The sequence below is a fragment of the Erpetoichthys calabaricus genome, chromosome 15 (assembly GCF_900747795.2).
Source record: "Erpetoichthys calabaricus chromosome 15, fErpCal1.3, whole genome shotgun sequence".
NCBI lineage: Eukaryota > Metazoa > Chordata > Cladistia > Polypteriformes > Polypteridae > Erpetoichthys > Erpetoichthys calabaricus.
This window is the reverse complement of record NC_041408.2, coordinates 14,865,182-15,141,758: the sequence shown is the minus strand read 5'-3', so window position 1 is coordinate 15,141,758 and position 276,577 is coordinate 14,865,182. Positions and strand designations below refer to the sequence as shown.

Here is a 276,577-nt window from a genome sequence, read left to right as displayed (position 1 = left end):
TTAGAGATGCACAGAGCTGATATGTTTTTGTTAAGATGTACTTGTGGCGGACGCCCCTTCAGCATAAGTTTCAGGGGAACAAGCATGGGAAACCCAATACTTCCCCTTGGCCGCTAGATGGCAGCCTCCCTGGGTTGCAGTGGTGCCTTGGACTCCAGCAGGCAGTGGCGGACCGTGCATTTCACACCTAGGCCTTCAGTAGTGCTCCGTCTGAATCAACCCACCCCTCAAAAACTAATTTATGGTTATAAAAACCATCTTAATATGCAGAAATACAGTATAAAGAGCCGTTGCATCGCAGATTTGTGAATTTCCCATTGGGATTAATAAAGTATCTATCTATCTATCTATCTATCTATCTATCTATCTATCTATCTATCTATCTATCTATCTATCTATCTATCTATCTATCTATCTATCTATCTATCTATCTAGATAGATAACTCCTGTAGCCACAATAAATGCCTTTATTGAATAGACAAACCAGGGGTGAATAAGTTCCTTTCTACTGCAGCTACAGCCCTCGACACACATAAAAAACATCAATAATAACTCATAAACTTGCAATATTATTTAGGAAAATCACAACATTTTACTCACCAAAAATTTGGATTATTTGTAAACAAAATCCATCTTCCTCTCTTTCCTCAGAAACAGTTCAATTACTCTGTCGTACAGATTATCCGTGCGCTTCAGTTCCATCACAAAGTCCCTTTCTATCGCCATTAAAGCTAATGCTGAAAGTCAAACCTGCCCTGTCGTATTTCTGGCATAAGTTTTAATTCACTTTAGGGCTTAAAATGTCCGCTCGACAGAAGCAGTGGACACGGGAATGCTCACTGCCAAACATACCAATGTGTACTAGGTGCCCCATGATGCTCTCATTCAGATTTTTATATTACACCATCCTATCCAATCAGTGGGTCTGAATACGGTGACGTTGCCGTACGCCTGCTAGAGGGCCCTAGTAACACCAACTCAAAATCTGATTGGTTGAAGCAACAGTTTAATCGACATTTATTTTGTGTTAGAGGGCCTGCAGAACGGATTGTGAAGGCCACCTGGCAGACTTCTTTGACTTTAACCATGCCTGGCAACAAATGATGGCTGAAACGTGATTGGTTAAATGCTTTAATACGAAAATACATGTCTGGAAGCAGGCGCAGCACAACCATCGGAAAAGCTATGAAAGGAAGCGGACAGACTATTTTGAATTATTTAATAAGTATTCATGGACAAAATATAATTAACATCAGTTTGTGATTCAGATATTTTTTTAGGCCAGCAGAGAAGGCCTTGCAGGTCCTGACGGCCCGCCACTGCCCGCGGGGTTTCATGAGAGTTGGAATTAGGTGCCGTCAGGGGGTGCTGCAGTGGGAACTGCTGGGCCCCTGTGGGCAGTATTTTCGCCACATCCGGAAGTGCAGCCAGGATTCGGCAATTAAGCACCTGAAGCACTTCTGTGTGCCTAATAAAAGGAGCCAGCGGCCACCACTCGGAGCTAGAGTTGGGAGGAGGAGGACGAGGATGCCTGGGAGGAGTGGTGGAAGAATAAGAAGAGTGTGCTTTACTTTGTGTGGTGCTTTACTTCAGTTTTGGGACTGTGTTAGGGCTGAGGGATATGGGGAAGACGTGGACCTCAGCTGAAGAAAATAAATCATATTGTTGATTTTAATGTGCCTCCATTGTCAGTCTGTGTCGGGTTAGGGTTAGGGTTGTATACGAAACAATACGTTTATGTACACAAGAAACTGTAGTTCAAGAATTGTGCTAATAGAAATACATGATTGTGATGAAAAAATATAGAAACATAGATAGGGACAGAAAAACATAGATCTAGGTGGAAAAACATAGGGGCGGTAACCCGGAATTTAAAGCTGCTGGACGGAGGGCAGCATTACACTCAAGGCAGAAACAAACCCTGATGAAGGTGGTGGGCCATTGCTGAGTATCCTCATATATACTGTACATCAATACAATTTCAAGTTGCTAATTAAGCAAACAAGTACAGTTAGGTCCATAAATATTTGGACAGAGACAACTTTTTTCTAATTTTGGTTCTGTACATTACCACAATGAATTTTAAATGAAACAACTCTGATGCAGTTGAAGTGCAGACTTTCAGCTTTAATTCAGTGGGGTGAACAAAACGATTGCATAAAAATGTGAGGCAACTAAAGCATTTTTTGAACACAATCCCTTCATTTCAGGGGCTCAAAAGTAATTGGACAAATTAAATAACTGGAAATCAAATGTTCATTTCTAATACTTGGTTGAAAACCCTTTGCTGGCAATGACAGCCTGAAGTCTTGAACTCCTGGACATCACCAGATGTTGGGTTTCCTCCTTTTTAATGCTCTGCCAGGCCTTTACTGCAGCGGCTTTCAGTTGCTGTTTGTTTGTGGGCCTTTCTGTCTGAAGTTTAGTCTTCAACAAGTGAAATGTCTGCTCAGTTGGGTTACGATCAGGTGACTGACTTGGCCATTCAAGAATTTTCCACTTCTTTGCTTTAATAAACTCCTGGGTTGCTTTGGCTGTATGTTTTGGGTCATTGTCCATCTGTATCATGAAACGCCGCCCAATCAATTTGACTGCTGTATTTAGCTGGATTTGAGCAGACAGTATGTCTCTGAACACCTCAGAATTCATTCGGCTGCTTCTGTCCTGTGTCACATCATCAATAAACACTAGTGTCCCAGTGCCACTGGCAGCCATCACACTGCCTCCCTCCACCGTGTTTTACAGATGATGTGCTATGCTTTGGATAATGAGCTGTTCCACGCCTTCTCCATACTTTTTTCTTGCCATCATTCTGGTAGAGGTTGATCTTGGTTTCATCTGTCCAAAGAATGTTTGTCCAGAACTGTGCTGGCTTTTTTAGATGTTCTTTAGCAAAGTCCAATCTAGCCTTTCTATTCTTGAGGCTTATGAGTGGCTTGCACCTTGCAGTGCACCCTCTGTATTTACTTTCATGCAGTCTTCTCTTGATGGTAGACTTGGATATCGATACGCCTACCCCCTGGAGAGTGTTGTTCACTTGGTTGGCTGTTGTGAAGGGGTTTCTCTTCACCATGGAAATGATTCTGCGATCATCCACCACTGTTGTCTTCTGTGGACGTCCAGGTCTTTTTGCGTTGCTGAGTTCACCAGTGCTTGCTTTCTTTCTCAGGATGTACCAAACTGTAGATTTTGCCACTCGTAATATTGTAGCAATTTCTCGGATGGGTGTTTTCTGTTTTTGCAGCTTAAGGATGGCTTCTTTCACCTGCATGGAGAGCTCCTTTGACTGCATGTTGTCTGCTCACAGCAAAATCTTCCACATGCAAGCACCACACCTCAAATCAACTCCAGGCCTTTTATCTGCTTCATTAATAATGACATAACGACGGACTTGACCACACCTGCCCATGAAATAGCCTTTTTGAGTCAATTGTCCAATTACTTTTGAGCCCCTGAAATGAAGGGATTGTGTTCAAAAAATGCTTTAGTTGCCTCACATTTTTATGCAATCGTTTTGTTCACCCCACTGAATTAAAGCTGAAAGTCTGCACTTCAACTGCATCGGAGTTGTTTCATTTAAAATTCATTGTGGTGACGTACAGAACCAAAATTAGAAAAAAGTTGTCTCTGTCCAAATATTTATGGACCAAACTGTATGTCTTTCGAAATGTGAAAAGAAAAACAAATTACCTGAAGGGAAAACCTTAAGAGAACCTGCCAGTTCCACATGGTTAATGTCTGGACACTGGATCTGCGGGAAAGCAGCGCACCCCACCACACCTTGGATTGTGCTATGCAGAACTAAGACATAACACTAGGATGAGACCTCAAAGCCGTCTGTTCTGAAGGGTTAGCTGTTAAACTGTGGGGGGAAATGCACTGCAGATGCATCTTAAGCATAGATTTGGAGGCCACTCTCTGATTTAATGTACAGATTGGTGGTCTGACACGAGACTTAAAACTGAAGATGAGCACACACTGCGGGCTAAGTAGTGGATCCCAAACTCACAACTGGTGAGAGAAGTCAGTCACTGCCAGTATTTGAGGGGTGCTCAATTTTTAGATTACTGCACTCCTGAAGCTGAAAGCAAGTCGCCGGCTTAGTTTAATTTTATTTAAATTAAGGTTTGGAAACATAACCCTAACCCTAAGTTTGAAAAGCTGGAAATGCTGCTTGGTCACGGGTTCAGAACACCAGACTTGGGCCACCTGAGGACTGGGAGCAGAAGTAAAGCATTAAATTGATAAAACAGAGTGTAGATTCAAAAAGCATTCAGACCCCTTCACTTTCTGGACATTTTAATGTGTTGTAGATTTAATTTTAAATGGACAATTTGCCATTTGTGCTCCTCCGACTACACTTGATAACCCATAATGACAAAGGGAAAACACATTTGCAGAAAGGTTTACAAATTTATTAAAAAGCAGAAACTGAAATCTCTCATTCATTTAAGTATTCAGGCCCTTCATTCAGCACTTTGGCAGCAATTCCTGCTTCTTGGTTAAGTCTCTTCAAGCTTTGCACACCTGGATTTAGGCAGTTGGTCCAATTCTTTCTTGCAGATTCTCTCAAACTCCATTAGATTAGATGGGAAGTGTCCGCCAACTGTCATCATAAGGTGATAATATTGGTAATGTTAATATCTGTGGAGGAACGAGTAATTGTATTATGTAAGATTTAAGATTGTTAGAACCTGACAGACAGTTGGTTTTATTTATTCATTTTTTTGAATGTTTGTACATTTTCTTTTGCGTTCTTTAACAGGGGTGCCTGATACTGAGTGTAGTGGAATAAAGTGCAAGTGCCATCACTAAATAAACTCCCCACTTGACACCAAAACAAAATTTCTCTGAATAAACCCACTATGGCGATCAACTTTGAATACTTGTGTCAACTCCTAAAATGCCTTCTACACCCTTAAAAATAAAAGTGCCAGAGCAGTTCTTAAGAGTGATGCCATATGGACAACCATAAAGAGTGATCTACAAGAAGGTTCCAGAAAGATCTTTTATTTATTTAGATCAGTAAAAGACATAAATAACCATGAAAAGATAATAGCAGATTTATACAATACCAGTGGTTCCTGATTTTAAATGGGACTTTATGGTTCTTTACTTGCTTGTGGGGTTTCTCTGGCACCATTACTTGACAAAGCACCATTTTATTCCAGGAAGAGTTCTTTGCATATGAGGTTGGCTCTTTGTGCTTTAGAAAACTTCCTAATATTTATAAAAAAAATAAATAAAATTAATTCTTTACTCTATGGTAGGCTAGCAGGACACAAAGAGACTAAGAAATCCTTGTGTAACTATACATACTGTATGTCGCAAGAGTCCTTTTAAAATCAGAACTCACTGGTATTGCACAATTCTGTTGCTATCTAGTCATGGTAATTTACTGTGTGGAGACTGCTACAGATATCTTCTGCTTCTTCTTTTGGCTGCTCCCATTAGGGGTCACCACAGCGGATCATCTTTCTCCATCTCTTCCTGTCCTCGTCATCTCGCTCTGTCACACCCATCACCTGCATGTCCTCTCTTACCACATCCATAAACCTTCTCTTAGGCCTTCCTCTTTTCCTCTTTCCTGACAGCTCTATCCTTAGTATCATTTTCTCAATATACCCAGCATCTCTCCTCTGCACATGTCCAAACCAACGCAATCTCGCCTTTCTGACTTTGTCTCCCAACCATCCAACTTCAGCTGACACTCTTGTCCTCATTTCTAATCCTGTCCATCCTCGTCACACCCAATGCAAATCTTAGCATCTTTAACTCTGCCAACTCCAGCTCTGTTCTCCTGCTTTCTGGTCAGTGTCACCGTCTCCACCCCATATAACATAGCTGGTCTCACTACCGTCCTGTAGACCTTCCCTTTCACTCTTGCTGATACCCGTCTGTCACAAATCACTCCTGACACTCTTCTCCACCCACTCCACCCTGCCTGTACTCTCTTCTTCACCTCTCTTCCACAAGCCCCATTACGCTGTACTGTTGATCCCAAGTATTTAAACTCATCCACCTTCGCCAACTCTACTCCCTGCATCCTCACCATTCCACTGACCTCCCTCTCATTTACACACATGTACTCTGTCCTAGTGGTCCTACTGACCTTCAGAGTGTAATTGCCACAGAATAACTTATGTTGTACTTTGTTATTGCTACAGAAGAATATTTATTTTATTATTATTTTACATTTACACATTTTTTTCTGGGGACCCCGTGGCACCCCATCGAGGAGCCGTAGGCTGTGGATCTCTTAAGATCTCACTGTTGGGTTTGTAAGGTCATGCTACTCCTAAATTTCTATCTTGTTCAAAGATATAAAACAAAGTTCTAAGCTAATCGACCCGTCTGTTCTCCTTTTTTAAAAATAAGAATCGATAGTAGAATCGATAAAGAATCGAATTGTTAAACAGAATCGAAAATGGAATCGGAATCGTGAAAATCTTATCAATTCCCATCCCTATAGATGAGCCATCACTATTACAGGTGGCCCACCAAATCCCAAATTAGAACATTAGAACACTCTAGATGAGAACAGGCCATTCAGCCCAACAAAGCTCGCCAGTCCTATCCACTGATTTCTTCCAAGAAAACATCAAGTCGAGTTTTGAAAGTCCCTAACATCTTACTGTCTACTACACTACTTGGTAGTTCATTCCAAGTTTCTATCGTTCTTTGTGTAAAGAAAAACTCCCTAATGTTTGTGGGAAATTTACCCTTAAGTTTCCAACTGTGTCCCCGTGTTCTTGATGAACTCATTTTAAAATAACAGTCTCGATCCATTGCACTAATTCCCTTCATAATTTTAAACACTTCAATCGTGTCACGTCTTAATCTTCTTTTGCTTAAACGGTAAAGGGTCCGCTCTTTTAATCTTTCCTCATAATTCATCCCCTGTAGCCCTGGAATCAGCCTAGTCGCTCTACTCTGGACCTTTTCTAGCGCTGCTATGTCCTTTTTGTAGCCTGGAGACCAAAACTGCACCCAGTACTGCAGATAAGGCCTCACCAGTGTGTTATAAATATTGAGCAGAACCTCCTTGAACTTGTACTCCACACATCAAGGCGCTATATATCCTAACATTCTGTTAGCCTTCTTAATGGCTTCTGAACACTGTTGGGAAGTCGATAGCTTAGAGTCCACTATGACTCCTAAATCCTTCTCATAAGGTGTACTCTCGATTTTCCGACCGCCCATTGTGTATTCAAACCTAACATTTTTACTTCCAATGTGTAATACTTACATTTACTGACATTAAATTTCATCTGCCACAAATCTGCCTGCCTGCTATCCAAGTCCTTCTGTAATGATATAACAGATTCCAAATTATCTGCTAATCCACCTATCTTGGTATCATCTGCAAACTTAACCAGCTTGTTACTTATATTCCTATCTAAATCATTTATATATATTAAAAATAGCAGCGGCCCTAGCACTGACCCCTGTGGAACACCACTCTTAACATCGGCCAGTTCTGATGAGGTTCCTCACACCATCACCCTCTGCTTCCTGTGTCTGAGCCAATTCTGCACCCATCTACAAACATCACCCTGAACTCCCACCTCTTTTAATTTGATGCCCACCCTCTCATGTGGCACCTTATCAAATGCTTTCTGAAAGTCCAGATAAATAATATCATAAGCTCCACTTTGATCGTATCCTTTTCTTGCTCATAGAATTCCAGCATGTTAGTAAAACACGACCTCCCTCTTCTGAACCCATGCTGACTGCTTAGAATAACTCCTGTCCTTGCCAGGTGTTGCTCGATCTTATCCTTAATAATTCCTTCCATTAAGTTCCCTGTGATGCTCATTAAGCTTACTGGCCTATAGTTGCTTGGATCTGCCCCGTCACCCTTTTTATATAATGGGATGATATTTGCCATTTTCCAGTCCTTCGGAATCTCTCCAGTGTGCAGTGACTTCATAAAAATATGCGTCAAGGGTTTATATCTGTACTCACTAGCCTCCTTAAGAACACAAGGATAAATATTATCTGGTCCTGGTGATTTGTTCGATTTCATCTTATTTAATCTGAGCAGTACTTCTCCCTCTACAATTTCCAAATCCCTCAGTACCTCCTTAGTAGTCCCTGTTACCTCTGGGAGGTTATCCACTTGCTCACTTGTAAACACCTCAGAAAAATGTAAGTTTAAGGCATCCGCTATTTCACTGTCTGTATCTTGTAATTCCCCTTTACTATTTCTGATGCACTTGACCTCCTCCTTGACTGTTCTTTTACTACTAAAATACTGAAAGAATCTCTTAGGGTCTTCTTTCACCTTATCTGCTGTATTCCTCTCCAACTGTCTTTTAGCCTTCCTGATATCCTTCGTAATGGTTGCTCTCATGTTCTCATACGCTCTGCAATTCACTTTGCAGTCATTAGTCTTATCTGCCTTATAAAGCAGTTTTTTCCTTTGCAACTTCTTTTTTAAATCTTTATTAATCCACCGTGGAGTTTTTTTTAGTTTCCTATTAATTCCAAATTTAGGTATGTATCTGTCCTGCATTACATGTAAAACATTTTTAAACCCATTCCACTGCTCCTCAACTGTCTCCACACTTAAAAGCTTATCCCAGTGTATCCTACTTATACTTTGTCGCCTCTGCTCAAAATTAGCCCTACCAAAGTTAAACTTAACAATTTTAGTCTTTGCATCTGCACTCTTACAAAATACTGAGAATTGTATTACATTATGGTCACTTGACCCTAGTGGTTCAATCACCTCTACACGCTCAATTCTATCCTGATTATTACAAAATACTAAATCCAGACAGGCTTCACTCCGTGTTGGTGCTTTAACATGCTGTGTTAAAAAACAGTCATTGATTACTTCTAAAAACTCCTGCTCTTGTACTCCGCCATCTGTAAGGTTATCCCAGTTAATATTTGGATAATTAAAGTCCCCCATGACTATAATATCTCCCTGTAAACTTGCCTTTTTGATATTACAATGGGGACAGGAATCATAGGCTGCAAGAGAATAATAATAATAATCCTCAAAATGAAGAAGCATTGGATGCACAGATGTGGCAACATAAAATTAATCAAAACAACAAGACTGCAACAGCACTACAGTTTTTTGAATGCATTGCTAAAGGCCAATTTAATTTAAAATTATAATCGTCTCCCAAATGAGCTTACATTTGCATTAAAAGAAAATTGGGTTCTATGTTGTTCTCCACCATCTATGACTTTAGCTCTTGACACGCTAAAAAAGTTCTCCATAGTCCATCTCTCCCTGGAAAAAAAAGGTCGTGCATTGATTGAATAGTTACACTGCGTTATTTACATACGTTAGCTACGATGGGTTACATATATGTTTAAGGGTAATCATTATACTTCAATTTACTGAGTTATGTCCTTATATTAAGCTTGTCAATTTATTTTAGTATCCAAATGAAATGTCTATGTTTATGGGACTACCTTAATAGATATACAGATAGATAGATAGACAGATAGATACATAGATACATAGATAGACAGATACACAGATACATAGATAGATAGATACTTTATTAATCCCAATGGGAAATTCACATTCTTCAGCAGCAGCATACTGATACAATAAATAATATTAAATTAAAGAATGATAATAATGCAGGTGAAAAACAGACAATAACTATGTATAATGTGAAATGTTAACGTTTACCCCCCCAGGTGGAATTAAAGAGTCGCATAGTTTGGGGGAGGAACGATCTCCTCAGTCTGTCAGTGGAGCAGGACGGTGACAGCAGTCTGTCGCTGAAGCTGCTCCTCTGTCTGGAGATGATACTATTAAGTGGATGCAGTGGATTCTCCATAATTGATAGGAGCCTGCTGAGCGCCCGTCGCTCTGCCACAGATGTTAAACTGTCTAGCTCCCTGCCAACAATAGAGCTTGCCTTCCTCACCAGTTTGTCCAGGCGTGAGGCGTCTTTCCTCTTAATGCTGCCTCCCCAGCACACCACTGCGTAGAAGAGGGCGCTCGCCACAACCGTCTGATAGAACATCTGCAGCATCTTATTGCAGATGTTGAAGGACGCCAGCCTTCTAAGGTAGTATAACCGGCTCTGTCCTTTCTTGCACAGCGCATCAGTATTGGCAGTCCAGTCTAATTTATCATCCAGCTGCACTCCCAGATATTTATAGGTCTGCACCATCTGCACACAGTCACCTTTGATGATCACGGGGTCAATGAGGGGTCTGGGCCTCCTAAAATCCACCACCAGCTCCTTGGTTTTGCTGGTGTTCAGGTGTAGGTGGTTTGAGTTGCACCATTTAACAAAGTCCTTGATGAGGTTCCTATACTCCTCCTCCAGCCCATTCCTGATGCAGCCCACGATAGCAGTGTCATCAGCGAACTTTTGCACATGGCAGGACTTCGAGTTGTATTGGAAGTCCGATGTATATAGGCTGAACAGGACCGGAGAAAGCACATTCCCCTGTGGCGCTCCTGTGTTTCTGACCACAATGTCAGACGTGCAGTTCCCAAGACGCACATACTGAGGTCTGTCTTTAAGATAGTCCACAATCCATGCCACTAGGAATGAATCTACTCCCATCTCTGTCAGCTTGTCCCTAAGGAGCAGAGGTTGGATTGTGTTGAAGGCGCTAGAGAAGTCTAGAAACATAATTCTTACAGCACCACTGCCTCTGTCCAAGTGGGAGAGGGATCGGTGTAGCATGTAGATGATGGCATCCTCCACTCCCACCTTCTCCTGATATGCAAACTGCAGAGGGTCGAGGGTGTGTTGAACCTGTGGCCTAAGGTGGTGAAGCAGCAGCCTCTCCATGGTCTCTCACATAAGGAGCTTAGGAGCATAAGAATTTAACTAAATTGTTACCGTCATCGTAAGATATCCATGCTGGTGGTTTAAACAGACCATATCTCTATTTTAAACATATGACACCATTTTTTCTTAAAGAACCTTTACATGCAAACAAATAAGTAAAGCCTACTAATACCCCCAAATTCCTACGTGTTTTCTGAAACGTCGCCTTTCAAGCACGCATCTTTCCGAGTCCGTCTTGTAGACGTTAATTCAGTGCTCGGTATCCAAGCCTTCAGGTTTCAAACTAGGACTCTGCCGTTGATGATTTCACTCAAAGCAAAGGGGCTATCGGGGTCCCATTTAAGAATTTCTTCGGATAAGGCGTGTTTCATTCTCTTAATTCACAGGATTGTTCTTTATGATGATTGTGTTTTAATAGCAGTTCTAAAAGATTAAATTAAACACGTAATTCAATAATAAAATCGCGGATCTTAACGATTTCCGCCTCTTGCTACCTCCGCAAACACTCACATTGCTTGCAACCACCAGAATGAAGGAGACACAGCGACTTCTGGCGGATTGATGCCGTAAAGACGGATGCATTTCAAAACGTGTTTGTGTACTGAGATAAACGTCACGGGCCCGTACATGCATCGACCGTTATCTGATATACGAACTTTAAATTTAACCCAAAATCGTTTAACCAGCGTTTTTAATACATCGGGCGGATTCAAACATTAATAATGTAAAGCAACTGAAATGCACATGGTCTATCCTAAAGAAATAACTGGATGAGCTGAACAATGCTAATACCTAGGAATGTGTGGCTTTCTTTCAAATAAAAACGAAACCCTCAGTTACGGAATCATAACATTTGAAAATACAGCATACAAAAAAATACACTTTCAAGTACAACCTCAGCCAGTGAAGAACACTTTTACGCCCAACATTTAGCGAAGCTCCAGTGGCGCAATCGGTTAGCGCGCGGTACTTATATAGCAGTGTCCTTGCGAGCAATGCCGAGGTTGTGAGTTCGAGCCTCACCTGGAGCACAGCTTTTATACTGAAATAATTTAAGCAAAAAGGCACGCAAAATCCACAAAATAATATATTTTAAAATTTTTGAGAAAAAGAAGCCCTCCTAGAGCGCGCCGCAGCTCTAGAGAAAGAGAAAATAAAAATGCGACGTCAATGAGCTGGAAATAACTTGAAACTGAAGGCGGGGCTTGGCGTCTACCCTGGCGTGCACTTGCGCAGTGCGGTGAAACACGAAGCACAGAATGACAGATGTGAAGAAACGCTACGGGACACATTGTGCGACTTTTTAGGAGGTAGCTGTTCATCATGGGACCACCATGTCAGGGTGACAAGAATCTCTCGCCCCAAAATACAACTGTCAAAGGCGGGGCCTCCACTCAGGGGAGGCAGGAATTAACTACAGGGCTGGGAATCCTGTTAAAGGGTGAAAACAAAGTATTTTAATTGCTTGTAAATAAAACCCTTTAAAATAAATTGATGTCAAGAAAGTAATTATTTTGTAACCCTTTGACGACTACTCATCCGTTCATTCCGCGGTTGTTCACCGTACACTTTATCCAGTTTGATGGGTTGTGGCTGACCAGAGGCAGTCTTAGAACCTTTGGGGACAAAGCGGCAGTGATTGATTTAGGTTTGGGCGACATGGGCAGCCGCACAAAGTGCCCTCGCAAAATAAATCGGAATGGCGATTACAGTCTGAGGTGGCCAATCCATTATTAAAGTTAAGGGGCGCGCGCTTCGTAATGTAAGTCCTTGTTATGTACACAGAGGGGTGCCAGCGCTCCGGACACCGAGGAACGTCCTTTCCGCCTAGGGCCCAAGAGAGCTTCGACCGACACTGAAAAGCAGAAACCAAACCTGGGCGATCATTTAAAGAACATAAATAAGTTTTGTAAAATGTTTCTTGTCATATTAAATGGCAAAAAGGTTATGGATCGTACAGTACACGCAGTCATGCAAGATTTATATCCAGTTCTCCTATCGATCATTACCATCTAAGTTTATCTAAAATTATCAGCTGCTTTGCTTTCTGACACGGCGATGACCCGTTTCCAAAAGCAATTATTACTGTAAAAATATTTTGTTATTGTTGTTTATAGTCTCCATTGTCCCTTGCTAGAAAAAGTGGGGTATTGATGCTTTTCACATTGATTACATTTCATTTTCTGTGCATAAATGTGTGATATTGCATGATGGTAATTAAGCATGGATATATATCTTGCCAGTAAAATATATTTGCATGTTAGGAAGATATAACACGCTTAACAAGTAACAATTTGTAAAGTGCTTTGCAAATAAAATAAATAACCAAAGTATTTTTACGACGTCCATACTGGTTCCAGTTTGACACTGAGTAGTTTAACATCCCATGATAAAATTCCATTCATCCATCCATCCATTTTCCAACCCGCTGAATCCGAACACAGGGGTCTGCTGGAGCCAATCCCAGCCAACACAGGGCACAAGGCAGGAACCAATCCTGGGCAGGGTGCCAACTCACCGCAGGACACACACAAACACACCCACACACACTAGGGCCAATTTAGAATTGCCAATCCACCTAACCTGCATGTCTTTGGACTGTGGGAGGAAACCAGAGTGCCTGGAGGAAACCCACGCTGGGGACATGGGGAGAACATGCAAACTCCACGCAGGGGGGATCTGGGAAGCTAACCCAGGTCCCCAGGTCTCCCAACTGCGAGGCAGCAATGCTACCCATTACGCCACCGTGCCGCCCAACCCGCTATATATCCTAACTAATTCCATAGAAGAAAAATATAATTTCAACATCAGCCTATAATCTCAGGAATTGGCTCCCTTACAGAAAATGTTTCAGGTTGGGTGGAGCAGATCCTTAAACCCCTCACCCGTAACACAACCAGCTACATCCAGGACACCACTGACTTCTTAAAAAAACTGTCTGCTTTAGGCCCCTTACCTGAGGGAACCTTACTGGCCACAATGGATGTTGAGGCACTTTACACTAACATCCCCCATGATGATGGCATATTGGCATGTGAAATGTACCTCAAACAACATGATTTACCCACAAAGTCAGTAATAGAAATGATAAAATTCACTCTGACACATAATCTATTCTCTTTTGGACAGGATTGCTACTTACAACAAATGGGGACTGCAATGGGATGTCGGTTTGCACCTCACTATGCAAATCTTTTTATGTCAAAATTGGAGGAAGATTTCATGTCAATGTGCATCGTAAAACCAATGTTGTATCTCCGTTACATAGATGACATCTTCATAATCTGGACTGCCAGTGAAAAGGACCTCCTCCATTTTCATAATGAATATAATTGTTTTCACCCCAACATAAAGCTGAAGCTGAATTACTCAAAAACAGAAGTCAGCTTCCTTGACACCACCGTTCAACTGAAAGACAACACCCTTGTAACTTCTATTTTTCACAAACCGACAGACAGACGGACCTACCTGAAAAATGATAGCTTCAACCCCAAGCATATAAGGCGCTCCATTATTTTCAGCCAAGCAATACGGTACAATCGTATTTGCTCAGACCCAACAGACCGTGATCAACAACTGCAGGAGCTCAGACAAGATTTCATCAAACAAGGTTACACCCCGAAAACAACAGACACTCAAATAAGAGGAGCTACTGTCATACCCAGAGACAACCTTCTGGAATATAAAAACAAAGACAACAAGGATCGCATCCCCCTTGTTGTCACCTACAACCCACATCTTGAAACACTTCGAAAAATTATAAAAGAACTTCAGCCAATACTAAACAATGACCAAACACTGAAAAATGTATTTCCTGAACCTCCCCTCCTGGCATACAGACAACCACCAAACCTTCAACAATTAATTGTCCGAGGCTCCCTAAGTGAACCAACAGAAAATGGCACATCTCCATGCCTACAGAAAAGATGCAAAACATGTGCCCACATCTATGATACAGACCGTATAGTTATACCACACTGCCGACTTGAACATCACATCAAGGGATCATTTTCCTGCAGATCATCTAATGTGGTCTACCTAATTTTCTGCATGAAATGTCCTGACACTGCACTCTATGTGGGAGAAACTGGACAAACACTCCGCCAGAGAATGAATTTACACAGGTTCCACATTAAACATGGCAACACAGATGTTCCTGTGGCGGCCCACTTCAACAGCCATGGACACTGTGAGAAGGACTTTAAGGTCACAGTGCTTATGGGCAACTTCAAAACACAGCAAGAGAGAAAAGAATGGGAAGTTAAACTCATGCTAAAATTTAATACTTTACAACATGGATTGAATAAAGACAAGAGTTTTATGGCCAGATATGAGGATTGTTTACATCTCTCAGAATGACAGACAACCTGTCTACAGACCCACATTGTTCTGCAAAAACTCATTACAAACTTCAAAAGACTTTGTTGGACAGTTATCTTATCCAGAGATCTTGACAATACATTGTTCATTTCTCTCTTGCTAAATTAACCCTAGCCTGAATGAATCTATTAATTTTTTACATTCAAAATCTCTCATTTAAATTTTTACCAATGTTGTTTCTTGTCCTAGAGTGTGTATATAAACATAGGAAACTTCAGTTTCTGTATTACATCTTGCCTGAAGAAGGGGCCTGAGTTGCCTCGAAAGCTTGCATATTGTAATCTTTCTAGTTAGCCAATAAAAGGTGTCATTTTGCTTGGCTTTTCTCTACATTCATAATGGCTAACACGGTACAGCACCCTAGTACTACTAACATCAGCACTATATTTCTTCATGTGTTCAAACTGTTGCCAAAACAAATAAAATCCTTTCTGAGCTGCATAGTTTTTTTCTTTAAAAACATGCATTTTAATTTGAAATCTTCCCTTAGATAGATAGATCAGTTTTTTTATTTTTAATAAATTTGCAAAAACCTCAAGTAAACTTTTTTCATGTTGTCATTATGGGGTGTTGTGTGTAGAATTCTGAGGCAAAAAATGAATTTAATCCATTTTGGAATAAGGCTGTAACATAACAAAAGGTGGAAAAAGTGACGCGCTGTGAATACTTTCCGGATGCACTGTATATATTATATTATGCCGGGGGGCTGTGCCCAGCCAGGACGCAGAGAAGAATTTGGAGAGGGACTATGCCTCCTCCGGACCACGAGAGGGCAGCCCCCTGGTTTGTGTGGGGGGCCACGGGAACTGAGCATGGAAGCTCAGCCCTATAAGGGCCCGTGGCCACCGCCAGGCAGAGGCGTAACTACTGTAGGGTTTTCAGCACCCGGGGACAACTGAAGATTTCGCGCCCCCTCCTGTTTGCCGAAATGCAATGGGGAAGGGAAATTTGGCGCCCCCTGGATGCTGCACCCGGGGACAGATGTCCCCCCCCCCCCCCCCCCCCCCGAGCTATGCCACTGCCGCCAGGGGGTGCCCCGAAGACCCTGGAGCCCTGGACGTCGGCACTTCCTCCACACCCGGAGGTGCTGGCGGAAGCATTACCAGGGACACCCGGTTAGGAAGTGCTGCAGGAAGTTCATCAAGGGGCACCTGGAACATGTCCGGGTGGACGTAAGAGGGGCTGCCTCCCTCCATTTGTCAGATGGAGTCAGGTGGAAGAGGACGAAGCTCGGAGGAGAGGAGAGGAGGCGGTGAAGAAAGGACAGGTTGTAGTGAGAGGCCTGGACTGAGGGTGCTTGGTGCAGGGGCACTGGGTTGTGTGCTAGGACATTACTTGTAAATAAACGTGTGGTGGTGTTTGAACATCCATGTATGCCTGTCTGTGTCGAGGCTGATCTCCACAATATACTGTATATATATATATCTGTCCCTGGGGCCTCCTCCCGGTTGGACGTGCCCGGAACACCTCACCAGGGAGGCGTCCAGGAGGCATCCTGATCAGATGCCCAAGCCACCTCATCTGACTCCTCTCGATGCGGAGGAGCAGCGGCTCTACTCTGAGCCCCTCCCGGATGACTGAGCTTCTCACCCTATTTTAAGGGAAAGCCCAGACACCCTGCGGAGGAAACTCATTTCAGCCGCTTGTATTCGCGATCTCGTTCTTTCGGTCACTACCCATAGTTCATGACCATAGGTGAGGGTAGGAACATAGATCGACTGGTAAATTGAGAGCTTTGCCTTACGGCTCAGCTCCTTTTTCACCACGACAGACCGATGCAGCGCCCGCATTACTGCGGATGCCGCACCGATCCGCCTGTCGATCTCACGCTCCATTCTTCCCTCACTCGTGAACAAGATCCCGAGATACTTGAACTCCTCCACTTGAGGCAGGATCTCGCTACCAACCCTATTTTATGTTAAGACCACCAAATGAAGGAGCTGGTCTTCTGTATTATTCAAGATCTGTGGGTCCCCTAGAGTTTTCCTTTCTTCAACATGCTTATTTTTTACCTCTTTTCCTTGTTCCAGTGCTGCAATACATAAAGGTCAGTTTGCTATTTTATGTTTAATTGCAGTTCTTTATTGGTTGATCTTTATGCATTTTTGAGTTTGATCATGAATGGACAGACTAGAGCTTTATGCAGTATGTAAAATTGTGGTCGGCTTTACTGTTGTCACACACGTGCGCATGGGAGGCAGCTGAAGGGCTCACAGAAGGATAATTCCCTGCCAGACCAGGGGGTGATAGATGTGGTGTTATGGGTCCACAGCTCTTCCAGCAAAGGCCAGTTTGTTGTTAAATGAATAATCACCGCTCTTGCGGCTAGCGAGGGGGCGTGGTGGCTGTAGTGAGCCGCAGGGCAATCTGCGGTGTGGGCGTTTCTCACCTAAATGCACAGGTGAGGGACTGCCCACATCCGGGATTGTTCATGTGGCTAATGGGCTGCAGCTGCCATGTCCTCTCTGCATACAGGTGCTGGTCATAAAATTAGAATATCATGACAAAGTTGATTTATTTCAGTAATTCCATTCAAAAAGTGAAACTTGTATATTAGATTCATTCATTACACACAGACTGATGTATTTCAAATGTTTATTTCTTTTAATGTCGATGATTATAACTGACAACTAATGAAAGTCCCAAATTCAGTATCTCGGAAAATTAGAATATTGTGAAAAGGTTCAATATTGAAGACACCTGGTGCCACACTCTAATCAGCTAATTAACTCAAAACACATTAAATGGTCTCTCAGTCTAGCTCTGCAGGCTACACAATCATGGGGAAGACTGCTGACTTGACAGTTGTCCAAAAGACGACCATTGACACCTTGCACAAGGAGGGCAAGACACAAAAGGTCATTGCTAAAGAGGCTGGCTGTTCACAGAGCTCTGTGTCCAAGCACATTAATAGAGAGGCGAAGGGAAGGACAAGATGTGGTAGAAAAAAGTGTACAAGCAATAGGGATAACTGCACCCTGGAGAGGATTGTGGAACAAAACCCATTCAAAAATGTGGGGGAGATTCACAAAGAGTGGACTGCAGCTGGAGTCAGTGCTTCAAGAACCACCAGGCACAGACGTATGCAAGACATGGGTTCAGCTGTCGCATTCCTTGTGTCAAGCCATTCTTGAACAAGAGACAGCATCAGAAGCGTCTCGCATTTGGACTGCTGCTGAGTGGTCCAAAGTTATGTTCTCTGATGAAAAGTAAATTTTGCATTTCCTTTGGAAATCAAGGTCCCAGAGTCTGGAGGAAGAGAGGAGAGGCACAGAATCCACGTTGTGTGAGGTCCAGTGTAAAGTTTCCACAGTCAGTGATGGTTTGGGGTGCCATGTCATCTGCTGGTGTTGGTCCATTGCGTTTTCTGAGGTCCAAGGTCAACGCAGCCGTCTACCAGGAAGTTTTAGAGCACTTCATGCTTCCTGCTGCTGACGAACTTTATGGAGATGCAGATTTCATTTTCCAATAGGACCTGGCACCTGCACACAGTGCCAAAGCTACCAGTACCTGGTTTAAGGACCATGGTATCCCTGTTCTTGATTGGCCAGCAAACTCGCCTGACCTTAACCCCATAGAAAATCTATGGGGTATTGTGAAGAGAAAGATGCAATACACCAGACCCGACAATTCAGAAGATCTGAAGGCCACTATCAGAGCAACATGGGCTCTCATAACACCTGAGCAGTGCCACAGACTGATCGACTCCATGCCACGCTGCATTGCTGCAGTAATCCAGGCCAAAGGAGCCCCAACTAAATATTGAGTGCTGTACATGCTCATACTTTTCATGTTCATACCTTTCAGTTGGCCAACATTTCTAAAAGTCCTTTTTTTGCATTGGTCTTAATTGATATTCTAATTTTCCGAGATACTGAATTTGGGACTTTCATCAGTTGTCAGTTATAATCATCAACATTAAAAGAAATAAACATTTGAAATACATCAGTCTGTGTGTAATCCATCCATCCATTTTCCAACCCGCTGAACCCAAACACAGGGTCACGGGGGTCTGCCAGAGCCAATCCCAGCCAACACAGGGCACAAGGCAGGAACCAATCCCGGGTAGGGTGCCAACCCACCGCAGCTGTGTGGAATGAATGAATCTAATATACAGGTTTCACTTTTTGAATGGAATTACTGAAATAAATCAACTTTGTCATGATATTCTAATTTTATGACCAGCACCTGTATATAGAGAAGCGTGAGCCGGTTAAGGGGGAGAAGTAAAAGAGAGACGACAAAGGTTTTAGAAGGAAGGAAGGAAGGAAGCATGTAAGGAAGGGAGAGGGGGCGAGTGTGCCGGTGTGAGCGAGTGAGTGAGTGAACAAGCTCGCAGCAGCTGAATAGGCAACCTGGGTGTGAGGCCGACACCCCAGGCGTAGTAGTTGTTGTCGCTCCCGCAGAGTTTTATGAAGGATGGGAGTGACTGGAAGGTGGATGATTCTCCATGGATGACCGCGGGAATCAGGACTTGGGAACATAGTGTCCTCGACGTGAGAGCCTTGGCCGTATGGAGGATTTCCCAGGTCACTGTCAGGGGGAGCCGACCGGAGCCAAGGATCGGAAAGGCGACTGACAGTTGCAGTAGGAGTAGTCAGAAGGTCAGCTGCAATGAGAGCGTCTCTCCTGTAGAGCAGCCCAGACGGGAGTAGCAGGGGAGCCGCCAGGCTAAACAGAAGACACCGGGCTTTTTGGTTTTAACATGTTGCTTCCTGTGTTATTTTACCTCATGGTTTTTAGAAGAGTTTTTCTATTGGTTTTAACCTCCACTTCACAACGGTTTTTATGTATTATTTATTTAAGGAAGATTTATTGAACTTTGAACACTGCTCTGTTGCACTTTGAATTTGTTTGTTTAATAAAAGCACTTTGCACATTTTATACTTCATCCCCTTGCTCATTGTTATTGCCTCACTGTCTAGCTCATCGGTGACATTACTGACAGTGCTGGGTTCAAGGGCTCTCAGACCAACAAGTGGAGCACGGAGTCGAACTCGCATCGTCACAGCAGGGTGCACTAATCCTCCCTCTTTTTCATTGGCAGACCAACCACAGGAAATTTAGCTTGGACTCGAGGATGTTGCTTCTGTTTTCCAGGTCCAGTGATGTCACTTCCACTTCTGGGACTGATGATGTCACTTCTGGTCCCGAGAACGTCATCTCCGCTTCCTGCCCCGATGACATCACTTCCCCTGCCCGGCCTGTTATTGTTAAACTGAAATCTGTTGAGACCTGTTCTGTGGAACCAACCTTTCAATTTTGGCAGCCTAATTCAAATATACAGACGGCTGCCCCCAAACCTCTTCCTGTGTCTGTCCAATCTTTTCACACTGTACATGCACTTACTTCTGTGTAGGAAATCAAATTATTGTAAATGCAATGTAACATTCTCCAACCTGCTTAATCCAATTTAGGCTTATCCCAGAGCCTATTCACACACACACACACTCAAACTCACACTCATACAGAGCTAGTTTGGAATCACCAACTGACCTAACAAAAGGTTTTCAGACTTGGGGCTGTGGCTCCCTGGGGGTCCATCACACTGTGCTCACCATTCCAATTTTGAAGGTTGTCTTTAAATCACCTCAAATAGTTCTTAAATAAATAAAACTGAAAATATTCTGTAGTTGTTGTATGAAAGTATTCATGTATCAGTTTTGTTATAGACTGGCGCTGTAATTCTCAACTCGAGGGCCTTAAAAGGGAGTGTTAGCCGGTATCTTTCTCCTTGGTTATTAAAGCCAGTGGGATGACTTGAGCATCGGGAAGACAATGATGAAAAATGAAATCCATAGCAGAAGAGCAAAGTGGAAACCATAGCACACTAATCAGAACCATTACAAAATAATAAAAGGACATGTGAGGCAAAGCAAAAAATGAAAAGTATCAAGTGTAGAAAAATAACAAGAAAATCTTTAATTTACCAAAATGCCGATATCAAAGAAAATGAAATGCAACAAATATAAATTCACATATGTACATATTTTCATTTGTGCAACATGCATGAGCAATTCAATTATTCACACTGAGCATTTATAAATATGAGGAGTAAAACTGCTGATGCAATTATCATTTCTTCAAAAAGCACAAACAACTTCAGCTTCTAATCAGACCTTTGCCAAATGGCTCTGCGTATTTCAGATTTTTTTCACGCTATTGCAGACGCCTCTCTTCCCATACTGAGAAAATCGTAAGTTATCTCGGATATATCAAAAGCCTCTTGGGTGGAGTCTGGAGAGAGCAAATAAAACAGAGAACCGCGTTTTTCTTTGTTAAGTCTCAAAAACTCTGCGATAACCTTCCACCGAGTAGCTTCAACATCATCATCTGCCCATTTGGCCGTGGGCAGGGATTGGGAGTGAAGAAGGGGATAAATGCTGTTGAGATACAGAACAGCAAATTCTGACTTCAAAAGCTCATTGTCTCTCTGTAAAATAATACAAAAGTTCCATTAAAACAGAAAGATGTACACGGATTCTGTCTTCAAAAATGGATTGTAAATGCAAGTCAGAAGTGAAAAAGAAAACAATGACTAAATTGTCATACAGTTAACTGTCACTGAAATATTTTAATCTGAGTGACGGAAAATTAAAGAAATGACATTTCAAACCTTTTCTGATCTCTTCAGACTCAATTCCTTTTCAGACCAAACACTCTAAATAATAAAAACAAACATTTACAGTAAATGACTGTGTCCTAATATTAGTGTTTTTAAAATAAATCCATAATATAAAGCACCCAAAATGACAGGTAACGTAAGTTAAAGCTGAACCAAAACCATGTTTTAATGCACAGTAATAATTAGCATATAGATTGATAACTGTTTCATTAATGTCTAACAATACAGTAATCCCTCCTCCATCGCGGGGGTTGCGTTCCAGAGCCACCCGCGAAATAAGAAAATCCGCGAAGTAGAAACCATATGTTTATATGGTTATTTTTATATTGTCATGCTTGGGTCACAGATTTGCGCAGAAACACAGGAGGTTGTAGAGAGACAGGAACGTTATTCAAACACTGCAAACAAACATTTGTCTCTTTTTCAAAAGTTTAAACTGTGCTCCATGACAAGACAGAGATGACAGTTCTGTCTCACAATTAAAAGAATGCAAACATATCTTCCTCTTCAAAGGAGTGCGCGTCAGGAGCACAGTCTGTCAGAAAGAGAGAGGAAAGCAAACAAATCAATAGGGCTGTTTGGCTTTTAAGTATGCGAAGCACCGCTGGTACAAAGCTGTTGAAGGCGGCAGCTCACACCCCCTCCGTCAGGAGCAGAGAGAGAGAGAGAGAGAGAGAGAGAGAAAAACAAACAGTCAAAAATCAATACGTGCCCTTCGAGCTTTTAAGTATGCGAAGCACCGTGCAGTGCAGCATGTCGCTTCAGGAAGAAGCTGCACAGAAGATAGCAACGTGAAGATAATCTTTCAGCATTTTTATTTTTAGACAAGTGTCCGTATCGTCTAGGTGCGCGAACAGCCCCCCTGCTCACACCCCCTACGTCAGGATCAGAGAAAGTCAGCGCAAGAGAGAGAGAGAGAAAAGTAAGTTGGGTAGCTTCTCAGCCATCTGCCAATAGTGTCCCTTGTATGAAATCAACTGGGCAAACCAACTGAGGAAGCATGTACCAGAAATTAAAAGACCCATTGTCCTCAGAAATCCGCGAACCAGCAAAAAATCCGCAATATATATTTAAATATGCTTACATATAAAATCCGCGATAGTGTGAAGCCGCGAAAGGCGAAGCGCGATATAGCGAGGGATCACTGTATCTCATTGTAACCTCCTAAGCATTAGACTTGAGCTGTAAGAAGTGTGCTAAAAGCGTTAGTGCTGAGCGCTACTCGGGCAACGGCCTAGGCGTGACTTGTGTAAGTGTCAGGCCTGAGCGTTAACAGTGTAGACGTGTCTTCTCCTGGTCTCATAATGGAGCCTCTCATCAGCAGCGATGACGAAGTGAATCTGAATCTGTCTTCAGGCAGTGAGATTGAAATGGTCAGTGAAACTGAAAAAGTTTCTGATGAATCCAAAAGTGACCTTCGCGTCACTCGTACATGTACAGTTCACATTATTATTATTTTTTTTTGTATTATTTATGTGTACTTTTATTATACTTTCTGCATGTCTGACTTTGTATTTTAGTATTTTGCACGTTTTACAGTAGAAAGATGAGATTTAGTAAAAATGCCATTTTTCAAGCCCAGAAATGCAATGCTTTTAATGTTTTTTACCTTCTTGTATACGAAGTATAGAAAAAGTATAGTAATCATCAAAAATATGACCTTGAGATTTTGATGAATCTTGATGTTTTAGACCTCTCTGAGTCCGAAAATACAGTTTTTTTGAAATTATGTCTGTGTGTGTATGCATGTGTAAGCAACGATAACTCAAAAACGCAATGGAATAGATGGATGAAATTTAAAATACTACCAGCCCTTTAATTCAAAGGCCCGCTTTGTTCCAGACTATGATTACCCAATGATCTTCCAATTAATGCAAGCTTTTTGCATTTTTTTAACCTTACACATTCCCATCTGTGTACCTGAGAACATGCAGTAGCAACAAGCCTGGACTGCATGCAAGAGACTGTTACAACTGACAGAGCAGAGTTATAAATTGCCAGAATGGGAGTTAAATTAGTGATATAATTGGAAACATCCGAGTATTCATCACCCTCCACATTGGCTGTGACTGAGGGCAATGTTAATAATGGCAGACTTCATATAAATGCAGAAAGTGAAAATGTGGATGCAATTAGCTACAACACAATCCCTCAGGCACCAGGCTGTACTGACCTCAGTAAACTAAAAGGCAGTCGTCCTGTACGGCCTAACTACTGTAGCATGGGGGCAAGATATTATAGATATGTTTGCAGGAAATCATAAGAAAAGCAGAAAGTGGTATTCCCTACTAAATGTCTAATAATTTTTCAAATGTTTTGTAATGGCTGGCTGGAACTCCAGATGGATGGAAAGACCAGGGGAGAGAGTATTGGCAGGGCACTACCTTCCCTGGGACGGTAGAGGGCAGCTCTCCTGGGTGGCTGTGGCACCATGGAGTTCCGCAGGGCATACTGGGAGTTGAAGTTTGGTGCAGCCCTGTTGGGTTCCGTGGGGGCCACCAGGAGGAGCTGCAGAGCCCTACAGGGGGCTTTCACCACACTTGGGGGGTGATTTCAGGTCTGATTAATGAGCCACCTGGAACACTCCAAGGGTCAACTTAAAAGGAGTCACCTCACTTCATTCCGAGAGTCAGCATCGGGAGGAAGAGGAACAAAGCTTGCCAAGAGGAGGATGAGGAGGAGTGGAGATGGATGACAAGGAGAGGAGGAGAAGAAGAAGAAGAAGGGACTGTGCTATTTTGGTGTTTGTACTTTGATGCTGTGGGGAGTAAGGGAAAAGTGTTTCCCACATGAATAAACGTGTGTTGTGTGGCAAACCCGTGCCTCTCTGCCTGTCGGGGTTGGGGCAGCTGGAGCACATCTGGTGTCCCCAGTTTATTCAATTTCCATTTTACCTTCTGTATATTATTTTAAATAAGAATTAAAGGAAAAATAGCATTAAAAATCATGCCCAAACTCGATCAAGGCTCTGGGACCCCATGACCCATGATTGAATTAAGCAAGTTAGAGAATGTCATGTGGTGCAAATTTAAACGATTGGCTTAGTCACGTGTAATGAACACCAATAATTTTAACAGCTGCTTGTTTCAAAAATTCATAAACATTAAAAAAACATACCCTGAGAGCATCCATCAAGTCAGTTTGTTCTACAGTCAGAGGAAATGTTGCTAACAGTGGGCTGCAAATCAAATCTGTATAAATAAGAAGAGACATAAATTCAAAACATAGTCACGATACTGGAAAAAAAAATCAACCTTGTATAAAATGTACAGTTCTGGAGGGCAGAAGAACATCATTTGCAAAACTAAGAAAGAAACAAATGCATAATAAGATATTATACCTCAGAGATGGGTTGGCACCCTTCCCAGGATTGGTTTCTGCCTTGCGCCCTGTGTTGGCTGGGATTGGCTCCAGCAGACCCCCGTGACCCTGTGTTCAGATTCAGCGGGTTGGAAAATGGATGGATGGATGGATGGATATTATACCTTAGTTAGTAAAGACACCCACTTAAATGTAGTACTATCGAGTATGTTGTAGTTAATGTTCCTCCGGTAAAGCAAAGGTGGATGACTGAATATATTCAAGTGATTATAAACACCATCGGTTCACAAATAACTCACTTTTCCATTTAAAATGCACATATATACAAATGCACTGTTGACTGACTCACTCACTCACTCATCAACAAAAACACTATTTCTTGTTCAGTTAAAAAGGTGAAATTGGGCAGGATTGTACATCTACATCAGTTGGTATCCACTCAGAAATGACATTTTGATATATCAATATTTAAGAGTGTGCGGCACGGTGGCGCAGTGGGTAGCGCTGCTGCCTTGCAGTTGGGAGATCTGGGGACCTGGGTTTGCTCCCTGCGTGGAGTTTTCATGTTCTCCCCGTGTCTGCGTGGGTTTCCTCCGGGCGCTCCGGTTTCCTCCCACGGTCCAAAGACATGCAGGTTAGGTGGATTGGCGATTCTAAATTGGGCCTAGTGTGTACTTGGTGTGTGGGTGTGTTTGTATGTGTCTTGCGGTGGGTTGGCACCCTGCCCGGGATTGGTTCCTGCCTTGTGCCCTGTGTTGGCTGGGATTGGCTCCAGCAGACCCCCGTGACCCTGTGTTCGGATTCAGCGGGTTGGAAAATGGATGGATGGATGAATATTTAAGGGTAACACCCTACCCCCCCCAACAATAGAAAAACTAGATACCCAGAAATCTCAAAAATGCTTTGAGTGATTGAAATTTGGGGACATTATAGGAAAAAGAAAATTTTTTTTAAATTTGTTAACATTTTATTGTCTATATTAATGCTGTAGTTATACTAATGTATATGTTCTGCTCTGCGCCAGAAGAAGGCTTCATGGAAATGAAGGCCACAGCAAAAGCAATTGACAGGCCTTGTGAACAGCAGCACTGACCAATATAATGACCGGGTTAGGAAGATGGATGGATGAATGCAATCAAGGCACTGTATCTGGAGCACTTCCAGGTGCCTTATAAAAGGAGCCAGAGTCGGGTGGGTGAAGATGAAGCTTGGCAGAAGGAGTGGAGGAAAAGACAGAAAGAAGAGAAGTGTGCTGTGTGCTTGGGACTGCGCTGTACATTTGGGAAACGGGGGAAGGCGTCTCCCACAAGAGAAAGAAAGAAAAATAAAAGCGTGTACTTCCACTTGTGTCCCACATCTGTCTGTGTCAGGGTTGGGGTGGCTGGTGCACCCCCTGGTGGTGCACAACTGCAATAAATTTTTCATCCCAAAGACCAAGCAAATCCAAGTATAGTTCAAGTGCTACAACATAAGTCTGTTCATTTGCAGTGTTGGCACTATTACTGCTAGGACGATAATACTGCGACTTCATTTTTATGTTGATAACTGCATGCTTATGGAGTATATTTTGTAAACACATAATCATTCATCACAATACTGCTTATTATATAGAATAAATCAAAGTAATTTTCCTTATATTTCGCTGTGGCCAGCTAACTTTATTACTCACTACAAGAACCACTATAATGTGTTGTAGTTTTAACCTTTATATTTACTCATTTAGCAGATGCTTTTATCCAAAGTGCCTAACAAAAGTACAAATTACAAAGTGTAAACCACATCAAGCAGACAGCATATTAAACATTTACATAATAGGTAGTAGTAGTATTGTCAAATGTCCAGATTATGCTGAATAGTTTCTTTTTACCTGCACTCTGGATGCTGAATCGATCTCTCAGTAGTGCATCAGCAAGAACTTGTCTATATAACACCAATAAATGAATCCAACATGTAGCGCCCACTAAGTTATCAGGAAGAAGGCTGTTAAAAATAAACAAAGAAAATGCAACTTATAATAAGAGTATTAACAGAGAAAGTCCATAACACTTTCTTCACTTATGTATATCAAGTGGAATTTCAAATTTTTCTGTGAATGTCTGCTTGTAAGCAACCCCATATTCTATAATCAACTGATAATTGGTACAACGTTTCAGATAATAAAAGATCTTGTGTGTGCAAGATGAACAAGCAGATAACAGGATCATTTTAATTTATTATTCATTTATGGCACTGATGATTACAAATAATCCTCCTTGGGAAACTGGTTCATTCCAACTTTTATGAATCCTTTAATAACAATTTGACAAACAGAGCATCAGTTACAGGTATCAGGTCCACTTTGGAAGACTTACCCACCACAGACTCAAGGCTTATATACAATGAAATCAAAAACCTGATGCAATTATCTACACACTTTCTGTCTTATACAAATCCAGTGTTGCAAATGTCATTAATTCTTTGACCGTTACACTTGCTCTTTAAAAATAAATTGCAAAATTAATGGCCAATATATCAAGGTCATGATATCAAAAGTATACAAATACAATCAAAATGAAGGCAAAAAGTGCTGTGATATGTTCAGAAGACACAAAAGTGAATTCTGCAATTATGTTTGGGTTTGTTTTGAAAAATATGAGATGTATTATATGATCTTGTCTTACAACTACATCCTTAGTGGCTACACCAGAATGATTTACATACCCTTAACGTTGCAAATCACACACACACACATTTGTCATAGAATGTAATCACGTCAAATTGTCCCAAAGTGGATGAGTTTTCCAAAACTGCAGTCATGAACAAAAAACAAACATTTTACATCTACAGTAAGACAGAAATTCTACAAACACAATTTATATATTACATACATAAACATTTTTAAACACCCACTGAACAGTGATAGAAAAGAAATGTTTTTTGACAGATGTAGAACTTTGTTCTGATAAAAACCATTCAATAAACTGCTAATCTGATGATTCAATTATAAACTTCATCTGCACAACAAAAGAACGCTTTGCTTTATAATGCCTCCCATATATACACACACGTAAAGTGGATATACACAAGATAGATAGATAAAACCTTTAGCCTACTTTATATATAAAAACATAAATATAGAAAATATTCATATACAAAATGTTATCAAAATGACTTTCAGTAAGTGGTTAATTGTTTTCTCCCTTGAATATTTTTTGCTACGTGTGTCCTCATGTTTATTACCATAATAAGTACATTATATTAGTATGTGTGAATGGGAGGCAATCTAAGGGCTTAGTTCAGAGTAAGCAACAGGAACTGGGGTTGATGAACAGCACTAATGTCTTTTCTCCCTTTTCTACAGACTATCAGAAGGGAAGACCGCTTAACAAAACTCCACCCACTTCTGGCTCCAGACCACTCCCCTCTACTGACCTCATTTCCCTTCCTATCCCGCCTCTTTTAAGAATGAACCACTCACACACCAGATCAGTCTGATATGACTCAGCCTTTTATGATTACTTGTGATGTTGGTAGCGACAATATACAGTGTGGACTCCCCAAACCTTTATAATTGTTCTCGTGTTTACAATATATATATATGTGTGTGTATAAATATATATGTGTGTGTGTATACATACTTTAATTGTGTCCTTGTTTGAGCACTTGGTGTTTTTAGTTTTATCAGCAGTTTAGGAAGCTTTCTTGCTGTTATCATCTGGTGTAAAACATTGTTATTGGCTGGAAAGAATGAAAAAAACAATAAAACAACAATATTAATATTTTAATTAAAAGTTTGGAAAGAAAAAAAAAAACAACAGAACAACAATATTATTTACATTAAAAGTTTAGGCTTCCATTTTTCAAAAAGGCCAGGACATGTCTCAGTGATACAAACTGATTATTCTTAATCACATTGTTATAGCAAAATTAAAAAGAAAAACAAGTAGCAACGTAAATTAACTGGTCATAGCTCTACTTTTTGCTAGTGACTAGAATCCTGAAATAAATTGTCAAAAACACTTTTATTCTTGCTTCAAATATCATGAACTTCTATATGCCCTCATTGAGATAAGGAATCACAGGGTGAACGACGACACTTCAACACAAGACATAACACCTGCCGCTGCCCCGAACAGATGTTTCTGCACAGTGCAGTCGTGCTAACCACCCCAGGGTGACTGTCTGCGTTCCCAGGTTCCATAATAATCTAAATGCTTCACTAACAACTCAAACTGCGGTTGCTCTTCCTCCCTTCTGTTTGAGCACTAGTTCCCTTTTTTATGGGTTTTAAGGGAATCTCACATGTATCTAGGGACAGGGATTGCTTCTGTGTGATAGCACTTTGTGAGATTAATGATCACAATCAGAAACAGAATTCACATCATTGGCCAGGTGCACTAAGGTGTACTAGGAATTTGACTTGATAGTATTGGTACAAGGTACAAGGGCAACACAGAATACCGAAGGTAAATATAAAAAATTAAAATATGAAAATGATAAAATATTATGCAGCATACAAGGGCAATACAAAAAAATGAAGAGACAGTAGGATTGAAATGTCTGGGCAGTCTAGTATGCAAATATACATACTGTAGATACTGAGTAGAAGCTCAGACCTGATTATTAAGAGTATCTGCACATGGAAAAAAACTGTTTAGTTGGCGTGTTGTTTTAGCTTTCACTGCACAAAGACATTTGCCAGAGTAAAGTTTTCAGAGCAGGTGATGCCCTGTGTGAGTCGGATCAGCAATGACACTGACCTGCTGTTCCCCCTTGTCTTTCACTCTTCTTGGAGACCAACTATATGCTATTGCTGGAAGGTGCCAGGAATCCACTTTCTGGGTTTTTCTACTGCTACAAAAGATGGAACAAGGCTCTCCCAATAACAGGAGCTCAATTTATTTACATTAATTCATAACTACCATAATATTATTTCTAGAGGATATATTGAAGGACAGCTGCTTAATAATGGCACAAATAGACCCCCAGCAGCTTTCTTCTCTTGCAAGTGTGGCTTGATCTAAAATAAGATATTTCTTTTCATGTCTTTTATTCCTCTTCAGCCAAAAGAAGATATTTAAGATAAAGTACACATATGCAACAGAGACAATCAGCAGATTTACCAAACTGCAGCCTATTACTTATAAGCAGGACTACACCTACAATTAGAAATTAGGTTTGACTGAAGTATTTATGAGTCATATTTAAGCTTTTGTTTGCATTTGATAACAAACAGTGCTCAAAGACAAATATGTTTTACTATGATTCATATGTAAAATGTTTACAAGGTGTGGCCACCAGAGGGTGCTCCAGCCACCCAAACCATGACACAGACAGATGCAGACACAAGTCTTGCCAAAAAACACAGCTTTGTTCACGTGGGGAAGTAATTTTTGCTCGCTCCCCACAACAGCACTGTATCCAAGCAGGGGCAGCTCTAGACTCGTGGCGGCCCTGGGCAGAGAAAGAATCGGTGGCCCCTTTGCCCGCCAATGTCAATACAGCCCATGATATTCTCATTACGGTAGAATGTTACAATACCACCTATAGCCTACTGCTCCGACTCTAGCGACATTAGTATATACAGCATACTAATTAACAAGAAACACAATATTTTTCAGCCACATTGCCGTCAGCTGTGTCGTTATTTTCTCTTTCTGTTTTATATTCAATATATATTGGCTTGGCGGCCCTGTGCAGGTGCCCAGTTTGCACATGCCTAAGGCCGCCCCTGATCCAAGCATCAAACACAATACGCAGTCATTCTTTCTTTCCTTCCGCCTCCACTCCTAAGCTTCATCCCCCTTCCTCCCTACTCTGACTCTCTGAGTGAAGTGAGGCTGCTCTTTTTATACTGCTCCTGGGAGTGCACTTCATAGTGTGATGGAAGCACCCATGTGGCAGCCCCCAAATAACCCAACAGGGCTGTCCCCGAACTCCAACTCCCATGAAGCCCTGTGGGAATCCATGGAGCCACAGCAACCCAGGAGAGGCAGTGTCCTGTGCATATCTGCTCACTCATTCCTTCCCGTATATTCGGCCTCCCAGCCGGGCAGGGGCCACAATTATCAGTCACAAAGGATAGCATGCAGTATGATATAAAATGTGTTTCCTAGTCAATAGAGTTTAAAAATGGGAAGTTGGAATCATCAACACAAATAACAAATGCAGCCATAAAGGGGTGCAGAGCTAGCAAGGCAATTTCAGAAGCAACAGAATAACCAGAATGGCACAATAAACAGAGAAAGTCCCAAACAAAAACTCTGGAGTAGACAGCGAACCTTATTAACACAGAGAGAGAAAGCTTGTGATTGTGAGACAGCGAAGGCCGTGTAGGGCAATAGGCAGAGCCTTCAATGGAAGCGTGAGAGAAAGAGAGATGCAGCCTGGTAATAATCTCTGTCACTGAGAGTGTATTACAGACAAGTCAGGTAGAAAGCCAACTCGGTTTTGTCACATTAGCCATGCCCCTTTTCATAAATTTCAGTTGTTGCCATCAGGCTGCAGATTTGGGTCCCTAAGGGTAACCGGTCGCAGATGTTCCCAAAGCTGTAAACATTTTGAATTCTATTAGTTGTTGTAGAAATCCCACTGAATGAATTCTGAATTCTTATTACTGTGAACTACGAAAGGTAATTACTCGTTATCTGCGAAAATCCTGAATGTTTTTATTAATAATACCACTTGCTATCAGATTTTGGCTTATCTGTGTAGCAATGCCTTTGGTTTATGTACAGTCTTGCTACAAGCAAACTTCTCTCTAGGATAATAAAGTCTGTTAAACCTAACCTAGCCTAAAATGTAAGCAAATGTTGCTCCATGATGTTAGAGAAAAGGAATCCTTCACACAGAATGGCAGAGAGGCTGATGGGGCAGTACATGCTCTCTGGTAGGACAGTTGGGAGCACCTTGTCTCTTTTAAGAGTGGAGACTGTTAGCAGGTCAGCTGCAGCCCTACATTTCTTTAGAGTGCAGTAAATGGTCCTTAACTGGAAGGAGATCATGTTGATTATTTAAGGCAGGTAGTCCAATGTTTCCGGCATACACAGGAATCCTTTACGAGGCTGCTAAAAGAGAATTCTAGTCTAATATCAGGGAATCAAAACTGTGCCCCCAGAACTGACCCCAGAAGAGTTTTAAAGACAGAATGAGCTAAAGGGGTCACCAGCTCTGGAGTAAGGAATACTAATTGGAGCAACTGTAATTGGCAGCAATAATAATAATAAATTGTATCTATATTTAGTCTTTCCCATGCTGAAGGCACTTAAAACAAAATGATACAGTTTCTGCATACAACAATAAACACAGGATATACAAAAGCATTAAATAGAATAAAAGAAATAATAAACCAGAGTAGAATCATCTTCTTTTTTTGGCTGCTCCCATTAGGGTTTGCCACAGCAGATCATCTTCCTCCATATCTTCCTGTCTTCGTCATCTTGCTCTGTTACCCCCATCACTTTCATGTCCTCTCTCACCACATCCATAAAACTTCTCTTAGGCCTTCCTCTTTTCCTCTTGGCTGGCAGCTATATCCTTAACATCCTTTTCCCAATATTCCCAGTATCTCTCCTCTGCACATGTCCAAACCAACACAATCTCACCTCTCTGACTTTGTCTCCAAACCGTCCAACCTGAGTTGACCTTCTAATGTCCTCATTTCTAATCCTCTCCATCCTTGTCACACCCAATGCAAATCTTAGCATCTTTAACTCTGCCACCTCCAGCTCTGTCTCCTGCTTTCTGGTCAGTGCCACCGTCTCCAACCCATATAACATAGCTGGTTTCACTACCATACTGTAGACCTTCCCTTTCACTCTTGCTGATATCCGTCTGTCACAAATCATTCCTGACACTCTTCTTCACCCATTTCACCCTGCCTGCACTCTCTTTTACTAAATACAATACTAATAGAAATGCCTGAACAAATCACATAATTTATGATATAACACACAAAAAATTATCCTGAGCATTTGGACAGAGACGTAAATTGAAAGACGGGACAGACAGTTAGAGTTAGCTTAAGCTAAAAGCTGTCAGCAAGGTTAGTGTGGAGTACAACAAGATTCTTAGAATCAGAGGACCTTAGTGGGCGAACAGGAGAACAGCAACAGAGAAGGTCTCTGATATAGTCTGGGGCAAGGCCATTTAAAGATTTGTAGGTTATTGATAGAATTTTATACTTGATCCTGTAAGGTGAAGCAGGATGGGTGTTGCTGGTGTGTGTAAGGACTCTTGCAGCAGAGTTTTGAATTGACTGAAGATGTGATAGAAGATTTGAAGAAAGAGAGATTAAGAGTCAAGAGAGACAGAGAAAATGATGGAACGTGTAAAAAGGAGAACTTGGTGTTACTTTGAAGGCAGGCAAGTAGGAAGACTGCACCAAATGGAAACAACCTCACACAGAGACAGGGGGGACATGGAAACACCAAACAGGCAGTGACTGGGCCAGAATTCAATTCCCACCTCCTGGAGCTGTGAGGCAACACTACTAACACCTTTATCACCTTGCTACTGTGAAATAAATGTAAAATACAAATTAACAAAATTAAATTATTCACATCAATACCTCTTCTGGCTACAGAGGGATCCACATCAACTCCTTTCTCATATGGTGTACCTCCGTTCACATTTAGCTCATATGTTCTGCAGTCAAACATAAATATTTGTAATAACAGCATACACATTTATATTTTTGGCTTTTAAATTAAAAATCAGTTAATATGCAGTCTGGAAACAGGGACAAGTAAAATGATTTTCAAGGCAGTAGTATAAGTAAACTGACTTTGGGTAATATGAGGTACTATAAATTACACAAGTGATCCTAATCTCATGACAATGGCACTATCTATCTATCTATCTATCTATCTATCTATCTATCTATCTATCTATCTATCTATCTATCTATCTATCTATCTATCTATCTATCTATCTATCTATCTATCTATCTATCTAATGCAGCTTTAAATGAGCACTGAAAATAAAGAGAGAAAAAAAAATGTTAATATTTTGGCAGTATGTAAAAATCAAAAATGGTGTTACATATTATTTACACATAATGACAACATAATAGAAATGTTTCAGACCATTAAAGGGTGAAGTATGGTAGATGAAAATATTAGTGTAGGTTGATGGGAAAAAAATGGGAAATTTTATCCATTTAAAATTAAACCTACAACACAATAAAGTGTGAAGAAAGTGAAAGGGCCTGAATACTTTCTGAATCCACTATAAATATATGGAATACGTTACAAATTAGTGTAGTAGACAGCTGTACTTTTGAGACTCTCCAATCTCAGCTTTCACACATTTTGAAAAAAGGTCTGTAAATATGGGCTGACCTGAACTGACACTGGCCTCTTCTTGTCAAAAAACTTTTTTTTTCTTTTTTTTCTTTTTTAACTTATTGGGAATCCTGGTCTGGGGTAGCACTACGACTAGAGGATTTAGATATACTTACTTTCACTAGACGTATCCTGTTTTACTTCAGCATTTTTAATACACATTTGTCCAAATATACATTGATTTAAAGTCTGTATTTTTTTAATTAATGAAATTCGCTCTCCCTGAAAAACACTAACATTTTTTTAAAGATATATAATTGAACTCCCAATACAGTTCAGTGCCTTGAAGGGACCAGAGCCTACCCCAGGTGTATCACAACCCTGGACAAAGCACCAGTTCATTATAGGGTACAATCAGTTGAAGTTGTTGTTAGTTTAAAAATGCAATGCCCATTCCGTTTGTGCTTCATATATTCTTGATAACCCTGAGGTAGCGTACATTTTCAAAGGTAACTTACTGCAACACTATTGAACTCATAATGGAAGCAAATGCTAAGTGATATCTTACTTGCTTGGTATTAGAGTGCTATTTGCATCAAAAAGCTTCAGAAAAGACCAGCCACAACTTAACTCCCCCTGCTCTCCTGTGGCCTAAAACAAGAAAACAGAATAATTGTCACATACTATACATAGTGTTGCATGTTTTGTTTTACAGAAAAAATAAAAACAACAGCCTGTCTTACCAGGCAAATGAAATTTAGTTAATTAGTGTAGAGGAAAAATAGTATTGTTTCTTTTGCTTCTGTGTAACTGCAAGGCATGTAGGCCTGACAACGTTTAGTTTTATATTAGAAAACTAAAGTCACGTCAAGTATTAAGTCATGTTAAGAAAGTCAATGCTTTATTTGATTATTTCTCTCTATTATAAAAAAAAAATCCTGAAAGCAAAAGCAAGGCTATGATACGTGATCTTCTCGGAAGACATTTAAAAGACCCACGAGACAAGAGACTTGCCACGGAGCTCTCGCTGGGACTGTAAACATGAGACTTGGTGCCAAGAGATTGTCCCAGGGCTGTCTTGCGGGGACGTGGAACATGAGATTCTTGCAAGACATGCCCTACTTATACAAGATATCATATAAGAGCCCGCCCATCAAAAAACACTCAGTCGTGTAGTACACACAGATCATGTGCTCTCAGCACATATAAAGCATATAAGGACAATACGGAGAATAGAGACCCAAGAGATTATGAAAGCAGTGGAATTCGAAAGGCTCACACAAACGATGGCACGATACACATGCAGAGAAAGGTACAGAATATGAAAGCAGTAAAATTCGAAAGTATTGTAGTGTCCCAGCCAGGTTGAGGGCTTTTTGGAATTAAGTGACTACTAGGTCCGATTGAGAGAGGGTGGAGTACAGCATGGAAGACTGATAGCGGGGTATTGATAGATGCAGTAAGGGGGGGGGGGGGCGTTGCTAGAAGGTTGTGTTTGGGGTTAGGAAGTCGGCGATTGTTCAAGTAAAACGTTTGTGACACTTTTCTTTGTTACTGTAGTGACTGACATGATAAAGATACAAAAGATCGCATTACTGCAAACAAAAGGTGATTAATCATCAGAACCAGGTGTAATTGAAAAAATAGCAGGACAAATCGAGGTCAGAAATAAAAGGCAAAGAGTATACAACAAAGTCTTTTCGCATTCGCATCATTCAATGCACAAAACATGGATTTACACAATAATGGACCATACGCTATGAGAATCTGTGGTCCCGGAACAGTTAAAGCAACGACAAGTTAAATTTCAAAGAATACACAATTCGGTCAGGTATATATTGATGATCACAGAGAAGCGATGCAAATTTTAACAGGCAAAAAGAAAGGTAATGTATATATTCCGCGAATAACATTACACACCAAAGGAGATCGTGATATGCCATTCGTATTAAAATGTTTACAGTTTACCATGAGAATAGCGTTTGCTATGACAATCAATTAATCACAGGGACAAACATTAGAAAAAGTTGGATTATTTATTAGAGAAACAGAAACAATATTCACTCACAGGCAGTTATACGTTGTGTTGTTACAATGTGTCTCCAAAGAATATTGTTTTTAATGAAGCTTTAAAGTAAAAGTGCAAATAATGAAATTGAAACAATTCCAAAGAAAAAAAAATTTTAGATTGTATATCCGATTAACCAAACACAGGGGTTGGCGAGCGAAGCCCCCTAGTATTCGATAGTAAAATCTTGGTTCCGCAATTGCAAAAATCAAATAGGTCATCATTAAGCCAGAATGTTCCAGTAACAGGTTCCGTATTCTCACGGGATTAGGGAGGAAGTAATGTCTTACAATCTCCCAATATTAATTAAAGAAAGCTAGCTTCGTTTGATATTTGGTGCATCACGTTTTGAAAAGCCTGATGTTTAATCAGTCAATCAGAATTGCTATCATGACTGCCATGGGGTCTGTTCCTATTTTCCAATAAAGCTGCTCACTGACCTACCTGACTTTGACCTGGTCTCTTGGCCTCCACATTAGCAACAAAAAGTGAAGTAGGGAATTAAAAAACCCACTTGGACATTAATTGGTTTTTTCAGCTATAAATCCTTAGAGGTTAAAATGCAATTAATGTAATAATATAGAATTATGCTATACAGATGAAGGACACTTACATTCCGAATATATGAGACCCCAAGCTCAAATAGAATTCCAATATCTTGGGACTGGGAATTTGACCTGACAAAACACTCTCCATCAAGAATGCTAGGAAGTATTCCTGTTACCTAGAATGGAAGAACATTTGTAAATTATGTTTTATATCCATAAAACATGAGGATATACATCTGTTCAAATTTATTATTAGTTATTGAGGCACTAGTGAACAGTAATCGGAATAACTGAATTTACATTCTGGTTACGACTTCGCCACGTAAAACAAAGTATTTCTGTCATGCTTCAAATATAAATTATTTTGATGGTTTTATCATTCTTTATTGATTTGATTAGTTTGTCATTAATTACTGCACTTATCACATTATTAAGGTAACTTCAAATGTTTGCAAAAGCATAATAGCTGGTATTTAATGATATTACTTTGTTATAAAAAAAATGTTATTACATACTCTTGGAGAAAAAGTCCAGGTTTTAGGATTTTTTGACAGGTACGTGGCTCTCACAGTATGAATATTACTCAAAACCTAAAAGCGATAAGAATTTAAACAACATATTAAACAAAACAGGTTACCTCACTGAATGGCACAAATAAATTAAAATCTATGAAGCTAAGAACTGTTAGATTGATGAAAACCATGAAGAAAGATACTGGACACATGTGAACAAAGAATACTTTTACAATTTCAATTTGACATTAGGATTTGGTGGGTCTCCGACTCCCTGCACTTTGTACTTGAAAACGCAGGTTAAGGTAATGGTTAGGTTAGCCTTCAAATGTCAGTATTTTATCCTTGAAATTTCCACCAAAAACTAGCAATTCCAAAATAACTAGAAATAAATGTATTTTATTAGATTGACAGTGGAATTACATCACTTAATAATATGAGTATATCTATATTGCTCATTTTCACATATACAGGTTTGTAAAATTTGTTTAGAGCATCTTTGCCAGGGTAAATATAGACAAAATAATCTCATTTGTTTCCCCCCACACATTACAGAAATGGACAAATTTGTTGGTACCCCTTCACAAAAAAACGAAGAACCAACATTTGTCTCTGTAATAACTTGAAACTGACAAAAGTAATTGGCATCCATCATTGTTTATTCAGTATTTTAAAAAAAATCTGACTTTTCTTTAGAGTTTTGATACAACAAAGTATTTCAAATGATAACATACAGTAAATGAAAATGGCATGGTCACAAAATTGATGGGACCCTTAACCTAATAATTTTGTTGTGCAACTTTTAGAGTCAATCACTGCAAACAAGTGATTCCTGGAGCTCTCGATGAGACTGTCAACAGGTAATTTGGCCCACTGATCCTGAGCAAACTGCTCCAGCTGTGTCAGGTTTGAAGGGGGGCCTTCTCCAGACTGCATGTTTCAGTTCTTCCCTTTGATGTTTGATACGATTTAAATCAGGGCTCATAGAAGGCCAGTTCAGAATAATCCAAAGTTTTGTTCTTGGCCATTCTTAGGTTCTTGTAGTTGTGTGTTTTGGGTCGTTATCCTGTTGGAGGATCCATGACCTGCGACTGAGACAAAGCTTTCTGATACTGGGCAGTACATTTTAACTCCAGAATGTTTTGAAAGGCTTGAGACTTCATTGTTCCCTGCACAGACTCGAGGCATCCCGTGCTAGACACAGCAAAGCAAAACATAACCAAGCCTCCTCCATGTTTCACAGTGGGTATGGTGTTCTTTTCCTTGAAAGCTTCACTTTTTCGTCTGTGGACACAGAGCTGATGTGACTTGTGATGTCTCATTTGTCCAAAGGACATTCTCCCTGAAGCACTGTCAATATACATTTTAGCAAATTCCAGACTGGCTTTTCTATTTCTTTCAAAAGTGGAGTTCTCCTGGGTCTTTTTCCATAGAGTCCACTGTCACTTAAAAAGTATTGGGTAGTGTGAACAGACACTGATGGACCTTGACCTTGGAATTCAGCTTTTATCTCTTGGGAAGTTGTCCTTGACTTTTGTCTACCATTCTCACTATCCATCTGCCCATTCTGGGGTTCTTATATCAGTCATGTCCAGCAAGGATGGCTACAGTTCCAAGGACCTTAAACTTCTTAATAATATTTGCAACTATTGTCACAGGAACACCAAGCTGCTTGGAGATGGTCTTCTAGCCTTTGCCTTTAACATGCTTGTCTATCGTTTTCTTTCTGATCTCCTCAGACAACTCTCTCCTTTGCTTTCTCTGGGCCATGTTCACTGTGGGACACACATTGATACCAAACAGCAGAGTGATGACTTTTCTCCATTTAAACAGGCTGAATGACTGATCTTTAAGAAACTCTTGGTTCAGCAATTGCAAAATCAATTAGGTCAGCATTAGGCCAGAAGGTTACAGTAACAGATTCCGTATTCCCATGGGACTAGGGATGAAGTAATATCTTATGATCTCCCAAAATTAATTAAGGAAAGTTAGCTTCTTTTGATTTGGTGACATGTGTGACACTAATTAAAGAAAACAGTGAGTTTGAAAAATCACTGTAATCCAATTATTTGGGATCTTTTCTAGGGGTACCAACAAATATGTCCAGGCCACTTAGAACATCTTTGTTGAATAAGCAATAATTAATCTCTTTTCACACTTGTTTTGCTTGCTTTCACACTTGTCCATGCAGGTACACAGGGGACAATTGAATCTCATTTACAGGTATTCACTTTCCAGGAAACATATAGTACTTTTTCATTGAGCTGTAGGGGTACCAACAAATTTGTCCAAACCTGTATGAGCACTAATTTAGCTTCAAAAGGCCACTTGCAACTCTTCCCCTTTACTAAACGTAGCTGAATAATATCTTGCGTGTATTACACTGGGAAACTCAAAGCTTGCTTCCTATAAAATGTACAATAGCAGATACAGGAATATAAGAAACATGCATATAAAGTCAGAACCACACACACACACACATATACATACATACATACATACATATCTATATATCTATATATATATATATATATATATATATATATATGTATGTGTATGTATATATATACATACATACATACATACATACATATATATATATGTGTATGTATGTATGTATGTATGTATGTATGTATGTATGTATATATATATATATATATATATATATATATATATATATATATATATATATATATATATATATAAATAATATACAGTATATATAAAATCCAGTGTCTGTCCGTCTGTCCAGTTTTCACAGGAGAACTACTTAATGGATTTAGATCAGGTGTTTTCTATAATTTGCTTGAACATTATGGTTGATTTTGCGACTTCTCTCATCGCGTTAAGTATCATAGTTCACTTGCGGTACCAATTTATTTGCATGAATTCAACAGAGGATGCGGGCTGAGGGGAGGAAGGTGGGACCCTGCTCACTCACGCACCAGCCTCTGTTTGAGTCTGTCTACCACTCGCCATGTGTTGGAGTGTACCTTGCCTCCACTCTGCTAGTGATACCTGTTTGTTCAACAAACATTATCATCTACAAATTGTTAAGGAGTAACGTTTGTGACATTTTTGAGAGAGAGATCAGAGCTACGTGTGTTTTAGAAGGTACCTGCTGATTGCCAGAGATATCACGGCTACATCTTTTTCTTCCCACGTGGGGGACGCTCTCCCGTCAGAGCTGAACATGATCAGATACATTGGAGCATACCTACCTTCAGCTTGGCCAGAATTACATTTCTTTTTATTTTTTTTATTTTATTGATTTTTAAAGTTTGTCCTGTTTCACTGCTAGATGGGAGATACCATGGAGGACAGCTAGTTTCTAAATAAATGTAAACTTTTCATGAGCACTAATCCAGTGGTTGAATCTACATCTCGGACGAAGGCAGCTGATGCTGAAACATTGTAATTCATCAACTCATATTAGATGGGTGGTCCCTAGCAGCCAGGCAAGTACTCGATGTAACTCATTACCCACTCACAGGGGCTTTCAATCTAAGGACGTAACACAGTTAGGTATAAACTTAACAAGAGTTAAAACATTTTCAAAGAAATAAAATTAATACATGAAATTAAAGTTTGAAAAGTAAAACCTTTCAATGTATAAAACTCAAACATTCACAACACTGTTCATGATTTTCCTGAACAAGAATTAAAATTGTATCCATGGTTTGAAGGGTATCTAGTTTGGGCACCTAAGGATTATAGATGATATTGTCCTTTGGGCCTAACAGATTTTCATTTCCACCACTCATTGAAATGGTTTAGAACAAGTGTGATGCTGTGAAGTTTCTCCAAATTAGGTGTCAAGGCCTTTTCCTTAATATGAGTGGTTCATTCCTTGCAGTGAAGTAGTGAGCACCTCAGCCTCTAGTTAACAAGTGAAGATAGAGCTGATAGTGAGATTAACCAAGAAGTTACTGCAGCGGAAATAATTTCTCAGACTGGGGTGATTAAGTGGGAGCTATAATACATCTGCAGATAAAACCTTTGTTTATTTGAAGAACTGCGGCTTTTCTGGAATTAGAAGACACAGGTGAATTTGCCTACACATACTGTATAGCTTGGGTGTTCCCTGCAAACTTTTCACATTAGGTGTACCAAGAAAAACCTTCTGAGAGAAGAGCCAGGATTAGGGGATACAGTAAGTACAATGTACATTGGGGAGATCTGATAGGATGGACATGATGGTTCTAACCTTGGAGCCCATGGCTCTGGGCCTGAAAGCCTTCAAAACACCTTTATAATGGTTTTCAAACTGCAAAACATCAGTAACGGTTTTGTAGTTTGTTTTAAGGAATTTTTTTCGATTGTGGCATAATGTGCTTCTAGAATGTGTGTATAGTGATGATTTCAGTCTGACTGAAATGGCCATAGTTAGATAGAGTTCTGTTAAATAGAAGTGGTCTAAAATAAGTCTGATTATTAACCAAACAATTTCAGACAACTAATATTAAATATCCCATTAATTAAGGTGAATAAATTAGGGGTATAAAAAACATTATTACACCCAAAAATGCCACATTCTATGAACTTGAACATCAAAATTAATCAAATACAACAAACTTTAATCTGGTTTTTATTCCCAGACTCTCCTATGTGTACCAAAAATAAAGATTTGACCAAATTCTCTTTAACAAATATGTATATTTCATATTTGTGAATACTAGGTGCTATGCATGTACCCCTGTACCTGTTACATAAGATACACAGCATGGATGATGCCTTGTCCTTTACATGAGAGCAGAGGCTCAGGACTGCAGTCGCACTTGGGTCAACTACGTGGAATTCTAGCTGTTTAACTGCAGGCATTTGTTTCAGAGGGAAGTTACCTCTGGGACCTACCTGGAATACCATAATAATTTGACAGGGCTTAAATGCCCCTCTGGATAGTCAGCAGGTGGACTTGGATGTGGAAGAATACCAAACAAGGATCCAACTGATGGGGGTCGAAGATGTGCGAGACGTGTGAGAGAGAAGGATATTGTAGTGTTTAAAGGTGAGGAAGTGTGTTAGTCATCCACCCAGACAAACATACGGTGCAAAGTTTGTGTTATCTCTGCTCACTGGGAGTGTGAGGGTTTTGTTTTGTCAGTTTTATTTCATTTCTTTAACTTTCCTTACACATTTTCCTTGTGTATTTCTTGCATTAATAAAACACCCCTATTTGACTTTGACTTCCTTTGGTTTAGTCTGGAATGAACAAAGTTCTTCAGTAAGTAATTTCAAACTCGGTACACACATGGTGCATTGAAATTCTTCAAAAAAAGCTAAAGTTTACATAAACAGGTGCAAGGAAGTGTTAATGATGTTCTTTTAAAAAAAAATGTTTTGTATACATTGTGTAACCCAATTTTGCAATAAATTTTATTACATCAATGGTAAAAGTCTGTTGTCTTCCATCCATCCATCCATCCATCCATTGTCTCCCGCTTATCCGAGGTCGGGTCGCGGGGGCAGCAGCTTGAGCAGAGATGCCCAGACTTCCCTCTCCCCGGCCACTTCTTCTAGCTCTTCCGGGAGAATCCCAAGGCGTTCCCAGGCCAGTTGAGAGACATAGTCCCTCCAGCGTGTCCTGGGTCTTCCCCGGGGCCTCCTCCCGGTTGGACGTGCCCAGAACACCTCACCAGGGAGGCGTCCAGGAGGCATCCTGATCAGATGCCCGAGCCACCTCATCTGACTCCTCTCGATGCGGAGGAGCAGCGGCTCTACTCTGAGCCCCTCCCGGATGACTGAGCTTCTCACCCTATCTTTAAGGGAAAGCCCAGACACCCTGCGGAGGAAACTCATTTCAGCCGCTTGTATTCGCGATCTCGTTCTTTCGGTCACTACCCATAAGTCATGACCATAGGTGAGGGTAGGAACATAGATCGACTGGTAAATTGAGAGCTTCGCCTTGCGGCTCAGCTCCTTTTTCACCACGACAGACCGATGCAATGCCCGCATTACTGCGGATGCCGCACCGATCCGCCTGTCGATCTCACGCTCCATTCTTCCCTCACTCGTGAACAAGACCCCGAGATACTTGAACTCCTCCACTTGGGGCAGGATCTCGCTACCAACCCTGAGAGGGCACTCCACCCTTTTCCGGCTGAGGACCATGGTCTCGGATTTGGAGGTGCTGATTCTCATCCCAGCCGCTTCACACTCGGCTGCGAACCGATCCAGAGAGAGCTGAAGATCACGGCCTGATGAAGCAAACAGGACAACATCATCTGCAAAAAGCAGTGACCCAATCCTGAGCCCACCAAACCGGACCCCCTCAACACCCTGGCTGCGCCTAGAAATTCTGTCCATAAAAGTTATGAACAGAATCGGTGACAAAGGGCAGCCCTGGCGGAGTCCAACTCTCACTGGAAACGGGTTCGACTTACTGCCGGCAATGCGGACCAAGCTCTGGCACCGATCGTACAGGGACTGAACAGCCCTTATCAGGGGGGCCGGTACCCCATACTCTCGGAGTACCCCCCACAGGATTCCCCGAGGGACACGGTCGAATGCCTTTTCTAAGTCCACAAAACACATGTAGACTGGTTGGGCAAACTCCCATGCACCCTCCAGGACCCTGCTAAGGGTATAGAGCTGGTCCACTGTTCCGCGACCAGGACGAAAACCACACTGTTCCTCCTGAATCCGAGGCTCGACTATCCGACGGACCCTCCTCTCCAGGACCCCTGAATAGACTTTTCCAGGGAGGCTGAGGAGTGTGATCCCTCTGTAGTTGGAACACACCCTCCGATCCCCCTTCTTAAAGAGGGGGACCACCACCCCGGTCTGCCAATCCAGAGGCACTGTCCCTGATGTCCATGCGATGTTGCAGAGGCGTGTCAGCCAAGACAGTCCTACAACATCCAGAGCCTTGAGGAACTCTGGGCATATCTCATCCACCCCCGGGGCCCTGCCACCAAGGAGTTTTTTGACCACCTCGGTGACCTCAGTCCCAGAGATGGGGGAGCCCACCTCTGAGTCCCCAGGCTCTGCTTCCTCATTGGAAGGCATGTTAAAGGCATTGAGGAGGTCTTCGAAGTATTCCCCCCACCGACCCACAACGTCCCGAGTCGAGGTCAGCAGCGCACCATCCCCACCATATACAGTGTTGACACTGCACTGCTTCCCCTTCCTGAGACGCCGGATGGTGGACCAGAATCTCCTCGAAGCCGTCCGAAAGTCATTCTCCATGGCCTCCCCAAACTCCTCCCACGCCCGAGTTTTTGCCTCAGCAACCACCAAAGCCGCATTCCGCTTGGCCTGCCGGTACCTATCAGCTGCCTCCGGGGTCCCACAGGACAAAAGGGTCCTGTAGGACTCCTTCTTCAGCTTGACGGCATCCTTCACCGCCGGTGTCCACCAGCGGGTTCGGGGATTGCTGCCACGACAGGCACCGACCACCTTACGGCCACAGCTCCGGTCAGCTGCCTCAACAATAGAGGCACGGAACATGGCCCATTCGGACTCAATGTCCCCCACCTCCCTCGGGATGTGGTCGAAGTTCTGCCGGAGGTGGGAGTTGAAGCTACTTCTGACAGGGGGCTCTGCCAGACGTTCCCAGCAGACCCTCACAACACGTTTGGGCCTACCACGCCTGACCGGCATCCTCCCCCACCATCGAAGCCAACTCACCACCAGGTGGTGATCAGTTGACAGCTCCGCCCCTCTCTTCACCCGAGTGTCCAAGACATGTGGCCGCAAGTCCGACGACACGACCACAAAGTCGATCATCGAACTGAGGCCTAGGGTGTCCTGGTGCCAAGTGCACATATGAACACCCCTATGCTTGAACATGGTGTTCGTTATGGACAATCCGTGACGAGCACAGAAGTCCAATAACAAAACACCGCTCGGGTTCAGATCAGGGGGGCCATTCCTCCCAATCACGCCCTTCCAGGTCTCACTGTCATTGCCCACGTGAGCATTGAAGTCTCCCAGCAGAACGAGGGAGTCCCCAGAAGGTATGCCCTCTAGCACCCCCTCCAGGGACTCCAAAAAGGGTGGGTACTCTGAACTGCTGTTCGGTGCATACGCACAAACAATAGTTAGGACCCATCCCCCCACCCGAAGGCGAAGGGAGGCTACCCTCTCGTCCACCGGGGTAAACCCCAATGTACAGGCTCCAAGTTGGGGGGCAATAAGTATACCCACACCTGCTCGGCGCCTCTCACCGGGGGCAACTCCAGAGTGGTAGAGAGTCCAGCCCCTCTCAAGGAGATTGGTTCCAGAGTCCAAGCTGTGCGTCGAGGTGAGTCCGACTATATCTAGCCGGAACCTCTCAACTTCGCGCACTAGCTCAGGCTCCTTCCCCTTCAGAGAGGTGACATTCCACGTCCCAAGAGCCAGTTTCTGTAGCCGAGGATCGGACCGCCAAGGTCCCCGCCTTCGGCCACCACCCAACTCACACTGCACCCGACCTCCTTGGCCCCTCCCATAGGTGGTGAGCCCATGGGAAGGGGGACCCACGTTGCCTCTTCGGGCTGTGCCCGGCCGAGCCCCATGGGTGCAGGCCCGGCCACCAGGCGCTCGCCATCGAGCCCCACCTCCAGGCCTGGCTCCAGAGTGGGGCCCCGGTGACCCACGTCCGGGCAAGGGAAAACGCCGTCCAAAATTGTTTTTCTTCATAGGAGGTTTGTTTAAGTCTGTTGTCTTGTAATTCTAAAATCATTTGGGAGAAACAGGTTAACATCCTATGAATATGAAGCAGGAAGCTAATCAAGTATACAGGACAAAAGAATACCTCATGATAACATTTAAATAGCTTCAAAGGCAGGACTTACTGGGAAAAAAACAAAAAACAAACATACCTTGGTGCCATCAAACACACATAGCCTTACATGTCTGCTAAGAACCTGAATACTTGTCCCAGGCAAAGGAATCATCTTACAACTCCACAAAGTAAAGTTGAGGGAAACACGGGTGGGCCTGGCTCTTAACTACAAAGGATAAAAAAACAGAAAATTCACACTATCGGTAGATCGAAAATTACTGAATCACTTCAAAATAGTGTTACAAGAAAAAAAAATTCCCCCTCGCTGAGGGATGTTAAACTTAACACATAATCTTCTTTGTGTCTCACTTACAGATTTGAGTTTAACGTATGCTGTGATATCCATGGCCACTGAAAATCCACTTAGCCAACAAAACTGTTATAGTGTTCTGTATATACCCACGTCCTTGTGCCTCAACCCTCACACATTATTTTCATTTAAACATTTCAAGCTAGTGCCGGGAGGCTTTCACCTCACAAGTTTTTCTTTCTTCTGCTTTCTTATACATGTCTCTGATTGTCCGTCATATCAGTTTGATTGTTTCACAAATTGCGTGAGGTGGTGCTGGTAATGTCGGGAATATTTATCAGATTTTCATATCATCGTATCTGTGATGTGTCAGCAACGTTGCTTATAGACTATGTTTCGGATCACATAATATCAAAATTAACAGTATGCTTATTAGAGGTTAGTATTATCCCTTGCCACGGTATTCACATTTGGGGTAAAACTTTACTACCCAGCCATGTGGTAACTTGTTACAAATATGTCCGTTCCCAAAGTTTAAGAAACACTGCCTTAAACAGTCTCAGCTAATTCAAAATTAAGTCTGAAGAAAATCATCACATTAAAATCTGGACATAAATTAAAATATATAAAGAAAATTTACATAAATCTTAAATTTTGTGAAAACACAACACAAGGGCAAAAATCACAATATAAGCCTATGAAAGGGTGAAACATCCTATATATATATATATATATATATATATATATATATATATATATAATGTGATGGACCGCTAGGGCGCCTTCGTCATAGAAGAACCAGGGGAGAAGGCTTATTCGAGACACTATCTCCTGTGGCCACCACCAGGGGGCGCCTGGACCTTTCCCGAACCCCTGGAAGTGCTACCAGAAGAACCTCATTGGACACCTTGAGTCCTTCCAGGTGTCCTATAAAAGAAGCCAGCCACCATTACTCAGCGAGCCAGAGTTGAGAGGAGGGGGACGAAGCTTGTCAGGAGAGAAGTGGAGGCAGATAAAGAAGAAGAAGAAGGAAAGGCTTTGTGTTAGACTGTGCATTTGGTGGTTTCTGTACTGTCCTATGGACAGCAGTGAAAAAAACTTCCTCACGTGAATAAACGTGTGCTGTGTGGCAAACTTGTGTCTCTGCCTGTCTGTGTCAGGCTTGGGTGGCTGTCCACGCCCCTGGGCTTCATAACAGTCACTGATCAAATTATTAGCAACACTACATTAATACTGGATAAGGCTTCCTTTTACTCTAAACAGCTTCTTCATGGCATGGATTTCACAAGATGTTGGAAACATTCTTTTGAGGTTCTGGTTCATGTTGACATGACTTCATAATGCAGTTTCTGCAGATTTGACAACTGTACATTCATGGTGTAAATCTCCTGTTTCCCCACATCCTAAAAATGTTCTATTAGATTCAAATCCAGTGACTGGTACGGCCACTAAACAATATTGAACTCAGTACCATGTTCATAAAACCAGTTTGAGAACACTCATGCTTTGTGACATGGTAAATTAGCCACATTGTCAGCAACAATACTCAGGCTGTGATATTCAAACGATGATTGATGGGTATTAACGTGCCCAAAATGTGCCAGAAAAAACATTCCCCACACCATTATACCACCGCCGTCACTAGCCAGGACTTTTGATACAAGGCAGGTCGGTTGTGGGTCTTCATGCTGTTGGCCCTAACTTCTGACTCCTACCATCTGTGTGCCTCAGCAGAAATCAATATTCATCAGACCAGACTATGTTTTTCTAGTATTCAACTGCTCAGTTTTGGTGATCCTGTGTCCAGTGCAGCTTCAGCTTTCTGTTCTTGGCTGACAAGAGTGGAACAGAAGTGGTCTTCTTCTGTTGTAGCCCATCTACATCAAAATTTGACATGTTGCATTCTGAGATGCTTTTCTGTTCACCACAGTGGTGTAGAGTGGATATCTGAGTTACTGTAGCATTTCTGTCAGCTCAAACCAGCCTGGTCAGTCTCCTCTGACCTCTCTCATGAACAAGGTGTTTCCATCTGCAGAAGTGCCACACACTGGATGTGTTTGTTTTTCACACATTTCTGAGTAAACTGTAGAGACTGTTGTGTGTGAAAATCCAGGGAGATCAGCAGTTACAGAAATACTCAAATGTGTCCATCTTCCACCAACAATAATGCCACAGTTGAAATATCTAAGATCACCCATTCTGGTATTGTGAACATTAAGTGAAGTTACAAAGCAAAGAGATCAACGGAGGATGCTGTGGCCACAGCCCTTCATGCTGCCCTGACCCACCTGGAGCAGCAGGGGAGTTACGCCAGACTGCTCTTTGTAGACTTCAGCTCGGCGTTTAACACCATCCTCCCACAACGACTGGTGTCCAAACTGGCAGATCTGGGACTTCCATCACTCACCTGCAGTTGGATACTGGACTTCCTGTCTGGTCGCTCCCAGAGGGTCAGGCTGGGTCTCCACACATCCACTGCTCTCAGCCTCAACACTGGGACGCCGCAGGGTTGTGTGCTCAGCCCGCTCCTATACACCCTCTACACATATGACTGTGTCCCCACTCACCATAGCAACAAGATTATAAAGTTTGCGGATGACACGACGGTGGTCGGACTCATCTCGGGCAAGGAGGGTGAGCTAGCATACAGGGATGAGGTGGAGCGACTGTTAGAGTGGTGCACAGTCAATAACCTGCTCCTCAACACCAAAAAAACGAAGGAGCTTGTTATTGACTTTAGGGTAAACAAAACTGACATCCAGCCACTCATCATTGGCGGGGCCTGTGTGGAGAGGGTCCCGGTGTTCAGGTTTCTGGGTATGGAGCTGGAGGATGACCTGACCTGGAGCACCAACACCAAGGAGCTGCTAAAGAAGGCGCAGCAGAGACTGTATTTTCTGAGAATTCTCAGAAAGAACCACCTCCCAAAAAATCTACTCCTTGCTTTTTATCATTGTTCCATCGAGAATGTGCTCACGTACGGACTGTGTGTGTGGTACGGCAGCTGCACTTCCTCAGAAAAGAAAGCGCTCCACAGGGTCGTCAGGATAGCGGAGAGAACAACTGGTTGTACCCTCCCCACTCTGGAACACATCTACACATCCCGAAGCCGCAAAAAAGCAATAGACATTTCACAGGACTCATTACATCCCGGTCATTGCCTCTTCCAGCTTTTGCCATCGGGCAAGAGATGCAGAGCTATGAAAACCAGGACAAACCGCCTTAAAAACAGCTTTTATCCGAAAGCAATCATGGCCCTGAACTCAGAATAAAACTGCTCCATAATATTCTTCCAATGTGCAATATAGACCTTAAGTCAACAAGTGCAATTTGTATATTTATTACTATTCGGTTTGTTATTATTTTCTCTCTTCTTGTCTTTTTGTCTTTTTAACTCTTATTCCTCACACTGAGTCGATTGCACCTTCAATTTCGTTGTTCCTTTGTAAAAGTGACAATGACAATAAAGATCTATCTATCTATCTATCTATCTATCTATCTATCTATCTATCTATCTATCTATCTATCTATCTATCTATCTATCTATCTATCTATCTATCTATCTATCTATCTATCTATCTATCTATCTATCTATCTATCTATCTATCTATCTATCTATCTATCTATCTAAGTTTCTGACCAGTATCTCTATGACTTTATGCATCACATTTCTGCCACATAATTGGCTGATTAGAAAATTGCATGGATAAGCAGATGTACAGTTGTTCTTAATTTGAGTGTATACAGGAAATAGTATTTGCTCTAAAACATTACATTACACAAGTCTACTTACACTTCCTTTTTCAGCATCCCACAGCAGATCTTTAAATGTCAACTGAGAATTACTGAATTCAGGCTGAAGATAGTAGCTGGGTCTAAATTGTAATCCTAAAGAAAAAAAAATTTAGAAACAAAAACACGTCACATTACTTACATGAATATGTAGTACAGTAAAAATATTTTTGCTCCTTTTCCTGATTTCCTTTACTAATGCAAATTCCAGACACGGAATACAGTACTTCCAGGTCTTTGAACAAAATGTAATAAAGGTCAGTCAATCATTTTCTAACCCGCTTATTCCTGAACAGGTTCACGGGGGGTGATGGAGCCTATCCCAACTAGCATAGGGCACACGGCAGGAACAGTTCATTAGATAGGGCACTAATCCATTTCAGGGCAAACACACACACACCTACATCCCAAAACACACACAATGAACAATTTAGTATCGCCAATGCATTTAACTTGCACGTCTTTGGAATGTGGGAGGAAACCCATGCAGATATGGGGAGAACATGCAGACTTCATGTAGGGAGGGCCTGGGACATGAACCCTGGTCTGCTTCCTGCAAGGCAGCAGCACTACCACTGTGCCACCATATGCTAAAGGTGCTTTTTATGTGATAGTAGATTCATATTAAACTGCAGATGTGCTAAGTTAGTAAATTTTTGTCTTAAATTCTTTGCAAGCTAACGATTCTGTTCCATGATTTTCAAGTACAAAGTAGAGTCCGCAGTATTTACAGGAAGAATAATAGTCACTCTGCTGCTAGAGGACAGTAAAAAATCATAATGTCTTGGATTTTTGGGAATGCAACATCACATGACCAGGAGTATGTGTCTTCCAAAATGGAGTTAAGGGGGCTCCTGTGCATAATTTTTAGGAAGAGTGAACTTGTTTGCATAAGGACTAGGTAGCTTATGAACCACATAAGGGGTCAACAAGAATGAAAGTACATTGAGGCCAGTGTTTGTGTTTTTAAAATAGCAGTATTCAGGGAGAAGACATGCGGGGTGCTGATCTTGAGCATGTGTCCCTTTAAATAATACACTTGTATTAAAAGATGTATCACAAGCCAAGACAATCGGAGAAAACCAAAGCATGGTACACATGGATGTTTTTGGATCATTCTCCCCTTTATTTGTAATAGGGTTTCCAAAGATAAAGCATAACTTCACTTCTTTCGGAGGCCATGTGAGAATAGAGATAGGATCTTATTTAAATGAGGGTTAAATGGTATAGAAAGGGCATCTGTAAGAAAGGAGTGATCGAGAGGTTAGGACAGTGAGATTCTGAAATTGATTGTGAATTTAAGGCAACCATATTACTTCCTCCGCACTGAAAAGTAATTGAAGTTTTCATTATCCTCATGAGCACTACTGTTCTATGACAGGCAGATTCAAGGAATTCAATTTTGCAGTTCTCAATGGCTTACCGTTTGCGAGTCCTTTTATATTTCTTGTATGATAAATCAGATGAGCACAGCACCTATCACACAAAAAGTGCTGTGCAGCTAGAAAGGTGAAAATAATATACACTTCATTTTTTGCTGCTGTACATCTTGAGAGCTTCATACATAATTATAATAAGGTATTTAGGTTTTCTTAATTGGCCTAACCCTTGGCTAAAGATACTTACAACTTTCTATTAAGTTTACTTTTAACAGTAAGAATTTATCTGTTTTTTTCTGCTCTCTCCTTATGCATTACAGTAATCCCTCCTCCATCGCGGGGGTTGCGTTCCAGAGCCACCCGCGAAATAAGAAAATCCGCGAAGTAGAAACCATATGTTTATATGGTTATTTTTATATTGTCATGCTTGGGTCACAGATTTGCGCAGAAACACAGGAGGTTGTAGAGAGACAGGAACGTTATTCAAACTCTGCAAACAAACATTTGTCTCTTTTTCAAAAGCTTAAACTGTGCTCCATGACAAGACAGAGATGACAGTTCTGTCTCACAATTAAAAGAATTCAAACATATCTTCCTCTTCAAAGGAAACAGAGAGGAATGCAAACAAATCAATAGGGCTGTTTGTTTTTAAGTATGCGAAGCACCGCTGGTACAAAGCTGTTAAAGGCGGCAGCTCACACCCCCTCCGTCAGGAGCAGAGAGAGAGAGAGACAGAGAAAAACAAAGTCAAAAATCAATACGTGCCCTTTGAGCTTTTAAGTATGCGAAGCACCGTGCAGCATACTTAAAAGCTGCACACAGAAGGTAGCAACGTGAAGATAATCTTTCAGCATTTTTAGACAAGTGTCCGTATCGTCTAGGTGTGCAAACAGCCCCCCTGCTCACACCCCCTACGTCAGGATCACAGATAGTCAGCGCAAGAGAGAGAGAAAGAAAAGTAAGTTGGGTAGCTTCTCAGCCATCTGCCAATAGCGTCCCTTGTATGAAATCAACTGGGCAAACCAACTGAGGAAGCATGTACCAGAAATTAAAAGACCCATTGTCCTCAGAAATCCGCGAACCAGCAAAAAATCCGCGATATATATTTAAATATGCTTACATATAAAATCCGCGATAGAGTGAAGCCACGAAAGGCGAAGCGCGATATAGCGAGGGATCACTGTATATGTCATGTTTCAAATTTTCAATTATTTGCATGTTTTTGGTAATAAAATAAATCTGTACCGCAAGTGAACTATGACACTTAGCGTGATGAGAGGTCGCAAAATCAACTAGGGGGTTTTATTTCGCTCACCCACCCCCAAGTTTGGTTAACCGTATATATAATTTAAAGAGATTGTTATTTTGCATTATTTTCACTTCTACTTTAAAACTTAAGTAAAAACAATATTTGGAATTATCTTTTCTTCAAGATCGCATTGAATTTTGATTCCGTGTTTGGACTTACATCATGACAATGCAACGTATAACTGCCTGTGAGTGAATATCATTTCTGTTTCTCCAATAAATAAAACGACTTTTCTAAATGTTTGTCCATGCTCTTTTTTCTTCGCTTAGTCGTTGACATGTCATCTAGAACAGGGGTAGGCAACGTCGGTCCTGGAGTGCCACAGTATGTGCAGGTTTTTGTTCCAACCCAGTTCCTTAACGAGAACTCAATTATTGCTGATGAAGCACATATTGCTTAAGTGACATTTTAATGCTTCATTTTAGTGGTCTCGCTTGTTAAGGTTCTCCAACCTTAATTGCTTATTTCAATCTTAAACTGCTGCATTCAGTGTTTTAATTGCTCCTTATTAGCAATAAGATGTAAAAGACAAAGCAGCCAGCAGTTCTCCAGCTAGCTTTTTTCCAATTACATCTGTGTGTGTTCATCATGCACGGTTTGATTTAATAAAACACTTAATAGAAAAATGTGACAGATCTGTTTTAGGCTTCAAATCATTTGTATGATATCCTTGGAAAGGAAAAAAATCTACGATATAAAAGCCTTACATTGCACAGACTAACAAGCCATAAAATTAAATAAGGTCTGAGATTGGCAATGATTGGTTTCTAATTAAGCAATTGGGTTGAATGAAAACCTGTAGCCACTGCGGCTCACCAGGACCGACATTGCCTACCCCTGTTTTACATCTTATTGCTAATAAGGAGCAATTAAAACACTGAATGCAGCAGTTTAAGATTGAAATAAGCAATTAAGGTTGGAGAACCTTAACAAGCGAGACCACTAAAATGAAGCATTAAAATGTCACTTAAGCAATATGTGCTTCATCAGCAATAATTGAGTTCTCGTTAAGGAACTGGGTTGGAACAAAAACCTGCACATACTGTGGCACTCCAGGACCGACGTTGCCTACCCCTGATCTAGAACATATAAAATTCTTCTTCTTCTTTCGGCTGCTCCCATTAGGGGTTGCCACAGCGGATCATCTTCTTCCATATCTCTCTGCCCTCTGCATCTTGTTCTGTTACACCCATCACCTGCATGTCCTCTCTCACCACATCCATAAACGTTCTCTTAGGCCTTCCTCTTTTCCTCTTCCCAGGCAGCTTTATCATTAGCATCCTACTCCCAAATATACCCAGCATCTCTCCTCTGCACATGTCCAAATCAACGCAATCTTGCATCTCTGACTTTGTCTCCCAACCGTCCAACTTGAGCTGACCCTCTAATGACCTCATGTCTACTAATCCTGTCCATCCTCGTCACACCCAATGCAAATCTTAGCATCTTTAACTCTGCTACCTCCAGCTTTGTCTCCTGCTTTCTGGTCAGTGCCACAGTCTCCAAACCATATAACATAGCTGGTCTCATTACCGTCCTGCAGACCTTCCCTTTCACTCTTGCTGATACCCATCTGTCACAAATTACTCCTGACACTCTTCTCCACCCATTCCACCCTGTCTGCACTCTCTTTTTCCCTACTCTTCAACAATCCCCATTACTCTGTACTGTTGATCCCAAGTATTTAAACTCATCCACCTTCACCAACTCTACTCCCTGCATCCTCACCATTCCACTGACCTCCCTCTCATTTACACACATGTATTCTGTCTTGTTCCTACTGACCTTCATTCCTCTTCTCTCTAGAGCATATCTCCACCTCTCCAGGGTCTCCTCAACTTGCTCCCTACTATCGCTACAGATCACAATGTCATCAGCAAACATCGTAGTCCACGGGGACTCCTGTCTTATCTTGTCTGTCAACCTGTCCATCACCATTGCAAATAAGAAAGGGCTCAGAGCCGATCCCTGATGTAATCCCACCTCCAAACTGAATGCATCCGTCACTCCTACTGCAGACCACACCACTGTCACACATCCCTTGTACATATCCTGTAGAACTCTTACGTACTTCTCTGCCACTCCCAACTTCCTCATATAATACCACAGCTCCTCTCGAGGCACCCTGTCATATGCTTTGTCCAGGTCCACAAAGACGCAATGCAACTCTTTCTGGTCTTCTCTAAACTTCTCCATCAACATCCTCAGAGCAAACATTGCATCTGTGGTGCTCTTTCTTGGCATGAAACCATACTGCTGCTCACTAATCATCACCTCACTTCTTAACCGAGCTTCCACTACTCTTTCCCATAACTTCATGCTGTGGCTCATCAATTTTATTCCCCTGTAGTTACTGCAGTCCTGTACATCCCCCTTATTCTTAAGTAACGGCACCAGTACACTTGTTCTCCACTCCTCAGGCATCCTCTCACTTTCCAAGATTCCATTAAACAATCTGGTTAAAAACTCCACTGCCATCTCTCCTAAACACCTCCATGCTTCCATGGGTATGTCATCTGGACCAATGGCCTTTCCATTTTTGATCCTTTTCATAGCTGTCCTTACTTCTTCCTTGCTAATCCGTTGCACTTCCTGATTCACTATCTCCATATCATCCAACCTCTTCTCTCTCTCGTTCTCTTCATTCATCAGCCTCTCAAAGTACTCTTTCCATCTGCTCAACACACTCTCCTCGCTTGTGAGTATGTTTCCATCTTTATCCTTTACTAGCAAAATACCCGCGCTTCGCAGCGGAGAAGTAGAGTGTTAAAGAGGTTATGAAAAAGAAAAGGAAACATTTTAAAAATAACATAACATGATTGTCAATGTAATTGTGTAGTCATTGTTATGAGTTTTGCTGTCATATGTATATATATATATATGTTTATGTGTGTCTGTGTATGTATATATATATATATATATATATATATATATATATATATATATATATATATATATATATATATATATATATATATATATATCTATTATATATATATATATATATATATATATATAGTATATATATATTATATATATATATATATATATATATATATATATATATATATACACACATACATATACACACATACACATATACATATACTGTATACATATACACATACATACATACACATACATATATATATATACACACACAGACACATATATATATATACATACTGTATATATATTTACATATCTACACATATATACACATATCTACATATATATACACATATACATATATATATATATATATATATATATATATATATATATATATATATAAACAAACGCCATATAAGTCCGTCCTTTCTGCTTGCTTCGCGGTTCTGTAGTGGTTTATTGTTCGTCTATTACGATTGTTTTTATAAACGAACGCCTTATAAGGCCATCCTTTTTCCTTGCTTTGCCAAGGAAGCAGCCTTTTTATTTAATGCACGGGTTCTCCGTTGTTTCATTGTTCGTTTATTACGATTGTTATAGTTGTCTTTGTATACCACATTGTCAGTTGAGCACTCCGGTTGGAATATGACCAAGCCGTGGAAGCTTACTGTTGAGAATGCAACGTATAGTTGTACAGGAGAAAAATGGCAATCTTTTGTAGGTCTATGAACTTAATTTATGCCTGTATGCGTCAGTCGCTTCATATTCTTTTCGTACCTTATTAATTGTGTAAAGTGTTTTTTGAACAGGTTTGATTCATCGAAGTGATCACTCGTGCTGTGTTCAGTCAGTCACTCGCTCGCTTCTTATTGTTTCGCTGCCTTCTCAATTGTGTAATGAATGTTTTTGTTCCTTGTTTTCAGTTCACGTGATTACGTAGGAGGCGTGATGATGCGATACGCGACTCCGCCTCCCACGGCCATCGAGCTGCACTCCATTACAGTATATGGACAAAAAACAGGTTCCAGTTATGACCATTACGTGTACAATTTCGAAATGAAACCTGCCTAACTTTTGTAAGTAAGCTGTAAGGAATGAGCCTGCCAAATTTCAGCCTTCCACCTACACTGGAAGTTGGAGAATTAGTGATGAGTGAGTGAGTGAGTGAGTGAGTGAGTGAGTGAGTGAGTGAGTGAGTGAGTGAGTGAGTGAGTGAGTGAGTGAGTGAGGGCTTTGCCTTTTATTAGTATAGATCACCCTAACCTGCTGCACATCTTTCCCAGCTCGGTCCCTCTGTCTAGCCAATCGGTACAGGTCCTTTTCTCCCTCCTTAGTGTCCAACCTCTCATACAACTCATCATACTCCTTTTCTTTAGCCTTCGCCACCTCTCTCTTCAACTTGCACCTTATCTCCTTGTACTCTTGTCTACTTTCTGCATCTCTCTGACAAACCCACTTCTTCTTTGCCATCCTCTTCCTCTGTATTCTCTCCTGTATTTCCTCATTCCACCACCAGGTTTCCTTTTCCTACTTCCTCTTTCCAGATGTCACACCAAGCACCCTTCTTGCTGTCACCCTTACTACATCTGCTGTAGTTTTCCAGCTGTCTGGTAACTCTTCACTGCCACCCAGTGCCTGTCTCACCTCCTCCCTAAACTCAACCTTGCAGTCTTCCTTTTTCAACTTCCACCAATTGATCCTTGGCTCTGCCCTCACTCTCTTCCTCTTCTTGATCTCCAACGTGATCCTACAGACCACCATCCTATGCTGCTTAACTACACCTTCCCCTGCCACCACTTTGCAGTCTTCAATCTCCTTCTTATCAAACTCTTCTTCATACATACTTGTACTTAACCCTATGTTCCTCCCTCTTCTTAAAATACGTATTCATCACAGCCATGTCCATCCTTTTAGCAAAATCCACTATCCTCTGACCTTCTTCATTCCTCTCCTTGACACCATACCTACCCATCACCTTCTTATCTCCACTGTTCCCTTCACCAACATGCCCATTGAAATCTGCTCCAATCACCACTTTCTGTCCCTTGGGTACACTATTCATCACTTCATCCAACGCACTCCAAAAATCTTCTCTCTCACCTATTGCACACCCAATTTACGGTGCATATGCACTAACAACATTCATCATCACACCTCCAATTTCCAGCTTCATAATCATTACTCTGACTGACACTCTTTTCACCTCCAAAACACTCTTGACATACTGTTCCTTCAGAATAACTCCTACCCCATTTCTCCTCCCATCCACACCATGATAGAACAATTTTAATCCACCTCCAATCCACCTGATGTTACTCCCCTTCCATTTAGTCTCTTGCATGCACAATATATCAACCTTCCTTCTCTCCATCATATCTGCTAACTCTCTCCCCTTACCAGTCATACTGCCAACATTCAAATTTCCTATCCTCAGTTCCACTCTCTTGACTTTCCCCCTCTTCTTCTCCTTCTTTTTTGGCCAACAGTAGCCCAATTTCCGCCAGCACCTTGTTGGTTAACAGTACTGGTGGCGGTCATTGTTAACCCGGGGCTCAACCGATCCAGTATGGAAATTTGTATTGTTGTCCGCATATTGATTTGGCAAAATTTTACACCGGATGCCCTTCCTGACGTAACCCTCTCCATTTATCCGGGCTTGGGACCGGCACAAATAAACACACTGGTTTGTGCATCCCCTGTGGCTGGTTTAGAACGTATAAAATTATTGTCCTGATTAAATTTATAAGAGCTGAGAGCACAGGAACTGTGTCTGACAAAAGCATTCACACGACTGAGGTTTGATGACCGTGGTCTTGTTTGAAAATGATTGTAAGTAGGGTGTGACTTGAAAGAATCTAATGGCAAATGTCACTGTCTCGTGGGACTTGCTTCCAAAGGTTGTAAGTATGGCATGACTTGAAAGAATCTCATGTTAAAAGTCTAATTCTTGCTGGCAACACAAATTAGATGATCTACAAGTGTCTGACTTAAAGTTTAAATTCAAACAATATATTCAATCTCTTTTCGCTGTTCCGTTATTTCACCGAGTAATAATTTCCGTTTGTTTACACTAATGCAATCTTTACTATCCTTTTTTTGAGACTTTCGAATTTTCATACTTTCATTATCTCTAACCTGCTCTGCATGTGTACCGCGCCAATGTTTTTTAATTCTTTACAACGTTCTACTTTGTCATCTACTCTTTGTCTTTTATTTCCTGCCCTGGACGTGGTTAAATCTCTTGGCACAAAGACTAGTCTTACGGGACGTGCAAGTGTCTCTCTGAGAAAATCATGTCTCGTCTCCTTCCAAGATTTTTTTTTTATAATAGAGAGATAGATACTATCAATGTGAGGGAGTTGAAACAAATACTAATGGAATGGGGCTTTTGCACATTATGCGGGTAACCAGGGAATATTTTAGGAGATAGAGAAAAAAAACACAGGGCAAAATGTATTTTATATTTTTATTTGTTTGATTTATGTGTTATGTGGCTTGAGGTAAAGCACAAGCGAATGGGCCTGTGCTGTTTTGTTTGTTGGGCACTACGCACCCGAGCTACGCTTGGGGCTCCTAACGGAATGACTAATTATTCTAATAGGCTATGGGTACTAATGGTGAGCTCACCAGTAGTGTTGAAAGGATGCCATATAGTTTTGTAAATAGCTTATTGCTCCTGAATTTTTTTATTTTGTGCTGTACATAGTTATAACATGCAATGTTTGGTTGCCTGTTGTTGATTTCAAGTAAAGAGAAAGTTTTGTTTCCTTTAAACTGAGTGTAAGTTGCGATTTGTTATGAGCTAAATGGTTGGAGGTGACAGATATTGAAAATTCAATTATTGGGTGGCAACACCATACTAAAGAGCTCAGGGCCTTGCACACTTCTTAAGAAGGAAAGGTCATGCAATGGGGTTACATGTGTTTGTTTGTACAGTTGTATTTACAAGACACTGTGATGATAATTGATTGTTTTATAATTTTTGATAGACTTTACAATGATACTTACCTCCCTCTAACAGCTGTGCTAATGTAGATGGTCGAAATCCTGCAGGGATAGCACCCATGCTTGTCAGAACATCAGTAGCACTAACCTGAAATTTCAAACAGATGTTATTTACTAATGCAGTGACTATAATGCAGTCATACAGTCAGTCAAGTCTTTCATTTGTCACAATGAAAACCATCCAAAAATGTATACTGCTTTCATGGCCCAACTTGCTTATTCACCTAATAAAAGGACAAGTGTCTGTGTGTGTATCTGTGTATCCATCTAGTTGCTAGGGTTAGGAAAGATAATTTAAAAAATATCCAAAACATATAGAAGGTAATGCGATAAAAAATATACCAAATAAAGGTATAAAAATAAGAAAATTAGTCCTGTCAGCTTATTCTGTTATCCAACATTATATGCCAGCAACAGCAACATGGCAGTGACTTTCTTGTACTTGCACAGGTCATGTGATTGAGGTTTGTAATCATTGACTGATAATTCTGCATGATGGGCAATGAATGAGCGAAAATTATGATAAATCGACACGTGCGTCAGGAAACCAAAGCCCCAACACAACTAGGCTAGAGTCACTAAACCAGGCCAATGTGGTAACAACCACCACTGCATTTTTCCCTTCAACTAGAAGAGTGGTCAGTTTAATGAGTGACACAGAGCAGAAGTGGTGAAAAGGGGACGCACTATCTGAAGAGGAAATGGTCGCCACAAGCGAAAGGTATCAGGTCTGTATGATTATACCAGAACAAATGGACAACACATGTATCAAATAAAACACATGAAATGTACATCAATTACCTAGATTTCGATCCTTCCTAGACAGGTAGCACAGTTAATTATGCAGTCAACCTTTGATCTAACATATTGCTTAAACTCTATACTACAGTTTACTTATACCACCTGCAATCAAGGATGGCTCTAGTAGGGTGCTGGGAGGGACAATTTCCCTCCAGAAGGTTTCCTCACCTCCTCAACCATGAGTCTCATGATTGCATTTCTCAAATTTCTAATTGGAACCACCCACCTACTATTTGATCTCAATGCTTGAAACTCCAATGGAGATCCCACCCTCCCATTGTTCGATTACACTGTTTGAAATGCTAAGGTGAACCCCTCAGTCTTCAATCACGCTGCTCGAAACACGAAAATGAGAACTCCCACCATGCTCAACGTATGTTAACACCTGCGTTAATGTTCTAAAACTGGCCATGCATACAGTATAACTGTAAATAAAAAGAGCTTTAAAATATGTTAATGAACAGTAATAGTGCACATATCAGTTTTACCACACCATGTTATATATCTTCTTCTAACGTCTTGAAATTCTCCCCTAACTACTCTCTGTAAATTCTTATTTATACTTTGAGTTGTTCACTACCTTAAGTCTTTGAAGCCAGGATCTTTATTGCTTTAAAATTACATTATAATTCTTTATCTCCCATAAATGTCACTTTGATATAAATCTCTGCCCTTTAAGTTACAGTTCTGTATTGTATGCTGATGTTTCAAAATAGCTACAAGAAACACAAAAATAAGGCAGTCTGTGTGTCTTCAGAAGCTTACTCCATTTACAGGTCTAATAACATTTCTAACATAGTTATAGATTCGTATACATTCCAGAATGCAAGAAAGTATCAAAATAATCAAAGATTTGACACTTGGTGTGTCTTCTTACACTCTGTCCCTGTTCCACTTGGATTCATTTAGGCATGGGAAAAATATCTCCATACCAGTGCCCCGAAATTCAAACCGTACCACAAATCTTTACTGCACTAGCTACAAGAAGTGGATTGAAGTAAAAACTTCATTTTCTGTTGTAAGAGACGGCTGGGATGCCCAAGGAGTGGAAGGATGGAGGAAGGCAGTCTCTTTAGGGCACTGCCTTCCCAAGAATGCTAGATGACAGCTCCCCTGGATTGCAGCAGTGCCCCAGATTCCCACAGGGCACTATGGCATTTGGAGTTCTTTATCTCAGCCCTGTTGGATACCGTGTGTGCCGCCGGGGGATACTGTAATAATGGAGGAGGCATTTGGCATAGGGATTCTGCCTAAACTGGAAGTGCTTACAGACCACGTGGGCGGAAAAACAGAAATACTTCCGGGCTGGCCACTATAAAAGGACTTGCCAGCCTCACAGCGATGAGCCAGAGTCGGGAGGTGGAGGACAAAGCTTGCGAGGAGGAGTGGCGGCAAAGTAAAGCGAGAAAGGATTGTGTGCCATATTATTTGAGGCTTGTGTACTGTAATGCATAGTGGGGAGCAAAAGAAAAATGCTTCCCCACTTAAATAAAGGTGTGTTGTCTGGCAAGCCTTGTGTCTCAGCCTGTCTGTGTTGGGGTTTGGGGAGTGGTACATCCCCTGGTGGTCCACACTGTATATAGTCTATCATCCCAAAATTCCACCAATGGCCATTGATATATGAAAGATTAAATAAAGAATGATTCATTTGCTCCCCGTGTCTGCGTGGGTTTCCTCCGGGCGCTCCGGTTTCCTCCCACAGTCCAAAGACATGCAGGTTAGGTGGATTGGCGATTCTAAATTGGCCCTAGTGTGTGCTTGGTGTGTGGGTGTGTTTGTGTGTGTCTTGCGGTGGGTTGGCACCCTGCCCGGGATTGGTTCCTGCCTTGTGCCCTGTGTTGGCTGGGATTGGCTCCAGCAGACCCCCGTGACCCTGTGTTCGGATTCAGCGGGTTGGAAAATGGATGGATGGATGGATGATTCATTTGGTTGTTTTCATGTTGTATATTTGCCATACATGCCCATACTGCTTATATTTTTTTTTCCTTTGGCTATAAACATTTTTCATTAGGAAACATTTAATTTATTGGGGGTTTTGAAACATGAAGTACTTATGAAAACTAAATGGTTTTGAAACATAAAGATCTTAGTTTTACTTTTATTTTCATTTTCAAATCCTAAAGAAAAAACTTTGCTTTCAAGTCCCCAATCAAACTTTTGACATGTCTATTTATGGTGCAAAACAGAAGTTTCAGTAATACCATGAAGTTATGACAAAATATTCAGGCATCTTACTTCAGTTACAGCTTTTCTAACAGCAGTCCATTTAGATGTTTCTTCTCTACAAAAAAAGGAAATAAGTAATTTTTACTAAAAATATCTTATGATTCAAAGAATATTTTCATTCAATACATCAGAGTATATAAACAGATCTGCCTCTCATATAAAAATGTTTTAAGGATAAAACAGGGATTCATCTTTCTGAATGATTGCTTAGACATCCTTAGCCAATTGTAGTGTTTACTAAAACATATTAACTAGTTACAAATATTACAAGCTATGGTAAGAGAATAAACAATAAACACTTTAAAAGAGTGGTACTATCACACAACCTTTTTATATAATGTACTAGGGGGCTTCACTCGCCCACACCCGGGTTTGGTTTACCGGATATACAATTTAAAGAGATTGTTATTTTCATGGGAATTGTTACATATGCATTATTTTCACTTTTACTTTAAAACTTTTGTAAAAACAATACTTGTCCTTTATTTCCAGCACCGGGCATGGTTAAATCTCTTTGTCACAGGAAGTATAATGCTGCTCACATTGTGAAGGGGGGGGGGGGGGGGCTGAACGCACGCTAAGGAGATGCCGTCGGATCAGCTGCTGTCTTTCTGCTGCTGCTGACGAGCTGCGTGTTTTGCTTGTTGCGCTGCGCATCGATCATTTCAAAGCCAGTACAGCAGCTGTCCTTTTGCCACTTCGCGTCTCTACTGCTCACGTTTTGAAGGGGCGCTAAGAAGAAATGGTCGGATCATTTGCTGACTTGCTGCTGCTGGCGAGCTGCGTGTTCTGCTTGTCGTTGTTTTAAAAGCTGGGAGCACATGAAGCGTGTCTGCCAAAAGCACTCCAAGGTTAGATGTCCGTGAACATGTTTTAAATGTTGTCTCACTGCCTTGTCTGGCGTGACATTAAAGTATCTCTCGAGGGACGTCAAATTGTCTTCCGAGAAGATCGCATCTCGTCTCCCTGTCTCTCTCCCAAGTTTTTTTTTTATAATAGAGAGATGTATATGACTTCTAAGGAATGTTAAAATTGACATATACAAAAATTTCTACATCTAGACAGTCAAATAATTTTCATACAAACTGAAAAAAATAATCTGTGCACCAACTTTCTCTACTACTGGTAATAACTTTCACATTCTTATTAAACCAAACGTAATCATGGAAGAAACTTTATGAGACATAAACATTTATTTCTTTGCACAGTGGTGCAGAAGGCAAATGTTTGGCCTTCAAAACTATTATTGCCAGCTACTGTCGTTGAAAGCAGCACCTTAGAACGCCCCCGTATATGGTACTGTATATTATGCTGGGCTGAATGGGCTTTTTCATGCAAGAAAATTAAGTCATTTGCTCACTGGAAACCTACTTTATTCATTCATGTTAAGCATAATATACTGATGCAATACTCCACCCTCAGGTTGTTTAAAGAGTCTGCTTTTGTCTAGTATTAAAGTGAAAAAAATTCAATTATGACCTGAAATTCTCCCTTCTGATGTATAAATTCATGAATGAAATTTCACCTATTTACCACTAAACTCTAATGATTGAGAATTGTATTAATTTTTTTTCTTTTGTCGTGACCTGCAGGGGCCTCATGTATAAACGGTGCGTACGCACAGAAATGTTGCGTACGAACCTTTCCACGCTCAAATCGCGATGTATAAAACCTAAACTTGGCGTAAAGCCACGCACATTTCCACGGTAACTCATTCCTTGGCGTACGCAATTTATCCGCCCGGTTTTGCAGACTGGCGGCACCCAGTGTCAAAGCAGTGCTACTGTTCCTGTGTGATCACCCTTTCATTCTTAAATCCACATTCCTGGCGCGGCTTTATAAATACACTGAAATTAACTGCATATTGTTTATTAGTGTAATGCATCTGATTGTAATTAACCTGTAGCAATATAATGGTCCAGGGAATAGCCATAGTATTCCAAATACCATAACTGCTTTAGCATTGTAACTCTCACTGCATGTTCTTTCAGCTGATCCCGTTAAGGGTTGCCACAGCAGATCATCTTTTTCCACATTACTCTCACTGCACCACTCGGAGTATTTATATCACTGTATCTGAGTGGGAAATCACAGCAGCAGCTGATTGGAAAGAGAATTATCGGTACACAGCATGAAGCAGATGCTGCCTGAGCCACAGCAAACGCTTTAGTCCCTGTACGGACTTCGCGGTTTAGAAATAGTTTCATCCCAAGAACTCTAAACACACTAAATCAGTCCATCAAGTGCTCCTTGTAGAAATATTTGGACTTATAAGTATAATTACCCCACTGTAAACTTGCACTACAGTTATAATATTGCACAACCTGCGCCACTTTATAAAGCGCGTATTTACATGTGATGACGGTATTCATTTCTAAGATGAAATGCAGCAAAACATGTTGATTATATTATACAGATAAAACTTTAACTTCATTTAAATAATCTGTATTGTTTATAATTAAACATGTGAGGACACGGTGCCGCAGCGCTAGCTAGTTCAGTAATTGTTCCTGCCTTGCGCTGTATTCTTGCTGGTGCTGACGCGACACTGGAAAGATAGACGGATATAATAATTAAACACGTACTACTAAGATATTTCAATGTTCCTTAAAAGTTTTGAAGAATCGAAGTTCTAAGCTTACAGATGGCTTCACGTCTATTACATAGCTTATTGTGTGGCGATTGAGTTTTTGGAGAAAGAAAAGTAAGGACAGGAATTGGAGGTTAGTACGTTTGAAAGAGACAGTACTGCTGTGATAAATTATTTAATTGAAGGTTGCGCATGGCGCAGCAAGCCTCTTGCGTGAGACATGAACAAGCACTGCGCCACCGTGTTCCCATGTTTAATAACATGCTTTCATTCCTATCATCATGAAAAAGATATCACGTATACATCTCAGTATTTTAATTATTCAGAGAGCTGTAATATCACGAATGTAATGGATTATGTGTCCTGTCGGAGAAAGAGAAAGCCCATTTAAAAAGCAGGTAGTGATTCATACACATAGAGCACACAGAAGATCAAATACAGAACAAAGCATTTAACATGCCACTTTAGTTACAATGGGATTTGAGAAACTAGTAAATTAAACGATTTTAAGATAAAGTTTATGATGTTCTACTTTAATGGCAAAATAAACTACGTGATTAAAGTGGAAATTTCGAGATTAAAGTTGATATTTCGTGCTTTTTTCCCCACTGTGTGCCTTTTTTTTGTCTGTACCCTAATAAGCTTTCATATGACACTCAGACGGTGGGCTACGACTCGCTTTTTCACGGCGACTTTGATATGTGATTTCTTTTTTATTTCGGGCACTGTGCGACTTTGTGAAGTTGAGCCTTCGAGTTTCTCCGACACTCTGTCACTCGATCAGCTTCCTTTTGTTGATTATACCACTGTTTAAACCAACAAATAGTACGTTTTTCCTTTGCCTCCACTTGGTATTCGCTGAAATTCTTATATTTTCTCCCGTGCTTTTCCCATTGTCTTTTCACAGAAGGCTATTTATATTGATTTGCATATTCAAAGAGGCGTAATTCTGGGAGGAGTTGGGGCGGGACAGAAGGCGCGTGCACGTGCGTTACTTTTCACGCAAATCGGGATTTATGTAGTAGAAGAACGTGAAAGTATGCGTGCGCACAGATTCCTGCATCTGGATTTTTCTGTGCGTACGCACAATCCCGCTTTTGTGCTTACGCCATGTTATAGTGTGAGTTCTACGCACGGCGTTATACATGAGGCCCCAGCTCTTTCACATTACCTGTCTTTTTTCTGTAGATTTCTGTGATATTAGTTATTACTCCACCACTGCTACTTTTAATGCTACTTGGCCTGAGCATCATGCTAACAGCCAATCATGAGGACTAGTCTGTGCCTGCACTCAGGGAAGAGAACTGTTAAAAAAAAAAAAAAAAAAAAGTCATATTGTATGGTATTATTCTCTGAATTGTTGTATACGGGAAAATTAACAGTGAAGAAACTGGTGGTCAGTTCACTTTAGTCAACAAGTCTAAAATTTGCCTTTTACTCTTCCTCCTTTCTAATGCTAACTGGCAGGATCCTTTAACTAAATTACTGAACAATTTTAGTGTTCTTAATGTATAGACATCAATACTTTATGTATACAGTAGATGCATGACATGCAGTCACATACAATTGACATGCAACAATGCAGATTACTGTTTAAAATCACTGAAACTCTACAGGACTCTGAGACCATTCCACTGTGAACAGTGTAATATAAAGACAATCCTGTTCGAAATTACATTTTAGAAAATGCCAAAATTTACATTGGCAGACTATTTTCAATGCAGGAATAAGCAAACTGGAGATAGAATTATGCAAAAAGATTTAATCACTTAGTGTAGTTAATGATTCTCACACTGGTTTTAGTACCAATCTTCCAAGACTTCTAAAGGTATAAACACCTTTTCAAAGACAAACACTAATATAAAGTCCTTTTTTACTTTCTAGTATACGAAGTATAGGGAAAGTATTATAATTGTCCAAAAATTTGATGTGAAGATTTTGATTAATCTCAATGTTATAGATCTCCCCGAGTCCGAGAATATCATTTATGGAATTATGTCTGTGTGTGTGTGTGTGGGTGTGTGTGTAAACATGATAATTTGAGTATGCTTTCACTTAGGTCAGCCAAATTTTGCATACAAGTATTAACTGCAAAACGTAGATTTCTGTCAACTGTTGAGCTGTTGAGCTATTTCCGCTAACCGGAAGTGGTATATTTCCTTTTATTCAGGCAGCTGCAGAGTCCAATTTATTCAACTTTACTTTTATAATAATCTATACTAATAAAAGGCCCTCACTGACTCACTCATCACTAATTCTCCAACTTCCTATGTAGGTAGAAGGCTGAAATTTGGCAGTCTCATTCCTTACAGCTTACTTACAAAAGTTAAGTAGGTTTCATTTCGAAATTCTACGCATAACGGTTATAACGGTCGACAATGTCTGCCATGTTAAACTTTCTTATTTATGGCCCCGTCTTCACGAAATTTGGTAGGCGGCTTCCCTGCGCTAACCGAAACCGATGTACATATTTATTTCGGTGGTATGAAGCCACTGTCAGCCGCCATATTGAACTTTCCAACAGTCTTTTTTACTTATGGGCCCATCTTCAAGAAATTTGGTACGCGGGTTCCCAACGCTAACTGAATCCTACTTACGTACATATATACGTCCATAGCCTGCAGCTCAGTCGCCGTGTGAGGCGGCATTGGGTCCCCCATCCCCACGCCTCCCACATAGTTGACTGCCTGCCTATATAAGGCCGTCCGTCGCTCTGGTCTCTTCATTCCCTTCCTTGCTTTGCCATAGTATTCACGTCTCCCCGCTGATAACTGTAGCCTTTTTATTTAATCCACGGCTTCTCCACTGTTTTATTGTTCGTTTATGACGATTATAGTTATTGTGTAGGTATTTTAGACTTAGTTTACATTGTTCAGGTATCCATTTCCTTTACCGTTCCAACCGTACCCTCATTAACATGTCTATCGAGGTGATCACCATCGATCAAAGAACTGTCACTTACCGAGTGGTTTCCATGCCCGGAGATGGCGACTGCCTTTTCCATTCTCTGTGTTACATATTGCACAGCCATATCAGGCTCACTCTTGATATCCGGAGGAACATTGTGTCTTATGTATTGAATGACTGGGACAGGTTCAAGGTGTGGACTGATGACGGTACAGGAGATAATTAAACTACACAGGAGCACTAGAACAGTGAAATGCTTAAGCCCTTCACCTATGGTTCTGCATGTGAGTTGATAGCTGCCACTGAATTGTTCGGTTATCGCTTTCAAGTGTACTGAAATGGCCAAATATTTTACATCTTTGGACAACCGCTAATGCCTCTTAAACATCTTAAATTCACAGGTGAAGATTTGAGTAGTGGACACTTTGATGTTTATGAATGTTTAAACTCTCAAAAGCTGGATGCGAAGTTATCGATGAAACCCTTTTCAATTCAAACGCCTCCAATTTCCAGTAAGGCTTTGCTTCGCAATGACAATTAATAAGTCTCAGGGACAGACCCTACAAAAGATTGGCATTGATTTGAGGCAAGATTGCTTTTCACATGGCCAACTATATGTTGCATGCTCAAGAGTAAGCTCAGCACACAGCTTGGTCATATTACAACCAGAGGGCCGAACTGACAACGTGGTATACAAAGATATCCTTAACAAATAATTATTGGTATATTTTCCCTCATTTTAAAAAGGTTTACTTTTCTTCTTAATAAAAATTTTAAAGCAGTACTTGGTCGCTGCAAAGCGCGGGTATTTTGCTAGTTGTTCAATATATTATTAATTTGATTTGATTTGTTGTTGATGGTTCTTTAATGTACATAATATAAAAATATAATCATTGTCTTGCGGTTTACTCCTCAAATATCCATCCGCATATCTGAGTATACGAGAAACTCTAGGGGAGACCACTCCCAATTTTGTGCATATGTAAATCATTTAAAATCATTTATTCTGCTTACTGATTTCCTGAGGATTTTAAGTTTAATTATTGCACCATCTAGCGGCCATGAAAAATACCTTTCTTTAACTGATTTTTCATTAAATTCAGCTGCTTTCTCTTTATTCTCTGCTTCCACTGCACTCTCTTCTTCGCTTTCTATCTCCTCATCATCACTGTTATCTTCTTCAACATCATTTTCTTCTTCTTCTTCTTCTTCTTCTTCCACTTTTCCAGGCTTTGCATAAATCTGCAAAAAATAAGAGCTGTTTAGAAGAGCCTAATATTTTTTTGTGTTCTTAATGTTATGTTAGACTCTTAGCATTTCACAACTAAATAAATAAATGAGGAGGGTGTTACTTTATACTGTAATCATGCACGCATGTTCTAAGTAAGTCTTGGCTGTATTTGGTGGTTTTCCTTTGTAGCGGTGTGGTGCCGCTCAGATTCACACCCTCGCAGGGACGGTGATTTATTAATTTTTTTGGTGGGGACTCCAGGAACGCAACCAGTCTTGGCCTGACCCACATTCACTCACAGACAGAGACACGAAATCCAATAAATCAAATAAATGAATGAATAATAATATTATATATTAAATGGAAAGTGAATATAAACTACAAATAATCAGATAACCCTCCCCCTTCCCCTATGGTGATAACAAATGCAACTCACAACAATAAACACCTACAACACTGTCCATGAATCAGTCATATGTAACGGATGCAAATGAAGCTTTAGGAGGGGTGGCATATTCTGTGAACTGTAGAGGGGAATATAAAGTTTGTCCTGCCTCTAATAAAGCGTTTCGTCTTGAGATGCGTGGAGCACTCCCTCCGACAAAGACGATGCAGATGGGCACGAAACAAAACTGAAATCCAATACAACAGCAATGCTGGACAACCACATAATATCCAAACAGGCAAATGGCGACAGTGCTGACAAACAAACAACAGGGCTCCTCTCTCTGTTTAGATGGCTCTCTTTTAAAGTTCCTGCCAGCTCTTCTTGTCCCTAGCAGCCCCTGTGCACATTGCAGACGTCCAATCAGGGCAATACCCTCAGGGCAACTGAGAACTGGAGTCCATCAAAGTTGTAGCACTGCTACACCCTATAATAAACTTCTGATAGAAATGTAGGACATTGGAGCATGTGGCACAAGGAAATAACATCTGCATCAGCAATAAACTGCTGTTTGTCTGTAAAGGAGGAGTTCCTGTTATTTTGTGAGAACATTTCGACTTCATGAAATACAGGGCTTTTTTCCCCAAGAGCACAGCTAGTAAAAAGCTTCCATCACTTCACCACATGGACATTCAACCAGTCCTACAGTATGTCTTAACATTTCATTGGAATTAATTTAAGAATTTACATGACATGTAATGTTATTGTGACTCTTTCTGGGATATTTTCAGAAGGGTATATTTCTCCTGTTATGTCTCTACAACATCTTTCTATAACTATGCATACCAATGAAGCAGATCCCTGGTATGTTTTCCCAAGGTAAAACTGTGGGTTTTATGGCATTTAAAGTGTCATCCTCTTCCACCCTTTGTTTGTATCTCTCTTTTGAAGATTTTATGACCACACATTGTACCATTGGATACGCTTTGATCCCTGACTAACTTTAGTTTTTCAGGATATATAAGGTTAAGTTTTCAACTGCCAAGGGGAACATAAGCATTTCTTTCTTCTGGAATGCTGTCCATGCATTTCTACTATTTGTTATTTAGCCTTTTGTATACTTTTATTCAATTTTATTACTGTATATCATTTTCAGTTTGCTATTAATAGATCATCAATAATTGTACTGGCTATCTGTCTTCTATCATTATAATTAATGCTGAACAGGTAGAGCCCCTTTAATTGTGGACATATGCTGGGATTCAGCCCCTGGGTATCGCAGCATGAAAATTCCTGTTCAGCGAGTATTCTTTAATAGTTTAATAGTTAGGCACACACATTTTATGTTAAGCTGACTAGCCGCTGTGGTTTTATTCTAAAACATACGCTAAAGAATGGCACTTAGCCTCCGAGGTTGCACATGCAATATTATGTATGTGACACATGGTAAGACACCTACTAGGCCTCTTAAGATTTATTATGAGCACACACTACTTAAACAGCCTTAACCTTTGAAGTTACAGATAAAATGTTGCTATCAGTTATAGTTGTATCGCTTTCTAGGGGTATATAAACCAAAGTTTTGCGAACGAAGGTAAGTCAAGCTAACATTTTTTTAATACAGTAACTTAGAACTAATTTATATCATAAAGGTAAAATTGGTCTTTTAGACCAAAAGCAATACATTGGATGTAGTTTAAGGGTACACATTCCTGTTCTGTCATTATTTAGGAGACGTGAGCCTATGCTGGAATTGGGCGTTTCAAACTTAACATCTGAAACTTAACTCTCGCCCTCTCAGGTCAGCAGACCAGATGCTTTTACTTGTTCTTAAGACACGATGCAAATTCAGAGGTGATTGGGCTTTTTCGGTTGCAGGTCCAAAACTCTGGAACGATTTGCCATTGCACATTAGGCAGACTCCTTCACTTGCTGTCTTTCAATTTTATTTAAAAACACACTTTTACTCTTTGGTCTTTGACGCAGTGTGAGATGTTGACTATCTGTGTACTTTTTATTATGAATTTCTTCAGCCCTTACATGTTTCTGTTTCTTTTACCCTTTGGTTATTGTGTGTCTTATGTGTTGGGTTTTATTATAGAGCACTTTGGTCAGCCTTGATGTTGTTTTTAAAGTTCTTTATAAATTGATAAATCAATCAATCAATCTGTCTAAACTCAGAGTCAAGTAAAAATGCCTACAGAAAAACGATAAAGTACTTAGTAACAAACTAAATATTCAAAAATTAGTAACATCTATTTAATTTAAGCACTTTTGTATAATAAAAAAAATTAGACTATTTGTTGTTAAAATTATAGGAACAAATTCTATGCAAAAAGTTCCTGTATAGCAATTCCTTCTTTGTGCCCTATTGTTAATTTAGTTTCCAGCTACTCATTAGTCCAAAATGTTCTGTAAGGTGACAGTTAGATGGATATATTTCAAAATATTTCTTTAAACATCATTAAAATACAGACATCAGGGAAATGTTCTAATCAACAAAAGGATTATTTTAACCTGTAAATAGGTTTTCGGAACAAGACCCTTCTTTCCGGCAGAGTTTTCAGCAACCCACCAGCCATCAGGTTGTTTATTAAGAATGGTCAAAATTTCACCTTTCTAAAAATAAAATATATATATATATACATAAGGTTAACATTTATAATTATTGTAATTTCATTCAGTTATAGCACACTTTATAATACATACAGAACAAAGTTACAAAACAACCAAGAATTACAACTTTAATGTAATTTTGAAAGAAACAATAACCAAATATAATCATAGTATAAGTCAAATATATCTTGAACTTTACATAAATGAAATATATGCACTGTTTTTGTTGTGCAAAGTGCTACCCAATATGTTAGCGCACCAAGATAAGTTTGAGAAGCATTCTGTGGATAAATAGGACTGTTGGCGTTGTCTGTCTTTACCTAGCAGACAAAAGGTAAGAGTCACATGCATGAAACTCACATAGGCATGATATGAATTCAAAATATCAGCAAGGAAACACCTGCTATATGTAGAAACTAACGGGCTTCTACTTACCTTAAAATCAAGATCTTCTGCTTGCTCTGCTTTAAAGTCACAGACTGTCATATAGAGTTCTGAAGACTGGGATTTTTCAACTGACCCTTTGTTATCCTCCTTATCATCCTCATCTTCACTATCCTCACTTTCCTCATCTTCCTCCTCCTCTGCCTGGGAAGAGCTTAGTGCTCCATTGCTAGAAGCAAAATAAAATACTATCTTGAACATTGAATAATTATTTTAACTGTGCACAGTATACGGCTTGTTGAACATTTATGAACAGCAACTATATGTAAAAACGTACTTCAAGAGTTACATATTTTTACATATTTGTTAAAACTTACTTGCCGTCATTCTGAGAGACTTTGTCCACATTTAAATACTCTGATACTGCCTGAAGTTGCTTTAACATTTTGAGGAGTCGTTTTTCTTCGTCCTCCTTTCTCTGATCATAATTACCAATTGGTGCGGGCTCATCTGCCTTTGCAAAACAAAAGTTAAAAAAATGAGAAAAACCTGCAGACTTTCATATACAATATAATTAGCCTTGGAATGCCCATTAGCTAAGACTAAAAAAAAGAAAAATTGCAGCGTGTCCTAAATCCTCATATGTTGCATAAAGATCCTCAAAATAGCTTTAACAACAAGCAAGCTGATAGGAAAAGCTTGTTTTAAGTACAAGAAAATGAAAACATGGTGAAACGATTCAATACAGAAGAAAGTATTTTAAACCTACACATAAATTGACAATGGCACTATAGCATATTAACTGGTCCGTTAAAATTCTTCTTTCTTTACTCAGAGGAATGGAAGAGAAACTTTAGTGGAAAACTGAGGAAACATGTAGAACAATTTACAGTATGTGCTGTTTACTCCTCAGAGCAGTTACCTCAGTTAAGTGTGTGTGTTGTGGTCTTGTAAGCAGCAGAACAAGTGTAGCAAAGAATTAAAAGATAGCAAACAACAGAACGAACCTACTGCATTCTGTAATGTTTACCTATAGAAGACAATTTTTTAAAGTGAAGTGGTTAAATTTGGGGTGTCAATAAATCTTGACCCACTCAAAGTCAGTATTGGGTCTGCACATTCATTTGGGTTTCATCCCATATTGGTTTCTCTAATTTGGTGCTGGATGAGTGCGAGTGTGTGTGTGTGTTCATAAATGTGCCCTGCAATGTACTGGTCCCTCCATGACATTTCGTTCCTGCATTGTGCCTAATACTGCTGGGATTGGCTTTTTATTTTAAAAAAGATGTATACTGTAAATGCTAAATGCATTACATTTATTATTACATTAAAACCAAGATGAAGAATATAAATTAATGTGATAGGCTCATTTTATAATGCACTACAGGATATTATTTTTAAAGAAAAGAATCTACCAGTGATATATGTACTGGTAATAGCCAATCAATTCTTTCTATGGCTGCAACTGGCCCCACCATTTTGAACAGAAAACTAAATGTCATTTTAAACATGTGACTAAGCCGCTATGCATTGAATTTAGAACCACAAGGCTGTCAGGTTAATCTCTGCTTCTTATATGATGTGTTACTCTGGGTAAAGAACCTAACCTATCAATGCTCCAGGTATAAAAAAATATTTATTTAAAAATATTACAATATCACTAAACCTTGAAGGTGCTCATTTAAAAAAAATGCTATATCAAATAAAGGTTGTTTATTTCTTTGTTTAATTTGTAACCTGGTGCAGGTAATGAAAATGTTGGAAAAATCAATGTTATCTAAATTTTCAATGACATCTTTGGATATTCTTCTAAAAACGTATCTAAACTTAGAAGGTGATCACTTTTGCAATGATTAAACTTTGTTATTTGTGCAATATATCAACCGGACAAACAAAGGTTAAAAACAAAAGCAGACTTTTGTAAATGTGGGGATAAGATGCAGAGTCGGGGGTTGATGAACTGCACTAATGACAGACTGAGGAGATCATTCCTCACCCACACTATGCGACTCTTCAATTATTCAGTTATTGTCTGTCTGTATTCCTACATTGTTATCGGCATTGTTATCACTCTTTAATTTAATATTTGTTCTTTATCAGTATGCTGCTGCTGGAGTATGTGAATTTCCCCTTGGGATTAATAAAGTATCTGTCTACAGTATCTGTCTAATACTTTTTCTCCCTCTCCCACAGACCAGCAGAAGGGAAGCCTACTTAGAACTCCACCCACCTCCCTTGCCAGACCACACCCTCCTACAGACCTCACTTCCACCTAAGAACCCGCCTCTTCCTGCACAACTCCTATAAGATGGATCCTTCCACACTTCACTTTAGCCTTATGTTTGACTCAGTCCGTGTTAATCACTCTAAATTTGACTCTTTGTTTGTTTTGACGACAATATATTGGGTGGATCCCCCAAACCTTTCTGCTTTGTTCTGTTTCTTTTACAATGGATACTTCCAATTCCCCTGAATAATTCAGGTGCTGGCTGTTCTTTAATGTTAGGATTATAACATCAGATTTTGTAAAAACACTTCAATGAAAACATTTAGTAAGACATTTGAACTGTGTTCATTTATGGTAAGATGCAATTGGCACCATTACAACTATAGCATGCAGTGCTGGATTTTTATAAGTAGCTTAATAAATTCTGAAATGAATCTTAAATGAGCTCCATATATGTGACATCTTATAATAAGACATAAATTACTGAGAATGTATCATTGGAACTCTTACAATTTACAATCAGTAAAGCGAAACAATGGTGATATGTGATTAAGCCTCACTGGAGAGATATTTACTATGGCTTTAAAACAAGTAAATTTAAATATATGTCCAACCGGGACATTTAAATATTTGTTCAACTGGGACAACAAACACCAGCTAATGGCAGCCAACTTTGACACAGTATTATATTCTCCATGTACACGGATTCATTTTTAAAATGTTGCAGCATACTATAAATAGTATCTGGTGTTTTCAATGTACATGTTAAGTCAATGTAACACACATACCAACTGAAGTTTGAGGATAACATCTGCGATAAGTCACTTACTTAAAAAAGACGGTCTTCAAGAATAAAAATATCCATAATTACATATACCACACAGGACAATACATGATAAAATTATGAAACCAGCTGTTGGTCAAAACATTATAAAAATACTTCACTCTCTCTACCCTCACTTTTCACTTACTGCTTAATGACACAGTTAATTCTTACCTTTTGCAGATTCTGTAAATCTTTCAAACATTTCTCAGTTGACTTTTGCAAATCAGTAGTCCTACAAAACACATTTTTATTTAAATTAAGCACTGCCTTAATGTTTAATGTTCTTTAACAGCTAAATGAAACAGCTACAAACTTTGCTATATTACTTTACTACTGTATAAGTTTCTACAAAGAAATGGAATCAATTAAAGCTTTTCTGTTAAGACGCCCTAATAATTGTATATATAAAATAATATATTGGTATGCATTTGAATTGTATGTGTATATTACTAAACAGTAACTATAGACAAAATATAAAAGGTCTGTTTTTCTTTAGTATGTTATTATGTGATGCTTTAGCATGATTTCTATATTTACCTTCCTATAGAAGTGAAACCTTTGAAGTAATGTACAACTAGTTGCTGCCTGAACAAGGTGTGAACCATTGTCACTATTTGTGATAATTTTGATCTCAATCACTTTTCTGACAAGGATCATTTTTACCTGGTTGCTTTAAGAAGAGCATCTGCTCTAGGTAAAATCTGTGTGGCTTTATATTTCGTTCCTGTTCCAATAACAGATTAAGAGTACCCCATGGAAACTTTGAACTCCATCCATCCATCCATTATCCAACCCGCTATATCCGAAGTACAGGGTCACGGGGGTCTGCTGGAGCCAATCCCAGCCAATACAGGGCACAAGGCAGGAAACAAACCCCGGGCATGGCTCCAGCCCACCGCAGGGCGCGCGCGCACACACACACACACACACACACACACACACACACACACACACACACACACACACACACACACACACACACCCCAAGCACACACTAGGGACAATTTAGAATCGCCAATGCACCTAACCTGCATGTCTTTGGACTGTGGGAGGGAACCGGAGTACCCAGAGGAAACCCACGCAGACACGGGGAGAGCATGCAAACTCCACACAAGGAGGTCCCGGGAAGCAAACCCAGGTCTCCAAACTGCGAGGCAGCAGCGCTACCTACTGTGGCGCCCAACTTTGAACTCTCTAAATTTATATACTCCTTCCCACATCTGTGTTGGCCACAATTAAATCACTTATGAGCAAGTCCTCACTTCAGCTTACATCTTGTGTGACAGTTAGCTCTTCAGGTGTATTTCCTCTGTAATCATAACACTCAGCTGAGGTGGCCACCAGTGGACATCATTCACAATTTTAACTGTATGCCTAAGAAACAAAATGTGCAGTCTGGAATGTAACTGAAAAAGGGGGTTAACATGTAAGGTCTAAAAACACTTCTTATTTATTAAGAATTAGGGGGCTCCGTCCCCTGCTCGCTTCACTGAACAACCCCCCGGGTTTAGTGAACCGGCTATACAATTTAAAGAGATTATTTTCATTTCATTCATTTTCGTTCATTTTTTTATTTCTTTATATTTGCCAGTAATAAAGCTGTAGTGAATGAGTTATTCCCTCTCCCCAGGGGGCGCGCTTTAAGACAGCTGCCTCTTGTGCCGTGCTGCGTGATCTGCATGTTGTGCTGCGTGTCGATCATTTAAAAGCCTGTACAGTGGCTGTCCTTTTGTCTCACGTGATGTTAAATTGTCTCTGAGAAAGTGTTTGTAAGTAGGGTGTGACGTGAAAAAGTCACCGTCTCAAGGGTCTTGCTACCTATTGTAATGTCTAGTCTCACATGACGTTAAAGTTTCTCTCGGAGATGATCACGTCTCGACCCAAATTTATTTTATATAATAGATATATTTCTCATTGCTAACGAATGTTGCTTTATAGCTGTTTCTTTCTTTAATACTGTATATAATAAAAATAATAATAATACATTTTATTTATTCATAGGGGGCGGCACGGTGGCGCAGTGGGTAGCGCTGCTGCCTCGCAGTTGGGAGACCTGGGGACCTGGGTTCACTTCCCGGGTCCTCCCTGCGTGGAGTTTGCATGTTCTCCCCGTGTCTGCGTGGGTTTCCTCCGGGCGCTCCGGTTTCCTCCCACAGTCCAAAGACATGCGGTTAGGTGGATTGGCGATTCTAAATTGGCCCTAGTGTGTGCTTGGTGTGTGGGTGTGTTCGTGTGTGTCCTGCGGTGGGTTGGCACCCTGCCCGGGTTTGGTTCCTGCCTTGTGCCCTGTGTTGGCTGGGATTGGCTCCAGCAGACCCCCGTGACCCTGTGTTCGGATTCAGCGGGTTGGACAATGGATGGATGGATGGATTTATTCATAGGCACCTTTCTAAACACTCAAGGACACCGAACAATAGATGAAACACACATTATAAACAAAATTTAAATACAAAATTTAAAAACAGACAGAGCAATTATAATCAAAGAGAAAAAGCAGTCTTAAACAAATGAGTTTTAAGTTTAGATTTGAAAAGTGAGAATGAATCGATATTTCTAAGCTCATTTCTAATCAATCATTTAAAAGCCTGTACAGCAGCTGTTCTTTTGTCTCACTTCCTTGTCTCGTGGGACGTTAAAGTGTCTCCGAGAAATTGCTTGTAAGTAGGGTGTGACGTGCAAGAAGTCTCGCGGGACTTCAAAGTGTCTCTCCAAGATGATCACGTCTCGACCCAAGATTTTTTTATATAACTTAAAAAGGGGGTTAATGTGTATTGGACTAAAAACACTTCTTATTTATTAATAATATAAAAGAAAAGACCTTGTGATGGACAGCTGGGACGTCCATGAAAGAAAACAACGGAAGAAGGCAGCCTTTTCAGGACACTAACTTCTCCGGGACGCTAGGTGGCAGCTCCTCTGGATGGCAACAGTTCCCCGACTTCCCTCAGGGCACCCTGGGACACGGAGTTCATTTCCTCAGCCCTGTTGGGTGCTGTGGGTGCCACCAGGGGGAGCTCACAAAGAACCTGGCGACTCTTACTGTTACGACAACCCGGAAGTATTTTGGAGTCACGAGGACGGAAGCCCACAGTACTTCCGGGCTACTTGTGAAGGATGATGTGGTGTTTAACCCGGGAGGAATACTTCCGGGTCATGGACTATTTAAAGGACTGCTGAAGACCCAGAAAGGAGAGCCGGAGTTGGGTGGTAGAGTGACGGAGCTGCTGGGAAGAGTGGAGGATTGTGATTATTGATTATTGTTTATTATGACTGTGATTGGAGAATTGTGGTGAGTGTGGTGCTTTGTGCACTTTATTGGAAGAAAAATATTAAAGAATTCTTCTTGGTGCTTTTACAAGTGTGTCTTGGACGTCTGTCTGATAGGTTTCACGGGGCAACAGCACCTCTAGCGTCCACAACCTAAACATTTAATTTAACTTAATAATACAGAATAATATGTGTACAACTAGGAATAGTAGCTTAGTAGTAGTTTAGCAGCTGGAAATAAACAAAATGTGAAAAATATTGGCGGGGTGAATATTTATGTAAACATTGTATTCAATAAAATCTGCCACTGGTTTTTTTTAGCATAACTGTCTGCAGAAACAAAGAAAAAGAAAACAAAAACACCTGTGAAAATACTCCACTTTTTTTGCAGGAAAGGTAGCATCTGGTTGCTGAATTTCTTGAAGTAACCTGTCCACCTATAATAATATAAAAAACTGGAAGTTAGAAAAAAAAAAGAGAAAGACAAAGTCTTTTTTCACAAAAATGTAATAATTCCACACATAATCCATTCCTGTAGTAATGTACACATTGCTGTCATATGTTACAATTAAACACTAAGGTTATGTTGTTCTTGACACTTAAATATATACTGTCATAATTATTATGCAAACAATAATAAGTATAATAAATGAGAACAAACTATTCAGTTCTTAAAGCTTGTTCAGTTACCTAGAAACTAAATAATTACAATGTTTCATTTACATACTTTTTGCCTTAATAATCTTTTCCAGATTCCAATGACTATTTGTATTGGGAGTAAAAATATTGCTTTTCACAGTTTGTTAAACAAGGCTCATAATATTTAATTTATTTGATGTGTTGAGATAGGAATGTGGGAGTATTTAGATAATATGCAGCTTTTAAGTTAATAAAATAGAATACACTGGTAGCTCTTATCGGAAAAAGCTGAGAATTGAATATGGCTGGGATGAGCAAGTGTTTCCAGAGAGAAGGCCATTTGAGGGCTGATGGGATATAGACTGATGAACAGACTGATGTTAGATATGCAAATACTAAAAAGCAACCTCAAGGATTCACTTATATCGTGTCAGGGTTAAGAGATTGTTTAAGGTTTAAGCTTAAGATAAAATAGTATGTACAGGCGTGTACGAAGATATAAATGATTGAGACCTTTTTGTTAGCATATCATTGTATTAGCTACATAATAAAGACAGGAAAATAACAAGACCATTGATAAGTTATCAGTTGTTCGATTTTAACATGACTCAAATACCACTTTGTTTCTGTAAATCTTATGTGATCAGTCATCAAGGTTCAGCAGAACAAAGAATCTCAGGATCTTCACCTTCAGGCTTTTCCCCTGCTTCTGTAACTGCTCAAGGATAACTATAAAGACAGCTGTGTGACATTGATTTGGACCATTCAGGTTGTATGATTTCATCTGTGTAACGTCTGGTGTTTGAGATGTCTGGTCTCTCTGTAAATAAACTTGCACAAGTTTAGATGAAATAAAGATTGTTATTATCTTACTGACACTACCTTGTGTTTACTGACACTAACAATTGCCAAGTGGGAAAATCCACCTGGGTTCGATGGCATCACTTCCGGTTCCAACCCAGATGACATCACTTCTGCTTCCTGCCTCGATGATGTCATTTCCCCTGCCCAGCTTTAAAACCACTATGTTTTTATCTACCTGCCAGTTCTGTTTTGGACTGATGTCTATAAAGACCTCTAAAACGAAATCTTCGCTTTTGTCAGACAGTTTCAAGTATACAAGTAGCTGCCCCAAACTTTTTGTTCTGACTGGTCTGAGTCCTTTCGAAATGTATCTAACATTTTATTGTAGTATTATTAACATTAATCAACAGCAGGAAGCTACTGTTTCAGACATTTTTTTTTTGGTTTTGTAACATTTCCACCTATTTTGAAAAATAAAATACAGGAGTAGGCTGAATTTAAAAGCAGAACTATAAAGTTATCAAAACTGGAACTCAACATTGACAATAATGATCCTATAAAACATAACAACTGTCAACCTATACAACTGACTTTGAGTAAACTTTCTTCTATTTTGAGCTGTAGTTATATGTAACTTGAGTTATTTTTCTGTTCTTTTGATCAGGATCTCTTATGTAACTGTATATGTTTTGCAAATTAAAAAAACAGATATTTTAGGCTTTCTAATTTTTATTTCTTATCAAACCATAGTACTGTTCTTACATGTAAAACTAATGAATTAAAAAAGTACCTGATGTGAATATGAAAAACTAAAAGGCAACCCCACAACAAAATCTCTGTAATTACTTGCTTAAATCACCTAATGCAGGGGTGGGCAATGTTGGTCATGGAGGGCCACAATGACCGCAGGTTTTTGTTCCAACCAAGTTTCTTAATGAGAAGTCAATTATTGCTGATGAAGCACTTATTGCTTAAGTGACATTTTGATGCTTCATTTTAGTGGTCTCGCTTGTTAAGGTTCCCCCACCCTTAATTGCTTTTTTTAATCTTAAACCACTGCATTCACTGTTTTAATGGCTCTTTATCAGCAATAAGATACAAATGATAAAGAAGCCAGCAGTTCTCCATCTTGCTGTTTTCCCATTTACATCTGTGTATGTTCATCATGCATTATTTGATTTAATAAAACACTTAATAGAAAATGTGACAGACTGAAAATGATCCATTTAATGGCATCAAATCATTTGGATGACATCCTTGGAAAGGAAAAGAACTTACTTTGTGCAGACTAACAAGCCATAAAATTAAATAAGGTCTGAGATTGGCAAGGATTGGTTTCGAATTAAGCAATTGGGTTGGAATGAAAACCTGTAGCCACTGCGGCCCTCCGGGACCGACACTGCCCACCCCTGTCCTAATGTAATATTGGGGACAGGGTGGGAGTTAAAAATTTTTACTTTTAGTTGTGCCGAGTTAGGAGTTCAGTACTTAACAATTCAAGACTGAAAGAAAATGGGCATGCTACAAAATATTTCAATTCCTGCATGTGGTATGCCAAGAAAAAAAGGTCAAAGATGCCTGGCTTCCAAGTCAAATTTAATCACATACTGTACTTGTCAATAGACTGCTGTATTTAGCATTTGCTTTGATTAATAGGTTTACTATTATATAAATCATCAGTGTGACTACTGTTAGAAGTAACCAAGATCCAAGATCATGCTTTGTCTCATTGTGTTCAGTTTAGGGGGACCTGAGCAGATGGTTCAACATTTTGCGAAGCCTTTGACTTAAAGTGTGGAAACTACTAATCTAAACAACTTCATTAACAATGGCTGAGAAGGATTACATTTATGAATATTGCCATTGATTTAAAACACTACTATATCGTTCAAAGGGCAAAATTGTGGGTACTGTACTTGTAAACTTAGTGCAGGCAAATTTAAATATGACAGAATTACAACATCTTTGGCGTATCGCTTAAGTGCAGAACGTACATGGTGTCACTGATAAAAACTCAACATTAGGCAACAAAATATAGTTTGTAGCAGACTATAGTCCATGAATGTACACTTTGACTTATGTCCATAAATGAAACTAAACCTAAAGTATTAACTACTACTATTAATTGCAAAATGGATTGCACCACACTACAGACCTCTAAATATAATTGAAGGCACAGGGCTGAGGCACATCATCTGGCAATTCTTACACACATAGGAAAACTGTGTTATATATTTTTCTGTTTTGCCATCAAAACAGGAGCTCCTGCGCACTACTGTGCCTGGGGGCCTATGATGCTGGTAAGAGGGCTCTGGACTCAGGACTCATCCTCCACGTGATGCGCCGGCTGCCAGGTGGACGCATGCGCAGCTGGGTCCCAGTCCCCTTCAAGCACGGTGCCTCAGGGTGCAATCCAGGCAGCTTTCTCCTGACATTATCGCCGCCGCCTGCTTGGCTTGTTCGTCGGGTCGGGAGGTACTAAGGTGAGCCAGAGGACAGGATGTCTTGGAGGCAGGAGCAAGGACACTGTGGCGATCTCACCACCAGGGATTTTTAAACAATACATACACTACACGCAGAGGTCTATTAGTATTGTTTTATTACTCTATATACATGTATTTATTTTTAATTAAATAAGCGATTAACTTGTGTTAGTAGCATGTTGTGTGTGTTATGGTGGTGTGAAAGGGGCGGGGGTGGGTAGACAGATTTCCTTGCCTGAGGCACCAAACAGGACAGAAAGGCCCTGCCGTTATATTAATGCAAAACTCACACCAAGCCGAATTAAAGACACGTCTTTGGAAGTTAACAAAAGTTTCTTGCAAAAACTCAACCTGCAAAGGAGACAGTGTGTAAGCTCTCCGCGAAATGCCTGAACCGGGGCTCGGACTGCAGCCCCTGGTACTACGAAGCAGCAGTGTAAAATCTGTATCTCCGGAGACAATTAAACAAGTATTCCGACAAAATACCATATAATCAAGAATGCAAAACAGGACGAAGTGCTGTACTTCACGGCTACAGTAGATAATGTCTGTAAAATATTAAATTAAGCATAAAATAACACAAACATTACCTGCTTCTTGAGTTCATCTGCTGCTCTCTGTAGAGTTTGCAGCGGCCCCTGTCTCTTCATAGACATTTTTAGCACAACTCAGTTAAAAATCATAAAGTGTAAAATAAAAAATATATTTACAAAAATTTTTTTAAAAAAAACTACTTCTAAAACCATAGCCTATATATAGCTAAGTTGCCAACCACGCAGACGCTTCTGGTCGCTAAGACAGTCGTCGCGACAACTAGATGATGTCAGTAAAGTGCGACACGTGACCAGACCGGGCGGAGCAGCCATTTTGTAGTACGGAGCGGAAAGGTAACGGGTGTCGACAACATTTAAATTTTCTTTCTCTGTATTTTTTTGCGGGCGATTAGGCTTTCTTTAGTGATGGGTTACCGAAGTCATGGAAAGAAGCCCCGTCAAGCCTTTGAAGTTTCTTCCAGATTGTGCCGGGAAAAGATCCCAAAAGCTTCGAAAATAGTGACATCTTGTGGGGTGCAGAAATCATAGCAGTTATGAGCTCGACCCAGCCCAAGTAGCCATCGCCCATGTTGATCGCATACCTGTAGTTACATTCGGGCAGGTGCAGTCTTTGTGTTCATTTTGATCTTATGATAACTATTTGGTCATTAGTTCTAATGATGTAATGTGTTGCCTTTAGGAATAGTGTAGCACCGCACCAGCGATTACCTGCGCTAAGCGCCAATGGATTCTCGCACCTTACATCACTCTTTTAGGTAGCTCACTTATCCTTAGAAGTTCCGCTTGCTGCTGCCGTACTAGTTGGAATTAATTTGAGACTTTGGCAGACTTCCTGTTTTTCTAGGCTCCTCTAACGCTGCCCATTTGTATAACGGAATGTTAACGAATACTGCTTGCTACTCAGCGCCGTTACGATAGCGATGTAAACAACAACAATCTACCCACCACCGATTCATAATTATTTTATGTGACAACCTTTTCACGTTAGAAGGATTTTTTCAGTGAGGTAATGTGAAAGATTAATATTTTTCCACCAGTGGGGAATAAGAGAATAATAACGGGTTTTATGGAAAGGGCTTGTGGAACGGCGCATACATAAGAATGTTCAGAAATAAAGGTCTCATTCATGAAATGTGAGCAGAACGAATCGTATAGCGTTCGTAGAGGGAAAATCCGGTGTTAATCAATGGTTTAGCAAGGACTGTCTGTCCGTAAAAACGAACGGATCATAGATATGCGCCGGACCAAGCGTAGTGCGTGTGTAGATAATAAAAAGCATGATATATGAATGCAATTTGGACAAAACACATTTTAAATGAATACAATAAAATAAATACTGTATAAATATGCGAATTATATTGATCACATCCTTCAACGAAATCTCTGTCAAACTAGTTATAGGGATCTGGGTCGGCAATCGGAATGTTACCGGTTTGAATCCTGTAAACAGCAGAAGTGACTCTACTCCGTTGGGCCCTTAACCTGCAATTGCACCGCCCTGGGTATGACGTTAATCAGCATCCAGCCCTGCATGTAAGCCTTCCAACCTGCAGGGAAAAACCTGGGGGTTGGTGGCAGGACTGGCACTACAGCCACTGTAAAAAAAAAAAAACTCACACTGTCCCAGTGTGGTGCTAAAGTGTCGCCCGCTGCACTCGGGTCCCAATCCAAGTGGTTCGTTGTGTGGTGGGTGCGGCAACGCGTAATCAGCGCATGCTCCCAACCTTTTGTCGGACTCCGATTTTGATACAAGTGATCGAAAACAAATGTGAGGTACCATCAGCTGATCGGTCCCCAGCTGATCGAGGTGCTGAACAGGTTCGTGTAGCTCACGCGCCTACGGCAACGTTCGCCAGGTAGGACCGCCAATCACAAACCAGATTGCTATGCCCCGCGACCACGACTACCGCCTGTGCTGCCGCTCCCACCACCCGAAGACAGCCTAGCAGAAAACTGGTGGCCACTACAGGCATTTTATGTTGATCACTGTGTGAAACCATTGCTTTGAGTGCTTTTCATCATATTCAGCCTTCAAAGAGTCAAGAGCTGATGGTTATATACTGAGATTATCAAAAAAATATATATATATGTTGCTGTATATATTTTTAAATATAATGAAATATCCTCAAAATAAATTTACAAACAAGAAAAATAAGGCAAAGCAATGATAAACAAAGAAACTTTCATAAATACAAGAGTGTAATTTTTACTTTCTCGTATAGGAAGTATAGAGAAAGTATAGTAATCATGAACAAATTCGACTTGGAGATTTTAATGAATTGACGTTTTAGACCCCCAATCTGAAAATTAATTTTTTTGGAATTACAGTATGTGTGTGTGCATGTGTGTAAACAGGATAACTCAAAAACGAAACGAGATAGATGGATGGAATTTGGCATGTGGTTGTTACACCAAAATTGCAGATCTGTATTAACTTTTGGGCCAAATGCATCAACCGGAGGTGGTACTTTACCTGAACACGTACTCGTTTTTTTTTTTTTATTTATACAGCTGCAAAGTCCGATTTATTCAACTTTACTTTTACAATAATTGTTCAATATATTATTAATTTGATTTAGATAGATAGATAGATAGATAGATAGATAGATAGATAGATAGATAGATAGATAGATAGATAGATACTTTATTAATCCCAGGTGGAAATTCACATACTCCAGCAGCAGCATATTGATACAAAAAAAAAACAATATTAAATTAAAGAGTAATAAAAATGTAGGTAAAAACAGACAGTAACTTTGAATAATGTTAACGTTTAAAAGGGGTGGAATTAAAGAGTCACATAGTGTAGAGGAGGAACGATCTCCTGTCTGTCAGTGAGCAGGACGGTGACAGCAGTCTGTCGCTGAAGCTGCTCCTCTGTCTGGAGAGGATCCTGTTCAGTGGATGCAGTGGATTCTCCATGATTGACAGGAGTCTGCTCAGCGCCCGTCACTCTGCCACGGATGTCAAACTGTCCAGCTCCATGCCTACAATAAAGCCTGCCTTCCTCACCAGTTTATCCAGGCGTGTGGTGTCCCTCTTCTTTATGCTGCCTCCCCAGCACACAACAAGATTTGTTGTTGATGGTTCTTTAATGTACATATAATGTAAAAATATAATCATTGTCTTGCGGTTTACTCCTCAAATATCGACCCCCGTATCTGAGTATACGAGAAAGTCTAGGGGAGACCACTCCCGATTTTTCTTTATATGACATTAACTAGAAATCCATTTACAGATTTTTTTTTTTTTGAATGCTTCCTCACAGCTTCTGAAACTACGAGTCGTTTTATTTTTTACTTCTACATATGATTCCCAAAAACACTTACAAAACATGAAAAATGTCATCTCTTGCAAAAGTACAGGCTTTATTCACAACCATGTGTACTCTTCTAAAATGGTGTTTTTGCATTAGATCTCTGCGCACAAACCATCGAACCAGGTACACGTTGATGGGTTAAATGCACAGCACTGCGATTCCCTATGCATTTCCAGTGAGTAGCGTACAGCAGACTGCTGTAAAATGTCCCAGACGTATTCAAGCATTTTTTCAAGTGCACAAGCATGTAGTCGATATATAAAACACAAATACGTGAGAAAATCTCATTAAAAACAATACATTTTACCCATATAGCACATGTGCATAAGCACTAGGCTTACAGACAAAACAAACACAGAAGGAGATACAAGAAACAGGTTTTTACAGGGGAATAAAAAGAAAGGAAAGAAGGAGAAAGGGAAAAAAATAGGCCACATCTAGTCTCCTTTTTAGGCCAGGCCGCAGCACTTCATTTACATCACAATGTTCTCTCTGCCAAGACAGCAAGGGAAGTATTGTCTGGAGTGACAAATCCACCCCTCATCTATATCAGCCCAGGCTTCCTCATTGCCTGGAGAAGGGGTAGAAGGTGTCTGCAAGGCCAGCAATCATGCACCTTCTACCTCTATGATGAGAAAGCTCAACCAGGTTATCTATGATGGCTCTCTTTTGTCTCCTTCCATGTACTTGTATTTGTCCTCCATTTATTCTCACATCGTTTCAACTACCTCTCTGAACAATATTTGCTTCCATTGTTGTCCAAACAAAGAGAACTAACCTGTTGCTCATTTATAGTGGTTGGACGGTTTGGAGACAAAGTCAGAGAGGTGAGATTGTGTTGGTTTGGACATGTGCAGAGGACAGATGCTGGGTATATTGGGAGAAGGATGCTAAGGATAGAGCTGCCAGGTAAGAGGAACAGAGGAAGGCCTAAGAGAAGGTTTATGGATGTGGTGAGAGAGAACATGCAGGTGATGGGGGTAACAGAACAAGTGGAGTGGAAAATATGGAAGATGATCCGCTGTGGCAACCCCTAATGGGAACAGCCGAAAGAAGAAGAAGCTCTGTTATCTATGTGGGGAAATTAGCTGCAAGTGTTTTATACCTTGAATTTGGTATAGGCAATTGGCCAATAAATGTGCCATTTTGAGTGGCAGTAATTTCCAAATTATAACAAAGACAATTTCAATTTTAGTATTTGTGTCTAATGTAGTTTTTTTTCTCAAGAATCAATTTTTGTGTGTTGATAATCAGAAAAAAAACTAAGCACCTTATATATGAACAGTTGCATTTATAAGCAATAAAAATATATTTGGAGTAATGTTTGTAATTCTGGTCACGATGAGGGAAAAAAGCGACATGTTAACACTTGATGTTTTGCAGATAACAGAAACCACACACATTGGTGGACTAAAAAGTTTGTATTACTCATACTGTCTAAGTGAATAACTTCACCACTGAACACAGAAAACTGCAAATGTAAGGACTGAAACCTTAAGATTATAAAATTTCTAGTAAAATCAACAGAACAGAAATCTTTCATATAAATTAGTAAAATCTTTATTGAGGAGAGACACTCATGTAGGTTTAAGGAAATTTGTATTTAAGATGGAAGCCAGGAATTACTTCTTCAAAGCACGATGAGAAAGTAACAGTGCAAATGAAGTAGATAACCACTTGGTTAATAACTGAACCGATCTTATTATAAACATGTTTTATGGATTGTATCTTATTTTTATTATATTAATGATTTACTTTATTCAAAAGTAGTTTCAAAAAGTTTATAAAAATAGTATCTTCAGCACATTGCTTAAATTCGTCATGATGAAAAAGCTTTAAAATGGTTTTCCCGTGCTATATGTAAACACTGCAAAATATCAAAAATCCAAGTCTTTGCATAAGAAAAATATACTTTTACGATGCATCCTCGTTGTATAGTGTTTATATGACCTGGAGAAAAGAAACAAAAATAAAAGTAAAAAGATAAGCCTTTACATTATAGAACTTTCATTTTTATTAATGATGTTAAACAGAATAAAAAGGCATTACACTAGCATTTCATTAGGTAATGTATTTATATACACTTCTGGTCAAAAGTTTTAGAACACCTTGGTTTTCCAGTTTTTCTTCACATTTAATCAGTTGAAATGCAGTGAATGATCTAAAAAGGTGAAAAGGTAAGCAGTAAACTGACAAAGGTTTAAATTTAAAGTTTAGGTTAGCAAAAACTAAAAAAAGGAAATTTCAGAATATTACAAATGAGCCTTCTTCAGGGAACAACTAATCGGTTACAACCTACAGATATTCTGCAGCAATTAAAAACAATTACATCTTGCAAGTTGAAGCAAACAATTTGCACTGGTGTCTCAGCTTCTGTTGATTACTTAAAAGAGACAGAGCATCATTACACTTAGAAATTTAGGCCTTTCATTTAGAGAAATTGCAAAAAAGTAAAAATAAAAGTGTCAGTGAGAATGGTGTCCTACACAATCCAAAGCCACTTGGAAATTGGAAGAAACTCTGATAGGAAGAGATCTGGCAGAGCCAAAGTCCCAAGCCAATCAGAAGACAAGTTTCTGAGGTTCATCAGCTTGCGTGATCACAGACGCCTCACAGCACAGAAGCTTCAAGCTCAGCTTAACAGCGAAGGTCAAGAAATGCAAATGTCAGTTTGTACTGTGAAGAGGAGACTTTGTGCTGTAGGTGTGACACGGCGAGTGGCAGGAAGAAAGCCATTCCTTGAAGGACAACACAGGGCCTTGAAATAGCAGCAGTGGACTACTGCAGACTGGACAGAAAGTCTTATGGAGTGTTGCATCAAAATGTGAAATCTTCGGTTCATCACACAGGGTGTTTGTATGCCGCGGAGTTGGTGATGTTGATGGCTCCTCAGTGTGTGACACCAACTGTCAAACATGGAGGGGGAAGTGTGATGGTTTGGAGGCAGAGTGGGTGACTTGCACAGACTGACTGGCATTCTGAATCAAAAAGGTTTGCCTGTTAGATCAGCAAAAAGTGGCTAATTTGATTAATCAAAACCTGAATCAAATTTTGTTCACTTAATGATTCCGTTGCCATTTGCCAATGTTTATTTGTTCTATGCCTTGATTTCATGAAATGTTAAGACATTAAACTGTGTTCATTTCCATAAAAACTGAAAAAACTGGAGCGTTCTTTTGACCAGTACATAAAAAAAACAGGTAAAAGCAGAATAATGAAAGATATGGTCCACAGTTCTGCATACAGTAAGGTGAATAAAACATCCAAACATTACTTCAAGTGATTGTCAAAAGTTTATGCATGCTTACTGAAATTATTTATTTGCATTGCTATGGAAGGCTGAAATTAAGACAAGTCATGTCAGATATTAAATACAATTAATATACATACATTTTAACTAGCAATATTAAGTCTTTATTTGTAGGAAGAAAACCACATTAGCTAAAGTGCTGTGCAGTTTACAGGGGAGCACAGTATGATTTCGAGTTAAAGAAAACACTATTTTGAGTTGGGGTGGTGCAGTAAGTAGACTGGGGCTCACGCCCCAGGTACTCCATGTCTGTGTGGGTTTCCGAGGTGCTCTGGCTTCCTCCCACAGTCCAAACACATGTTGGTTAGGTGAACTGCAGTTAGTATATTGACCTAGTGTGTGTTTGTGTGTGCGTTTGCCCTGCGATGGACTAGCGCCTCGTCCCAGTGTTGTTCCCACCTTGTGTCCAATGATTGCTGAAATGGGCTCCAACTGCTTTGCGCCCCTGTCCTGGACAGGCAGGTTTGGAAGGAAGGATGGATGGACTATATGTATCCTTAACTAATTAGATTATAGTCTTCTTAGAGACAGACAGTACTGAGCGTGGACCTGGAAAGAATAAACCCACTTGAAAGTCCCACTGGAAGGTATAAATGTTCATGTGGGGAACAGAGATATGTCAGTGGGAATGATTAGATGAGCCATCCTAGTTCAAATCACAACCATATACTCTTGTTAGAATTCTGTGATATGTAAGGATCATCATGAGAATCGTCACTGGTGTGCAATATATTGTGGATACTCCAGTAAAAAAAAGTGGATGAGCTGCACCCTGGCTTAGGGGACAAGGATGTTGGCTGGGCAAACCTGGGTGACTAAAACAGATGATAAAGGTGTCCTAGGAATACCTAGCAGATGCCAGTCTTTATGCAACACTTCTCTCTCAGTGCTGGGAAGAACCATGATGAACTGTGAAACTCTTTATTAAAAGAAACAAATTGTGGTTTGGGGTTTTACTGAAGATGCCTGCTGGGAAACAGGATACACTAGAGAAATTATATCTCTCACCTGACCTAGGAACAACCATAAAACCATATACACTATATACGAGGGGGACTCAAGCTAAAGTTAGAAAATGGGATTTTATTAGAAAATAGAACGAACCTTAACAAAACTGATAATGTCATTTCTCAATGTCGTCTCCACCCTTCTCAATGCACTTGCGCCACCTGCCTGGAAGCGCCAGGATTCCAAAAGAATAAAAGGTTCTGTCTTGCTATAATATCCCGTTCCACAAGAGTGTAACCTTGTTTCATGTATATTCGCATTGCTTTTCACGATTTCGTTATAACAAAGGTCTAGGAGAAAAAAAGCCTCCAGATTCGTTGTCGTTTCACATTCCTCATTTATAAAATATGCCCAGATTTACAGTTAACAGTCCACACACTTCCGTGTATCAAAGACACGTTTGTACTGTTTAGGGGAAATTCAAGAAAATGCTGTACCTCCAATTTCCAGTCACTTGTTGTTAAGTTACGATAAATCCAGCTTCTTTTGCGTTTCTGATAGTTTATCTTGCAGCCTTTTCTTCTTCCAGTCTAGAAACCTTCTTCTCATTCTGTTAGCATGCCATCCCGCAAAGAAGCCAACGGCAAAGGAGAAGATGACAGCGACTTGCACGTGTCTGTCTAGTAGATCAGCCATGTTCACCTTGGACGGGTTAAATGTTTCCAAAAAAGTGCCAGCCCTCACCCGGCGTGACGTATTCCTTCAGCTTTTCCAAGTTGATATTGACCGAGCTGCTTTGGGCGTCTTCATAAACCAGAACGTCAAAACGTACTTCAAATATGTGAAGACACAACAGCTGTAGGAGGTTTCAGAGATTGAAGACGTATTGCGCAGGCGCCTTCTGGGAGGGGCGGGGTTTGCTCCGTACTACGGGGTACCGCTGCAGCCAAAAATCTTTCCAGTTTACTGAGGTGAGATTTGGTCTGCGGTGGAAATGTACGAAGGAAAAACACAAGTACCTGTATCTCCCATATTGTGGCGTTTTTTATTGTACAATATTTTACGCAAGCATGTAGTCTCGTATGGAACGTCACTGAAAAAAAGGGATAATCCCTAAGGGGTTAGTACAGATTTTAGAGCCACCATGAATAGTTATTATAATGAACTGAATATACAGAGTATCAGGATTTAACTTACAGTGAAGTTATGAGAAGGCCATGTTAAAGTAATGTGTTTTCAGCCGTTTTTTAAAGTGCTCCACTGTATTAGTCTGGCAAATTCCTATTGGCAGGCTATTCCAGATTTTAGGTGCATAACAGCAGAAGGCCGCCTCACCACTTCTTTTAAGCTTTGCTCTTGGAATTCTAAGGAGACACTCAGTTGAGGATCTGAGGTTACGATTTGGAATATAAGACGTCAGACATTCCGATATATAAGATGGAGCAAGATTATTTAAGGCTTTATAAACTATAAGCAGAATTTTAAAGTCAATCCTGAATGACACAGGTAACCAGTTTAGTGACATCAAAACTGGTTAGGATTCTAGCAGCTGCATTCTGCTAGAAGTGCCAGAAGTGGCCCGTGATGGTAATATGCAGTAGATTCCAATTGTAGTGATAGTGACGCACATGAAGGTGATGACTTTGCTCAAATGGTAAACTTATGCCATTTTCATAAATAAATTAAAGTTCTTCCAAGTTATTTCAGTTAGCGAGCACAAACAGGTGTTGGATTTGGGGGCAACTGACCACCCTGGAGTATATCCAGTATTAAATAAATCGAATTTCATACATTGAAACACTGTAGGGAAAGTTATGTGAGAGAATGACACACAAACAGTTTCATGTTGCCTTCAGAATTCACCAAAATAGGCAAAAAGTAATGTGAATGGTAGCACAAGAATCAGTAACACCAGACAGGCTCTGGCTGCACTTTGGGCTTGACAATGTTACAGTATATTATGCTTTCTATATATGTACTGCATATAAGTGTGTGTGTATATGTGTAGATAGATTGATAGAAAGATAGAGAGGTAGTGCAGCAGAGGTAGAACAAAAAAGGTCAAAGGACAAAGTGATATATTGAATGAAATTCTGAAGATGGGCTTACTGTACTATGAAATTAGAAGAAGAATATCTAAAAGGTCATTGATTTTGCCGGCAAGTGTCTTTACTTGCAAATAAAAAATGTTTTACTTTTTGTTCATGTCAAATTTGTCATGTGTATGACTTACATTTTGGTGTATGGTGCATAGTAAATGGATATCTCTCTATTATAATAAAAAAATCCTGCGACGAGACGAGACTTTTTGAATGATTTTTTAAAGTCCAGCAAGATGAGACTTTGGCCATGAGATTTTTTCAAGTCACGCCCTCCTCTCAACCATTTTCAACCACATACACAGTCCTCTCACCTCTCATTCGTGTGAATGCTTTTAACAGACACATGTTGTGCTCTCTCAGCTCTTATAAATTTTAACGTTTTCCTCACTTGAAGTTCCCAATTAAAGAAGACGTTTTATGTCCAAATCTTATTGAAGAATTACATCATGAAGGGTTATCAACAGAAGATATGAGTACACGGGCAATCCTAGCAGCGAAAAACGATGAAGTTAAACGAATTAACACCTAAAATATCGATCGGTTACACAGCAAATTGGTTAAATGCGTTGTACGACTCTATATAGCGCCCGACCCGACACAGATTGGACACAGGTGGCACGTGTAAAATAAAAGAAATACTTTTTATTTTCTTCATCTGTGGGCTACGCCTTCCTCATACCCACAGACACAACACAGTTCCAAATAAGGCACACCACTAATCCACCGCACTTTCTCTTCTTTGGCACCACTACTCTTCCCCAACAACATTGTCCTCCTCCACCCGACTCTGGCCGCTGAGTGGTGGTCGCTGGCTCCTTTTATAGTTCACCCAGAAGTGCTCCTGGTGCTTGATCACCGAGTTCTGGCTGCACTTCCGGGTGCACACACGGGCTCAGGAGTCCCAAACACAGCACCCCCTGGCAGTGCCTGTGGGACACAACAGGGCTGCACCCAACTCCAATTCCCAGGGAGGCCTGTGGGAAACCGAGGCACTGCTCCACCCCAGGGGGGCAGCCATCTAGCATCCAGGGGGAGGTATTGCACTGTCCAGGGCTGCTCCCCCTGAACATAGTGTGCAGGGGTGTCCTGGCTGGGCATGGACGCCAGCCACCTGCCACAGCATATCAATAGACTATGCTGAAACAGTTGGTGGTGATGGTGCGGAAGATGAAAACATCAACTTACAATATCATGAAGAATATCTGCAACCGTTAACACCATCCAGTCTTCCTCCACTCGAATTACTGTAGAAAGAAGGATGTATCCAAGAAAGGTTATGTAGTACATCTTCAGGGGATAACATTAGACAACAAAGAAGATCTTGATATGCCATTCATATTAAAACCATTAGAATAGTTTTTGCAAAGACAATTAGCAAATCTCAGAGCCAAACATTTGAAGAAGTCGTTTTATTTAATAGAGAGAAAGAAATGAAATTCAACCAGTTATATGTTGCATTGTAACAATTCCCATGAAAATAAAAATCTGTTTAAATTATACAACCGCATCCCCATACATGAGTGACAGAATCGCAAAGAGGCTAGCGCATAGTGCAGGCATAGGGGTTGGCGAGCAAAGCGAGCAGGGGCAAAGCCCCCTAGTGCTTTATCATATTATTCCTTTCCTTATTAATCATATTTTTCACAAAAACAATATTATAAAAAACCTGAATGATACAGCCTTATGGAGTTGCTTCTGAATATAAAACGTGCACTGCCCTGTCCATAGCTAAATAATGTTTGGGAACCGCTGACGTAGACCATGGTTGTTCCATTCCAAGTATATATCCACCAGGCTGAAGAGGGAGCATCCATCACATCAGTCTGTTACAGCGTGGTCAGAATGATCAAAGAATACAATTAGTGGGTTGTATTTATAGACAACTGAATTTGCATAACAGTGCTGAATTACTATATTTACTCGTGTACCACGTGCCCTCGTGTAAGACACACACCCTAATTTTTACAAAGAAAATCATGAAAAAAATTTGCCCCGTGTACAACGCGCGTTGTGATTGTATAGGAAGAGTTTAGGGCACGTTTTCCGTGAAATGCCCTTCTGTTTTTGTTGCATGACGAAAGAGCGAGCGAGAGAGAGAGAGCGCGCGCGAGAGAGAGAGAGAGAGCGAGTGAATGAGCGAGAGAGATAGAGAGCGTGAGCGAGCGTGAGAGAGAGAGAGAGAACACGAGCGAACGAGCAAGAGAGAGAGAGAGCGCAAGCGAACGAGCAAGAGAGAGAGAGAGCGCAAGCGAACGAGCAAGAGAGAGAGAGAGCGCGCGTGAGTGAGAGAGTAAGAGAGAAAGAGAGAGAGAGAGAGTGAACGAGCGAGAGAGATAGAGAGCGTGAGCGAACGTGAGAGAGAGAGAGAGAACGCGAGTGAACGAGCAAGAGAGAGAGAGAGAGCGCAAGCGAACGAGCAAGAGAGAGAGAGAGCGCGCGTGAGTGAGAGAGAAAGAGAGAGAGAGAGAGTGAACGAGCGAGAGAGATAGAGAGCGTGAGCGAGCGTGAGAGAGAGAGAGAGAACGCGAGCGAACGAGCAAGAGAGAGAGAGAGCGCGCGTGAGCGAGAGAGAGAGAGAGAAAGAGAGAGAGAGAGAGTGCGCGAGCAAGCGAGAGAGCCCAAGCAGAAGAAGTAAACATTACAGAAAAAAATTTCCTCGTGTATGACGCGCACTTGATTTTCTAATGCTAATTTTCGGGAAAAAATATGCGCGTGGTACACGGGTAAATATGGTAATTCTGATATATCATACTCTGATTGGTTAAAAGACATGAGGTGCTTTAGCATAGAGCACAACCAGCCTGAAATAAAAGTCTTTCTCCATTATATCCTTGTTCTTCAGCTCTTATTCTGTTATGACAACTGCTTACGTGCCAAGTGAAGTTCCCCTTGGGATTAATAAAGTATCTATCTATCTATCTATCTATCTATCTATCTATCTATCTATCTATCTATCTATCTATCTATCTATCTATCTATCTATCTATCTATCTATCTATCTATCTATCTATCTATCTATCTATCTATCTATCTATCTATCCTAACTAGCAAGTCTTATTACATCAGCCATTTTCTTGAACCATCCCCCTGGAACATTCTGCTCGTCTGCTTGACTATTCCAGCAGGCTCTTAATGACATTTCCAGGACAAACGTTTATATATTTCAAAGTGCTCTGCAACCCAAAATACTTAACTACTGTTACCTCTAAATTATTCTCTCACAAATCTGCTCCCTGCTCATCACTTGATGTGTGTGTATTGTGAGCCCTTTTCTTCTATAGTGTTCCACAACACTGTTCTCTTTTTGGCCTTATTTGAAGAGGGGTTTCTGTTACTGATTAATACTGAAGAACATGAACCTGTTGAGCCTGCTAAGAGAGATATTTATAAAGTTTTGTTAAATCCCTTAAAGGTATTCATTAAATAAATTGTTTTATGCCTCACAGACAAATGGCAACAGGATCATGCAGAGGCTTGTTAATTTTTGGAATAACTTACTGTATGATGCATTCAGAAATTTTTCAGATGCCTTTAAATTTTCCATATGTTATGTTGCAGCCTAAAACTAAAACATTTTAAACTATTTTTTTTTTCACTGATGAAGCATCATTCAATACCCCAGAATAACAAAGCAAAACAGGATTTTAGAATGATTTGCAAATTTATTAAAACTAAAAATATCACATTGGCACAAGTATTCAGACTCTTTGCTTTGACATTTGAAATTTGGCTCCCATTCTATTGATCATTTTTGAGATGTTTCTACACCTGTGGTTAATTCAACTGATCTGTCTACAGAAGGTCCCACACTGGACAACATGTATCAGAGCAAAAACCAAACCACAGGCTCGGAGGAACTGCCTGCAGAGTTAAGACACAGGATTTTGTTGAGAAGCACACATCTGAGGAAGACCACAACAAAAATTTCTCCAACACTGACTGCTCCCAAAGCCAAAGTGACCTCCCTTACTAATTCTTAAATGCAAGAAGTTTGGAACAACCATGACCCTTCCCAGAGCTGTCCACCCGGCCAAACTGAGCAATCAGCACCTCAAGGACTCTCAGACGGTGATAAGCAACATTCTCTTATCTAATCAAACCAAGATTTAACTGTTTAGCCTCAATTCTAAACATCATGTTTGGGTGAGACTAGTTGCCGCTTATCACCCATGTAATACCATTCCAAAGGTGAAGCATGGCAGTGGTAGCATCATGCTGTGGGCTTGTTTTTCAGCAAATGGGAATGAGAGAGTAGGCAGCATTAAGGGAAAGCTGAACAGGGAATTGTACAGCGATATCCTAAATGAAAACCTGCTCCAGAACACACTGGACCTCAGACGGGGCAGAAGGTTAATCTATCAAGAGGACAATGACCCTAAGCACAAAGCAAGTGGCTGAGGGATAATTCTGTGAATGTTTTTGAGTAACTCAGCCAGAGCCCAGACTTGAACCCAATTAAACATCCCTGGGGAGACCTGAAACTAGCTGTTCACTGACAGTCTCCACACAACTGTCAGAGACTGAGCAGATCTGCATAGAAAAATGTCAGAAAACCCCAAGGTCCAGGTGTAAGAGACCACCACCAAAGGTGCTTCACAAATGTACCAAGTTAAGGGTCAGAATGCTTTTTATAATGCTGTATTTCAGTTTTTAAATTTTTTAATAAATCACTTTGTCATTCTAGGGTATTGAGTGTTGTTTGATGAGGGATAAAATTAATTTAAATGATTGTAGCACAAGGCTGCAACATAACAAAATCTGCGAAAAGGCGTCTGAATGTTTTTTTGAAGACACAGTATCATGGCAGCTGTAAGTTTCAATATTAAGTCCAGATTGGACTTTGGTTAATTTCCAAACTAGAAAAGTAGTAGTTAATTAGTGCTGGGCTTCAGGATGGTTTTTCCTTATTAGGGTTTTTATTTTTCATTTTAGGTTGTGTGGTTGCCGTGCCACAACTAGCATGTGAACCAAGTGATGGTCATTCACCTTTAATATTAAATGTTTTTGTATCTTAAGACTTTGAAAAAACTTAATAATTTGAATACAAGGTGCGACCCAAAAGTTTTTACATGAGTTCTTTTAAAAGAGTACTGCGTGTTACATCTAGCAGACGACATCATAACTACGTAGTACTCTGCTTCATGTACTGTTGTACCACTCTCCAAATGATTGCTGATTGTTTGAATAGTGGTAACGAGACAGTTCGCCAGACTGTAAGCGAAGACGTGGGAAAAAGAAAGATCTAAGCAAGATTTGTTCCTCACACCTTGACCACAGAGTAGAAACAAGAACATGTTGTTTACTGCCAGGATATTCTATTAATGGGACAAGATGAACATTTTTAGGAAATCAGTGACAATACATGATGTTTTGCCTATGATCTGGCCACCAAATGACAGAGTGCAGAGTGGGTGGAGCAAAACTCTCCAAAACCAAAGAAACTGCGATTTCAAAAATTGCGAGCGAAGACGATGTTAATTGTTTTTATGACGCAGAAGGTATAATTCATTGAGAGTTTGTCCCTGAAGGACAGAAAGTAAATGCAGAATATTACATGGATGTTTTGGATCGGCTACTAAAGAGAATTGGACGAGTTTGAATGGCCAAATTCCAAACCAGTGAGTGGTTCCTTCTTCATGATATTCATCATCTCATAACGCTGCAATTGTAAAGAAGTTTCTAGCGAACAGGAACGTTGCTGTTCTTCACCACCCACCTTACTTGCCAGATCTTGCATCTGCTGACTACTTTCGCTTCCCCATGTTAAAATTTCCCTGAAAAGGGTGGCATTTTCAAACAGTGGAAGAAATTCAGTATGCAGTGACAAGGGAGCTTAACAACAATTCAAAAACTGCTATCCTGGAGGGCATGAAGAAGTTGAAGGAACGTGCAAAGAAGTGTATTGATCAAGGAGGAATGTATTTTGAAGAATAAAAATAAGTTATGTTCATATAAGAAGTTATCTGTGTTCTATAACAGTTGTCTAAAAACTTTTGGGTCTCATCTTATATTTAAATATAATAAATCCGCCAGTGTCAGGTTGGATGGTTGGGAGACAAAGTCAGAGAGGCGAGATTGAGTTGGTTTTGGACATGTGCAGAGGAGAGACGCTGGGTATATTGGGAGAAGGATGCTAAGGATAGAGCTGTGAGTCAAGAGGAGAAGAGGAAGGCCTAAGAGAAGGTTTATGGATGTGGTGAGAGAGGACACGCAGGTGATGGGGGTAACAGAGCGAGATGACGAGGACAGGAAGATATGGAAGAAGATGATCCTCTGTGGCAACCCCTAACGGGAGCAGCCGAAAGAAGAAGAAGAAATAGAAGAAGTGTGGAGTGTTTTTTTTTAAAAGTTGATTTATTAAAATAGTTTTTAGTGTAAGATATGTAGAAAAGGAAGAAGAAGGAAATAACACTCATTGTTTTTAACTGACCTCACTAAAATTTTTTGCCTCAAAAACTGTCAACCTATTATATACTTTAATTTATATTCACTGGAAGCAAAAAAGAGAAGATGACATTACCAGCATGTTAACTAGAAATACGTCAATTAATGTGCCAGGACTTGAGAAGTGTTTCTTTTTTATTTTATATCATTAAGACCATAACATGTAATAACATGAAACTTGCAAACTAAGTTGAGACTGCAGAGCAACCGATCAAAGCAAGCAAGTTCTGCAAGTTCTTCCGCAGCATTTTGTTTATTTAGATTAGATTCCAGATCATTTTTATGCACTCTCCACTCTCATTGCTCCTCCTTGGTTTATCATTCACACTTTCTCTAAAGCTGCTAGGGGTCCATTCGGGGTGATGGGTGATCGGAGCCTATTATGGCAACATCGGGCACAAGGGAGGACCTAATCCTGGACAGGGTGCACGTGCACTGTAGAGTGCACCCATGTACATACAATTGGGAGTGCCAATTTACCCAACATGCACATCTTTAGGAAGTGTGAGGAGAACTGGAGTTTAAGCAAATTGAGATTAAGAGGAGGCAAGTGATTAAACTTTTAAAAGGAATTAGTACAGTGGATCCAGGCTGTTACATCAAAATAAATTCTGCAGAAACAATGCGGGGACATGTTTTGAAAACTTGTTAAGGGCAAATTTCACACAAATGATATGTTGTTCTTCACACTAAGAACGATAGACACATGGAGTAAAGTACTAAGTAGTGTGGGGGAGAGTACAACAACAACATTTATTTATATAACACATTCTCATACAAATGATGTAGCTCAAAGTGGTTTACATAATGAATAAAAGAGAAATAAAAGACAAAATAAATAAGAAAATAGAATTAGGGAACACTAATTAACATAGAATAAAAGTAAGGACCGATGGCCAGGGAGGACAGAAAAAACAAAAAAAACTCCAGACGGCTGGAGAAAAAAATAAAATCTGCAGGGTTTTCAGGCCACGAGACCACCCAGCCCCCTCTAGGCATTCTACCTAACATCAATGACCTTACAATCAGTCCTCATTGTATTCAGGGTTCACATGGAAGAATTTGATAATAATGGTCATGTGGACTTCTGGCCTTTAATCCATCAATGTAGGGACATCACGGTGCTTTGATTAGGTGGTGGTGGCGCAGATCGCCACCACAGAAAACCGGAACAAGAACAGAAGAGAAAGTAGGGGTTAGTACGGATTACAGAGCTACCAGGAATGATAATGATAATTACAGTAATCCCTCCTCCATTGCGGGGGTTGCGTTCCAGAGCCACCCGCGAAATAAGAAAATCCGCGAAGTAGAAACCATATGTTTATATGGTTATTTTTATATTGTCATGCTTGGGTCACAGATTTGCGCAGAAACACAGGAGGTTGTAGAGAGACAGGAACGTTATTCAAACACTGCAAACAAACATTTGTCTCTTTTTCAAAAGTTTAAACTGTGCTCCATGACAAGACAGAGATGACAGTTCTGTCTCACAATTAAAAGAATGCAAACATATCTTCCTCTTCAAAGGAGTGCGCGTCAGGAGAGAGAGAGAGAACAAAGCAAGCAGTCAAAAAAAAAATCAATAGGACTGTTTGGCTTTTAAGTATGCGAAGCACCGCCGGTACAAAGCTGTTGAAGGCGGCAGCTCACACCCCCTCCGTCAGGAGCAGGAACAGAGAGAGAGCCAGAGAAAAACAAAGTCAAAAATCAATACGTGCCCTTTGAGCTTTTAAGTATGCGAAGCACCGTGCAGCATGTCCTTCAGGAAGCAGCTGCACACAGAAGGTAGCCAACGTCCCTATCGTCTAGGTGTGTGAACAGCCCCCCTGATCACACCCCCCTACGTCAGCGCAAGAGAGAGAGAGAGAGAGAAAGTAAGTTGGGTAGCTTCTCAGCCATCTGCCAATAGCATCCCTTGTATGAAATCAACTTGGCAAACCAACTGAGGAAGCATGTACCAGAAATTAAAAGACCCATTGTCCGCAGAAACCCGCGAAGCAGCGAAAAATCCGCGATATATATTTAAATATGCTTACATATAAAATCCGCGATGGAGTGAAGCCGCGAAAGGCGAAGCGCGATATAGCGAGGGATCACTGCAAATGCATATACACAGCATCAGGATTAAACTAAGATGAAGCTATGAGAAAGCCATGTTAAAGTAATGTGTTTTTAGCAGTTTTTTTAAAGTGCTCCACTGTATTAGCCTGGTGAATTACTATTGGTAAGCTATTCCAGATTTTAGGTGTATAACAGCAGAAGGCCACCTCACCACTTCATTTAGGACATTAAGGATCTTCAAATCTTGACTTGATGTTATTTTGGACACTCTATGTCAGGGGTGTCGAACTCCAGGGGGGTATTTTTCGTACTTGGATTACTCGTTTAGCCGGAATTAATTGTAGATGATTTGGCCTGATCCTGGATCTGTCGGTTTTCCGAAACTCTTGCTGGATGTGTTGCTATGACAACAAAAACATGTCACAAATGAAGAAGAAGGATAGAATGAAAACCTGCAGCCACTGCGGCTCGCCAGGACCTGTGTTCGACACCTGTGCTCTAGGTCACAGGTGGGCAGATTCAGTCTTGGAGGGCCGCAGTGGTTGCAGGTTTTTGTTCCAACCCAGTTGCTTAATTAAAAGCCAGTCCTTGTCAATTAATTAATTTCATGGCTTGTTAGTGCTTTAACTCTGCCATGTCAGGGGGGTATTTTTCGTACGTGGATTACTCGTTTAGCCAGATGTAATTGTTGACGATTTGGCCTGATCCTGGATCTGTCGGTTTTTTCGAAACTCTTGCTGGATGTGTTATCATAGCAACACATCCAAATCCTCAGGCCTGCTCAGAGCAGGTGTGTTCTATGTAGACAAGGATTAGCTCACACACGTAATCAGTGTCCGTGCATGGAATTCATTCAGTCAAGGCTTCACCGTTCATGAATGAGCGACCAATTGATATCGGTGCTCAAATTATAAGAAGAGAATTTCATATAGAGAGGGTTTTGCGCGATTGGCAAGATCCTTTATTGCTCCTGAAGGAAATTCTTTTCAAAAGATACCGCTTTAGCCGAAGGGGAATATTGTACCTCAAAGATTTATTAGCACCTTATATTCAAAGTCAAACTAGGCAAAGTCGGCCTCTCACAACCACACAGATTTATGCATTGCTTTGAGGTTTTTTGCAAGCAGCACTTTTTTTATATACTGTAGACGATGCGGAAAATCTATCTAAAAGTGCAGTTTGCCAGGCAATTCGTAAAGTCTGTTTGGCTCTGAAATATTTCCTTTGGGTTTTCATAGTGTTTCCTGGACACCTGTGTGTGCAGACAATAAAAGAGGCGTTTCATGCCATTGCAGGTAGGCAACACACAGGCAAAAACACCCACAGTTCCATAAAGAATCTCACAATCAGCCTAACATTCTCATTACCAGGATTTCCAAATGTGATTGGGGCACTGGATTGTATGCAGATCTGAATAATCAGACAGAGTGTCTTCATCAAATATTTGATCTTTGTCAATATCTCGTTGGTCAGACACAGGTTCTAGGGATATGACATTCCCTGCAACTGACCCAACAAAAAAGAGGGCTATATGGAACATACCTATGGCACATATCGATGACAAATATATGCAATGACCATCTTTTACCTGAAATGAAGTGACCATTGCATCCTGCCACTGGTTCTGAGGAGGACCTTTGCCCTGGAATGCCCTCAGAAACAGGGCGATGGACATTTTGCTGGAGAGCCAACTCTTCTGCAGGGGTTAGGTCTGGACCGCGTGGACCTCCACCTGTTTTTTGCTTGTCTGCCTTCTTAGTAGCTTTAAAATTAATGTTCTTTACATTATATATGATTCTTTATGTCAACAATTCTTTAAATAGTTATATACCAATATTTACCAGTTTGAAGTATATTCTTGTACTTCACTTTAACCTGTTCCCGTGTTCTTCTTGTGCTCACGTTTGATCTGGAATTATGACATATAAATAATAATTAATCTGACACATAGGAAATGAAACGCTGCTTTCAGTAAGTACAATGCACACGACTTAGCGTTTAATTTGTCAGCCACTTTTTGCCAGCTGTCTTTTCTGGTCTGCTTTTGCAGTGTTACCCCTTGTGCATATTAAATCTTGAAATTCTTCATGTCCTTCGAATAAAAGGTCTTGCATCGCGTGTGTGAAAAAAAAATGCGCTCGTTCTTTTGTCATTTTGTTACAGCCTATCAAAGACTTGCTGATCATGTTTTCTAGACTCAGTATATATGGGCTTTTCACTCAGCGCGGGCGCGCGCATTCATCTCGGATGATTAGATCCAGCTAAACTAATCTAATACACGGCTGCGTTTGAAAAACCGACTTATCCCGGATGAGTGTCACCGGCATTAACTCATCCAAGATCAGGCATCTGATCTTGGATGATTTAAGAGACGTACGGAAAATACCCCCCAGGTCATTCTCATATCCTCGATTTTCTTCCCCTTTCGAAGGATATCATAAAAATGATTTGAAGTCTAAAACAGACGAGTTATTCTCAGTGCTTCACTTTTTTCTCTCCACTTTCCTTCCAAGTATTTAATTAAACCCAATGGTGCACGATAAATACACACAGGTGTAAATGGAAACAAGCTAAATAGAGAAATGCTGGTTTCTTTTGTCATTTGCATCTTATTGCTAACTAGACAAAGAGCCCGTTTCGACAACGTAAGATGAAACGGGCACGAGTTTGTGTCAGCAGTGTATGAAGAACAAATGATAAGTAACGAAGAAGTTGTTTTGTAATGATTGTAGTCCGCTTTACTCATTACTGTACAGGCTTGTACTGTTAGTTGATGAATTTTCCAGGCCTATAGTATAATATTGAATGATGAATGTTCCAGTACAATATGGAATAGTAATAAGTATAAACACCACAAACCTGATATAGGTGTATTGAATGAATGCGTAATTGAATCAGAATGCGTAATTAGGCCTCGAGCTGTAGTCGAAATTGCCTTTCAGGCCTCTAGAGCTTTAATCGAAGTCGCCTTTCTCTTCGAATTTTTGCGGCTGTAAATCTGCCGCCTGCTGCGATGTTGGGGTTAAATGTCGGTCTCGTAAGGTTTTTCAGGCAGCTGCGCAGAAGGCAACTGTGCATTCGGCTTCGGACATGCGCAGAAGGCTACTGCGCATTCGGCTTCGGACGGACGTGAATGAGTGAGTGTGTGAGGAGGCAGGCGAATTATGTATTAAGATAAGGAGCCATTAAAAACCAAGACTACAGCTGTTTAAGACTAAAATAAGCAATAAGGGTTCAAAATCTTAATGAGCGAGACCACTAAAGTGAAGCAGAAGTGTTACTTGAGCAGTAAGTGCTTCTTATTAAGCAATTGGGTTGGAACAAAAACCTGCAGCCACTGCGGCCCTCCAGGACTGAATCTGGCCACCCCTGCTTTAGGTGAATAAGATGGACAAGCTTGTTGGGTTAAATAGCTCGTGTTCATTGTAATTGTTCTGCCTTGAGAAAAATTGAAGCACATGCATGGAGAATACGCAGTCTCAACAAAGGCAATGACTGGCTGAGAATTCAGAGCTATTAAACGTTCTAAACATTGCATAACCCTACCTCCTTTTAGCTATCCTAATATCTATTTTATATTTTATTGCTTCCTTTTTTGTTTTTTTCTTGTCTTGTAATCTTACCTACTTTGTAAAATACCTAAATAGCAAGTCTGTTGGAAAAGAACCACCCATTCATTTTCTGGACCCACTTTGTCCATTACAGACACACTGTTACCTGTAACATCAGGCTCAAGGCAGACATCAAACCCAAATCGGGTACTTTCCAGGGAGCACTCAAGCACAGACTGTTACACATGTATAGAAGACCAATTTATTATCAGCAATTCACTAAATCTGTGTATCTTTTTGACGTGGTAATGAACCAGAGTACAGAGCAAACATGTGCAAAATCCATGCACATGATGATGCTGATGGGAACTGACCCCAAGTTCCAGCACTGTTGTCTGCATAAATGTAAAAACATTCAGATGACAGTTCTTCATAACACAAACATCATTAAGCTGTGACTACATTAAGTGCCAATCTCATTTCATTTGAGGTTTTTCTCTCTTATCTCTTTATACCATCTGTCGCTGAAACCTGCAGTGGAATAGGACAAAAAAAAAAAACAAAGTATGGTAGCCCAGACGTGCGATTGTCCAGCAACAGAGTACACCTCTTCTGGTGATTCCAAAATACTTCAATACCAGCTGAGAAATACAGTCTCTCCAGGGTCTGTCCTTCAGTCTGAAGAAGAGGCCATGTACTACTCCATTGTGCCCAAATAGTAGTGTTAGTTACGCAAATGGACCAGGGTCAGGGCTGGAAACTGCACTATGGAAGGCCATTCCTCTTCAGGCCAGGCTGAAACGGTGGAGCACTTTAAAAAAACTGCTAAAAACACATTACTTTAACATGGCTTTCTCATAGCTTCATTTTAATTTAATCCTGATGCTCTGCATATTCAATTAATTATCATTACTATTCATGGTGGCTCCAAAATCCATACTAACCCCTACTCTCTTGTGTTCTTTTTCCATTTTTTTGTGGTGGCGCCTAATCAAAGCCCCGTGATGTCCCTACATTGATGGATTAAAGGCCAGAAGTCCATGTGACCGTCATCATCAAGTCCTTCCATGAGAACCCTGAATACAATGAGGACTGATCATTTATGTTAGGTAGAATGCCTAGAGGGGGTTGGGTGGTCTCTTGGTCTGGAACCCCTGCAGATTTTATCTTTTTTTCTCCAGCCGCCTGGAGTTTTTTTTTGTTTTTTCTGTCCTCCCTGGCCATCGGACCTTACTCTTATTCTATGTTAATTAGTGTTGTCTTATTTGAATTCTTACTTTGTCCTTTTTCTCTTTCTTCATCATGTAAAGCACTTTGAGCTACATTATTTGTATGAAAATGTTCTCTAGAAATAAATGTTGTTGTTGTTCAGTGCCTCCACACAACCACAATGGCAACAAACAACACAAATAAAAATTTATGTTTGGCCTGTACTTAAGAATTTTTCACTATACTGTACAAATCCACACTCAGGCCCTGCCGGGACTCCTATGGCAAAAGTTGACAGAGATGAATGCAACTCATGCAGTTCTTTTCCAGATGCTGTCAGAGTTTGCAGCGTGAAAGGTTACAGAGGAACACAATGCAAAAGTTCCAGGAACGAGCAGATCAGAAGTTGTGGTGGTGCTCTTGTAGTTTCAATGGTTGTGGGGTCTCAAATGTTAATGTGTGGTAACACTTTGTGTAACTTTACTACTATTTTGGTACAATAAGCAAATCAGCATTTTACTATGAGCTTCACAAATAATGTTAGAAAGAACTTTGTCAGCATTACTGTTGGTACAGACCAAGAAATATTTTCCCACAGTGTAATAATGAAAACAAAAATAATAAAAAGGAAAATCAAACAGTCAGTCATTGTCCAACCCGCTATATCCTAACACAGGGTCACAGGGGTCTGCTGGAGCCAATCCCAGTCAACACAGGGCGCAAGGCAGGAACAAATCCCCGGGTAGGGCGCCAGCCCACCGCAGGGCACACACACACCTAGCCTGCATGTCTTTGGATTATGGGAGGAAACCGGAGCACCCAGAGGAAACCCACGCAGACACGGGGGGAACATGCACATTCCATGTAGGGAGGACCTGGGAAGCGAACCCAGGTCTCCTTACTGCAAGGCAGCAGTGCTACCACTGTGCCATCCAAAATCAAACAATGCTGCATAATAATAATAAGTAGAAATGGTACCTGAAAGACTAATATTTAACATACAGGTTATAGAGGGTGTGATGGATTGCTGGGGCCCATGACTGGCCGTGAAGCCACTTCACCACATCTGCCAGGAGGACAAGGGTGGGAAGCCCAGTATGTCCCCATGGATGCTAGATGGCAGCCTCCCCAGGTTGCAGCGGTGCCTCATACTCCACCAGGCCTTCATGGTGGTTGGAGTTCTGTGCAGCTCTGTGGGGTTCCGCAGGTGCCGCCAGCGGGTGCTGCAACAGGAGCTGCTGGCCCCTTTTGGGCACTGGTTTCACCTTCCGGGTACCCAATAAAAGGGAGCCAGCAACCAACACTCAGCAACCAGAGTCGGGTGGAAGGAGGACAAAGCTTGCTGAGGAGGAATGGTGGTTGAAGAGAGAAGAAGAGTGTTTGGTGTTGTTACTGTGCTTGGGACTGTGTTGTGTCTGTGAGTACGAGGAAGGCGTAGCCCACAAACAAAGAAAAATCAATATTTGTTTTATTTTACACGTGTCTCCCGTGTCCAATCTGTGTCGGGTCAGGCGCAATATAGCGCCTTTTCTTACAAAGGCTATTCAAAATGAAAGAGCAGATTTCAAAAATGTATTTCAAACAAAGTGTATGAGTCAGAAACACATTCCGCACATCACTGGATAGAGGAAAGTTCAAAGTTTGTTCCTATGGTCCTTGTGGTTGCATTCACTTAACATGAGCACCATGTGTAGTGCGACAAACATCAAAACAGTAGACCATTTCTTGCCACCCACGAGTCAACTGGTCCCTAGTTACAGAATTCACAGCTTCCTCAATTCGATATCGCAAATCTTGAAGATTAGTGGGCAAAGGTGGCACAAACACTCTTTCTTTAATGTACCCCCAACTTGTAAGGCTTCATATGCAGATGCTGTCTAAGAACACGCCATACCATTGTTTGAGGAATTCCAACTTCAATGCTTGCCCGTGATGTGGATTTCTTAGGGCTCTATTCAAACACACCTCGGACGAGATCAACATTTTCATCTGACATGTGTGGACGGCAAGTGCTTTTATGTTTGCATATGCAACCTACTTCTACAAATTTTTTATGCCACTCGTAAATTTGCTTTTGACAAGATGCCTGTTTGTTGAACCATCGGCAGAATTCACGTTGCACTTGAACAATGGACTCACACTTCGCAAAATGCAAAACGCAATATGATTTCTCTTGTGATGTTGTCACCATTTTACTATAGATGAGAAATAGCGCTTGGTGGCATTCACTGGTACTTTTAGACGGGCTTTTAAACTTTGAACTTTCCCGTATCCAGTGATGCGAGGAATGTGTTTCTGTCTTATACAGTTTGAATTAAATTTTTGAAGTCTGCTCTTTCATTTTGAATAACCCTGGTAGGAGTTCAATGCTTATTGCATACACAGACCATCGTGACACTTTGAATGGTAATTGAATGTTGGAACACTTGGAACAGGCCATTCAGTCTCACCATGCTCTGCCATCCTATTGCCCTGGATTCTCTAAAATAACATCAAGTCGAAATGTTAAGGTCCCCAGTGTCCTACCATGCATCGTACTACTTGGTAATGTATTCAGTGTGTTTGTGGTTCTTTGCTTGAAGAAAACCTTTCTATCATTTGTGCAAAATGCACCCTTAACAAGCTAACAGCCCTGTTACCCTGTCATGGCTGCCGATAGACACGCAAGAGTCACCTTTACCAATTGCCCAAACCAGCTCTCTGAACAATTCTCCATCGAGGATAGCAGCAGCTCTACAGTGAGGTACTCCAGTTTTACAAAGTTCTTCACACTACAAAATGATCCACCTGTTTGTACCACGGAGGGTCCTTGGGGTGTCCTGTAGAATGATCATTAAGCTGCCGTACCGTTATTGTAAGACTTTGCTTTGGTTCCTAAAGCCAGAAGATGTCCCCGATCCCTCACAAAAAGGGTGAAGTTGCAGCTCTACTACATCATATGTGAACAACAGAACACCTAGCCGTAACACTTTCATTATCCCTCCAGACATAACAATGTTAAAAATGTCTATATTTCTATTTTATAAAGCAGCGCTAGTATGGTGGAAATCACCCTAACAAAGACACAAAATGTGACTAGACCTATAAATATCTGAAATAAAATCTTTTAATTTCCTACAGTCTGTGAGGAGGGAATGGCAAATTCACATTTAAAGATTACATAACACATTAAAATTAAAGTTATTGTGATCAACCACAGAATGGCACTGCACAGAAAGGCAACTCCATTCATTTTCTAACAATGCTACTACGAGATACAGATCTCTATAAACTATTTTCACACTTTATGGTCTCAGATTCTAAACTTACAATATATTAAAGTAAGAATTCTTCCAGCTGAACTAGGAAACAGTGTATATGTTACATCAAAAGTGTCATAGGAGATACGGGTTCACTGGCACCTTGGCCGGCGGTGGGTGGATCCTTTCCTGGCCAGAAATCTGTGATAAAGAAAGGATATGGATGGACAAGCATTCCGATCAGGTTGGTTAGTGGTACCTTTCCTGGTCAAGAGGCCATTATAAGGGAAGGACAGACTGCCTCCTGAGGCTTTGTGTTCCTCAAGCTGAACAGGTGGCAATGTCCCTCTGGTATGGCTTCCATTTGGACATCCACATAGATAGATAGATAGATAGATAGATAGATAGATAGATAGATAGATAGATAGATAGATAGATAGATAGATAGATAGATAGATAGATAGATAGATAGATAGATAGATAGATAGATAGATAGATACTTTATTAATCCCAATGGGAAATTCACATTCTCCAGCAGCAGCATACTGATACAATAAACAATATTAAATTAAAGATTGATAATAATGCAGGTGAAAAACAGACAATAACTTTGTATAATGTTAAATATTAACGTTTACCCCGCCCCCCCCGGGGTATAATTGAAGAGTCGCATAGTTTGGGAGAGGAACGATCTCCTCAATCTGTCAGTGGAGCAGGACAGTGACAGCAGTCTGTCGCTGAAGCTGCTCCTCTGTCTGGAGATGATACTGTTTAGTGGATGCAGTGGATTCTCCATAATTGATAGGAGCCTGGTGAGCGCCCTTCGCTCTGCCACAGATGTTAAACTGTCCAGCTTCATGCCAACAATAGAGCCTGCCTTCCTCACCAGGTTGTCCAGGCGTGAGGCGTCTTTCTTCTTAATGCTGCCTCCCCAGCACACCACCGCATAGAAGAGGGCGCTCGCCACAACTGTCTGATAGAACATCTGCAGCATCTTATTGCAGATGTTGAAGGACGCCAGCCTTCTAAGGAAGTATAGTCGGCTCTGTCCTTTCTTGCACAGAGCATCAGTATTGGCAGTCCAGTCTAATTTATCATCCAGCTGCACTCCCAGGTATTTATAGGTCTGCACCATCTGCACACAGTCACCTTTGATGATCACAGGGTCCATGAGGGGTCTGAGCCTCCTAAAATCCACCACCAGCTCCTTGGTTTTGCTGGTGTTCAGTTGTAGGTGGTTTGAGTCCCACCATTTAACAAACTCCTTCATTAGGTTCCTATACTCCTCCTCCTGCCCACTCCTGATGCAGCCCACGATAGCAGTGTCGTCAGTGAACTTTTGCACGTGGCAGGACTCCGAGTTGTATTGGAAGTCCGATGTATATAGGCTGAACAGGACCGGAGAAAGTACAGTCCCCTGTGGCGCTCCTGTGTTGCTGACCACAATGTCAGACGTGCAGTTCCCAAGATGCACATACTGAGGTCTGTCTGTAAAATAGTCCACGATCCATGCCACCAGGTATGAATCAACTCCCATCTCTGTTAGCTTGTCACTAAGGAGCAGAGGTTGGATTGTGTTGAAGGTGCTAGAGAAGTCTAGAAACATAATTCTTACAGCACCACTGCCTCTGTCCAAGTGGGAGAGGGATCGGTGTAGCATATAGATGATGCCTGAATCCTTCTCCTGATATGCAAACTGCAGAGGGTCAAGGGTGTGTTGAACCTGTGGCCTAAGGTGGTGAAGCAGCAGCCTCTCCATGGTATATCTGATATATGGTTGCAGAAATGTAATATGATTGCAATCAGTGCTGCGTTATCAGGTGGATAGATCCATATGCTACACAATGGAGAAGCCAGCCATAGTAGTTCACAGTGAAATTCCTGCATGGTTGCGGGGACAAGACAAAACCCATTTATTCTGCTGGAATCCCAGCACTTCCAGACAGGTGGCGCCAGTGCATTGAGATGGGTGAAGACTACATTGAGAAATTACATCATCAGTTTTGTTAAGGTTTGTTCCATTTTCTGATAAATCCTATTTTCCAACTTTAGCTTGACTGCCCCTCGTACTTAAACAAACCAAATGAATATAAGCAAGCCTGGGAACAAAGCTCAGGCTTCTCGCTTTGCCATCTCAAACTCCTGCTGACTTGTGATGATAATCAGATTAATGTGATGTCTTCCATATATGAATACAAGTATCCAGTGGTGTTTTCTGGGACCATATCAAAATTTTCCTATATGTGTGCATTTACATGAACCCAACTAATATCTCTCCCTCTTTTCCAAATGACTAGAAAGATAATGCACCCTCAGTATCATAATAAAATCAAGCAAACAATGGAATGCTAGTACTTTGTCTGTCTTGTTGGTATGACATCATTTTTTTGTGATCAATTTTTTATTAAATAAAGACAAATTGGCAAGATATGGACAAAAACAGACATACAATACAATTACAACACAATACAATTTATTTTTGTATAGCCCAAAATCACACAAGAAGTGCCGCAATGGGCTTTAACAGGCCCTGCCTCTTGACAGCCCCCCTGCCTTGACTCTCTAAGAAGACAAGGAAAAATTCCCAAAAAACCCCATGTAGGGAAAAAAATGGAAGAAACCTTGGGAAAGGCAATTCAAAGAGAGACCCCTTTCCAGGTAGGTTGGGCGTGCAGTGGGTGTCAAAAGAAGGGGGTCAATACAATACAATACAATGCACAGAACAGAACAAATCCTCAATACAGTATAAAAATTTTAGAAGTATGGAGCAGAATTTAACAGTACATGATATCACATAATAAGATTTGGATATATTTAGAGTCCTGGAGACCTCATCCATCAAGCGGCCTCCCCCAATTGGCCATTCCACGGCTGAAACAGTGCTGAGCCAGCCAATCCGATGAAAGGACCCCTCTTTCCCACGATTCCTGCGATCCTCCATCAGGGATGACTTTATCTTATGCAGGCAAAACAACTTGACAGGTGGGCCGTGGCACCAAGTGCCACATCTGAGTACTGAGAAGAGAAACAGAGTAGGTGAGGGTTAGTATCCAATTATAACTCTCATGTTCCTTATGTTTTAGTGCTAATGACTAACAACAGAGATGCAGTCTGTACAGTTAATCAGCAGCTCTAGTCAGGGTATGCTAAACTGAAGTAGTGAGTTTTCAGCCAGGATTTAAAAGCTGAGACGGAAGGGGCATCTCTTATAGTAGCAGGCAGACCATTCCACAGTTTAGGGGCCCTGTAACTAAAGGTTCGACCTCCCACTGTTATTTTATTAATCCTTGGAACCATAAGCAGACCGGCATCTTGAGATCTTAATGTGCGCTCTGGTTTGTAAGTCATGATAAGTTCAGACAAGTAAGTTCAGACAAGTAAGCCGGACCTCGACCATTTAATGCTTTATATCAGCGAAAGGCAACCTTTTTCGAGTTGCGGTGCACTAAGTCCAAAAATTTTCTTTCGCGGCGCACCTGAGGGACTGCCCATAAATAAAGTCGTGACTACACAATCTATGAACAATCGCCAATAAAAACAGTTAATTTTACAAGTTTGAAAGACATTTTATTAATAAAGGAATCAAAGGATAAATCTTAAATTTAATTAATGTGAACGTTGAGATTGTTTTTCAGCACATATGAGATTGATGCGAGAATCAATTTTCGAAAGACAGATGCGCATTTCCTTGTCGATCATTTGAAGTCTCTCGCGTTTCTTAGACTTCATTTCTGTAAGTGTTGAAAAAACTTGCTCACAGAGATAAGAGCTTCCAAATGGTAAACTGGAAAAGGTCACTGAGTTTACAAAGTTTACTGTGTTGATCAGAGCAAAAATGTCAGAGCAAAAATAAGGTAAATTTTTCCATAGTAATACTCAGACGATTAAGTGGTGAGAGCTGCAGCTACAGCGATACTCTCTCGTCGGCAAGAGCCGAAATGTAGCGTTCGTATTTTCTCGTTCTATATTTGCTCCGCCTTCTTCTATCCGTACAGTGAGCGAGATCTTCTAACAACGAGACTTTTTAAGTCTCACGAGATGTGTTTTTGACACCACTGGTGTTGATATTATGATGAATGGTAAACAGCGAAAATTTTAACTTGCATTCAAAATAAATACATTCGTTTATTCAACAATCTGATTAACCGTTATCTGTTTTTCCAACATAAAATATTTTTTTTAAACATTTTTTTAATCAACCAAAAGTTCAAAAACACTAGCAATTTTAAATATTTTACAAAAGTTTTCGTGGCGCCCCTAGAAAATTCCACGGCGTACTGGTTGCCCGACAGTGCTTTATATGTTAAAAGGAGGACAATACAAAGGAACACTCTCACTCCCACCCTCATCCGGCTAGCCTGAGCCAAGAGGTAATATAAAAATATATTTTGAGTGAATCCAGTTGACAGCAAAGAGGAAAAAACGAACTAAAGTATTGTGTCACAGAAAGAGAAAGGCGTTACAAACCCAGATTAACAACTGAGCAGCAGCAGACCAAGTTTCACTTACATTACAGGAAGCACCATTAATCTGCAATGCAAACCAAATGTGTCAAGTTATAGAAGGAGGACTGCCAGTTGTCAACAGTAACACATTCAGGTGTCTTCCAGCAGGAAGCAATAATTAATTTTGCCACCGGCATCACAGCATTGTGATAACTTCTTTTATGATGATGATCATCATCATCTGAAAAATTACAGCAATATAAATTAAAACATTAAGTAAAGTGTGAGCCTCGGAAGCACCTACTTTTCAGGAAAATATGTTGGCTATGAGCTTCCTAAACTAAAGCAGCAACACTTCAAGTTTAGAAGCGAACAGCTTTGAGATAGATGACAAACTACAATAATACAGACACAAACAAGTCCAAATCCATAATCAAAAAACCCAAATACAGAAACTCCCAGAAACCACAACTTGACCTTCACACGTCACGTCCTGTAGCAGCACCACTACCATGAGGGCAGGGGTTTGATGGTCACAGGATTCTGCACTTATTTGAAAAAAGGAGCATCACACTGCTGGCTTGCTTCTTTTTCCATTAAAATGTGGGGAGCACATATAGGCTTCCTTGGTTACTTTTTCACATTCAGTGGTGGGTGAAAATCAAGATGCAGCATAATGTCTTGTGAATAATGCATTCCTAATACAGTGGTACCTCTGGTCATGACCGTAATTCATTCCAAAACTCTGGACACGACCCGAACATAATTTCCCCATAATATTGTATGTCAATACAATTAATCCGTTCCAGACCATACGAACTGTATGTAAATTTAATATATATTTTTAAGAACAAAAATAGTTAATTACACCATAGAATTCACAGTGTAATAGTAAACTAAATGTAAAAACATTGAACACTGAGAAAACTAACATTGTAAGAGTTCGTGCTAGACCCTTACGAACCGCTCGCTGTAAACACTTTTTTATGAGTTTTAAGCACAGGGAAAAAAAAATTAAATGCCACTTCTCTTGCGAAACTTTTCACACCATCCTCTACTGGGCTTTACATTCCTCACCTTTGCCACTCGAAGAAGGATTTTTTTCAGCAAATCGCCATGAATCTTTCTGGCTTTCTCGCATATGTTTGCCTGGCTTACGCTATCCCCTGCAAGTTGCTTCTCGTTCATCCACACTAGCAACAGTTTTTCCACCTCTTCAGCACTTGAGGCCTCTGCTTGGTTAACATTGTAACTCCTTTTGCAACATCAGCTGCTTTGTTAGGCCCTGAATACGCAAACAAAAGAAAATGGGAAACGGAGAATGGGAAATCATTGGCGCATACGAACGCGTGTAGGGATACTGGCCGCCAGTGTTTTTGTTTGCCATCAGAGCATGTGGTAGTGAACAGATGCAAAATTTTGGCAAACTCGTAACTTGATTTGTACGTGTTCGGAAACGTTCGTGACCAGAGGTTCTACTGTATTGATTTTTTTTTTTAGTTTAAATTAAATGGTACTGGATCTCTCACTCAACATCTCAGAAATGGAATGGAAGGTAGCAATGCACAGAATTCACTTGAGCTCCATATGCACAAAGCATACAATTATTCAACTTAAAATTATATATCGAGCACATCTGTCTCTTTTAAAAACTGTCGAAAATGTTTCCAGGGCAAGATCCAACCTGCAAACGTTGCAATCAAGTTCCAGCCTCATTAGGCCACATGTTTTGGGCGAGTACCAAATTAACATCATTCTGGACCAAAATCTTTAAATGCCTTTCAGACAGACTTGGTGTCACAATCCCTCCTAATCCATTGTGTTTGGTGGGCTCCCAGATGGTCTTAAAGTGGAGAAGGGCAAATAGCAGTGCTAGAAAAGGTCCAGAGAAGAGCGACTAGGCTGATTCCAGGGCTACAGGGATTGAATTATGAGGAAAGATTAAAAGAGATGAGCCTTTACAGTTTAAGCAAAAGAAGATTAAGAAGTGACATAATTGAAGTGTTTGAAATTAAGAAGGGAATTAGTCCAGAGGATTGAGACTGTTATTTTAAAATGAGTTCATCAAGAACACAGGGACACAGTTGGAAACTTGTTCAGGGTAAATTTTGCACAAAAATTAGGAAGTTTTTCTTTACACAAAGAATGATAGACACTTGGAATAAGCTACCAAGTAGTGTGGTAGACAGTAAGACTTTGGGGACTTTCAAAACTCGACTTGATGTTTTTTTGGAAGAAATAAGGGGATAGGACTGGCGAGCTTTGTTGGGCTAAATGGCCTTTTCTCGTCTAGAGTGTTCTAATGCTCTAACAAACTGTAATTGCCTTTACTTCACTATTGGCACGTAGACTTATCTTGCTCAATTGGAGGAATCCTAACTCTCCTATTTTAAGTCAGTGGGTAACTGATGTACAGTATATACTATTTGAAATTGGAAAAAAAATTAAATTCTCACTTAGAGGATCTTTTTCAAAACCTAACAGGATCTACCGTATATACTCACTTATAAGTCGGATCTTGAAACACGAAAAATCAATCATAAAATCACACCCCGACTTATACGCCCATTCAAAAATGCAACACTTAATTTTCTTTTTACATCTTCTTGCCTCCTCCAATCTCACATCAGTTTCTCAGACACATCGAATTTTGTTGCAGCAGCGCAGTTACCAATTTCTTTCATTACTTCAACGACGTTTAATTTAAAACCAGCTTCATATTACCTTCTGATAGAACACTTCATCGTAGATAAGGGATGCTCTTACGATAAAGGTGTATGAGGGTGTGAGATACAGAAAACAAAATCAGTGCAAACGTCACTTTGGAATAGTTTGGGTATTACTGTGTGGTCAATAGAGACAGAGAGAGAGACGTTATGAGCACCTGATGATACAGCACATTGCTACACCCACATAGAAAAAAAGGCTGTGTGCTCCGTGGTTCCTCTCTCAGGTGGGCATTAGCATATCATAATCTCTTGGACCAATAGCGTGTTTTCCACATTCGACTTATATGAGTGACATTATAAAATACCAGAATTTATACGGTAAAATCAAGCCCTGACTTAACCATTGGAGAACTTATCTGTGAGTATATACGGTAATCAATAACATTTTGGAATAAGCATTTTAATTGAGGAAGCAGGTTCTCTGCCCTCTTTTTTTACCCTATTTATTTTCATTAATGTATCTATTTACTTATTTTTATTAGTTTAAAGCTTTACTCTGCTGGCCTAGCTCTCTTTCTCATGGGTGTTGGTTGATTTATTTCTAACCTAGTTTTGTAAAACTTGACTTATTTGTATGGAATGTTATTTGATTTTGATAAAATCAATAAAATCAAAAAACAAAATTGAAATTATACTAGATGAGCAAACACTGTTGTGAACTAGGAGCTCTAAACACCAAGGAGTTCCAATGCACGTATAGTTCACAAACACTTCCAATAATGCCCACTTGAGGGTGATATCACTGAATCTTTATAAAACAAAAGATTTATTCTTCACAAAAAACATATTCCAGTCTTAATGAAGCTCTGTGGAGCACAAAAGCAAAATGAAACTACCTGTAACAACGGCAATACAAGTCAAACAAAGTCCCAACGTAGATATTCAAAGAATAGTCAAAAAATATATATATAAAAAAAATGCTGTTTAAAAACCAAACTTATATTAAGTTAAAAAGTTTATTAAAAAGTTAAAAACAAGTCTCTCATACACCACTCGTAAAATAAAAGCATGGGTGCTTTTGCTAAGATTTTAAGAAGTGTTTTTTGAATGTTGATGGATGAAAAGCACCCATGCTTTTATGTTACGAGTGATGTATGAGAGACTTGTTTTTTATTTTTAGTACACTTTTTAACTTAATATAAGTGTGGTTTTTAAACAGTATTTTTTTATATATATATTATTTTCAACATTTAAGTCTTGGGTTTATTTTAGTATAATTTTGTAATCAATATTTTAACACTTCCTTTAATATTTCTGTCCATTACTAGTGCCATCTATTGGTGAAATCTTTAACTATTCTTCATATGAAAATTTCATTTCTTAATTAACATGGATTAATTGATCAATTAGTGAAACTGATTATTGATACTCGGAAGTGAGTAAGTGTGCAAAATTTCAAGTCATTTGGACAATAGGAAGTGGGTTAAATATCGATTACAAGATTTGTACCAGACAACAAACCATGCTTTACCATGCTTATTTTGAAGTTAAAAAAATAAGCATGGTAAAATAATAATAATAATAATAATAATAATAATAATAATAATAATAATAAATACCAGCAGTGGTAGTGCTGCTGACTCGCAGTTAGGAGACCTGGGTTCGCTTCCCAGGTCCTCCCTGCGTGGAGTTTGCATGTTCTCCCCGTGTCTGCGTGGGTTTCCTCCGGGCGCTCCGGTTTCCTCCCACAGTCCAAAGACATTGCAGGTTAGGTGGATTGGTGATTCTAAATTGGCCCTAGTGTGTGCTTGGTGTGTGGGTGTGTTTGTGTGTGTCCTGCAGTTGGTTGGCACCCTGCTGGGGATTGGTTCCTGCCTTGTGCCCTGTGTTGGCTGGGATTGGCTCCAGCAGACCCCCGTGACGCTGTGTTCGGATTCAGTGGGTTGGAAAATGGATGGATGGATAATAAAATAGAACGAGGGTCAAAAATCCAAAGAATCACAAATCCTACCAACTCACAAGAGCCTAAGAATTCACCACACTTCAGAATGCAGGAACTGTGGAAGACCCTCCAGAGTTTTAGGGTGAATGGCAGTTTATGGCAGTGATATAACAAAACATTGAACCCCACTGTGACATGACAAACATGTGTTTGGTGTGGTCGGGTCCTCATTTCAATATAGTCAATGAACTTCAAGTCCCACTCCGTCATTGCAAAGTTCAGGTCTCCCATGCACACACACCTGAGGGTCTGCCCCCTGAATGAAGACAGTGTCATATGCTACAAGAAACAACCTTTGCACTGATAAGTAACTACATTGAGTGTGTGAGAGGAAACTGGAGAAGCAATGCTTAAGAAGACAACATCGAGGGTTACAATATAAACATTTTAATAAGATAGTTACTGAATGAATCTTATTACTTACCTTGCACAACATCTGGTGGGCCTATGCCCCTCTGGCCCCTAATACAGAGACACCACTTCATGCTGCTCACCTCATTGAGGTCATTGAAGTAAACATCAGTAAAACAAAGCTACAATATTAAATCTCAGATGCTGACGGCTGCTTTCATCATCTTCTAATATTAGGACTGTTGTCATTTTTGACTGTACTCGTGATTGTCAAACACATATCACTTTAATGGTAGGTGGGAAGTGATTACAATAAGCATAAAGCAGAAACCAACAGTGGACGAGTTACCAGCCAGCCACAGGGCACACTAATGTATGCAGTCAAACCAATTCAGAGTCATAGATTAACCAGGGGCACACATCTTTGAGATGCCAGAAGAAACCAAAGTACACAGAGCACAGGAAGGGGACAGCCAAAGTCCACAGTGGCAATGATTTGTCGGAGAATTGAAATGTGCCTAATCATCAGTGGTACAACTGCAAAATACATCCACATGTTTGAAAGTATTTAAAGGAATACTCTGTGAAAGCCTCAAATATGAACTGATTTGTGGGTCACAAGCTGCTTTTCTAACAATTATGACATCCCAATCGTGTTTCTCAGTGGTGGAGTGGCATTTCATTCAGGGTTTATTCCTGCCCTGTGCCCACTGTCTCCAGACTAGTATGCAGCCCTAAAGTGGCACAAGTGGTTTTTAAGATAGAGCGATGCTTGGTAATGATAACCAGACTCTGTAATGATGAGATTTAATTGGCAGTTTTGGATTATTTTCTAGTATAATATCAGCCCTATTTTTTACTGTTGGCAGATTTTAACACTATCTGCAAGATAAAGTGGAATGGAAGCTTCCAGTCTGAATCTAACATGACCCACAACAAGCTTGCAGCATATTTTGTCGATTAGTCTACCCATTGTTAATGGAAGCCCGTTTCTGCCAAATAAGTAACCATAAAAAACAGGCTTCCATAATTGTTAGGTTTACACTAACTGTCAAAAGTTTGGAATCAACCAGAAAGGTTCATATTTTTGATAGAAACTGTTCCTTTTTTTAATCAAGATACCACTAAATTTATTTAGAAATACAGCTAAGACATTACTAATGTTTCTAATGGCTTAATCATCCATCTATCCATCCTTTATCCAACCCGCTGAATCTGAACACAGGGTCACGGGGGTCTGCTGGAGCCAATCCCAGCCAACACAGGGCACAAGGCAGGAACCAATCCCGGGCAGGGTGCCAACCCACCACAGGACACACACAAACACACCAAGCACACACTAGGGCCAATTTAGAATCGCCAATCCACCTAACCTGCATGTCTTTGGACTGTGGGAGGAAACCCACGCAGACACAGGGAGAACATGCAAACTCCACGCAGGGAGGACCCGGGAAGCAAACCCAGGTCCCCAGGTCTCCCAACTGCGAGGCAGCATTGCTACCCACTGCGCCACCATGCCGCCCCAAAGTTAATCATATACCGTATAAATTCTGATTGCTTATTAGAGAAACTTTTGTAATTGTGTTAGCGCCGCTGAAACTTGTTATTCTGTTCACTTGGGTTGCAAGGTACTGGCATTGCTAAAGTTCAGTCCTGGATTCAAAAATGGCCACAATGAAACAGCATTCTCAAGAGACATGGCGGTCTATTTTTTTATGGCAGAATAAAAGTTATTCTGTGTGACATCTATATTACTAAACGAAGGTTGTATATATGCACGGATGCCAGTCACACCGAAAGCGCATGCGCACTGCTCCTCAGTGCCCCAGAGTCAAACCCAGCGGCTTCCCAGAGTCAGTAGGTGGCGCTCAAACAACACAACACAACCTGTAAACTAAACTTCAGCTCACAATATAACTGCTGCCCGAACGCGAATTGGCACACCACCGCATATACAACCTTCGTTTAGTAATGTTTGTATGTATGCAAGGATGTGCAGAGGCTAGAGGCCAGAAGCACCGACAGTGCACACGCACTGCGCCTCAGCGCCCCAAAGTCAAACCCAGTGGCTTCCCAGAGTCAGTAGGTGGCGCCCAAACAACACAACCTGTAAACTAAACTTCACGTCACAATGCAACCGCCGCCCGAACGCGAACACCACCGTATATATAAAACCTTCGTTTAGTGATGTTTGTATATATGCAAGGAAGAAGCACCGAAAGCGCACCCGCACTGCGCCTCAGCGCCCCCGAGTCAAAACCAGCGACTTCCCAGAGTCAGTAGGTGGCGCCCAAACAACACAACACGACCTGCAAACTAAACTTTAGGTAAAGCGTGCACGCCGGCTTGTGCATTCATTTACTAATGTAGCCCTCCAAGCCCGGATCCACCGCCATGGTCACTTCAGTACGCGAATCCACCGCCGTCAGCAAACGACTTCTAGCTAACGACACAGCCATAGAAAAACAAAAACGAGACCGCATGGATAAAAACAATGAACGCACGCGCCTACAACGCGCTTCTGAAACACCAGAACCAGATGAGTCACGGCTCCAAAAAGAAACCGCTTTAGTACAAATACAGTATATTTATTTAATTAAGTGAAAACGTTCCAGGACGCACCCACCCTCCATGATTTTTCTTCCCTCCAAATATCAGAGGGAACAGAAAGTGATTGCCATTCTTGGATTTGCGATTCTTTCAAGAATCGCGGGTTTGCTGGTATTACCAAGAAACCGACCATTTCATGCAAAGATGCCTATTACCATCTTGAAAGATGAGGGCAAACTGGCGCTAACCAGGTGAGAAAAAGACGGAGGAACGTCAAGATGGACATCTGCATGAAAGGATAAGGACATCCGAGTCTGTAGTTTGAGAAACAAATGTCTTACACGTCCTCATCTGGCTTCTACCATAAATACACACCAAGTACCAGGGTCATCTGACTGCAACACAGAAATGACAACTCCAGGATGCCAACCATAATAAGCTTTTCTAGTCAGCATTCACCCAGTGTCAGTGTTCTTTTACCCCTTTAATCCTTTTTTTTCCATTTTCATATACAGTCTTTTTCTTCGAAATTGTGCCTCTAAGGCTGGCATCCCAGAATTGTCTTTTCACAGATGCAGATGATGCTGGTATTGGGCATGTACAGTATTTAAAGAGGTCTAATGAGTACCTGTAAAGTTTTTGTTTCTCAAACTACACACTCTGATGTCCTTATCCTCTTATGCATCTGGGCCTTCCCCTTCTTTTTCCATAATGGTCAGGTCATTGTTCTCTATTGGCAGCAATAGGCACCACTGTGTTAAATCTTCAGTTTCTTGGCAAACTGTCACATGGAATAGCCGACACTCTGCAAAAAAAATGGCTGACGTCTTTCTTGAGATAGCAGCTTCAGGATGGCCCTTTTTACTTTCTTGTATACATTGTGAGACTTGCCCGGACACCACCTAGTCGGAAACCACATCTTTATCAAATCCACATGTTTATTATTCATAAATAAAGACAGTGTCACACAGCACACAATGCACACAGTAATAATCTCCCTTAAATAAACTCTCTCTCAGTCCTTGGCCGCCTCTACTCTCCTCCTGGGAGCTTCGTCCTTCTCCCACTCCCGAATCTGGCTCTCCGACTGTAAGGAGGCGGCCCCTTTTATTCCTGCCCGGATGTGCTCCAGGTGACTGATGAAGTCCATCCGGCAGCACTTCCTGGTGTGGCGGAAGTGCTTCCCTTTGCCCCGGAAACACTCCGGGCGTCCCTGGCAGGTTCCTCCACCATCTTGCCGAGTGTGGCGGAAGTAACAATATCCGGGTCCCACGAGGCTTATGGCGCCCTCTGGCGGTGGCCACGGGTCCCAACAGGCCAGAATCTCTTTGTTCTTCTCCCGTGGTCCTCTCCTGCTCCAGGGTGGTTGCCCCCTCATAGCCCGGAAGCTATTCCTACCACCTTCCGATCCTTTTAGGCATCCCGGCCAGGTACTAACCCCGTGAATCTGCCACAACATACTATAGAGAAAGAATAGGCATCGTGAAAAAATTCGACCTCGAGATTTCAATGAATTTCGTGTTTTAGACCTTCCTGAGTTTGAAAATATCATTTTTGAAGTTATGTCTGTCTGTGTGTAAACACGATAACTTGAAAATGCTTTGCCCTGGTCAATGAGATTTTGTTCACCTGCTTTGTATCAAAAATAGGGAATCCTATCAACTTCGGGGCCACTGCTGACAACCAAAACTAAACTGAAAACTTCAGCGAATTTTCAGGTAAACTATGGTTACAATTACAGATAGATGATTCAAATTTTTTATAGATATAATGATAAAAAACAAACAGATATGAAATTTGAAAAACATTACTCAACCAAAAGTAGTATTTTATTTAAACAACCATCCAAATTTTTTGTATCGTGAAAATATAAATCTCTGCATGATATTAAAAACTGCATTCAAGATTACGCATATTCTTTCATTAACTGTTATTAATTTTATTTTAATTTATACATCATCAGTTTAACAATAATGTGTAAACATTAAACATGTAAATATAAAGGTGTAATAGGAAAATTAAGCTGCTACATCCTCGTCGTGCTCCTGGTAATACATTTAATTTTATGATTTTTTTTTTATTTCCACCATCATTATCATAATTAAATGTAGTTAAATGCAGTTTTACCTAGAGCTATTCATTGCAACAAATATTAAATAATACTAACAGTTTTTCCATATTTTAGGTGTCTATACAGGTAACTCTTTTTACTATGCATGTAAGCTTGATAATGCATATGTAATCATGAAAAAATTCCACCACAGTTTTCAACATCCCCAAGTGCGAAAATATCATTTTAATATAAAGTTTGATTATAAACAAAGATAAATGATTGCGCCCTGTGGTGGGCTGGCACCCTTCCCGGGGTTTGTTTCCTGCCTTGCCCCTTGTGTTGGCTGGGATTGGCTCCAGCAGACCCCCATGACCCTGACGTTAGGATATAGCGGGTTGGATAATGGATGGATGGATGGATAAATGATTGTGTATCAATATTATCACTTAGTTATGATGAGAAACAAGAGAGATATGATATTTGAGAAATACTGCGCAACTGGAAATGGTTCGGATGACCTTTTCCACTATCTCAGTATACAAGAAAGTTGAGAGGAGTACACTTTTTATTTGAAGAAAATAACATTGCATACAATCAAGTTGAACTTACACAACAAATGACTTCATAGTCAAACTAGAAACACAAATCAGAAAGTTAAAAAAGAAAGCAAAAACAAAAAGAGGCAAAACCTAACAAAACAGAATTCAACTTCCACCTGGATTGTCAAGAGATATCAGTTTCATTTTTGTCAGTTTTGAACCCAGAACTGAACTTTAGGAATTCCAGAACCCTGCAACCCAAGTGAACAGAATAACAGGTTTCAATGGTGCTAATGCAATTACAAAAGTTCCTCTTATAACCAATTAGCATTTATAAATATTATACAAGACTAATTGAGGACATGCTAAGGGACTTTAACATTAGGCCACTGAAGGAATGGCAGCTGAAACTGGTGCTTTGCAGTTAAATGTGAATAATGTATTAAAATCAGTCATTTTAAGCAGTAAAGGCCATTAGCAACACTAGTAATGTCTTGGCTGTATTATTAAATCAATTAAATGGCACCTTGACAAGAAAACCATCAATTTCTATCAAAAACATGAACATGTCCTTGCCATTCCAGACTTTCGACTGGTAGTTTAGATGACCTGTTCACGATACAGAAGGCATGTTTATTGCACATTTTTACAACTCTTATCGTAAAGTGACTTAAGGGCACAGAAAGGGAGCTCACTATGGAATAAGAAACACTGAGCAGGTTTAAATCAACGCCCTCGATTATCGTTCACATATATCAAACAAAACACACACGCGCGTGTGTCTGCGACACTCCAGCTCTCTCTTCTTTCCTTCTTTTATCTTCCTCGATAAGGATACGCCAGGAGATGATCTTTCTCTTCTTTTTTTCAGACTGGCACTCACTTTCACTGCGAAATTTTCTGTTTCCGCCGCAGGTCTCTGTCACATGACGGAGTCGGTCAAAAAGCATGGGCTCAGCAAGGAAAGAGTAAGCCGCCCGTCTCGGAAACTTTTCTTTGCAAAGAGGCATCGGTTACGTTGTCGCAAAGACTTTTGGATTAACAAAAAGAAGAAAAAATAAAACAAGAATGACTTTCTGACTGCAGCGAAGCAGGAGGACGCACAAAGCCGCGTTTCAGTTTGATCACCAGCGACTTGGAAATTCTGGGGATTAAAGCAAACGACATTCCTCTCGGTTCTGGCATTCCGCTCTTTTCCTCCTTTTAGTTAGTCGAACATGCCTGTAGATGCAAAAGGAGTTAACGGTTCCGAAGACGTGATCACGGTGGAAAGCTCAACCGTAAACGGGAGGAATCGTGCAGAGCAGCATCCCTCTAAAACCAAACTGGTAAGCAAAACTGTGAGCTCTTCGGTACTTTACTGATAATCGTTAGCGTTTTTTTTTTTTAATGAAACATATTTCTAACGGGATCTCCACCCCTTAAAATAAGACTATTTATTAGGTAAGAGTTTAGTTTGGGATGTTTGATGCAGACACGAACGGCACTTTCCACAGTCTGGAAACCTTGCACAGATTTGCGGCCCCTGCCCCAGGGGCGAGAGGCACGGGTGCGCTCATCCCAAATAAATTGAAGCGAGAAAACTTCACCCCGCCTTGCCGACTACACGAAGCATCCGACACAGACAGAAATAAAACGCGGTTTTGTCACCGGGCCGGAGTGAGCTTAATCACGGAGCGCTCACCTGCGAACAAATAGGACCGAAGTGCAGTAGTTCTGTGAGTCACGCGCACGCGTGCTTACTCTCCGTGGGCCTCAATGACTGGTGCGTGCACGAGCAGGACACTCACACGAGGTCACTGGGGGGCAAAAGTGAGACTTATTATACTTTAAAATCGCAGAGATCGTTAATATATTTTGTTATTTGATGATCTGTAAACATTTAGAATACATTTTCACCTTTCTTTTCACAGCCAATAAATATACAGGTAGGTTTGTGGGTAAATGATTTGATGCCCCATTATGGTTGGGTTGCCTGTTCCTTCAGGTTGCAATACCAATGATGTAGGTCAAAAAGCACTTTGAGTTAAATAACTCTTCAACAACCCCAATCTTAACCTAACGGGGCTCTAATGTTAATCATGGGCTAATACGATGGGTGTTACGCGACTGCTGTTGGGGGCGTTTCGTGATGTTGGGGCATCACATGACTGACCTCATAGGTACTGTGGTCTGCAATTACATTCTGTTGAGGATAGGCTCCGCCCTGACTCTAATTTGAAATAAATTATCATGACCGACGTGATATTTGTCAATTTACAACCCAACATAATCCAGTCAAGGATCACCAGGATCTGACCTTAACTGGGCAGCACTGGCAGAAGCTTGGAAAAAGTGAACGATGCATGCAAATTTACATAATTCTTAGTAAAAATGAGTAAAGTATCTCCTTTGTGAGAATTCAGAGTAGCATGATACACTTCTTTTCAATAACAGAGTCACAGAACAAGTTTATATAAGTTATGATTTTTATATCACATATTTGTCTATTGTCTATTAACATGATACATATATCCATTTTCAGAACTGTTTATCCCAATTAAAAGCATTTAAGGAGGGTCCGGAAAGAACCTTTATTAATTTAGATCTGTAACAGGTTCCATAATCGTGAATAAATGATAACAGGTTTGGCTTTATGATTTTAAAAGGAGTCTTGGTGCTTTACGATACCACAGGCTAAGATATACTATATATACCGATGATGCAACTCATTCATTGTCTGAACCTAATTATTTGTGGAGCAGGAGAATATACAGCACCTGGCAAAAGGCAGGGATTATCCCTGCCTGAACATTTTGTCCAATACAAGAGTGTTTACACTCATTTATTTGTTAGAGTCAACAATTTACCTGATAGTTCTTCTTTGCTTTGCGGGAGGACTTTGGATTTACTCCAAGAAAACCCAATTGCAGACGTGGTGGAATAAGCAAAGGCTACACATCTTGTTGGTGCCAAGATATAAACCAAAGTGTCTGCAGATCTGGGGCAGTAGTGCCACTCACTGCATTACGTTACTGTCCTCACCATAAAAATTCATCAAAGTTTATTTTATGTAAAACTAGGGGGCTTTGCCCCCTGTTTGCTTCGCTTGCCAACCCCCGGGCCTGTGCTACGCGCCAGCCACTTTCACCAAACAACAAATCTTTTATTTTTCACGGATAAGCCTCTTCATTGTAAGAAACACTACTTTTCCCTGATGGCAACACGAATTAGACGATCTACAAGTCTCCGACTTAAAGTTTAAAGCCCAACAATATCTACATACTTCTGTCATGTCACCTATGTCCATATATTCGATCTCTTTTCGCTGTTCTGTTATTTCATCGAGTAATAATTTCCATTTGTTTGTGCTAATGCGATCTTTACTATCATTTTTTGTGATCTTTCGAATTTTAGTACTTTCATAATCTCTAACTTGCTCTACATGTGTATCGCGCCAACATTTTTGAACCTCTTTACAACATTCTACTTTGTCTTCTACTTCTGGTCTTTTATTTCCGACCCCACTTGGAGCTGAGAGCACAGGAACTGTGTCTGACAATAGCATTCACACGAATGAGAAGCGAGTGGACCGTGGGCGTGGTTCTAAATGTTTGAGAGGAGTGCGGGACTTGTCAAAATCTCTTTGCAAAAAGTCTTGTCTCGTGGGACCTGAAATTATCTCTCGCGGGAGTTGAAAGTCTTGTCTCGCGGGACCTGAAATTATCTCTCGCGGGAGTTGAAAGTCTCATCTCGTGGGACCTGAAATTATCTCTCGCGGGAGTTGAAAGTCTCATCTCGCGGGAACTGAAATTATCTCTCGCGGGAGTTGAAAGTCTCATCTCGCGGGAACTGAAATTATCTCTCGCGGGAGTTGAAAGTCTCGTCTCGTGGGAACTGAAATTATCTCTCGCGGGAGTTGAAAGTCTCGTCTCGCGGGACCTGAAATTATCTCAGAGAATGTCTTGTTCCAGCATTTCCGTTTATAATGGAGAGATAGATATTCAACAGATGAGGAGCTCAGTAATACAGGAAATCCTCAGACTAGAACCACTGCTTTTCTGGGTCAGGATAAGCCAGTTGAGGTTATTTGGGCATTTATGTTGAATGCCATGATTGCCTCCCACAGAAGGTTTCAGGAGACACAGCTCACTGGGAGAAGATCTAGGATATGCTGCATCTCAGCTGGCCTGGGAGCATCAATGAATTCTGCAGGAGGAGTTGGAAGGAGGTGCTGAGGATATGGTGTCTGCTTAGCCCATCTTAGTGTGTAATGGAGGGTTGTCTAAATGTTAAAGCCCAAACACTATGAAAGCAACAGACAGCGGGACCTTCAGTACTTGACTCTTAAATAACCTCACTTGCTAGGAATCTAAGCTTGGCACAACTGTGTCTAGCAATGGGAGACTAAGAAGTAATCTCTAGATGTGCACATCAGTGTTTACAGAAGGCCAAGTTAACCACAATCCAGACACATTCATGTGTCCCTGCCATTTGCCAGTGCCAGCACCACACAGACAAGTCTGCCGTGGGAAAAACTGAGCTTTGGATGTGCTGTGGAGTAGTGAACTAAGCCAGTAAGAAGTGAGCCATACATTTAGCAAGGTAAGTCAGAAAGTGTTTGCATTTTGGTGATTTGGGGCAGAAGTGAGCACAGTTGAGGTGCTGATGCGAGCACAGTGCTGGCAAATATTGACACTTTTACTAAACTAAAGCTTCCTGATTAATGGGGTTGCTTAATACAACAAACGTCATTTCAAGTGATGATGTAGCAAACACTAAATCTCTGGCACTTACTGGGTATTTGAAGACAATGATGTATCAATCAGTCCTGAAACTAAAATGTGATGGACATAAAAGCACATAAAGCACAAATCCGAAGGGTACAGGAGTGACTGGGGCGCAGTACCTAATTATGCAACGTGTTTGAGGCCAGTCCTTTCCAGTGGCTCGTTCTCAGTGAGTCCACAGGCAAAAGCAACAGCAAAAGTCCGACCTCTTTGTCTGAGACACCTTGAAAACGGTTGCAACAAAGTCTGTTTTGCAGGAATTCTGAAATAATGCACTGATAATTCAATCGACACATTTTGTTTCACAAAGGCAGCCTTAAAGTGGAGAGAAACATACAAAAATAGGAAGAGATTTGGAAAATTAAGGCATCCCTAGTTTGTGACAGTTGAAATTTGAAGTCACTTAACTTGCCTTTTTAAATGTTACTTTCAGTAAACCTTAAAATTTCTAATTGGCTTTTTTTTTTTTCTTCTCATGGACAAATTTTACTTAAGTCACTTTCCAGAAAGATAATTCTACATTTGTTCCGGTATGACTGTCCGGTACTTTATACAACACCACATAAGCTCTGGTTTGGCCGTGTTCTTTCTGCAGAGAATGAAAAACTCTTTAAGCCAAATAAAAGTTCTCTCTGACTGCTGATGCTCTTCTTACAACAGACTTACTTAACTGAGTCTCACTGAACCTTGTCCCCATGACAGAGTTCTCTCTCACGGTGCTTATCTCATAAATCCAATTTATGGCACCGGTATTTTGTAACATAATAGAATTTATTTCCAGTGGTCAGTGTATGTACTTACAATCAAGTCCTGGCTACTTTTTATCTTTTATTTAGAAGACATCTATGCAAGTTGAAGCAAAGAAGAATCTCTTGTGCGTAAGCCACTTGTTTTAAATTTGGTCTTAAAATGCTTATTTTATAGCAAGAACTCTTCACTTGAGCCCTCGATCACTGTAGGCTACCCTGAAGCCAAAGCTGGGTGGTCTGCGGTCACATGAATTGGGTGAGAGAAGGTACTCGCTGTGAGTGAGTTGAATCTTGTGTGGGAGTAGAAGCCCATCCAGGGGGAACCCCTTCACATCGTCCAGATAGCATCCAGGAACCCAGGGGTGATAAGTCAGGTTTAAAAATTACTAGCTGTCCTGCATTAAGAGCCGTTTAACCCAAATAAGTTGTGTACAAAGACTTTTTGTTTGTCTTCACTTCAGAAAGCCTTTATCTAGCATTCAGTGTTATTATATTTAATGACCTCGTGGGCACAGCCATCAGCAGTGTGTCTATCTGCGGAGAGAGTGTCGACCTCATCGAAAAGGTTTATTTACCTCGGCAGTGACATTCACGTCTACACTTTTGGCACGCAGACTTATTCTGTTAAATTGGAAAAATCCTAAGTCTCTTCTGATAAGTCAGTGGGAAACCGATGTTTTATATTATTTGAAATTGGAAAAAATCAAATTCTCAGTTAGAGGATCTGTACAAATTTTTTTCAAAACCTGGCAGGATCTAATCAATATTATTTTAGAATAAGAGAAATAACTATTACCGCATTTAATTCCCTTCTCCATTTTTTATTTACCTATATATTTATTTCTCCCTTTCTTTTATTTATTGTTGCCTTATTAAAAAGCCCTAAGCAATTCTCCTTTGGCTTAGCTCTTCTTCTCAGAGGTGGGGTTTGATATGTCTTCAATTTTGTTAGGTTATAAATTGATCTATTTGTATGGAATGATTACAATAAAAATTAATAAATAAAATAAAAAAAAAATTACTAGCTATCCTGCATTAAGAGCCGTTTAACCCAAATAAGTTGTGTACAAAGACTTTTTGTTTGTCTTCACTTCAGAAAGCCTTTATCTAGCATTCAGTGTTATTATATTTAATGACCTCGTGGGCACAGCCATCAGCAGTGTGCGGAGAGTGTCGACCTCATTGAAAAGGTTTATTTATCTCGGCAGTGGCATTCACGTCTCTGGTGACTCTTCCTATGAAGTTAGTAGACGGATTGGGAGAGCATGGGGGGTCATGAGGTCGCTGGAAAGGGGTGTGTGGCGCTCCCGATATCTATGCAAAAGTACGAAGGTCCAAGTCTTTAGAGTCTTGGTTAGGTTAGGTTAGGTTTCTTTATTTAGTCATGTTTACACAGGAAAACATGAAATTTGCCTTCTCAGTTGCATCTAATAACAGGTAACAGACAGAATGAAATAAAACAGACAAATAGAAATAAGAAAGGTTAAGGTAAGGCAGTTAGATAAAACATATTTATACCAACAAAAAAGGTTACAGGATATATATAAAAACCTTAAACATTATCTCCGATTTTTCTTATTGAAAAGTCGTATGGCACTAGGAAGAAAGGAGTTTCTGGAGCGATTTGTGTGGGTTTTCAAAGCAACTATCCTTCCTGATTTACTGAAGTTTAGTTCTACATGTAATGGCTGTCTGTCATCAGTTGAGATGATTTCCAGTTTCTTTAGCATTGCCCTCTGACACACACTAGTCAACTGGTGCTTCCTGTCTTGCTATGTTGTTGCGAGTCATGGACGCTGAGACAAAGACTGGACTCCTTTGCTACTGTGTCTCACCGGAAAATCCATGGGTACTGTTGGTTTGACTTTTTGTTGCTCATTGAGACCCAAAATGAGGCACATTACCTGCATTGTGAGGGGGTGTCAGTTACGGCACTACGGCCATGTGGCGTGTTTCCCCGAGGGTGATCCAGCTCGCAAGATCCTCATTGTTGGGGACCTGAGTGGCTGGACCAGGCCAAGGGGTCGCCCACGTAACACCTGGCTGCGGCAGATAGAGGGTCATTTCCGGAGGGTAGGACTACCTGGGGGGTTGCCAACCGGGATCCCGAGTTGTTTTGTCGTGTAGTGGGTGCAGCAACGCACTGTACCAGTGCATGCTCCCCAGCTTGACTTGACTTGAGTGTTTTTATCTATTGGCAGAATAGGCTTATGATTGGGTTTGCTTAATTATTTGAATCTTTAGAACTGTCGTGTAGGTCAGAAATTGTTTTTAGATGAAGTACTTTTGACTTCTTTATACTGACATTATTTTTTTTTATTTACAATAACAGCAATTCGAGACCGCTGCTACATATGTCTCTGATGCGCAGTACAACCGGAATGTTCCCTTTGAAAAGTCTCCAGAGAGCATTAGGTAAGGGTCTTCTTGTATTGGTCACTAATTAAAGAAAAATTAAATGTCCAGTGTAACAACTTTGATTGAAACCTTTTATGGATTAAAAGAAGGTGCATGAAAAAAGTCTTCAGGGTTATTTTCACCTAAACATGAAGTTGATTTCATAAGTGTTGTATTCAAGTAAAATCATACAAATGATTTTTCCTGCTTGTTGAGCACTACGTGATCTCTTGCTTCATTTAAATAAGTTATTTATTTCTTTATTTTTGGTTTTTGTCTTGCAACTGATGCTTCCAGTGTAGGCTTTGAATCTTACACTCCTGAATTGACTTATAAAGGTTTGAGAATGTTATGCTATATGTTTTATTTATTTTATTTTTTTACTTAACACAAATGTATTGCTATTTTCTCAGATGGTTCATGCCTCTGTTCCATTGTTGGCTTCTTCTGTCAGTATTCAGTAATTATTGTACTATCAGGTCTTTGTACTGCCTATTAATAAATACTGTAATTACATTTGACTGCCATCCAGGCGATTCCCATTAAATTGGTTTGAGAAGCTCCTTGATTGGCGGTGTGGAAACCAGGGGCATGTACTGCCGCCCCACCCCGACACAGACAGGCAGAGACATGAGATTGGCACACAACACACAGTTATTTCCATGGGGAAGCTCTTTTCCCTCGCTTCCCACAGCAGCACAGTACAAATAAGCACAGCACCAAAATACACTATTCACAGTCCCTTCTTCTTTGTCTCCTTGTCGTCCGCCTCCACTCCTCCTCTTGGCAAGCTTTGTTCCTCTTCCTCCCGACTCTGGCTCCCTGAATGGAGTGAGGCGGCTCCTTTTAAGCAGACTCTGGGAGTTTTCCAGGCGGCTCATTAATCGGATCTGGAATCACTCCCAGGATGTAATGAAAGCCCCATATTGGACTCTGTAATTCCCCCTGGCAGCCCCCACAGAACTCAACTGGGCTATGCCACACTCCAACTCCCAGTGTGCCCTGTGGTAATCCATGGTGGGCTGCCCTTTAGCTCCTCGGGGGAGGTAATGCCCTGCCGATGCTATCCTTCCATCCAGCTAGTTAAACATTTTCTTCGCAATGTCATTTAAAAAATTAACTGTTAGCTTTTGTTTCTTGTCATTTGTACTGTACTTGGCACTGTGAGTTGCTAGATGTTTTAAAAAGGCTAATCTGGATATAAGCTGTTTTAGTCTTGCATACTATTAATAGTAAAGGTGAAGTAGTCCTCTTAAGGATTCTATGGGGCGCAATAAGAAGAGAGTTTTGCTTTTAGGTAAATTAAGATAGCATGACATTCCCCATTAGTCAAAGTCATAATCAGATTCTTAGATAATTCAAATTTATAATCGGTATATTTCGTGGGCCTGGACCTTGTTCTGGCAGCATTGGACATGAGGTAGGACCCAGTTCTGGACAAGGCGCCAGTCCATCGCAGTGCACACACTTGCATAGGGCCAATTTACAATCACAAACTAAATTAAGCTAATGTCTTTGATGATGTGGGAGTAAAATCTTCTCAAGCTCTACCCATACCTCACCAGTTTGTGAGCCATTGAAACATTCAGGCTAATGGTATGGTGTATGTCGAGAGTCAAGCAGGCCCTGAAAAATCATCTTTTATTTATACCCAATGTAGTGCTGGGAGGTATACCGGTTCATACCGAAAACCGTTTTTTATTTTTGTTATGATATGGATTTTTCTTATACTGCAATACCGGTTTAAATAGCCTAAACAACGTTCGGAACATGGCGCAGTGGGAAAATGTTTAAGGGGGGACCTTTTTTTTACTGGTACACCGCTAAACACGCATGCAACGGAGTACATGTGTTAGTGGAAGTATTGAGCAGTGAAAATGGACAGAGAACCTTCTGAAACTGGAGCTTTAGCAGACGATAAAGTTGAACATGATGACACAGAAGAACTTTTGCCGAAAAAAGGAGCCGTGTCTGTTGTCTGGAGATTTTGGTTTTAAAAGGTTGGATGCGAACCAAACAACTATTTACTGCAAATGCAGCGGAGCTAAAGTTGTTGCTGGAGACGGCAACACAAGCAATTTGCTGCACCACCTTAGCCGCAAACGTGCTTTGGAGTACCATAAATGTATGGAACTAAGATTGGCACCCTCCACGTCCGCAGGTAAAACTGAAAAAGCTAGAGGATACTCAAGTCAGATGTTACTGACTCATTTGCTAGAGGTACTGCCTACGACATAAAAAGCAAGCGGTGGATCGAGATAACCAACGCCATTACAATCCATATAGCTAACGTGTCAGTGGACAGAGATTGATAACATTAACAGAAAGTGTAGTTGGTTTACAAAAAATGTTTACTCTTTATTCCTTTTTCTAAGACATGTTCAGTGCAATACAACTTTTGACAAGCACCTCTGGATATTTTACCAAGTCTAAATGCCTCTTTGGATGGTTAAAAATACGTTGTCAAAATTATAGTTTAAGTTGTTTGCAAAATTTGTTCAATAAAAAGACTCTATATTTTGACTGCAACTGTCATGTAATGTGATTCCTTCTCTTCATTAGTGCCACCCCCTTGAAAACTATCACTTTATGGGGCCATGCAAACCTGGATTAATACTTGTGTGCACATTAAAATGTTTTTTGTACAATGTACAATTCTTATGACAGTGGAATAGGTTATTCTTAGCCAGTAATTGCAGTTTAAAATGTGGTTAACATCCACTCATGCATGGGGAAAAAATACCATTGAATACCGTGAAACTGGTGTAATTTTGAAAAATCCCGTGATTTAGAATTTGGGTCATACCGCCCAGCCCTAACCCAATGGCAAGCCCAAAACACACAAACCCAACAAACTAATCAAACTTTAAGGAAAATGGCACTTAACTTGACCTGCAATGCTGGTTTAACTTCAAAAACCTTTAGGAAGTGTGGAGACAAGGAACATGTCTTCATCAGCATTGTTGTGGTCTTGAAAACAAGAATTTGATGTACTACTAAGTTCTTAATTCTTCAGATGTTTACAAGTTGCTTTGTAGGGCAGGTTCGATTTCTGACAGTAATTTCTGAAGCGAGTTGTTTTGGTTTGTAACATGTGTCTGGATGTTTTCATGTGAGAAGGACCTTGCTTTAGAGACTAATAAAGATTTTTGTGCAGTCTGACTATTGCTAGTTCAAGTTAAAATGCTTTTGTATATCTGCATAAATGTTAGATAAATCTTTGTATAAATATGGAGGAAAACTCTGCATAGCCATGTGAAGCATAAACCACTTTGTTCTTATTATTATTGATTATATTCAGCGCTTATTACAGCAGGGTCTCCACAGTATCCATTCATCATAATCCCTACATTATTAAAATTACCTTGCTCCATTCTTTCCTCTGCATTCTTCCAAAATTCTATTCATTTGAATAATTTTTTTCTTGTGGTGTGGTGGTGGTCCTGAATGGAGCTTGATGAGAGTGTTTATGTTTTCTTTCAGCAGTAATGATTTCAGGCTTTTCAATAATATCTATATGTGTTCTTTCCAGATTTCCTTTCAGTGCTTAGTGTTTTAATGTGCAGCAAGGACATTTTAGCCAATCAATGCAAAATGCACATACCTCTGCGCTTGTGAATTCAAGTTAAAGGTTTGGCTTATTGGATTCTTTTGTTTTCACAAAGAAATTGTTTTGCCTGAGCTGCTGCCTCATGCTGTTAGAAGATTTCTTTTCGCTTCCTCTCCTATCCTTATCTGTAATGTTCTCCTGCTGGCTGAACATTCATGATATTAAGTCAGTGCTCATGTTCTCCACTGCCTCGCTGTAAAGAGATGTCTTTTTGTTCCTCCCAGTTAGCCCAGTAACTACCAACATTCTCCACAGTGATTGTGCAGGGAATCCTCTGTAGTTTTATGATAAAGGTACAGTAATCCCTCGCTATATCGCACTTCGACTTTCGCGGCTTCACTCTATCGCGGATTTTATATGTAAGCATATTTAAATATATATCGCAGATTTTTTGCTGGTTTGCGGATTTCTGCGGACAATGGGTCTTTTAATTTCTGGTACATGCTTCCTCAGTTGGTTTGCCCAGTTGATTTCATACAAGGGACGCTATTGGCAGATGGCTGAGAAGCTACCCAATCAGAGCGCGTATTATGTATTAAATAAAACTCCTCAAATATATTGTGAGCACAGGGGCTGTTCGCTCCCCTAGAAGATACGGCCGCTCCTCAAAAAACACTGAAAGATTACCTTCACATTGCTCTCTTCCTTGCTGGGCTTAAATGTGGCTGTTTTGTCAAGCGATATGCTTCCTGCATGGTGCTTCGCATACTTAAAAGCTCGAACAGCACGTATTGATTTTTAATTGTTTGTTTTTCTCTGTCTCTCTCACTCTCTCTGACATTCTGTGCTCCTGACGGAGGGGGTGTGAGCAGGGGGGTCTGTTCGCACCACTAGCCGATACGGACGCTCCTCTTAAAAAAAATGCTGAAAGGCTACCTTTACATTGCTCCCTTCCTAGCAGCTGCGTTGTTCGGCGGTGCTTCGCATACTTAAAAGCCAAACAGCCCTATTGATTTCTGATTGTTTGCTTTTTTTCTCTCTATCTCTCTGACGTTATCTGCTCCTGATGCGCACTCCTTTGAAGAGGAAGATATGTTTGCATTCTTTTAATTGTGAGACAGAACTGTCATCTCTGTCTTGTCATGGAGCACAGTTTAAACTTTTGAAAAAGAGACAAATGTTTGTTTGCAGTGTTTGAATAACGTTCCTGTCCCTCTACAACCTCCTGTGTTTCTGTGCAAATCTGTGACCCAAGTATGACAATATAAAAATAACCATATAAACATACGGTTTCTACTTCGCGGATTTTCACCTTTCGCGGGGGGGTCTGGAACGCAACCCCGGCGGTAGAGGAGGGATTACTGTATTGTCAAATCATTTTCTCTGGCATTTAACTCTCAAAGTTCATCTTTGAATCTAATGGTTACTCTAACTTTCTCACTTAGAATGCTACATCCTCTGCTTTCAGAACCCACTATGCTTGTACATTGGTAGTAGTTGTTAGAGTAAGATCATACAGGAACCCACCAAGGAATCGATTGGCAGGGACCCTCTGACGTGTTCTCCAGGGGAATCATGTATAAACGGTACATACTCACAAAAATGTTACCTATGCCTGTTTTCATGCTCACGTTGAGCTGTATAAAAACTAAAACTGGCATAAAGCTATGCACATTTTCACGGTAGCCTCAGACCATGCGTACGCACGTTTCTGCTTGGTTTTGTAAACGGGCAGCACCCAGCGTCAAAGCAGTTCTGCTGTTTCTGTGTGGTTTCCCTTTCTTTCTTTATATTCGCATCCATGACATGAGCTTTATCAAATACACCGAAATTAATTGCATATCGTTTACAAAGCACTTGATTGTAATCAATCTGTAACAATATAATGGTGCTCGGAATGGCCAAACTATTCCAACTACCATGGCTGCTTTAGCGTGAAGAATTAGAAGAGAGCATGTTTTTATTGATCATACTGATTTCTTGTTCCATGATGATGACTGGCTTCTAAGTTGATTTTGATTTTCAAGAGCTCTCCTCTTGGGGCAGCGTGTTGAACTAGTGCCGGCTTTACAAAGGCAGACTTTGAGGAATTGTGCTCTACTGGTACCTGCACCTTTACAAGTTTTGTACACCATCTGGTTTTTAGCCACAGGGGCTTTTCAACGTGAACTGGCTGACTGATCAGGTATTTTTCAGTCATCACTGAATCTCGCCATGCCCACCTGTATGGGATGGTATTATCTGCTTGTCATCCAGATATATAAGATTTCCTTATACTGTGGTTGAACATCAAAGCACAATTCACAGCAATGTCCAGCTTTCCAAAGGTAATCTGAGCGATTGACTGCATGCATATTACTATGAAGGCGCCTTTACAGAATAAATTTGCTTAAATAAATAGAAAGCATTTCCACTCTTTTAATGTGAAAATTATCTGTGATGTGAAAATCTCATTAATGTTGTGGTGGCATTTATAAGTGTCTTGCCAAAAATTGCAGCAGCACACTGCTCAAATGGTGTGAGCTCCAGAGTTCCGCTACCTCCTTCAGTGGTGGTGACAGACGGTGGGTTGTGACTTGCCCTTTGCACATCAACTTATAGCTGACCACTTCTTCTTCTTTTTTTTTTTTTTATTTCAGGCACTGTGCGACTTTCTGAATTTAAACTTTTGAGTGCCTCCACCACGCTGTACCACTCCATCAGTTCTTTTGTTGCTTATACCACTGCTTAAGCCACCAAATATTACATTTCTTCCTTACCTCCGCTTCACTGAGCAGTACCTCGTTTTTACTTTTCTGAAAGTCTTCTTTTTTACAAGTGCTTTTGCCATTGTCTTTTGATAAAACATTGAAAGGAAGGGGCAATTTATATTGAGTTGCATATTAAAATATTCAAACTTATGGAAGGAGTCTGGGTGGGGCTGCAGGCATGTGTATGTACGTTTAAAATTCATGTTGATTGGGATTTATAAAGGGGAAGTGCATGGAACTTTGCTTACAAACCATTTTATGGATCTGAATTTTTTTCTGCATACACACATTTCTAGCTTTGCCCCCGTATGCCAAGTTTTAGTGTGAATTCTATTCAAGACGTTCTGCATGAGGACACTGCTCCTTTTATTTTGACGTTTACACCCATAATTAACAAGATTGGGGAGACTGTAAATCTTGTTGCAATTGTTATCTCTTGACGCTTGGTAGAGTGTTTTAAAATGTTCTGACTTGTAACTTGGCCCTACATAATAGCTGATACCCATCTTGCTTTTGTGGTGTGGAATTTAATAATGTTCATGGATTATCTGGGTTAGAAACGCTGTGCGCACCAAGCATTCTGCAGACTCTTGAATTCCCCTTTTATGAATGTGTCTGCATGCTTGTTTTAGATACTACTGTATAGGATATCATCCTTATATCTATTATTGAGAAGATTTTCCCGTAAATGTTAAGAAGTTTAATTGTTCTATTCTGCCTGATAGATCAAGAATGAAACAAAGCAGTCCTATATAAATTTAATTGAAGTGCTCCTTTCTTCCGTATTGTCAAGCTAATTTTCCACAGCCCATGAAGCAGATCTTGACAGTTCTTGCATACCTTGCGGTGAACGCCACTGGTGACCTCTACCCCTCCTTCTTTATTCTTCCTCTTAGACTTCTTCTCTGAGATGGTTCACTGATGTTTAGCTCCTTTTTAGGTGCTTTTACTTCTCTAATTTTTGGGTTTCTGCTATTTTTTGTTTTATATTTTTATATGGTCCCTGATAGACCTTTACTCTCAAGCATCCCATTTCCTCACCCTTCTGTGTGTTAATATTCCTTGGTCCAGTTTGTTCTTAATTGTGTTTGAAATGTGTTTGGGGTCATTATCATGATGAAAGATGAAGTTCTTCCCAAGAAGTAATTTTTAGCACAATGTATCAAAATCTGTTTATATTTCTCAGCATGTAACAGCCTGGATTTTAATTGTTTTATTGTTAGTTTATTAAGGAGACTTCTCATTTTTCCATCATTTTTTGTATTTCAGTATATTTTAGTTTAATTGAATTCATGAATTATTTAATTTTTATAATTAATTAAAATATTGAATAAACAATAGCACCTGTGTTGGTGCCATTTTCCAAAATCATTAATTTTTCTCTTTTCTAAGAACACCGTGAAAATGTTTTGTGAATATGAGCAGATCAACATTACTGAGACCCTCACCTTTCTTTACTTTCAGATACTTTAGATAGATAGTTTTAAATAGCGAATCAATTAAAATTAAGGCGAAAGTATTAATTAGCAGCAAAGACTGGTCACTAATTAACATAAGGCTCATTTATAAAACGTGTGTACGCAACTTCTCACACAAATGTGTGGAAAAACTTTACGGGGAAATGTGTATATATTTACTGCAACTCTGACCCATCTGTACGAAACCTTTTGGAGAAACTAGGAAAGGACGACACCCTTGATGAAGTAGGGAAATGGAGTCAAATCAGATAAATGGCAACTTGCCCGCATAATAGTAAACATTGTCCAGCTGTTATTATAATGTGTTTCAACATAACAAACATATTAAAGCTCAAATGTGACTGATATGATTCCCTTTTAAAAGGATCAGTGCTGCATAGATATGTTTTGTTTTTTCCATGAGTTCAGACTGCTTGTTCTCACTTCTCGCTGAACTGATGACAGTGTGTCAGGAATATGTCAACCAAGCTTCACTCCATCATGCCAGCTGTGCTAGAAGCCTTTAACTGACCAACAAAGTTCTACATCCAGTTTTCATATGGTGTGGGTGCAATTACAGTATATACTGTATAACAAGTCGTTACCAACATAAAAGGGTAATTTGCACCAGTGTCCATTTTCTTAATGTAATCGGAGCACTATATTGCACTCATATTGAAATAAAGGAACCTAGCGAGAATGAAGTTGCTTTTCTCAACCATAAGCAGTTATATTCTATTAACATGCAAGTCCTCTGTGATGCCAAAATAAGACTGACAATCGTCAGGACAGCTCTGGCATAATACCTGTGGACCACAGGTGGTATACCAGCCACCCAAACACCTGACACAACAGACACAGACACAAGTGCTGTAAAACAGAAGGCTTTTATTCTGTGGGAAACGTTTTCCAGTCGTTTCCCACTAGCACCAATCACTGTACAACCCAGGAATACAGCACACAGAACTTCTTCATTCTCTTTCTTTCCTTCCTTCCTTTCTTCCTTTCAACTCCTCCACAGGCAAACTTCGTCCCCCTTCCTCCCGACTCTGTCTCGTCTCTGTGAGGCAGCTGGCTCCTTTTTAAGCCACACTTGGGAGCACTACATGTGGCTCGTTAGAAAGGTCTGGAATTGCTCCCAGGTGTGGCTGAAACCCAAAGTAGGGCTCTGCAGCTCCCACAGCTCCCCCTGGCAGCATCCACAAAACCCAATAGGGCTGCGCCGACAAATAGTAATTCCCGGTCAGAACTTCTAGGAATCCGAAGGGCGCCCTTCAATAGCCATCTCCCCTATCCTTCCTTTAAGGAGGCATCACGACCGGGTAAAGATGCCAGCCATCCCTCACATACTGCATTAAAACAAGGCATCGCCAATTAAAAATGCCATTTGCTATTTATTCCTCCAACCATTACACACACTGTCACTCTGTCGGTGAGTAGTGATCTGCTTTGTCAACAGAGATCTCAACTTTTTTTTTTTTTTTGTTAATTTCAGGCATGGCGTGGCTGGATCTCACTGCATTTACAGCAGTGGTAACATCTGGCCATTCAACATATGCTGATAGGTCATTTGCTTGCTGCTAATTTTGAAATGAGAACTTATCTCGTACCATTGGATGTGTCATGTGGCTGCACTACCAACTGATGAAGGGCATCATGATTACTTATGTATGAGGTTGATTAGCATGGTCCAAATATGGTTGTTTCGGGGTGAAACTGGGTGGAGTTTGAGGCACATTCATGAATCCACATTTACAAGATGATTGTGATCATTATCCAACCCGCTATATCCTAACTACAGGGTCACGGGGGTTTGCTGGAGCCAATCCCAGCCAACACAGGAAACAAACCCCAGGCAGGGCGCCAGCCCACTGCAGGGCACACACACACACACACACACACATACACACACACACACATCCACACACACTAGGGACAATTTAGAATCGCCAATGCCCCTAACCTGCATGTCTTTGGACTGTGGGAGGAAACCCACACAGACACGGGGAGAACATGCAAACTCTACACAGGGAGGACCCGGGAAGCGAACCCAGGTCTCCTTACTGCAAGGCAGCAGTGCTATAAAGGGTAAATTGCGTAGTAATGTGCATATGCCAGGATTTATAAATCTGATGTTTTTCTTCGCACATGCGTATTTTCACTCTTGAAATCGCACATAGCTTTATAAATGAATGTCAAGGATCAGAGTATGAGAGCCCTGCCTTAGATTAGATGCATTAGACAAATGTACAATAAGTATAAGCCTGCTGGTTCAAGCTATGGCTCTAGTTCACAGAGCATTTATAGGTGAGTTCTTTAAATCTACTAATTTATAATCTCATTTATATACATTTATTTATATATATATATATATATATATATATATATATATATATATATATATTTATTTATTTATACATTGCATCCGGAAAGTCTTCACAGCGCATCACTTTTTCCACATTTTGTTATGTTACAGCCTTATTCCAAAATGGATTAAATTCATTTTTTTCCTCAGAATTCTACACACAACACCCCATAATGACAATGTGAAAAAAGTTTTACTTGAGGTTTTTGCAAATTTATTAAAAATAAAAAAAACTGAGAAATCACATGTACATAAGTATTCACAGCCTTTGCCATGAAGCTCAAAATTGAGCTCAGGTGCATCCTGTTTCCCCTGATCATCCTTGAGATGTTTCTGCAGCTTCATTGGAGTCCACCTGTGGTAAATTCAGTTGACTGGACATGATTTGGAAAGGCACACACCTGTCTATATAAGGTCCCACAGTTGACAGTTCATGTCAGAGCACAAACCAAGCATGAAGTCAAAGGAATTGTCTGTAGACCTCCGAGACAGGAATGTCTTGAGGCACAAATCTGGGGAAGGTTACAGAAAAATTTCTGCTGCTTTGAAGGTCCCAATGAGCACAGTGGCCTCCATCATCTGTAAGTGGAAGAAGTTCGAAACCACCAGGACTCTTCCTTGAGCTGGCCGGCCATCTAAACTGAGTGATCAGGGGAGAAGGGCCTTAGTCAGGGAGGTGACCAAGAACCCGATGGTCACTCTGTCAGAGCTCCAGAGGTCCTCTGTGGAGAGAGCAGAACCTTCCAGAAGGACAACCATCTCTACAGCAATCCACCAATCAGGCCTGTATGGTAGAGTGCCAAGACAGAAGCCACTCCTTAGTAAAAGGCACATGGCAGCCCGCCTGGAGTTTGCCAAAAGGCACCTGAAGGGCTCTCAGACCATGAGAAAGAAAATTCTCTGGTCTGATGAAACAAAGATTGAACTCTTTGGCGTGAATGCCAGGCGTCATGTTTGGAGGAAACCAGGCACCGCTCATCACCAGGCCAATACCATCCCTACAGTGAAGCATGGTGGTGGCAGCATCATGCTGTGGGGATGTTTTTCAGCGGCAGGGACTGGGAGACTAGTCAGGATAAAGGGAAAGATGACTGCAGCAATGTACAGAGACATCCTGGATGAAAACCTGCTCCAGAGCGCTCTTGACCTCAGACTGGGGTGATGGTTCATCTTTCAGCAGGACAACGACCCTAAGCACACAGCCAAGATATCAAAGGAGTGGCTTCAGGACAACTCTGTGAATGTCCTTGAGTGGCCCAGCCAGAGCCCAGACTTGAATCCGATTGAACATCTCTGGAGAGATCTTAAAATGGCTGTGCACCAACGCTTCCCATCCAACCTGATGGAGCTTGAGAGGTGCTGCAAAGAGGAATGGGCGAAACTGGCCAAGGATAGGTGTGCCAAGCTTGTGGCATCATATTCAACAAGACTTGAGGCTGTAATTGCTGCCAAAGGTGCATCGACAAAGTATTGAGCAAAGGCTGTGAATACTTATGTACATGGGATTTCTCAGTTTTTTTATTTTTAATAAATTTGCAAAAACCTCAAGTAAACTTTTTTCACGTTGTCATTATGGGGTGTTGTGTGTAGAATTCTGAGGAAAAAAATGAATTTAATCCATTTTGGAATAAGGCTGTAACATAACAAAATGTGGAAAAAGTGATGTGCTGTGAATACTTTCTGGATGCACTGTATATACAGTATATACTCATATATAAAGTATAATCTACTCGTACTACTAGTCGTTTACAGGTAGAATTTAAAATAAGTGATGTTACGTGAAGTGTGTTGGGAGGATGATCACTATACAAAGGGTGTAATTTTAAAATAAAGTTTCACAGGCATTGCAATCATTCCCACTTTAAAAAATGATTTATTGTTGCTGCCTACTTTGGGATCTTGTAGTTTGATTTGTTTTATGTTATTTATTAAGTTGTTTTTTTTTTTTGTTGTGCAGCTTTTTCTTTTTAAAAAATAGTATGTGTCCAGATTCAAGAATAAAGAGGTTGGATGACAAGGATTTGCATTTTTACTAAGGCCCTATTTAACCAATCTCCTTCATTGCACACTTTAGGTTGATGGCTGGTATGGGATCTCTGATTTTATTGTCAGAAATTTATTTATTATTTTGTCTTCCTTTGCTGGTTTGAAATTTAGGTCAAAGTTTAGAACTGCTTCCTTTATGCAAATGTCAGTTGTACGTGATTACTGAAGGACAAGATAAAAGAAATTCTTACAGGCAGTTTGTTATTCTTGTTTCGGTTTAGTACTTTTTATATACAGACTGGGGGTGTCCTGGTGGTGCTGCTTCGTAGATCCACAGTCTTGAGTCTGTGTTTGATCGGTGTGTTCAGGGTTGTTGTCCCCAGTGCTACCAGGATAGCCTCCTGCTCTGCAAAACCGTGATTTGGATTAAGCAGGTTTGAGAATATTATGTTAATGTTATTTACAATCAAGACATGCTGCTTTCTCTTCCTGATGATAGGAAATATAACATTAATTATTCTTATGAAACCAGCTAAGGCCAGTGTATTAGCATATCGGAATCAGAATCAGAGTCAGAATCAGCTTTATTGGCCAAGTATATGTACACATACAAGGAATTGGACTCCGGTTTTACCTAGTATTGTCCCTGATGCTGTGAGATTAACTTAAGTGTTCATGAGAGTGATGGCCTGAGGAAAGAAACTGTTCACATGTCTGGTAGTTTTGGCGTACAGTGCTCTGTAGTGCCTACCAGAGGGAAGAAGTTGAAAAAGGTTGTAACCATGGGTGTGATGGGTCTGCAATGATGTTTTCTGCCCATTTCCTGACTCGAGATCTGTATATGTCTTGAATGGACTGCAGATCAACACCAATGATTTTTTCTGCAATCCTGACTGTCCGTTGAAGTCTGTTCCTGTCCTGTTTTGTGGCTGAGTCAAACCAGACTGTGATAGATGAACAGAGAACAGACTGGATTACTGCAGAGTAAAATTGGATGAGCAGCTCCTGAGGCAGGTTGAACTTCCTGAGCTGGTGCAGGAAGTACAACCTCTGCTGGGCCTTTTTAACAATTGTGTTTATGTTTAGTTCCCACTTTAGGTCCTGGGAAATTGTGGATCCCAGAAACCTAAAGTTTTCCACAGCAGACACAATGCTGTTGAGTAGTGTGAGAGGGGGCAGCACTGGGGGGCTCCTCCTGAAGTCCACTGTCATCTCCACAGTTTTAAGCTTGTTCAGCTCCAGGTTGTTTTGACCGCACCAGAGGGCTAGCTGTTCGACCTCTCATCTGTATACAGACTCGTCACTGTCCTTGATGAGGCCAATGACTGTCATATCATCTGCGAACTTCAGGATTTTAACAGACGGGCCTCTTGAGGTGCAGTCATTTGTGTAGAGGGAGAAGAGCAGAGGAGAGAGGACACATCCCTGGGGGGCGCCAGTGCTGACTGTTCGTGTGCTGGATGTGATTTTTCCCAGTCTCACTTGCTGCTTCCTATCTGTCAGGAAGTTTGTGATCCACTGGGAGATGGGAGCTGGTACAGTGAGCCAAGTGAGTTTGGTGTGGAGGACTTCTGGAATGATAGTATTGAACGCCGAGCTGAAGTCCACAAACAGGATCCTAGCATATGTCCCTGGAGAGTCGAGATGTTGCAGGATGTAGTGCAGTCCCATGTTGATTGCATCATCCACTGACCTGTTTGCTCGGTAAGCAAACTGTAGGGGGTCAAGCAGGGGGCCTGTAATGTCCTTCAGGTAGGTCAACACCAGTCTTTCAAAGGATTTCATGACCACAGACGTCAGGGCGACTGGCCTGTAGTCATTTAACCCTGCGATGGAGGTTTTCTTTGGAACCGGGATAATTGTGGAACGCTTAAGGCAGGAGGGAACTTCACATAGCTCCAGGGATCTGTTGAAGATCTGTGTAAATATGGGGGCCAGCTGATCAGCACAGACTTTAAGACAGGAGGGTGACACACCATCTGGACCTGGTGCCTTCCTGATCTTCTGTCACCTGAAGAGTTGACTCACGTCCCCTTCACAGATCCTGAGTGCAGGTATGGTACAACAAAGGGTAGAAAAGCTGTAGTGTGTGAAGCAGGACTTCATGTTCAGGAGTGTGTCACTTGAGTATGCCACAGCTGAGATAGCAGTGGAAAGATTGGGTTTGGCAACTCTGCCCTTTTCAAGCTCCACAATGTGTGGCGGTGATCTGGTGGAGAGAACAATTTCCATGCTTCGTTAGAGTGTATGAAAAAAAATTAAAAATGTTCAGTAACTAAATGACCAAAGAGCTAAGTGGGGGTACAGGAGCTACCGCTGTTGGTGGTTTAAAGAAATTCTGTTTACTGTGGGCACTTTGTGGTCTCTCTTCAGAGGTGCACTTGGCCTCCTTTTGCAGAGACACCCTGTTTAAGTAATGTTGAAATGTGTGCCGGCAGTTTACTCGATCTTTTCCATTCATAACCAAAACCCTCTCTTTACTATTTAAGACCGTTCGTGGTTAAGGCTGTATTCGGTGAACTTTTAATAACATACTTTTGCAATTAATTTTAATTGTAATTGTAACTGGGAGCTTATCTAAAAAGAATTGCACTTAAATCTTATTGAGAATTTACTGTAAAACTAGGAATAACAGCAAGCAGAATACAGGCCTATTTGTAGCTTGCCATTCCTTTTTAAATATAGTTTTGTGTGGCTGTGTATTTTTAGTGACAAAGAGACTCTGTTGTTATGAGACCGAGTTTTATTTATTTTTTTCTTAACTGTTTTGAACTGTAGATTCCATTGCCGCATAGAGCCTTGGGTGTGACGTACAATTACAGAGCCTTTACAAAGTATTCACCCCCTCAGATGTTTTTACATTTTATTATTGCACTGCATTGAATCACAATGGATTTCATTTGGGGTTTTTGACATTGATCAGCAGGAAAAGGCTCTTTAAAGGATTTTTCAAGTGAGTTATTTCTTCACAATCAAGATATTTATTAATTTGAAATTGTGTACATGAAATTGTGTTCTGAGGTGTAATATATATTTTTTTTAATAAATTTTAAAATATACATAACCTGCTGTTGTCTTCTTATATAATACGCTACAGTGGTTGTCCATTTGTCTGTCCAGGATTTTAAATCTCCTGTAGCTCACAAGCTGTTTGACCTATTGACCTAAAATTTGATACACATATACTACGTGATGTCGACTATCCACTTTCGGGGTGATGATTGACCTCCAAGGTTATTCCTCTTTTTATTTTTTATTTTATTGTAGATTCAATTCTCGGCAGCGGCCAGCAGGGTGGCCGTTCGGCGCGTGTGTACGGGCGCCTTTCTCATTCCCTGCCACATTTGCCATCACTTCTATTACCTCTTCATATCTTAAGTCTTCAATCTGCCTCAAGAATGATTTAAGTGCCAGCTTATGTGAAAAATTAAGGAAAACGTACTAAGTAATTACAACACAAACACTGACTTAATCAGCAAGCAGCAAGCGCATCAACCTCTGGGCAAACGAATGCTAAACATACAGAGAAAGAGAATGAAAACTAGGAATGCTCAAGTCAAGTGTATTCTGTTACTGGTGTTTTCGAATGGAGGCGAAAGGTACCGGGATCTCAATGAGAAAAGAAAATGCCTTAAAATTTACCAAATACATTCATTTTTCAAGCCAAAAGTGTTATGTGGGAAATGGATTTGTTAAGATTATGAAATAATGTATTGCTTGGCATCAAAGTTCACTTTCATTTGCAGTCTGCCATGTCATATAATATTGGGAAAAGCAATTGATCTTCTGTACTGGTCTTGGTCAGTTTACAGTGCTTTGTATTCTAAGTGTGATCTGTAAGTTTTGTAAGCTTCCTTTTAAATTGAATGGCAATTGAACACCAGTGAGAAGTTTTAAACATTTTAAAGTGGTTTCTTTAAAAGCAATAGTGGTTAAAATGTAGTTCTATTGACAGTGACTGTGGTATACCTCATCTCTAAAGGAGGGAATGTCCCCTTTAGGAGTCTTGTATACATCTAATAAACACTGTAGGTGCCAGGGTGGATGGACTGGCATCCTAACCAGATTGGCAGCTGGTACCTTTCCTAGCCATAAAAGATGTAATTAAAAGATAGGAAAGGACTGTCTCTTGGCACCATGTAGCCCCCAGTATGCCAGATGGCAGCATCCCCTAGGTAGATCTCCCATTTGTACACACTCAGGGTAGGCACCTTGGGAATTGTAGTCCTGATGGACAGCCCTGTCATGGTATGTGGGTGCTGCCAGAGAGAGCAGTGATGAGAGGACTCACACACTTTGAGAAGATTCCATCTGACCCTGAAGCGCTTCCAGTTTGTATTCATGTGGCACCGGAAGTAAACCCAGGTCTGGCCTAATAGAAGCCGCTTGACCTCATCCAGGGCTGTTGGAGTCGAAAATTTCTATTGGAATCGTGCTTGTGAGTGCTGTAATTTGGAGAAATAACCTGAAAAGTGCATTTTGTGCAACAAAATTCACTTTATTTGAAACCTGTGCCTGGAGTCTAGGGCTCTAGAGTGCCCCCTGTTAGTCATAACACATTTCAAAATGTATCCCCTGCCAGTCAAGTCGATGAATTTTGTGAGGTAAAGATAGAGGTGATGATTTTGAGTTCAAAACTTAAGTTGAATTTCTAGTTGTTGCTTGTAGCAGTTCATGTTTTGATATACTTAGAGTTAAGCTGTATGGCTCTTCACCATGTAAGCAGGGACCCCTCATCTAAAATAAATCATTGGTTTGTCATTTTGTGTCCTAAGGGTTGTCTGTAGCTGCACATTTTATTCAAATCAGTTTCCTAAGTAATGAACAGCTCTTAATTTTAATTAAACTTCTTATTTAATTAGTTGGGAGTGTTCCTATTGTCATTCTGCAGGTCACAAAGAAATGCTGTGTGTGGTTTATGTTTCTCAAAAAATAATACAAGTTTTTATTTTTATAGCTTTTACTACACATGACAAAAACGTTTCTATAAAATTTGATTGGTTAATTGTGATATCCTAAATAGTGATATCTGCACGGAGCGGACATTCACAGAGATAGGCTACAGAGGAATTGCTGTTTTAGTGACTTTTCCATTTGTGTGATCATTAGCAAGCAAATTATCAAACCCTAACCTAACTCTAACCCTAACTTTATTAATTTGTTGACTAAGATCATGATCATTCTAAAATTAAAAGGTTAAATTCTGATATTATAATTAAAACACTATTAGGTGTTTCAGAATTAATATACTGTAATAAAAAGTATGCCTGTTTAATTAAAATAGGAGCCTAGTTCAATGTAAGAATTATTTAGAGTGACATTTTGCTGTACTAGTTAGTGTGTTTCCACAAAGCGATTGGATGGGTGTGGTATTGTTCTGTGCTTGCAACTGCAAAGCTGTGGTTGTGGCATTGACTAAACCACAGAACTTTATCTTTACTCACCTTATTTTGTATTTCACAAAGGTACTGTTCAAGATATGATGTGCTAAGAAAACCTTTCATTAAAGTGAAGAATTCACTTGGGCTCGGGGAAACTAGAGGGATGCTTCACTCATGAACCAGCAGTCCCGAAGCACGTGTTAGTTCCAAAAGTACTTCCACAAATGCCCACTAGAGTGGGGTATACTGCCAAACCCTGACTAGAAGAAGTGCAAATGCAGGATCTTTATAAATGTTTTCTTCTTCTTCTTCGTCTTCTTTTTCTTCTTCTTTTTTTTTTGGGGAACTACAGCAGATGTAGTAAGAGTGACAGCAAGAAGGGTGCTTGGACTGACATGTAGACAGAAGAAGTATGAAAGGGAAACCTGGTGGTGGAATAGGGAAGTACAGGAGAGTATACAGAGGAAGAGGATGGCGAAGAAGAAGTGGAATAGTCTGATAGATGCAGAAAGTAGACAAGAGTACAAGGAGATAAGGCATAAGGTGAAGAGAGAGGTGGCGAAGGCTAAAGAAAAGGCGTATGATGAGTTGTATGAGAGGTTGGACACTTAGAAAGGAGAAAAGGACCTGTGGGCTAGACAGAGGGACCGAGCTGGGAAAGATGTGCAGCAGGTTAGAGTGATAAAAGATAAAGATGGAAACGTACTCACAAGCGAAGAGAATGTGTTGAGCAGCTGGAAAGAGTACATTGAGAGACTGATGAATGAAGAGAACGAGAGAGAGAAGAGGTTGGATGATGTGAAGATAGTGCATCAGGAAGTGCAACAGATTAGCAAGGAGGAAGTGAGGACAGCTATGAAGAGGATGAAGAATGGAAAGGCCGTTGGTCCAGATGACATACCTGTGGAAGCATGGAGGTGTTTAGGAGAGAGTTTTTAACCAGATTGTTTAAAGGAATCTTGAAAAGCGAGAGGATGCCTGTGGAGTGGAGAAGAAGTGTACTGGTGCCGATATTTAAGAATAAAGGGGATGTGCAGAGCTGTAGTAACTACAGGGGGATAAAATTGATGAGCCACAGCATGAAGTTATGGGAAAGAGTAGTTGAAGCTCGGTTAAGAAGTGAGGTGATGATTAGTGAGCAGCAGGATGGTTTCATGCCAAGAAAGAGCACCACAGATGTGATGTTTGCTCTGAGGATGTTGATGGAGAAGTTTAGAGAAGGCCAGAAGGAGTTGTATTGCGTCTTTGTGGATATGGAGAAAGCATATGACAGGGGGCCTCGAGGGGAGCTGTGGTATTGTATGAGGAAGTCGGGAGTGGAAGAGAAGTACATAAGACTTGTACGGGATATGTACGAGGGAAGTGTGTTTGTGGTGAGGTCTGCGGTAGGAGTGACGGATGCATTCAATGTGGAGGTGGAATTACATCAGGGATCGTCTCTGAGCCTTTTCTTATTTGCAATGGTGATGGACAGGTTGACAGATGAGATTTGACAGGAGTCCCCGTGGACTATGATGTTTGCTGATGACATTGTGATCTGTAGCGAGAGTAGGGAGCAGGTTGAGGAAACCCCGAAGAGGTGGAGATATGAGAAGTGAGGAATGAAGGTCAGTAGGAACACCAAGACAGAATACGTGTGTAAATGAGAGGGAGGTCAGTGGAATTGTGAGGATGCAGGGAGTAGAGCTGGCGAGGGTGGAGGAGTTTAAATACTTGGAATCAACAGTACAGAATAACAGGGATTGTGGAAGAGAAGTGAAAAAGAGAGTACAGGCAGGGTGGAGTGGGTGGAGAAAAGTGTCAGGAGTAATTTGTGACAGACGGGTATCAGCAAGAGTGAAAGGGAAGGTCTACAGGATGGTAGTGAGACCAGCTATGTTATATGAGTTGGGGACAATGGCACTGACCAAAAAACAGGAGACAGAGCTGGAGGTGGCAGAGGTAAAGATGCTAAGGTTTGCAAGTCCCAACATAGAATCCAAATAGAGTGTTCAGAAAAATGGAGCAAGAGGGTCAAATGTTTAAAATAAACAAAAGGCACATGCAAATAAAAACACAAGTGAACTCGCCAACTCCAGAGCGCATTCACAATGAACCTCCAGGAACTGTGAGAGACCCTCCTGATTTACAAAATTGGGGGCAGTCTATGACAGTGATTGGCAGATGCCCCTCCTCTTAGGGGGACCACAACATAACTAAGATATTGAAACATAAAACACAATCCGTAGCTGATAAACATCCATCCATCCATCCATCCATTTTCCAACCCGCTGAATCCGAACACAGGGTCACGGGGGTCTGCTGGAGCCAATCCCAGCCAACACAGGGCACAAGGCAGGGAACCAATCCTGGGCAGGGTGCCAACCCACCGCAGGACACACACAAACACACCCACACACCAAGCACACACTAGGGCCAATTTAGAATCGCCAATCCACCTAACCTGCATGTCTTTGGACTGTGGGAGGAAACCGGAGCGCCCGGAGGAAACCCACGCAGACACGGGGAGAACATGCAAACTCCACGCAGGGAGGACCCGGGAAGCGAACCCGGGTCCCCAGGTCTCCCAACTGCGAGGCAGCAGCGCTACCCACTGCGCCACCGTGCTGCGCTGATAAACATGAATACAATTAATTCATACAAAAGGCTAAAAGATGACATAACACAAGTAATCCTGGCTGAGATATGACAGCTTCATCTATGCCTATGGTGAGTGACTCCGGTATACAAAAGTAAGGAGTAATTAAAATGCAGTCGAGCGGTCAGTGTGCTTTAGATATTGAGATGCAGACTTGCAAGGACCTCTGAACTCCTTTGCACTGCTTTAAGCTACCAAGTAATATGAGTATGCCATTGAATAAGCAGACATGTCATTGAACCACTCACTGCGCCTTTAATTTGATGGGCATTTTCATCACAGTTCTTTACTTCTTTAATTATATTTGTGGATTACTAGGAATGTGGTGTTTTGAACATATATACGGCCTCATAAAGACCTTCTTTTCTTTGCCAGTGCACAGTGCACTGTTGTTAATGTCATGGAAGATCCCACAAAGCTATCTTTCATTACTAAACTCTCCTCACTCTGCTTGGCAGTTTTCTCCAAATGCCTAGCTTCTGTTATTTTTTTCACTACTAAAGTTCGAGTTTTGACCACATTGTATTTCGTGGGGCAATTAACAAGGAAGACATTGAGACAAACAACAAGATATGGTCGTGTGTGAAAGGGAGTCTTTGACAAGTACAGCGCATAACCGAGAGTGTGCCTGTTGGTATGTGACTAGGGAAGTGAACTTTGCAAAGCTTGACAATGCCTTTGAAATGAAATGGTCTTCCTGTAACGTCTTGTCAATGTTGAAAATAGATATGTTGTATAATGGAGTGCTTAGTCATATGCAGGCTCTTTTAGCTTTTAAAAATGCTCAAATGAAACAATTAACATACAAAATTCAAAAAACGTAATCTTTATTTTAAGTTAACTTTAAGCTTACTCACCAGAGTATTGAGTTGCCCTTTTTCCTGCTAATATATTTTCATTTGTAAGGAAACACCCATCAGGAATGGGTTAAGTACTATTACAGGATCCTCATTTCCTGGACAGAGCAATGCATTTGGAAACACCAGCTGATTAGCAGATTTACTGAATTTCATTGTGCTTCCTAACAAACAAATTGTCACTAAAGGACACAGTGAGGAAGCAGAAATGTTTTCAAATTTGCACTGGCTTATCATTTATATTTGTTAATTTTTGTTCCACTGTGATTCTTATTCCTACTCGGATTCCTGTAATTCATAGGGTGTAAGTGGTAAATTCTTTTTATTATTTGAGTGTTCCTCTTTTCAACCCTGCATATGCTGGGTTCATGTCCAAGTGTCTGTTAATGGCATTTTCATTTGATAGCCATGATTCAGCCAGCTCTCTGGTACTCTTAGTGTTAGCCCTGAATTTTACTTGCACCATGTCCCAGTTAAACGTGCGTCCGGTAGAACTTGTATGTGTGTATATCCGAGACTGTGGGTCCTTCTTTCTTAAGGCATTGTGATGTTCCTGTAAATGAAAACACCATTAACACACACTTGGACTTGAATCCAGCATATGCAGGCTTAAAACCTCTGAACACCACCTTATTAATCCACCCCCTTTCCCCCTTTCTACCCCCCTTTTGCTATATAGTGCCTTTATATATACTAGGGGGCTATGCCCCCTGCTCGCTTCGCTCACCAACCCCCGAGTTTAGTTCACCAGATATAAAATTTAAAGGGATTATTTTCATTTCATTCATTTTTTTTATTTCTTGACTAGCCATGTGCGCCCAACTACATTGCGCGTGTTAAAGTTATCTGTGAAGGGCTCCCTGTTTAAACGCGGCTGCCAGTCATGAACTGGGCCCTTTGTCACACAGCATTATGATTTTTTATAAGGGAAACAAAATTACAAAACAGAACCCCTTGGACATTGATTTGATAGTAACGGCCTACTCAGAATCACTGTCCGAATAGTAATTATGTGGTGGTGTAGGAGCATTTCTGCTTCTCTCCGTTCACAGTCCGTCTCGTTTTCACGATGCTGTCGTTTCCTCTCACGATCTCTTCTCAACCTTTCTCCAATCTCGCAGGTTGCTTTGTGGCAATCCAAAGAGTAAGGCAATATACACGGAGCAATGGTTATAAAAGGGGGACACATAGGTATCCAGGCTCTTTAAAGCATAAATAGGGATCACTTCACTGACATGTGAGCAAGCCACGGTACAACTGTGAGACACGCAGCACTCGCCGGCTACAACGTAACAATAATAATTTCCGGAACGTGCTGTTACGTTGTCATTCATTTTACCCACTGTCTTTCTTTCATTCATATGTTATGTAGGCACGTAACTTTTATCTTCGGCAATCTCATTCTCTAACCAGGTCTCAGGAGCTAACCAGCGTAACACTGTCCACCACCCCTTTCGTTATTCCGGCACATTGTTGACATCCGTGAGTAAAAACAACGTACTAAACTGAAAGGTGGTCTACGCATGCGTGGAATTCGCGGACAAACAACGATCGAGATCCAAATGAAGATTATATATAAAGATTAGTTAATTTAAAGCACAACAATTTGTTTAGTTTGAATGTCTGTGTTTTGAGGTGTGACTGCAGTACTACAGTCTTCTGTAGTATAAGCCTGGAGGAGATTCTTAATGCAATGCCTATGTTTTAGCTGTCTCTCGACTGCCATCTAGTGCTTCTTCTTCTAATTAATTCGCGGACAAACAAAGATCAAGATCCAAATGAAGATTATATATAGAGATATTTGCCATTAATAAAGCTGTAGTGAATGAGTTATTCCCCCAGGGGGCGCGCTTTAAGCCAGCTGCCTCTTGTGCCATGTTGTGTGATCTGCATGTCGTGCTGTGCGTTGATCATTTAAAAGCCTGTAGAGCAGCTGTCCTTTTGTGTCACTTCCTTGTCTTGTGGGACGTTAAAGTGTCTCCAAGAAATTGTTTGTAAGTAGGGCGTGATGTGAAAAAGTTACCGTCTCATGGGTCTTGCTTCCTAAGGTTGTAATGACTAGTCTCGTGTGACGTCAAAGTGTCTGTCTGAGATGATCGATGCCTCGACCCAAAATTTATATATATATATATATATATATATATATATATATATATATATATATATATATATATATATATATATATATATAACATATATATATATATATATATATATATAACATATATATATATATATATATATATATATATATATCTTTCTCTATATTATATAGATAGATAGATAGAGATATAGATAGATAGATATATCCATCCATCCATCCATCCTCTTCCGCTTATCCGAGGTCGGGTCGCGGGGGCAGCAGCTTGAGCAGAGATGCCCAGACTTCCCTCTTCCCGGCCACTTCTTCTAGCTCTTCCGGGAGAATCCCAAGGCGTTCCCAGGCCAGCCGGGATACATAGTCCCTCCAGCGTGTCCTGGGTCTTCCCCTGGGTCTCCTCCTGGTTGGACGTGCCCGTAACACCTCACCTCCTGATCCGATACCCGAGCCACCTCATCTGACTCCTCTCGATGCGGAGGAGCAGCGGCTCTACTCTGAGCCCCTCCCTGATGACTGAGCTTCTCACCCTATCTTTAAGGGAGAGCCCAGACACCCTGCGGAGGAAACTCATTTCAGCAGCTTGTATTCACGATCTCGTTCTTTCGGTCACTACCCATAGCTCATGACCATAGGTGAGGGTAGGAACATAGATCAACTAGATAGATATATAATATAGATATATATAGATATTATTGTGGCACATGGATAGAGCTCTTGCCCACCTGGACACCTGGAAGATGGAACGATCAGGAGAGAGGCAATACCTCCCCTGGGACACGAGAGGGCTTCGGTTTGCATCAGGGCCACGCCACCGGATCTTGGAAGCTCAACCCTGTTGGGGACCGTGGCCACCACCAAGGGGTACCTGGACAGTCCCGAAGCCCTGGACTGCAGCACTTCCTCCACACCAGGAAGTGCTGCCAGAAGATTGTCAGAAAACACCTGGAGCACATCTGGGTGAACTATAAAAGGGGCCGCCTCATTCCATTCAAGAAGTCGGGAGGTGGAGGACAGAGCACTGTTGAACGCTGATTAGGCTCTACAGTGCTGGTTTTTGCTTTAACACACTCAGTCCCACCTATAGTGATTTCTCAAATCCATTCAAGTGCAAAGTGGAATTTCAGAAAGACACTGAAGGTTGGCCTTCTCGGCATCTTGTGGTCAACTTTTTTTGTTAGGTCTGACTTCTCTTATTCTTATCTTTACCCACCCCTGAGTGTCAATAGCTGTAGTCAGTTTTGTTATTCTGTCCAGTTACTTAAGCCATTACACAGTGTTTCCTCAAAAGGCCAAACCCATGTAACTATTGGCGAGTAAATTTAACGTGCATCATAAATAAATTAATGGAAGTAATTAGTAAGGGAAAGATTGAGCAGCACATGTCTAGAAAAGGAGTTTTAGCAAATTGTCAATATGGGTTCAGACAAGGAAGGTTGTGTTTCACTATTATTCTAGAATTCTGTGAGGAGGTAACGAAAGCATAAGGTCAGTCAGAAAGGTGCATTGGATATTATTTATCTTGATTTTCAGAAGGCTTTTGATAAGGCACCATATGAAAACTTAGTGATCAAACTAAAAGAAGTGAACATTCAGGGTGCAGTCTGTAGGTGTTTACTAGCTTGGCTCGAACACAGGTAACAACTGGGATTCTTTTTCAGAATGACGTGATGTTAAAAGTGGTTACCCTCAGGGTTCAGTGCTAGGGCCGCTGCTCTTTTTAATATTAACATAAACTATCCAGACAAGAACATAATCAACTAGCCGTCTCCTGTGGCTCCACCCACATAGCAGTGCAACAGGACAGTGAAGAGGGCCTTGCCTGGCTCCCTACTCCTGACGTCACGCTTCCTTCTCCTCTCGGCCCGCAGCCTCTGTCTCAGATTAGTGTGAATATATCGCTCCTACAAGCGAACTATGATTGATATGCGATTAGGGAAGTTGCAAAATCAGCCGGAATATTCAAGCAAATTATAGAAAAAAAACAGATTTAAATCCGTTAAGTAGTTCTGTCGTTGTGGTGTTATGGGTCCACAGCTCTCCCAGCAAAGGCCAGTTCGTTTTTAAATGAATAATCACCGCGCTCGTGGCTTAGCAAGGGGGCGTGGTGGCTGAAGCAAGGTGTGGGTGTTTCTCACCTAAGTGCACAGGTGAGGGACTGCCTATATCCGTGATTGTTCCTGTGGGTAATGCGCTGTAGCTGCCATGTCCTCTCTGCATATATAGAGAAGCCCGAGATGGTTAGGGGGAGGAAAAAGAAAGAACAAAAAAGAGAAAGGAGAAGGAAACAGGGGTGGCAGAAGGAAGTCGGAAGAAAGGCGGCAGGAAGGCTAGAAAGCTGGTGCGGATGAGCGCGCGAGTGCTCGCAGGCAGCTGTGTGGAAGCCTGGGTGTTAGGCCGACACCCAGGAGTCGTAGTAGTGGTCGCTCCCGCTGAGTGAACGAGTAGCGGGGGTGACCAGTGAAGGGCGACTGGCCGTGTAAGGCCAAGAAGGCAGCAGGAGTCGGGAGGCTTGGAATTAGAAGTCCCAAAGTGAACATCCTGGCCCTTGGGATTAAAGCCAAGTCTCGATCGGGAGAGCGGAACCGAAGCCAGGGATCGGGGAGCATCCAGCTCAGTCATGTGGAGAGAAGGCCAGCTGCAGAAAGGGCAACTCTCCTGTTGCGTGGCCCAGATGGGAGAAGCAGGAGAGCTGCCAGGTAAAAGACACCGGGCTTTAGATTGGTTTTAAAGAGACTGCCTTCAGCATTGTTTTAACCTCGTTTTAAAGGAATGTTCTATTTATTGATTTTAATCTCCCCGTTTCATTAAATGGATTATTTATTTATTTAACATTGCATTACTGCACTTTACTTTGAACATTGTTGCACTTTGTTTTCGTTGACTTGTTTGAATAAAAGCACTTAGCACTTTTATACATCATCCCCTTGCTCACTGTTTATTGCCTCACTGTCTAGCTCATCGGTGACATTACCGACGGTGTTGGGTTCGAGGGCTCCCTAACAGATGAGGGGAGCATGGAGCCAAACCCGCATCGTCACAGTCGTTCGTTAGCGAAGCGGAGGTATGGTACACGCCCCGAGGCTGGTGCATGAGTAAGGAGGTCTTCGCCCCCCTTATCTCGGCCCGCTACGTGTCTCTTGGATTTGTGCAAATAAATTGGCACAGCAAGCAAACTATGATACATAGTGCAATGACAGAAGTCGCAAAAGCATATATATATATATATATATATATATATATATATATATATATATATATATATATATAATAGAGAGAGAGAGAAGCTGGTTACGTTTGCAGATGATACCAAAAGAAATGGAAGGGCAGATAATGTAGAATGAGCTAAATTGTTACACCGGGTCTTGGAAAGCATACAGACTTGGGCATTTTTGTGGCACATGTGAAATTTAATTTAAGTCAATGTAGTGTTACATGTAGGAGTAAAAATTTTTGATTTAATTTGAATACATAGTGGAAGGTCTGCAAACCTGAAAGTGCGCTAATGAGAATGGACCTGGGAGTAGTAGTCGACACACCACTATCTTCATCCAGACAATGTGCAGAAGTGATCACAAAAGCTAATAGGATGTTATGTTATATAGCATCCATGATGTGTGGAGTACAAGTCTAGGGAGGTTATGGAGTTCTTAGTACTATGTTCAGTTTTTAGTGAAAGTCGAGAAGAGCAACTAGGCTGAGAGGTCTGAGCTATTAGGAGATGCTGAAGGAGTTAAACCTTTTCCGTTTTAACTCTTTTAGAATAGAATAGAATGCCTTTTATTGTCACTATACACATGTACAATGAGATTAAAAGCAGCTCCTCCAGTGCAGATATATATGTAGAACCCAACAAATAAATAAATAAATGGTGCAAAAAGTTGATGCACAGTTGATGGATAGAAGGAAGTCCAGGGGTTGGGGGGTTAGTCTATGTAGTCAGTGCATGTGTGAGTTTAGAATGGTTATGGCTTTTGGGGAAAAAACTGTTCTTGAGTCTGTTTGTCCTTGTTGTGATGCACCTGTAGCGCCTCCCTGAGGGCAACAGGTCAAATAGATCAGAGCCAGGGTGGGAGCTGTCCTTGATGATGTTTTTTGCACTGCTGAGGCAGCAGGAGGTATAAATGTCCATCAGGGAGGGGAGAAGGCAGGCGATGATCTTCTGTGCTGCCTTTACTACTCGCTGAAGCCTCTCCCTGTCTGAAATGGTGCAGCTGCCATACCATACTGTGATACAGTACGTCAGCAGGCTCTCGATGGACGAGCGGTAGAAGGTCAGTAGCAGGTTGGAGTCCAGGTTGTGCTTTCTGAGGGCGGATGTTGACTTTTGTCAACAGGAGGGGATGAGGGTGATAATCAGCTGTAAACGATGACAAAACCTACCATTACGTTTTAGTCTGACTCTCTTTGCTAGAAGGAAAGGTAGCTTGGTTGGTCTGACCGAGATTCCCTGTGCTCACGTGAGTAGTGAAGAGCAAACAACAATAAAAATGGTATCATCATCTGGCGAGAGATCGAAGTGAAACTACTCCGTGGACATCATTTTGCATATTATCACTGAATTGGACTCTGACTTGTTGGACTCCGATTTTGATGCAAGTGTTCTGGAGATCGAGATCAAAAACAAAAGTGAGGTACCCGCATCAGCTGATCGGTCCCCAGCTGATTGAGGTGCTGAACATGTTCTTGTAGCTGATGCACATATGGCAATATTCGCCCCTGCAAACAAGATTGCATTTCACCGCGACCGTGATTGCCACTGCCGCCAAAGCCTCCCGCCATGCTAAGATAACAGCCTGCCACTCATCCCTGCCAGCCGTCATGCTGCCCGTGAGTGGCACGAGCCACAGCAGACAGTAAGCTGGTGGCCACAGCACACAGCAACAGACATTTTATGTTGATTTACATCTGAAGCTGTTGCTTTGTATGCTTTTCAGAAAACTGCATTTTTTGGAAGAAATATTCAGCCCTCAAAGAGTTAAGCAAACAGATTAAGAGGGGACATGATTGAAGTTTTTTTTTATAATTATCATAAAAAGAATTAGTACAGTAGATCCCAGTTGTTACTTTATGATACATTTCGCAACAAGAACACAGAGACACATTTGGAAACTTGTTAAAGACAGATTTTACACAAATATTGGAAGGTTTTTCTTCAGGCAGAGAACCATAAAGGCATGAAATAAATTTGCAAGTACTGTGGTGGTGATGTGGACTTTAGGGACCTTCAGATCTGAGCTTGATGTTATTTTTGGACAATCTAGATGAATAGAATGGGCAAACTCATTGGTCTGCACTGCCTGTTCTCGTCACAACATTTCAAATGTTGAATTTATCTGTGGAGTTTGCATGTGCTCTCTTTGTCTGTGTGGAGTTTTTCTTTTTTTTTTTCCTGCATATTCATTCATGTCGGGTTAATTTTGCTTCTTTAACTTTGACTGAGTGGATGTAGCCTGTTATGGACCGCTGTCCTGTCCAGGCCCTTCTGCCTTCTCATCGACTCTTCTAGCATTTAGCCCATTGTGACCCTGAACTGAATTTAGAGTGATCATTAATAATTAGTAAAATATAGTGTGTATTTATGTAATGAGCTTTATAAAGCTTTAAATGGGTTCTGTAGTCAGGCCTGCCGTTTGAGCAAGTGTGCTTTCTAATTCAGCGTTGGCGTCTGTCTTTCCCTCAACACTAGCAGGTAGGCTGTAAGTCTCCAAATTCTATTAGTGCACTGAACAAGATTTAATGGGTGGGTGAATGACATAAATACAATACATAGTTGAGGTCAAATAAAAAGCAAAAACAAAAATGGATAAAAATCTGTGGAAATTGAAACTATTTATTATTTGCTAAAGAAGCATTGCATTCTGCTGTTTATTTTATTACAGTTTTCCTTCTTTGGTACTCATTCCATTTTGTATTCAAAGCCCGACCACCTACACATATCAAAAACAATGAGCCTGGTTACGTTTGCTCCGATGCTTCACAATGACTCACTTTTATTTTTTCCTATGGCATCTCTGTGTTATTCTGAATTTTATGCTAATATAAGTAGTAGTCTACTGTATAATTCATCTAAAGTGTACTGGAGGCCCCAGAGTATGCCTAAGAGTGATGTGTCAACATGCAACATTTGCTTTGATACAGTATGAATATTTCAAATTTCTTCTCTCTCTCTCTTGAAAATTTTAATAATCTATTATTGTGTAACTAGCCAACCCGCGGCGTAGCATACGCCGCATAATCATGCCGCTTTTTTAATGATTTTTAAGCACAGGGAAAAAAAATGAACATTTGAAAAATCCATAATTTAATAAACCACCAAGAAAAGTAACATTGCAACAATGCACGCTACGAACCAACATACAATCATCGTTCAGTATGCACTGCCTGCTCATGTGCCCACCCCCAACTCCTCACCTGAGTCGCTTTCATCTGTGTACAGTCCACATGCACCTGTGAGTCACGTTGTCTTTTCATTGTTCTTTGCGGTTCCGGCTGCTTTTCAATATATAATCCACCTAATCACCCGACCATGGTAGTATCGGGGGGGGGGGGCAGGGGGGGTTTCGGAAGGTGTCGGGGAGGGGGGGGGTGTGTGTGGGGGATTGTGTACAAAGGGCAGGGACGTAATCAGTGCGAGCGTATGACCCGCACTTACTGGGAATTCCTCGTTCGTGGGGAACAATTGCAAGCCCCAGTTTCCAGCACGAATGAGGTTCAACGGCTTACCCACCTCTCCCGGCACTGGGTAGACACACGTTGATCCATTCAGTGTAGTGCACGTGCAGTACCGGACATCCAAGGGCATCACAGACCTGTTAATGCTCAATCTCACGTGGCTGAAAGCCACTTGTCCCTCTAAGAAGTTGGACGCTGACCACTCTTGGGTCGAGTAACTATTTAGCAGGCGGGAGTCTCGTTCGTTTTCTGAATTAACCAGACAAATCGCTCCACCAACTAAGAACAGCCATGCACCACCACCCACAGAATCGAGAAAGAGCTATCAATCTGTCAATCCTCTCCGTGTCCGGACCGGGTGAGGTTTCCTGTGTTGAATCAAATTAAGCGAAAGGCTCCATACCTGGTGGTGCCCTTCCGTCAATTCCTTTAAGTTTCAGCTTTGCAACCATACTCTCCCCCCACCAAGGAACCCAAACACTTTGGCTTCCCAGTTGGCCGCCCGGTGGGTCATGGGAATGACGCCGCCGGATCACCTGTCGGCATCGTTTATGGTCGGAACTACGACAGTATGTGACCGTCTTCGAACCTCCGACTTTCGTTCTTCATTAATGAAAATATTCTTGGCAAATGCTTTCGCTCTCGCTCGAATTGTTGTCGGGCGCGTGCCATGGTCGGCTGCTTAGTGAATTGTTGGTGGGCGGGTCTCTGTGAGTTGTCATTGTATCCCATGGTCTTAGCATTGGTGGGCGGGTCTCTGTGAGTTGGTGGGCGTGGCTATGCTGTGCGTATCCCATGGTTGTCTTGCTTGTTCTGTCGGGTTAGTGAATTATATATATAGATTCTGTATGTTGCATACTTTGTGACTGCCATTGCTGCTTCTGGTGCAAAGAGAAGGACCTGGAATTGACCATTGCCAAGACAAAGGAGTACCAGGGATCCTCTGAAATTAGTCAAAATCATGATTGTGGTGGTGCAGACCTAGGAACAACTGGGGGTCTGTCTAAACCAGTACTGGAAGGTCCCAGTGGCAGCAGGTTTTTATTCTAACCCTTTTTATAATTTGTCACCTGTTTTTGCTGCTAATTAACTTCTTTGGAATTCATTTTAGTTGACTTGCTCTTGAAGACTCAGTCCCCTTAATTATTTCTTGTTCCTTAATTAGCAACCAAATAATAAAATGAACCAAAACATGACCAGTAAACTGTGACCATCATACAATATCTGAAAATAAAAAGGATGGAGGTTTCAGGAATGTTTATTTGCTCAGATCCCTAAAACATTTGAACAGAGCTCTTAAAAAGTAAAGAGAAAATCAACAATTTTGAAAATGTCTGCTATTGCACAATGAGAGCAGCAACAAGCCATGGAGTTAAAAAAAAAAAACAGATTTAATTAACAAGAAGACTCGGCGCCTAATTAAGCAGCTGGTTGGAGTTTGAGGCCCTGACTTAGTTGGCCTTCTGTTGGCTCACTCACTTCACATTTCATTTCTGTTTGGGTGCCATTTAAGGAAAGAAATGAAGCAATTCAGAGGAACGATGAAGACATTCAGGGAAACAAATCTTAAAAAACAAGTCAATTAAATTAATTCAAAAGAAGTTAATTAACAGCAAAAACAGGTCACTAATTAAGGAAAGGGTTGGAATGAAAAACTGCAGCCACTGCAGCCCTTGAGGACCGGAGTTGGAGACCCCTGGTCTAAACAATAGACTGCATTGGCGGATTAGCAAACACTTTTAATTATCCCACATGTCTTACAACGTACATTACAAACCCAGCAAAGGGACAATTAAAGTTTTACAGTTGCCAATAATTTGTTTTTGGTCATTTCATTTATGGTGGATTGACTATTATGAGCACCAGACCCAATACAATAGGCAGTTCAGTGATCTCTGGTTTTTGGTATTTGATGCATATATTGTACAGTAACCCCTCCTCCATCGTGGGGGTTGCGTTCCAGAGCCACCCACAAAATAAGAAAATCCGCGAAGTAGAAACCATATGTTCATGTGGTTATTTTTATATATTTTAAGCCCTTATAAACTCTCCCACACTATTATAAACATTTCACGCACAATTATACAGCATAAACTCTTTGTATTCTCTTAGATATTAAGTAAGATTCGTTGAAATTATGTATGTAAACACAGTTTACATACAGTAAAACCTAAATATTATTTTAAAGATATCGAGCGTCTCCGATATCACATATGTTACAGCCATTCATGACAGACAGGCCACCAGCAATAAATACGTACAATGCAAGAAAAATTGTATACAATAAAATGTGTGTACAGTGACACTAAACTATGTACATGTAATAAGTACTGTACGTAAATAATTAATTATGGTTACTCACCAACAATGACACGACGACTTGTCCGATAACGATGAGTTTAATTTTACTGCACAACAAAGGATAGCGTTACAGCTCTTCTAAAGGAGCCTCTTCAGGCGACTGTGTAGCACCGCCGTTGTTCTTCTTCCATCACTCTTCAATCCAAATCCCTAAAGCAGATTCCATCCAGACTACTGCCTTACAACATCCACTTGCAACTCATTTTGCGCCCTGATTAAAAGACACTGCGGCCGTAGATCTTATATGCTTTTCCTCCTTTTTAAATAAAAAGAATCGTGGACTCATTTATGCTGTAATGGTGTCCTGCAGCGGTGTAGCTGTTTCCTTCCTTCAACATATCCAAAACTTTTACCTTTTCTGCAATCATTTGCATCTTCTGTTGGCGCTTGTGCACGTTAATTCTGAATGAGTGAGATTAGTACTTCCTGGTTAATGCAGCACTCCGTCGCTGAGCCAATCAGCAGCACACAGGAACTTAATCGCATGCTCTGATTGGGTAGCTTCTCAGCCATCCACCAATAGCGTCCCTTGTTTCAATTCAAATGCGTCCTTTGTTTCAATTCAAATGGGCAAATCAACTGAGGAAGCACACGTACTGTAGACCACAGACATCCGCGAAGCAGTGAAAAATCTGCGATATATATTCACATATGCTTACAGTTAAAATCCGCGATGGAGTGAAGCCGCGAAAGACGAAGCGCGATATAGCGAGGGATCACTGTATTTTCTTTACTTGTTTTGTGTTTTATTATATTTTTTAAGTTTGATATTGGTTTGCTGTGCCATGAAGAAGAGGTTCTTCTACGAAATGCGTTAGCAGACCTACACTTCGCATCACATGAATGAGTCAAGAGTTCAGTGACATTTTCTCATGCTGTGCTTGTTTAGTCCTCCTGATATATTCTTTTTGATAATTGTTGTAGAAGTCTAGGAATGATCGGCTTATTTAGTGGGCTCAAACTTTTTTTTCTTTTGTTAGATTTATTTTGTATCAAATTTAATGACTGTTTATTTTTCATTTTTATACATGTTTAATGGATATTTACTCTGTATCATGTGGTATGGTTTATTGGCACCTGTAAAACTTTAACTGCATTTTTATGCATATGCATTTATACTAAAATCAACTGAAACACCAGAGGGGTGATTTCCATTGAAATAATTATGTGACTTCTACAACTGTCATATTAATGGGAGCGATTACTTATCAATTAATCATCATTTATTATATGTTTTATATTTATAATCCCCGTGACCCTGTAGTTAGGATATAGCGGGTTTGATAATGGATGGATGGCTATTTATAATCAATTTGAACCACAGCCCCAGGGTTTGATGCCCAAAGTCTTAACCACTATGCCACACTGCCTATAAAATGCTTCTATTATAGCATACGTTTTTTTATTATTATTAAGATGACTGCAATAATGGATGTAGCTGAATATTAGGGAAGTGTTCCACAAGCTTTTTAGTGTCCCATGAAGGTATCTCTGTGACATATTTAAGCTCAATCTTCAGAGCGGTGGGTTGGGGGGTCCACCTTGATGATTTGAGCGTGATTGTCATAGTTGTGGTGGGTTTGAGCATGATCGTCAGAGTGCCAAACCACTTGTGACCTCCTGCGACACAATAATATTATAAACAACAGCAACTTGCAACCCAGTGGTTGAGAAATGCTGTATTAGAGCAAAAGCAAGTATTTAAAAAAAATAACCTCTAAACACAAAAAGTAATTGCTTGGTTAACAAATTTAAATTTCATTGGATGGCCATATCTTTGGTCCTGAAGTTGAGTTTTTGATGTCACTCAAACACAGTGGTAAGGTTGAGGTTGTGCTTCTACTGTATCCTTGTCAAATTTATTTTCAGGGTGAACTCATAAATTTTCCATCTGTTCTTTTTGTTTTTTCAGGCTCTACAAGCTGTACAATCACTGGGCAATGCGCACCATCACATATACCTTTATTATTGTGGATCTTGCACTTGCCTTGTTCGAGGAACCTGCAGTTTTCCTGTTGCCTATATGGGTAAGCAATAAGCTCCAAATGGCTGTGGCACGGAGGTGCCTTCATATTCTGCTTTAGATGTATTTCCAGGGCACTCTTTAAACCATTTCCTTTAGTCAGGAATGCATACCAAAAAGACCTATATCCCATCCATCCATCCATTATCCAACCCTCTACAGTAATCCCTCCTCCATCACGGGGGTTGCGTTCCAGAGCCACCCGCGAAATAAGAAAATCCGCGAAGTAGAAACCATATGTTTATATGGTTATTTTTATATTGTCATGTTTGGGTCACAGATTTGCGCAGAAACACAGGAGGTTGTAGAGAGACAGGAACGTTATTCAAACACTGCAAACAAACATTTGTCTCTTTTTCAAAAGTTTAAACTGTGCTCCATGACAAGACAGAGATGACAGTTCCGTCTCACAATTAAAAGAATGCAAACATATCTTCCTCTTCAAAGGAGTGCGCGTCAGGAGCACAGACTGTCAGAAAGACAGAGGAAAGCAAACAAATCAATAGGGCTGTTTGGCTTTTAAGTATGCGAAGCACCATGCAGCATGTCGCTTCAGGAAGCAGCTGCACAGAAGGTAGCAACGTGAAGATAATCTTTCAGCATTTTTAGACGAGCGTCCGTATCGTCTAGGTGTGCGAACAGCCCCCCTGCTCAATCCCCCTACGTCAGGATCAGAAAAAGTCAGCGCAAGAGAGAGAGAGAAAAGTAAGTTGGGTAGCTTCTCAGCCATCTGCCAATAGCGTCCCTTGTATGAAATCAACTGGGCAAACCAACTGAGGAAGCATGTACCAGAAATTAAAAGACCCATTGTCCACAGAAATCCGCGAACCAGCAAAAAATCCGCGATATATATTTAAATATGCTTGCATATAAAATCCGCGATAGAGTGAAGCCGTGAAAGGCGAAGTGCGATATAGCAAGGGATTACTGTATATCCTATCTACAACAATCTCAGTCAACACAGGGCGCAAGGCAGGAAACAAACCCTGGGCAGGGTGCCAGCCCACTGCAGGGCACACACACACACCCACACACCAAGCACAATTTTTTTAGAATCACCAATGCACCTAACCTGCACGTCTTTGGACTGTGGGAGGAAACCGGAGCGCCCGGAGGAAACCCATGCAGACATGGAGAGTACATACAAACTCCACGCAGGGAGGACCCGGGAAGCGAACCCAGGTCTCCTAACTGCGAAGCAGCAATGCTACCACTGCGCCACTGTGCCGTCCCAGTCCTATATCCCTTTGACCCTAAATCCCATGCCTCCCCATGGTGATTACATGTCTACATGTGCTGAATATGCTCTGTGAAGGAAGAGACTGGGTCTCCCCTGGCTGGCTGGCCTTTCCCCCTGTCATCACCAGTTCTTTCAAATGAAACACAGACCACCACTGGTCCATTTTGGATGTTCCATGTCTGGAATGAAACTTCCTGTGTTGTGCCAATCTCACATAATCTCTTTAACAATCTAGTGCTGTCAGAATAATCTCTTTCATAGCCCCTAAGAAACACAAGGCAGTTATCCACGTTATATTCCAATGGATACTTCTTTTTGGGTGTAGATAGCCCTCAAATGACTGTGGACCTCTCTCACCACAAGTACCGGTCCTTTCTCCCAAACACAGGAGACACCCCTTTGTGATGGTTTAACCACACCATTCTTGAAGTGGTCACGTCTGCTAACAAATTGCACAGAGTATCAGGATTGCATCCTACTGTTTTCTTATTGTAGAAGCCTTTAACCCTAGTGCCCTGTCTCTGTACATGTAATATTTATATTGCATAGCACCATAACTTTGCATATATTTAATACTAGCTGAAATACCCATTGTTGCCCAGGAGGAAAATAAAGTTTGTTTTTTTAAATTGTTTGAGGAAAAATATAATTAAAAAAAAAACACAACTTTAAAAATAAAAATAAATTAACAAACAATTAGACTCACTAATGTGCTTGTGTTGTTTACTGAAGTGCGGTCTATACTTTACCTTCGATTTTGATAATTTAATTAAATTAGTTTTTTGATTAGGAACGTATTAAAAAAAACTTCCTATTACTTTTTTACGAAAAAAATTGTAACTCCAACACGTTAGCTATGATGCTGCAAAACAAATGACATTTTGTTTATTAATGAATAAACAAAAATCGCAAATCCACAAAATAAATATATGATGTTCATGGTAGATAAAAGAAAATTGCTTACTTGTATATAATACAGTGGCGGACGGTGCATTTCACACCTAGGCCTTCAGTAGTGGTCCGTCTGAATCAACCCACCCCTCAAAATCTAATTTATGGTTATAAAAACCTTCTTAATATGCAGAAATACAGTATAAAGAGCCATTGCATCGCAGATAGATAACTCCTGTAGCCACAATAAATGCCTTTATTGAATAGACAAACCAGAGGTGAACAAGTTCCTTTCTACTGCAGCTACAGCCCGCAACACACATAAAAAACATCAATAATAACTCATAAACTTGCAATATTATTTAGGAAAATCGCAACATTTTACTCACCTAAAATTCGGATTATTTGTAAACAAAATCCATCCTCCTCTCTTTCCTCAAAAACAGTTCAATTACTCTGTCGTACAGATTATCCGTGCGCTTCAGTTCCATCACGAAGTCCCTTTCTATCACCATCGAAGCTAATGCTGAAAGTCGAAGTTTTAATTCGCTTTAGGGCTGAAAATGTCCTCTCGACAGAAGCAGTGGACACGGGAATGGTCACCGCCAAACATACCAATGTGTACAGCTGCCCCATGATGCTCTCATTCAGATTTTTATATTACACCATCCTATCCGATCAACGGGTCTGAATACGGTGACGTTGCCGTATGCCTGCTAGAGGGCCCGAGTGAAACCAACTCAAAATCTGATTGGTTGAAGCAACAGTTTAATCGACATTTATTTTGTGTTAGAGGGCCTGCAGAACGGATTGTGAAGGCCTCCTGGCAGACTTCTTTGACTTTGACCCTGCCTGGCAACAAATGATGGCTGAAATGTGATTGGTTAAATGCTTTAATACGAAAATACATGTCTGGAAGCAGGCTCAGCACAACCATCGGAAAAGCTATGAAAGGAAGCGGACAGACTATTTGGAATTATTTAATAAGTATTCATGGACAAAATATAATTAACATCAGTTTGTGATTTAGATATTTTGTAGGCCAGAAGAGAAGGCCTTGCAGGCCGTGACGGCCCACCACTGATATAATATAATAGATAGCCAATATTATTCAAAATATAATCATGGAATACGTTCAAGTTAGTGTAAATATGATGGGAAAGCGAAGCCTTTTTTAATGTTTTTTGACACATTAATTTTTGTTTTCTGGTGTAGTAATGTTTTTACATGCAGAATTTTTGACGAGAAAAAAAAAGTCAATTAAATTAATATTATTATTAGATTGATTTAATTCTATTACCACTACAACATTGTTACAATAAGATTAATGCAAGGTGAAAATATAGTTAACAAAAATAAACACTAAATGACAAACAAATAATACTACAGATTTTTCATGATAAACTGTCGGTTGCTTTTACGGAGCACACCAGAAACTTTCCGAGTGTCATCTGATTGATAACATACTGTACATACAAGACCACAAGATTGTTAACAGTCTGCTTTATATATAAGATATAGGGTATTTATTTAAATTCATGAATTCAGTCATTCATAGCCACTCTCCAAAAAAAATGCTCAGATTTTCTTTCTGAAACAGAACTTTAATCAAAGAATGTTATATGCTAGAATTAATTTCATCCTCAAGATGGTTTACTTACCTCGGCAGCGACCTGTCTCTGATGACTCTTCCTGTGAAGTCAGTAGACAGATTGGGAGATCGTGGGGGGTCATGAGGTCACTGGAAATGGGTGTGTGGCGCTCCCAATATCTGTGCAAAAGGGCGAAGGTCCAAGTCTTTAGAGTCCTTCTGCTCCCTGTTTACTATACGGTTGCGAGACATGGAGGCTGTCCAGTGACCTGAGATGAAGAATGGACTCCTTTGGTACTGTGTCTCTTCAGAGAATCCTTGGGTACCTCTGGTTTGACTTTGTGTTGCTCAAAGAGTCCCAAATGAGGCACATTACCTGCATTGTGAGGATGCGTCAATTATGGCACTACGGTCGTGTGACGCAATCCACAGGATCCTCATTGTTGAGGACCCAAGTGGCTGGACCAGGCCAAGGGGATGCCCACGTTAACACCTGGCTGTGGCACATAGATGGATGGGACCGCGTGTCTGCCGGGGGGGTTGTTAACCAGGATCCCGTGATGTTTCATCATGTGGTGGGTGTGGCAATGCTCTATACCAGTGCATGGTCCCCAACCTTACCTGACCTGACCTGATGGGCTTTTTGACTAGTGTAGCATTTGCTTATCCCCAAGTATTATTTAAGTGAGTACTATAATATTTCATACTGTAACTCGAAGAGGTTTCGATAGTATTTTATCATTCAGTGGAGTTGCTTTTGAGTGACATGTTAGAGGAGTACCTGAGTACGCATAATGGTGTATTTTCACTTGACGGCAATGTGAGAAAGTACCATCTGCTCCAGCCATGATAGCTTCTGCCTCTTGGCAACCCAGTACAGGAGACAGATTGACAAAAGGATGTTTAAACCGTATAGTTACTATTGTTATTAATGTTTGGGGTTAGGGTTAACTGATTTACACTTAGGTATATTTTACAGTATTTCCAAACATTTAGTTTATTGCACAGTAATTGGACGTAGTTGTCAGCAGTTTAATATTACTCTATTGAATGTTCTTGCATGTATACCTCTCTCAGCAGTTCTGTTCTGTAATACTCTGACCTTGCTCTGTACAGCATTGTGCCTCAATAATGTTATATATAGACAGGTCCATAAGTATTTGGACAGTGACACAATTTTTGAAACCGTGGCTCTGTACGCTACCACAGTAGATTAGAAATACAGTAATTATGTTATTGAAGTGTAGACTTTCAGCTTTAATTTAAGGGCTGAACTAAAAATATCGTATGAGACGTTTAGGAATGACAGATATTTTTATACTTTTGGACAAACTAACAATCATAAATGATCATTTTCAATATTTGGTTGAAAATACTTTACAGTCAATGACTGCCTGAAGTCCAGAAACTTTGGCCTTTTCCATGTGCCGGGTTTCCACCCTAGTGATACTTAGCCAGGCCTTTGTCTTCATTTGCTGCTTGTTCATTGGACTTTCTGCCATCAGTTTTCTCTTCAGCAAATGAAATGCATGTCCAGTTGGGTTGAGGTCAGTTGATTGACTTGGCATTTGGAAGAATATTTCACTACTTTGACTGGAAAAGCACTTGATTTGCTGCCACAGTATGTTTTGACACATTGTCCATCTGTACTCTGAATGATCGGTTTTGCAGCATTTGGCTGAATCTGAGCAGACAGTAGAGCCCTGGACACTTCAGAATTCATTCAGCAGTCATATCCTCAATAAACACCAGTGATCAACTTCCATTGGCAGTCAAGCATGGCCATAAAACTGCCTCCACCATGTTTTACAGATGATGTGGTATTCATCTGCTCATGGGCCATTTCTTCTCTTCTCCATACTCTTCTCTTTCCAACATTATGTATTTATTGATCTTAGTTTCCTTTGTACAAAGAACTGGGCAGGCTTTTAAAAAATGTTTTTTGGCAAAGTCTAATCTTCCTATGCTTGAGGTTTACCAGTAGGTTGCACAGGAAGTCTGCAATCATTCAGCACAGTTGTCTTCTGTGGTTCACCAGACATCCTGATGTTGCTTAATTTACCAATGTGTTATTTCTTTTTAAGAATGTACCAGATGGTTGATCTGACGACTCCATTTTTCTGCTATCTCTCTAAAGGGTTTGTTTTGGTTTCTCAGCCTAATGATGGCCTGTTTTTACTTGCATGGACAGCTCTTTGGACCTCATATTGAGAGTTCACATTGACAGCTTCCAAATGCAAATTCCACACTTGGAATCAATTCCAGACCTTTTACCTGCTTACTAGTTAATGAAATAATGAGGGACCTGCTCTCACCTGGCTATGGAACAACTTGTCAGACAAATGTCCAAATACTTTTGAGACCCCTAGAAATGGAGGGGTTATGCAGAAGAATGGCTATCATTCCTAAACGGCTCATATGATAGTTTTAGTAAACCCACTGAATTAAAGATTAAAGTCTACAATACAATATCATACAATTTATTTTTGTATGGGCTTTAACAGGCTCAGCCTTTTGATAGCCGCCCCAGTCTTGACTTTCTAAGAAGACAAGGAAAAACTCCCGAAAAAAACCTTTGTAGGGAAAAAAACGGAAGAAACCTTGGGAAAGGCAGTTCAAAGAGAGACCCCTTTCCAGGTAGTACACTTCAATCACATAATGATTGCTTTATTTCAAATCTATTGTGGTGGCATACAGAGCCAAAACTATGAAAATTGTGCCACTATCCAGGTACTTACTGTATGGACCTGACTGTATATTGTCATTATTGCCATCTCTACATTACAGAATACTCCTGCTCTCACTTAACAGTTTTACTCAAATGTGCTAATGAAAATGACCGAGATCAGGATTAATACCTTTTGCTGGTCCCATATTCATTTATTATCTGGCAATTGCAGAAATTCTGCTCTCTTAAATGATACCCTGTACTCCATATCAACTGGTAGTTGTGATCCAATATTTTTAATCAACATTGGCAACAAAATGAATAATAGTAATCCGTTTTAAACATACTCTGAAAATTAGTTAATCAATTTATTCATTGTACTTAGTACTAACCTTTTCCATTTTATTTTTCAGGCGACCTCCCTTGCAGAGTTTGTTTGTCTTTTGGTCTTCACTGGACGTTTGGTTCATTATGCTAAGGTCATACCACCGTGGAAGTTCTGGAAAGACGCCAAGAATATCTGCATCATGGTTATTATATTAGTAAGCTGAAAATATTAATATATACTAGTAGTAATTTATGAAGGATTAATTCAGTATCTTGGTGTAATGAAAAGTCAAGCAAATCAATACCTTTTATTGGCTAGCTAAGAAGAATACAATGTGCAAGGCTTTCGAGGCAACTCAGGCCCCTTCTTCAAGCAAGATGTGTTTTTTTTAAGTTACCTAATAAAAGGTGTCATTTTGCTTGACTTCTCACTACATCCATAATGGCTAACACAGTACAACACCCTAGTACTTCAGTTTCTTGGAAAAGACATTTTTGGGCTCACAGTATGTGTTTCACTGTAGCCACCTTCTCCTGTTGTGAATCTTGATGTCTGTCTGAACTGTTTGTTCATTCCATTAAGAAGACTAACAGAATGTTAGGTTATATAGCACCTTGATGTGTGGAGTACAAGTCCAAGGAGGTTACGCTCAACCTTTATAATACACTGGTGAGGCCTCATCTTGAGTACTGTGTGCAGTTTTGGTCTTCTTGCTACAAAAAGGACATAGCAGCACTAGAAAAGGTCCAGAGAAGAGCGACTAGGCTGATTCCAGGGCTACAGGGGTTGAATTATGAGGAAAGCCTTTACAGTTTAAGCAAAAGAAGATTAAGAGGTGACATGATTGAAGTGTTTAAAATTATGAAGGGAATTAGTGCAGTGGATCGAGACTGTTATTTTAAAATGAGTTCATCAAGAACACGGGGACACAGTTGGAAACTTGTTAAGGGTAAATTTCGCACAAACATTAGGAAGTTTTTCTTTACACAAAGAACGATAGAAACTTGGAATAAGTTACCAAGTAGTGTGGTAGACAGTAAGACGTAAGACGTAAGCCTGAGTCAAGTTAATTAAATTAAGACAAAAGAAGTTAATTAGCAGCAAAAACAGGTCACTAATTAAGAAGATGGATAGAATGAAATCCTGCAGCCACTGCGGCCTTCCAGGACTGGAGTCTGAAACCCGTGCTTTAGATAGTGGCGGCCTCCACAAAATGACCTGTGGTTATGTGTTTATTCCGACTCACAGGTGGCACAGTGGTAGTGCTGCTGCTTTGCAGTAAACTCAAAACTCGATTTGATATTTTCTTGGAAGAAATAAGTGGATAGTACTGGCGAGCTTTGTTGGGCTGAATGGCCTGTTCTCGTCTAGAGTGTTCTAATGTTCTAATGTTCATTCTGATGACCTAACTTTGCTGTGATGCACTGTGACATGTCTGTTCATTTATTTTACTTTCAAAAGATGCATTTAAGAGTTAAGGCTGATCATCAGTGACAAGCCTTTTGTTAACTAAGATGTTTCTAGTTCTTGCCCTAGAAGTAGGCATCAGTCAGTCACTTTCTTATAGTTGCATCAATTAGTGTAAGTGAACTATGAAGGCATATGGAAATTCATGTCAAAGCACACTTACATGAAGCATGGACAATTTTGGAACAGAGCTGATTGTGATCAGGTAAACCTTTGAATCTAGCCAACAGACGCTGCACTGTTCCAATATGGAGTAAACCTTTTGTTCTTCCAGTTGAATGTATCTTTTGTGCATTTATGATTGTGTGTTTTATTATTGTGAAGAGATTTGCTCAGCCAACTTTGGTTTCCAACTAAGTTGAGTTTAATTTTGGTCTTCTCACTGTAATCAATATCAGCAGTTTGCCTTTTTTTATCAAATACATTTAATCTCCTTTAAAATTGTCCAAAATGTTTCTAGGGCGAGATCCAACCTGTGAACGTTACAATTGAGCTCCAGCTTCACTAGGCCATATGTTTTGGGCAAGCACCAAATTAACATCATTCTCGACAAACATTTTTAAATGCCTATCAGACAGCCTTGGTGTCACAATCCTTCCTAACCCATTAACAGCTGTGTTTGGTGGGCTTCCAGCAGGGCTTAAAGTGGAGAAGGACAAGCAAACTGTAATTGCCTTTACTTCACTATTAGCACGTATACTTGTCTCGCTCAACTGGAAGAATTCCGGCCCACCTCTTTTAAGTCAGTGGGTAGCTGATGTTATGTACTATTTGAAATTGGGGGAAAAAAATCAAATTCTCACTTAGAGGATCTGTACAAAACTTTTTTAAAACCTCGCAGGATATAATCAATAACATTTTAGAATAAGCTTTTATATTGGGGAGAAAGTTTTACTTTGACTGTTGGCCTTCCTCTCGTTCTCATGAGTTGGGATTGAGTTGAATTTAGTTTTGTGTTGGCTGGGATTGGCTCCAGCAGACCCCCGTGACCCTGTGTTCGGATTCAGCGGGTTGGAAAATGGATGGATGGATGGATGGACTTGATTGTATGGAATGTTACATGCTTTTAACAAATTCAATAAAAGATAAAGGGCGGCATGGTGGCGCAATGGTAGCGCTGCTGCCTCACAGTTAGGAGACCTGGGTTCGCTTCCCGGGTCCTCCCTGCGTGGAGTTTGCATGTTCTCCCCATGTCTGCGTGGGTTTCCTCCGGGCGCTCCGGTTTCCTCCCACAGTCCAAAAATATGCAGATTAGGTGGATTGACGATTCTAAATTGGCCTTAGTGTATGCTTGGTGTGTGGGTGTGTTTGTGTGTGTCCTGCGGTGGGTTGGCACCCTGCCTGGAATTGGTTCCTGCCTTGTGCCCTGTGTTGGCTGGGATTGGCTCCAGTAGACCCCCGTGACCCTGTGTTCGGATTCAGCAGGTTGGAAAATGGATGGATGGATAAAAGATAAAAAAAAAAAAGATTCATTGGACACTTTAAAATGGCCTACATGTCCATGTGTGCACTAGTTTTCTACACCATGGGCTGGCATTCTGTCTCAGACTGATCCCTATTTTGTAGAAAATGCTCTTACTTACCCAGAAACAAAGCAGGCAAAAAAGAAGGTTCATACAGTGGATTTATGGGAATTAACTTTTTTGTTTTTTATAATCTACATATTAAATGCTCAGGTCTGTAACGCAATTACTCATGAACAACTCGGCTTGAAGGTTGATCTTGGCCTTAGTAGAAAGCTTGGGATTAACATGTTCAGGAAAGTCAAAAAACTTTAGATCAGGGGTGTCGAACTCCAGTCCTGGAGGGCCTCAGTGGCTGCAGGTTTTCATTCTAACCCTTTTCCTAATCAGTGACCAGTTTTCACTGCTAATTAACTCCTTTTCCCTTCATTTTAATAGCATTGTTTTTAAGGATTCAGTCCACTGAATTTATTCCTTTCTTCATTAAATGGCAGCCAAACAGAAATGAGACGTGAAACGAGCCAACAGATGACCATCTAAACTGGAATTTCAAACTCTAACCAATTTCACTCCAACCAGTTTCTTAATGAGAGGCCAATTCTTGCTGTTAATTAAACTTGTTCTTTAATTCCATGGCTTGTTGCTGCTCTCATTCTGCCACAGCGGACATTTCCATAACTGTTGATGTTCTGTTTTTTCTAAGACCACTGTCAAGATGTTTTGGTGACCTGAGAGATCAGCCTTACTGAGACCTTCACCTTTCTTTATTTTCAGATATTGTGTGATGGGCACAGGTGAGCTGGTCATGTGGCAGCTTGTTTCGTGTCTCATTATTGTTTGTCTGCTAATTAAGGAAAAAGAGACAACTAGGGGGCCTGAGTCAAGTTAATTAAATTAAGGCAAAAGAAGTTAATTAGCAGCAAAAACAGGTCACTAATTAAGAAGATGGATAGAATGAAATCCTGCAGCCACTGCGGCCTTCCAGGACTGGAGTCTGAAACCCATGTTTTAGATAGTGGCAGCCTCCACAAAATGGCCTGTGGTTATGTGTTTATTCCGACTTATAGGTGGCGCAGTGGTAGTGCTGCTGCTTTGCAGTAAGGAGATTGTGAGTTCGCTTCCTGTTTGGAGAGCGCTTTGAGTAGTGAGAAAAGCGCTATATAAATGTAAAGAATTATTATTATTATTATTATTACAGAAAAGTGATTGCAAAACCAATTGACATGGAAGAAAGAAAATGAAGAGCAGTGATATCTGCTAAGTGTCGGGCAAATCACAGAATCCAGTTATTTAGTGAAGAACTACACAATAGGAAGAAGAATAAGAAGAGCAGTGACCTCTTGTGAGAGTCAGGTGTGGGATATAGAATACAAGAACGACAAGAAACTGAAAGAAGTACATCATTTTACATGGCGACAACCTGGTGGTTATGACCTGTTGTCATGTATTTATGGTGAAGTGACCTAGAAACCAAGTGATAATCACCATAATGGCTGGAAAAAAAAAAGAAGAGGTGCAACAGCTGCTGAGCATTAAGCACATCGCAGAAGTCGATTAAGTGACAAAGAAGGGTAAAGAACAAGAAGACAAGATGTTAAAAAGCATAAGCAAGAAAGAAGTAATCCTGAATATAAAATCTTAGGTAGTGGCAACTTTGTGGTCATAAAGGATGGCAAAGTGACATGTGGTTGTGTGTTTATGGCAAAGCAATTGATAATCCATATTACTAACCGAGAATGGTAAACCAGAAGGCACAGACGCAGGTCTCGGTAAACCGGAAGGCACAGACGCAGGTACGTGCCGATGGACCCAGGAGACATAGTGCGCAGGTGCCTACAGCGCGCGTCTCATAAACTGCAAGCGAAGTCTGATCCACCGCGAATGAAGGAGTTACGGCTCAGAAATGAAAGAGCTCAACTAACGTAAATAGGACATGAAGTAACAATGCGCCCATAGCTAAAGACTAACGACACATCCACACAGAAAAGAGGATTCTGCACTGCACCCCAGAATCAAACGAAAGGCACTACGGGGTCCGCAAAGGTCCACAATGATAGTACGAAAGGCGCAGGCGCCTACAACGCGCTTCTGAACTAAACGTCCACACTACACAGCATGGTCCGGGTAATAAGAATAAACAAACTCTCCGTATTAAACGTACGGCATCCTCACACGTCCAAACCATATAGCATATGTGAATCATATTACAGTGATGCATTATTAACAGTACAACCACAGAAAACGCTCCGTATTAACAGTAAGTGCAATTATCCATATTAGTAGCGGTAGACAATGGATAACTAATGGAGTCACGGTCACGGATCCAAAACGATCCAGCTCAACTAACGGAGCTACAAAAGCGAGCCCGCATGGATAAAAACAATAGACGTGGGCGCCTACAACACACGTCTGAAACCGTGGAAGCAAAACTATCTCGACTCCAAAACCAAACAGCTCGACTAACGGAGCTACAAAAACGAGCCCGCATGGACAAATACAATGTACATAGATGCCTACAACGCGCGTCTGAAACTGCGGAAGCAAAGCAGGCACGGGTTCAAAACGAACGACCACAACTGACGGAGATACAAAAACGAGCCCGCCTGGATAAAATCAATGAACGCAGGCGCCTACAACGCGCTTCTCAAACAACGCAACCAAAGGAGTCACGGCTCCAAAATGAAACATCTCAACTAACGGACATACAGAAGCGAGCCCGCCTGAATACAATTAATGAACGTAGGCGCCTACAACGCGCCTCTCAAACAGCAGAGGTAATATATAAACGGCAAAGAAAGGAACGACAGACGGCCACTAAACAATTCCGCCAATTAGCTGACAACGCATTCTGTAATGAGTCCACTATTAGTGGACATTCATTAGGATTAATGAATATACTTCCTTTGTTCATCATCTACACCTTTATACTCCAATATATCTCATACATTCATCAATGTATTTTGGGTTACCCAACACTGGGGGTAGGCGAGCGGAGCCCCCTTGTAACCAACATAATGGAAGAAACAAAAAGAAGAGCAGCGACTTCTGATGAGCATATATAACCTGATGTGTTCTTGAAATTTAACAAAATTTAGGTTGCATTGAGCTGGTGGCCATAAAGGACAGCAACATGATCAAAAAAACCAAGTCATAACCACCATAATGGCAGAAAGAAAAAGAACAGCAACATTTGATGAATGTATATAGCCTGTTATGCCCTTGACATTTAAAAAAAAGTTTAGGTTGCATCATTCTGGTGGCCATAAAGGACAGCAAGTGGCCTGTGGTCGTGAGTTTACGGGAAAGTGATTGAGAAACCAAGTCATAACCACTATATTAGCAGAATTAAAAAGAACAGCAGCACCTTCTGATGAATGTATATAACCTGATATATTCTTGAAATTTTAAAAAATTTAGGTCACAACATCTTGCTGGCTACTTGACTGGTAGTCATAAACATTTATTGTAATAAAAGCATGGTTCCTGCAAGTCCATCTTTTGATAATCCCCCAGGTCATGGTACATACTGTACAGTATATGTTCAGAATCCATAATCAAGTGTAAGTATTGTGTTTATTGATCAACAGTGACCTTTGTTACACATAAATAAAGGATGTAACCACCATAATGGCAGAAAGGAAAAGAACGGCAGTGACATCTGCTGATTGTCAAGCAAGTCGGGCTCTTAGGCATGCAAGGCAAAGCCCAGGATACACACTTCAAGAACACCCCAATCAAGAAGGTCATCAAATACTTGAAACGTCCCACCATATGAACACATTGCTTTTACATCCTTGCATTAATGTTGCTTTGGAGACCATTACTTGGAAAAGTTACATCAGTGAATGTCAAGATGTATTTTTTAAGAATGAAAAATAAAGAATGTGTTGCTGGAGATGAGCTACCAGAAGTAATAAAAGACATTCTGACTTCTAAAAGAACTGAAAGAAGTAACTGTTTAGAAAATATAAGAAGTTATCTTTTTTTCTGTTCACATTTTATTTCAAGACTGTAAGTCTGTGTGTTTCACTAGTACGTACATACAATTTAATTAATCACATTAAGTAATTCCTCTGTTGATCCAAATTGAACAATTTGGAAAGTTTTCATTTCCTTTTTAAGACTCCATTCCAAATGCTGCTTGCTAGTCCTTTAGGTGAATCTGAGATAAAATGCATTACTATGTAATTCTGGGCAGAATAGTTCATTGTTATGATTCTCCTGCATTTGTCGCTGATCCCACTGAAAAATTAATTAGCAGTGGCGGTTTTGCTGTCGATCACATAGGCTCTCTGAAGTTATTACTGCTGCTTCATAATTCCAGATGCTAAATTGAGGTTCAGCAGCTGTCTGAAGTCATTTTTCCTCTCTATCCCCATGCCGGCATGCAAGGTTTTTGGGTAATTCAGTTTCTTCACACATCCCAAAGACATGCATGGTAGGTAATCGTTGTGGCTTATTTGTCACTGTGAGTGTGTGCCCCGATGTGGACCAGTGCTTTTTTCTGAATTAATACTGAAACTTGTGTTTGATGCTGCTGAGGCAGATACTCTACCACTGCTGTTTCTACTTTACTGGATTTAGTAAATGAATGAATGAGTTGTGTTTTCCACCTGAAGGGAGCAGTGCACCAGGCTCTTTTTATTTTCATTAATTGCTTGAGCTGATCTGCAACTCATCCAGCTCTGCTTTACTGAAGTTTTTTCCATCACTTTCAGTGAGCTCTTCATTTTGCCACTGCAGTCTGTGAGGCATGAATGAGAAATGTAATTGGTATTGGGTGGCAGACTGCCCATTGAAACAGATCATTCAGTCAATTCTGTGCTTTCTTCCTGGAGCAGTCATAGTTAGGGAGAGAAGGATGGCACATATATAGCAAGCACATGGTCGTGGTAGTGGCTAAAGATGCAAATGTATTTGAATTATGTCATTTTATGATTTAAATAGCTAATTAATGAAACATTTTATATTTCATTTAGGCAAGCCTTTCAGCTGCTTTCTTCTTTTTCCTCAGCTCACGCTTATAGATATGATTATATACGGGTCACTGAAGATGACTGGATATTATGGAGTCAGATGGTCCAGAGTGCTTCGACCTCTTTTCCTTGTCAATATCACTGAAGGCCGTCTGGTAACATTTTTTTTTTATTATTATTAAAATTAAGAAAAGAGAGACTACAGACTTGTAAGTCACTTTGACCATGGCTTGGTAGTGTAAGCTCGCATGAAAAATTAAACTACAGTATATTAATAAATGTAATATGTATACATTAAGATACAGGACAAGTTTATATTTGGGTATACAGTATTAATAAAGTACTTTTGAGGAACAGTTAAAAAAGCAAACTCTCAACTTAAACCATTGCCCAAGCAAAAGTGGTAGATGACAGAATTGCATTTTACCACCTCACATCATGAGAGGAAACTACACAATTCATTCAGCAGACTTTGGGAAGCTTCAGCCCATCCATCATGTAAAAATGTTTGGCCAAAAATCAGCTTTGAATTCTGCCTGAAAAAGATTTGCAGCTTTTTAGTGGTGTGTTGAATGTTTTTTTTTTTTTAATAATTGTAATATAAATATATAAACACATTTGCAGTTGACTTATAAACAAATGCATCCCAGCCAAATATGAACACCTTTCTCTAAAATGATTATAAAATATGTTTCAGTTGAAAATGATCAGTGAGAACTATATGCTATATTTCATTTGCAATTAGCCCACTGGCATGAAGTGACAGGTTTCAGTCCACATCTTTCACATACTTGTAACTCGTGGCCCTGCTCGATTATTGAGGATCATACTGCAAATAAGTTAAAAATCTTGAATTCAAATTGCTTTTCGTTGTTTGCTAAAATAAACAGAGTGGTAACTCACAATTTTCTTCAAATGTTGTATGAAGGTAGTCCTATATCAGTGCTGTTATAGACCAGCAGTTCTTCACCTGTGTGGTAAACAAGGTGGCATTTAATGAAACAAATCGAGAGAGGGGGTGTGTGTGCATATATATATATATACTGTATAATTGTCGCAGATGGCTGGAGGGGGGCGACCCGGCCACGATGCCCCGGAGGACTGGAAGAGAGCTTACGCCCGCCCCAGACCACGTGGGGGCGACCACCCTGGTTGCTATGGGGACCACGGGTACAGAGCTTTGAAGTTCAACCCTGTAGGGGCCTGTGGTCACCGCCAGGGGGTGCCCCGATACCTTGGGAGCCCTGGACCTCAGCACTTCCGCCACACCCGGAAGTGCTAGTGGGAAGAGGAGAAGGGACACCTGGTACGCAGCCGGCACTTCCGGTGGAAGATTGCTGGGAAGCACCTGGAGCACAACTGGGTGACTATAAAAGGGGCCGCCTCCCTTCATACATTGGCTAGAGTCGGGTGGAAGAGGACAAGGTCTCCGGAGGAGGCAAGGAGGCGGCCTGAAGAAGATAAGGCATTGTTTTGTGGCCAGGACTTTTGGGGTTTGTGTGAGCACTTTGCTGTAAATATGGATGAAAATAAACGTGTGTGGGGTGATTCAAACGTGTCTGCCTGTCTGTGTCTGGGTCATGTTCCACAATATACATATATATCTCAATATCTTAATACATAATTCACCTACCTCCTCACTCACTCACTCATGTCCGTCCGAAGCCGAATGCGCAGTCGCCTTCTTCGCAGCTGCCTGAAAAAACTTACGAGACCGAAATCCAACCCCAACATCGCGGCAGGCAGCAGATTTAGCCTACGCATTTCAGGATTATTATACTGAAATCCCAAATCCTTCCGCCCAGGCGTAGGATATTTGCCCCGATCACAGCCAACCCTCACACTCAAAATAATACGTAAGAACATATTATTATTAAGTACTTTCAGTGGCAGGAATGACTCCACAGCCATCACGATCATTACACTACCGTCGTCCGCAGATGTTGATGTGTGCGACGCGAGGTACACATTCTAAGCCGCATACAAATCTCCACAGATGGCGCGGTTCGCATTGTCGTGCGCTGCTGCTGAGATCTGAGTAAAATAAAACGCTGCTGGCCTATTTGCACCAAGCACTGAATGTTCACCACACCATCTGGAGTGATTTTAATGCCCCTTGCATCCTTGCCCTTTCAAAACTGCTTATTCTCGCAACTTGGTGCCAACGGACGCAAAAATTCAAAGAGAAAGGCGACTTCGATTAAAGCTCTAGAGGCCTGAAAGGCGATTTCGACTACAGCTCGAGGCCTAATTACGCATTCTGATTCAATTACGCATTCATTCAATACACCTATATCAGGTTTGTGGTGCTTATACTTATTACTATTCCATATTTTACTGGAACATTCATCATTCAATATTATACTATAGGCCTTTAAAATTCATCAACTAACAGTACAAGCCTGTACAGTAATGAGTGAAGCGAACTAAAATCATTACAAAAAAACTTCTTCGTTTCTTCTTCTACTTTCGCCGTGAAAAAGTCATACATATCCCAAACCTCTTAGTTAATTATCATTACTTATATCACTTTTCTTGTTTATTTCTTATCATTTCTTCTTCATACACTGCTGACACAAACTCGTGCCCATTTCATCTTACGTTGTCGAAACGGGCTTTTTGTCTAGTAATGTAATATAATATAATATATGAAAACACCCCAATACTCAGATGTTCCTAGGAAATGAAAGACATACCACTGTTATCTTTTTTTGTTGAAAGGAGAGTCAATTATTGTGCAGGCTGAGAGGGGTCCCCAAACTTTTTCGTATGACTATATATGTATATATGTACAGTCATATGAAAAAGTTTGGGATTCTCTTAACCATGGAAATGATTCTGCGATCATCCACCACTGTTGTCTTCCATGGACGTCCAGGTCTTTGTGCGTTGCTGAGTTCACCAGTGCTTGCTTTCTTTCTCAGGATGTACCAAACTGTAGATTTTGCCACTCGTAATATTGTAGCAATTTCTCAGATGGGTTTTTTCTGTTTTCGCAGCTTAAGGATGGCTTCTTTCACCTGCATGGAGAGCTCCTTTGACGGCATGTTGTCTGTTCACAGCAAAATCTTCCACATGCAAGCACCACACCTCAAATCAACTCCAGGCCTTTTATCTACTTAATTGATAATGACATAACGACAGACTTGCCCACACCTGCCCATGAAATAGCTTTTGAGTCAATTGTCCAATTACTTTTGAGCCCCTGAAATGAAGGGATTGTGTTCAAAAAATGCTTTAGTTGCCTCACATTTTTATGCAATCGTTTTGTTCACCCCACTGAATTAAAGTTGAAAGTCTGCACTTCAACTGCAGCTGAGTTGTTTCATTTAAAATTCATTGTGGTAATGTACAGAACCAAAATTAGAAAAAAGTTCTCTCTGTTCAAATATTTATGGACCTAACTGTAACTTTTCAAGCACCTCCACCACCTTCTTCTTCTTTCGGCTGCTCCTGTTAGGGGTTGCCACAGTGGATCATCTTCTTCCATATCTTTCTGTCCTCTTCATCTTGCTCTGTTACACCCATAACCTGCATGTCTTCTCTCGCCACATCCATAAACCTTCGCTTAGTCCTTCCTCTTTTCCTCTTCCCTGCCAGCTCTATCCTTAGTATCCTTCTCCCAATATACTCAGCATCTCTCCTCTGCACATGTCCAAACCAATACAATCTCACCTCTCTGACTTTGTCTCCCAACCGTCCAGCTTGAGCTGACCCTCTAATGTCCTCATTTCTAATCCTGTCCATCCTCGTCACACCCAATGCAAATCTTAGCATCTTTAACTCTGCTACCTCCAGCTCTGTCTCCTGCTTTCTGGTCAGTGCTACCGTCTCCAACCCATTTAACATAGCTGGTCTCACTACCGTCCTGTAGACCTTCCCTTTTACTCTTGCTGATACCCATCTGTCACAAATTACTCCTGACACTCTTCTTCACCCACTCCACACTGCCTGTACTCTCTTTTTCACTTCTCTACCACAATCCCCATTACTCTGTACTATTGATCCCAAGTATTTAAACTCATCCACCTTCGCCAACTCTACTCCCTGCATCCTCACCATTCCACTGACCTCCCTCTCATTTACACACATGTATTCTGTCTTGTTCCTACTCACCTTCATTCCTCTCCTCTCTAGAGCATATCTCCACCTCTCCAGGGTCTCCTCAACCTGCTCCCTACAATCGCTACAGATCAGAATGTCATCAGCAAACATCATAGTCCACGAGGACTCCTGTCTAATCTCGTCTGTCAACCTGTCCATCACCATTGCAAATAAGAAAAGGCTCAGAGACGATCTCTGTTGTAATCCCACCTCCAACTTGAATGCATCCGTCACTCCTACCACAGACCTCTCCAATGTCACATTTCCCTTGTACATATCCAGTACAACTCTTACGTACTTCTCTGCCACTCCCGACTTTCTCATACAATACCACAGCTCCTCTCGAGGCACCTTGTCATATGCTTTCTCCAGGTCCTCAAAGATGCATTGCAACTCCTTCTGGCCTTCACTATACTTCTTCATCAACATCCTCAGAGCAAACATTGCATGTGTGGTGCTCTTTCTTGACATGAAACCATACTGCTGCTCACTAATCATCACCTCACTTCTTAACCTAGCTTCCACTACTCTTTCCCATAACTTCATGCTGTGGCTCAAAAACTCCACTGCCATCCTCCTAAACACCTCCATGCTTCCTCAGGTATGTCATCTGGACCAACAGCCTTTCCATTTTTCATCCTCTTTATAGCTGTCCTTACTTCCTCCTTGCTAATCTGTTGCACTTCCTGATTCACTATCTTCACATCATCCAACCTCGTCTCTCTCTCGTTCTCTTCATTCATCAGCCTCTCAAAATACTCTTTCCATCTGCTCAACACACTCTCCTCGCTTGTGAGTATGTTTCCATCTTTATCCTTTATCACCCAAACCTGCTGCACATCTTTCCCAGCTCGCTCCCTCTGTCTAGCCAATCGGTACAGGTCCTTTTCTTACTCCTTAGTGTCCAACCTCTCATACAACTCATCATACGCCTTTTCTTTAGCCTTCGCCACCTCTCTCTTCACCTTGTGTCTTATCTCCATGTACTCTTGTCTACTTTCTGCGTCTCTCTGACTATCCCACTTCTTCTTTGCCATCCTCTTCCTCTGTATACTCTCCTGTATTTCCCCTTCAACCACCAGATTTCCTTTTCCTCCTTCCTCTTTCAAGATGCCACACCAAGCACCCTTCTTGCTGTCACCCTTACTACATCTGCTGTAGTTTCCCAGCTGTCTGGTAACTCTTCACTGCCACCCAGTGCCTGTCTCACCTCCTCCCTAAACTCAACCTTGCAGTCTTCCTTTTTCAACTTCCACCATTTGATCCTTGGCTCTGCCCTCACTCTCTTCCTCTTCCTATTCTCCAACGTCATACCTCAGACCACCATCCTATGCTGCTTAACTACACTTTCCCCCGCCAGCACCCTGTTGGCTAATAGTACTACTGGTGGTGGTCATTGTTAACCTGGGGCTCGACCGATCCGGTATGGAAGTTTGTATTGTTGTCCGCATATTGATTTGGCAAAATTTTACACCGGACGCCCTTCCTGATGTAACCCTCCCCATTTATCTGGGCTTGGGACTGGCATGAAGAAACACACTGGTTTGTGCATTCCACAATAAACAAATCAATAATCAATAATATAATAATTTTCCTCCTCTCCTCCCAGCAGCTCTGTCACACTCCCTCCCAACTCCGGATCCCTTGCTGGGTCTCCCATAGTCCTTTATATAGTTCTTGACCCGGAAGTGCTCCTGTTCATCTGTCCATGTGATTTATTAGCACTTCCGGGTCAGATGGAGAATTACATTTTTCTTCAGCCCGGAAGTACTTCTGTTCTTCTGTTCCCATGACTAGGGAGTATTTCCGGGCTATATGGAAAATAAAAATCCCCGCGTCTCCCTGCAGCGTCACATGGCGGCACCCAGCAGGGCTGTGAAGCCGAACTCCATCTCCCATGGTGCCCTGTGGGAATCCGGGGCACCTCTAAGTTGCAGGGAAGTCTCCATCTAGCGTCCTGGATGTGTTGGCCGGGTTGAGCTGCCGGCCATCCATCACAGTTCCCCACCCTTAGCTGAGCACAGTGGGGCAAAGCGTCCAGTCCCGCGAGGGTTGTCCTTCTCCAGGAGGTACTGTTTGCTGTGGCCGGACCTTGGCTTTGCCCTGAAAAGCAATCACAGGAGAATCGTTGGGAGACACTGTACATATGACTTCATTTAACTTCTTCCCCTGTTCTCCTTGGACAATTTCTCCACACATGGCCTGGCCGGTGGCACTCATAGCACAGCCGCCTTCCACCTGATAATCTCGCCCTGCGAGACTGAAAACAAGTTGGAAATGCTTGCTCCGCCCCTCTAACAGCTGAGGATGAGCTGTCAGCCTCACATGAGCTCGCAGCTCCGTGCTCTATTATATCAGGAGACCCCCGTTTCTCTTCCAGGCTCCCCATTTTAATCTGGGGCTTTCTCACAGTCTGGGTCTCTCTATGCATATATATGTTTGTGTGTATGTATGTATGTGTGTGTATTTGTTGTTTTTGTTCTTTTGTGTGATGGAAATATTTTCGTCCCTACAGATAAGGAGATCCTTTAGGAGCATCCGGAACACTCTGACTCAGGTCCTCTATGTGTTTTTGCTGTTCCTGTTTAGCATCCTCATGTTTTCACTAATGGGTTTGAAGCTGTTTGGAAAAAGGTAATTCCATGTTCTGTTTCTTATTTTATTTGGTGTTTTTACGTTCTGTCTGTGTTCCTTTACGTTATCTTAAGTGCTGGCATAACATCCTCAGCATGACAATAAAACGTCAACCTTCACTTTCAAGATCTTTTGTAAATCAGTTAGTAATTGAATATTCCTTTAACCCAATGGTATGGCAGGTTTGCTTTTCGTGCATTGGCCAAATTGAGGATCCATGTTAGAATCTCTGTGGTGGTGAAGACACACTTGTCTGTCATGTCTTTTAAATTTGTTAGTGTCACCTGCATTTGTCAGATTGATTGAAGGTGATTGCCAGGGATTCCTCCACCATGAGGACAAAGCTTACAAGTGGAATGTACTGTAGAAAGAAGCAAAATGTCTGCCTCTTGAAAAGTAATCTTTGACATCATAGCCCTTGCAGTTAAAATCCTGATATGGTATGATCGTTCACCTTAGTTGGATGAAAGGTCTTGCCTTTCATGCTTCTCAAGGAGGAAGGCAGGTCAGTTTAAGTTCCTGTGTTTGTGCCCTGGTTATAGAGCCACTATGGATAGTGGGGCCAAATATAAAGTATGTCCATAGCACTTCCCGTTTTCTTTCACTGCCCACATGTGGGACTGCCAGACTCTGACCTTTAAAACTCTTCAGTCTAGACTGTAATTGATTGTTAAAAATGGACACATGATGAAAATTGTAAGACCCAGTGATCTTGTAAAGCTTGAGATGGCAGAACAGACTATTGCCTGATGAACATTTTCAGTCTGTGCTACAGTTGAGTCATCTACTCAGCTGGATTTGTGGGTAACATCTTGTCTAACATTCCATTTTATTTGAAGGTATGTGGCCATAGTACAGCATTGTGATTACATTTTCTCTTATTTTTTAATTTTTTTTATTATTACTAAACAAGTGGTCACTTCATTTTCATATATTCTGACTAGCTGATAGGAGAGGTTTTGCAGCGCATCTTGACAACAGTTTTTCTGACTACAATTAAAGATTATTATTTTTTGTTTTGCGCACTCCCCCACCATTATATATCATCTATGGGGGAGGAGTGAGAGCTTTAGATTCGCCCAAAATTTCGATCTTTGGTTTTCGACGGATCTTGACATTTTAAGGTCCCCTGATACCGAAAACATCAATATCTCGATGATGGGTATGTGTCTGTCTGTCACAGTTTCTTGAGGATGGTCTAGAAGTGCCTTCTTCCATGGTTTCGAAACAGCACTCCTGCCTTGTCTTTCTGGTTACAGATAGGCCAATTTCTCTCTTTGTTTCTGTGTGTAATATCAGTTCTGTCGCTCAGGATGTGCTTCTGTTGGACCTTTCAAAGTTGTCTGTCAGTGCTCACCAAATGTGAACTGCTCTGTCCAGGCACTGTAGCAACTAAGTTACCCATCTCCTCTTGATGGAAATCTCCTAAGCTTCTTTATCATTTGACAGCTGGAGATCCTCAGATTTTTTTAATCTAATTCCTTTGAAACTATCCATATCTTAAATTAACGGGGGTGTCCTTGGAATCTACCGAGAGCTGTTCTACCTGTCTTTGCAATTAAATGTAATTTTTTGGGGCTCATTGACTTCACAATTATAGTACGCTCAAGTTCACTTAGCGGTTTTCTCAATGCTATTCTTACCTATTTATTTTCTTCATCCTCATCTGTGTATCTTGGTGGTTTTGACTCTGATTTGGGTTTGGTTGGGTGGTATGGGTGAGGTAGCATGGGGTTGGAAGGGGATACTGGGTGCTGCATGGTGTCTAACATTTTTCCCCTTTTCAGCTGATGTTTGCATTATGTGTTCCATTCCTTAATCCAATGAAAATGTTTCACAAAAATAGAAAGTTAGAGCAAATGTAATCGGGGGAAAAAAGGTGTTGGGAACTAGTGAAAGGGAGTAATGTGACTTTAGAATATTCAAAAGGTTTAATATCTGTGCACAATACAAGTATCTCAGATCTGTTGCATGTCATATACAGTATCACACGTGTCATATCAAGGGGATTTGCTATCTCTGTGGACAGACAGGACAAATTTCTCAGGGGAAGGACAAGTGTTATCTTTCTTAGAGATCTGCCATACAACATGATTTGGTGTGTTTAGGGCTGGCATAGCATGGCTTTGTGTTACCTTTGCTACAGAAGCAGCACAAATGATAAATTGCCAAGTTGTATTCTTTGCCTCCATGACTATACCAGGTCATAATCCATAACACACAAGATATAATATAGCTGATAAAGTGGACTGCATAGTCACCTTGCAATGCCATTGGTGAGAGAAGTGTAACAATAAGAAGCTTTGTTTCAGCAGCATTTTCATATCATAACTGGCAAGTTGTAGAAAAAGAAAAATACAGTGTTAAGGGTCCCTTCTGTTTCAGTGCATGGTTCCCAAAGAGACCGTTCTTGTTTTGACCTAGTCACCCTTTGGTATCTAAGAGGATATCTTAATTTTTAAATACCAATTTCATCAAAGTAGAATTATTTTTTGATTTGAAATGTGTTGTGCTGTTCTTTCTTGATAGAAATTTCGAGACGTCTGATGGAAAGCCGTACTTTACTAACTATCTGGACATTCTTTTTGACATGTATGTGCTGGTCACCACTGCCAACAGTCCAGATGTCATGTAAGTATTTCAGTTGTAACTTTTAAATTGTTCTTCATGAGTATTAATTATCTTGAAGTAATTGGTAATGTTAACATTAGAGGCACCGGTAAGTGCAAGATTTTTTTAATATATTTATTTCCTCCATCGATGGTCCTAGGAAGTTCCAACATTTTAATTTTTGTGTGTTCCCAGCTTGTTTACCTGTGGATGATCATATAGAATAGTGAAAGATCAAAATTTTGAACACAGCTATACATGTTTAGTAGATTTGACAACTTTTTGGATTATATTAATTCTCTTAGATAACAGATTTACAACTTACAAATCACAAGAGTACAGCACAGTATTTCTTTGCGTTTACTACACGGTGAATGTTGGCAGGTTACTTGGCATGTTCTGGGTCAAATGGTGAAGTAGTACAGGACTGTGCATCCTTGTTACCCAGTGGAGACTTACCAGTGCAGCAGTCTTTGGTTCAAGGTTTTCTGAATCCTTCATGGAATAATTCATCCAAGGTTAATAAGTAATAAAGTTTTCCTTTTTTGTTTTGTCTCTGGAAAAATAAATTAATATAAAATAAATGTTATATTTTGGGCATAGCTGTTTAAAGTTCCCACCAAATAACAAGGCAATATAGAGTACACATACATGTGTAGCGGTCCAGTGCCACTCAGATTCAGACCATCGAAGGGACTGTGATTTATTTATTTTTTTTGTGGGGATTCCAGAAATGCACCCAGCCTTGGGCCGACCCACACTTACTCACAGACAGAGACACAAAATCCAACAAATCAAATAAATGAATGAATAATATATTAAATGGAAAGTAAATATAAACAACAAATAATCAGATAATCCTCCCCTTCCCCTATTGCGATAACAAATACAACACACAACAATAAACACCTACGACAATGTCCATGAATCAGTCCCAATGCAGCAGTAATGGAAGAAGAGGTATGGAATAAAAGATGACGATCCCGGGAACAGCTTTCCATCTCTATACGGAATATGTAAAATCCAATGTCTGTCTTTTTTCTCGCTTTTCGCGAGAGAACTACTTCACGGATTTAGATTGGGTTTTTTTCTCTAATTTGCTTGAACGTTCCTTTTGATTTTGCAACCTCTCTCATCATGCTAAGTATCATAGTTTGCTTGCTGTGCCAATTTATTATTTATCTGAGAGAGACGCAGTGGCATCAGCCCGTAGTGGGATGTCAGTCCATATAATTATAGAGGGTAAGTCAAAATTATATTAACACTAATGGTACTGCTATGTGCCGCATATACTTATATACAATTTTTCTGGACAATTTATGTGCCACATATTTTACATGTGTTGAACGTGATAGCGAACAGGTTGAGACATTCCTGTAAATCATCTTGCACATATGAAGTATGTTTTGTGAATAAGTTGTTTCTGCCATTCAAATGTTAGCATAATTTTGACTCACCCTGTAGTCAAGTCAGGTCAGGCTGGGGACCATGCGCTGTTACAGTGCATTGCCACACTCATCACACGACGAAACAGCTCGGGATCCTGGTTAGCAACCCCCCAGGCAGACACGTGGCCCATTCCAACCCTCGGGAAATAAATCTGCCGCAGCCAGGTGTTATGTGGGCTTCCCCTTGGTCTGGTCCATCCACTTGGGTCCTCAACAATGAGGGTCCTGCGAGCCGGATCACTCTCGGAGAATCGCGCCAAATGGCTATTGTGCCGTAACTGACGCTTCCTTGCAATGCAGGTCACGTGCCTCATTCCGGACTCCGTGAGCAACACAAAGTCAAACCAGTGGTACCCAAGGGTTTTCCGAAGAGACGCAGTTTACAATTATAGTACAATTTTCTTAATCCTTTAAGTTATTATTACGTGCAATGTTGCATATATACAGATAAACAATTTGTGATGTATCTTTTAAAAATGTATTTATCAGTAATTAGTGTATCTACTATCAACTGAGTGTATGCATCTAAAAGAACTGAAGTTGTGGCAGATAATGGTAATTTTACTAATGATGATATAAACAATTTTCAGTATATCTATTTTCAGAAATAAATTGTAATATTCTTAACCGTAACGATGGAGAAAGTTCAGCATGAGTGACATTAAGTAGGATTCTTATGTTTTAAGTGTTTTAAATGCTTTATGACTGTCAAACAGTGTAATGGCTGCTTGTACAGTTTTGTGTGTGTTAGCCGAAGCAAACGCAGGGCCTCGCGTATTAACTGTACGCTTGTCTTTCTTCTGATTTCTTCAAGGATGCCTGCTTATGACTTCAGTGTTTGGTTCTCTGTGTTCTTCATTCTGTTCATCGTTGTCAACACCTACATATTTATGTCTGTATTCCTGGCTGTTGTCTATAACAACTACAAAAAACATTTAAAGGTAAGTTTTAAATATGAAGTGAACATTTGTATTTTTCCTTCATTTATGTGAAGCTACACACTTTTATATTGAACATCTGCTTATGGTGATGTATGTCTTATTTTGTGTTACCCAAAGGCCAGTTGAAGAACTTTATTCTTAATTTGCAATGTCTTAATTCTGCTGCTTGACACACTAAGAAGTTGTCTTTTTAAAGTGAAATTACTTTTTTTACTTTCTCGTATATAAAGTATAGGGAAAGTATTGTAATTGTCCAGAAATTAGACATCTAGATTTTGATGAATCTCTACATTTTAGACAACCCTGAGTCTGATCCCTAATACTTTCTTTTAGGGAAAGTATTGTAATTGTCCAAAAATTCGATTTTGATGAATCTCGCCGTTTTAGACCTCCCTGAGCCCGAAAACACCATTTTTGAAATTATGTCTGTGTGTGTGTGTGTGTGTGTGTTGTAAAAGGCGCTACATAGCGCCCGACCCGGCACAGACTCAGGCAGAGGCACGTACTTAAATAAATACTTTTTTATTTCTCTTCAGCCGTGGGGCACACCTTCCCCGTGTCCCACAGGCCCAACACAGTCCCAAATACACTCACAATCTCTCTTTTCACCTCAGCACCACCACCACCACCACTCCTCCTTAGGCTTAGTCCTCCTCCTCCCGACTCTGGCTCTCCTGAGTGATGGTGGCTGGCCTTTTTTATACCCCACCCAGAAGCGTTCCAGGTGCTTGATTACCTGGTCCCAATTGACCTTCCGGGTGGGGCTGACGAGTCGACCAGCTGGGCTGGAAATTCCATGCAGTTCCCCCTGGCGGCCATCCAAGCCCCCAACCAGGCTGTAGAGGACTCCATCTCCCATGGAGCCTTGCGCCAGGTTGGGGAATCATCGTCCACCAGGGAGGCTGCCACCAAGCGTCCCGGGGGAGGTACTGAGCTGCCCATGGTGGCTCCCCCGGAACAGATGCAGCAGGGGCGTCGCTGCCGGGCATGGGACCTGGCTGTCCTTCACAGTGTGTATAAACACGATAACTTGAGTACGCTTTCACTTAGGTCAACCAAATTTTGTATACAAGTATTAGCTATAAACTTTTGGGCTATTTCTGCTAAACAGAAGTGGTCAGCTTTACCTTTTATTCATGCAGCTACAAAGTCCGATTTATTCAAGTTTACTTTCATAATAATTGTTTAATATATTATTAATTTGATTTGATTTGTTGTTGATGGTTCTTTAATGTACATACAGTGTAGAGCCATTAAGCCGCGGTGATTGGGGTCCAAACTGCCTAACCATGGCTTAGGTCGTCCGCGGCTTAAATATTCTTTGATAATGCATAAATTACAATAAATAATGAAAAAATAAATGTTTTTTGATCACAATCCTTTCTCGTGTGTTGACCCGCGAGTCGCCATTTTGAAAGTAGCGCCGTAGTCTCACAATCACGATATTGCGTGCTGCATATTAAATGCATATTTCGATGACATCCAGCTTTTGCTGAACATCATATGAAGCGTATTTACGTTTATTACTCATGGCGTAAAAATTTTTAAAGCAAATATGATGTGCTCGCTATAGATTCAGAAACTGAAGTGATTTACGTTGGGTTTGTGACTCATATTTATACAATTTCAAGTTTTATCAGATTATCGAATTAAAAATAATACTTTAAATACGAGTCGATTTTTTGCGGATTTACCGCAGATTAACTTTGTAGCATTGTAAGGTGTGAATCGGTTACAATGGCTGCCTCCATAACGCTGACACTCAGCGTGGATAAAACAGATTAATATTTTAATTTCATTGTAAGTTATTTTATTGTTTATTGATAAATAAAAGACTAATCTTCTATAAAAACCTCTTTGAAGTTATAAGCAAGCATTTAAATATTTAATCCGCGATAGTGCATAGCATGTCAATCACGGACATTCGAAATGCCAAAATGACAGCTGTCAACACCTGTCTTGAGTGTTTGAGAGGCCATGTTTAGGTCCGTACGATCCATAGTGTCAAAAATTTGGGATCCAAGCTTTTTGCGCGGCTTAATCGAATTTGCGGCTTAATGGCCCTACACTGTAATATAAATATATAATCATTGTCCCGCGGTTTACTCCTCAAATATCCATCCCCATATCTGAGTATATGAGAAAGTCGAGGGGAGAGCACTCTCGATTTTTAATGTAAGTTCAAAGGCCAGAATTGTTCATTTATTTAAAATGTGTTTTTTTTTTATTATAATTGAATTGTACTACTTGCTTTGCACCCAGTGCTTTCAGGATAGGCTCTTGCGTCCTGCAACCCATAACGAGGTGAGTTTAAGAATGTTATGTTATGATGTAAAAAATGTACATATGTATTCTCTTACATCAACAAAAATTTCATTAATGTGCATCAAAAGCACAGTTTCCATCCATATGGATACAAGGTTTACGATATGTGATAGGGTGAGTGGTGTGGCAATCTGGGAAAAAAAATGACAGAAGGAAGTAAATTCAGGTGTGTTGAACATCTTGTAACTTTGATTATTTGTACCAATAAGTTCCAGGTGATGCACAATCTCTATTAAAAACCCAACATATTCTCAGATGCTTTTAATTCAGTTCAGTTTTGCGAGTAGCTAACTACTGTCATGGCAACACTGGGCACAAAGCAAAAAGTAGCCCTGGACAGGCTCTTAGGGCATTGCAGGGTGGACTTCAGCACACAATGCCACTCAATGAAGGCCAATTTAGGGTGGCCAGTTAACTTCACACGCACGTCTTTGGGGATGTGAGCAGAGCACCCGTGTGCCCAGAGCAGAACTCGCACAGAAACAGGGAGGACATGCAAACTCTATTCAGATAACAACCCATGATGCATCAGGCAGTAGCACTAGCATTTACTTGCTTAGCAGATGCTTTTATCCAACACAACTTATAAAAGAGTTAAACAAACTAGCCACTTTACACTGTGCTTTCTATTAAAAACAAGTTACAGCATCTGAAAATATATATGTAAAATCTTCAGTTGTTTTATTGTTGTAAGAAATTATTGAAGTTAAAACAAATTTAATACTTAAAATTTGTAACAGTGTAAAGCAAAGGTTATAAACAATTTGAAAGCCTAAAAAATCAGTTATTTAACATAAATAAGAATAATGTATATAATTACCACCGTGAATTGCTAAAGGCACCTACTGTAGAAATTAAATCTTTATGGCCCCAAGTGGTATCTATGTAGAAACAAAGAGAGGTACTTTAGAAATTTTTTAACATTATCAATAGTGGTGGTATTAGAAATTGGGGTCTTTCATCCGCCACAAACTATTCAGCAGTCGCTATTGAATCATACAGATGTGAGAAATTAGAAAGAAATTGTTAAGTTTCTTCTTCAATCAAGAGTTTAATACCTGGCTTAGGTATATTTTGTGTTTTATTATTGTTTTTGTATTATTATTTTTTGTGTATTTATCAATTTCTGTTAGCATTGCCTTTTGTTTTTTGTTTTTTATGTACTATGTCCTTAACTATTCTCCCATTGCTTGTGTTTTGTGATGGAATCTCAGGAGGCGAGGCCCCCCTAACATCACTGCTGTTGGGTCTTCCTTCCGTAGGTCCCAGCACCGCAACATTGATATTTGTTTAGAGGTTACTGTGCACATTTTTTTATATACAGTGGAACCTCGGTTTGCGAGTAACTTGGTTTACGAGTGTTTTGCAAGATGAGCAAAAATTTGTAATAAATTTTCACTTGATAAACGAGCGAGGTCTTGCAGTATGAGTAGTATGTATACGCTTTGTCTGTTGAGCGTCATGTGATCACAACTGAGCTGATTGTTCTTCTCGCTCTCTCACTGCGGGATTGTGGGCAATCGTCTCCTATTCTCCGTCTGAGTTGGCGTGCCTCATTCATATAGTCAACATCCGTACGAGCGTATACTGTTTACTACAGCATTAGCATTGTGACTGTGTGTGTGTGCTCGCGCACGCGTGTGTGCTGTGACGTGCAAGTCCCCGTCTTGCACCCTAAAACACAAAGCTGAGTCTCAGTACTTTAGCAACACAAGCTTTATTCAGCTTGAAACAGCAACAGCGCGGTTATTTATACACAGACACAGCAGTCAGGCAGGGCCCTGCACATTTATAATGTTCCTTGTTCCTTGTATCACCCGTTTACGGCAGGCGCTTATAGCATGTCCGCGATCTTTTCGGATTCGCTTTTACGGAGAACTGCTACAGCGCTGGGAGACTGCAATTGCTTTGGGATGCTCTTCTGTGTGTCGTCCCATTGGGTGCAATCCCACAAGAGTTTAGAAACTCACTTACACCAGCCATGATTCTTTTCAAAGGTAAAGTGCAAGTTAATTTGTTTTATGTATTTTTACTTTATATTTTGTATTAATCATTTTTATATGAGTAGTTTTGTGTTGTGGAACAAATCATCTGAGTTTCCATTATTTCTTATGGGGAAATTCACTTTGATATACGAGTGCTTTGGACTACGAGCATGTTTCTGGAACGAATTATGCTCGCAAACCGAGGTTCCACTGTATTTCTATTTTTTGGATTTTCTGGAAGGATAAATTTGTAATTTTGGAACTACAGACACTATATTAACAACAAGCTGCAGTCTACCTCAATTACAAATTTTTGTTCAAATGGTCGGTGATGAAGGTCTCATGAAGGCAACTTAGCTACTTACTGTATATTTGCATTCTTTCTTTCTTGTTATCTAAAATTTTAAATAACAAGTTTAAAATGACCAGATAATGTACAACCTGATAGTAAAGAAACTGGAAACAGCAAAATATTGCACAATTAAACTGCAAGGATCCAAATAATGTTTCCTTTTAACAAGTCATGAGATGGAATATAAATTTAGTTTTGCCAATCAGATTAATTTATTCTGTGTGTTCTCAATGATTTTAAAACAGAACAGTAAAGAAATCATTTCCATTTTCATGAGTACAATTTTAATCTTATAGAGTCCAATGCAAAACTGGAAAACAGAATTTACCCGGAAGCAGAGGATATAAAAAAACTGGATGACAGAGAGAAATGTCACTACTTTATGGACAAAAGTACCAAGGAACTCCCAGCAGATTTTTAGGACTTAAGTCAGAAATAGTTACAGAGAGAAAATTGCAAAAAGAATTAAAAATGCTAAACAAAATATATTTTTGATGATATATTTTATAATTAGCCTTCAAAAAACCTATTGACTTAATTTGTATTCATTAGAAATTGATAAATACTGGAGTAGGATACCAGCAATACAATGCCGGTTTCTGTATTACTCTTCCTATAGAACAAGTCACAAGATTAATGAGTGCAGTACTTTTTAAAGCAATACGCCACCCAAAAATGATATATTCCTCCTGGCCGGGATGCCCATATGCCTACTTGGAGCCTCCATCTAGGTTAAGGAACCATTCCCTTTTCTGGTCGTGATGCCCATCCAATCAATGTAGCACTGACCATTATAAATGCATAGGTCTTATCACAATCTGATACTTGGTTGGTCACCTGTCAGGTAACTCTTGTGGTTGGTTGCCCAGTTGGCAGACATCTTCCACGGCCTCTCATTTGCGAGAAGCAGATCATAGACCTGATATATAGTACCTGCCAAATAATACAAAGAGTACACAACATGTGTTTCACCCTAATTGAGGCTCATCGGGTGTACACACCTTTGCTTCTCCTTGTGGGGATTGAACCTCAGATGTCCGCACCCGATGTTACACCACAGCAGTTGGTTCACTGGTTTACTTGCTTGATACTCTGTAGTGTCAGTTTATTTGGGTGGTCACCTAATAGCACATCGTGTACTCTTTATATTATTTGGCAGGTACTATATATTGTAAAAGATAAACCAGACACGACACCAGATGTCCACAACACACACACAGTTTATTGACAATATTTACAGTGCACAATACAGTTCTGCCATCTCACACACAGTACTCAGTCCTTTTCTTCAGCCGCCTCCACTCCTCTCTTGCAAACTCCGTCCTCTTCCACCCGACTCTGGTTCCCCGAATGGAGTGAGGTGGTTCCTTTTATCCTGCTCAAGGTGTTCTGTGATGGTCTTCTGGGAGCACTTCCTGGTGTGGCGAAAGTGCTGCCCTTGCACCTGGAAGCACTCCGGGCATACACAGTACGTGGGTTGGTCAGCACTTCCTGGTGTGGCGGAAGTGCTGTCCTCCAGGGCTCAGGAACCATCCAGGCGCCCCCTGGTGGTGGCCATGAACCCCCAAAGGGTATCCGTGGCCCTTGATGGAATCCAGGTGGCCTGCCCTCTTGCTCCCAGGGAAGATATTGCCTCTCCCAGTCCTTCCCTGCTCTAGGCGTCCCAGTGGGGCAAGGTCCCTGGTTGTCTGCCACAAAATATATATATATATATATATATATATATATATATATATATATATATATATATATATATATATATATATATAAAATATATATTTTCCAACCCGCTGAATCCGAACACTGGGTCATGGGGGTCTGCTGGAGCCAATCCCAGCCAACACAGGGCACAAGGCGGGAACCAATCCTGGGCAGGGTGCCAACCCACCGCAGGACACACACAAACCAAGCACACACTAGGGCCAATTTAGAATTGCCAATCCACCTAACCGGCATGTCTTTGGACTGTGGGAGGAAACCGGAGCGCCCGGAGGAAACCCACGCAGACACGGGGAGAACATGCAAACTCCACGCAGGGAGGACCCGGGAAGCGAACCCGGGTCTCCTAACTGCGAGGCAACAGCGCTACCACTGCGCCACCGTGCCGCCCATATATAATATATACGAGGGCAATCCCAAAAGTAAGGTCTCCAAAGCGGTGGGGATGTAGAGAAACTGTTCGTACGGCTATTGGCCACACTGTTATGATTGATGCTTCCTCCACTCCCAAACAAGCATGTGCGGCTTCGCTGGGATGCTCAATCTTGGCTTGGCAGCCCTTGAAAATGGAGTTTCCGTTGAACGCTACCGTCAAGTGCGAAGTTCACGCAAGAGACCGTCAATTTCCGACGAGACAGTCGCGAAGGTTGAGGAAAACATGCGTAAAGATCGGCGGTTGGAACTTCATCACCCACCCATCCTATAGTCCGGACTTGGCACCCAGTGACTACCACCTGTTCCCTAAGTTGAAAGAACATTTGTCCGGAAGGCGATTTTGCTCTGACGAAGAGGTGAAAGATGAGGTTCAACGCTTCCTGAAGGACATGGTGGCGAGCTGGTATGACATGGGCATTCTAAAACTACCACAGGGTCTACAAAAATGCATCGACCGAAATGGCGATTATGTAGAAAAATAAAGTGTTTAACCTTTAAAATGATGTAAACATTATAGAAAATAAACAGTTGTTTGTATTTCTAAAAAAATAGGAGACCTTACTTTAGGGATTGCCCTCGTATATGTGTATATATATATATATATATATATATATATAATATGATGAGCCCAGAATTAGGGCAAAACACGTGTCATGTACTCTTTGCATTATTTGACAGTAAAACTATTTCAACCATTCTATGATCTGCTTCTCGCAACTGAAAGAGGGCACGTGGCGGATGTTAGCAGATCGCTGGCCAACCACAAGCGTTACCTGGTAGGTAACCACCCATACAATCAGATTGTGATTCAGACTACGAATGCCATGAATGTAATTACCCCTATCTACATGCTGTCAAATGAACGAACCACACGCCCTGGCGCTGATGTCCGAGGTTCGGTTCCCCGAGAGGGGGTTGCAGTGAGTGTGTACGCCTGATGAGCCAAGAATTAGGGCGAAACACATGTCGCGTACTCTTTGCATTATTTGACAGTAAAACTATTTCAACCATATATATATATATATATATATATATATATATATATATGGCCAAAATGAAGGTGAGGGCTTCTTATGTGGAAATGATGGCATGAACTTCACATACATGATAAGGCTGCTTTGAGTGACAATAAGTGTCTTGTCTCTCTTTCTCTTTAATCTTTCCATTTCTCTTTATCTTTTGTTCATTTACTCATTCAGTTTCATTGCGCTAGTTAGTCTAGTTAAAGCTCAGTCATGCAAGAACATTGATTGACTAACAGCAACTTCCTATTCCATAAGCAATTAAGAAGTTTTTACTGTAACTTCAATATTTATACCCATTAAGAGATAAATCGTTTTCAACTATGTGTATATTGGAATACAGTACATTTTTTTTGTGTCACCAGATTTCTTGGCAGATTCATGTATATTTTATAAGCAATATTGGAAATGAAAAGAATAAAGATTCACACGACACCCTTTTTATTAGATGGAAGTCGCTCTATTAGGTCACATTTTCGTTTACAGTACCACACATGAAAAAGGTGACAAAAACTAAATGATTGCAATGCCCAAGAGTTCCCATCTTCTCAGATAAATGGCAATGTTTCAAGTTCATAGATTTTATTTGCTTTCAAATAACACAGATATCTAAAGTTGCCAGCACAGTTTAAAGACAAACTCATATTGATGGATGAGGAGGAGGATAACTGATTTTACTGTTGGAAGCAGAAAGTACATTCAGGATGGTCCATTTATCATCAGAGTTTCTGACAAAAGTAAAGCTGTCAAAGTGATAAACGGTGGTGCTACCGGTCACAAATTGTATGGCTGGTTCCTTTCATAGAACAGCAGTTGATTTCAAACCAGTTTGCAGATTTCAGATTACATGCCCAAAGATTAAAATATTTTGTAAGGTTGGTGCCGTTCTTAATTAACAATGTTAGTTTTATACTTTCCTGTACACTTCTGCCAGGTTGCTGCAGGCTACATTGCTTTCTCTTTGAGGCCTGCTACTTTGGCTTCCAGATATCCCTTTCCTTACCTCTTTTTCCTGCAGTGAGAGTGTGTTGCCCCCCTTTCCTGAAGTCGCCTCCAGTCAGTAGTAAGACATTCCTTATTTCTCTTCTTACAGCACATACTTAGGAGCACCTCCTCTCATCATGTAAAAAGCACTTTACTTCTGTAGAAACATATCAGCCTGTAAAGAAATAGAAGCTGTGCTGGAAAGCATTGACTGGTGGTCCACTACTGATTACACTGGCAAAAAAAACAAAAAAATCATCAAATGAAAGATGATATAAACTACCAAAAAATTCAAGGAACACTTTAAAAGCACATCAGATCTCAATAAAATCCTGCTGGATATCTCTACTGATCTGGACTGATATGGTAATGTGTTAGGAACGAAAGGATGCCACATCGTTTGATGGAAATGAAAATTATCAACCTACAGAGGGCTGAATTCAAAGACACCCCAAAAATCAAAGGGAAAGAATGATGCGGCAGGCAGGCCGAGTCCATTTTGCCGAAATTTTATTGTAGAAACTCCAAATCGTACTCCATAGTTTGTATGGCTCCCACGTGCTTGTATGCATGACTGACAACATCCTAATGAGATGACGGATGGTGTCCTGGGGGATCTCCTCCCAGATCTGGACCAGGGTACCACTGAGCTCCTGGACAGTCTGAGGTGCAACCTGGCAGGGTCAGATAGACCGAAACATAATGTCCCAGAGGTGGATTGAGGTCATGTGAGCATGGGGGCCAGTCAATGGTATCAGTTCCTTCATCCTCCAGAAACTGCCTGCATACTCTCGCTACATGAGGTCAGGCATTCTCATTCACCAGGAGGAACCCAGGACCCACTGCACCAGCATAGGGTCTGACAATGGGTCCAAGGATTTCATCCCGATACCTAATGGCAGTCAATGTGCCATTGTCTAGCCTGTAGAGATCTGTGTGTTTCACCATGGATATGCCTCCCCAGATACAGTATACCATCACTGACCCACCACCAAAGCAGTCACAGGCAGCATAACATTCTCCAAGACTTCTTCAGACCCTTTCACGTCTGTCACATGTGCTCAGGGTGAACCTGCTCTCATCTGTGAAAAACACAAGGTGCCAGTGGTGGACCTGCCAGTTCTGGTATTCTATGGCAAATGCCAATCGAGCTCCACGGTGCCAGGCAGTGAGCACAGGGCCCACTAGAAGACTTTTGGCCCTCAGGCCTCTCTCATGAAGTCTGTTTAAGATTGTTTGGTCAGAGACATTCACACCAGTGGCCTGCCTGCAGGAGGTCATTTTGTAGGCTCTGGCAGTGCTCATCCTGTTCCTTCTTGCCCAAAGGAGCAGATACCGGTGAGTCTTGCTGATGGGTTAAGGACCTTCTACTGTCCAGCTCTCCTAGAGTAACTGCCTGTCTCCTGGAATCTCCTCCATGCCCTTGAGACTTTGCTGGGAGACTCAGCAAACCGTCTGGCAATAACACATATTGATGTGCCATCCTGGAGAAGTTGGACTACCTGTGCCACCTCTGTAGGGTCCAGGTATCGCCTGCCTCATGCTGCTAGTAGTGACACTACCATAGCCAAATGCAAAATGAGTGAAAAAACAGATGAGGAAGGGAAAAATGTCAGTGGCCTCCACCTGTTAAATCATTCCTGTTTTGAGGGTCGTCTCATTGTTGCCCCTCTAGTGCGCCTGTTGTTAATTTTATGAACACCAAAGCAGCTGATAACTGATGAACAACCCCCTCTGCTACTTAACTGACCAGATCAATACCCCAGAAGTTTCATTGACGTGATGCTATACTCTCATTAAAAAGTGTTCCTTTCATTTGTGTTGTGGGTTTGTTCTCTTCGTATTTCTCATTTTTATCACTGTGGAGCAGTGTTTCTCAAACCAATGGGTCACGGGCTGTTGCCTGTGGGTCGTGAGTTGGTATTGTGTGTCACAGCTTCTTTGATTGTGCCAAATTCCCACCACCACATGTTTTGAAAAACACAGCTGTGGAGCATGTTTTTAAACAGCAAAAGCTAAAATATGTTTCAGTCAACATAAGAAAATTAAGTGTTTACCATGTAAAGCCTCCATCATAATATTCGACTTTACCTGCAATTTTCATTTGTAGGCCTTAGTTACATAATCTTAAGGGGTCAATGAGGACCAGTTGTGTAGTCTGACATTCCCAGCAACCCAGTTAGACTTGTCGTCAACTTTCAAGTCATAGGGTTGTGGGCTCTGTGTGCATGAGAGCTGACAAACAATGAGCACTTAGCCACAAGTGCGATACATAGGGTTGTGATCCTGAGGAAACATGGAATGCCAGTGTTTTACACCATGTAAACAGAAGAGAGTATTGTCTGTCTGATGTCTCATGTGTGTTGTACCATAACAGAATTGAAAAAGAAAACTGAAAGGGCAGGGACTGTGGTAACCTGGAAAGCCTACATGTATACCAACCAGCACTGTCAGGGTGCACATTATTGACTGCCAGAATGCAGCAAGCTTATGATACTTTGAAAAAGTGAAGCTGTGCTGAAAAGTCTTGTAATTTGTCATTCCCTTTAACTTCTACTCATTGTCAAGGTAATGAGCTCCAGTGTTTGTGGTCATTTAATCTGACATCCCCTTCCGACTTGACATTGTGTAATGTGTTGCTGCTGCAGTTTGCCTCTGAGAAAGACACAGTTACCTAGGAGTGTAGTTGAGGACTTTTATATTTGACTTAGGAGCAACAGATTAATAGAACCTGATAATCTATGATGATCTGAATAATTCATTCTGTTTTGTCTTGGTAGAGTAATATATATTGCTCTACTTTCCCCTATTGTATTATTAATATGTAGCCTTAGAATGCCTAATCTCACAGACTTACCACTGTTTATAAGGTATTATTGTATATAACTTATCCCCACCTTCCCTTCTATATCTATAACCTCAGGCAATTAGATGTAGTAAAAAAACATGCAGAAGTTACAGTAAGTTACAGTTTAAATAATGTATTATTGATAATATTCATAAATAATAGCAAAATGCAAAGTATATTTGAATATTGGCAACCATACAACCTGATTAAATGGTGATATGTAGTTCAGGCGGCACACAGTCTTGTAGTTACTTAAATGTCTCTAATTAAAGCATCATTGGTTCTCAGCTTTCAGCCACATGTCTGTTCAAAATGGCTGCTGAGCTGTGCTCTTCATTGTGTTGTCTTCATCACAGGTTAGCAAGAGAGATGCTTCTTTCAGATGTTGGTTAGTAAGAGAGAGATTGTGAGGTTAAACACATACATTTATAGATGTTCTGTCCAACCCCTAGAGCCAATAGGACATCATGGTACTTAAAGGCCTGTGAGACAAGCCAATTCCAAACAGCCATACCTCAGACCAATGGGGGAATAGAACTTCTTAACACCTGCCTCCAAACCATATGTTAAAGTACATCTTAGCCTATTTGCGGGAGTAGAAATGACTGTAGCAAAAAAACACTCGGCAAACTGGTTTAAGACACATCCCCCAAAACCTGTCGTAAAATTCAAACAGACCCATCCCTGTGGGGGGTAAACACTAAATTACATTGCTATGCCTAAATTACAAATAAAGACATACAAAATATTCATCAAATTATATGTAAAATCTCACATCACAACACATTCCCATCACAAGTGTTTTATATGTATGTTGTCTTATGGTTATTGGTGTGCAGATACTTTTACAGGTTTCCTACACCTATTATTTAACTAACATTCAGTATTAATGTAAATATAAATATAATGAATGGGATTTCTTTTATTGTTAGTCATAGATAATACTTTTCACATTATCGTCTGTATGTTTTGTCGAATGTACAGTGCATTCAGCGTATCCTGGGACTTTGCACAAATAGAGTTTCCACAATTCCCTATTCACACGCCTAGGGGTGCTTTATGTGACAAATGCATGGTGCCACCTCATGTCATCATCTTCTACAGCAACTTCCCACATGCAGGACTTGTTCACACCATGCAGTTCTTAGGTCATCCTTTTAATCCTCTGTTACTGAATAAGAAATAGAGCAATACTAATTTTCTACAACACACTTCTGAATGCAAGAACATTTGTGAATCATGTGACCTTACACTTTAGCAAAGGGGTCGCCAAGTCTGGTCCTGGAGGACCACCGTGGCTGCAGGTTTTCATTCTAACCCTTTATTTAACGAGTGCCCTGTTTGTGCTGCTAATTAACTTCTTGTGAATTCATTATAATTGAATTGCTTTTTTAAGATTTGTTCCCCTGAATTTCTTCATCGTTCCTCTGAATTGCTTCATTTCTTTCCATAAATGGCACCCAAACAGAAATGAAATGTGAAGTGAGGGAGCCAACAGAAGACCAACTAAGTGAGGGCCTCAAACTCCAACCAATTTCATTCCAACCAGCTGCTTAATGAGGTGTCGATTCTTGTCGTTAATTAAACCCGTTCTTTAATTTAGTGAGTTGTTGCTGCTCTTGTGGTGCATTAGCAGACATTTCCGAAATTGTTGATTTTCTCTTTCTAAGAACTCTGTTAAAATTTTTGGGGAACTGAGCAGATCGATATTTTCAGATATTGTACTTTGCACACCAGTTGTTTTGGCTCATTTTGTATCTCGTTATTGTTTGGCTGCTAATTAAGGAAAAAGAAACAATTAAGGGGTCTGAGTCTTCAAGAGCAAATCAATTAAAATTAGTTCAAAAGAGTAGCAATTAATTAATTAATTAGTAAATTAATTAGTAGCAAAAATAGGTCACTCATTAAGAAAAGGGTTAGAAAGAAACCCTGCAGTCATGGTGGTCCTCCAGGACTGGAGTTGACGACCCCTGCTTTAGCAGATATGCCATTAGTACATGCACCTCCAGTCTCATTTAACTTATTTTATTTTGTTTACACCCATGTCACTCCTTAATGCGTGTTATAGTCTTGTGCAAGGGTTTCACCAGCTTTACTGGGAGACACATCCAGCAAATCCAGCAAAAAACATACAGAACACTAGCCAGGCCATTCCTAGACTGTTACGTTTTTACTGGATAATTAAAAGGCATATACAGTAGTAAAGTGTCTCTGTTAGTACACATAATATTTGTAACATTTATGACATTTTATATTTTTCAATTATTTTTATTTTGTGTATTCTTTTTGGGTTTAATAACTTTATTTTCCTATGGGTGTATTGGTATTTTTCAGCATATTGCCCATGTAAAACCATCTTAACTTATTTCTTAGCCTAATGAACTGCCACATGCAGTGGGTACCTAAAGCATTAATTCAATGTGATGATGAGTTTTTGTCATTACTAGCCACTGAAAGGTGTACTTGCTCTTCAGCTTGGCAGATAATATAACGTCCAAGCTTATCAGCATTTGAATCCATTCTTGTTCAAAATGCAGTGTTTCCTGAACAGAACCAAAAGTGAGTTGTGGTGGCCATTTATCTGCAACATGTGCCGGCTTTGAGACACTCGAGCAAAGAAAACAATCATTTCTTAAAATAACAAAAGGCTTCCTTGCTGACATCCTAGAGTCACAGGTCTGTGTTCTCAATTTTAACAGCAGACTTTAAATTCTAAATGCTTTGTTTATATACAGTATGTTAGCTGATACCCATTTGCTTTGTAAAGATTATTTTTTAATGATGTGAAAGCCCAGTAAACCTTGTACATTCTTATTGATTTTGCTTCAAGTTCAAGTTAATTTATTGTCCATTTGTGCTGGAGAAACAACTTGTCATTGTGTGATTCGGACATTTTGCTTAAAACAACAGTGGGTTGCTTTCTTGCTGCAAGTTTACTCAGATGAGCTGCAGAGAACTGATATTTGTTGTTAAAGAGAATTTCAAGAATGGCAAAGGGGGACGTGAGGCCTTCACAAGACTTTCTAGATAGAGTCTCATCTCAAGGCAGTCAATCCCCAAAAACTACTGGCTTTAAATAGATCCAAAAGTACCAGAATATAACAAAATGTTTTACAAGAGAGAGGAAATCATAAAACTCTGGCTGGTAAAGACAATCCAGACAGAAATCTTTATAAATTGAGGTTTTAATAATACAAAAATAGTACAATTATAAAAACATAGCCCAAAAATAACTACACTTTGTGGAAGAAACCTCCTCTGAGGAAGACAGGAATAGTTCAATCAATCAGCTTTTTATTCAGTCACAGATGATGACATGGATTCATGCATTGCAAGGCAGAAGAGTGCAGTTTCCCCTTTTCGAATGGCTTTACTATTTTTTTCTCCCTTCCCCTTACTTATCAATAAGCATAATATTGATTATCTAAGCATTTCAGCTTATATTGCGCAAATCGGCTAACCATTTCTGTTTTGTGTACGTTGCAGATGGGGCCCTAAAGAAGGAAAGTTCATCTTTCCCGTGTCTAACAGATGCGTTCCTAACGAGGAAGTCGTCCTACGTCAGCTCACTGCACCCTGTCTTATGACAGACCCCTGTATGAATAACCTGCCGTTATAGCAAAACAGTTTTTCTCAGCTTTTAACATTTAGTAACTTGCAAGCAGTTAATTTTTCTTTGACAAGTTTTAAACGGCAGTTCGAGGCAAACAAGTCCAATCCACAATCTGAAAGCAAAATCCAAAGAGAGAAGCAAATAAACAAAAATTAAAAGAAAAAAAAAACGAAAATGAGAGTCCAAAGAATAAAGGAACACATACAAAAGAACTCCACGTCACCTCTGTTATCAACTGCTGGATCCTTCTCTCTGACTTGAATATAAAGACGGACAGAGAACCCAGCAGTAATGACGTTAGGGAGGACCCACTCCCTATGACTCTACCCTCAAAGTACAGAGAATGGACCAATATTTTAAAGAGAGAGCACACAAATATTAAACAATAAACAAACATGACAAACAATATTGAAATATAAAAGCAGAATAATTCAAAAGTAACAAATAATATGTAACATAAATACAAGCCAGGGGAAAAACCCGGATGTAACACAATATTAAGCTGTGAACCTTTTTCATATGAAGATAAATTTTTACTCATAGATAACAACAACAACAACATTTATTTATATAGCACATTTTCATACAAAAAGTAGCTCAAAGTGCTTTACATAATGAAGAAAAGAAAAATAAAAGACAAAATAAGAAATTAACATAAGACATTAGTTAACATAGAAAAGGAGTAAGGTCCGATGGCCAGGGGGGACAGAAAAAAAAAAAAACTACAGACGGCTGGAGAAAAAAAAATAAAATCTGTAGGGGTTCCAGGCCACGAGACCACCCAGTCCCCTCAGGGCGTTCTACCTAACATAAATGAAACAGTCCTCTTTGTAGTTATGGTTCTCACGGAATCACTTGATGCTGATGGTCATACAGACTTCTGGCTTTTAATCCATCCATCATTGTTGGAAGATAATGGACACCGGAAAAGGAAACAGAAGATTGAGTCGGGGGTTAGTACAGATTTTGAATGAATAGTTATTATAATGAATTGGATATACAGAGTATCAGGATTTAAATTAAAGTGAAGTTATGAGAAGGCCATGTTAAAGTAATGTGTTTTCAGCAGTTTTTTAAAGTGCTCCACTATATCAGCCTGGCGAATTCCTACTGGCAGGCTATCCCAGATTTTAGGTGCATAACAGCAGAAGGCCGCCTCACCACTTCTTTTAAGTTTTGCTCTTGGAATTCTAAGGAGACACTCAGTTGAGGATCTGATTGTTATGATTTGGAATATGAGGTGTCAGACATTCCGATATATAAGATAGGGCGAGATTATTTAAGGCTTTATAAACCATAAGCAGAATTTTAAAGTCAATTCTGAATGACACAGGTAACCAGTATAGTGACATCAGAACTGGAGAGATGTGCTTGGATTTTCTTTTCCTGGTTAGGATTCTAGCAGCTGCATTCTGCACTCGTTGCAAATGATTGATGTCTTTTTTGGGTAGTCCTGAGAGGAGTGCATTACAGTAATCTAGCCGACTGAAAACAAACGCATGAACTAATTTCTCTGCATCTTTTGATGATATAAGAGGTCTAACTTTTGCTATGTTTCTTAAGTGAAAAAATGCTGTCCTAGTGATCTGATTAATATGCGATTTAAAATTTAGATTACAGTCAACAGTTACCCCTAAGCTTTTTACCTCCGTTTTGACTTTTAATCCTAATGCATCCAGTTTATTTCTAATAGCCTCATTGTATCCATTATTGCCAATCACTAAGATTTCGGTTTTTATACTGATTTATAATTCTTTGTGTACTGTCTAAGTTTATGCATACTTGCTTTTTGCCTTAGTGTATAACACATTATAATTTTAAGTTACAATGAGCAGGTAGATTGTAAATCAGAGGCCAGGTGAAATGTATCTATCACTAGAAAACTGGATACAGTACAGTCAAACACTCTACAAGATATGGTGTTTCCATTTCATCATTTTCTAGCAACCTATGAGAACATGAAGCACAAGCCAGATTGTGCAGTCTATACATAGCAACAGGCAGGAAGAACAGCATCAGCAGCGTAACACATATTGCAGCGTACCTTACCAATGCATGTAATCGGTCATTTTATGTTTTCCAAAAATTGAGTAAAAAAATCATTTTGACCTTTTTTTTTTAATTAATTCAAAATAATTTATTGCTAAATGAAGCTAATTTTATTTTTATATAATTTCTGTACAGTGAATTAACTTCTTGTAATACCACAAATTGCTGTTATGTCATTATTTTATTAAAAAAAGTGTTCATTACTTACCCTGCAGGACGAAGTCAAGAAACTTGTTCGAGTAAAGCGCTACAAGATGGTGAAGGCCTTTGAGATCCTTAAAGTCCTCATGGGAAATGAGTATGTGATCATGCAGAGTGATTGGAACCAGCTGGTGAGGATGGTGGATCCTAGCATTAGCTCTTCTCACAGAGAGCTGCTATGGAGCGTTTCGGATGATTCGCAAAATGGCTATATAGGTATATGCATCTTTTATTATGTGCTCTTCTCTAAGCTTTGTGGTGTTGGCTTTGGTTTATGTGTTCAACTGTGTTCTTCTCCTGACAAAAATTTTAGACAGAACGTTTGCTGCATATTTCCTACTGATAGATCCTACCAAGGTTGTTGTCCTTTATAATGTTACTTAGATATTTTCTTTTGATCACACATTTTGTTTAACTGTGATCATCGTATCTCACCCTTGGACACCCTCCTACAATGCTGTCTACAACAACAACATTTATTTATATAGCACATTTTCATACAAAAAAGTAGCTCAAAGTGTTTTACATAATGAAGAAAAGAAAAATAAAAGACAAAATAAGAAATTAAAATAAGACATTAGTTAACATAAAAAAAGAGTAAGGTCCGATGGCCAGTGGGGACAGAAAAAACAAAAAAAAAACTCCAGACGGCTGGAGAAAAAAAGTAAAATCTGTAGGGGTTCCAGGCCACGAGACCACTCAGTCCCCTCTGGGCATTCTACCTAACATAAATGAAACAGTCCTCTTTGTATTCAGGGTTCTCACGGAAGGACTTGATGATGATGGTCATGCAGATTTCTGGCTTTTAATCCATCACTGTTGGAACATCACGGTGCTTTGAGTAGATGGTGGTGGCGCAAGCCAACGCCAAAAGGACACCGGAAAAAGAAACAGAAGAGAGAGTAGGGGTTAGTACAGATTTTAGAGCCACCATGAATAGTTATTATAATGAATTGGATATACAGAGTATCAGGATTTAAATTACAGTGAAGTTATGAGAAGGCCATGTTAAAGTAATGTGTTTTCAGCAGTGTTTTAAAGTGCTCCACTGTATTAGCCTGGCGAATTCCTATTGGCAGGCTATTCCAGATTTTAGGTACATAACAGCAGAAGGCCACCCGCCTCACCACTTCTTTTAAGTTTTGCTCTTGGAATTCTAAGGAGACACTCAGTTGAGGATCTGAGGTTACGATTTGGAATATAAGATGTCAGACATTCCGATATATAAGATGGGGCGAGATTATTTAAGGCTTTATAAACTATAAGCAGAATTTTAAAGTCAATCCTGAATGACACAGGTAACCAGTGTAGTGACATCAAAACTGGAGAAATGTGGTCGGATTTTCTTTTCCTGGTTAGGATTCTAGCAGCTGCATTCTGCACTCGTTGCAAACGATTTATGTCTTTTTTGGGTAGTCCTGAGAGGAGTGCGTTACAGTAATCTAGTCAACTGAAAACAAACGTGTGAACTAATTTATCAGCATCTTTCAATGATATAAGAGGTCTAACTTTTGCTATGTTTCTTAAGTGAAAAAATGCTGTCCTAGTGATCTGATTAATATGCGATTTAAAATTCAGATTACAGTCAACAGTTACCCCTAAGGTTTTTACCTCCATCTTGACTTTTAATCCTAATGTATCCAGTTTATTTCTAATAGCCTCATTGTATCCATTATTGCCAATAACTAAGATTTCATATATACAGTTAGGTCCATAAATATTTGGACAAAGACAACTTTTTTCTAATTTTGGTTCTGTACGTTACCACAATGAATTTTAAATGAAACAACTCAGATGCAGTTGAAGTGCAGACTTTCAGCTTTAATTCAGTGGGGTGAACAAAACGATTGCATAAAAATGTGAGGCAACTAAAGCATTTTTTTGAACACAATCCCTGTATTTCATATATATGTCTATATCTGATTACTCCTGTTTGCAGGTGCAAGGCTGCAAATTATGAGTAATTATCTACATTAGGTCTCATGGTTGGTGCTGTTAGATTGTTAAGTTCACCTTCATTGATTTACTTTATTTTCTAGCCCATTCAAGTCTTGCCTGTTCTTTGCTGTTATTGTTGACCTTGTTTTTCCTTCCTTTCTACCTTTGATGTTGATTCTCTGCTTATTTTTCAAATTTAGTGTAATTTGCCATTCGTGCATTCTTGTGTAGCACTCTCAAATGTATAGAATTCTCATATATATTCATAACTATAATGCCATAGTGGTAAATTACATAACTTTGAAAATTTCCCTAAATAAATGCTTCAATTTTACTTACGTGCACAGGATAAAATATCTTTTCAAAATCAAGCTTCTTGGTTAACCCACCACTATTTCACCTCCTACTCATCAACATGAACCAAAACAGAGCTAGAAGTGTTTACCTCCTTTTTGCTGTATAAAATTCGTTATCTTGACTCTGTTTCACCTTAACATGATTGAGCTCTATTTTAAAGTCAGAGATGTAGCATTTGCGTTTGGCATCTGTGTACTTCCACCTGACGAAAATGACTAAAGTTATAGAAATAACAGGTGGAGAAATACAGAGTGAAGCATACCTTGGGATTGTTGGGTCTTCTGCGGAACTTGTGAATGCACTCACCCACAGTCAATTGTACTTGTCCAGTTTAGAGTTGGCAATCACCTAAAACATTCTTATTTAAGATTTTCCAAAGTTCTTAGCATTGCACAGAGATAAAATAAAAATTGGGGAAAAACAGTTTTTTTGGAAATTTAACATAGCCAAAATAATCTACGATGTGACAATAATCTACGATGGCTGGTACAAAAGCTTGTGTGTGCTGATGATGATTCCTCCCATCAGCCTGTACTCCTGCTGCCTGATGGGAATTGTAGTCCCTGTGTCACATTAGAGCTTCTCTCCCCATTATATGTTGTAATGCCTATATTTTAAATTGAACCAATTAAAAACAAATGCAAAAATGTATTGAAAATATAAAATATCTTGAAATGTTGCATAATAAAGATACATGCTTGGTGGGAGTATTACAATAAGGCCATGCAATTGCTAGCATTTTTCCTTCCAGTAATCTGGACATTGCATGGCTTTTACAATCTGCAAAGGGCTGAAAAATTGTGAGACTCAGTTATTGTATTTGCTTCAAAATGAAAATTAAATCTCCCAAATTTGCTGTTTTTAATGTCTCCTGTGCACAATGTAAGTCTTTTATTTCTTGAAACAATGATATTTATTCTTGCTGTTATAGCGGTTATCTTTCTGTATGATAAACAACTGAAACGGACCCACATGATGGTACTCTGCAGAAATGTTGGCATCTCAGAATGATTACATGATTAAGCCAAATAGCTCTATGAGATCTTGAGTCCAATTAAACACACTGAACATTACTTGTGATCTGTTGATCTGTAATGAGCATTTCGATAAACATCATCTGTTTATGTTGACAGGAAAGTTTGCCTTTATCCAGTTGTCGGATCTCCTGAACATTAAGGTCATTACACTGAAGTCTCGAGTTCACCCACTGAAAATGTGTCTGCCTCGTCTGTACTCTTCAGCTGCAAGTCGGGTAATTCGCCATGCAGTCCAGCACAAGTATGCATTGCTTTCATTGCTTCTCTGTAGCCATATGTTCCTCTGAATTTGGTGACATTGTTGTTAGTGTTTCCTTGATATCATTGTTGACACCACCACCCCATAATTGAAACTAGATTTACACAATTGGTATGTTTAACAACATAAAAAGTAAACCTTCTTTTGTGCTCTTGATCCTTGAAAAGTTTCATATCATAGCTTCCTGAAACAAATGTGTTATTAAATCACTAGACATGGTACCTGTTGAAGACAGGTAATAGAATCATCTCTATATATAATCTTCATTTGGATCTTGATCTTTGTTTGTCCGCGAATGAATTAGAAGAAGAAGCACTAGATGGCAGTAGAGAGACAGCTAAAACATAGGCATTGCATTAAGAATCTCCTCCAGGCTTATACTACTGAAGACTGTAGTACTCCAGACACACCTCAAAACATAGACATTCAAACTAAACAAATTGTTGTGCTTTAAATTAACTAATCTTTATATATAATCTTCATTTGGATCTTGATCTTTGTTTGTCCGCGAATTCCACGCATGCGTAGACCACCTTCCAGTTTAGTACATTGTTGTTACTCACGGATGTCAACAATGTGCCGGAATAACGAAAGGGGTGGTGGACAGTGTTACGCTGGTTAGCTCCTGAGGCCTGGTTAGAGAATGAGATTGCCGAAGATAAAAGGTACGTGCCTACGTAACATATGAATGAAAGAAAGACAGTGGGTAAAATTAATGACAACTTAACAGCACGTTCCGGAAATAATTATTATTACATTGTAGCCGGTGAGTGCTGCGCGTCTCACGGTTGTACCGTGGCTTGCTCACATTTCAGTGAAGTGATCCCTATTTATGCTTTAAAGAGCCTGGATACCTATGTGACCCCTTTTTATAACCATTGCTCCGTGTATATTGCCTTACTCTTTGGATTGCCACAAAGCAACCTGCGAGATTGGAGAAAGGTTGAGAAGAGATCGTGAGAGGAAACGACAGCGTCGTGAAAACGAGAGGAACTGTGAACGGAGAGAAGCAGAAATGCTCCTTCACCACCACATAATTACTATTTGGACAGTGATTCTGAGTAGGCCGTTCCTATCGAATCAATGTACAAGGGTTTTCTTTTGTAATTTTGTTTCCCTTATAAAAAATCATAATTTCTGTGCGACGAAGGGCCCAGTTCACGGGCACACATGGCTAGTTTAATAATAATTGCCCTATGTGTAATTTCAGCAGCTTTCCTCTGTATTCGCATGTGTCTGAACATCCCTTCACCAGCACTCCTTTTCTTGACTGTGTTCCCCTGAAGCCTGTTTCTCAGACACTGCCATGATGTTGAAGGCGTCTTTTTTGCCTCCTGTCCGGTTTTATATTTGCCGTCTTTGAAGGAGACTCTCTCAGCATGTGTCTTTACTCTTCCTCGTGCATCTCACATTCACACTTTCTCTTTCGTTGTGTTACCAAAGCCAGACTGACTAATCAGATTGCTCAATGGGACTGACCTTACTAGACCTTATTGTTTCATTATATACTAGCTGAGTAAGCCTGTGCTGTAAAAAGCACGGGGTCCTAGAAACTATTGAAATCATCAGAAAAAAATTGAAATGTAGAGATGTCAGGTAACTGAAAGGAACTCCTCTGGGCGTCTCTCTCCTAGGAGGTTTCGTTTTGTAGATGTGCTCACCTCACTTGTGTATTAGCGGCGGGGGGAAAAGTAAAAGGGATACCGTTTTGCTGATGATTGCGGCTAAGTGACTTTGTCTTTCTTCTGAGGTTTCATTTTGCTGACATGCCGGCCTCGTTTGTGTTATTAGCCCTTATCCCGATTCCACCTCTCACTTCTGGGCCGGACAGACACACACACTTCCACGCGTAGACGTTTATATATAAGATTGATTATCTATAAGCCTGGTCCATTTTCTTAAAGTGCTTTTTCTGGATAAGCAGGCCATATACAACTTCAAAGCATCAAAGGCTCAAAGCAAGAACTAACCTTGGAATGGCGCTAGCAACCTCAACACACGCTCACTCATGTCACCAATTAACTGAACACAAACACTTTTGGACATGTAAGGAACCCAGAGTTAAATAAAATATTAGTGTTTGCATGTACTATACATTTGTCAGTGCTATTTGAAAAATTCACTGTGTGCTAAATACAGTTATGAGAATCTGAATTTAATAAATAGTCCAATAGGTTTCTCTGGGCCTTTCTTAATTTGCTTAATTGTACTGAATAATTTGGCAATATTGTCCCTATGCACAGTCTGCAATTCACTCATGTTGCATGACTGACTTGATGTCTACACCAGAGCAACCCACCGGGCTTAACATATGGAAAATTTTAGTAATGGGATTTGACGAAAATAGGCCATTCTGCCTAACAAACTCTTCTTTTCCATTCACTCAGATTCTCCAAACCAACATCAAGTTGAGATCTGAAGCTAGAAGGATGTGCTGCCGTAATATCACAAGACCAAACTGGATTTATTAAAGGCAGACACTTAGCTTCTAATCTTCGACGCCTGTTTAATGTAATATATTCACCCACAAAGTCAAACACCCCGGAGATATTATTATTGGTGGATGCAGAAAAAGCATTTGATGAGTTGAGATTTGAAGAACCCAGAAGTTCCACTCTCCATCATGCTACTTGGGAATTTATTCCTTTTGTTTTGCATCCCTCATCCCAGTAATCTGTTGTAGTACCTGAGGCTTTCACTACGACATGAAGATTCTAAATGGACTTAGGTTTACACGTTTGTCCCTTTCTTACCAGTGACAGAGTTTTGCACTGCCTGTGTGAGTTTTAGATACAGTGCATCTGGAAAGTATTCACAACGCAGCACTTTTTCCACATTTTGTTATATTACAGCCTTATTCCAAAATGGATTAAATTCATTTTTTTCCTCAGAATTCTACACACAACACCCCATAATGACAGCGTGAAAAAAGTTTACTTGAGGTTTTTGCAAATTTATTAAAAATAAAAAAATTGAGAAAGCACATGTACATAAGTATGCAAAGCCTTTGCCATGATGCTCAAAATTGAGCTCAGGTGCATCCTGCTTCCCCTGATCATCCGTGAGATGTATCTGCAGCTTAATTGGAGTCCACCTGTGGTAAATTCAGTTGACTGGACATGATTTGGAAAGGCACACACCTGTCTATATAAGGTCCTACAGTTGACAGTTCATGTCAGAGCACAAACCAAGCATGAAGTCAAAGGAATTGTCTGTAGACCCCCGAGACAGGATTGTCTCGAGGCACAAATCTGGGGAAGGTTACAGAAAAATTTCTGCTGCTTTGAAGGGCCCAATGAGCACAGTGGCCTCCATCATCCGTAAGTGGAAGAAGTTCGAAACCACCAGGACTCTTCCTAGAGCTGGCCGGCCATCTAAACTGAGCGATTGGGGGAGAAGGGCCTTAGTCAGGGAGGTGACCATGAACCCGATGGTCACTCTGTCAGAGCTCCAGAGGTCCTCTGTGGAGAGAGGACAACCTTCTAGAAGGACAACCATCTCTGCAGCAATCCACCAATCAGGCCTGTATGGTAGAGTGTCCAGACGGAAGCCACTCCTTAGTAAAAGGCACATGGCAGCCCGCCTGGAGTTTGCCAAAAGGCACCTGAAGGACTCTCAGACCATGAGAAATAAAATTCTCTGGTCTGATGAGACAAAGATTGAACTCTTTGGTGTGAATGCCAGGTGTCACATTTGAGGGAAACCTGGCACCATTCCTACAGTGAAGCATGGTGGTGGCAGCATCATGCTGTGGGGATGTTTTTCAGCGGCAGGAACTGGGAGACTAGTCAGGATAAAGGGAATGGGCGAAACTGGCCAAGGATCTGCATGCAAGTAAGTAACTATTGAATCAGGTATCCACAAACTAAGAGAGGTGTGATCCAGTGATGTGCTGTTCGTTTCGCTGGCGACTAGAAATTGGCCCGGTGTGAATGAACTTGGATGAGTGTGCCTTGTCACTGCAAGCAGAATTCCACACCATTTGTAGCTCCTTGCACTCCCCACGTTTTTTCCCTTTGAATGGCCATTTTCATTAAAGTAAACATAGAGGAATACATTTCTAGTGTAATTTGTGGTGTCAATGAAAAGAGGATTCAAGGTTTTCAGATGGATGCAAAGACATTGTCAATCAGACTTAAAGTCAGTAACTGATGAAGCAAATTTGGGACTCCAGGAATAAGTGAAGACTTGCTTAAGTGCAGGTGAGGATGGTGAAAATAAAATTGGGTGAGAAACCATTAAGAAAAGATAGATTTGAAAACTGTAGTTAAAAACCAAGACAAGTCATTAACATGAGATAGAAAACACAACACAGCTTGAAACAACGCAATAACTGAGTCAGATTTTGATTATGTCAAAGGCATTGTGCCAAATCAAGCGTTGGGACATGGCTGAATAATTGCCTTGAAATGTGAACAGCGATTATAGATATGATTTACAGCACAATTAATATGAGGCGCAACAGTGTACAGTGGACTGGCATCTCATATAGGACTGAATCCTGTCTTGTGCCCTTTGCTGGTGTGATAGACCTACCCCAAGAGACACAAGTGTAGGAAATAGGTGGATAGATGAAGGAGAGAACTTGTCCATCCAACGTAACACATTGGCAAAGTGAAATAGTTTGTTTTAATGGTCATAGTTGCTGAAAATGTCAGCAACATTTTCCTTTCCATAAACCAATTTCTCTTCTGTGTTGCCCTCACCTTTGATCAGGTAGAACACCTACACATGTATGTAGACTCTGATTTAAAAAGCTCTACCAATCCTTTGTGATCCTGCTCATCATTTGTATTAAAAACTCTGTTTTATCAGTTTTGACAAGTGATACACATGTTAAAAGTGGTACAAGAGATCATTAGTCATTTCAGTAATCATGGACTTTAAAGGTAAAAAACTGCAACCGATTTACTCAATAAAAAAATTACAAACACAAAGTCCATAGCTATAACCCTGAAACTTAACTTGGACTTTTGAAATGCTGAAAGGCCATATTGGTGCACCATTATGTGTTGAGAATTGTTTTTTAAACTTAAGCTTGCATTATTTTAAATTTGATTTCTTTGCTTTTTTATTTTATTTGTAACTGCGTCACATCCTTACATTGAAAGCTACTGCTCTGGCAATGAGACCTTGCCTGAATGCTAGGAATCGCCCTCCTGATGTGAGCTGATAAATTGCAGTTCAACGGCGTCAACTGCTTTGTTCAAGATGCAGATTCAATCAGTGAGCTAGTGTTCATTGAAAGTTTAGTATCTGATGTTTTCATTTTGACTTTTGCTCTTTGGTCAGGACTAGTGATGAGCGAACCCTGCAGAGTTTCCTTTCGCCATGCATTCAGCAAAATCCCTAAAATGTTCACAGATTTCGGCGAACTCTTTGAAAGGCATTGCAGCGAATGTGAAAGGAGGAACCTAACTAGTTTTTAAGTGGCTTATAATGGTGCAGTGGCATTATAAGTGTCCCTGATGCAAGGGCAGCATCTGCCAACTATTTTGGAGTGCTTATTGCAGCCAAAAATGTGATCTGAGCCGCGAGGCACCAGTGCTAACCACTGAACCACTGTGCTTTAAACAGCAAAAGACACAAGCAGAATGATAAGTACAAGCAAAATACAACAAACAGCAACAAACTAGCAATATGTAAAAATATATATATATATATATATATATATATATATATATATATATATATATATATACAGTGGAACCTCGAGATACGATCACCTCTGTATACGACAAATTCAAAATACGAGGAAAGTATGAGTGAAAAATTCAGATCTAAATACGAGCATTGGCTCACGTAACGAGCCACGAGCCAGGCTGTGGGTATAGCTCGCGGCTTAGCGAGAGGACGTGGTAGCAGTAGCGAGCCGCAGGGCGATCTGCGGTGTCTGCGTTTCTCACCTAAGTGCACAGGTGGGAAACTGCCCACATCCATGATTTGTCCTGTGGCTGATGGGCTGGGCAGGGTTGCCACCCGTCCTTTAAAATACGGAATCGTCCAGTATTTGAGAATAAAATTGCGTGTCCCGTTTTGAATCAATACGCATGCGTCCCTTATTTTTTTGTATTAAAAGTGATAACCCTAGCAGCTGCCATGTCTTCCCCACATATATAGAGAAGCGCGAGCCGGTTAAGGGGGAGAAGAAGTAAAAGAAAAGAGAGGAGAGGAGAGAGAACGGAGGTTGCAGGAGGAGGCAGGAATCCGCAGCAGTAGGAAGTCGGTGCGAGAGAGCGAGCGAGTACAGGCTCGCGTGTAGCTGAACAGGCGAGCCAAACAGCTGAAGCAGGACGGTGTAGAGAAGGTCAGCTGCATTAAGTGTCTCGCCTGTTGCAGAGCCCGCAGGTGAGACGCTAACAGAGAAGAAGCACCGGGGATTGTCATCTGTTTTTTGAAGACTGCTTCCTGTTGACGTTTTAACCTCGTGTTAAAGGATTGTTATTCTTATGTACTTTAAACCTCCACTTCACAACTATTTTAAGGATTATTTATTTAAAGATTTATTGAATGCTCTACTGCACTTTGGACACCTGTTTTGATTCTTTTAATAATCAGTTATATTATTTACCAGTGTTATTTATTAAAGGTAGACTACAGTATATATAATTTATCAGTGTTATTTGTTAGGAAAAATGATTTTTATGTTAATATATTTGGGATGCGGAACAGATTAACTGGATTTCCATTATTTTCAATGGGGACGTTTGTTCTAGATACGAGAAATTCACTATACAAGCTCAGTGCTGGAACGAATTAAACTCGTATCTAGAGGTTCCACTATATATATATATATATATATATATATATATATTGTGGAGGCTGGCCCAGACACAGACAGGTGGACACCGATGGTTCAAACACCAAGACATGTTTATTGTACATTCTATTTACAGTGAACACACACAACCCCAAACTCCCCCAAAGTCCTGGCTTCTCTCAATGCCTCTCTCTCTTCTTGACCGCCTCCTTTCCTCTCCTCCTGAGCTCCGTCCTTCTCCGCTCCCGACTCAAGCCAACGAATGGAGGAAGGCGGCCCCTTTTATAATCACCCAGACGTGCTCCAGGTGCCTCCCGATTAACCTCCGCCGGCACTCCCCAGTGTGGCGGAAGTACCGGCCACACACCTGGAAGCACTCCGGGTGTCCCTGGTCGTCTTCCCCCCCCTGTACTTCCGGGTGTGGTGGAAGTGCTGAGGACCAGGGCTCTCCAGGCATCGGGACGTCCCCTGGCAGAGACCACGGGCCCCTATAGGGTTGAGCTTCCAAGCTCAGTTCCCATGGTCCCCAAAGCCACCAGGGCAGTCGTAATCCCTTCTCCAGTTCTTCCGGGCATCCCGGCTGTGTGCTACCCCCAGCCGCTTGCCACAATATATATCATCGTGCTCACAGAGTTCCAGTCTTGGGGCACACATTAGCGACGAAACAGCGGCATGACACTGGCTTGTTCCATTGGTTGAAGTCATGGCTCCAGGTGCAGCTGCATATCTTTTTTGGCTTCTGATCTCTGTACAGAGGCTTTGCACTTCTCTCTTCCAAGAAGAAGACAGAAATGCCTAGTAAATAGTAATAAATCTTTCATTATTATTATTATTATTTCACAGGGTCACATGTGCTTTCTTTCTGAGGAGGGGGAACCAAGTTCTCCCTTTAAGGCATGTTCTGAGATTATAGAGGGGCACATGGCTAATTATGCATGTGGCACCATCAGTGTTATATGCCCAGAGGTAGTACTCATATTATTCTCATTATTCTAGTCCACTAATGTACCCACAAATAAAAATACTTCTTTTTTTTTTTTTATATATAAACTCATTAAGTGTGGAAGTCTGGAGTACTGTTTGGGTGGTGACAGCATGCCTTCTCTGAAGCAGCTCCGCAACAGTCTTGCAGTATGCAGGCATTAGTTCTGTTCATGACTGCTACAGCTCTGTGATGTCACACTGGCCTCGCAAACCATCATTGGTCGCTGGGGAAAAAATGTTTGCCTAAGTCGGCAGCAGGGCATGTTTCCAAGAAACTATCTGGTGAACTAGGTAACTGGCAAATGGAGCATATTTGCTGCAAAAAAACGCTCTGCCGATTTTCGACAATCAACAGTAGTCATGGCTCTGCTTTTGTTTTAGTGTTTTGGCTCTGGTTATTAAATAGGACTTTCTTGGTCAATAACTTTTTGCATTTGTGTTTTGACTATGATTATGGTTAAGCCCTCTATGTTGAGAAACTAGTTTTGTCTTTTTGTTTTGGAGTTTATTTCTCAGTCTTCGAGAAAAATAAATCTGTTTTGTTTCTGAAGAAAACACACATCTACCAGTCAGCTTCATAAAACATCATGCCAGGGAAAAACAAGAGGTGGTCGGTTGGGAAAGGTAGATAGGTGGTAGGTGTATATGATGTGGGCTTTCATATCATTCATGTTTTTCTTTACTGGCATAGCATCATATAGCTTCTTTATTATTTTCTCCATTGTAATGTGAAAAATTAAAAATTAGGTGCAATTTGCTTTCCTAATAAAACACAAGATTCAAGGTAAGGTTGGTATACTTGCTAATCATGACTCCAGAGAGTGACACAATGTTGCATTTTTATAATTACATTTACAGTAAGTAAAAATTTCACTGTACTCTCTACATGTGACAATAATGACCCTCTAATCCTTTAAATGGTGATTTAATGGCATTATGGAAACTATCTGTGTAGTAATGATCTCAGATATAAGATGTCAATTATTAACTGTCGCTCGATTAACTTTTGGTAAGAGTTTAAACAGAGTAATTGTAATAAATCATGCACCCCAAATTTTTAATCAAGACATGCAGCCAACGGCCTTGCTGAGAAGCTAACTGCTGCAAAGTAAACGTCGGGACTCGAAGGCAAAGTGGTTTCATGTGTTTATGTTAATGTATGAAACATTATGGTTGCTAGTTCACCTACCCTCTGTGAACTGTGGCAGAGTGGTGGCTCTAGGGAATCCAAACTGCTGTAATTCCCGGGAAAATGGGAACGGCCAAGCTCGCATATATAGCGTGTAAAAATCGATCAAGAAATAACAGAGTTATAGTTGAAAATAATTAAGGTGGTGCCATTGCTGCAGCTTGCACTTCTTCAGACAACAGCTTTGAACAGCAACTTGAAATTGCAATGTGTTAGTCTGTTGCATTCGCATTACCTGTGCCAAGAAACTTGCCATCACAGAATGATGAGAAGAAACTGGATGCATCAGTAAAAGCTGAAATGGCGGTGTTTCAGAGCAACGGCAAGCACGGGCATTGTTTAGAACAAGTGTATCAGTATCTGATGACTGTACCACCTACTTCAGTGGAGGCAGAGCATGCTTTCTCAGCGGCTGGCGCACTTCTGCACAAAGGTGCATTCTTGCCTGGATGACCACACGCTGGACACGTTAATAATAATAATAATTTATTACATTTGTATAGCGCTTTTCTCAGTACTCAAAGCGCTATCCACACAGGGAGGAACTGGAAAATGAACCCACAATCTTCCACAGTCTCCTTACTGCAAAGCAGCAGCACTACGACTGTGCCACCTGTGAGGATGTTGTGCTTTCAACGCTCTTATTACCACAACTAAAGATACATGTACTTCTATGACAGCATGAACTGCTTGTAGATAAGGTTAGTCTTTTATTTGTGTCAACATATTGCAGTAGTTTTATTAAAAATAATTGTCGGTCGTTCTAAAACTGTTCACATGTGAGATGCTCGTGCACTGTGTCATGCCCGGGAGCCCAGGATTCCCGGGAATGAAATGCGGGATTCCCGAATTCCCGGGAATGGATTCCCTAGGTGGCTCTGAGGCTAGGGATCTGCACTGGCAATCGGAAGGTTGCCGGTTTGAATCCCGTAAATGCCAATAAGGACTCTGCTCTGTTGGGCCCTTGAGCAAGGCCCTTAACCTGCAATTGCTGAGCGCTTTGAGTAGTGAGAAAAGTGCTATTTAAATGTAAAGAATGTTTGGATTCAGCGGGTTGGAAAATGGATGGATGGATTATTATTGTTAACTTGGCCTGTAAGTCTCAGTCAATGACAAATGTAACAAATATCTTAATGGGGCAAGAAGACCCCTGAGCTTGTCCGGCTAGTGCTATCTGGGTGGTCGTACCCAGCTGCCAGCCTAACAGTTGAAAGGCTGCATATGTGGCTGACTCTCGAGCTTATTGATATGCACCTCTGCAAAAACAAGAATGCATGTAATGCATTTCAGTAACGTGAAGATACCATTTCTCAAATATTTCGTTTAACAGTAAAATAAATTCTTACACAAGCAATGCATAACTAAAACCACCATAACCAAGTTATCTGTACATTATTTTCTGTTTTGTTAAACGATTGGTGTTTGTTCGTCAATACAAAAGGTTTGCCTTTCAATTATGAAATGGGATCAAAATTTGCACTTCTACCTTCTACGCTAGAATCAGTTTATAAGGAAACAGGATGCATCTGACTTTAGGTGGGAAATCTTATGATAAGGAGAGAATATTTCCCAAATTAATTTTTAATTGAACACTAGGGGGCTTTGCCCCCTGCTCGCTTAGCTCGCTCACCCCCTTCCTACGCTGTGGTGTGCTATACGCTAGCCACTTCACGTCTCTGCCTCTCGCGTTGTGAAGAGAGGGGCTGAACGCACGCTAAGGAGATGCAGTTGCTCCTCTGAAAGCCCCTCTTAAACGGTGATACAATGGGAACCAAATACATTTTTTTTTAACCTCCTCTGTGCTCGATCAGTTGGCTTGCTGCTGCTGCTGCTGCTTGTGCCATGCTGCATGATCTGCATGTCGCGCAGCGCATCGAACATTTAAAAGCCTGTACAGCAGCTGTCCTTTTGTCTCACTGCCTTGTCTCGTGGGACGTTAAAGTGTCTCCAAGAAAATCACGTCTCGACCCAAGATTTTTTTTTATATAATAGAGAGATAAAAAAAAATCACACTTCTATTTTGTCCCACATTAAAATTTTAATTATAATAAAAGACAGCTCTCAAACACTGTATGTTGATGTAAAAATGTGGAATATGAACTAAAGTGGTGGGTCAATATACTGTATATCGTAGATCTGTCTGTATGAGGAAGTTTTCCTTAATGACTATCAATGTGAAAGTGTGTAAGAAACGCCTTTTCAATGGAATTATTTTCCTATCTAGGCCATTGACTTGTACTGTAATTTTATGAAAAAAAGTTTCAAATTTTAAAGTTTTTGTCCTTTTGTTGCCACGACTTGAAGTCAAATTGCACATTTATGATGGCCTCACTTTGTTGTGCATTTATCTGACCTGAATCCCACAGCAGACAGAACAATAAATATATTCTGTTAAAATGGGTATAATCCAATTAGAGGACTTTCTTGTAAGTACAGTCTTGCATCAGAAAGCAATTAGCCATTGAAATGATGTTTTTATTTAAAATGTTTTATTGACAAAATGGCTCAATAAATTCAGATTGCTTAAAATGTGTATTGTAGATAATTAGATATACAAATTTCTTCCTTCAGTGTAATATCATTTAATTGTTTGTTTTCCTGACTCAGGGCTTTTGTCTTTTTCTACGACTTCATCATTCTGGTAAATGCAATTTTCATTGGACTGGATGAAGAGAACTCCCTGCTGTCCAGTGTAGAGTGGGTGTTTTTGGGATTTTATTTGCTGGAGATAGTATTGAAGCTTTATACGTATGAGCCCAGGTCATTTTTTGCAAGACACCAATTCTGGAACTGGTAAGATTGTCTGCATTTTTGGACAATATTGACTGCTTTTACTGTAGTATAGTTTTGTATTCTCAGATAGAAATGACAATGAGTAGAGTATATTGATCTCTTTTGTTTTGAAAATTTAATATTTGTACAATACGTCTTCTTTGTGTTAAGATGCAGTCCTATATATATATATATATATATATATATATATATATATATATATATATATGAAGACAACTAGTCACTTTTAAAACTACAAACTATCAGCCATTTTGAGGGAAGTAATCCTAACATTCTTTAAGAGCAGAGGTAAAAATAAAAATGTAAAATGATTGTTATCTGGATGAGTATTATGCAGTTGGCACTGCAAACACTTCATACCATTCTCAGTAGGTCACTTTCTTGAAATGGCTGTAGGACTTAACCACATTTAAAAAATCCCAAAACACTCATCCATTCACCTCACTCACATTCACCTCTCTTTTTCACTGAAGGGCAAAGATACTCTCACCTTTTAGTTTTGGTCCTGGTGAATCTGTGTATCTGTCGCTCCTCTTTATTTCATTTTAATTAGCCATATGCAAATTGCAAGTGCCTGGTTGAAGATGCTGTGCAGTGGTGCCTCATAGAAAATCACATCACAGCTTGACTCCAGTTATTCTGTTCCATGATTTAAAATCTTTCTTTCTTTCTTTCTTTCTTTCTTTCTTTCTTTCTTTCTTTCTTTCTTTCTTTCTTTCTTTCTTTCTTTCTTTCTTTCTTTCTTTCTTTCTTTCTTTCTTTCTTTCTTTCTTTCTTTGTCAATGACTGATTTCTACACATGTTGGCTTATCCATATAAGAGTTTTGGTGTTTCTGTTGATTATGATTCAGGAAACAGCCAGAGAAAACAAATTTTAAAAATTCAGGTATCGCAAAACAAGTGAGATCTCGGCAACATAGTTTACAGATGTTATGCATATAGCAGTTTTATAAAAGCTATATTTTGTTAGTGTGCAAATTTCAGTGCCATAAAATCATGTATCAGTTAACTCCAGTCATACATCTTCTCTTCCACAGGTTTGACACCACTGTTATTATTGCGGCTCTGTTAGCCACTATCATCAATATGACCTTAATATCAAGTAAGTGATATCATTTAAGTTAAGGGCAATGGGTCATATCAAATATTTTATTTATTGACGTTCTATGAATGAGAGATACCAACTGGCTCAGTCTCTGCCATTTGCCATTGTAACTATGAATATTAAGTCAATATACACTATTCAATACATGTATTAGAATTCTGTGAAAAAGATGATGTCTTAGTGTTCTTTATATAAGACACTTGCAATTGAATATATTTTAGCCATCACATAGAAATAGCTGTTATATTTAGCACTGAGCGAATGTGTGAAATTAGTATTCAATCAATGAGATGGACAGTAATTTTCTTGCTTAAAACCATCACCATCAATAGGAAATTTCCACCGTGAATGTATTGACAAATCATTCCTCCAGTCAGTCCATTGATTGTATTTTAGGGATTGCTGTACGTACCAATCAGTGTTCTCCTGTTACACTTTGGAATTTGTGGTAGCACATTTCTTATTACTCCTTGTTGCTTCCTCATTTGAAACATGAACTTTCAGTATACAGGTATGTGGGACATCATTCATTTTCTGCCACTTGAACTTTAGGACAACCATATCATATCTTCACTATGACATGAATTCAAAAGGGTTTATCCAGTTGTGTTCAAAAGAATTACATATGAATGCTTTGAAACCTCCTGACTCACCAATATGAGAAAACCTGCATATATACAGTGCATCCAGAAAGTATTCACAGCGCATCACTTTTTCCACATTTTGTTATGTTACAGCCTTATTCCAAAATGGATTAAATTCATTTTTTTCCTCAGAATTCTACACACAACACCCCATAATGACAACATGAAAAAAGTTTACTTGAGGTTTTTGCAAATTTATTAAAAATAAAAAAATTGAGAAATCCCATGTACAGTAATCCCTCCTCCATCGCGGGGTTTGCGTTCCAGAGCCACCCGCGAAATAAGAAAATCCGCGAAGTAGAAATCATATGTTTATATGATTATTTTTATATTGTCATGCTTGGGTCACAGATTTGCGCAGAAACACAGGAGGTTGTAGAGAGACAGGAACGTTATTCAAACACTGCAAACAAACATTTGTCTCTTTTTCAAAAGTTTAAACTGTGCTCCATGACAAGACAGAGATGACAGTTCCGTCTCACAATTAAAAGAATGCAAACATATCTTCCTCTTCAAAGGAGCAAACAAATCAATAGGGCTGTTTGGCTTGTAAGTATGCGAAGCACCGCGGCACAAAGCTGTTGAAGGCGGCAGCTCACACCCCCTCCGTCAGGAGCAGACAAAGAGAGAGAGAGAGAGATAAAAAAATCAATACATGCCCTTTGAGCTTTTAAGTATGCGAAGCACCGTGCAGCATGTTGCTTCACGAAGCAGCTGCACAGAAGGTAGCCAACGTGAAGATAATCTTTCAGCATTTTTAGACGAGCGTCCGTATCGTCTAGGTGTGCGAACAGCCCCCCTGCTCAATCCCCCTACGTCAGGATCAGAAAAAGTCAGCGCAAGAGAGAGACAGAGAAAAGTAAGTTGGGTAGCTTCTCAGCCATCTGCCAATAGCGTCCCTTGTATGAAATCAACTGGGCAAACCAACTGAGGAAGCATGTACCAGAAATTAAAAGACCCATTGTCCGCAGAAATCCGGGAACCAGCAAAAAATCTGCGATATATATTTTAATATGCTTACATATAAAATCCGCGATAGAGTGAAGCCGCGAAAGGCGAAGCGCGATATAGCGAGGGATCACTGTACATAAGTATTCACAGCCTTTGCTCAATACTTTGTCGATGCCCCTTTGGCAGCAATTCTAGCCTCAAGTCTTTTTGAATATGATGCCACAAGCTTGGCACACCTATCCTTGGCCAGTTTGGCCCATTCCTCTTTGCAGCACCTCTCAAGCTCCATCAGGTTGGATGGGAAGCGTTGGTGCACAGCCATTTTAAGATCTCTCCAGAGATGTTCAATCGGATTCAAGTCTGGGCCACTCAAGGACATTCACAGAGTTGTCCTGAAGCCACTCTTTGATATCTTAGCTGTGTGCTTAGGGTCGTTGTCCTGCTGAAAGATGAACCGTCGCCCCAGTCTGAGGTCAAGAGCGCTCTGGAGCAGGTTTTCATCCAGGATGTCTCTGTACATTGCTGCAGTCATCTTTCCCTTTATCCTGACTAGTCTCCCAGTCCCCGCCGCTGAAAAACATCCACACAGCATGATGCTGCCACCACCATGCTTCACTGTAGGGATGGTGCCAGGTTTCCTCCAATCTTTGTTCAATCTTTGTCTCATCAGACCAGAGAATTTTCTTTCTCATGGTCTGAGGTCCTTCAGGTGCCTTTTGGCAAACTCCAGGCGGGCTGCCATGTGCTTTTTACTAAGGAGTGGCTTCCGTCTGGCCACTCTACCATACAGGCCTGATTGGTGGATTGCTGCAGAGATGGTTGTCGTTCTGGAATGTTCTTCTCTCTCCACAGAGGACCTCTGGAGCTCTGACAGAGTGATCATTGGGTTCTTGGTCACCTCCCTGACTAAGGCCCTTCTCCCCTGATCGCTCAGTTTAGATGGCCGGCCAGCTCTAGGAAGAGTCCTGGTGGTTTTGAACTTCTTCCACTTAAGGATGATGGAGGCCACTGCACTCATTGGGACCTTCAAAGCAGCAGAAATTTTTCTGTAACCTTCCCCAGATTTGTTCCTCGAGACAATCCTGTCTCGGAGGTCTACAGACAATTCTTTTGACTTCATGCTAGGTTTGTGCTCTGACATGAACTGTCAACTGTGGGACCTTATATAGACAGGTGTGTGCCTTTCCAAATCATGTCCAATCAACTGAATTTACCACAGGTGGACTCCAATGAAGCTGCAGAAACATCTCAAGGATGATCAGGGGAAACAGGATGCACCTGAGCTCAATTTTGAGCTTCATGGCAAAGGCTGTGAATACTTATGTACATGTTGTGCTTTCTCAGTTTTTTTATTTTTAATAAATTTGCAAAAATCTCAAGTAAACTTTTTTCACATTATCATTATGGGGTGTTGTGTGTAGAATTCTGAGGAAAAAAATGAATTTAATCCATTTTGGAATAAGGCTGTAACATAACAAAATGTGGAAAAAGTGATGCGCTGTGAATACTTTCCAGATGCACTGTATCTCTGCTTTGCTAGTGATACCTGTTTGTTTATTGATTTTTAAAGTTTGTCCTGTTTCACTACTATACACGGGCGGAGCCGCAGGGGGATGGCTAGGATGTGTATGTATGTGTATGTGTATGTGTGTGTGTATATATATATATATATATATATTTATATATATATATATATACATATATACTCATGCTGATGATTAGTTATGCAAGATGTTGTGGTTTTTGGGGTTCCACTCATTCTTGGCCCCCTAAACCCTATTTTTTAGGCAATTTTTGGACCATATTTTGTGCAAGATGTTACACCTGTATGATAAAGAGTAAAACAATACATTTATTTTGGCAAAATTGATCAGAAGGACTTGAGATTGTGCATGCCTTATCACCCTGTAATGGGTTTTGTGGGATCAAAGTTACTACTTTTCACAAAACTTTGAAAAAATGGGGATCAATACTATGGGCACATGGAGTGTCATTTTATGCTATTTTGAGGTGGCTGATTACATATATATCGATGATATTTTTGATACTAAATTCTTCACCGGTGATCCTAGCCTTCTATCAGCACTGCCTCGACCTTCTGGAAGTGGCTACATCCCCTGGGATTGTAACCTCCAGTCTTACCGTGTTTCCCCGAAAATATGATTTTCAGGTTGCTCTGTAATATAAGCCCTACCCCAAAAATAAGCCCTTGTCAAGATTGTCAGCTGAAAAGTAAGGTGCCTAAGGCCAGGTTTATACTGCATGCGATGTGACGCGTGTGCCCGAAACATCCATTAAAGTCCAAGGAAAACCTTGCCACAATATCTCTGAAAAGAACGTTTAATGACTACATCCATCAATTCGGGGATGCGCCTATTCCAGCAGAAAACAACTAAATCTCTGGACGGGGCATCAGCTCATCGGAAAGGTGAACACAAGCACTCACATACACTGCCGTCATTGTAGCTTCACCAAATCTCCAAACCTTCATGTCTTTGGATGGAAAACTGAGCACACTGTGGAAACCAACCAGGAAAACATGCAAACTCCAGGCAGGGATCACAAGGGACGTGACTCCCTGTGAGACAGCAGCGCTACCGCTCTGCCACCGTGCCACCCCATATGTGTAACTATTAACAGTTTTCATTATTTAAACAAACTTAACGATTGATCTGTAAAATGTAACATACATATTTTAATGGATTTCATCATGAAATTGATATCAAGTATAAATTTAAGAATTCTAAATGTGCAGAGAGCTGGAATATTATAAATTTAATGTGTTTTGTGTGGCAATGCTGCTTGCCGCTGCTGTCAGGTCAGGAGGAAGACCCAGAAGCGCGTAGCAATTTAATAACTGGGTCAGTTTTAAGATGACGTTTACGACGGTCTGCTTTAATGACAAAGTAAACTAGAGGACATTTCAAGTTTAAAGGTGAAATTTCCACTTTAATCACAAAATAAACATTTTCATTATGTCCTTATTTTTTTTTCTCTGTGGCTCAAATATGCCGCCGTACATTCTGATGGTATTGTGAAGGTGCCAAAAAAAAAAAAAAGACGGCACAGACGATGGTATGTGATGCTTTTAAAATATATAGCGTCATTACTTTGGGGAATATGCAACGCTTGAATATCAAAGCAACATGAATACATTTGTATGTCGGCATTTTGCTTCTCCACATCGAAACGTTCATCAAACATCGAAGCGCGCACATCGATCCTGGAGGATCCTAAAAGCGGCTGATGTAGCAAGAAATTCAGGCTGGAATTCAGGGTTTGAATGTGGAGAGTAATGACGATATTCCAGAAGAAGATGACATGACTATATTTGGATAAATGTATGTTGTTGTACATGAATAAATATAAGATATCCCCTGAAAATAAGCCCTAGTGCATCTTTTGGAGCAAAAATGAATATAAGACCGTCCTGGAGTGTCAATCTTTTACTGTTCCAAAAAACAATGTAATGGTCCATCCTCTGCTGATGCCATGCAGTGTAACTTCATGGCCGTCGGCCGATGTGTTGTGCGGAGGACTGTTCGCACGTGTCGTCAAAAATTGCGCAGAAGAATAAGTACCTCTGGTTTCAGACAATGAAAATGCATCTGTTTTGTTGTTTTTGAGGTATTACACTTTCATTATTTGAATCACAATTTTAAGTTTATGACTGCTATTTGTTACCATGGAATTAAAAAATACCTTATTTTCCCCCATTTTATTCTTTAATCAAAAATCAAAATCTGAAAATTTCTTTCATTTTCATTTTTGCTTCTGAACTGAAATTTCAAATACCAAAAAGTACACGGACCCCCTCTTAGTCCTCCCTTTCTCTGTCATTGACTTCAAAACATTTTATTACTTCATGATGCATGTACACCGGTTTAAATGGAAGCACGTTAAAGTGAGACACAGCAGTAAGCAAAAAGCCTATTCATAACAGTGGTGTACTGTCTTAGAAAGAAATACGTGGTGAGACACAAAAATAACCGGACTGGGCTTGGGGCTTTCCTGGAAAACTGTCTGGGGGTCACCTGGACGTGAATCATAGAACTACATCCCCTGCTATACGCCCTTTCAAACCGCTGACCGGCTAGGTGAATAGCCCAGTCAGTATTTGCACAACAATCGCTACACGAGTTGCCACGATAAGGTCAGGTGAAAAAAATCGAACAGCAAGACCAGACAAGACAACGCTCCCGCATACAACGCTTTTTCTGTAAAGCAGGTTTTGACTGACAAAAACATTCCTGTCCTTGATCATCCTCCCTATTCGCCTGATTTAGCTCCCTGTGATTTTTACTTGTTCCCGAAAATCAAAAGTGACTTGAAGGGAACACATTTTTCTTTAATGGATAAAGTGAACACAGAAACGGCAAGCCTGTTGAAGCGCCTCAAGCATGAAGACTTCCATTACTGTTTCAATCAATGGAAGACGCGTATGAAGCGGTGTAGAGATCAGGAGGGGGAGTATATAGAAGGTGGCAATGTTTAAAATGCTGTAATTCATCAATAAATATATATATTTTTTTATCAATCCAGTAATTTTTATTATTATTATTACCACGCTTCTTTTAACTTCACCTGTTTGTTGTCTGGTATAAATCTTGTAATCAATATTTAACCCACTTCCTATTGTCCAAATGACTTGAAATTTTGCACACTTACTCACTTCCGATGACAATACATGAATCAATAATCAGTTTCATGAATTGATCAATTAATCCATGTTCATTAAGAAATGAAATTTTCATATGAAGAATAGTTAAAGATTTCACCAATAGATGGCGCTAGTAATGGAGAGAAATATTAAAGGAAGTGTTAAAATATTGATTACAAAATTATACTAAAACATACCCAAGACTAAAAAGTTGGAAATAATATATATACAGTGGAACCTCGGTTTGCGAGCATAATTTGTTCCAGAAATGTGCTCGCAGTCCAAAGTACTCGTATATCAAAGTGAATTTCCCCATAAGAAATAATGGAAACTCAGATGATTCGTTCCACAACCCAAAACTATTCATATAAAAATGATTAATACAAAATATAAAGTAAAAATACATAAAAGAAATTAACCTGCACTTTACCTTTGAAAAGAATCATGGCTGATGTGAGTGAGTTTCTAAACTCTTGTGGGATTCCACCCAACGGAACGACACGCAGAAGAGCGTCCCAAAGCAATCGCAGTCTCCCAGCGCTGTAGCAGTTCACCGTAAAAGCGAATCTGAAAAGATCGCGGACATGCTATGCCGTCGATGGGTGATACAAGGAACATTATAATTGCGCAGTGTCTGTGTATAGGAGAGTGGCAGGTCTCGCTACAATAAATAACTGCGCTGTCTCTGTTTCAAGTTGAATAAAGCTGGTGTCGCTAAAGTACTGAGACTCAGCTTTGTGTTTTCGGGTGCAAGATGGGGACTCGCACGTCACAGCACACACATGCACACACCGTCACAATGCTGTAGTAAACAGTATGCGCTCGTACGGATGTTGACTATATGACTGAGGCACGCCGACTCAGACGGAGAACAGGAGACGATTACCCACAATCCTTCCGCGAGAGAGAAGAACCATCAGCTCAGTTGTGATCACATGACGCTCAGCAGACAAAGTGTATACATACTACTCGTACTGCAAGACCTTGCTCGTTTATCAAGTCAAAATTTATTAAAAATTTTAGCTCGTCTTGCAAAACACTCGTAAACCAAGTTACTCGCAAACCGAGGTTCCACTGTATAAAATACTTTTTTAAAAACCACACTTATATTAAGTTAAAAAGTGTACTAAAAAGTAAAAAATAAGTCTCTCATACATCACTCGTAAAATAAAAGCGTGGGCACTTTTCATCACTCAATAAAATCTTAGCAAAGCACCCACGCTTTTATTTTATGAGTGGTGCATGACAGACTTATTTTTTACTTTTTAGTTCACTTTTTAACTTAATGTAAGCGTGGTTTTTAAAAAGTATTTTTTTATATATATATATACAGTAATCCCCCACTACGAGTTGGTTTGGTCCGTTTATAGGAGATGGACGTCTGAAGCAGAGCTCCGCTAGCAGCGGCTTTATTTTCCCACGTATTTCATATTATTTAGAGGTATCCTGTATTTAACCCGACCAAGGAACTTCCACTACAATATACAAGCATGAGTAACAAGAAGAAAAGTCAGAAAGAACCAGAAAAGAAACTTAAAGCTGCATCGAAGTCCGGACAGACTTCCGGCCTGAGTGCAGGTGTAAGGTATGGCATCACGGAGACTGACCTGGAACAGGCAGAAGAATGCGCAGAATTCCTGGGGCCCCGCTCCATTGTATCGTCTCCAGTCGAGAGTGAAAATGGGAGCGAAGGCGCAAGTGATACAGGTCGCGAGGGATCGCCGATTACTGAGGATCATTCGAGACTAGAAAGGGCTCTGCAGGACGTGCTCTCATCTACTCATCGCGAGCCTGTAACAGGAGCTGCATTTTCACTTGCGGAGCACGAAAGCAGAAGCGAACTGTCCGAACTGAAAGAGATGATCGCTACACAGATAGCTACACAGATAGCTACACAGAAAGAGATGAACACTACACTGGCCACTGCCATGGTTACGGCCATGAATGAGCTTAAGAAAGATAACACAAATGATCTTAAGAAGGTGGCCACTGAGCTCAAGAAGGATAACAAAGATAAGGAAACGCGTCTATTTGAACGTTTCGACGTGAACTTTAAAGGCATGTTGGAGAAATTAGTGGAACACATTGAAGAAACTAACTCCAAACTGAAAAGGCTTGATGATCATATTAATGACGTTTCAGACCAGCTGGAAGACGTTAAGCAGGGACTCACGGCTCGAGTGGAAACAGCGGAACAAATGGCATCTAACGCCGATGAAAAAGCCACAGCTGCGAACTCGGAATACAAAAAACTTGGAGACAGACTTGCAGCCCTGGAGGATGGTTGCAGAAGAAATAATATAAGAATTGAGGGTATACCTGAGAAACGAGAAAGCTCAAGCCCAGTGAAATTTGCAGTAGAATTACTGTCTAAAATAATTGGAGATGACTTTAAACTCGACAATGAGATAGCCACGGCTTATCGCACAAAGATACCAAGCGCCTTTAAATCTAGGTCTTTTATTGTCCGCTTCGAACGACTAAGATGTAAGCTTGATGTGATGGCACTTCTCAGACACAAGCAAGAGATTATATTCGAAAATAATCTTATTCGTATTTTTCCCGACTTCTCACCATCAACAGCTGCAAAACGCAGATCCTACAACGACATTAAAAGGATGCTACGGGAAGCCGATATCAAATACAGCCTCTTGTATCCTGCCAAACTGAAAGTGGAAGTTCAAGACGGACATTATATTTTCTTCAGCAAAGAAGAAGCTGAAAAAGAATTAAAGAAGCTGTTTCCGACACTTTTTTTGAAAGTTAATTAAAATTAAAGAGCCGTATTCTATCAAGGCACGGGAAAGACCGATGATCTGATCGCTGGATCCATGTTTAAAAAGACTGGTATTATAATTATACATCTCTTATTCTCTTTTTTTTAAAATTTTTTTTATATCTGGACTTTATATGTTATATGTTTATGTTTTAATCAGAGTTATAGAGCTATAGACGTGAGTGTGAAAATGTGGAAGTGATTAAAGTAGGATTCGTTTTATTTATTTATTTTTTTTATTTCTTTTCCTTTTTTTTTTTTTTATTTTATTTTATTTTTTTTTAATTAATTTATTTATTTATTTTTTTTATTTTACTATACCTTAAAGTAGACTGTTTAACTACATACCCTTGGTTTAATGCTTGTTCTACTATTTATACAATTACCATTATACTATTACAGTATGAATTACCAGGTTTATCCTGGACTAGTTTTTAAAATCACTCCCAGGGTTGTTTTTTTTTTTTTTTTTTTTTTTTTTTAACCTTAATATCTTAACTTAAAAGCGCTGAAGATTGGTTCAAGATTAAATATTGTTAATGAGAACATTTTCGGCAGATAGTATTAAGGATTTAACTGTAAAAGATATCTCTGTTTTAATTCTGTAACGCCGCTGCAGGGTGGGGTTTGTTTTGTTTTGGACGTGCTCTGTCTCTTCGTATGTCAGAGGACTGGAACATCGCGAAGTGGGGTCTAGCCTCATGTGGGGAGGCAAAATGGGGGGGTGGGGGGATAAAGGGGGGAGAGAAGGAGAGCAGGTTATATCTAATCTATTCTTATAATCCTTATAATTATAAATATCAATGCAGCAACAGGCTAACATGCAACAACTCCTGGGGAATCTTGAAACTAAGATTAAAACTGCCATATTACCAATTAAAACTATAAAATGACATTAAAAACTCAGAATCAATGTCTCCATGATGGGACAGTTAACTTTGTGAGCTGGAATGTTAAAGGCCTGAATCACGAATTAAAGAGAAAGAAAGTATGCTCTCACCTAACAGGCTTAAACGCTAAAATAGTATTTTTACAGGAGACCCACTTACTAACCAAGGATCAGTTCAGATTACAAAAAGACTGGACTGGCCAAATGTTCCATTCTAGCTTTATAAAGAAAACTAGAGGGGTGGGAATTCTCATACATAGAACAGTTCCTTTTGTAGCATCAGAGGTAGTGTCGGACCCTGAAGGGAGATATGTGATGGTCATGGGCAACTTATATAACAGTAAAATGATTTTGATAAATGTTTATGCACCCAATGTTGATGATAAGGAATTCATGCAAAATCTATTTGCATCCATTCCCAGTGTGAACACTCATAAAATTATAATGGCTGGGGACTTTAACTGTGTTTTAAATCCACTCTTAGATAGGACTCCTGTGACAGGGGGGACGACATCTAATACTGCAAAGATAATTACACAGTTTTTAAAGGATCACAACTTATCAGACCCCTGGAGGTTTCTTAACCCAAACTCAAGAACATATTCGTTCTACTCACCAGTGCATTATAGCTACTCAAGAATTGATTATTTTTTTATAGATAATAATTTCCTGCCTACAATTAAATTATGCAAATATGACACAATTGTTATCTCTGACCATGCCCCTCTAGTCTTGGAGCTAAAATCAATAAGCCCCTCGTACTCACCTCGCAGATGGCGTCTTAACCCTCTTTTATTGGCAGACGAGAACTGCACAGAATTTATATCCAAACAAATCAGCTTCTTCCTAGAGACAAACATGTCTACAGAGGTTTCTGCAGGAACACTCTGGGAAACTCTAAAGGCCTTCCTAAGAGGCCAGATTATTTCATATCTTTCCCATAGAAATAAATTAGAAACCAAGAAAGTGTCAGAGCTAAGAAATGAAATTACTAGAATAGATGAAGAACAAGCCAGGCGTCCAAGTGAAGCTCTTCACAGGAAAAGGCAGGCCTTGCATACAGAACTTAACATCTTAACAACTAAAGAAACTGAACAACTTATTTATAAGTCTAGACAGCATTACTATGAACACGGAGAAAAAGCTAATAAGCTTTTAGCTCAACAAATTCATAAACAAGAAGTTCACAATGCAATACCAGTAATCACCAACAAGAATGGAGAAGAAATCATCGACCATAATAAAATAATGCACACATTTAGAGATTACTATAAGTCTTTATATTCCACTGAGCCCAAAGAAGACAACACGCAATCTAATGCATTTCTGGATAATTCACAAATACCACAAATAGATGCTTTAAGTGCTGAGGAACTAGATAAACCTCTAACGCTAACAGAATTACTAGACGCTATAAAGTCACTACAAAGCGGGAAATCATCAGGCCCTGATGGTTACCCCGTAGAGTTTTATAAGAAATTCTCCACTCAGCTAGCTCCACTCTTATTGGTAACATTTACAGAAGCTAAAGACCACCAAATACTACCTCAAACATTTCGACAAGCATTAATCACCGTCTTTCCTAAACAAAATAAGGACTTGTTACAATGTGCATCATATAGACCAATTTCACTCCTGAATAATGATGTTAAGATACTCTCAAAAATCCTAGCTAGAAGGATGGAGAAAGTGCTGCCCTCGGTAATATCACAAGATCAAACTGGATTTATTAAAGGCCGACATCTATCTTCAAATCTCCGACGCTTGTTTAATGTTATATATTCACCAGCAAAATCAAACACCCCAGAGATATTACTATCATTAGACGCAGAAAAGGCATTTGACATGATCGAATGGAATTACCTTTTCACTGCATTGGAGAAATTTGGGTTTGGCCCGAATATTTGTGCTTGGATTAAACTACTGTATACCAGTCCAGAAGCTTCAGTTTGTATTAATAAAATTTGCTCAGACTACTTTAAACTAGAACGTGGTACCAGACAAGGATGTCCCTTGTCGCCACTGTTGTTTGCAATCGCTATTGAACCACTGGCGGTTCACTGCCGAAATTCTCATCAGATAAAGGGGATTGTCAGAGAAGGACTGGAACAGAAAATTTCTCTATATGCAGATGATATGGTCTTATATATATCGGACCCAGAAAACACTGTCCCTGCTGTTTTAACAGCACTAACAGAATTTCAAAAGATATCTGGTCTTAGAATTAATCTGAATAAAAGTATACTCTTTCCAGTGAACTCACAAGCATATAATATTAAATTAGACACCCTACCTTTTACCATAGCAGATCAGTTTAAATACCTAGGGGTAAATATCACAAGTAAACATAAAGCTCTTTATCAACAAAATTTTGGCGTCTGTATGGAAAAAATTAAGCAAGACTTGCATAGATGGTCAACCCTTCATCTCACTCTAGCCGGAAGAATTAACATTGTTAAGATGAATATCCTTCCTAAACTTCTCTTTTTATTTCAAAACATTTCAATATATATCAATAAATCGTTTTTTAAACAGTTAGATTCAATAATAACCTCATTCATTTGGAACTCAAAACACCCACGTATCCGAAGAGCGCCCCTACAAAGACCTCAGGCAGAAGGTGGCATGGCTTTACCTAATTTTCAGTTTTATTACTGGGCAGCAAACATACAAGCCATAAAAACCTGGACACAAATAAATGCACATACACAGGCTTGGTCTGCAATAGAAGTAAAATCCTGTAGTACTTCTTTATATTCCCTGCTTTGCTCTCCAATAAATGAAAGTTATCGCAAATATACTAATAACCCAATTGTGCTTTACTCACTCAGAATATGGAACCAAATTAGGAAGCATTTTAAGATGGAAAATCTTTTATCAGTGGCACCTTTGCAAGGGAACCACCTCTTTCAACCTTCGCAAGTATATCCAGTTTTTAATACCTGGAAAAGTTTTGGGATTAAAATGCTCAGAGATCTTTATATAGACAACATATTTACATCTTTTGAACAATTACGTTCAAAATTTAACCTCCCAGCTACACATTTCTTTTACTATCTTCAAATTAGAAATTTTGTTAAACAGAAATTGCCCGATTTCCCCCACCTTGCACCCTCCACAATGCTGGAAAAAATACTGCTCAATTCCGAGGAAACAAAAACTATTTCCGCAATATATAAAATCTTATTAGAGTCCCTACCTTTCAAAGATCCAAGAGGACATTGGGAAGAAGATCTCTTAATCAATATATCAGAAAAGGAGTGGAAGGTAGCAAAGCAGAGAATTCACTCGAGTTCTATATGCGCAAAGCATAGAATTATTCAACTAAAAATTATATATCGAGCTCATCTGTCTCGCTTAAAACTGTCCAAAATGTTTCCAGGCCAGGATCCGACCTGCGAGCGCTGCAACCAAGCTCCTGCCTCACTGGGTCACATGTTCTGGGCCTGCACCAAACTAACATCATTTTGGACAAAGATTTTTAAGTGCCTCTCAGACAGCCTTAGTATCACAATCCCTCCTAACCCACTAACAGCTGTGTTTGGTGTCCTTCCAGATGGACTTGAATTGGAGAAGGACAAACAAACGGTGATTGCATTCACTACACTCTTGGCACGCAGACTTATTTTGTTAAATTGGAAGAATCCTAATTCTCCTCTTATAAGTCAGTGGGAAACTGATGTTTTATATTATTTGAAATTGGAAAAAATCAAATTTTCAGTTAGAGGATCTGTACAAAATTTTTTCAAAACTTGGCAGGATTTAATCAATATTATTTTAGAATAAGAGAATTAACTATTATTGTATTTAACTCCCTTCTCCATCTCTTATTTATATAGATATTTACTTCTCCCCTTCTTTTGTCTAATGTTGCCTTATTAAAAAGCTTAAAGAAATTTTCCTTTAGCTAAGCTCTCCTTCTCAGGGATGGGGTTTGATTTGTTTTCAAATTTGTTGGGTTATAAATGGATCTGTTTGTATGGAATGATTACAATGAAAATTAATAAAATAAAAATATAAAAAAAAAAAAAAAAGTAATCCCCCACTATATCGCGGTTCAGCTATCGCGCCCCCACTACATCGCAGATTTATTAATATTATTATTACTAGGGGGCACCGCCCCCTGCTTGCTTCGCTCGACCACCCCCGGGTTTGGTTTACCGGATATACAATTTAAAGAGATTGTTATTTTCATGGGAATTGTTACATATGCATTATTTTCATTTTTACTTTAAAACTTTTTTAAAAACAATATTTGTCCTTTATTTCTTGCCCCAGGCGTGGTTAAATCTCTTTCTCACGGGACTTATAACGCTGCTCACTTTGTGAAGGGGGCATCTGAACTTCGCTAAGGAGATGCGATCAGTTCAGCTGGTGTCTTGCTGCTGCTGCTGGCCAGCTGTGTGTTGTGCTTGTCGCGCTTTGCGTCAATCACTTAAAAGCCTGTACAGCAGCTGTCCTTTTGCCACTTCGCGTCTCTGACGCTCGCTTTGTGAATTGGGGTGAGCTGAGCGCACACTAAGCAGAAGTGGACGGATAAGCTACTGCTTCTGCCAAGGTGCCTGTTCTGGTAGTTGCTCTGCGCGTTTTAAAGAAGAAGGAGGAGGAGGAGGAGGAGGAGTAGGGGGGTGAGGGCTGAATGCACGCTAAGGAGAACTGCTCGGATCATCTGCTGGCTTTCTGCAGCTGCTGCTGGCAAGCTGCATGTTCTGCTTGTCGTTGTTTTAAGAGCTGGGAACACATGAAGTGTGTTTGCCCAAAGCATTCCAATAACTGCTAAGTTAGATGTCTGTGAACTTGTTTTAAATTGTTTGTAAGTTGGGCGTGATGTGCAAAGGTCACCGTCTCACGGGTTTTGCTTCCTAAGGTTGTAATATCTAGTCTTGTGCGTTGTCAAAATGTCTGTCCGAGTTGATCTGGTCTTGATCACTTCGCTTAACCCTCCCCCCCCCCCACCCCCCGGAGGCGTGCTACACTCCTGCCACTTTGCGTCTCTCCCACTTGCGTTGTGAAGGGGGGTGGAGCTGAACACACACTAAGCAGAAGTGGACAGATCAGCTACTGGCTTTGTGCTGCTTCTGCCAAGATGCTTGTTCTGCTTGTCACTCTGCGCATCGATCATTTAAAAGCCTGTAAAGCAGCTGTTCTTCTGTCTCACTGCCTTGTCTCGCGTGACGTTAAAATGTTTTATAATAGAGAGATGTTACTCATATCCTTAGCCCGACATCCACATCATATGTGTTTACAAAGTGTGTTTTAATAAGTTTACATGTGTTTAAAGTGTGTGGGATGGGCATTTTAAGGCTTAAACTATTTAAAAAAATGTTTATTTATATGGTCTTTCTATATTGCGGATTTTCACCTATCGCTGGTGGGTCTGGAACGTAACTTCCGTGATAGGCGGGGGATCACTGTATTATTTTTGTGTCTCGCCTCATATTTCAATGAGTTGGGCAAGGAGATCAGGCCAGTGTCGTAATCCAGAAGTCTAAAAGCGCTGTCATTGAAGCTGAAATGCTAGTCAAACGTCAAAAAGAAATGTTCAGCAACCAAATATATCTTAGCTAGAACTGCTAACCAAACACATGCAAAATCTATGCAAATCCAAAATAAATAAATAAATGTATGTGACAACATTTATACTATCACTCCGATAACAATAGGGAACCTTGACAACCTCTGGGAGTTGCTCGTTCCTTTGTCGTTTTCACCTCATTATTAACTGAAGGCTGGTTAAGAAAACAGGCAAACAATTAGAACCTAAATGCAGCAGTTTAAAACTCAAATAGGCAATTAAGGGCTCTGAAACGTATCAAACGAGTTACTTAAAACAAAGCCCAAAAACATATTGCTTTAGTAGTAAATAAATGGGTTCTAATTACGAAAGTGGTTGAAGTGAAAACTTGCAGCCACTGCTGCCCTCCAGGATGTAATTGAGTAGCCCTGCTGGTCCATCTCGGTACATGACAATCAATGATTGGGTTCAAGGAGGAGATGCCAACTGTGGGCGACTTAAGCATTACATACTGCAGAAAACTGAAAAGTAATAATAAAATTCAATCAATAATATCTTTCATAAGGAAAACATTACATTCTGGAAAATAATGACCAATGACAACTACAAGGAAATAAGGAAAGTGAGTGTGAGACTGAGGAGATCGTTCCTCCCTCACACTATGCGACTCTTTAAAATTATACAAAGTCATTGTCTGTCTATATACCTGCATTGTTATCAGCATTGTTATCACTCTTTAATTTATCTTTTTTTACTTTTATCTATCTATCTATCTATCTATCTATCTATCTATCTATCTATCTATCTATCTATCTGTTGGACGATAACCAAAAGCTGTGGCCTACTTTAAGACGCTGGATGGATATGGTATAAGTGCTAACCGCTGTGTCACCATGACCCCACCGAAAAAAAAAAAAGGGGGGGATTTTTTTTAAATATAAAACAGCATCACCAAACTTAAATTAAAACCCACAGACTCTGACCCTTCAGGAGCTTAATGTGACACATCTACTCTAAGGGACTTAAATAAACCTTACATAAAAGATTCCGGGTGGCACAGTGGAGTTTGCATGTTCTCCCCGTGTCTCCGTGGGTTTTCTCCGGGTGCTCCGGTTTCCTCCCACAGTCCACAGACATGCAGGTTAGGTGCATTGGTGATCCTAAATTGTCCCTAGTGTGTGCTTGGTGTGGGTGTGTGTGTGCCCTGCCCTGGGTTTGTTCCCGCCTTGTGCTCTGTGTTGGCTGGGATTGGCTCCAGCAGACCCCCGTGACCCTGTGTTAGGATATAGTGGGTTGAACAATGACTGACTGACTAAAAGAGTCCAAGGGAGAAAGGCATAGCCTCATAGGTCCACTGTTTTGACATAACATGACAGTAAAATGAAACCTCAACAAAAGAGTCTCTTTTTTCTAAAGCGCCTTGAATAATTCTTTTTCTGTATCTTATAAACATAAGTGTACAATTACAAGACCAATTTTAATTTGCCAGTCTTCATGAATATGCATCAGATTCGTGTAATGGGATCTGTGTCTGCATCGTAGGCCAAGTTTTGAGCTTTCAGTGGATGTGTTTTTCTTTTTGAATAATTTAGCACATTATAAAAGTTTAGATAACTGACCTATAATTTCCTCAGTCAAGGAAATGCTCAAATCTGAATGTTGCATGTGGTTGGTGTGTTGCAGCATACATTGCTGCCCAGAACAGTAAGCTTGCTTCATGATCTGGTTGTCCTCTTCTGTCCGTTCTTGTTCTTTAATGACAACCATTTTCTTTTTCTTTTTCCAAGTCTAAAATTTGTGTCTAGTTTCCATGACATTCATGAAATTTCCATATCCTTTATGGCTGAATTGACAGCTAAACACGGCCTAACAATTATGCTACATTGCAGCTACTGATTTCTTCTCCTCTTATGGCCCTCCTGCTGCATGATACTGAAATCGGGCCGCTGATACAGAATTTCCCTGAATAAGTTGCTTGGTACAGATTGTCCTATTTTCTTTACCAGTCACCTACAGTATGTGTGCCCACCATTGGAATGCCTCATGATATTTATTTCTAAAAGAACCGTTAACAATTGAGTGGTGTTGGACATAGATTGTGTTTTTTAGATTTTTCAAGTCTAAGATACAGTATATCAGCATTTTCTTTTCGGGTACCTAATCTAAAGAGCCATATTGTAAACAGTCCCGTTAATCTAGTGGTCACTAATCTGCTCATTACAATTGACTGGTAGATTTTAGGAATATAATTCATCAATTGTGACAATATATTTTGTGTTAGAATATTCACTTAATTGTTGTTTTTTGTCATACACAACTAAGTTGTCATTATTATCTGTTCCCTATATGGTCAGCTGGCATTTCATATATTTGGGTAAAAAAATATTTGGGCACAATTACAGCATCAACTTGTAATTTAAAGTCACTGATTACTTTGCTGTCATTCACAATAATAGCACACACAGTTATTGCGTATGCATACACATATACTTTATACAGTATAATAAGAACAATAATGATATTTAAAATGTAACTGTTTCTGCAAAGATTGGAGGCACCAAAGCTTAGCAAGAGTTTAGGAGTCACTGGCCACCCAGTTTAACAGAGGTTTGAAGTGTTTGGGTCAGTGGATAAATGGTGTCTTCTACAAAGCAGTGGGAGTGGGAAAAAGGTCAGGGCTTGGATGAAATCAGCGCCCTTCTTGTTGGTCGAGCTCCCCTTCTTGAAACAAGACGGAAGTGCAGAGGGGATACACTGATGTGTTGTGCTCAGTTACTTTCACATTGAACCCCAAGACAGACTATTTATGCATCTGACTCTAAGTATACAAAGTGTGTGTGTGTGTGTGTGTGTGTGTGTGTGTGTGTGTGTGTGTGTATGTATATTTGTGTGTGCATATATATATATTCACGGCATTCGTAGTCTGTGTCACAATCTGATTGTATGGGTGGTTACCTACCAGGTAACGCTTGTGGTTGGCCAGCAATCTGCTAACATCCGCCACGGTGCCCTCAGTTTGTGAGGAGCGGATCATAGAATGGTTGAAATAGTTTACTGTCAAATAAATGCAAAGAGTACGCGACACGTGTTTCGCCCTCATTCTGGGCTCATCAGGTTCGATTCCCAAGAGGGAATGCAGTGGAGTGTGTACGCCTGATGAGCCCAGAATGAGGGCGAAACACGTGTCGCGTACTCTTTGCATTTATTTGACAGTAAACTATTTCAACCATATATATATATATATATATATATATATAAAATGTGTGTGTGTGTGTGTGTGTTGCATAGTTCACTGTCAAATAAAGCAAAGAATACACGACACGGGTTTCGCCCTCATTTGGGCTCACCAGGCGTACACACTCTACTGCTCCCCTCTCGGGGAATCGAACCTCGGATGTCAGCATCAGAGACGAAGTCCCTTTACACTGCGCCATGGCGTGTACTTCGTTTATTTGACATTACATTACATTAATGTTCGGCAAACATCCGCCACGGTACCCTCTTTCAGTTGCGAGAAGTAGATCATGGAATGTTGCATAGTTTACTGTCAAATAAAGCAGAATACGCAACACGTGTTTCTCCCTCATTTGGGCTCAGGCACCGTGGCGGATGTTTGCCGAATGGCAGAACAACCACAAGCGTTACCTGGTAGGTAACCACCCACACAATTCAGGTTGTCGAGACTCAGACTACGAATGCAATGAATATATATATACTGTATATATATATATATATATATATATATATATATATATATATATATATATATATATATATATATACAGTATATGTATGTATGTATGTATGTATGTATGTATGTATGTATGTATGTATGTATGTATGTATGTGTGTGTGTGTGTGTGTGTGTGTGTGTGTGTGTGTGTGTGTGTATGTATTTGTTTATTTGTTTATATATACATATATATATATATATATATATATATTTATTTATATATTTTTTATATTTTTATATTCATATATTGTCAGATCAAGACAGACAATCATAAAGGGTCTGGGGGACCACTAAGGTAAATCCTATATATTAAAATGACACAAAAGGAGCAAAAAAACATGTGTTAGGAGATGCGTGATAGTGGAGACTTCTTCCTAAATGATGGCTGCACTTCCAGTTTTGGTGGTTTCTGGGAGGAAGAAGCAGGTTCATGTGTAGCGACGCAGGAATTGACATCATGGTTGGTAGCACGTCAGTCTTCCTTTCCGCAGAGGGGAGAAGAGAAGAGAAATTTTTACTGCATAGTGTCCTCCCCACGTGCAAGTGTCCAACAAAATATATATGTATATATCTACTCTATATATATATATATATATATATATATATATATATATATATATATATATATATATATATATATAAAATCCTAAGCCTAAAAGTGCAACAATTTTGTGCAACGATTTTATGTGACATTTTTATATCACGTTTTTTTGTCACGCTTTAAATCATGCTTATTTTAAAACCTACATATATATGTTTGGTATAATTCTTTTCAGAATTTATCACACTTTAATGTGATGTTGTTAGATTTTCAGATTCTTATTCCGTTTTTAAATTATAAACTAAAAAATATCAAGAACTCACGTCCCGCGAGACGGACTTTGTGCCAAAAGATTTAACCACGGAAATAAAAGACAAAGAGGAGGACAGCTGCTGTACAGGCTTTTAAACGTTCGAAGTGCCATGTGAGAAGCAGATCACGTGGCATGGCAGCAGCAGCAAGCTAGCAGCTGATCAAGTAAAGAGAAGGTTAAAAAAAAAAATAAATAAACTGTATTTGTTTCTCATTGTATCACCGTTTAAGAAGGGCTTTCAGAGGAGCGACCACGTCTCCTTGGGGTGAGTTCAGCCCCCCTCTTCACAACGCAAGTGGCAGAGATGCAAAGTGGCTGGCATGTAGCGCAGGCCGGGGGGTTGGCAAGCGAAGCAAGCAGGTGGAAACCCCCTAGTATATATATTTATACTTGGGGTGGGATTGGTGACTAAGTCCGTATGATCAAGGTGGGGTGGGGGTTCTGATTTAAGTCGATTGTTTGCTGATTCATTTGGCGTCTGCTGTGTAGGCTCCGATTAATGAATGTTTTTGAGTATCCGTTCAAGGTGAAAAGGTGAAAGAGATAGCGTCTATCATTAATTTTTGTTTCCTTAGTATTACAATGAGTGTGGACTCGTTTGAATAGGGTTTTCACGCAGCTCCGTTTATGAGATACCCCCACCCCACCTGGCACTCACTCCCTTATCACCACAATGTGTCAGAAGGCACAGCGCGCATCCTGACCAAGTGGGGCATCAGAATAGCACACAAACCCACGAACAATCTGCGCACGGTCCTGTTTAATGCTAAAAACAAGAAATCGACAGCAGAAACACGAAACGCAGTTTATAGTATTCCATGCAATTCTTGCTCAGCGGTATACATAGGACAAACGTCAAAAAGAATCTCAACACGTGAGCAGGAACATTGCAATGCCGTCAGAAGAAAGGACGCACTATCTTTGATCTATGCACATACTAAATCGACAGGACACACATTCAACTGGGACAATGTAAAAGTAAAATTTAAGGCCAGTACTAAAAGTGCCAGAGAGTTGGCCGAGTCTTGGCTATCAGATGAAAACGCCATCAACAGACACTTGGACATAAATCCAGCATATGCAAACTTAAGAAGAACATGTACATAATAAATTAACTATACAAACCCAACGCCACCCCCCCCCCTCCCCCCCCGATCATACGGACTTAGTCACCTCCTAACCCCCACTTGATGTGTTACTATATATTGCCTTTGATTCTTGTAAGTCTAAGCATTATCCTCTGATGAAGACCTCTGATAGGGGTTGAAAGCTCAGGAATAAAAACTATTTTATGATAGGTGATTCTTTTTTCTCCCTTCGTGGATCTCCAGCTGCAAATATGCAAACCGTATCACAGACCTTCTCTTCCATATATATATATATATATATATATATATATATATATATATATATATATATATCCACAAAAAAACATAAAGCAAATAATGACAGTAGACTACTAATTTTTTTTTTTTTAACATCTTTCTCTTTATTTCCAGATCAACCTTTTCCATTACATGGTGACAGGGGCCCAGGGCCTATTTTGACAGCACCAGTACCAAGACAGGTGCCAAACCTGGAAGTGAGACTGGTCTGTCACACGGCAGATTCATGCAAACACTCATGTTCACCCAGAATTGCTGTCAGTCTTTGCCTAGCCTAACACATCTTTAAATTATGGGAGGGAATCTGTGAACCTTGAAAATAACTCCTGTCAATGTGCTCTTATAATCTAGTGCATCTGTTCATTTTGAAATCAGTCGTATTCCATTTGGGTTGAAAAGACCACAGCCCATCTTGTCTACAATCTGCACAAAGCCATCTTTTCTTTGACCCTGGACAGGATGTCAGCCCATCATTTTGAGAGGAAGTTGTAAATGTTTTTAAGTAGGATTTTAGTAAAATAAAGGGGGTTATTTTAACCTTTTTCCTTTTTTCAGCTGAAGTTTATAACAGCCGGGAAGTTCTGGATATTGTCTTCATTTTGAGGGTACTCAGGCTCATTCGAATTGTTGATAGTATTAAAAGGTAAGTGGAAAGTTGATTGTCTTTTAACGTTTCATTTTTTTGTCAGATGTCATTAAGGCACATAAGAAATCTGAACTTTAGATACAGTAGATAGAACTTTATTTGTCCCCCAAGGGGATATTTGGCTTTTTATATAAAAGTAATAAATAAATACATACATACATGGATAGATAAATAAATACACACGCACTGTGGTCCGAGCACATAAAACTCTGATTTGGCTGTCACGGACCCAGTGAGACATTATGCAGACGTATTGTTGTTGGTATAAAGGAGCCCCCGTAGTGTTTCTTGACGCACTTTTGCTAAATAATGTGTTGCCTGAAACTCCTCAGTGCTCTTGTGTGAAAGATACGATGTGCAGCATTGTCATAATAGCACTCGGTTTTCTTTTAATTCTCCCCTTTGCTACGATGTCCTGGGGGTCCAGATTGTGTCCCATAACTAAGCCCATCCTTTTAATTAACTTGGTAATTCAATAAGCCTCTCTTGAAGTGATGTTACCAGTCAAGCACACCACTGTGTAGAAAATCACACTGGCCATCACAGAGTTGTAGAAGATGTAAAGGGTGTCACTTCCCACATTGAAGGAATGCAGTCTCCCAAGGAAAAAGAACCTGCTCTGCCCTTTCTTATATAGATTCTCTGTGTTCTGAGACCAGTCCAACCTACCATTGATGTGGATCCTCAAGTACATGTAGGAGCAGACCACCTCTACATCCACTCCTTGAATAGTGATTGGACATTAGAGGCTCTTTGGTGCAGTGAAAGTCAATAACCAGTTCCTCGGTTTTACTAATAGTAAGATGCACATAATTCTCTTTGCACCAAGAAACAAAGTTCTCCACCTGACTCCTATAGTCAGTATCACTTATCCTCATCCTCAGTATCACTTATACTCATCAGGACACCCCATAAGTACAGTATCATCTGAGAATTTCTGCAAGTGACAGGACCTGGTATTGTACTTATAGTTTGGAATTGTATGTTGTACAGTCAAAAGGCGGAGAACTGGCTATGCACAATAGTTTACAGTCTGTTGCAGAGTCTATGCATTGCATATTTGTCCCGTCAAGTGAGGCGAGTGGTCTTGGTGACAACTTAATATGGTGACTCTCTCTCTGGATTAAAGTTATGGTTTACATTCACTTACATTTCCTTTGTCATTTATCTATTACTATGCAAATGTGTCAGTTGGTATTTTCAGTTTTATGCAAGCAGGCAGGATTACAAGTATGTTCATTATACGTCATATTTTACCAGTCCACAACAGATACACTGACTTGCACATCCACACTCTCTGAAATGGTGGCAGTTACTGTTGGCAGTCGACTCGATGGCATGTCTTTGAACAGTGAAAGGAAATCCACATACTTTAAGGAGACTATGAAGAACATGAGTAGAGCATACTGTAACAGAGTTGCTATATAGGCGCCTGACCCGACACAGAGGCACGTATAAAATAAACACTGGTTTTATTTTTCTTCACCCGTGGGCGCATGTCTTTCCCGTGTTCCACAGGCAATACACAGTCCATAAAGCACTTAACAGACACACCAACAATCCTTTCTCCTTTACCACCACTCCTCCTCAGGCTTAGTCCTCCTCCTCCCGACTCTGGCTCTCAAGTGGTGGTGGCTGGCCCCTTTTATAGCCCACCCGGAAGTGTTCCAGGTGTTTGACCACCTGGAACCAACTGCACCTCTGGGTGGGGCTGAAGACTCGTCCATCCCGGCTGTTGAATCAAGACAGCCCTCCCTAGCGGCCACCCGGGCCCCAACCAGGCTGTGGAGGACTCCATCTCCCATGGAGCCCTGAGGGAGGTTGGGGAATCGCCGTCGGCCAGGGAGGCTGCCACCAAGCTTCCCAGGGGAGGTATTGAGCTGCCCATGATTGCTCCCCCGGAATATAAGCAGCAGGTGCGTCCCGGCCGGGTTCCATTCGTCACAATACACATGTATTTTCTTCAAATAAAGCAAGATTCCAGTAATGTAATAGAAATAGTAGGGTTACTGGCATAAGGATCTGTTTTGGAGGAATTAGAAAGACCACTAGAAATACTTAGTTTTGACGATCAGTCTGAAGCTTCGCTGTATGTTAGATAGATAGATAGATAGATAGATAGATAGATAGATAGATAGATAGATAGATAGATAGATACTTTTGTACACTCAAAAGGCACAGAACCGCCTATGTGCAATAGCTTACAGCCTGTTGCAGAGTTTATGCATTGCATGTTAGTCCCATCATGTGAGAGGAGCACCCATAGTGGCTACTTAATATGCAGACTCTAGATTGAAGTCAGAGAGTTTAATCATCCACCTTTTTATTGAATACCAGTAACAGCGTACTGCACGATAACGTGCGGTGAATACACTTGACTTATAGTTTTCATCCTCTTTCTTTCTCTGTACGTTTAGCATTCGTTTGCTCAGAGGTTGATGCGCTTGCTGCTTTGTGAGCAGCTCTTCTTTTCTCCACCCCAGCTACCCGCTTCTTCTTTTCTTCCGTCGGCATCTTTCATGTTAAAACTGATTCATTGAAGCTGGCACTTAAGTCTTCAATCTGCCTCAAGAATGATTTAAGATATGAAGAGGTAGGGGAAGTGATGGCGAAGGTGGTAGGGAATGAGAACAACGCTCATACGCATGCGCCACTGCCCTGCTGGCCGCTGCCGAGTGTTGATTTTACAATAAAATAAAATAAAAATAAAAAGAGTAATAAAAATCATCACCCTGAAAGCGTATAGTAGACGTCACGTAGTATATGTGTACCAAATTTCAGGTCAATAGGTGAAACTGTTTGTGAGCTACAGGTGATTTAAAATCCTGGACAGACAAACGAACAGCCACTGCAGCATATTATATAAGAAGATAACGCTGATTGTATTCTTCTTCTTCTTTTGGCTGCTCCCGTTAGGGGTCGCCACAGTGGATCATCTTTCTCCATTTCTTCCTGTCCTCGTCATCTTGTTCTGTTACCCCCATCAGCTGCATGTCTTCTCTCACCACATCCATAAACCTTCTCTTAGGCCTTCCTCTTCTCCTCTTACATGGCAGCTCTATCCTTAGAATCCTTCTCCTAATTTTCCCAGCATGTCTCCTGTGCACATGTCCAAACCAACGCAATCTCGCCTCTCTGACTTTGTCTCCAAACCGTCCAACCTGAGCTGACCCTCTAATGTCCTCGTTTCTAATCCTGTCCATCCTTGTCACACCCAATGCAAATCTTAACATCTTTAACTCTGCCACCTCCAGCTCTGTCTCCTGCTTTCTGGTCAGTGCCACTGTCTCCAACCCATATAACATAGCTGGTCTCACTACCGTCCTATAGACCTTCCCTTTCACTCTTGCTGATATCCGTCTGTCACAAATCACTCCTGACACTCTTCTCCACCCACTCCACCCTGCCTGCACTCTCTTTTTCACCTCTCTTCCACAATCCCTGTAACTCTGTAATAACACAGATTGGATTAATGACATAAAACATACAGCTCACTCTAGTCCAAGGCTAGGTCAACATTTACCAACAAAGTCAAGATTTTCATACTACGGCCCAGTTATTGCTGCAGTGTTAATGTTTCACAATATGCTGTAGAGACATCAGACTGGAGTGGTGGAGTGGCCTCACATCTGCGTTATATGTGTTAAAAGTACATGTTAACTTGAGTTTGTGGTTTTATATTGGCTTTGTCAGGGCTATTTCTAAAGTCCTTAGTATAGTAACGTTATGCTACTGACACTGCTAGCCATTATATCAATATTGTAATCCTCCATGTGGTGTCAACATGAAATTATTGAGGTTTAAGGAAGATCTGACACAGTTAGAGCCACTCCATCTGTCTGAGAAAGTTGTGCATGTGATATGGATTTGCTGTGTGAGTATGAGTGTAGGCATGTGCATGATTGGGTCATTGTAATAATAATAATAATTATAAATTTTATTCTATAGTTCCTTTCCCATGTTCATGATACTTACAAAATTCTTTTGGTGTTTAGTTCAGTTCTAACAATTACTGTGGCAGCTCCTCCTTGTCTTGAGCTGCAAGACTCTGTGAAGTAAACGGATCCGGATTGAGTCGCCTCCGTGATCGTTTGTTTTTTTTTTCCAGGTTTCTGCTCATGTCAAGGTTGGAGAGTATAATGAATTCTGATAATAACAGCGCTGTGCCATTAAGAGATCTTGAGTTAAAACAATGCAATATTAGCTGACAAGGGTTCATTGTAAACTACCTGTGGCCAACAGACACTTTTAAGTATATCGTATATACTCGCAGTTAAGTCGGGACTTGATTTTACAGTATAATTTCTGGTATTTCATAATCTCGGTTTATAAGTCGATTGCGGAAAACTCACGCTATTGGTTCATGATACGGTTATGATATGGTAGCGCCCACCTGAGAGAGTAACCACGGGGCACACAGCCTTTTTTTCCTATGTGGGTGAGGCAATGCGCTGTATCAGCGTGTGCCCCTAACCTCTCTCTCTCTATTGTGCCTACGTGACCACACGGTAATACCAGAACTATTACGAAGCAACGTTTGCACTGATTTGTGTTTTTTGTATCTCACACCCTCATTCACCTTTATCATAAGAGCATCCCTTATCTGCGATGGAGCGTTCGATCAGAAGAAAATATGAAGCTGGTTTTAAATTAAACGTCATTGAAGTAGCGAAAGAAATCGGTAACTACAGCGCTGCAACAAAATTCAATGGGTTTGGGAAACTGATGCGAGATTGGAGGAGGCAAGATGATGTAAAAAAAAAATAATAATAATTAAGTGTCGCATTTTTGAACTGGCGTACAAGTTGGGGTCTGAATTTATGATCGATTTTTTGTGTTTTAAGACCCGACTTATACGTGAGTATATACGGTAATTTAAACATTATAAACACTTTGTGTATTTTAGCACATGGATTTATGTGAAAGATAGAAATGTTAAGTTATGAGTGCAGAGGTTAGGCAGCAGCCTTACTGTTTTTAAATATTATACCCGAGTGACTGGAATCTTTGCATTGGGCCACAACATCTCATTTCAGTGCTCGGTTACAACAATAATGTCAAACTACGTCTATTTCCTTAGGATTTTAAAATTGCAATGACCAAAACTGTCCGTGTTGAATTCATGTTCAGCTGCTGAAGCATACGAAATTCCTTGCTGAGGAGGAAAGTAAGAAAAATTGCAGGGCATGACACATAAGGTGGCTCAATGTTATGATGCTTATGTTAAGATAAAGATTGGTTAAGTGTGGGTTTTCTGTGAGTAAAGAGTATGTACAGTGGATTTAGAAAGTATTCAGACTCCTTCACCTGCTGCACCCTTTATTGTGTTGCAAATTTAGTTTTAAATGGATGAATGTGGTATTTTTGCCCAAAATCTGCACTCAGTAACCCATAACCAAAAAGTGCAAACATGTTTCCAGAAAGGTTTGCAAATGTATTCAAAATCAAAAACGGAATTCCCTCATTTATATAAGTATCCAGCCCCTTAATTCAATAGCTTCTAGAAAGCATACATATAAATGGTTTCACACATAAATCAATATAAAATACTAATTTATGACAAATGTCATTCTGTTTTATGTTCAATGAGCCTCTATAGTACGTATGTAAATTCACCTACTTATTACGTACCTGTTTGTCTCATCACTCATAAGCCAAAAGGCACTTTTGGGGGAAAAAAAACACCTTGAAGTAGTTAAGTGGCTGGTAATCCATAATGTCCACTGGCATGCCGTGTCGTTTGATGAAGTCCAGTTGCCAGTTTGCTTCTCACGAATCTATAACTGTGTAGTTATTTCAAGGGCGAATGTTGCCATAGACGTGTTAGCTACACGAGCACGTTCAGAACTACGATCATCTGATGCAGGTACCTGACTTTTGTTTTCAATCTCCAGGTCACCTGCATCCAAATTTGAGTTTGATAAGTCGGAGTCTGATACAGCAAAACAAGAAATAATAATATGCACAAAGTATTTTGCTTAGTGCATTTGCTTTGCTCTTCTCGCCTGACGTCGATGCCATCCTAGACAATGTTTACTCTATGCTACTCAAGTCAAGTCAGTGAGTTTAACAGTCCTCCTAGCAAAGAGGGTCTACCTATAATGTAAAAGTGAGTGTGATAGACGTCTACAGTTTTTTGTCACCCTCTGCCCCTGAATCTTGACATCCACCCTCAACTCCTTGTGGTGAAAAAAGTCGACATCCTCCCTAAAAGAGTTAAAATTATTGAAGCCACACAAAGCTTTAGAAATAGTTGTATGCCCTTTCCCTGATCAATACCTCACCAATAGTTTGATCGTGGCAGCCTACAGAGAAATCCGTGGACCTTGCTGTGTGAATTGTGGGACTTTATATACACAGCAGTGTGTGCATCTCTAACCGATGTCTAATCAATTCAGTTTGCCACTGGTGGACTCCACTCAAGTTCTAGACACATCTCAAGAATAATAAAAGCAAATAGGCTGACCCTGAGCACAATTTGGAGTGCCACAACAAAGGGTCTAAATAATTAATTAATTAGCTGTTTCTGGTTTAATCACTGTTATCATCCTTCTTGATCCGAGTGTGGCATTTCACACTACAGGGGGTCCTCGGGTTACAACGTCTCGACATACGACGTTTTGAGTTTACAACGCTCACTCCCATAAAAACTTTAAAAAAAAATTGAGATGTGAGAAGAAATAAAAGTAAGGATTTGTTTTTACACTCATTTTTTCTGTTACTTAGTACAGTGTACAGTACAGTATATTTGTCGTTTTCCTTTTTCTGTGGCTTAGTTGTGTTTTTATGTTCTAGATTATGATTTTGCAAATGTGTTAGGATAGGTAAGTGACTTAGGCTAGGGTGTGTTTCGACTTACACCAAAATTCGGGTTACATCACTGTTGTAGGAACGGAACTGTGTTGTAACCTGAGGACCCCCTGTATTTGTCACACTACTCTTCTTATTACCTACACTCTACTAGATTGGTTTAGATCCTATCTCTCAGGCCGCACTTAATTTGTTTAGCTTCAAACTTTGACATCCCAAACCACCGCTGTTACTTCAGGTGTGCCCCAGGGCTCTGTCCTGGGACCTCTCCTTTTCATTATTTACCTCCTTTCCCTCAGCAATATCTTTTGTAAATATAACATTAACTTCCACTGTTACGCTGATGACACCCAGCTCTACCACACTAGTAAACCTACTTTTTTCCTTTCCACCTTCCTCGCTTATTGATTGCATAGCAGAAATCAAATCCTGGTTTTCTTCAAATTTTCTTAAATAGTGACAAAACTGAGGTTCTTGGTACAAAATCAACATTATCCAAAACTGATCATTTTTCCTTTGTTATTGATAATTCCTCTGTCTCCCCTTCCCCACAGGTTAAGAGTCTGGGTGTCATCCTTGACAGTACTAGATCCTTTCAGTCCCACATCAATAACATCTCCCAGTCTGTGTAACGTTAATCGTATTCGCCACTCCCTCACTCCCCATACCACTGCTATCCTTGTTCATAGCCTTGTCACTTCTCGTTTTGATTATTGCAATTCCCTTTTCTTTGGTCTTTCTCGCAAATCTCTTTAAGCTTCAACTGGTCCAGAATTCAGCTGCCCACATCATTACTAGAACCCCCTCTATTCACCATATCACTCCCGTCTTAGACAAGCTTCACTGGCTTCCAGTTAAGTTCCGCATTGAATTCAAAATTCTTCTGTTAACTGTTAAGTCTATCCACAACCTCGCCCCTCCATATCTGTCTGACCACCTCCGTGTTGCCATTCCCTCCCGCACTCTTAGATCCTCTTCTTACATCCACTTGACTGTCCCCTTCGTCCGTCTTACCACCATGGGGAGCAGAGCAACTGAATGCTCTGGAACTCATTTCCTTTCGAGCTTAGAAACATTGATTCATTCTCACTTTTCAAGTCTAAACTTAAAACTCATTTTTTTAAAACTGCTTTTTCTCTTTGACTACAATTGCTTTGTCTGATTTTTAAATTTTGTATTTTTAGTTTTGTTTATAATGTGTGTTTTTATGTATTGTTCGGTGTCCTTGAGTCTTTAGAAAGGTGCCCACGAATCAATAAAATGTATTAATTGAGAGATTTCAGTTTTGGATTTTGAATCAATTTGCAAACCTTTCTGAGAACATTCTGCATTTTGTCATTTTAGAGTTATTGCGTGCAGATTGATGAGCAAAAATTACACATCCATTTAAAATGAAATCGACAACATAATTAAGTGTGCCGAAACTGAAGGGGTCCTAATACTTTCTGAATCCACTCTATTTTAAGTTTTAAATTTGTATAACTACTGTGATGGACGGCCAGTGGTTCAGTCCGGCCTGGACATCCCTGAAAGAAAAGAATGGAAGAAGGCAGCCTTTTCAGGATACTGCCTCCCCCGGGACGCTAGGTGGCAGTTTCCCTGGATGGCAATGGTTCCCCGGATTCCCTCAGGGCATCCTGGGACATGGAGTTCATTTCCTCAGCCCTGTTGGGTGCCGTGGGTGCCGCCAGGGGGAGCTCACAAAGAACCTGGGGACTCCTACTGTTACTACAACCCGGAAGTACTTTGGAGTCACGAGGACGGAAGTCTGCAGTACTTCCGGGCTACTTGAAGACAGATGATGTGGCGTTTGACCAGGGAGCAACACTTCCAGATCATTGATTATTTAAAGGACTGTTGAAGACCCAGCAAGGAGAGCTGGAGTTGGGTGGTAGTGTGACGGAGTTGCTGGGAGTGGAGGATTGATTTATTGTATTATTATTATTGATTATTGAGTATTGGAGAATTGTGGAGTGTGTGGTGCTTTGTGTACTGTATCAGAAGAAACATATTAAAGAATTCTTCTTAGTGCTTTTACAAGTGTGTCCTGGACGTCTGTCTGATGGGTTTCACGGGGCAACAGCGACCCCTATCGTCCACACTACCTACAGGGCTAACATATCTGGGTGATTTATTTGACACTTTGCTCAAATACACTGACCATCCCCTTTTTGGACCACTCACTTGCAGAGCACACTTTCAGAATATCTGCTCAAATTAATGTGTCCAAATGTATGTAATGGGAAATGTCAGACTAAAATACCAAGCTGATTTTCAAAGTGAAAATGTAGCTCAATAGACTTTACTATAATGTATTTTACTTTTTTTTTCTATTTTTCAGGTTTCGTGCCATTATAAACACCCTGATTAACATTGGACCAACAATGATTAATTTTGGACAGCTAATTTTGGTATGTTAGGTTCCTTAATTTTTGTATTAACTTTATAGATTCATCTTTTCTTTTTACTTAACCAGAATTTTTCCTCTGTTTGTTTGTGCAGGTAGTGTACTACATATTTGCTGTCATTGGAATGGAGGTATTTAAAAATAAAATTAAATTTTACAACTCCAACTCTAGTGAGCCCTTGAGTGAGTTTTGTGGAAATGACATCTTGAAAGACTCAGCGTTTGTAAAGAGCAAATATTGCAAGAACAATTTTAATAACATTGTGTCTTCCTTCATCCTTCTTCTGGAGCTGACCGTTGTCAACCAGTGGCATGATATCCTTTTACAAAATGTGTGGTCCACCTAGATAAACTGCATTTTTTTATTTTACTAAAAAAATACAAAAACTTTGTGGATGATATGAAATATCCCGTGATAAAAGCAATATATGCTTCTGTATGGAAGCACAGTGCTGCTGCCTCAAAGATCCCGAGTCCTGGGTTAAAATGAAAGTCGGATCACCGTCTGTGAACATGTAGCACATTTACAATACAATACAATTTATTTTTGTTTAGCCCAAAATCACACAAGAAGTGCCGCAATGGGCTTTAACAGGCCCTGCCTCTTGACAGCCCCCCAGCCTTGACTCTCTAAGAAGACAAGGAAAAACTCCCCCAAAAAAAACCCTTGAAGGGAAAAAATGGAAGAAACCTTGGGAAAGGCAGTTCAAAGACAGACCCCTGTCCAGGTAGGTTGGGGTGCAGTGGGTGTCAAAAAGAAGGGGGTCAATACAATACAATACACAGAACAGAACACAAGTAATCCTCAATACAGTATAAAAATAAAAATATTACAAGTATGGAGCAGAATTTTACAGTAGATGATATCATATAATATGATTTACCTCATGTGGTATGCATGTTATAGTATTTGTGAGCTCTGAACTTGGCCCTTATCATTAAATAGGTGTGTTTGTGAGTGTGTGTGTGTGTGTGTGTGTGTGTGTGTGTGTGTGTGTGTGTGTGTGTGTGTGTGTGTGTGTGACTGAGAGAGAGAGAGAGCAGACCCTGTCCAGAGCTGATTCCTACATTGTTCCCTGATGCTACCAGTATTCACTCCAGCCAACTCATAGTTGTAAAAACATTAGAAATGATTGAAGAAGGGTATATTGCAATAAGTGTACATACAGGGGTGGGCAAAAGTAGGTTTACAGTTGTTTGTATGGAAAAAGACATGTAGGTTAGCATAGCAATAATAAGAAGACAAAAAATAATGCAAATGTATAATACATTAATTAATCTTCTTATATAATACGTTACCGTGGCTGTCCGTTTGTCTGTCTTGGATTTTAAATCACCTGTTGCTTGCAAACCGTTTCACTTATTGACATGAAATTTGGTACACATATACTATGTGAAGTCTACTCTCCGCTTTCGGGGTGATGATTGACCTCCACGGTTATTACTCTTTTTATTTTTATTTTATTTTATTGTCGAATCAGCTCTTGGCAGTGGCCATGCGGCGCATGCATACGGGCGCCGCTCTCATTCCCTACCTACTTTGCCATCACTTCCTCTACCTCTTCATGTCTTAAATCTTTCTTGAGGCAGATTAAAGACTTAAGTGCCAGCTTGAGTGAAAAATTAAGAAAAAAGTATTAAGTAATTCATCCATCCATCTATTTTCCAACCCGCTGAATCCGAACACAGGGTCACGGGGATCTGCTGGAGCTAATCCCAGCCAACACAGGGCACAAAGCAGGAACCAATCCCGGGCAGGGTGCCAACCCACCGCAGGACACACACAAACACACCCACACATCAAGCACACACTAGGGCCAATTTAGAATCGCCAATCCACCTAACCTGCAGGTCTTTGGACTGTGGGAGGAAACCGGAGCGCCCGGAGGAAACCCACGCAGACACAGGGAGAACATGCAGACTCCACGCAGGTCTCCCAACTGCGAGGCAGCAGCGCTACCCACTGCACCACCGTGCCGCCCGTACTAGATAGATAGATAGATACTTTATTATTCCCAATGGGAAATTCACATTCTCCAGCAGCAGCATACTGATACAATAAATAATATTAAATTAAAGATTGATAGTAATGCAGGTGAAAAAACAGACAATAACTTTGTATAATGTTAAATGTTAACGTTTACCCCCCCGGGTGGAATTGAAGAGTCACATAGTGTGGGGGTGGAACGATCTCCTCAGTCTGTCAGTGCAGCAGGACGGTGACAGCAGTCTGTCGCTGAAGCTGCTCCTCTGTCTGGAGATGATCCTGTTTAGTGGATGCAGTGGATTCTCCATAATTGATAGGAGTCTGCTCAGCGCCCGTCGCTCTGCCACAGATGTTAAACTGTCCAGCTCCGTGCCTACAATAGACCCTGCCTTCCTCACCAGTTTGTCCAGGCGTGAGGCATCTTTCTTCTTAATGCTGCCTCCCCAGCACACCACTGCATAGAAGAGGGCGCTCGCCACAACTGTCTGATAGAACATCTGCAGCATCTTATTGCAGATGTTGAAGGATGCCAGCCTTCTAATGAAGTATAGTCGGCTCTGTCCTTTCTTACACAGAGCATCAGTTTTGGCAGTCCAGTCTAATTTATCATCCAGCTGCACTCCCAGATATTTACAGGTCTGCACCATTTGCACACAGTCACCTCTGATGATCACGGGGTCCATGAGGGGTCTGGGCCTCCTAAAATCCACAATTAAGTTTAATTAAAATTACAATTACTAGGTAATTGCAACACAAAAACTGACTTAATCAGTTTTAATGCAAAAAGATTCCGACGGAAGAAGAGAAGAAGCGGGCCGCTAGGGTGGAGAAAAGAAGAGCTGCTCAGGAAACAGCAAGCGCATCAACCTCTGAGCAAACGAATGGTAAACGTACAGAGAAAGAAGATGAAAACTAGGAACGCTCAAGTCAAGTGTATTCACTGTACGTTATCGTGCAGTACGCCGTTACTGGTAAATAAATAATAATACCAGAATAAACTCTATGCTTTGCATACTGACAACTGTAAATCTACTTTTGCCCACCCCTGTATATACAGTACCTATAGAATTTCACAGCCCCAGGAACCATCTTGGTATGATTCTTGTCCTGGGCATTGTTTGTGGTTTGCATCCTTCATATATTTGCACGTACAAGTATAACACATTCTGGCAGATAATAAAGTTCCCTGCAGTAGAAAGTTTGTGATAACAGTTTGCTAAAACATAACAGATGATCTGACTAAAAGCAACTGGAAGACACACACATAGATTTGACGGCTTGTATGTTTATCAAATGTTAGATGATTCCCTCGTGGGTAAAGCTGGAAACAAATGCTCAAAATAACAAAACTAGTGTGTTCGAAAGTACTTCATAAATGGAAACAATTCTATATCCCCTCCAAGAAACTAACCTGAACACCCTGGGACACTTATATCTGCAATTGCTTCTCTAATCGTCAGTTCGGTAAAATTAGGAGCAACAGAAAGAGCAAACTCAGCCTCAATCTTTTCTTAGCAATTTGGGGGTGAATCAAATTTGTCATTTCAAGTAGTGAGGTAATGGATTGACAATTTCATAATGGCCTTTGTGTAGTGAGTGTAGGTGCATATATGAGAGGGTTCTGCAATGGGCAGACCCCTTGTCCAAGACTGTTTCTGGCCTTGCACCCAGTGCCACAAGGTTAGTTTCTAGTGTCCTGCAGCCCTGAATTGTAGTCGGGTTTGAGAATGCTATTATATATTACTAGTTGTGTAGGCCCGTGCTGTAAAAAGCCTGGGCTCCCAGACGTTGCGCGTGTTAAAGTTGTCTGTGAAGGGCTCCCTGTTTAAACGCGGCTGCCAGTCATGAACTGGGCCCTAGGTCGCACAGCATTATGATTTTTTATAAGGGAAACAAAATTACAAAACAAAACCCTTGGACATTGATTCGATAGGAACGGCCTACTCGGAATCACTGTCCGAATAGTAATTATGTGGTGGTGTAGGAGCATTTCTGCTTCTCTCCGTTCACAGTCCGTCTCGTTTTCACGACGCTGTCGTTTCCTGTCACGATCTCTTCTCAACCTTTCTCCAATCTCGCAGGTTGCTTTGTGGCAATCCAAAGAGTAAGGCAATATACACGGAGCAATGGTTATAAAAAGGGGTCACATAGGTATCCAAGCATAAATAGGGATCACTTCACTGACATGTGAGTAAGCCACGGTACAACTGTGAGACGCGCAGCACTCACCGGCTACAACATAACAATAATAATTTCCGGAACGTGCTGTTACGTTGTCATTCATTTTACCCACTGTCTTTCTTTCATTCATATGTTATGTAGGCACGTACCTTTTATCTTCGGCAATCTCATTCTCTAATCAGGTCTCAGGAGCTAACCAGTGTAACACTGTCCACCACCCCTTTCGTTATTCTGGCACATTGTTGACGTCCGTGAGTAACAACAACATACTTAACTGGAAGGTGGTCTACGCATGCGTGAAATTCGCGGACAAACAAAGATCAAGATCCAAATGAAGATTATATATAAAGATTAGTTAATTTAAAGCACAACAATTTGTTTAGTTTGAATGTCTGTGTTTTGAGGTGTGACTGGAGTACTACAGTCTTCAGTACTATAAGCCTGGAGGAGATTCTTAATGCAATGCCTATGTTTTAGCTGTCTCTCTACTGCCATCTAGTGCTTCTTCTTCTAATTCATTCGCGGACAAATAAAGATCAAGATCCAAATGAAGATTATATATAGAGATGGGAATTGTTACATATGCATTATTTTCACTTTTACTTTATTTCCGGCCCTGGGCGTGGTTAAATCTCTTTCTTGTGGGACGTATAATGCTGCTTGCATTGTGGAGGGTTGGACTCAATGCATGCTAAGAAGATGCGGTCGGATCATCTGCTGGCGAGCTGCGTGTTCTGCTTGTCCCTTGTCGTTGTTTTAAGAGCTGGGAGCACATGAAGTGTGTCTGCCAAAAGCATTCCAACAACTGCGAGGTTAGATGTCCGTGAACTTGTTTTAAATTGTTTGTTAGTAGGGTGTGACATGCAAAAGTCACCGTCTCATGGGATTTGCTTCTTAAGGTTGTAACGTCTAGTCTCGTGTGATGTCAAAGTGTCTCTCTGAGATGATCACGTCACGTCATGTCTCGCACCTCCCTGAGGTGCGTTATGCTCCTGCCACTTCGCGTCTCTCCGGCTGAACGCTCGCTAAGGAGATGCGGACGGATCAGCTGCTGGCTTTGTGATGCTGCTGCCGAGCTGCATGTTCTGCTTTTAAGATGGCAGTAATTAAAGAAGCTCCCAAATTTCTCATCATCGTCGCACTAAAAACTTGTTCAGTTTTGGCTGTTAACAATTATCACCCTTTCATAAATTACCCGCCGCAGGATCATTTACACTGCTGCTGATGTTTACTTTTATATCACAGTCAGATTTTACCTTCCAGGTTAATTCTTCAACTGCATGGAAAACACAAATCCGGGGAGTTAGACATGTAGATGTTTTTGGTCATCCATTTGATGTGTAAACACCATGCAGTTGGTACTTGGCCATTCAGGCAGGCAGAAGGCACTTAATGACCTATCCAGGCAAACTGGACCCTAGCAGATTTACCGTCTCTTTTTAACGTCATTTTCTTTCACTCTAAGTCTACTCCTGGCTACTGGCTTTACAATGGTGACTCATGTTGCTGCAAGAACGTTCTTTGTTGTTTTTCACATTATTGTGGTCATCATCATCATCAAGTAAGTATATTTCTGTTTTCTTTTGAGAGTATTAGATGTATTAAATTCTTCTTTCAAATGTTATGTAGGATTATTTGTCTGTTAAGCATTAAATTACTTTTTCATATTCTGAGTTTCAAACAAAAGTACTCTTATATAGTGCATGTTCTATCTATCTATCTATCTATCTATCTATCTATCTATCTATCTATCTATCTATCTATCTATCTATCTATCTATCTATCTATCTATCTGATCCTGCCAACTACGCTATCTATCTATTTATCTATCTGATCCTGCCAACTACGCCATCTATCTATCTATCTATCTATCTATCTATCTATCTATCTATCTATCTATCTATCTATCTATCTATCTATCTATCTATCTATCTATCTATCTATCTATCTATCTATCTATAGGGTAAGGAATTCTGACCTGTTTAGTTTTGATTAAAGAAGCCTACATAGAACCCACTCCAGGCCTTCAAAATTGTTAAAGGCATCAATACATTTAATTCAGTAGAATTCTCTCATACTCAAGGATTCCAGCAAGAAAAAAAGTAGTCCATTCAAGATGGAGACCCAGATGAAGATTCCCAGGGACATGAGAATCCTGAGCAAACTACTGAGTCAATTAGTTGAAAAAGACAAAACCCTTGAAGGCTTTCAACAATTGTCTCGAACAATTTTGCAATTGGCTAGCCAATGATGTCTTCTCCTTTAATTTAACCGAGTCAGAGAGTGAGGGAACATGCATGACGGTGACCTTGTAATGAACTGTTACTCCATCCCGGGTTGTTTCTTACTTTACGAATAGCTTGTGCTCCCATGTGAATTTCAATGGAAAGTGGACAGTTATTTAATTAAGACTGGCCTATATTCTTTTTAATACCTTTCAGAGATGCTGATTTCCTTTTAAAAAAACACTTTGGTGTTAATAATTGCCCTAGTCTTACCTTAACTGGATGTGCAAAATACTGTATGTTTGTTGTATCCAGTCAGTGAAAAGTTTTAAGTGAAGTTCTGCCTGTGTCCTAAGTTTGGAATCCCTGGATTCAAAGTTCAACAAACCACAAATAACAAACGGGGCTTGCTGCTGCTTGTGAATGCATTACTAAATATGTGTTTTTTGTAAATTGAATAAATCATAACTTCTGTTATTGTTTTATTTTTGTTTGCATGTGCATAGCATTTTTATAGCCTTTGTCCTCGAAGCATTCTTTGTTGAATACACGGTGGAAAAATGTGATCTGCAAACTTCCATTGAGAAAAAAATCCAGGAGCTTGATTTAGGAGTTCAAGAGTAAGTATTACAAAATAGGTGTCTCATCTTCACTGGTTCACTTAAATTAAATTGTCTTTTTTTCTTCTTTTTGTCAGAGATCATATTGGTGGGAGTCTAGTGGATGACATGGAAACTCATGACAACGAAGTGGACTCTTCAAGGTCCTCAAAAAGCAAGTCTCTCATGTTCAAGATTGCCTCGCAGAGTGAGTTTCACATTCCTATTCCAGCAAGATTTTAAAGCTCACCACATTCGGGTTGCTTTGTTTTTTTGTTTTTTTGTGTGTCCTTTAGTTGATCTCCTCTTATTTTAAACAAGTGACCTGCACAGAGTGGTCACCAGCAGGCAGATCTTCCTATATAAATTGAAAAAGAAGAAAATTTAGATGGGTGAACAAGACTTTATTCAGACAGTCAGGCAAATGTGTCAAAAGGATATAATCACATTTATTATTACTTTGAAATGTATGCATAATCAGTGTGGCCACCAGGGGGCACGCCAGCTCCCCAAACCCGACACACACAGACACAGGCACAAGTGTGTACAATGCACAAAGTTTTATTTCCAAGGGGAAAACACTTTTCACCTGCCTCCCACCAGAATCAAGCACAGTACAATAAACTACACACGACACTTTTCTTCTTTACCTCTTCTTTACTCTTTCTCTCTCTCTCTCCGTCTTTGTCTTTCCACCTCCATTCTTCCTCCAGCAAGCTTTGTGCTTCTTCATCCCGACTCTGGCTCCTCGAGTGAAGTGAGGCGGTCCCTTTTATGCTGCACCTGGGAGCACTTCAGGCCACCCATTAGCATTATCTGGAAGTACTCCCTCCCAGGTGGAAGCCCAAAGTAGGGCTCTGCAGCTCCCCCTGGTGGTCTCCACGGAACCCACCAGGGCTGTGCCAAACTCCAACTCCCATGGAGCCTTGCGGGAATCTGAGACGCCACTGCAAACCAGTGAGGCTGCCATCTAGCGCTCTGTGCACATCTGCTCCCCTCCTCTACAACGGCCCCCCAGCCATCTCTCGCACTAGTCATTTCTAATACAAGATGTGTGAAAATGGGTAGCATATCCATGCCTAGTTATAAAGAACTGCATATGAAAATGAATTGACTTACTGTGTTTCCTCCATCCATCCATCCATCCATCCATTTCCAGACCAGCTTAAACCATGGTGGCCAGTGGAGCTTTGATACCAGGCAGGGACCCACCTTGGTTGGAACACCAGTCATTGCAGAACACATGTGTTTGTTTTACACCAATTCTGCCTCACCTTTTATCTGTCATTACACATAAATTTTAATACTGAGTGAAAATTCTGTGTGAACGCAGTCCGAGGATGCACACAAACAGCCGTTCTCCTGGAACACTGCACTATTATTTTGCCGTTGATTACTTCTTTTTCAACTTTAGACATTATATTTCTACATCTTGGTTTCATTTCTGCATTTTAAAGGGTTTACGGTGCCCATAAAAAATATATTCACCTCCTTGGAAGTTTTCACATTTTATCATTATACAATATTCAATCACAATGAATTTGATTTGACTTTTTTGACACTGCTCAAAAGAAAACTACTCTTTAATGTCAAAATGAAAGCAGATCTCTACAAAGTGGTCTAAACTAATTACAAATATAAAATACAATAAATGGATTGCGTAAGTATAAATCATTGCTGGTTGAGCCAATTGCTTGTAGAAGTTACATTATTTATTTATCTTTCGATTGATTGATTGATTGTGTGCTTCTGCTGCTGTGTGGATCTAAATGTTCCCCTTGAGATGAATAAAGTTGATCTAATCTAATAATTAGTTCAGTGGAGGTCACCTGTCTGGGGTTTCAGTTGGTTGCAGTATAAATGCACTTCTGTAACTGAAAGGTCCAGCTTGTGGCGAGTCAGTACTATGGCCTAACCTACATGATGAAGACAAAAGAGTTACTCACTGAAGAGACGATTGAAAAACACAAGTCAGGGGATGGAGACAAAATAAATATCCAAGTCAATGAATAGTTCTTGGAGTCAATTTAAATTAGTCATTTTGAAATTGAAAGATTATGCCATACCTGTAAATCTACCTGGAGCAGGCCAAGCACAAAAACCTGAGTGATCACGCAAGAAGGAGACTAGTGGGGGAGGCCACCAAGAGACCTATGATAACCCTGAAAGAGTTACAAACTACACTGTGTAATGGCTGACCCCTTACCCGGCCGGCAGCCACACTACCAGGTCCCGTGGCCTGGATAAATTACTGAGGTAAACCTAAATCTACCAAGCCATACCTCTGACAAACAATACTTTCCCCCAATCGACGGTTAAACACAAGCAAACTATCCAAATGTAAATCAAGTGCAGTAATATATTAGATGAAATAAAATGAAAAATACAACAATACAAAACCCTGGGGTAATATATATATATATACAGTTAGGTCCATAAATATTTGGACAGAGACAACTTTTTTCTCATTTTGGTTCTGTACATTACCACAATGAATTTGAAATGAAACAACTCCGATGCAGTTGAAGTGCAGACTTTCAGCTTTAATTCAGTGGGGTGAACAAAACGATTGCATAAAAATGTGAGGCAACTCAAGCATTTTTTGAACACAATCCCTTCATTTCAGGGGTTCATTTAATCATTCTGGTGTATGTTCAGGCCATAGAGTGTTTGTGTATATTTTTATATTATCCATCCATTTTCCAACCCGCTGAATCCGAACACAGGGTCACGGGGGTGTGCTGGAGCCAATCCCAGCCAACACAGGGTACAAGGCAGGAACCAATCCCGGGCAGGGTGCCAACCCACCGCAGGACACACACAAACACACCAAGCACACACTAGGGCCAATTTAGAATCGCCAATCCTCCTAACCTGCATGTCTTTGGACTGTGGGAGGAAACCGGAGCACCCGGAGGAAACCCACACAGACACAGGGAGAACATGCAAACTCCACGCAGGGAGGACCCGGGAAGCAAACCCAGGTCCCCAGGTCTCCCAACTGCGAGGCAGCAGCACTACCCACTGTGCCACTGTGCCGCCCATTTTTATACTTATGTATTTATTTATTTAAAGAGGTTCTGTAAAAAGCCAAATATCCCCCTGGGGACATTAAAGTTCTATCCACCTATCTAACTTAGTTTGGCTTCATCCACCACACATTCTCCTGAGTTAGACCCTGAATGTCCCTTACCCCGTGAAGATACACTGTGTGAAAATAACTAAGGTTAACCCCTAATATTTGAAAGGGAATGTGTGCAGTGGCTAGAGTAATGGACTTTAAACCACGATTTCCTCTTCTGCATCATGGTGTGACCCTGGGTGAATCATCTAATCTGAGAGCGCTCCATATGTATAAAAACTGAAATGAAAATAAATCTGTGGATCTTTATTTGAAAAGTGATTTGAGCATGTACATGAAATGTGTTATTGCTGTTTTATTAGACAAAATTTCTAAAATCCATACTTTTGCTGTTTTTTTTTTTTTTGTTTTTTTTTGTTTTTTTTTAAGGATATAGAACTGTTGATGCATTATTACAACGCATGTTTGAGGCTGATCTCAGCCCTGATGATAATGGATGCTCCACAGATGACGAAAATGAACTGGACAATTTGCCACCCGATTTCACTTTTAACAACCCTGGCTTTAACAGTGCATGAGTCAAGAAGAGCGAACTGTGAATTTGGGGGAAATGTATACACGCTGTATACGTGTGTCAGGATTATTTACTTCAAAGTGCCACCTCATTGGTAAAGGTAAAAGAGAAAAAAGTTGTGTGTGTATCTGTGTGTGACCCTGAGTGAGATATATCTCACTAAAATATTCTAAACGGAAGAAAGGAAATGCAATATAGGCCAAATGTATTTAAATGTGTTTCTATATTATTTCTTATGTAAAGTGTGTAAAAACCACTCCAATTTTTATATTAAGAATACAATGTAAAAATATATAAGTATATAAATATTCAACTCTGTATATATTAAATTATTGTAGCAGGCATCCAAAATGATGTATACTTATACCAGTGTGTATTTTATGCTTTGGTAAAACAGTATTATAAAATATTATAAAACTTGCTCTCTGAACACTAAGGACTACAGTGCTTCAATACTGTCTGCTGGTGTGCGAGTAAAAGTGAAATTCTATCTATCTATCTATCTATCTATCTATCTATCTATCTATCTATCTATCTATCTATCTATCTATCTATCTATCTATCTATCTATCTATCATATAGTGCCTGTTATATCTATCTATCATATAGTGCATTTTCTATCTATCTATCTATCTATCTATCTATCTATCTATCTATCTATCTATCTATCTATCTATCTATCTATCTATCTATCTATCTATCTATCATATAGTGCCTGTTATATCTATCTATCATATAGTGCATTTTCTATCTATCTATCTATCTATCTATCTATCTATCTATCTATCTATCTATCTATCTATCTATCTATCTATCTATCTATCTATCTATCTATCTATCTATCTATCTAAAGTTGCCTCCCTTTCTTTTTTTAATTATGCTATCTATGCTAAATTTCATATCAGTGTGGCATTTGAAAAAGAAATTTTAAATCGGTTAAATATTTTATCAGTTTTGCCTTAATTTATTAATTTGCCAGTAATTAATCCAATAATTCGGCAAGGCTCCTAATTTGTTTACTTTACTTTTCCCTGTTTTAGGAGGGGGTCTCCGGCCTTTAGACTTATATCAAGGTAACTGAAGCACACTTGTTTTCAGAAACAGAAAAATACAATTTATTGATTAACAGAAGGAATACAGAAGTATGATGAATGCATATATACTGTATATTGACATATAAGACAGGACACAGACAGACAGACAGACAGACAGACATGTAACATAGGTTGGCTGTTTACTGGTATTTAGAGTTCTAATTTATCTTGGCACAGAGAAGTAGTTTTATGATACCAAGTCTTAACAGATGATGTCTGTGTTGTGTGACGATGCAGCTTTGTTGTTGTTGGTGTACTCTTTCTCCTTGCTGCACGGTCCTTTGTTTGTGGTGTTCTGTGCTCTGCTTCTCAGCTTGCATCTGCTGTTAGACCTTTTGCTGTGCCGCCTTTAACTTAGGGAACAATGTTACTCTTTCTGGCCCAAGAGTTTAGATGCTAAAGTTCCCTTGTGGATGTGATGGCTGCTTCTCAGCTTTGTCAGGCTACTGGCACATAGCTTGGCAAACTGGGCCTCAGCTCTCAGGTTTACAAAGAAAAGAGTTTGTTGGATTTAGTTCTCCAAGGACGAGTGGCTCATAACTTTTTAGATTTCTAAGACCAGGTTTCAGAAGCTTATTTTGCATATTTCCCCTCCCCTGAGAGAATCCTCAGGGAGTTCAGTATGTGTCCAAGCGATAGAGCTTCTTCCTTCTACTTCCTTTGAGAGTTAGGGTGCATGTGATTGAACTGTCTCCTGATTTAAGTCACTTCCAGTTACAAATTCAGTGTCTTTTAATAGGCAAGTTCTTCTGTCCATCTTAGTTATCACCCCTTGAATTATAGGTCTTTGTGCTTGCTTGACACCATTTCGTGCTTTCTGGCTCAAGTGCTCTGCAGAGGGGCCTCTGGAGAGATGTTGGATCACCTCTGATTTACACTTTTCTTATCAGATGAGGTTCCGGCAGATGTTGGTACAAGAATGGAATTGAGTCACTTAGTTGGGAACGCAAGTGACGGAAGGAGCAGCCGGATGTCTGCATCCCTGTTAAATCTGCTTTCTTAACAGGCCCGTGTGCCACTGAAGCCTAGAAGAATGGGCAATGCCCACATTGCATTAGATACAGAGAGAGGACAATATTTACATCCTGATATCTTTCTTGGTACTTGGCATAGAAGGATTTGGATTACGTGAAACCTCATGCAGATTTACAATAACATGACATGCACAGGTCACACTGTGGAGTTTGGTTTCAGTTCCTGTCTGATCATCCTGCTGATGTGCACATACTGTAGCCAAGTGCTGTTAATATGCATCTGATAATGTAATGTAGTAGGAGTCAATAGTGGACAGAATGCGTACAATATGTGTACATGTTGAGGATGATGGGACACTCTCGAGCCAAAGTTGAAATTTATACAATAGATTTTCTTTTTTTAATAAAAAAATATAACACACAAAAAAAAGCTATTATCAAATAAGTGACAAAGCACAAAACAGACCAAAAAAATAAAACCCTGTTACCTTAAACTCGGCTCTCGGACGCCTGTCTTGTTTGCTGGGGGGCCTGCCACACTTGCCAATCAGTAAGTACACTAACAAACATTTCCTTTTTCTGTTTGGAAAAAATAATGCAGTACAAAAACAAAACTTAAAATTTAATATAGCAAGCAACACTCAATGCACCAGAACGACAAAATGAAAACGGGATTTTAGAAATGTTTCCATACTTATTAAAAATAAAAAACGGAAATATCCCATTGACTCAAGTATTCAGACTCTTTACTCAGTGCTTCATTAAGGCACCTTTGGCAGCAATTAAAGCCGGTTGTCTCATTGGGTTTGACGCAACCAGCTTTGCGCACACATATTTAGGGATTTTCTGCCATTCTTCTTTGCAGATCCTCTCAAGCTCTGTCAGGATGGATGGTGACCATCAGTGGACATCTTTTTTTCATGTCTCACCAGAGATGTTTGATTGGGTTCGAGTCTGGGACCTGGCTGACTACTCAAGAACATTCACATTGTTGTCCCTAAGTCACTCCAGTGTTGCCTTTGCTTTGTGCTTAGGGTCTTTGTCCTGTTGAAAGGTGACTCTTTGGCCCACTCTGATGTCCAGAGTTCTCTGGAGCAGGTTTTCATTAAGGATATCTCTGTACTTTGCTCAGTTCAGCTTTCCCTTGACTAGTCTCACAGTACCTTCCACTTTAAAATAACCCCACAGGATGATGCTGCCACCACCATGCTTCACCACTGGAATGGTATTGCACAGATGACGAGTGGGTGCGCAGGTTCCTCAAGATGTGACATTTAGAACTGGCACTAAACTATTCAGTCTTGGTGACACCAGACCATAGAATATTGTTTCTCATAATCTGAGAATTGCTTTTTGCAAATTCCAAGAAGTCTTTCATGTATCATCTGCCATCCTGATAATTAAGTCCAGATTGTGACGATACAGGTCCGCACCATGCTCCCATCTGCGTTCGGGAGCCCTGAGCCCGACACCGTCGGTAATGTCACCGAGATGAGCTGGCATATGAGGACATTCTCAAATGAAGCCAGGGGATATTTCCAAAAATGCCAATGTGCTTTTACTTCAAAACAACAAACAGTGTTCAAACAAAAAGTGCAGTGCATCGTAGTTTCAATAAATATTCTATAAAATCAGTGCAAAGTGGGGATAAAAACAGTTATCAATAAATAAATCCATTAAAATCTGAGATTAAAATCAGAAGTTAAAATGCAGTCTCTCTTATTACGATCTCAGCCCACCTCCGTCTCTCATTCTCCGCGGCTCACCCATTGCTCCCGCAGCCGGCGGAGACCCAACAGCCACGAGCTTCTTTCGGCCGACCTCCGTCTTGGCTTCCTTACGGACATCACCGCCAGACCGTCCGAGGTCGGCTCTCCTCCCTTCACCCTTCGCGCTCACTCAGTCGCTCCTCAGATCCCTCGGGAGGACACCTGCCTTGCTCACCCCACTCCAACAGAACATTCAGTGGGGTGAACTAGCCCCTAGAGTGCTAACAACAAACGCTTCTTCATGGGGCCCCAGCTCGTGCTGTCTCCTCCTTACAGGTGGCCAGATCCTCCTGCTAGGACTGCTCTGTCCCGTCCTTTAACCTCCATTCTCTTCCTCTTTTCCTCGATCCATCTATTCCCCCTTTTCCTGGTGTCGACCTGTATATAAACACATCTCCCTGCACCTCCGTGGGCGCAGCACCTAAATCACACGCCGCAGGAAGCCAATGAAGCAATTGAGAACGATTGCACCCACACGTTCAGGTGCCACTCGCTCCAACTACCTCATTAACTCCCCACGGTCATGCAATCGCGCCCACGGAGAACGACAAAGCTATACGGATTTAAAACCTGGCCCCCTTTTTTTTTTTTGAAGCCGCGGACCTGCTATACCACACGGATGATTATTGTGTTGCAGGAGTGGTTTTTCTTCTGGAAGTTTCTCCCATTTCCACAAAGCTACTCTGAAGCTTAGCCAGAATGACCATTGTGTTCTTGGTCATATCTCTTACCAAGACCCTTCTTCCCCAGCTACTTGGTTTGGCAGCTCTAAGGAAGCATTGTGGTTGTCCCAAACGTCTTCCATTTCAGAAATATGGAGGCCACTGTGCTCTTGAAAACCTTTAATGCTGCAGACATTTTTTGTAGTCTTCCTCTTATCTGTGCCACAATACAATCCTGACTCTAAGTTCTGCAGACAATTCCTTCAAACTCATGGCTTGGGTTTTGCTCTGATACAAATTGTCAGCTGTGGGACTTTCTACAGACAGGTGTGGGCCTTTCTAATCATGTCAAATCAACTGAGTTGACCACACGTGGACTCCACATAAGGTGTAGAAACATCTCGATGATCAATAAAATGGGATGCACCAGGGCCAAATTTCAAGTGTCACAGTGAAGGGTCTGAATATCTTTGTCAATGGGAGATTTCAGTTTTTACTTTCTTGTGTAGGGAATATTGGAATCCTCCAAAAATTCGATGTCGAGATTTTGATGAATGCAACTAAGCATTTCACCGCATATTGTATTGTGTGTATAATTTGTATGTAACAAAATGTGATTTGATTTGATTAAATTAGGATTTAAAAGCAAAATTATAATATTTACGCAGGTACAAAAGGATGACAAAATCACAGAAAGACCACCATAAAAAGTAGGCTTACATTTGAAGTAACTAAATCACAACTACAATTGCAAAGATAAGTCGTGTTTTAGGTTGATCACCAACAAACAGTATGTGTCAGCTTTAAAAAAGGTCTGACAATAAATGTCTCGATGCATGCTCAATAATCCAGGTAAGGAAATCCTAGAAATTTGAATCTGTTCATCTGGACAAAGTTTTTAAGTGGAAGAAATATTTCGAGACTTATCCAAGTCTGACAATAAACACTTCGTTAAGTGAATTTTTAAAGCGACATGAGCCTACGAACGGAGTTCCAAAGAGGCCACAAAGTCATTCGCCAAATCTGAAAAATGTTTTCATTTGTAAAAAAGAACAGCGGCAAAAATGATGAAAGCAAACAGCATGACAAGTGTGGACAAATTGCATTGACAAAGAGGCACAGTGGTAGCAAGTTGGAGCTCACCGGTGGGGATTGAAGGACACGTCACAAAAGTACAACTTCAGTCATTACCATTGAATTAACTCAAGCATCTCTTACATGTCGCCTGAACATTATGAGGTACAGAAACCTGAAATTTATGGGAAACCATTTGTATCAAAGGCCAATGAACACCCTGGTTCGAGGTGCACACAAAGGTAATCCAATGTGTTGAGTCATCTTTCACCCAGTTTCTCACATTTAGACAGGTTTACATTTGGAGAAAGCCAAAGGATACCTTCATTCCACAATGTCCGATGTCAACTGTTAAAGCGGGTGGGAGATTCACCATGGACAGCCAACTTGTGGGAGTCACCAGGTCTGAAGACTGCTCTGAATGGTCGTTTCACCATCCAAGGAATGTAAGGCCATTTTAAAAGAGCAGGTGTACCCTGTGGTTCCAACACTTCCCTCAAGATGTTCCACTATTCCAGAATAATTGTGTCTTCCTAAACAATGCTCTAGTAATTCGAGGGTGGTTTCATGAACTTGTTGGCCTCCACTTCCAACTCATTCATCCATTAAATAACTGGAGGATTTTCTTCTTGGACAATGGTGCCATATCCCAGTTACACACACTTTGGAACTTATATGACAACATTCCGTGAAGGACTGAAGTTGTTTTGAAGGCAAAAGGTGGCCCAACTTCTGGATGTTTTCACTATTTTGACCACTCCCTTTACATCAAGTGTTCATTAATGTTGCACTGACAGTGCCACTTGAAAGCTTATGACCCAACACCCCCAATCTGAAGAACCAACATAGGGTGACCTGCCCAAGGAGCTTTTGCACTGCAAAGGGAGATACAGGCCCTTGGTTTGATAAATTGTGAGCTCCAGTATCTGTGCTACTGCCAGGGGTGGAGGTCCCACAAATGCTCTGGACCCTAGTGTTTGAGATTAAATGTACAATGTCCGTTTTCATCTCATGCTGGCAGTCTCCAAGAAGGTCTGACCATGTCTTCCAAACTGATAGATGACAGTGAGGTGTTGGAGAAATTGGGCTGTAGTGCTCATTGGCCAGAACAGGCAGACCAAAATTGGACTGACAATTTGAAAATAATATTTGGGCACAAGGTTGCAGTGACTCCAGAAACCATCAAGGTGTGTTTTAACCTGTTGGCCTATAGCTTTCAAAGGTCTGTCCTAACCCCAGAACTGAAGACCAGTTGGAGTTTAAAATGGCCACCATCTGCCAGAACTAGTTGAGCTTCAAGTTAAGAGGAGGATGCTAAAAGGTCTAGAGAAGAAAGGAGAGGCAGCCAAGGATGGGAGGCCTAAAGCAGAGAAAGGAAAGTATGAAGAGCAAACAGACTGGCTGCCTTTAAACCTGATAGCAATCCCTCACTTATGTAGCGCACTGTGTTTGATTAAAAAATGAATTAGCCTTAGTTATTCGCTCGGCTCATGTCTACATATACTGTAACTACAGTATGTCATTTATTTATTAAAAAGACAAACGTGATAAAGGTGAAAAGGGTTCAACAACATGTCAAATGATGTTTCTCCAGTCTGACATATGAAGCGAGTGCTCATCTAACGGTAAAAGACTCGTCTCTGTATTCTGTCCACGACTGTGTTTGCCCTATCTTCATGCCTTCACTTCAGCTCTAATACCAATGCAGGGACAGTGAGGCCATTGTAACATTATGCTAAGTTATGGTGTGAACGCCACATTCATTTCCCAATGCCCTCGGATTAGCACGAATATATCGCTCCTGCAAGTGAACTGTGATTCTTAGCACAATGTCTTTCTTCCTCTCAAGAAAGTTCCAGACACGAGAATCTCTAGCAATGAAAGTGACGTCAAACAGTTAGTGAAAAACTGCCTGAATGAAATCCACAAACACACTTTGAGAAGGTATATGATGAAGTAAGGGGTGATAGAGACAGTGCAGGAAGATGAGGCGAGAAGGTGCTGGTCAACCAGAGAGCTTCTGCTGTTTGAACCTAATGGAACTCGGTGGTGTCTTGGTGTATACAGCAGCTATCAAAAGTACTCAG

The 276,577-nt window shown here is 40.5% G+C and overlaps 3 protein-coding genes and 1 non-coding gene across 6 annotated transcripts in view; 2 read left to right on the top strand and 2 right to left on the bottom strand.

The window, feature by feature from the left end:
• nphp1 (nephronophthisis 1) overlaps positions 1-84,100 on the bottom strand; it is a 440,043-nt gene extending 355,943 nt beyond the window's left edge. The window contains exons 1-20 of one of the 3 annotated variants that reach the window (XR_007933588.1): positions 83,872-84,100; positions 79,719-79,792; positions 76,260-76,320; positions 73,413-73,549; positions 73,087-73,264; positions 72,553-72,654; positions 69,492-69,661; positions 62,932-62,977; positions 59,899-59,983; positions 50,312-50,406; positions 46,306-46,434; positions 37,505-37,579; positions 37,055-37,165; positions 34,942-35,024; positions 33,659-33,735; positions 28,728-28,827; positions 26,978-27,090; positions 24,907-24,980; positions 21,781-21,825; positions 21,226-21,597 (exon numbers count right to left, since the gene is read on the bottom strand). Coding sequence is in view for 2 of the 3 variants with exons in the window: in XM_028820535.2 (XP_028676368.2) it covers positions 21,319-21,597; positions 21,781-21,825; positions 24,907-24,980; positions 26,978-27,090; positions 28,728-28,827; positions 33,659-33,735; positions 34,942-35,024; positions 37,055-37,165; positions 37,505-37,579; positions 46,306-46,434; positions 50,312-50,406; positions 59,899-59,983; positions 62,932-62,977; positions 69,492-69,661; positions 72,553-72,654; positions 73,087-73,264; positions 73,413-73,549; positions 76,260-76,320; positions 79,719-79,792; positions 83,872-83,937 (2,100 nt within the window). In the remaining variant the exon portion in view is untranslated. Of the gene's footprint in view, positions 1-21,065; positions 21,598-21,780; positions 21,826-24,906; positions 24,981-26,977; positions 27,091-28,727; positions 28,828-33,658; positions 33,736-34,941; positions 35,025-37,054; positions 37,166-37,504; positions 37,580-46,305; positions 46,435-50,311; positions 50,407-59,898; positions 59,984-62,931; positions 62,978-69,491; positions 69,662-72,552; positions 72,655-73,086; positions 73,265-73,412; positions 73,550-76,259; positions 76,321-79,718; positions 79,793-83,871 lie in introns of those variants that run through there. The other 2 variants (XM_028820535.2, XM_028820536.2) reach the window with 2 other exon arrangements.
• On the top strand, positions 11,722-11,815 carry trnai-uau (transfer RNA isoleucine (anticodon UAU)). The gene is made up of 2 exons: positions 11,722-11,759; positions 11,780-11,815. It is a non-coding gene; the product is annotated as a tRNA-Ile (tRNA).
• A 4,591-nt stretch (positions 84,101-88,691) lies between the features above and the next one.
• Positions 88,692-92,282, bottom strand: LOC127525977 (mitoregulin-like). Its single transcript, XM_051919553.1, has 2 exons — positions 91,910-92,282; positions 88,692-89,104 (listed from the first exon to the last, which is right to left on the bottom strand). Exon 1 carries the CDS (start codon positions 92,106-92,108, stop codon positions 91,938-91,940), a length of 171 nt encoding a protein of 56 aa, XP_051775513.1. The 5' UTR covers positions 92,109-92,282; the 3' UTR covers positions 88,692-89,104; positions 91,910-91,937.
• A 33,256-nt stretch (positions 92,283-125,538) lies between these two features.
• Positions 125,539-269,347, top strand: tpcn3 (two pore segment channel 3). Its single transcript, XM_028820525.2, has 19 exons — positions 125,539-125,955; positions 132,478-132,560; positions 166,573-166,687; positions 173,487-173,615; positions 181,346-181,462; positions 187,927-188,045; positions 190,575-190,676; positions 192,918-193,044; positions 210,592-210,793; positions 214,006-214,150; positions 225,709-225,894; positions 226,932-226,996; positions 248,962-249,049; positions 258,204-258,273; positions 258,365-258,584; positions 263,908-263,998; positions 265,169-265,282; positions 265,360-265,469; positions 268,773-269,347. Exons 1-19 carry the CDS (start codon positions 125,845-125,847, stop codon positions 268,919-268,921), a joined length of 2,343 nt encoding a protein of 780 aa, XP_028676358.2. The 5' UTR covers positions 125,539-125,844; the 3' UTR covers positions 268,922-269,347.
• Positions 269,348-276,577: the final 7,230 nt, after the last annotated feature.

Excerpts from the sequence above, each read along its gene's own strand:
- LOC127525977 (XM_051919553.1), bottom strand. The coding sequence starts at position 92,108 with ATGGCTGATCTACTAGACAGACACGTGCAAGTCGCTGTCATCTTCTCC.
- tpcn3 (XM_028820525.2), top strand. The coding sequence starts at position 125,845 with ATGCCTGTAGATGCAAAAGGAGTTAACGGTTCCGAAGACGTGATCACG. Across the intron at positions 181,463-187,926 it reads ATATCACTGAAGGCCGTCTG|ATAAGGAGATCCTTTAGGAG; the intron begins GTAACATTTTTT and ends TCGTCCCTACAG. Across the intron at positions 188,046-190,574 it reads TTGAAGCTGTTTGGAAAAAG|AAATTTCGAGACGTCTGATG; the intron begins GTAATTCCATGT and ends CTTTCTTGATAG.